General features: G+C 40.6%; 2 protein-coding genes and 1 pseudogene across 8 annotated transcripts; 1 reads left to right on the forward strand and 2 right to left on the reverse strand.

Moving 5' to 3' along the window:
• Positions 26,905-28,704, reverse strand: LOC100153492 (annotated as a pseudogene). Its single transcript, XR_001300755.2, has 2 exons — positions 28,696-28,704; positions 26,905-27,450 (listed from the first exon to the last, which is right to left on the reverse strand). The product of XR_001300755.2 is annotated as a 60S acidic ribosomal protein P1 pseudogene (transcript).
• On the reverse strand, positions 32,809-90,995 carry FBXO16 (F-box protein 16). Of its 4 annotated transcripts, XM_021072808.1 has the most exons (10): positions 90,590-90,995; positions 89,874-89,912; positions 85,833-85,968; positions 77,905-77,940; positions 70,581-70,787; positions 65,012-65,176; positions 59,416-59,648; positions 52,248-52,350; positions 38,655-38,680; positions 37,759-37,918 (listed from the first exon to the last, which is right to left on the reverse strand). In XM_021072808.1, the coding sequence occupies exons 2-10, from the start codon at positions 89,903-89,905 to the stop codon at positions 37,909-37,911; spliced, it is 948 nt and encodes a 315-aa protein (XP_020928467.1). In that variant the 5' UTR covers positions 89,906-89,912; positions 90,590-90,995; the 3' UTR covers positions 37,759-37,908. The 4 variants fall into 4 exon arrangements, with proteins under 4 accessions (XP_013838137.1, XP_005670510.1, XP_005670511.1 ...); XM_013982683.2 differs by lacking the exon at positions 38,655-38,680 and having other exon boundaries at positions 32,809-37,918; positions 65,012-65,071; positions 90,590-90,994; XM_005670453.3 differs by lacking the exon at positions 38,655-38,680 and having other exon boundaries at positions 32,809-37,918; positions 90,590-90,987.
• Positions 94,957-208,598, forward strand: FZD3 (frizzled class receptor 3). 3 transcript variants are annotated; one of them, XM_001928787.6, is made up of 7 exons: positions 94,957-95,098; positions 105,105-105,634; positions 137,571-137,767; positions 144,257-145,274; positions 181,492-181,640; positions 188,050-188,283; positions 196,817-208,598. In XM_001928787.6, exons 2-7 carry the CDS (start codon positions 105,446-105,448, stop codon positions 197,028-197,030), a joined length of 2,001 nt encoding a protein of 666 aa, XP_001928822.1. In that variant the 5' UTR covers positions 94,957-95,098; positions 105,105-105,445; the 3' UTR covers positions 197,031-208,598. The 3 variants fall into 3 exon arrangements, with proteins under 3 accessions (XP_001928822.1, XP_020927967.1, XP_013838138.1); XM_013982684.2 differs by lacking the exon at positions 94,957-95,098 and adding an exon at positions 132,078-132,150 and having other exon boundaries at positions 105,523-105,634; positions 196,817-198,348; XM_021072308.1 differs by lacking the exon at positions 105,105-105,634 and having other exon boundaries at positions 94,974-95,098; positions 196,817-198,348.

Genomic DNA, 241,603 nt, shown 5'->3' on the forward strand with positions numbered 1-241,603 from the left:
TGCAGATTCACCTCTCTGCCAAGTCCCTCACCTACCCTGAAGTTTATAATAAAGTCCTTTCCCCCAAGGGACAACCCAGCCTAGCTGGAAGCAGATGAATGCACATGCAACAATTAAGGAACAATACAAGATAGCATATAATTAAGCTTTAATTGCAGCACCCAGACTAAGGTGGCTCAGAGGAGAGGGAAGTGAGTTCCAGCAACAACACCCAGTGCTGCTGGGCCAAGGTGTTCTCTAAATGTTTGTTGAATGAAATAGTGAAAGCGTTTGACATGAGATAGGACTCCAGCTACTATATAAACTCCATTCCAGAATTTAAACTGCTAGACTTTGTAAATGGATATTGGGGCTTGGCTGTGTTTATTTTTCTTAAAACATCCAGTTCAAGCTTGTAACCCAACCTATATATTTCCTAAAACGATCACACTTTAATAAAACGGAAACAATCATTCATTTGACAAATATGTGACTGCCTGCTGTGTGCACCATAAACCGAGTCTCTAAATGTGAACAGAACCCATACCTTGTTCTGTTTGAAGCAGGTCATCAAAAGGCCTATATTACAGCCTATATTGAATGAATATCCCCTTTTACTGCAAGTTCCTACATGCTCAGTATGCATTCCAGAGTTCTGCACATTAACATAGACTCAGAGAGAACTCTCCCCCACAAACATCCACTCCCAAAGACAAACCCAGCACTAAGCACCTTCACACAGAATCTGGCCCCTAAACCCACACTGCATGGCATACGGGACACAAAGCAAGATGTGCTTAGAAAAACTACAATTGGTTGGTTTCTAATCTTGGCCCACCTAAATCCTGGGATGAGGGCTTGCCCTCCCTGGAGGCTATACCATCCTAAACTGCCCTTCACCCTGCTTCCTCCAACACACTGCCCGCCCCCATTAAAATGTAGGCATCTTGGAGTTCCCTTTGTGGCTCAGCGGATTAAGAACCCAACATAGTGCCCAGGAGGATGCAGGTTTGATTCCTGGCTCAGTAGGTTAAAGATCCCAGTGTTGCTGCAAGCTGCAGCGTAGGCTACAGAGGTGGCTCAGATCTGATGTTGCCGTTGCTATAGCATAAGCCCAAGCTGCAGCTCCTATTCGATCCCTAGCCCAGGAGCTTCCATATGCTGCAGGCGTGGCCATTAAAAATAATAATAATTTAAAAATTTTTTTAAAGTAAGCATCTAAGGAGTTTCTGTCGTGGCACAGTGGTTAACAAATCCGACTAGGAACCATGAGGTTGCGGGTTCTATCCCTGCCCTTGCTCAGTGGGTTAATGATCCGGTGTTGCCGTGAGCTGTGGTGTAGGTTGCAGACGGGGCTCAGATCTCGCGTTGCTGTGGCCCTGGCATAGGCTTGGCAGCTACAGCTCCGATTAGACCCCTAGCCTGGGAACCTCCATATGCTGTGGGAGTGGCGCAAAAAATGGCAAAAAGACCAAAAAAAAAAAAAAAAAGTAAGCATCTGATACCTCCTTTCCATCAAAATAACTAGCATCTCAGAGAGCATCTCCCATTAGCTGGGGTTAAGAAAAGCAGACCCAGGCTTTGTCTCCTACTATACGGACACACTTATAGGAGATTTTCAGGGCAGTGTGAATCTGAAATTGCCGCTATTTCCAATCCCCTAATTACAGGCTTGCCTTCTTCTTTCTTCCTTTTCATTTCTTTTTTTTTTTTTTTTTTTTTTTTTTTGGTGTTTTTGTCTTTTTAGGGCCGCATCTATGGCATATGGAGGTTCCCAGGCTAGGGGTCTAATCAGAGCTATAGCTGCTGGCCTACACCAGAGCCACAGCAACAGAAGATCCGTGCCGAGTCTGCAACCTACACCACAGCTCATGACAACACAGTGAGCAAGGCCAGGGATCGAACCCGAAACCTCATGGTTCCTAGTTGGATTGGTTTCCGCTGCGCCATGATGGGAACTCTCAGGCTTGCCTCCTTCTTATCTGTGCTTTACACCAGCTTCTTTCCTGTGCTTAAAACTCCTCAAAACCTTCCTGTAGCTTTTATAATAAAGTCCCAGCATCGCTCAGTAAGATGCTTCATGGTGGAGTTCCCGTCCTGGCACAGCGGAAACGAATTCAACTAGGAACCATGAGGTTGCGGGTTCGATCCCTGGCCTTATTCAATGGGTTAAGGATCTGGTGTTGCCGTGAGCTGTGGTGTAGGTTGAAGACTTGGCTCAGATCCTGTGTTGCTGTGGCTCTGGCATAGGCCAGCAGCTGCAGCTCTGATTAGACCCCTAGCCTGGGACCCTCCCAGGTGCAGCCCTAAAAATACCAAAAAAAAATAAAAAATAAAAAAATAAGATGCTTCATGGTGTCACTCTTAATTTCCTCTTCAGCCACTACTTACCTCCCTGTGCCTTTACCCCCTTCACTCTGCACTCCACACATTCTAAACTGGATTTTTGTCCTTTGCCTGAGCACTCATTCATTGCTTGATCCATCCTTCTGCCTAGAACACTCTCCACCACCACCCCCCTCTCCTCTTCACCTGGCCACCCCTACCGATCCTTTAGGAGTTGCCCTAGAGCACTTTCCCTGGCCTCCAAGACTGGATGAGGTGCCTCTCCTTCATGGCTAATGAAGCCTATTTTCACCACCGCCCTCCAACACATTGTACCGAAATGTCCATTCTCTTGTCCTAATTCCCTGTAAGACTGAACATTCTATGAGGACAAGGAATGTGTCTTGTCTTCACTGAATACCCAGCATTCCTCGGAGTGTCTGGCATGCACTAGGCACTCAATAAACACTGGGTAATAATGAATTGCCCGCTGAAACTTGGGGACTAACTTGAACTTTTCCATCCATGGTCCAGGCAATCTCTGGTTGGAAATTGGCCCTAGATGTTCAAAAGAGGTTAGGGCTGGTGAGGATGTTCTACCATTTCGTTAGAAGAGGATGAGGGCTATGGAATGAACTGAGTCCTCAGGTTCCAGCAAGGCCTCATGTTATACCTAATCTAGTTTCTTGAACTCCAGATTCTTGTCACCAATGACCTCCTTAACATTTCTGCTTGGATGGCTGATCGGATCTCAAATGTGCCAGGTCCAAAACCAGGCTTCTGATATCCCCCCAAAACCAGCTTCTCCCCATCTCAGGAAGTGGCATTTCCCATTTTTCTAACTGCTCAGGAAACAAACTAACAAGCAAACCCTTGGAGTCCTTTCTTTAATCCTTAACTCCTTTCTTTTTCTCATACTCTGCATTGAACCCACCAGAAAAATCTCATTGGTTCTAGCTATGAAACATACCCAGAATCCAGTTCCATGCCTGCATTTCCAGCCCTCCATCGCAAGCCTGGCCACCATCTCTCTGAGCTGGACTTCCACAACTGCCTCCTAACTGCTCTCCTTGCTTTTTCTGTTGCCTCCCTACACTCTGCTAGACACTGTTGCAAGCAGAGTGATCCTTTTATAACCCAAATCAGATCATGTTACTGTTCTGTTCAAAACTTCCAACTGGGAGTTCCCGTTGTGGCTCAGCAGAAAGGAATCTGACTAGCATCTATGAGGATTGATCTGTGGTCTCACTCAGTGGGTTAAAGATCTGGCATTGCCGTGAGCTGTGGTATAGGACAAGATGCAGCTTGGAGCCTGTGTTGCTGTGGCTGTGGTGTAGGCCAGCAGCTACAGCTCTGATTTGACCCCCCAGACTTAGAACGTTCCTATGTCCTGGGAGCAGCCATAAAAAGACATACAAACAAAAAAAAATTTTCAACTGTTTCCCACCTCCCTCACTGCAAGGCCCCCAGTCCACTCTCTTGCCCCATCACCCACCAGTCTTCTCTGGCTCCCCCAGGGCCAGCCGCGTGGGCCCTCTTGCTCTGCCTTAGACCCACTTCCAACTCAGCCTTTTCAAGGCTGTCCCTGTGGGCTGGAATGATCCTCCTCCACGTTATCATTGTGATGGCCAGCTCCACCACTTGAGTCAGGTTCCTGCTCCAAAGCAGTCTTATGAGAAAGACATTCCCTCACCAACCTATCTAAAATAGCAACGCCCAACCATCCCTTGACCCACTTTATTTTCCTTCTTAGCCTTATCGCCACCTGACAGCCTATCTCCATCCACTCAACCATAAGTTCAAGGACAGAAGAGACTGTAGTTCTGGTTTACTGTGTATCTTCAGCTTCTAGAACAGTGTCTAGCACATAGTTGGCATTCAAGAAATAGTCACAGGGGAGTTCCCATCATGGCTCAGCGGTAATGAACCTGACTAGTATCCACAAGGATGCAGGTTCAATCCCTGGCCTTGCTCAGTGGGTTAAGGATCCAGTGTTGCCGTGAGCTGTGGTGTAGGTCACAGACAAGGTTCGGATCCCTAGTTGCTGTGGCTGCGGTATAGGCCAGCAGCTGAAACTCCAATTCGACCCCTAGCCTGGGAACTTCCATATGCCACGAGTGCAGCCAAAAAAGAAAGAAAGAAAGAGAGAGAGAAAGAAAGAAAGGAAGGAAGGAAGGAAGGAATAGGCTCAGAGGGTTAAGGATCCAGCACTGTCACTGCTATGACACAGGTTCAATACTTGGCCTGGGAACTTCTGCATGCAAAGAAAAAGAAAGAAAAGAAAAGAAAGTCATGAATCAAGGGTCTGGTTAGACTACCAAAAAGTTACTCCGAAGTTTCCTATTCTCTGTTTTAATCCCCACCAGTCCCTCCAGAATTTAGCTTTCATACATTAGGGCGTCAATGTACCAGCTGCCCAATTGCCTGCTGCCCTGTTTCTTATCCACTTAGACCAGGGACTTCTGTTATATCTATAGCTTCTATATCACAATCTCAAACCAGGCTATGAGTTTCAAATGCAAAGCATAAGACTACAAATTGTGCATCTGTAGCAGACTTTATGCTTTTCTTTTGATTGAGGAAAAGTCGCAATGTATCCTAGTGACAAAATCAGACCCTGAACCTATTTTAAGCCTTTCATTCTAAAAGGCACAAGACTCAGGAACAGGAAAGAGAAAGTCAGGGGCAGCTAGGCCTCGGGCAACAGGCATCTCCTCTCTGATCTACTCTATCTGTAAGGAAAAGGTGGGCTTTGCATTTCATTGAAGAGAAAGGATTGACAGGTGTCAAGGAGCTTATTCAAAGCTTAAGGGTCTCCTGGAGTAGTTGCTTAGATGTGCACAGCTACACTTTTTAGCAAACAAGCCCCCAGCGTGTGTGAAGATACCCACAGACATAGCCCAGTTCATGAACACCCAGATCCCTGCTCCCTTCTTCCTGGCTCCCAAACTGGGAATAGGAGCAAGAGTACATACTCCAAAGGGGAAAAAATGAGCTGGCTTTGGGAACGCAGACCATAAAGCCCTATGACTCTGGATATGAAAGAATGTGTAAGCCCAGGCGGGCTCTCTGTGCACATCTGGTTTTTCCTTTTATGCTTCCGTGATTTCTATGACACAGGAAATCCATTCTGGAACAACCCTGTCTGCTTTCTAGTGAGTAGATAAAAAATGGGGATTAAAAGTATGTTTATCTCACTGTTCAGTGCAGGAAGATAAAATCCAGAACAGTACCAATTTGTGGATGGACCAACTCCAGCCTCACCCTCCATGGCGCCCCAGGGGAGGCGCTAGTAAGGCCAGAGGAATGAGAGGCCAAGGCAAAATTTCTGCCCAGGCTTAAGGCTATCTGGGCATGGCTGTCCCTCTGAAGCATACAGGAAAGTACCATGTGATGAAAACAGCAGCTCAGGAGTTCTCCTGTGGCACAGCAGGTTAAGGATCCAGCACTGTCATTGAAGCAGCTTGGGTCACTGCTGTGGCACAGGTTTGAACCCTGGCCTGGGAACTTTCACAAGCCTCAGGCATGGCAAAAAAAACAAACCCACCAGTTCAGTCAACTCAACAAATACTATAAAAGCAGCTCTCAGTCTCACTGGGAACCCTGTTTGGACTCCACATTATAATCTTTGTGAAAACAGTCTTCTCATAGAAAATCCTTAAAATGGTCTAAAGCTGCCATCATTCCCACCCAGTAAGGGAGACCACACAGAGCTGTTTAAGAAATAAGCAACATTCAGTAAGGTGGAAAAGGACAGGAAAACTCAAAACTGTGAAGGTGAAAAGAGGACTGGGTTCCATCCCAGCAGGGGGTGGGGGCTGAAGTCAGTTCACCCCCAGATAACAAACATTACTAGAAAAACAGATTGGGGGAGTTTCTGTGGTGGCACGCAGTGGAAGTGAATCCTACTGGAATCCATGCTGATACAGGTTTGATCCCTGGCCTTGATCAATGGGTTAAAGATCTGGTGTTGCTGTGAGCCATGGTGTAGGTAGCAGACGCAGCTCAGATCCCGAGTTGCTGTGGCTGCAGTGAAGGCCGGAAGCTGCAGCTCTGATTTGACCCCAACCTGAGAACTTCCATATGCCACAGGAGTAGTCCTAAAAAGAAAAAAAAAAAAAAAGAAAAGAAAGAAAGAAAAAGAAAAACAGATCGGGGGGCGAGCAAAAGAAAGGAAGGAGAGATCAATCAAAGGCAAAAACCACCAGTAAGAGCAAAGAAGGGCCAGAAAAGTGTGCATTGTGAATGCACAGCCATGCCATCCCTTATTTTAGTTCCTTGAGTTCCAACCAATACAGTTTCTGCCCTATGTTTTTTGTCATATGATCTTGCTCCTAAGCCTTCTATTTTTTAAAATTTATTTTTATTGAAATACAGTTGACTTACAATGTTGATGTTTCAGGTATACAGCAAAGTAATTCGGTTGTGTGTGTGTGTGTGTGTGTGTATGTGTGTATATATATAATATATATATGTATATATGTGTGTGTGTGTGTGTGTGTGTGTGTGTGTGTGTGTGTATCTCCATCCTGTTTTTTTTGGCTGCACCTGTGTAATATGGAAGTTCCCAGGCTAGGGATCAAACCTGCACCTCAGCAGGTACCTGAGCCACTGCAGAGACAATGCCAGATCCTTAACCCATTGTACCACAGCAGGAACTCCTATATTCTTTTTTAGATTCTTTTCCATTATAGGTTATTACAAGATATTGAGTAGAGTTCCCTGAGCTATACAGTAGGTCCTTGTTAGTTATCTATTTTATACATAGCTTTGTGTTTATTTTAATCCCAAACTCCTAATTTGTCCCCCCATAAGCTTTGGACCATCAACTTGTTTTCTCTGTGCATCTGTTTTTATTTGCCCTCCCATGACAGTCGTACTCTTGTCCATCCCTAGCTTCCCAGAGAAGGGGTTAGTGGCCTTTTCTCTGGAGAACTTACCAGAGTTTCATTTCACAATATTGTTAACCTTCATCACCTCAAATATATGCCATTTCATTCACTAGCCCCACATAAGCATCCCACCATTCTTCCTTTTTCTTCTATAAGACCAAACTCCTGCCCGAGGCAGATGTGCCTGCCACAACCTAGACCACCCAGATGGTCAAAAACGGACCGGACCCTAACTCCTCCGTGGGGGAATGATCAACTGGGAGTACCATCGTTCTGGACAAGTGGAAGGCAAAGAGCACAGGATGACTGAATCCACCATACACACCATGGAATGGCAGCACCATAAAACACTGGGAAATACTGAGATCTCCACAGGACATGCCAGTGATATGCTAACTAACCACTGCCCAGGATTGGGGTGATTAACTGAATGACTTCTTCTTCTTTTTTTTTCCTGGTCTTTTTGGGCATATGGAAGTTCCCAAATTCGGGGTCGAATTGGAGCTACAGCTGCCAGCTTATACCACAGCCACAGCAATGGGGGATCTTAGCTGTTTCTGGGACCTACACCACAGCTCATGGCAACACCTGATCCACCACCCACTGAGCAAGGCTAGGAATCGAACCTGCAACCTCATGGATACTAGTGGGGTTCTTTACCACTGAGCCACAACAGAAACTCCCCTGCTTGATTTCCTGACCTGCAAAATGAAAACCAAAAAATGTTTAAGCCCATAAACCCATAAGCCAATCAGACAAAACCCCAAACATAAAAGCTTGTTTCTAAAAGCATTTTATCTTATTTTATTCGCATTTTAGGGCCGCACCCGTGGCATATGGAAGTTCCCTGGCTAGGGGTCGAATCAGAGCTGTAGCTGCCAGCCTACGCCAGAGCCACAGCAACGCAGGTTCTGAGTCGAATCTACAACCTACACTACAGCTCACAGCAACGCCATATCCTTAGCCCACTGAGCGAGGCCAGGAATCAAACCTGAATCCTCATGGATATTAGTTGGATTTGTTTCCGCTGCACCACGACGGAAACTCCTTTAAAAGCATTTTAAAGACTGCCAGGAGTTCTCATTGTGGCACAGTGGAAACAAATCTGACTAGTAACCGTGAGGATCTGGGCTTGATCCCTGGCCTTGATCAGTGGGTCAGGGATCTGGTATTGCTATGATCCATGGTGATGGTGACAGATGGGGCTTGGATCTGGCATTGCTGTGGCTGTGGTATAGGCCGGCAGCTGTAGCTCCAATTAGGCCCCTACCCTGAGAACCTCCATATGCCAAGGGTGCGGCCCATAAAAAGAAAAAAAAAAAAAAAAGGCTGCCAATCATTTTATGACAATTTCTGGCTCCTCAGAATTAAATAGCCACCATTGTTCCCTATTTGTACCAGACATTTTACCATGACTGCAGTCAGCACAGTTTTTTACACCTATCACATGGCTAGCCTCCATCACAAGCTGGTAGGACATTCAGGTTCACAAGATGAGTTTGTAAGATTCTAGAGGCAAGAGGGGATTGATAACATGCTATTGACTTCACTCTTGTTTTCAGCAGATAGATAGCAAGGTCTGAAACTTAGATTCTCCTTCAAATTTAACTCTTCCAAGTTGAAATCACTTACTGACATAAAGTTTCTCCTCTTTCCATAGGCTGGCCTCATTTAATTTGGATGAAAAGAGTGAGCCTTTCTGATCTTTGGTTTTCCAAAAAAAGTAAATCAAATACTTGCCCATGAAACCCATAATCCTACCTTGATACTGATTCTCTTTTATTACTCAATGAATTTATTACATTTATAGTTGTACAATGGATACTGATTCTCTTAACCTGCCCTTCATCGAGCTTCCTTTCCCATGTTTCAGCTTGAACCAATTAATAGTTTTCGGAACCTCTTTCTTCACCATTTCACCAAAGCCCTTCTAATAATCTCATCTCAACGATCTCAATCTTGCAGTTCCTGTTGTGGCTCAGCAGGTTAAGAATCTGAGACTAGCATCCATGAGATGCCAGTTTGATCCCTGGTCTCTCTCAGTGGGTTAGGGATCTGGTGTTGCCATGAGCTGTGGTGTAGGTCACAGACATGGCTCGAATCCCATGTGGCTGTGACATATGGGATCTCCAATAAGATCCCCAGCCTGGGAACTTCCATATGGTGCAGGTGTGGCCCTAAAAAGAAAAAAAATTAAAATTAAAAAATAAAAATCTCCATCTTACCCCCTTCATGATCTGACTGTCTCAATAGTCCAAGGTTAAATGTTGTCTATCCAACTTCTGATTTGGGTTTCTTGGCTGGTGTCCTGTTTATCATACAGTAATATTGAGGAAGAATTCTATTTTCTTCTATCTGCTCGTATCCATGGTACTCATACTTGGTATGACTCACTGGAACTAGAATACTTAAGAAGTGATAGTTGTGGCCAGCACCCAACTTCCATTATTTTCTGAGGGATAAATAAATAATATCCTGCCAAACATTCATCAGGCCTCTCTTTGGAGACAAGTGACAGGAACTCAATTCATGCTAGCTTAAGCAAAAAAAAAAAAAAAAAAAAAAAAAAAAAAAATTTGTTGGCTCACTTAACTGGGAAATCCAGGAGTTTGTACTGGCCACAGACACAGCCAGATCTCAGGTTTAAACAAAATTGTCAGGGTTTGTGCTCTCTCAATCTCTCATTTCTGCTTGTCTCTTCTTATGAGTCCTGTGCTTTTCTCCTTCAAAAGAGAATTCCTTACCCCCCACCCCCCAAAAGAGTTTCCTTCCTACACTTAGGAAGCCTGTTGCTGGCAACTACCCGATTTAGCAACACCAGCAGAAAACAAAATTTTCTCTCAGTATTCGCATATTAGTTCCAGAATCTAATTGATTCTGCTTAGTTAAAATGTCCCGCTTTGGACTACTGTTGCCAGAGGGCTGGGTTACTATGATTTTGAGCCTAAATAAAATCACAGGGAATAGAAGACTGATGTCCCAAAGGAAGGAATGCTGGAGAAAAGAGATTACAAATGTCCACTACACAAACAGGAGGGAGGGAAGGAAGGACAGCCTCTGAGAGTCAAAGGGGCTCAAGTTCCTGTGCTTCTTTTACCAGCTGGGTGATTTCTGACACGCCACTTCTTTTTTGGTTGTTGTTATTATGCCACTTCTTTTTGAGCCTCAGTTTCTCAGGTAGAAAATGGTTGCACGGTAGTCACCAGTACAATATTAAATTATATGTGACAGTATACGGTACCAGGTGATTTTTCAGAAAATGGAAAACTGACTTAGTTGAGGAAGGCATTGTCAACAGTGCCTGCCGTTCTCAATTTTTTTACGAATTACATTTATGGAACACTTTACATTTTACCAAAAACTTTATCATCTACCATGCAAATTGGAAAATGAAGTTCAAGGCTGGAATGCCTAGAATATAAAGTTAACTTATTTGTGTAACTGGAGCCACACACAGACACGCAAAATATATGACGATACTGCAACTGAATCATTTCCTGGATTAAGAAGAGCGGCAGACATCCACCCCATAAGGCAGGGATCCCTACGAGCACTTCTGCACAGCCCTCTCCTCTGAGGAGCCCGCTCTAGGGTTAAGGAATTGCAGGACGGAAAGGATCGAAGCCGAGAAACCCTTCACCAACTAGTGAGTGTGTGTGTGTGTGTGTGTGTGTGTGTGTGTGTGTGTGCGCGCGCGCGCGCAGGGTGCAGGCAGGAGGAGAGGGGTGGCACTGAACAGGCTAGGAAATTTAAAAAATACACACATCCAAAAACAAAAAAAAACAAACAAAAGCTGTCCTGGGTGTCTTTACCGCGACCCTTCCAGGAACGCAGAGGCCTTGGCACCTTCGCTGCAGTCCCGCCTTCCGCCCCTCCTCCGCCCCACTCCCACTCCGGGAGCTACCGGATCCAGCTCCGCATTTTCCCGGCTGCCCTCCCGCCCTTCGGGTTAAAGCTCCCCCGCCTGGAGTAAACAAGCGGCCCGACTGGCAGCCAGTCGGACCGGCCCCCTCTCCTGGTTTCCTGCGCAGGCCTCAGCAACAGGCCCCGCCCTTCGCGACAGGCCCCGCCCCCTTTCCCCTCGCGGCGTCCGCCGGCTGCTGCCAGGTCCGGGCCTGCGGCCCAGTCCCCTACCCACCCCCGGAGCCTCCTCCCTCGGGACCCCACTCCCAGCCCCCCGCCCGCGCGCCCCCAGCCGGTGCCCGAAGAGGGTGCGTGGCGCACACGTGACTTGTGTTGTGGGCGGAGCCTTGCGGGCCCTGGCGGCGGCGGCCGCGGAGGCGGGGAGGGCGGGCCGGGCCTCGCCTCCCTCACTCCCCCGAGTCTGCCGGGCCTGCGGCCCGCCCCTCCGCCGGCGGGGCTGGGGCCCTCGATCTTGGCCGCTTGCCCGTCGACCGCTGCACTAGGCCTCCCAGTGACTCCGCCACTGCTGCTGCTGCTGCTCCTCCTGCTCCTCCTTCTCGCACAGCCCCGCCGCAGGACGCGTTCCCCACTCCTAGCCCACAAGTCCCCACTCAGTCAAGCCTCTGAAGTTTTCTGCCCTGTCCACGGAGTCCTGCCTACTCACAAACCCCCTACTGCGCGAACACACCGCCTTCCTGCCACCACCCACAGAGACGTGCTCCTGCACACACCGACGCTCTTCCCACACCTCTCCATGCATTACCTCTCCGTAACCAGAACTTTAGAGGGACCCGCCAACTCACCTGGCCCAGCTCCCTTCCCTTTCTCTTACTTGGAAGGTAGGGAAAAACCTGAGGTTCAAAAAGGTGAAAAGGTCTCCTAGATCCCCAACCAACATCAGACCTCCTGTTTGCCAGGGCTTTCTCTCTATCCTCATCCTTTCCTGCAATTCAGAGTCTGACTACCCTGAACCGGTAGTTCCGGCCTTGGTTGTCAGTTAATACCCTCCAGATCTCCCCCACCCCAGGGAAAATGTATCTGCCCTCTACCTTCTGTCCCTCTCAAGGTAGCTCCAGGAAAGAGATCAAAACTGGAAGACAAGAAAATCTTTACCGAGAGACAGTTTCATCTAAAGTTTGGGAGTGGACTTGGGGCCAGACGGCCTGAATTCCAGTCCTAGCTCTTCCCCCACTAGGTATCTTGGGCAAGCCATGTGACTTTGCCTGCAGTTGTCATATGATGATACTACCTACCTCATGGAGGTGTTGTGAGGATTAAATGAGTTAATATAGGTAAACTGTTGAAGACAGCTCTTGGTATATAAGAAAACAAAGAAATTATTCTGGGCTGGGTTTCTTTGTGTCCTATCCCTCATTCCTGAAGCCTCCCTGTATGTACTGGGCCATGGTAGATATTTAAAGGTTAGTGAAGAAACCAGGCAGATTAATCTATCAGACTTGCTCAGCTAGCTTTAGAGGACTGACCTTCAGCATCTAGCAGGTAGTGCCTGGAGGGCAGAGGCCCAGGAGCCATGTTGGCGGGCATATCCCCAGGGTGAGAGCAGCACAACTGACTTCTAAGCCCAGGGGAACAGGATGTGTGGTAGAGTGAGGAGGAAGCAGGGAGCTTCCGAGCTCTGCCCTTGTAGGGTGCACATGGTGGGGTGCTGGAACAGGGGGAAAGCCAGGATTCAGAGATGGGGTTCAAACAGCACAGTGGAGGGATACTCTACCAGCTCCTGACCTCTCATTCAAGAAATTCCACGAGTATGTGCAGCTAGTCCTGCCTGGTAGATTTCTTGAGTGCAAGTCCTGTGTTTTGTTCTTATTTCATTGTTTAGCACCTTGCTCTGTGTTTTGTGAATGAGCTATCAGCAAATGTTTGAATGTTTTTAAAATTAAATAATATTTCATAGCACTGAGCAGGACCTTAGGCAGAGGGTCCTAATTTTAAGGAAAGAGATCTCAGAATTTCCCTATCCAACCCCCCCACTTCTGAGTTAATTTGCTCCAGGGCTGTACTGCAAGTTAGAAACAGAAGCCAAGTCTGTGTTTTCAGTCTGATGTTTCCATGATATTGCACTGAACTTAAAATGCAAGTAGACGGGAAAACAAACTCCCTAAAAGCTATAGGACAAAATAAGGCAGTGTGCGGTTAATTCCTGAGTGCAGGGTTTGAATGGAGGAGTGGTAGGAGTTGAGAGGACCAGAATCCCCAAGGCCTTGGATCAGTCAGAAAACACTCCCTGCAGGAAAGCGTTTAAACTATTCCTAGAGGATGGGTAGGATTCAGGACTGTGGAAAGGAGAGACCATTCCTGGCTTTCTCTGAGGCCATAGTGGACATTCAAAGGTTAGTGAAAAAACCTCTCTGGTTAGAAGAGAGCTTTGGGTTGGGTCATAGTGGGGGGAAAAAATGTCAGAAGGTTAAGCTGAGATTTGGAGAAATTTCAAATTTCAGGATAAGGAGTTTTGATGGTGATCTGTGGCTAATTGGGAACCCCTGAAAATAGACACTGAGCCAGGCACTACACCAAGGCACCAGGCAAATATCTGCCAACTTGGTCTGATTTGCATCTTTTGTAGACAGTAGCTTGCCATATATGTGCAATTACTTAATTTACCCACACAAGAAGGGAACTCTACAGCCAGCTTGTCTATATTTATTTTGTCTCCAAATACACATATCTGTGTGGGAGCAGAGGAAAGAGAGGGAGCTGAAGAGAGTCTGTGTGCCTGCTGTAGACCAGGCACTTTCATCTGATATCTCCTGTAACCCTCACAATCTTGTGGGATGTGGGTTTTATTGCTCCGGTAACACCAGAGATGGTAAGTGACTTGCCCAGATCACAGAGCTAGGAGGGTGGTGGAGCCGGAATTCAAACTCAGCTTTGACGCCAAAGCCCTTTCTCATCCCCTATCACAACTTTCCAGTGAGAAGATACAGGACTTGTCTTCCCACTCTCAGGTTCCTTATTAGAGGAGCAAGTGTGGAGATGACCCAGCTAGGCTCACATTTCTAGGAGTGCTCTCATATCCTTGGTTTTCTATTCTTATCTTTCCATTCTTATCTCTTCTTATTTATTTATTGGCCACACCAAGGCAATATGGAAGTGACAATGCTAGATCCTTAACCTGCTGCACCCCAAGGGAACACCTTTCATAAGTATTTATGTCCTAACAAGTTAGTGGTTGTTTGTAAAAATAATGCACATACATTGAAAGAAATTGATAATTTTTAGTCTTAAATAACTACAGTTACTTTCTAATACAATTTGTGCACCTGTGGAGCACCACAAATTTCTCAAACCTTGGAATCAGATTATGCAGAACCTCCCTCATTTCCTTTTTCCCATTAATTTTCTTTTTAATCAAGCAGCCACAAAAAACCCCAACTCCATAAAGATAGGATGTCATCAAAAGGAATGTAATACAATCTTATGTTGAAATTGTGGATTTCCTTTAACAGTGTGCAACTGGTGTTACCTGTCACTGTGTTTCCTTCAACAGTTTAAAATATTCCGGTGTTCCGCAGGCTCGGCAAAAAAAAAAAAAAGAAAAAAAAATCCCAAGGTGCTCTTGTGAATTTTCTGCAGCACCCTGGGGTGACCTGGCACACCATTTGGGAACCATGGGATTAAGGACCCTGTTAGCGGCCATTTCAGGAAGCAGCCAGAGGGCAGCAGAGTTCTCTCCCATAGACTGGGGGAGGGGGAACCAACTGCACCTTTGTTCACTGCCTGCCACAGTTGTTATTACTTAGTTGTGCACAGGAAGTCTTCCTGAAGTTGCTCTTCCTGCTGTCTGTCCTCTCTAGGTTGTGGCTATTTACATGACATTAACAATGCAAGGAATAATGATGGTTCATTGGGAGGGCTGGGCTCCAATTCCAGATCTGCCACTTTCGAGATCCAATACCTTGACCATAACCTCTTCTTTCCAGAGTCTCTTCCAGATTTAAATATTTATGAATCTACCCTCACATTTTCTCCTGAGAAGGCAAAGTTTTTAATGCACTTGATTTTAAGTTGGCCTCATAAGAATTGAAAGAAAAGCAATATTTCTTCTAGGAGTTCCCGTCGCGGCACAGTGGTTAACAAATCTGACTAGGAACCATGAGGTTGTGGTTCAGTGGGTTAAGGATCCGGCGTTGCCATGAGCTGTGGTGTAGGTCGCAGCCGCAGCTCAGATCCTGCATTGCTGTGGCTTTGGCCTAGGCCGGCAGCTACAGCTCCGATTGGACCCCTAGCCGGCGAACCTCCATATGCCGAGGGTTCGGCCCTAAAAAAAAAAAAAAAAAAAAGTAAAAAGAAATATTTATTGTATTGTATACATCCTGCATGCTAGGAAGCTGGGGAATGTTCCATCTTTAAATCAAATAAAAATCCATTTTCACATCAGGCAAATTTATGAGGAGGGCAGAAAGAACAACAAAAAGCTCTGTGCAGGGGGCTTCTGGGGTGATGGCAATGTTTCTTGATCTGAATGCAAGCAACTGGGTGTGCTCAGTTTGGGAAAATTCATCAAGATGTACACTTTTTGAAGTTCCTGTTGTGGCTCAGAGGTAACGAACCCAACTAGTATCCATGAGAACGTGGGTTTGCTCCCTGACCTCCCTCAGGGGGTTAAAGATCTGGCATTGCCCTGAGCTGTGGTGTAGGTCATAGATGTGCCTTGAATCTGGAGTTGCTGTGGCTGTGGTATATAGGCCTGCAGCTGCAGCTCCACTTCAACCCCTAACCTGGGAACTTCCATATGCCATGACTGCAGACCTAAAAAGAGATAAAAAAAAAAAAAAAAAAAATACATGAATATAGCTAACTTCAGAGATAAGGGCAGGACAGGAAGCTACAGGTGAGACAGCAGGAATGAGCTGAGTTTATGGGGCTTTAAATGCAGGCCAGCTTAATAGAGAGAATATGGTAAAACCACATGATGACAAATTTGCAGCCCAGTAGAAGTAAACCTGAAAAGTGGTTGCTGCTTGCTTTATGTTTTGATCCTAGCAGTGCTGTGCTGTGATTGGGCTGACACAGCTCACAGGGTTTAGAATTTAAGTGTGGATTTTTTTTTTTCACATTGACTCTCTCTCCCCAGTGGTGCAAAGAGGGAAAAGAGAAAGCAGCATTTGTTATCAGTTACAGAGTATCAAGGAATCAGACAAACCACTTTGACCTCAGTTTCCTCATCTGTAAAATGATGAGCCACAATACAACCTTCTCAAAGGGTGACTTTGACCTAACACTCAGAGGATGCAAGCTCAATAGAGTGCTATTATTATTTACTCTTATTGCAATGCTGAAGCTCCAAGAAGTCACTTAGAGTCCCTTCAGCCACTTTGATTTGGGGGGTCTAGTACTGTGACTTGCCAAACAGTCCTGAGTGAAGAGGCACTCAGTTCAAGATTTTTTCCCCATCTTGGCATTCTGCATTTACCTTTCTTACAGCACTTGTCCATTTAAATTTTAATTTTCTGTGAGATGAGGCAAGAGTGAGGTCACTTGTATGCATAATGCTGCTTCTTTTCTATTTTATTCTCTAAGGTCAGAGCTATATGGGACTTTTAAAAATTGAAATATATTTGACATATAACATTGTGTAAGTTTAAAATGTAAAGAAGTTCCCTGGTGACTTAGCAGGTTAAGGATCTGGTGTTATCACTGCTGTGGCTCCAGTCACTGATGTGGCCTGGGTTTGATTCCTGGCCTAGGAACTTCTGCATGCCCAAGGTGTGGCCCAAAATAATAATAATCATAAAATGTACAGCATGTTGCTTTGATACATTTATATATTGCAATATGATTGCCACTGTAGAATTAGCTAGTGCTTCTATCTCATCGCAAAATTATCATGTCATTTTTGTGGTGGGAAGAATTAAGATCTAGTCTCTTAACAAGTTTGATGTTTCCAATATTGTCTATAATCATTATACTGAGCAGTAGATCTCTAGGACTTTTTCATCTACTAGTTGCACATCTTTACCCTTACACCACATCTCCCCTACTCCCCAGCCACTGGGAACCATCATTCTACCCTCCATTTTTACAAGTTCAGCTTTTTAAATTTTTATTTTATTTTTTGATTTTCAGGGCCATACCCCCTGCATACAGAAGTTCCCAGGCTAGGGGTTGAATCAGAGCTACAGCTTCGGGCCTACACCACAGCCACAGCAACACCAAGCAAATCTGTGACCTACATCACAGCTCATGGCAATGCCAGATCCTTAACCCACTGAGCGGGGCCAGGGATTGAACCCACGTCCTCATGGATACTAGTGGGGTTCCTCACCACTGAGCCACAGCTTTTTTTAGATTCCACATGTAAGTGCTATCATACAGTATTTGTCTTTCTCTGGCTGATTATCCCACCTCACATAATGCCCTCAAGGTTAATATAACATAGATATTTATCTATCTATCTCTCATACATCTTTGTTCGTCTCTCTACTGGTACTTAGGTGCTTTCCCCAGGGAAACAAGGAATTCTTAATAGTAATAATTATTTAACACCTGAGCTTTGGCTTCTTATTGGCCTGATCCCATGGGATCCACTGCATCTATTAGCAGGTGGAGACCCAGAGCAAACTCACTGAAGGAACCTCACCTGGAGGCAGGAGGGCAGGGTTCTGGAAGAGATATTTCTGGTTGATTCCTCTTCTATGTTTAAGATACACTTTAGTGGAATAGAAAATAATGGGGAGGAAGTCCCCTTAGTGGTGCAGTGTGTTAAGGATCCCACGACTTCACTGCTGTGACCTGAGTCACTGATATGGCTTGAGTTCAGTCCTTGACCCCAGAATTTCTGAATGTCGGGTACAGCTCCCCCAATAAAAAAGAAAGGAAAAAAAAAAGAAAGAAAGAAACTGAAAAACAAGATCTGGCTAAGGTCCCCAATTGTCTGAATGTCTGAGTCCAGAAGGCTCTGAATTTTTTTTTTACATGCTTAATGAAAGGAGGCAGGTAGAGTAGAGGTTCGGTGCCTGGAAGGAAGAATGGGTTACCTATCTAAGACCCGGGGTGGTCCTTCTCTGATCAATATTCACAGGTGTAGTAAGACTGGCCATTCAATGTATCTGGAAATAGAAATTTAGTATCATCCTTGTGGGGAACAATTTAATATTCAGAATCAAGAACTTTTAAAATATTTTTATCCTTTGGATCTTTAAACAATCAAAATGGTTACATTTTGCTCCAGCTATACAATGTTAGAACCATAAAAAAATGATGTGTTCAAAGAAATGAGGGACCTGTGTGTTAAGCTACTAAGCACAAAAAACCAGATGCTAAGTAACTTGCACTGAATTATCAATTATGTAAAGAAAAATATACATGGCCACAGGTGAGGAAACATCACAGTAAGTCACATGTTTGCTTGTGACTAGTGGTTATGGTGTGTCTGGGGTTTTCTTTCTCGCTCTTTTTTTTTTTTTTTTTTTTTGTCTAATCAGTTACACTTTGCTATACTTGCCACAGTTTATACAGTAAACACATATTACTCTGATTATATGGTGGCAGGCGGAGGTTGAAACTGACCTCAAATCTCCTCAGTTTCCTTCCCAACTCTTTGAATCTGGTTAATTTCCCCTTCTTAAAAGTGTTGAAGCCTCCGCAAGGCTTTTCAAGCCCCTAGACCAGCTGGGGAGGCTGGAAGGAAGATTCGAGAAAGGCCAAGGCGAAGCTGGCAGGGCGGTGTCAGGGAGGGCGGGCTTCCGCGCGTTCTTTCCCCACCGCGGGCGCCGCCGGGGCCGTCCTGCCTCGTGCGTCCCCACTCGTACGCGCTCGGAGGTGCTGCGCCCGGGACGCGCCGTGGACGCGCGTTGGGACGGCTGCCAAGGCCCTGGGCCTCCTGCCCGCCTGCGGGCGTCTCCGCTCCGCCTCTCCGCGGGCTCAGCGCCCAAGAGCCGGCTACGGCCGGCGGAAGCGCCCGGGGCCCGGAGGCAGCACAAGGCCCCTCCCCGCCAGCTCAGCCTCCGGGAGCGCGGGCCGGGAGGGCGGTGGCGCGGACGTGCCCGGGCCCACGGAGGCCTCGGTGCACCACCCCAGGAGCGCCGCCGGCGGGTGGGGAGAGCGGAGGGAACGCCAGTAGGGACTGGGAGGCCGGGCGGCCCCGCAGCCCCGACGCTCGGCCTTCCCCGCGGCCCGCGCCGCCCCTTTGTCCCCGAGTTGTGCTCGGCGCGCGGTGGGGAATCGCATCTCCGAGCTGTGTGCGCCCTTCTGCGCCGGGTGGACGGCCTCTCCCCGTGTGCGCCCGAGAGTCTGGTCCTGCGGGTTTTCTACCAGCCCGATCGTTAAGGCCCGCTCAGTCCTAGGCACCAGATAAGGTTTTAAGTCCGCATTTAGTGTGTCCTCAACCTGTTCCCAAACCTCCTTGGCCTCGGCGTCTGTCTTTCTACCTCGACTTTCCTACTGTCCGACGGCTTGTTCAAGGCTGTCTGCTGCCCCCAAGGCTTTGAACCTTTCACCTCTTCTGTACAACCACCCTCGTTCTGCAGCTTCGGTAACATCCTCCCAAGGCCCACTACCCTCTGCCAACACACAAGCACAAGGCTAAGGGAAGTTTTCACCTGTGCTTTGCCCCCGGGGACAAGATACTGCTCTTTCACTGTCACTGACAAATATTCCCAAAGAAAAGAATAGTTTACACTTGCTCTGCCACTCCAGCTACATAATTTGTAGGGTCAAGGGCAAAATGAAAAGGCAGGACCTCCTTCTCAGAAGTTAAGCATTTCAAGAGCATTAAATCAAGCCTGTGACTCTTCTACATGCAGGACCCTGTGTGCCTACACAGGTATGCACCCAGGAAGCCGGCCCTGCCAGTACTCTTTGTATCCACAAGCCTAAGCCCTAACCTCCCCATTCTCACCCCCGCCCAGCCGGGCCCATCAATATTTGTAGAATGTCTACAAGAACAAACGGATACTCTCTTCTTTGGCTGGTTATCAGAAGTAGGGAACTTTCCTTGGTCAGCCATCTCTACTTTCTTTGCAGTACTTGACATGGCCGACTCTTTTGCTTATAAAACCCCCTTTTCCTTTGGCTTCTGTAACGCTGTGCCACTGGATTTCCCTTGCCCTCTGATGCATTCCTTTAAAGAACCTGCAAAGCCAGGTCCTTTGCTGGCTTGGTTTCTCCTTCTATTGTGAATCTGTTCATGCATGGTCCAAAGGTTAGGCCCCCAGTCCCTCTTTTTCTTTCTAATTCCTGTGGAGACATTATCATCCCGTTTCAGTCACCTCTTTTGCATGTAACATTCCCAGCCTTTACCTCTGCCCAGATTTTCCTCCCAGGCCCTAGTCTTGCTTTTCTAACCCATAGGTGTCCTGGCAACTCAAATATTAACAAGACAAAAATTGACTCTATGGAGTTCCCATAGTGGTGCAGCAGAAACAAATCTGACTAGGAACCATGAGGTTGCAGGTTCGATCCCTGGCCTAGCTCAGTGGGTTAAGGATCCGGCGTTGTTGTGAGCTGTGGTGTAGGTTGCAGACATGGCTCAGATCCTTTGTTGCTGTGGCTGTGGTGTAGGCTGGCAGCTATAGCTCCAATTCGACCCCTAGCCTGGGAACTTCCATATTCCGCAGGTGCCCTAAAAACCAAAAAAAAAAAAAAAAGAATCTATGTCTCTTTGCCTCTTCCTTCCCTCCCTCCTTCCTACATTCTTTTGTGGCAGCTGAGGATAAAGTAAACCAAACCTGGGATCCCAGTACAGCTATTCAGGAGGTACTGCCATGAAAGCCAGGCTTGCCGGCACCCTTTCAAGGTGTCTCTTCACACATTTTACTAATTACATAGGGAGAGAAAAGTCACTTTACTATCCAGAAAACTGGCAGATACCATCTTAAATCATGAAAGTTAACACTACAAGTAATGAGCTAAATCATTTTGTGCACCATCTGATGATGCAGTGCACTTCTGGTCCCTTCTGTGACAGTCCAATCAGAGGTGCGCCACCTGACTCTAAACATGAGGAAATACTGCACAATCCCAAACTGAGGGACAGGCCTACAAAATGGCTTGTAATGTTCAAAAACATCAAGGCCATGAAAGTCAAGGGAAATCGTGGAACTTCCCTAGATGGAAGATTTGAAAGGCGTGATCGTTGGGGTCACTGCATGATCCTGTGTTGGCTCCTTTTGCTATAAAGAACATTATTATTTTTTTATGGCCTCACCCACACATATGGAAGTTCCGGAGTCAGGGGATGAATATGAGCCGCAGCTGTGACCTATGCTGCAGTTGTGGCAATGCTGGATCCTTTAACCCACTGCGCCAGGCTGGGGATTGAACCTGTGCCTCTGCAGGTACCCTGAGCCACTGTAGATTTGAAACTCCTTGTGCCACAGTGGGAACTCCTAAGGGACTTTACTGAGACAAGAGTTGAGGGAGTCCCTGGGCAAAGGGAGTATGGTAGGTATTTTGCACTATCCTTTCAGCACACCTTTTCTCAAAGTTTAAAATTATTTCAAAAGAAAAAAGAAAATGCACCATTACAAGCTTCCCTCCAAATTAGCCTTTCCTAACTTGGCTTCTGTTAGGCATCTGTTAATAGCAGCTACATTCTCCCAAGTGGGCAAGTTCAAAACCTTTGGGGTCACCTTTGATTCCTCTCTTCTCTGCCTTCCCTTTAGGCACCACAATAAAGCCCTGTTGATTATTTTTTACGTATCTCTCACAGAGCCACCTGTAAATTAAACTTCCACCTTGTTTTCTTTTTTTTAGTAACACTTCCTCCTTCACATAATTGTTTGAAGGGGTGCCTGTGAAAAGAATGTGAATGTGGATAACATAAAGCAGTGTAAATATAAGGTCCTATTACTCTATCTCAAGTCTGATTACCGCTGTTTACTGCTGCAATCTCCTAACTGGTCTTCCTGTCTTTGGTTGTTCCCTCCAACAACCCATCCTGTATACAGTTACCAAAGTAATCTGTGTAAAAGCACACACTTATCCCTTCAGGGCCTTGCTTCCCACGGCTCACAGTGGCACTTAATCCATATTCCCTGGGAAGTCTGATGTTCTATAAGCTAAACCAAAGTGGTCTGCCCTGTATCGAATAACCTTGACCTTGTCCCAATTCATAGAGAAAAGAACATTTCATGGGTAGAATTCCTCAACCTGTAAGGTTTTTCCCCCCGATTTGTTTTTCCATAGTAGTGAAGATCCAAACTTTTATCTGCTAGCATCAGCAGATGACAAACTGAATGAACAAGCAGCAGATAAATAATAACATAGATTTGGCAACAGCAGATCGTACTTATTTCAACAGCTTGTTTTTCTCATGGGCACATGTACTGGTAGTTGTGGTCGCTGTGCTGTCAGAGGTATAGTCATTTCCTTAAAAACTGTTTCTCTTTGAGATGATGGAATGAAATCAGATTTTTGTCACGAACAAATTAGAGAAAACACTGTACTCCCGAATCCTTGGCCTCTTCTTCAGGGTTTTTCAAACCTTATCACTACTACTCCCCTTCATGAATCCTTGACTTCAGAAAAAGTTGTCTAATCTCTGTTTACATTTGCTTTTTTTTTTTTTTTCTTTGTATAAACCATTTTATCTCTCTGGAACTCTGTCTTGGCCCACGCCTATCCAGACAAACCCCATCCAGCCTTAAAGGAACAAATCAACTCTCCACTTGGTGAAAACTTCTAAAATCGTGATAATCTCATCTTCTAATTCACTATTGTACTGTGAAAGGTGCCCAGCAAAGAACAGAATAGTATAAAATAGTGTCTTTCAAACATTAAAGGGCATGAGTTACCGTTGTGGCTCAGTGGGTTAAGAACCCAACTAGTATCTATGAGGATGCAGGTTTGATCCCTGCCCTTGCTCAGTAGGTTAAGGATCCGGCATTGCCGTGAGCTGCGGTGTAGGTTGCAGACACAGCTTGGATCCTCCATCGCTGTTGCTGTGGTGTAGGCCAGCAGCTGCAGCTCTAATTTGACCCCTAGCCTGGGAACTTCCATATGCCCTGAAAAGAAAAAAAAAAAAAAAAAAAAAATTAAAGGGCATAAGAAACACCTGGGAAACTTTTCTAAATGCAGAGGTTTTTGTTTGTTTTGCTTTGGGGTTTTTTTGGCCTTGCATGAGACATGTGGAAGTTCCTAGGCCTGGGATTGAACCTGTGCCACAGCAACGACCTGAGCCATAACAGTTAATGCCAGATCCTTAACCTGCTGCACCACAAGAGAATTCCTGTTTGTTTTGGTGAGAACATTTTTCTACTCTCTTACCAAATTCTTATTATAAAATATAGTGTTATCAACTATAGTCACCATGTTTTTACATTAGATCCCCAGACCTTTTTCATTTTACAGCTTTTAACTAACCTCTCCTATCCCCCCCACCCCCACCCCCTATCCTCTGGCAACCACTTTTCTACTCTCTGTTTCTTTCTTTTTTTTTTTTTTTTTCTTTTTTATGGCCACATCCACAGCACATGGAAGTTCCTGGGGCAGGGATCGAATCCCAGCTGCAGCTATGGCAACGCCAGATCCTTTTAATACACTGCATCAGGCCGGGATTGAACCTGCACCTCCCCAGCCACCAGAGCTGCTGCAATCTGATTTTTTTTTTATTATTTTATAATGTTTTTTTTTCCATGATAGCTGGTTTACAGTGTTCTGTCAATTTTCTACTGTACAGCAAGGAGACCCAGTCACATACACATATATACATTCTTTTTTCTCACATTATGCTCGATCATAAGTGACTAGATATAGTTCCCAGTGCTATACAGCAGGATCTCATTTCTTATCCATTCCAAAGGCAATAGTTTGCATCTATTAACCCCAAATTCCCAGTCCATCCCACACCTTCCCCTCCCCCTTGGCAACTACAAGTCTGTTCTCCATGTCCATGATTTTCTTTTCTGGAGAAAGTTTCATTTGTGCTGTATATTAGATTCCAGATATAGCAATCTGATTCTTAACCCACTGTACTATAGCAGGAGCTCCTACTCTTTCTTTTTTTTCAGATTTCACATACAAATGATACCATGCAGTATCTGCATTTCTTTGCTTTATTTCACTTAGCATAATGCCCTCAGGGTCTATCCATGTGGTCACAAATGTCAGAATTTTCTTTCTTTCTTTCCTTCTTCTTCTTCTTTTTTTTTTTTTTTTTTTTGTCTTTTCTAGGGCTGCATCTGTGGCATATGGAGGTTCCCAGGCTAGGGGTCTAATAGGAGCTGTAGCCACTGGCCTACACCACAGCCACAGCAACGGGGGATCTGAGCCAAGTCTGTGACCCACACCACAGCCAACGGCAACACCGAATCCTTAACCCACTTAGCAAGGCCAGGGATTGAACCCGCAACCTCGTGGCTCCTAGTTGGATTTATTAACCACTGCACCATGATGGGAACTCCAAAAATTTCTTCTTTCTTATGACTGAATAATATTCCATGTTTATATACACCACATTTTCTTTTTCTTTTTTAAAGGATAGATTTATTTTTTATTTTTTTGTCTTTTTTTTGCCATTTCTTGGGCCACTCCTGCGGCACATGGAGGTTCCCAGGATAGGGGTCTAATCGGAGCTGTAGAGGCTGGCCTACACCAGAGCCACAGCAAAGCAGGATCCGAGTCACGTCTGCCACCTACACCACAGCTCACGGCAACGCAGGATCCTTAACCCACTGAGCAAGGCCAGGGATCGAACCCGCAACCTCATGGTTCCTAGTCAGATTCATTAACCACTGTGCCACGACGGGAACTCCACACATTTTCTTTATTCTTCTGTTTCTGGACACTTCATTTCCATATCCTGGCTAATTTTGAATAATGCTGCAATGAACACAGGAGTGCAGATCTCTTTAATATTCTGTTTAATTTTTTTTTGGATATATACCCATAAATGGAATTCTGGATCATAAGGTATTTTTATTTTTTGAGGCACTTCTATATTGTTTTCCACAATGGCTGCACCAATTTACATTTCCACCAATAGTGTATAAGGATTCCCTTTTCACCAACACTTGTTATTGCATGTCTTTATGATAGCCATTCTAACAAGTATGAGATGATATCTGATTGTGGTTTTGATTTGCATTTCCTTGATGATTAGTGAGGTCAAATACCTTTTCATGTGTCTGTTAGCCATTTGTATGTCTTCTTTGGGAAAATATTTCTACAGTTCTTCTGCCAATTTTATTTTTTATTTTTAAAAATTTTAAGTGTTTTTTTTTAAACATTTAAACATTTATTTATTTATTTATTTGGTCTTTGTGGGTCACACCTGTAGCATGTGGAGATTACCAAGCTAAGGGTCAAATTGGAGCTGCAGCTGCTGGCCTACACCACAGCTCACGGCAACGCCAGATCCTTAACCCACTGAGCGAGGCCAGGGATCAAACCTGCATCCTCATGGATGCCAGTCAGATTTGTTTCGGCTGAGGCATGATGGGAACTCCTTCTGCCAATTTTAAAATCAGATTTTTTTTTCTTTTTCTTTTCTTTTTAGGGCTGTACCTGAGGCATATGGAAGTTCCTAGACTAGTAGCTAAATCTGCACAGCTGCCAACCTACACCATAGGCACAGCAATGCTGGATCCAAGCTGCAGCTTGTGACAACACCAGATCCTTAACCTAGTGAACAAGGGCAGGGACTGAACCTGCATCCTCATGGAGACTATGTTGGGTTCTTAATCTGCTGAGCCACAATGTGTCAAAACCAAAAAATCATTCCCAAGACCACTGTCTAGGAGCTAACTTCCTATGTTTTCTTCCCAGTTTTAAGGCTTTAGGTCTTACATTCAAGTCATTACTCAGCTTTGACGGAGTTCCTGTCATGGCTCAGCAGAAACAAATCTGACTAGTATCCATGAGGACGCAGGTTCGATACCTGGCCTTGCTCAGTGGGTTAAGGATCTAGCGTTGCTGTTGTGAGCTGTGGTGTAGGTTGAAGATTTGGCTCAGATCTGATGTTGCTGTGGCTGTGGTGTAGGCCAGCGGCTACAGCTGCGATTCAACCTCGGTATGCCAGGGATGTGGCCCTAAAAAGACAAAAAAAAGTCTTTACTCAACTATGAGATAATTTTTGGGTGTGGTGTAACAGTGGTCCAATTTCATTCATTTTTTTTTTAAGCTGCACTTGCAGCATATAGAAGTTCCCAGGCTAGGGGTTGAATCAGAACTGCAGCAGCAGGCCTACACCACAGCCACAGCAACACTGGATCCAAACCTCATTTGCGACCCACGCTGCAGCGTGTGACAACACTGAATCCTTAACCCACCGAGCAAGGGCAGGGATTGAACCTGCATCCTCATGGCCTCTATGTCAGATTCGTAACCTGCTGAGACATAACAGGAACTCTTCCAGATTCATTCTTCTGCATGTGCCTGTCAGTTTTGCCGACACCAGTTACTGAGGAGACTGTCCTCTTCCCATTTATATTCTTGGCTCCTCTGTCATGAATTAGTTGATCACATATGCATGGGTCTGTTTCTGGGCTCTGTATCCTATTCTATTGATCTACGCATCTTTTTTTTTTGGTGGCGGTGGGGGCAGTGGCCATATCTGTGGCATATGGAAGTTCCCAGGCTAAGGGTCCAATCAGAGCTGCAGCTGCCAGCCTATGCTCCTGCCACAGCAATGCCGGATCCAAGCTGCATCTGTGACCTACCCCACAGCTCACAGCAGTGAAGATCCTTAACCCACTGAGCAAGACCAGGTATTTACCAGAATCCTCATGGATACTAGTCAGGTTCTTAACCCACTGAGCCATTATGTGTCTATTTTTATGCCAATATCATATTGTTTTAATAACTATAGCTTCATAATATGGTTTGAAATCAAGAAGCATGATGCCTCCAGCTTTGTTTTTTTTTTTTTTTGTTTTTTTTTTTTTCAGCGAAGAGCTCAGCTTTTTATTGTTGAATGTGTTACAAAAGTTTCGTCAAAAAGACCAAAGCTCATATCATCATCAGACTCCTCAGATTCTTCTTTCTTTGCTTCTACTTTCTTCTTCTCAGCCAGGGCAGCAGTGGTAGCTGGGGCAGGACCTCCTGCTGGTGCAGCACTAGCTGCTGGGGCAGGTCCACCAGCCCCCACATTGCAGATGAGGCTCCCAATGTTGACATTGGCCAGAGCCTTTGCAAACAAGCCTGGCCAGAATGGCTCAACATCTACACCTGCTGCTTTGATGAGGGCATTGATCTTATCCTCCTGGACCGTCACCTCATTGTTGTGCAGGATGAGGGCAGAGTAGATGCAGGCGAACTCCGAGACGGAGGCCGTGGTGCAGATGAATGAGAGGTGGGGGCTGTTGGGTGCGGTGCTAGTCTCTGGATGAAGTGAGGGCCTCACTCCTAGCGGCCTTTGCTTCCTCGGAAGGACCAAGCACCTTATCGGCAGCTAAGGAAAGGCCAGCTTTGTTCCTTCTCAAGATTAGTGTGGGTATTCTGGGCCTTTTGTGGTACCATACAAATTTTAGGATTATTTGTTCTATTTCTTTCTTTCTTTCTTTTTTCATCTTTTGCCTTTTCTAGGGCCACTCCTATGGCATATGGAGGTTCCCAGGCTAGGGGTCTAATGTGAGCTGTAGCCACCAGCCTATGCCAGAGCCACAGCCACTCAGGATCCGAGCTGAGTCCAAGACCTACACCACAGCTCACAGCAACATTGGATCCTTAACTGCTCGAGGCCGGGGATAGAACCCGCAACCTCACAGTTCCCAATTGGATTCGTTAACCACTGAGCCATGATGGGAACTCTGTGTTCTATTTCTAAGAAAAAAATTCCATTGGAATTTTACTAGGGATTGCACTGAATCTGAGAATTGCTTTGGTTAGTATGGACATTTTAACAATATTAATTTTTCCCATTCATGAGCACAGAATATTTTTCCATTTGTTTGTGTCTTTGTCAATTTATTTCATCAGTGTTTTATAGTTTTTAGTATACAGATCATTCAGCTCCTTGGTTAAATTTATTCCTAGGTATTTTGTTCTTTTTAATACAATCATAAATGAGATGTTTTTCTTAATTTCTCTTTTTGATGGTTCACTGTTAGTGTATAGAAACACAACTAATTTTTATATATCAATTTTTTTTTTTTTTGTCTTTTTGCCTTTTCTGGGGCTGCTCCCACAGCATATGGAGGTTCCCAGGCTAAGGGTCTAATGGAAGCTGTAGCCGCTGGCCTACACCAGAGACACAGCAACCTGGGATCCAAGCCAAGTCTGCAAACTACACCACATCTCACGGCAACACCGGATCCTTAACCCACTGGGCAAGGCCAGGGATTGAACCCGCAACCTCATGGTTCCTAGTCGGATTTGTTAACCACTGAGCCATGACAGGAACTCCCTTTATATATCAACTTTATATCTTGCAGTTTTACTGAATTCACTGATTAGCAGTTTTTTTGTGGAATCTTTAGGGTTTTAATATATAAATATCATGTCATCTGCAAATAGAGACAGTTTTACTTCTTCCTTTCCGATTTGGATGCCTTTATTTCTTTTTCTTACCTAATTGCTTTGGCCAGGATTTCTAGTATTGTGTCAAAAAAAAAACCCAAAAAACTGGCAGGAGTGAGCATCTTTATCTTGTTTCTGATCTTAGAGGAAAAGCTTTTAGTTTTTCACTGTTCAGTACATCAGCCATGGTTCTGTCATATATGGCCTTTATTATGTTGAGGTATGCCCCTCCAGAACCAGTTTGTGAGAGTTTTTATTATGAATGGATGTTACATTTTGTTAAATGCTTTTTCTGCATCTATCGAAACGATCATATGAAATGACTTTTATCCTTCATTTTGTTTGTGGTGTATCACATTGACTGATCTGTGGATATTGAAAAAGTCCTATCACTATATTTATTTATTAAGTTTTTTAGGACCGCACCTGTGACATATGGAAGTTCCCAGGCTAGGGGTCAAATTGGAGCTGCAGCTGCTGGCCTGTGTCACAGCCACAGCCATGCCAAATCCAAGCCTTGTCTGTGACCTATACCACAGCTCATGTAAACGCTGGAACCTTAACCTACTGAGTGCAGCCAGGGATTGAACCCACATCCTCCTGGATACTAGTCAGGTTCTTAACCCACTGAGCCTCAACAGGAATTCCCAATTCTTCCATCATTAAATGTATGCTTTAGTAGAATTAAGTATATTCACATTATTATGCAGCAATCTCCAGGACTTTTTCATCTTCCCAAACTGAAATTCTGTACCTATTAAATACTTGGTTACCCTTGGCAACCCCCATTCTACCTTCTGTATCTATGAATCTGGCTACTCTAGGAACCTCTGATTCTGGCTAATTGGAACCACATAGTATTTGTCCTCTTCCCATCTGTTTTTTGTTTTTTGTTTTTTGTCTTTTCTAGGGCCACTCTCACGGCATATGGAGGCTAGGGGTCAAATCGGAGCTGTAACCACTGGCCTAAACCAGAACCACAGCAACGCGGGATCTGAGCCGCATCTGCAACCTACACCACAGCTCACTGCAGCTCAGGATCCTTAACCCACTGAGCAAGGCCAGGGATCGAACCTGCAACCTCATGGTTCCTAGTTGGATTCGTTAACCACTGCACCACGATGGGAACTCCGCCATTTATTTTTCATAGCATGTGTCAGAAGGGCCCTATTTTTTTTTTTTTTTTTTTTTTTTTTGTCTTTTCTAGGGCTGCTCCCGAGGCATATGGAGATTCCCAGGCTAGGGGTCTAATTGGAGCTGTAGCCACCGGCCTACGCCAGAGCCACAGCAACTCGGGATCTGAGCCGCATCTGCAATCTACACCACAGCTCACGGCAACGCCAGATCGTCAACCCACTGAGCAAGGCCAGGGATTGAACCCACAACCTCATGGTTCCTAGTCGGATTCGCTAACCACTGCACCACGACGGGAACTCCAGAAGGGCCCTTTTTAAGGCTTGGTAATATTTTATTGTATGGAGAGACTACATTTTATTTATCCATTCATCTGTCAGTGGACATTTGGGTTGCTTCCACATTTTGGCTATTGCAAATAATGCTGCTCTGAACATGGGAGTACAAATTTGAGTCCCACTTTCAATTCCTTTGGGTATATACCCAGAAGTGGAATTGCTGGGTCTTATGATAATTCTATGTTTAACTTTTTGAAGAGCCACCATGCCATTTTACATAGCAGCTGCCATTTTACATTCATGACAGCACAAAGGTTCCAATTTCTCCACATCCTTGCCAACATTTGAATTTCTGATAACAGACATCCTAATGGGTATAAAGTGGTTGGTTCACTTCTAAAATAGTTGTTTCTGGAGTTCCTGTTTGGCGCTGCAGAAACCAATCCGACTAGGAACCATGAGGTTGTGGGTTCGATCCCTGGCCTTGCTCAGTGGGTTAAGGATCCGGCATTGCTGTGAGCTGTGGTTTAGGTTGAAGATGAGGCTTGGATCCTGCGTTGCTGTGGCTGTGGCGTAGGCCGGCAGCTGTAGCTCGGATTGGACCTCCAGCCTTGGAACCTTCATATGCTGTGAGTGTGATCCTAAAAAAAAAAAAAAAAAAAAAAAGTTTTTCTGGCTTAGACTGTAAGTTTTTCAAAAACTGACTGTGAATATTTGTTTGATTCACATGGAATCAAAGACTTGAGAGGATATTGCCCTAAGAGTGCCTGTATAAATATTCAAAATTCCCCAAAGCCTCTCCCCAGTAGTAGTAAAAGGTACATTTTAACCAATGTCAGTCGTGTGGTGTCTGAGTTTTCAAGAGATACGCATTAATGGGCAGAAAAGATGCAGCTCCCTGAACTCAGCTAGGAGGGGAAGGAGCGCCCTCTTGTGTCCTTTCTCTGCCAGTGTCAGCGAATAAAGAAACCAGCTGAAAGGAACTTTTCAGATCTTCTGATGACACTCCAATGACAACAAACTTCATATGCCTACCATATAAAAGAAATTATGAAAACATGGAGTGAGTGAAATTATGATCATTGCAAGAATGCCCAATCAAAATACATGCAGAAATAAAAATAGAAGACTCCAAGCACAATGGAGATATTACTATGTGAATACAGAAAGGTTAAGACTTTGCAGGAGATAAGTCAAGATTCACATAAAATGTAAACCTTACTGGTTATGAAGGAGCTTGCATTGATACTTGGGTTTCTTCTAAGGCTCCAGTTCCAGGGTTCCCTGACCTGGGAGGGCAGCCTCTTGTAGGGGGCCACGTAGGCCTTGTTGTCAGGGTTCCAGAGCCCCTTTTAAGGTTGAGACAAGCACCCATCCCTGGACTCATCCTGTGCTCCTTTCTTCCCTGCAGTGTCCTGCTCATGGCTACCTATTTCTGGAGTTTCATCTCCTGACACCCTCTCTCTCCCTAAGCAGACTGTTGATAGGTACACTGTCTCCATCGCTTCCCTTAGCCTTGATGCTCACAAAGATAATTATATAGGAAATTCAGCTTTAGGGCTTTTGCACATATCATCACTTTTGACTGGGGACCAGTTACAGAAGACTACGAAGCTTTCTTGCAATCCTTGTTTCTGCAAGCAGCCTTCTGCTGGCCCCTTAGAGCCCAGAGGAAGGTAGAGGCTTTCTCTTGGTTCACATCCTTCTCTAATGCTGAATGAAGACAGAACAAAGGCCTGGCAGTCCATGTGACAACATATCCAATCGGGGAGAAACTAGTGCTGATTAGGGAAGCAGCATGGTGGAAAGAGCAGTTCTTCCAAGTCAGACACAACTGGGTTTATTTATTTAATTTTAATTTTTTTTTCTCATTTTAGGGCTGCACCAGCAGCGTATGGAGGTCCCTAGGCTAGGGGTGGAATTGGAGCTGCAACTGCTGGCCTAAGCCATAGCCACAGCAAAGCAGGATCCAAGCCTCATCTGTGACCTACGCTGCAGCTCAGAGCAACGCCGGATCCTTAACCCACTGAGCAAGGCCAGGGATTGAGCCTGCATCCTCACAGATACTAGTTGGGTTTGTTACCACTGAGCCACAAGGGGAACTCCACAGCTGGGTTTAAAGCTCAGCTCTGCTGCTCTGTGGCTGTGGCCCCTGGGGCATGTTACTTTATCTCCATTCTGCAGCCATGAAATGGGAATAACAGTCCCAACCTACCTACCTCATAAGATTCTCATGAAGATGAAACAAGATGGAGTATATAAACCAATAAGAAGCATCTAGCGTGATGCCCCTTCTGTCCCCCTCCCACCCCAAACCTCCTCCTTATCCTGATGTTCCTATAAGTCTCACGGCTGGGTGGGCCTGAGATTTCTGGGGTGGTTGCGCAATAACTGTTGTTGTTGTTGTGTTTTTGTTTGTTTGTTTGTTTATGGCCACACATGCAGCATACGGAAGTTTCTGGGCCAGAGATTGAATCTGAGCTGCAGCTGTGACCTATGCTGCAGCTGTGGCAATGCTGGATACCTTAATCCACTGTGCTGGCCTAGGGGTCAAACCTGTACCTCTGCAGTGACCAAGCCACTACAGTTGGACTCTTTTTGTCTTTTTTTTGTCTTTTTAAGACTGCACCCAAGGCATATTGAGGTTCTCAGGCTAGGGATCAAATCGGAGCTGCAGCCACTGGCCTACACCATGGCTCACAGCAACACCAGATCCTTAACCCACTGAGTGAGGCCAGGGATCGAACCTGCATCCTTATGGATGCTAGTCAGATTTGTTTCCTCTGAGCTATGACAGGAACTCCTACAGCTGGATTCTTAACCCACTGTGCCACAGCAGGAACCCTACGATAGCTGATTTTTTTTTTTTTTCAGGGCCACACCCTCGGCACATGGAAGTTTCCAGGCTAGGGGTCTAATTGGAGCTATAGCCGCCAGCCTATGCCAGAGCCACAGCAACGCCAAATCTGAGCCACGTCTGTGATCTACACCACAGCTTATGGCAACACCAGATCCTTAACCCACTGAGCGAGGCTAGGGATTGAACCCAAAACCTCATGGTTCCTAGTCAGATTCGTTTCCTCTGTGCCACGACGAGAACGTCCTCTTTTTTCTTTTTACAGCCACACCTGCAGCACATGGAAGTTCCAGGGCAGGGGTCAAGTTGGAGTTGCACCTGAGGCCCATGACACAGCCAGGGCACCACTGGATTCAAGCAACATCTGTGACCTATGCTGCAGCTTGCAAAAAATCCAGGTCCTTAACCCATTGAGTGAAGCCAGGGATCGAACCCACATTCTCACAGAGACACCACTGAGTCCTAAACCTGCTAAGCTATAACAGGAACACCCCACAATAATTGATTTTATTTCTTTAATTTTTTTTTTGGTTGAAGCATGCCCTAGGATCTCAGTTTCACGACCAGTGATCGAACCCAGACCCCAGCGGCCAAATCCTAAGCACTAGACCACCAGGGAACTCCCTAGTAACTGACATTTTAGGTCAACAAGAGTTATGTGGGAAGCAGAAGAAGGGTTTCTTTGTTAGTACTCTTGTGGAGGATGCCCTGGGAATGGTATTTCCAAACCACCTTAATTACTTCCCGAGACTTTTTTCCAGTGGCCCAAGCCAGAAGTCTGGGAGTCATCTTTGATTTCTCCTTTGCTCTCACCTCCCACATCTGTATTTTTGTGTGTTACTTTTCCTTAAGATATTCTGGATGCTCTGGTTCTCTTATCTCCTCCATTATTTTACTTTAAGTCTCCATCATCTGTTCCCTGGAAAACCACAGTGGCTTCCTGACTGGCCTTTGGTACTGTCCCACTTCATTATCCAGCAGATAGAGCTCTTTCTAAATGCAAGTGTCAGCAAGTCGCTCCCTACTTAAGATCTCTTACTGATTGCTCAACTGCCTCCAAGAGAAAGTTTTCACTCCTGAGTGTGGCTTGGTTCCTGTTTGGGCTCCTGCCTACTTTTCCAGCTCTTCTCCCACCATCCCTGCCGCAAGCTCCTCTGAGGGCCAGCTCTGCTGGGCTATTTATGGTTCCAGATAAAGACCAGTGACCAAGGCATTTCCTGGACATGGGACTTTTAGTACTAAAACCAGGACAGCCCTGGGCAAACCAGGATCCTGTGGTCACCCTAGTTTCACCTCAGGCCTCTGCGGATCTTCTTCCTCAATCCTGAGTGCTTCCCCTTGTCAGTCCCACACCCTGTTTACCACTCAATACCCTTCCTCCTCAGTTTCTGCTTGGATGGCACTTCCACAGCACATGTGGAAGGGTGTGTTTGTCCCTTCCAGGAGCTGTCACAGCAAGCTGTCCCTGAAGCCATCACTGTATTGTAATGGCCACTCTGGCTCCCTCCCAGTTTTTCCTTTTTTTTTTTTTTTTTTTTTTTTGCTTTTTAGGGCCTCATGTGAGACATATGCAAGTGCCCAGGCTAGGGGTCGAATAGGAGAGGCAGCCGCCAGCCTATGCCACAGGCATAGCCACAGCAACGCCAGATCTGTGCTGTTTCTGTGACCTACACCACAGCTCAGGCAATGCCAGATTCTTAACCCACTGAGCGAGGCCAGGAATCAAACCCATGTCCTCATGGATTCTAGTCGGGTTCTTAACCAGCTGAGCCACAACGGCAACTCCTCACTCCCACCTTTAAACTCATTAAAGGCAGGAACAGTTTCTTCTCCTACCTATATTCCCAGAGTCCAGAAGAGAGATTGGCATATAGTAGGTGTTCAGTGAAGTTTTCTTGAATTATATTTATATCAATATAAATTTATCAAGTGTCATCTAATTCACATCAATTTGGGGGATGTTAGGGACTGAACGTTTCTGTCCCCCCCCCAATTCATATGCTAAACTCTTTTTTAAAAAATGTATTTTGTTTTTTTACTTATATGTTAAAATGTAGTTTTTCTAAAATTTAAATCTTTGGCCATGCCTGTAGCCATGTGGAAGTTCCCCAGGCCAGGGATTAAACCCGAGCCACAGCATTGACCTGAGCCACAGTGGTTACAGTGTAAAGTCCTTAACCACTAGGCCACCAGGGAACTCTTCATGTGTTAAAGTCTTAGCCCCCAGAGTGTCTGTATTTGGAGATGGGGCCTTTAAGGAAGAAATTAAGGTTAAATGGCTTGATAAGGGTGGGGCCCTGATCTGATAGGATTAGTGTCCTTATAAGAAGGGATACCAGAGAGAAATCTTTCTCCCCTTCTTATTCTCCCTCTGCGTAGGCACCAAGGAGAGATCACATGAGCACCCAGTGAAAAGGCAACCAAAGGAGACCTCTCACAGGACACCAGCCCTGCTGACATCAGGATCTCAGACTTCCAGCCTACAGAGCTGTGAGAAAATAAATTTCTGCTGTTTAAGTCAGCCCATCTATGGTATTTTGTTATGGCAGCCTGAGCAGATTAATACAGGGGATATACCTAGTTCACAAGACTACACTATCACCAAAGACGGGCAAGGGTCACACAGGAACCATCCTAAGGCAGAGACTCTATTCCAGAATGGATGTAGAAATATTCCCCATCCCACATGTTCTTCAGAACCTTGTGACTCTCCTCAGCCTACAGCCCCTCTGCTTGAAGTTGGACAAGCTTTGTGATCACCAGGCAATGGGGGAGTGACATATGAGACTTCCAAGACTAGGACAAAAATGTGATTCTGTTTCCACCTGGCTCTCTCTGGGAACACTTGTCCTTAGAACTCAGCCCCCAGGCAGTGAGAATGTTCCAGCACATGTGAAGAGGAACAGACACCCCCAGCCTTTAGCCCTGGGGAGGCGCTCAGTGGATACCCAGGACCAACTCTCCAGCCATGCCCCAACTTGGAAGATCTTCCAGCCCTTTGTTGGGGGAAGATGCTGTGTGGATCAGAGATAAGCTCTCCCCCAGAGCCCTCCCTAACTGCAGATTTTTGAGGAGAATTACAGACTGCTGTAAGCTAATAAGTTGGGGGTTGGTTTGTTTTACAGGAATAGATAACTCAAGACAGCTTAGGACAAGATAAGCCACTCATACTGGATGGGCTCTTCTTTCTCTTGATTATGTCCTTGTTGCAGGTGACCCTGGTTTATTCCAGAAGGGGCTGGAGACTTAACTCCAGACTAGCCCATTGCAACATATACCTCTGGGAGTTCCCTGGTGGCTCAATGGGTTAAGGATCCAGTGTTGTTCCTGCTGTGGCTAAGGTTGGACCCCTGGCCCAAGAAGTTCTGCATGCCACAGGCGCAGCCAAAAAAAAAAGAACATAAGTGTTCGACATGACATAATGGAGAAACACATTTGTTTTTCTATCATTCTGCCCTACTTATGCAAATAAGTATCCTAGAATGGTAACTTCTGGGACCTGGAAATGGTTACATGAGTAGGTGGTTTAGTTTGAATGTATGATTAATACTTTTGCAGCTAAGAAGCATTTTCTGTTTTCCAATACCTCTTTAAAGCCCACTTATGTTGTTTTAATAGCCATCATAATCCTTCCTTTGGAATTGCCTGTTTCCTCCACTGTGCAGGTGATCCTTCACTGTCCCATTCAAATCCTATCCTCCCCGCCCACTCCTGGCTACACCTGTCAGCCTGCTCCTGGCCTTAAAGGCTGACATCTACCCTCTGCATCCCCCAGAGCTGCACCTCCCAGGCTTCTCTGACTTCCAGGTGGGTTGACCAAAGGGAAGGATTGTTGGAATGTGGAGCGAGGGGAGGGAGAGGGGTGGGTCTTCTCCCTCCCTCCCCACCAGGCTCTGGTCTCCACACCCCTGCAGCCCTGTCCCGTGGGCTACAGCTCTCACTGCATGACAGCATGACGCAGGGAGAAGGAGGTCAGCTACCAGCCAAGGAGAGAGGCCTCAGGAGAAACCAACCAGCCCATACCTTGATTTTGGGCATCCCAGCCTCCAGAACAGTGAGAAAATAAATGCCTGCTGTTCATAAGTCACCCATCAATGGTATTTTTGTTACAGCAGCCTGAACATACTAAGGCACTGGTACTGCGTTATGGCAGCACTGTTGAGTTTCAAAGGCCCCTTCAAGAGATTGAACTCAAAGCCTCTGGCCTAAACAATAATTACTATCACCCGACCAGTCTCACTGTAATGCTTCTTCCCCACTTTGAGCAACTTGGCCTATTCCTTCCTGCCCCCAACAAGGAAAGGTATGTGCACTCTTAACCCTGCCTCTGTGGGGCCTTATGCACACCCCAGCCAACCAGCAACTGTATCATAACAGCTCTCTTTCCCCAATCAATGAGCAGGTCAGCGGGTCTATTACAGGACATCTCTCCCTGGGTTACAAAAAGACACGACCACGCACTCATTGTTGGCTCTCCCTGATTGTCAGGAAGTTGTCCTCCTGTGCTTGCAGGGTCTCTCATCTCAATAAACTACTTTCTCTCTACCTTGCCATGTTCCATAAACTCTTTTCACCCTGATACAAGTCTGGAAATTCTTTTCCGACACACACGCAGGGACCACGACAAGCCCTAGCAAACTAAGACACCAGGGACAACAGCCCCACCATTAAACTACTCGAGTAGCCTTGGGGGGGTGCTGACTGTGTCCTCCGGGACCCTGCTTCACACACCCAGTGTCAGCAACAGTGCTTTCGTATGTCCCTTTATCAACCCCATGGTATCTGTCATCACATTTCTATCTCAGTTTGTAAATGCGTTGACATTTGTGCCATGAACACCTTTTACTGAAATTCTGTAGGATGCGCTTTCATAATAAGGTACCTAAATTGTTTCTGACAGAGGAGCCAAGGAACATCCAACTCTTCAGGTAGACCATCTTGTCCTTCACATTCTGAAATCAGCTTTGGCTGGAAGGCCTGGGGTAATGATTGAAGCCAGAGTGTCTCTGGATATGCTGCATGAGCATTTTTGTTGCTGCTTCGGTGGCTGGAAGCCCCCCTACCTGATGAGGAGGCCAGGCAAGATGAGCTGGAATGTGTATCGAGGAGCTGGGTCCTGCTCTTAGGGATATCTAGGGAGGAAAAGGCATCACTAGAGTGAGAGTCATTAAAACAGCAGAAGCAATGAAATTTATTTAAGTGACCTAAGACAATTTTATATCACAGTGATGAGATTTATTGAGACATCCCAATTTCACACCCTTCCCCTCATGCAATGTTCACCTTGAGCTACTCACAATAAGTTCCCTAGTCTCCAAAGTGCTTTCACAACCATATTTCATTTGAACCTCAAGAATTTGTGTGTGTGTGTTTGTGTGTGTGTCTTTTTAGGGCCGTACCTGCAGCATACGGCAGCATATGGAAGTTTCCAGGCTAGGGATCAGATCAGAGCCTTAGCCACCGGCCTACACCACAGCCACAGCAACACCAGATCTGAGCCACGTCTCTGACCTACTCCACAGCTTGCTGTAACACAGGATCCTTACCCTACTGAGCAGGGCCAGGGATCATACTCGCATCCTCATGGGTACTAGTTGGGTTTTTAACCGGCTGAGCCACAATGGGAACACCTCAAGAAAATTCCACGAGGTAGGCACATCTCTGTTTTACAAATAAATGGAACTGAAGAACAGGGAGTTTAAGTGCCAGTTTAAGAGCACAGAGCTAAAAGGTGTGAGAGCTGGGTCTGGAGACTTGTGATTTTTAGACCAGGTGAGTCCTGGGAGAGTTCCCACCTTTTTTACTCCCTTCTACTGGGGCATGCACACAAGGCAAAGGTCACAGGCCGACATTCCAAACAAAACTCACAGTGAGAAAGGGTTTCTCCTGGACATCTGGCCGTAGGCAGAAAAGGAAGAGGAAAGAACGGAGAGAGCAAAGGAAAGAAAGAATAGGAGCCGAGTTTACAGGGAGCAGGAGAGGTGTATGTTCACCTGTGTCTTGGCTCCGACTGTGTGCAGAGTGATAGACGCAAGGTAGCAGATGCACAGGTACTGAGCCGCCCCTACACGACCCCCCTCCTATGACTCCATAGTCAGCTAGCAAGTCCCAGCCATCAGATCACCCATTACAGTCCGCTATGCTCTGATGGATATGTGTGCAAGGCACGGGGTTTTTGTTAATCTGGGGAAAATCCTACTTTAGGCTTTCACTGAATCAGAAATTGCTTTAGCTGTGACTGCTGTCTCCAGCCACCCAGAGACATCTGTCATTCTTCCTCCACAGAGATGCCCCACACTAGCTGGTCTTACCCACACCCTCCATCTGCATCATGGGCCAGCTTTCCTCCCTCTCTAAATCCAGCTGCCCTTGGAGGCACACCATCTCCAAGAAACTCCAGGGTCTCTGCCCTTAGAAATTTCTGCCTCAGCTGGATTCCTGAAGATTCTAGTCTAGTCTAGTCTATTCGTTTTAGGGCCTTTCCTGCAGCATATGGAAGTTCCCAGGCTAGGGGCTGAATCAGAGCTAAAGCTGTTGGCTTATGCCACAGCCACAGCAATTCCATCCCAACCACGTCTGCCACCTACACCATAGCTCATGGCAAAGCCAGATCCTTAACCCACTGAACAAGGCCAGGGATTGAACCCTCATCCTCACGCATCCTAGTCAGGTTTTTAATCTGCTGAGCCACAAGAGGATCTCCTCCTGGAGCCATTATTGCAGAGACCCCTAACTTAGCACTGAACATGTGCTCCTGAGCCTTAGTCCTTGTTTCTGAATGAAATTACTTGTCTCCTGGTGAGGCTGTCAGCTCCCTGAGAACAAGGTTGGAAAACTATACCTCAATGAATCTATGGTCTGGCCGGGAGTCAATCCACACATGATTGCATGATTGCTGGGAAAAAGTAGGCAAAACTGGGGTTAATCACCCAGACATTAGAATCACAGAGAAAGGGGGAAGAAATGGGAGTAAACCACCTTCCCATGTTTGAAGTTTTCAGTGTTGTTTTAGGATCAGTTTACAGCATATTTCTAAGATTAGCATAAGGTGAGAGAACAAATAGAAGTATTCTTGGGTGCTATTTTAGGAACAATGAAAATAAAGTAATACTCCTTGAATGAAGAAAAGTCTAGCTTTTTATGATACAAGAATGGGCTGGTAACACCCCTGTAACAGTTTCAGATTTAATCCTATTACAGCACAGAGCATGTTAGTAACTCTGTCTGAGGAGCCCTTTCTCCCAAGGCCCCCAGGGAGGTTCACAGGCCCAGGCAGGCCCCTCTTAAGCTCTCCTTTTCCACCATGACAGGTCCCAGGGGCTCCCCTACCCACACCCCCGACCCCGTCCCCTCCTCTCGGTGACCGTCACCACCTACCCAGAATGTTGGTTTCTCATCCCTTCTAGAGGGGTTCTGGAAGGTCATCTCCTTATGTCCCCCATTCCTTGCTGAAAACAAGCTGTTCGGACCCTCTTCGTTTAAAGACTTTAATGGCCATCATTCCAAAAGAAAAGGTATAAGGGGAAAATATAGGGAAGCTGTATAAAAGGGTACACACCTGACAGTCCTGGATCTTGGTCCGGAGCACCTAATGATCTGGTTGAAATAACTGGAGTTTTTTTTTGCTTGTTTTTTTTTCTTTTTAGGGCGACACCAGCAGCATATGAAAGTTCCCAGGCCAGGGGCTGAATCGGAGCTGTAGCTACTTGCCTACACCACAACCACAGCAACACATGATCTGGGCCATGTCTGCAACCTATATCACAGCCCACAGCAATGCCGGATCCTTAACCCACTGAGCAAGGCCAGGTATCAAATCTGTGTCCTCAGGATGCTAGTCAGATTTGTTTCCACTGAGCCACAATGGGAACTCCAGGCATGGCTTTCTTGATATAAGAGAGTGCACTTTGGTCTAAGTCATTTTGTGATCTAAGCCCGGCCACAATGCTTGCCCTTGAACAGGTCTCAGTAATTAATGGTCTTAAGGAACAAAGAAATGCAGGAACAGGAGTTCCCATCGTGGCGCAGTGGTTAACGAATCCGACTAGGAACCATGAGGTTGCAGGTTCGGTCCCTGCCCTTGCTCAGTGGGTTGGGCATCCGGCATTGCCGTGAACTGTGGTGTAGGTTGCAGACTCGGCTCGGATCCCGAGTTGCTGTGGCTCTGGCGTAGGCCGGTGGCTACAGCTCTGATTCAACCCCTAGCCTGGGAACCTCCATATGCCGCGGGAGCGGCCCAAGAAATAGCAACAACAACAACAACAACAAAAAAATAAAATAAAATAAATGCAGGAACAAAGGAGACGCAGTCAGGAAACAACAGTTCGTGGAGTTCCCATCCTGGCTCAGTGGTAACGAACCTGACTAGTATCCATGAGGATGCAGGTTCAATCCCTGGCATTGCTCAGTGGGTTAAGGATCCAGCGTTACCAGAAGCTGTGGTGTAGGTCACAGATGCGGCTTGGATCTGGCGATGCTGTGACTGTGGTGTAGGCCAGCAGCTGTAGCTCCCATTTGACCCCTAGCCGGAGAACTTCCACATGCCGCAGATGTGGCCCTAAAAAAGACAAAAACAAAACAAAACACAATAGTTCAGAGATAAAACAGAATCCTAGTTCCTTCTTATAGATACACATAACAATCTGATATCTTTAAGTTGGCAGAAATTAAGGACCCCACCCAGGTGGAGGATGGAATGATGATGTCGCCCTTTTTGACCCTCATGACCTTTATCAACTAAAGCTTGGACTCTGTTGACCTTTGCCCCAATTCACTGCAGAATTCTCTTTGCATAAGCCCTTTGCGAATATGCACATGGCTTCAAACTTCCCCAATTTTGCTGTGCAGGGAAACACTGCTTGAGGAAAGATCCTCAGTGTTCTCCTTAGTTGTTGCAAGTAGTAATAAATCTTTTTCCTGCTCTTCGGCTTGGTTGTGGCTTCTGGCTTGACAACCACCCAGAGGCAAACCCAGTTTTTCAGGTGACACGCCCTGATTCCACAGGAGGGACAAAAGCTCCTGTGCTGGGGACCCTCCCAGATCTTGCCCTATGTGTCTTCATCTGGTGGTTCATCTGGGTCCTTTATCATATACTTTAATACAATGGTGTTTCTCTGGTTCTGTGAGATTCATTGAACCCAGAGAGGGGGTTGTTGGAACCTCTGATCTCTAGCTGGTTGGTCAGAAGCACAGGAGAGATCCCTTAACTTGTGGCATCTCTGAGTTAAATTGTAGAACACACAGTTGGTGTTGCAGAGAATTGCTTGGAGTAGGAAAAAACTTAGCACAGAGATTTAACAACAAGGACTATCTTAGCAGGATGGTTGAGCCCTTATTTCATGTGGTTTATTTTTAACACTGAGCACTCTGAGACCAGGTAAGGCATATTTTAGTACATTTCTACCTTACATGGGATTCTTCCCTTAAGAGCTCTTTGCTACAGCTCCTCTGACTTTGTTCTCTTTTCCCTCTCTTTTAAAATAATTGTTTATTTTTAAATAGGTTACTCTTTCACATAGTTCAGAATTGGGAAGATATAAAAAGAGACAGTGAAAAAAAATGATTCCTCCTTCTTTCTCATTTCAGAGCAATGGCTGAAACCACCTTTCAGTGGAACTTTGACACAGAAACAGAAAATTCGTCATTTTATTTTGTTTTATTTTTTAGGACCACATGTACAGCATATGGACATTCCCAACCTGGGGTTGAATCAGAGCTGCAGCTGCCAGCCTACACTACAGCCACAGCCACACAGGATCTAAGCCACATCAGCAACCTACACCACAGCTCATGGCAACGCTGGAATCTTAACCCATTGAGTGAGGCCAGGGATTGAACCTGCGAACCACTAGTCAGGTTCATTACCACTGAACCACAATGGAAACTCCCAGGTTGGATGTCATTTCTTTGGGCACACAGAAGGTAATGAGAAAGGTGAGAGGGTACTGAGGCAGGCTGGGTAGCCCCCAAAACAGGGGAACCCTCAGGAGGCTAAGGCCTAAGAAGGGTTGGTACAGGGAAAAATTGTGACAACCAGCCTGTATACTATGTGCCTATGCCTGTCACTCCCCATTTGAATTTCTTTTTGTTCTCCATTTATGTTATTTGCAGACATTTGTAAGTGATCAGTGATACAAACAACATCACTGGGTAAACCCATGGATCACTTAAGAGAATTAATCAGGTAAAGGAATATTATGGATTTGGAGAACAGATACATAGAACAACAGCAATGTGCAATGTGCCCTGCAGTGTACCAATCACTTCCAGAAACACCAACAACAACAATAATTGTGAAAATCTGACTGATTCTGGCAGTAGAACAGGTGGAAGAAAGACCTTGGTCTTTGCCTTCTTTGAAGACAGAATTCAGCAGAGACCAAGATTGTAAAACAGAAGCAAAGTATGTGTGAAAGAGAAAATGGGTGAACTTGGAGTGGGTTGCATACAATAGGGGCAGCTGGGGTTGCTTATATGGGGGCAGTTTTCCAGGTTGTCTCTGTCCAATTATCTTGCTTGTTAACCCGTTGCAGCTGCTCAGACTGGGACCCATCTATCTTCTACCTCATGCCTGTTGGGCATTATGCTAAGAGTTATAGATTTGTTACTACATTTAAGCCTCCTAAGCCTGTGATATGGGGTTGTAGGCAACCCCACCCACCTCCCCCTTTTTAAAAATTGGCCTCTAGTGTAGTTTATAGTAAGATACTGCATTACAAAAAATTATACATGTGCATCTATGTATGTGCTACATATATAATTTGTTTTTGCTTTTTGGGTGTTTTTTTGCTTTGTTTTGTTTTGTTTTGTTTTGCTTTTTAGGGCCTCGCCAGCAGCATATGGCAGTTCCCAGGCTAAGGGTCCAATTGGAGCTGCAGCTGCTGGCCTACCCCACACCCACAGCAACGTGGGATCTGAGCAGCATTTGTGACCTATGCTGCAGCTTGCGGCAATGCGAGATCCTTAACCCACTGAGCAAGGCCAGGGATTGAACCCCTCATCCTCATGGATACTTGTCAGATTCTTCAACAGCTGAGCCACAATGGGAACCACTATATACATGCTTTAAATTCCAGTAATAACAGTAATTAAAATACCTGTCATAACTAATCATATCATATAACTCATAAACACAGTTCATCTTTTCTGATAGATACTCAAGAGAAGCCCATGGTGTCAAATATTTTGTGTTTAACTTTTGCGGGTTTTTTTTTTTTTTTTGTCTTTTTGTCTTTTCTAGGGTCGCACCCTCGGCATATGGAGGTTCCCAGGCTAGGGGTCTAATCGGAGCTGTAGCCACTGGCCTATGCCACAGTCATAGAAACGCCAGATCCAAGCTGCATCTGGGAGCTACACCACAGATCACGGCAACACCAGATCCTTCACCCACTGATCGAGGTCAGGGATCGAACCCGTGACCTCATGGTTCCTAGCCGGATTCATTAACTACTAAGCCACCATGGGAACTCGCTGTTTGCTTGTTTTTCTAATGGCTGCACCCACAGCATATGGAAGTTCCCGTGCCAGGGGCTGAATCTGAGCTGTAGCTGCAACCTATGCCATAGCTGAGACAACCCTGGATCCTTCAACTCATTGCATTGGGCTGGGGATAGAACCCATGCCTCCACAGTGACCAGAGCCACCAAAGATTTTTTTGGTTTTTTTTTTGGCTGTCCCGAGACATAAGGGGTTCCCAGGCCAGGGATCAGATCTGAGCTGTAGTTGAGACCTAAGCCACAGTTACAGCAATACCAGATCCTTAGCCCACTGTTGTGGGCTGGGAATCAAACCTGCATCCCAGAGCTCCCAGCTGCTGCTGATCTCATTGTACCACGCGGGAACTCCCAAGGTCAGATTTTTAACCCACTGCACCACAGAGGGAACTTCTGTGTTTAACTTTTAACTAAAAACAACTAGCCATTTGGCCCCAGTCTAAATAATCAGTGAAAGAGAATCAGGGAGAATCATCCTGTTGGAGATGTCAGAGTAATTTGTTATGCGAAGCACGATAAAAGAGGCCACAAGACAGAACAAGTAATCTGCGCACCCTTAGAGCCAAAGGAGAAACACAAAGACTCTAAGAAGTGGTCCTTTCTGAGAGTTAATTTTGCCCCCAGGATTCGTAGCAATTAGGCCTTTTCTTCTCTAGGTATCAGAAATTAACAAGAGCCAATACTGTAGTTAGTAGGCAGCCAAAGGCATATAGCACAGAATTCATGGCACTGAGTTCAACACACACTATTCCATCTGGGAGTGTGGAATAAAAAGCCCAACACCAATGGGGAGTAACAAGCAGGCATAAGATATTACGGAGGCCATGCAGGAAGAGAAAATCTAGGGCTTACATTTCATACAGCTCTGGATGCAACCATTTTTACACAGTGGACACTGAGAGGCAAAGGAGAAAGGCAAAGAAAGTGGGGAAAGTAAGGCAAAAGTGAGAAAGAGAAGATTATTCCACAGGTTGGAGCCTCCTCCTGACCACCTGGCTGACCCCTGGTCAGTATCTCAGCAGCTGCTCACCCTTAGTGCTAGCTTATAGCTTCCTGCCATCTCTGCGGTGATGTGGCGTGATTTGGTGATTGCCATGCTGTTGTTACCACTGTTAGCTACTGGTTACTGAATGCTTACTTGAGCTGGGCACTGTTGGTACCAACTCTATTTTACAGATGAGGAAACAGAGGCTCCAAAATGTTAGTAATTTGGCTCAACTCCCTGAGCTGCTAAAACTGTGGGATCAGACATTGAACCTAGACTGTTCCACGCCTGTGCTCTTTGTCAGCAAAATGAAAGATGATATTTAATGGTAGAGAACCTAAACATGTATTAAATACTTAATATACATCTGGCATTTAGTCCTCACAGCAGTCCTACAAGGGAGGTATCATTATTCCCATTTTATAGATGAAGAAACTGAGGCTCAGAGAGGTTAAGTAACTTATTCAAAGTTGCACTGTTTAGTAAAAGAGCCCAGGTGTCTCAGATTGTAAAACCCATATTCTTTCTTATTGTTACTTCCAAATAAATTTCTCAGGAATTTCACTGATTGAACTAAATAATTAAAAGTCTCTCCTTTATATATTTTTAGTTCTGCACATCCAAACAGACATTATTAAACCAACGCGGGGTTGGGCAGTCATCAGAATTTGAAAAAAGTCTATTGAAGCTTCTGCAAAAACTTTGCTTTGCAAATTCTTCTGTTTTAATTAATCATGTGTTCTAAAGTTCAAAGAAAAAGTTGGGAGACAGGAACCAGTTTTTAATGGTTTATAATTAGGATTCATGATTATACTGGATTCTTTTTTGGCAGTCTATATAAAATCACTTTAGTCACAGCTGTGTCCCTCAGGTATTAGGAGACAACAGAGAGTAAATGTAGTCTGCAGATCTAGATTTAGCCTGGAATGGACTTGAAAGGTGTCTCTCTCTCTCTATTTTTTTTTTTTTTTTGGTCTTTTTAGGGCCGCACCTGCAGCATATGAGGGTTCCCAGGCTAGGATCTGTAGCTGCACGCCTACACCACAGCCACAACAATGTCAGATCCGAGCCGCATCTGCAACATACACCACAGCAATGCAGGATCCTCAACCCACTGAGTGAGGCCAGGGTCGAACCTGCAACCTCATGGTTCCTAGTCAGATTTGTTTCCGCTGCACCACGACAGGAACTCCAAAGATGTCATTTTATATTTATGTTTATTTAATAAATGGAGAAATGAAAACTCAAATAGGGTGACTTCTAGTTAATAGCAGAGCTGAGGCTAAAACAAGGGTCTCCTGATTCTTTTACTACCATTCTTTCCATGTCATGAACCAGCAATCACTTTAGAGAATATTCCTTTTTCCTACTCTTTTGACCCAGGCAGGGGGTGGGTGAGAAAGCTTAAAGAAGCATTAAAAACAAAATCAGGACATTAAGAATCAAGTTATCCTGGAAAGAGGTCCAGAAGGTAACAGCAGAGGCTGGAATTAGCAGAGCGTAGAAAAAGATAAGATCTTATCTAAAGCAATTAGAGTAAGCAGGCAGTTAGAGGCTTTTGTTACTTGTTATAGCTGAATACTGTGAACGGCAAGTTTTTCGAAATCTTCCATCAAATCAGAACCTAGAAAGTGAGGACTTCTAACCTCCAAGAAAAAGCTCAGTGTGAGAGGAAATGTGTTTGTTTTTATACTTAACATGATAGGAAAAAGGAAAAAAAGACGAGAGAAATAATAAGTCAGCTGAGGTCCCAATTTCAGGGCCTGGCAAGTCTGAAGCCCACCCCCCCTTGGTTTTTTAACTGGTCCCGAGGGGCTTCCTTCCTTCCTTCGCAACACCCTCAGCATATGGAAGTTCCTGGGTTAGGGGTCTACGCTACAGCCACAGCCAACAGCAACACCAGATCCAAATCACATTTGTGACCTACAACTCACCTTGCAATGCCAGATCCTTCACCCACTGTGAGAGAGGCCAGGGATCAAACCCGCATCTTCATGGATACCATGTCAGGTTCTTAACTTGCTGAGCCACAATAGGAACTCCCTGAGGGGCTTTCTTGGTTTCTAGACTTCTGAGATGCTGCTTCCATGGGTAAAGTGAGTCGAATTTTTGAGAGAGATGGAAGGCGGGGTTTATAGCCCAGTAAGGGTGAATCAATTAGATGCAAATGGATGGGTTACCCTAATCTATCGCTGATCTGGCTCATCTCCCCTGCCCTGTCTCAACTTCTCTCCATCCTGCTAGCATGTCTCTCCACCTCTTAGCAATTTCTTCCCCTCCTCTCCCTCCTCTCCCCTTGCAGGAGCAGAAACAACAAACTTCCTCTAATCTCCAGCCAGGCAGGTTTGCCCTCTGCAATCCAGGTGCCTGTAGCATGGAAGCCCTCTGGATGTCACTGCTCCCTATATGCTCCTCAGCGGCTTCCCCCCAGAGAAAGACAGATCCCTCCATCCCCTCCCCAAAGAGGAACTGTGGGGCCACCTGTTAAGACTTAAAAATTTGTTTTCAGGAGTTCCCGTCGTGGCGCAGTGGTTAACGAATCCGACTAGGAACCATGAGGTTGCGGCTTCGGTCCCTGGCCTTGCTCAGTGGGTTAACGATCCAGCGTTGCCGTGAGCTGTGGTGTAGGTTGCAGACGCGGCTCGGATCCCGCGTTGCTGTGGCTCTGGTGTAGGCCGGTGGCTACAGCTCCGATTCAACCCCTAGCCTGGGAACCTCCATATGCCGCGGGAGCAGCCCAAGAAATAGCAAAAAAAGACAAAAAAAAAAAATTATAAAAATTTGTTTTCACCTCTACACGTGATGGGAAATGCCTGAAGTATAAGATGGAACGTGACCATACTGAGATTGTTAGAGGACTGCTGACAGAAACTACCCACCTTGGCCAGGCAGGATAACTGCTTGCATGAGTTGTCTCAATGGGAGGCCCCAATAAGGTGCACGGTGCTGCCTCATAAACTAACTAGGAGAATTCAGGAGGGACCAATAGGAAGGAAGAGACGACCAACCTCCCAGGATCCTTGGCGCTGGAATCCATCTTGGCTGAGAGATGCGTGAGCCACCAGGAAGGACCCAGAGCCAGACCAAATATGGGCTGAGCAAGAAAACTGGCCAGAGACAATCCAGAAACTAACTCCATTCTCATAAAACGCAAGGCTGCGAACTTCATGGTAGAGCAGTTCTCCTGGGTTTCCTCACCTTGCTGCCCTCTGCCTGGGAGCCCCTTCCCAATAAAGTGTTTTGCTTTGTCAGCACATGTTTTTCCTCAGACAATTCATTTTTTTTCCAGAAATGCCCAGGCCAGGACTGAACTTAAGCAACAGCAGTAACCCAAACCACAATAGTGTCAATGCCTAGTCCTTAACTGGTAGGCCACCAGGGAACTCCAGACAATTCATTTCCCAGTGTTAGACAAGACTCCACTCTCGGGCCCTGGAAGGGGTCCCCGTTCCTGCAATAACATGATTCTATTTTTTGATTGCTCTATTCTGTATGGGATTTTATTATAATAACTCATGGTAATGGGCATTTCTTGATAGTCTTGTGATTTTTAATAAACCACCTTCAAAATTGCAAAGCATTTAGGCTTTATTCCGATCTTCCATTAATGATTCACACCAAAAAGTGGTTCAGCTGAAGCAGCTATGATGAGGCAGTGCTAGAATTAAAAGTGTAAGAGGAGGAGTTCCCTGGTGGCTTAGTGGGTTAAGGGCCTGGCATGGTCACTGCTGTGGCTCAAGTTCAATCCCTGTATGCTGTGGGTGCAGCCCCCCAAAACAGTATAAGAGAAAACTAGGGACCCTTGTGAGGGGCAGGCTTCATAAACTGTAACCTAATAATAACATAATACCTCACCAACTCACAGCAATATACTTGGGTTTGAAACTGTTTCCCTGAGAATGTTTCTGTTTGGGGAGAGAACTCTCATATTTGAAGGTTCTAAGCAATGACAGGCAAAAAATAAAAATATCTCAGTGGCCTGACAGCCACTCCTGGGGGAGATGGCCTAAAAAATATTCTTTGTACTTGAAAAAAATTTTAATTTGTCTTTTCAGGGCTGTCCCCATAGCATATAGAAGTTCCCAGGCTAGGGGTCAAATTGGAGCTGCATCTGCTGGCCTATACCACAGTTAATGCCATATCTTCCACCTACACCACAGCTTGCAGCAATGCCGGATCCTTAACCCACTGAGTGAGGCCAGGGATCGAACCCGTATCCTCATGGAGACTAATCAGGTTCTTAACCTGCTAAGCCACAATGGGAACTCTTTTTTTGTACTTTTATGTCCATGACTTTTCCTCTTCCAACCCTTCCACTTCACAAAGCTGTAACTTCTCCAGGTATCACATGCCCCTTTTCTGCTCAGTGATATTCAAGAATACTCAAGGTCTCAGGCTTGGGTGATCTGTCCTTCTCATTCTTGCTTGATAAGGTGTTTGCTAAGTTTTGCCTGCTCACCTGTTTCTCTAGTTCTGAAGCTTTCCAGATACACCTGTCTCAATGATGCAACAACTATCTATCAAATGAATACATGATTTTCTCTCCTGCAATCACACCTAGGCTGTATCTACCACACTCTCTCTACAGATGCAGTTGTCAGGGTTTCATTTATTTATTTATTGGGTTGCATCCGTGGCATATGGAAGTTCCCAGGGTAGGGGCTGAATCAGAGCTGCAGCTTCAGGCCTACACCAGAGCTACACCACCAGATCTGAGCCACATCTCCCACCTAAGCTGCAGCTTGTGGCAACACCAGATCCTTAACCCACTGAGCGAGGCCAGGGATCAAACCCGCATCTTCATGGATACTAGTTGGGTTCTTAACCCACTGAGCCACAACGGGAGCTTCTGTCAGGGCTTAACTTACTCCCTACTCTCCTGTGTCCCCTAATTGAATTTCCTCAATACTTATTTCCTGTTCTCTCAGGCCTCCCGGCCAGCATTTCTTCATTTTCACAATCACCTTGCCTCATGTAGGAGGTTGCTCTTTTCCTCCAAGGGATGTGGTGTATGGTGGGGCCAACTGCCGAGTAGAGAGGGGGCCCTCGCCCTCTGCAGCCTGTGGCCGGAACAACCAGGCTTATCATGGACACCATTACAGAGTCAAAGATCCCGGCTCTCTTTTGGAGGGTTTAATTATGGCTCATGTGCCTTGATTATAATTACCTTATTTACATAAATAATACAAGTAGATCGATACAATCCCATACTTTGCTTATTAATACCTTAATGGCTCTCCATCATTTAATTTGCCCTGGTTTCCCTTTCAGCTTTTATTAACACTTTTAAAGTTTTAAATTTATACTTACTATTTTAACTTAAGCAAGCTCTGCTCCTGTGTGACGGATGGTGAATGTCAAAAACCCAGAAGAAAGGCTTCTGTTTAGCTTTCGATTTTGTTTTGTTTTGTTTTAAGCAGGAGAAATGTTCACTTGTGTTGATAACTTGTAAGCATATGTCACCATCAACCTTTATCTTCCTTCAGATTCCCTGCTCTTCCCCAAATTTCTCATCTACTCCTGGCCTAGGATGGGCTGGGGAACCGGGCAGGAGCAAGCTTGAATGGTACGGGTGATAAGCCTCACAAAGTTAATTCTTTCTCAATTAATGATTTTCACTGACAATTTTACAGCTCTGTTTTAAGCTTCCCCTTTCCCTTGGGCATCTGTACATAGGTCTGTGAGAAGCCTCATCCAGTCTAACAAAACTAGCTCCTCAGCGTACAGACTACCCCATTTTTGAAAACTCATCTTTCTCTCTCTCGTTTGGAACATAACACTTGAAAATGCATTTAAACAGAAAGTAATTGGGCTTTAAAGGAGAGCTATAAAAGTGATTTATGCATGAATACACACTTATTCTTCTCTCAACTGACACCCATTTATTTTGCTTGAGTGTGTATCCTCAGCCTTTTTCTAAATCTTTACTACTAATATGAGCTTTTTATTCCATCCTTATTCCCTTCTACTTTGCCCCAAAGACTCTCATACGTGCTGCAAGGGATCCACTGGGGGTACAGAACCACAATTTGGGAAATTCTGCTATGAAATAATAATGCTCCCTAGTCACAGTCACTGACTTTATTAGGTAGTCAATTAGTTATTTTTTAATTAGGTCAAGAAAAGTTTTTATTTTTTCTGAAGTTATTTGAAAGGTACTTTTATAATCATGTTCCACTGGTAGCAGGAAAGCTATGAACAGCACACCTTTTTCTAAGGTGAATAGAACCTTCACTCTATAGATAAGTAATTTCTACAGCAAAATTTCTATAGGCTCCCCTCCCCCCACCCCAAAGAACTCACAGGAGAAGAAAGAACTAATGATAGCAATGCACCCTTAAGACCATATATATTGTATAGCTTTTCTTTTTTTGGCCATGCCTGGGCTGTGGAAGTTTCAGGGCCAGGGATTGAACCAGAGGCACAGCAGTAACTTGAGCCACAGCAGGGACAATGCCAGATCCTTATCCTGCTGAGCCATCAGGGAACACCTGTATAGTTTTCAAAGCAGATCTATACACACCAGTTCATCCATGCTTTTTCTTTTTTTTGTTTTAAACAGGTGAGAAAATAGAGGTTCAGAGAGATTAAGTAAAGGGCATCTTCAAGGTGACAGCTTGTCAGTCACTGTCAGAGACCAGGATTTAAACTACCACTTGAGAGTTCCCCTTGTGGTTCAGTGGGTTAAGAACCTGACTAGTATCCATGAGGATTCGGGTTTGATCCCTGGCCTCGCTCAGTGGGTTAAGGATCTGGTGTTGCTGTGAGCTGTGGCCTGGGTTGGCAACTGCAGCTCTGATTCCACCCCTAGCCTGGGAACTTCCATATGCCACACCTGTGGCCCTAAAAAGCAAAACAAAACAAAAAACAAAAAACCCCACCACTTGAGGATTTTCATTAAAATAAATTATTTTGAAAACAGGATTAGAGATGCAGCAATTTTCATTAACATTATGGTGGGAATCTTTTGGAAGGCTTACTTACCAATGACTGTGCTTTTCTCAGTTTAGCTCTGTCCTGCAATTTATTTTTCTTGTCATGTGACTGTCGGTTGAAGTCTGGGTTTTTTTCAGATCTTTTCCTTCTTCTGTAAATTGGAAAGCATTGGACACATTACAAATATCACTTTAAAGCTTTGGGGGTTGGCATCGCTATTTGTCCATTTGCTTTTGTTGTTCCTATGGCTTAAAGGATTGCCTTCATTCAATTGGAAATAAGCCAAATGTCTATCAGTGAGAACAAGTTGAATAAACTCTGACACATCCACATAATGGAGGACTATGATGTGTGAAAAGGAAGGCAGAATATTTCTTTATGTAACTGTGGAGTGATTTCCAGGATATATACTGGTACATGAAAAAAGAAAGGGGGATAAAGTGGTATGAATTGTGTGCTACCATTTCTTTCAGAAAGGGCTGTGTGTGTTCACTTTTTTTTTTTTTTTTTTTTTTTTTGTCTTTTGTCTTTTTAGAGCCATACCCGGAGCATATGGATATTCCCAGGCTAGGGGTCTAATCAGAGCTGTAACCACCGGCCTACGCCAGAGCCACAGCAACGCCAGATCCAAGCTGAGTCTTCAGCCTACACTACAGCTCATGGCAACGCCGGATCCTTAACCCACTGAGAGAGGGCAGAGATCAAACCCGTAATCTCACAGTTCCTAGTCGGATTAGTTTCCACTGCGCCAAGACGGGAACTCCTGTTTACATATTTTTTTAAATGGAAGAACTGTACCACATTTTGAAAAATAGTTACTTCTCAGTAGGATTCCTGTGTGATCCAGTCAGGAACAAGGAACAGTATGGAAGGGTAAAAACAGAAGCTAGACTTCCCTAAATACATCTTGGTTTGTATATTTATTTGACTCTGGAGCCATCTTAGTTTTTCTCAAAATTATAAAATAAAATGAAGGAAGAAAATTCCCAAAATCTTTTTTTTTTTTTTTTTTTTTTGTCTTTTTGTCTGTTGTTGTTGTTGTTGCTATTTCTTGGGCCGCTCCCAAGGCATATGGAGGTTCCCAGGCTAGGGGTTGAATCGGAGCTGTAGCCACCGGTCTACGCCAGAGCCACAGCAACGCGGGATCCGAGCCGCGTCTGCGACCTACACCACAGCTCACGGCAACGCCGGATCATTAACCCACTGAGCAAGGGCAGGGACCGAACCCGCGACCTCATGGTTCCTAGTCGGATTCGTTAACCACTGCGCCACGACGGGAACTCCCCCAAAATCTTAAAAAAAACACAAAACAATGATCTTGTCTGTCCAGCTGGAGGCATTATTCCACATAGAGGAATTACTTCATGGAACTTTAATGCAGTAATTTATCTGAATATTCATAGTAGAATATATCCTGAGGACTAAAACAGGTACAGAAATCCTAAACTGTTTTCAGTAATCCTATTGTTTGTATTAATTTTAATATTTATTTTCCAAAACTATTGTATATAATAGAATAAACCTCAGCCTCAAGGCCAGTTTTTTTTTTTTTTTTTTTTCTTTTTAGGGCCACACCTGCGGCATATAGAAGTTCCCAGGCTAGGGGTCAAATGTGAACTGCAGTTGCTGGCTGGCCTACGCCACAGCCATAGCAACTCAGGATCTGAGCTGGGTCTGCAGCATATACTGCAGCCCATGGCAATGCTGATCCATAACCCACTGAGTGGGGCCAGGGATCAAACCTGCATGTTCATGGATACTAGTCAGGTTCTTAACCTGCTGAGCCACAACAGAAACTCCCGTAAATAAAGTTTTATTGGAACACCATCTGCTTACTTTTTTCATACGGTCGGCAGCAATTTTCAGGCTGCAATGGCAGAGTAATGATATGTCCTGCAAAGCATAGTGTAGTTGCTGCCTAGCCCTTTCCAGAAAAAGTTTGCCTAAAATAATGAATGGAGACCACTAACATCACAAAAAATGGGACAAGCAGAAATGATGTACCTCATGATGGACGTACCTGATCATTATATATTCAGGTCTCCAGATCTGATGACCAGTGCGACCTCATACAAGAGACACAAGAATGTGCTCAGCTGCATGTTGGGAGTGCAATAACCAAAATCTACAAGATGAGAAGCTTGACAGAATAAATGCCCAGATTTCTATAATAAGCAAATTGAAAGGTTGGGGGGTGGTGGACAGAGAGAAAACGACAGAGAGGAAACCTATACATAAAAAAAAAAAAAAAAAAAGAGGAGTTCCTGTCATGGTGAAGCAGAAACGAATCCAAGTAGGAACCATGAGGTTTAAGCTTCCATCCCTGGCCTCCCTCAGTGGGTTAAGGATCTGGTGTTGTCGTGAGCTGTGGTGTAGGTTGCAGATGCAGCTCAGATCCCAAGTTGCTGTGACTGTGGTATAGGCTAGCAGCCATAGCTCCAATTAGACCCCTAGCCTGGGAACCTCCATATGCCGGAAGTGCAGCCCTAAAAAAGCCAAAAGAAAGAAAGAAAGAAGGAAGGAAGGAAGGAAGGAAGGAAGGAAGGAAGGAAGGAAGGAAGGAAAGACAGACCCCTTAAGTTATGCATGGATCAAGTGCAATATGTGGAGCTTATCTGCAACCTGATTAAACAAACCAGATGTTTAAAAACATCAAACACTTATAAGACATTCAAGGAAAACTGAAAACTGACTTGATATATATATATTTGTTTGTTTGTTTGTTTGTTTTGGCTGCACGTACGTGCAAGCACAAGTTCCTGGACTGGGGACTGAACCTGAGCCACAGCAACAACCTGAGCCACAGCAGTGACAACGCCAGATACTTAACCCACTGCACCACCAGGGAACTCCTAACTTGATATCTGATTGTTTTTTAGACAGAATCTATCTTTTTTTTTTTCAGCCACACCCACAGCATATGGAAGTTCCCTGCCCAGGGATCAAATGTGAGCCGCAGCTGAGATCTATGCCACGCTGCGGCAACACTGGATCTTTAACCAACTGCTTTGGGCTAGGGATCGAACCTGCATCTTGGTGCTGCAGAGACACTGCAGATCCCATTGACCACAGCAGGAATGCCAACAGTAGTTCTTTAATATCATTTTAATATCTGGTCCATATCAAATTTATGCAATTGTCCCACGAATACTCATTATAATACTCTTTCTTTCTTTTTTTTTAAACCAAATCCCACGTAGAGTCCAACTGCATTTGATTTGTGTCTTACATCTAGAACATTTCCCCCACCTCTTTTATCCCCCACCCCCATGACACTGACTCTTTGAAGAGTCTAAGCATCTGGTCTATTTTGGTGAACACAGCACATGCACTTGAAAAAAATGAGTTTGATGTGTTTGTGGAATTGTCTATTTATCTTTTTTTTTTTTGTCTTTTTTGTCTTTTTGCCTTTTCTAGGGCTGCTCCCGCAGCATATGGAGGTTCCCAGGCTAGGGGTCTAATCGGAGCTATAGCTGCCAAGCCTACGCCATAGCCACAGCAACGCGGGATCCAAGCCACCTCTTCAACCTACACCACAGTTCACGGCAACGCCAGATCCTATTTATCTTTTTAAATCTTCCAAATTTTGTCTTATGTACTTTCAGACTTAGGTACATATGCATTTGCAACAATTATATCTTTCTGTTGAGATGATCTCTGTATCATAAAATGCCCCTTTTTATGTCTGGTAATACTGTTTTAATGTCTATTTTATCTGATATTAATGGTCATTCTAGCCTTCTTATGCTTCCTCTTTGCATGGTACATATTTTTCTATCATTTCATTTTAAACTTAATTGTGTCTTAATGTTTAAGGTGTATCTCTTCTAAAAAAAAAAAGCATATAGTTGGTTCTTGCCTTTTTACCTATTCTGATAATCTCTGTCTTTTAATTAGTGTTCAGTACACTAATATTTAATGCAATTATTGCCTTACAAATAATGTTTGAATCTCACAGAAAATTCAGGAGATTATCAGTTTTTCTCATGCTAATGTACCTGGGTATCTAAACTTGCCTCTCTTTAACTTACCAACCTAATCAATACTGAGGGCCACAAACTTAAATACTGTCTCCAGGGATATGTTAATCAATATAGTCTATACATTCACAATGGTTCAAAATTCTAGAGTTCAGAAGGATATACAGTGAAATTTGCTTATCCATCCTTGCCTTTAACGTATAGTTCTCCTTGAAGGAAAACAGTAGTATCAGTTTCTTGTGTATATTCTAGAGATATTTTATGTATATAAAAATATGTATGTGTATATACATATCTTTCTCCTCCACCCATTTAAATGTAAATGGTAGTATTTCTTTCAAACTCTGTTTTGTGCCTTACCTTTTTCCCTCAGCGCATTCTAAATTATCAGGAAATGATTTGTACTTTTTCTGATATAACTAGAAGAATGTGAAGTTCATGAATCAAAACGCTACAATTATTTCACAACTGAACATTTAATGAGTATTGCAGTGACAATCAGTGGTGATATAAATTTAAATAGAGTTCCCTGGTGGCCTAGCAGTTAAGGACTTGGCACTGTCACTGCTGTGGCTTGGGTTCAGTCTCTGGTCTGGGAACTTTTGCAAACCGTGGAAGTGGCCAAAAACTTTTAAAGATGAGTAAGGGATAGTCTGTGCCTTCAAATAGCTCAATTCTTGTTTAATTAGGGATACCACTCTCATCTCATCTTCTAAAGGGACCCCAATGGCCCAGAAAAATCAAATGTAATCTGAGTGTCCCCAAGTCATCAAGCCTTCTGGGGTTACCCTTTCCCTTTCCTTTTTTTAGCCAAATAATATAATTTTAGAAACCATCCTACGAAAAAGTAATTACTTACTACATGTCAAGCACTATTATAAGCATGTTACATATATTAATCCTCACAGTGATCACCTGACTTAGGTTTAATATTATTTATTATTATTCTTGGTTTAATAAATTAATAATATTATTATTCTCAAATATTTCTTGTTTCCTTAATTTCTGTTTATCTTATGTGTGTGTGTTAACAAATGAACAGATACATACATATATACAGATACAGATGTATATTTTCTTACTTTTTTTTTCCTTTCTATACTATGGGAAGGATTCTGTAGACGCTCTTTGGCAATTTGCTTTTCTCACTTAATGATGTACCCTGGAAATCACTCCTTACCAGTTCAGAGAGATGTTCCTCATTCATTTTTACAGTTGCCTAGTACTCCATTGTGTGAATGGACCATGCATAGCTTATTCAACACTCTCCTATTTATAAGCATTTAAGCTATTTCCAGTATTTCAAAATCATAAACAATGCTGCAATAAATATGCTTGCACTGATGTACTTTTGGTGTTTTCAAGGTTGATTCCTAGAAATGGGATTCTAGGTCAAAACCTAAAAATATACAATCATTGCTGGATATTCTAAAATTTTTCTCTATAAATTTTGTGCCAATTTATATTCCCACCAGCAATGTACAAGGGTGCCTGTTTGCCCACAGCCTCACCAATAGAATATATTTCAAACTTTAAAGTTTTTTTTTTCAATCAGAGAGTTGGAAAATGGTATCTTTTGTAACTTCAGGCAAAAACTAACATTGGAAGGATAAACCAGAAACTAATGATATTTATAAGTGGGAATGAGGTGGAAAAGATGACAGTATAGGATGGTGTGGAGGAGATGAGAGGGGTGCATGATGTGCTTCTCTGAGTATACCTTTTGTACACTTTTTGTATACTTTTATATAGCATTAACTCTTTTTTTTTTTTTGTCTTTTATCTTTTTAGGGCAGCATCCGCGGTATATGGAGGGTCCCAGGCTGGGGGTCTAATCGGAGCTGTAGCCTCTGGCCTATGCCACAGCCACAGCAATGTGGGATCCAAGCCGCATCTTCAACCAACACCACAACCTACGGCAATGCCGGGTCCTTAACCCACTGAGCGAGGCCAGGGATCGAACCTGCAACCTCATGGTTTTTAGTTGGATTCGTTAACCACTGAGCCACGACGGACACTCCATTAGTATTAACTTTAGAATCACATTAACATACCCACACTGAAGGAAATGCCAAAAAAAAACCAACAAGAAATAACTTTTGAGTCTATAGTATGAGTATACAGCCTCTGGCTAAAGGCAAAAAAGAACCACAAATATTGAATTCTAGTTGGTAGATTTGTTTAAGTGATGATATGAGATAGCAATTCTGAAATTACTTTCAGAATTTAAGTAAATATATACTGTGTGTATATATAATATACTTTTATACAAAATTTTATGTGTACATATATGATCAAAATCATATATGTATGTGTGTATCTGTATCGTGGTCACAGAAGGGGGGTGCAAATAAGGAAAAGGAAATGACAAGAATGGAGTCTATGATGTTGGATTGGAATTTGAGATATTAAAATATTTAAAGAAGCTGTGATGTTAAAGCATTACAGTTACAAAATACAAACGTCCAGGAGTTCCCTGGTGGCCTAGTGGGTTAAGGATCAAGCATTGTCACTGTTGTGGCTCAGGTCACTCCTGATCCCTGGGTGGACCCCTGGGCTGGGAATGTCTGTATGCCATTTGTGGGGAAAAAAACAAACAAACAGAACAGAAGTTCCAGCTGTGGCAGACTGGGATCAGCAGTGTCAATGCAACACCAGGATGCAGGTTTGAGCCCTTGCCCAGAACAGTGCGTTAAAAGGATCAGGCGTTGCCATGCCTGAGGACATGGGTCACAACTGTGGCTCTGATCTGATCCCTGGCCCAGGAACTTCCATATACTGAGGGTACAGCCAAAAAAAAAAAAAAAAAAAAAAAAAGACAAAAAATAAACAAAACCAAAAACAAATACAAAGAACAGGGCACATTTACCAGTAATGGTGAATTTACTTTTCAATTACTTTTCGTTTCTATGTAGTAAAAAGCATTTGTGGGAGTTCCCTTCATGGCTCAGTGGAAACGAATCCGACTAGTATCCATGAGGGTGCATGTTCGATCCCCGGCTTTGCTCAGTGGGTTAAGGATCTGGTGTTGCTGTGAGCTGTGGTGTAGGCCAATAGCTACAGCTCCGATTCGACCCCTATCCTGGAAACTTCCATATGTTACAGGTGTGACCCTAAAAAAACAAAAAAAGCATTTGTATTTCACATTAAGTTCTGTTTTCATCTTTTTATGGACCGAAGTGCTAGTAAGTATTTTCTGAAAGGAAAGAAGTGGAGGAGAAAGGCGGGATTCTCACCCTCGCCAGCTGTGCTCAATGGGGTCACAGTTGTCCAGGTAATTGAAGCGAATGATGTCAGTCGGATGCTTGTCAGAGGATCGCCAGGGTGGGAGTTCTTTCTCCCCTGGGTGGTTCTTCTTTCTTAAAGAGGCAGAGGACCGGAAAGCTGAGGAAGGAGATGGCTTTTCCTCTGGAGAACTGCTTGTAACTGGTTGAACATTGGCGATCACAAACCCATCTTTTGGAGGTGTCTAGAAGAAGAAAATTAATTATTTTTGTTCTCAAAACACTATAAGAGTTCTCGTCATGGCTCAGTGGAAATGAATCTGACTAGCGTCCATGAGGATGCAGGTTTGATCCCTGGCCTCACTCAGTGGGTTGAGGGTCCTGTGTTGCCGTGGCTGTGGTATAGGTCAGCAGCTACAGCTCCGAACGGACCCCTAGCACAGGAACCTCCATATGCCACGTGGGTGCGGCCCTCAAAAGACGAAAACAAAGACAAAGACAAAAACAAAACCCACTATGATGATAACATTATCATCACCAGCACCATGATGGCCATGGTAATGGTGACAGTGGTTATGGCAGCCACGAACCCAAGAGTCCTTGCCAGGCACTGTGTCAGGAACTGTTCATGCATTATTTTATTGAACTTTCCCAATAATTCTAAATGGTAATACTAACTACTCCCATTTTACAGAAGAAGAAATTGATGATAGAATAAACTAATTAATTTGCTCACAACTACCACAAAAGTAGTAATACATGGGGTCAGAGTTTGAATCCGGGGTGGTCCTGCTTCAAGTCCATGCACTGAACCTCTCTATCCTGTACTGCAACCTCTCCTACCACATCATTGTGTAGTTTTTCCACAAGTCCAGTTACCTGATTCATAAAAATATACACCTTGTGATTCATCGGGTTGAGATCCTGACATAGTGTTCCTGAGGATGCTGGTTCAGTCCCTCAGTGGGTTAAGGATCCGGCATTGCTGCAAGCTGCAGTGCAGGACACAGATTTGGCTCAATCTGATGTTGCTGTGGCTGTGGTGTAGCATCTTTGTTTATATATTACTGAATTAAATTTGTTAATATTTTCAAAGGATTTCTATATCTGTGCTCAAGAGGGATATTGATTTGTGGTTTTGTTTTGTTTTCTTGTAAAGTCTTTATCTGGTTTTGGTATAAAGGTAATGAGGGGAGTTGCTGTAGTGGCGCAGTGAAAACAAATCCGACTAGGAAGCATGAGGTGGCAGGTTTGATCCCTGGCCTTGCTCAGTGGGTTGGGGATCCGGCGTTGCCGTGAGCTGTGGTATAGGTCGCAGACGAGGCTCGGATCTGGCATTGCTGTGGCTGTGGCATAGGCCGGCAGCAACAGCTCCAATTAGACCCCTAGCCTGGGAACCTCCATATGCTGTGGGTATGGCCCTAAAAAGACAAAAGACACACACACACAAACAAAATAAATAAGTAAAGGTAATGAGTTGAGCAATTTTCCCTCTTTCTCTACTTTCCCAAAGAGCTTATACAGACTTGGTATTTCTTCCTTAGATGTGTTACAGAACTCACAAAGGTGAGTCAGGCATTCTGTAGAAAGATCTGAAAATTATGAATTCAATTTTTAAATTGGTAAGGAATGACAATGCTGGATCCTTAATCTGCTGAGCCACCAGGGGACTCCAAAATTGATAAAGATTTATTCATGTATCCTCATTCTTACAGAGACTGTTTTGGTAATTTGTGTTTTTCAAGGATTTTCCATTTTATCTGGGTTGTCAAATTTAGTGACATGGAGTTGTTCAGACTATTCTCTCATTATCCTTCCAATGTCTACAGGATCTACAGTGATGCCTCCTCTTTCACTCCTGTTACTAGTAATTTGTTTTCCCTTTTTTCTTAGATCACTCCAGCTAGAAATCTACCAATTCTATTTACGTTTTCAAAGAAGTAGCTTTGGTTTTACTGAATTTTCTATTGTTTGTCTTTTCAATTTCATTGAGCTCAGTTCTTTATTACCATTATTATTTATTTATTTATTCTTTTAGGGCTATACCCACAGCACATGGAGGTTCCCAGGCTAGGGGTCAAAGCAGAGCTATAGCTGCTGGCCTACACCACAGCAATGCCAGATCCGAGCCTCATAAGGCAGATCCTTAACCCACTGAGCGAGGCCAGGGATCGAACCTGTGTCCTCATCGATACTAGTCAAATTTGTTTCCAGAGCCATGATGGGAACTCCAGTTCTTTATTATTTCTTCTTTGTGTCTACTTTGGGTTTAACTTATTATTATTTTTTAAAATTCTATTATTTCTTCTTTGTGTCTACTTTGGGTTTAACTTATTATTATTTTTTTAAATTCTATTATTTCTTCTTTGTGTCTACTTTGGGTTTAACTTATTATTATTTTTTAAAATTCTTTTTCGGCCACACCTGAGGCATACAGAAGTTCCCGAGCCAATGATCAAGTCTGAGCTGCATCTGTGGCAACGCCAGATCCTTAACTCACTGCACCATAGCAGGAACTTCTTCACTTATGCTTCTTTTTCCAGGTGAAGTCTGTTTGAAACTATGCTTTTTTGAGTAGATAGTATAGCCTCACAGAGAGTAAAGATCAGCCTAGTCCAGTCCTCCCATTTTAAGGGTGGGGGAAGCTAGTATTAACTCCTACCATCTACTCATAAAATACTTTTAAAAGCTCTGCTGACGCACATGCCAAGTGTGAGGTGCTCGGGGAAGTGAGATGGTGATGGGACTTAAAGGAAGGTAAATTACCTTCTACTCTAGTGGCTATGTTCACCATCACTGCAGCAAACTCAGGGAATTACACAAATTATTCAAGTATGTGTAGTGCTGACAGTTGACTTTGTTAACCTTAGACATTTACTAACCTTAGTCTTTCTGACTTAAGTCCAGTTTTTTAACCAATAAATGTAAGTTTATTAGTTGATTTTATTAACCTTTGTTTTTCTGATTTAGGTCTATTTCTTTCTTCTTTCTTTTCTTTTTTTTCTTTTTTGTCTTTTAGGGTCACACCCTCCACATATAGAGGTTACCATGCTAGGGGTCAAATCCGAGCTGCATCTGCGACCTACAACACAGGTCATAGCAACACAGGATCCTTAACCCACTGAGCGGGGCCAGGGATCAAACCCGAATTCTTATGGATATTAATCAGATTTGTTTCTTCTGAGCCACAATGGGAACTCCTGAGGTTTGTTTGTTTGTTTCTTTTTTTTTTCTTTTTTTTTTTTTGCCATACCCAAGGCATATAGAAGTTCCCAGGCCAGGGACTAAACCTGTGCCACAGCAGCAACTTAAGCTACTGCAGTGACAAATCAGATTCTTTTTTTCTTTCATCTTTTTAGGGCCGTACCTGCAGCATATGGAAGGTGCCAGGCTGGGGTAATAATTGGAGCTGTAGCTGCTGGCCAGTGCCACAGCCACAGCAACACCAGACCAGAGACACATCTGTGACCTACACTGCAGCTTGCAGAAACAACAGATCCTAACCCACTGAGCAAGGCCAGGAATTGAACCTGTATCCTCATGGATACCAGCTGGGTTCTTAACTCGCTGAGCCACAATAGGAATTCCAAAACATCAGATACTTAACCCACTGTGCTATAAGAGAACTCCAGATCTATTTCTTTAACAGTAAAACTGAAGTTTAATATAACAAAGTACTCCCCACAGAAATTTAATACTGAGCAAAAAGGTGGTAATTTCTTGCATCAGAACTATTTATTATTTTGGAGTTCCCTGGTGGCTCGGTTGGTTAAGGATCTGCTGTGGCTCTGGTTACTGCTGTGGTGTGGGTTCAATCCCTCGCCCCAGAACTTCTGCATGCTCTGGGTGCAGCCAAACAAAACAAAACAACAAAAAACCTATTTGTTATTTTGCATAAGTATTTTGTAGAAAAAGAGTTATTGCTAAAGACATGGCATTAAAATCAGTTTATTTCATTTTACAAGGAGGTTAATCACTTCTCTCTATGCTGCTCCAGTACAGCCCAAACTTCAGCTATTGCATACCATTCCCTGCATACAACTGAGAATCAAAGTCAAAGAAAGCCTATGATAAAAGAAAGCCATGGAGTTCCCGATGTGGCTCAGTGGTTAATGAACCTGACTAGTACCCATGAGGAAGCGGGTTTGATCCCTAGCCTTGCTCAGTAGGTTAAGGATCTGACGTTGCCATGAGCTGTGGTGTAGGTCACAGACACAGCTTGTATCCTGCATTGCTGTGGCTGTGGCGTAGGCCAGCAGCTGTAACTCTGATTCAACCCCTAGCCTGGGAACGTCAATATGCCACAGGTGTGGCCCTAAAAAGACAAAAAAAAGAGTCATAGCCCCTGTAATTTTTTTTTTTTTTTTTAAGGGCTGAACCTATGGCATATGGACATTCCCAGGCTAGGGGTCAAATCAGAACTACAGCTGCCAGCCTATGCCACAGCCACAGCAATGCTGGATCCCCGACACACTGAGTGAGGCCAGGGATCGAACCTGCATCCTCATGGATATTAGTTGGATTCGTTTCTACTGCACCACAGTGGGAACTCCCGATACTATAATTTTTACAATAACTTTTCTACCACTGCCGTTAAAAATGTTCTTTTCTAAAGAAATTCTCACAGAAAACACCAATTATTGAAATCAGAAAGACTAGTTTTATCATTGCAATTGTAACAATATTAATTATGCATAGCTTATTACTATATTAAACGTAGATAGATTCTTCTTTGAGCAAGCACATTAAAACTAACCTAAATGAGCATGTTAGGAGTTAACTACTCATATTTCAAAAGGATTCTCCAGTTTGGAAAGGATTCCCTGCAGCTTTTTTTACAGAAAACTCTTGTGGTTTTAAAAATCATTAAAAAATTTTAATTTACATGTAATTTTTTCAGGAACTCATCTATTGTACAAAATAATGCACAACTCTGTATGTGTATAGATCATGCCATAAAGAAAAGGCTCATAAAAATTTCCCATAAGTTATCTAATTAGCTGTGACTCCAAGAATGAACATAAACATGGGTGATAACACATAGAAAACCACTAGAAAAATTATGCTCACACTATTTACTTTGTATGACCACATGTAAAGACTTTACATTGCTAGTTTCTAGCTTCGAAAGAACTTTAATATGCCCATTATGCCCTTCTCTAATTACTGATTTATTGGAAAACTTTTCTTTATAAATGACATAAAAATAAACTTCAGCTTGCCCAGTAGAAACATAGAAAATTTGAATTAGTTAAGTAAAATTCGATGACCCATTTGTAATATACACTGTACATCCCCACAGAGTCCCAGGGTCAGAACTGTGTGGTGCAGGAGTCAGAGATTCAGGAATCCAGGAATCTGTATAGCCACACTTAGAGCAGCTCCGTAATTCTAACCTGGGGGAACGATGGTTAGGAGTGTCTCTCATATTACAGGGATATCTTGAAAAGGGCTGTCAAGTTCTCAGACAAGGAGAATTTTGAAGTCAGAGTATATTTCCTTTGAACCAACTGCCTTCCCCAACTTCAAGTTTGATCATTTAGTCTTAGTTCTAGAATTCCTAAATAGTTGCTATTTGTAGTTTTGCTGTTTCTTTTCCCAAATTTACCTTGGGCTTGGTAACGTGGAGTTCTTTCACCATTTGAATGTAGTGCTTCTTCCATATACCCTGCTCAAAGGGGGTTGGAGAGAAATTGATGTACCAGTTAAACCGTAAACATTTGAGCATCCAGAGCTGATCCAGTTCTGTTAAGTTCTTCCAATGCCAGCTCACCTGAAAAAAACAACAAAAAAGCAAAAACAAAACTATACACTTTACATGCCCACTTTCTCCCTGGAACTGAGATAACTTTTTTGTCCTTTTCCTCCAAATCACAGCTTAGTTACCTCCTACCTGAACTGCTTCCTAGCCAGACAGAAGGATTTTTAAAAATGTTAATTCAAACTTAGAATCAGAATCAACTAATATTCATCGAGCACCTATTAACCAACCATTCTCATACAACCTAAGGAGGAAAGTATAATTATTATTTTCAGTTTGCAAACAAGGAAACTGAGGATCCTGAAGGTCTCCAGATGCGAGATATACGACAGAAACTGCTCAGCACATTGCTTAGTGTTTTCATGATATGCTTCCATTTTCCCTCCTTTTTTTTTTTTTTTTTTTTTTTTTTTTTGCTATTCAGGGCCACACCTGCAGCATACGGAGGTTCCCAGGCTAGGGGTAGAATCCGAGCTGTAGCTGCTGGCCTGTGACATAGTCAGAGCAACACAGGATCCAAGCCACATCAGCAACCTACACCACAGCTCACAACAATGCCAGATCCTTAACCCACTGAGGCCAGGGATTGAACCTGCTTCCTCATGGATGCTAGTCAGATTTGTTAACCGCTAAGCCACAACGGGAACTCCAATTTTCTTTTTTTCTTTTTTGGCTGTGCCCATGGCATATGGAAGTTCCCAGGCCAGGGATCAAATCTGAGCCAGAGCTTCGACCTATGCCACAGCTGCAGCAACACCAGATCCTTAACCCACTGCACATGCTAGGGATTGAATCTGTGCCACCAGAGAGACAACACTGGATCCTGAACCTGCTGTGCCATAGCAGGAACTCCTTCCCTCCATTCTTAAGATTTAACTAAATGTAAATTTTGTAAAGGGAACACAATTACTAACTATATTGATGTGTCCTACATAGCCTTTAAGATTCAATACACTCCATTTCCATAGCATTACGGTCAATTCTACACATCCAGCAAATGTTGGGTGTGATCCTATTATGTGTAGAAGTATTTACAGTAATGTTTTTTTCTATGGGCCAAACCTGTAGCATATGGAAGTTCCCAGAGTGGAATCGGAGCTGCAGCTGCCAGCCTTTACCACAGCCACAGCAACACCAGATCCAAGCCGCATCTGTGAACTATGTCACAGCTTGAGGCAAGGCCAGATCCTTAATCCACTGAGTGAGGCCAAGGATTGAATCTGCATCCTCATGGATACTAGTCAGGTTCTTAACCCACTGAGCCACAATGGGAACTCCAGTATTTACAGTAATTTACCACCGGTTTTGAATACATCTTGCTAGAAACTAGAGTCAAGTTCATTTATAAAGTTGAGAGTAGGCATTCTATGTCTCTTATCAGGAGTTGCAAAGATGACACCTAACCTTCAAATTCAAATTTCATCCTTGGAAAACTGTCCTCTTTTTCAAGATTAATTAACTAATGAATAATATTGGCGTGCCTCCAAATAAGCAGAACACTCCATAACGGAACTTGCTCCCCAGACACCTATTGATTTATCCCTCTCTTCCTCCCTCCTTCCATTCCCCCTGCACTGAGTTCCTATTATGCTTAGTATTGTTTCACGTGCTGAAGATGAGACGCGTGGGAGAGAGGCATGCAGGACAGGGCACAATTAGAAGAAATAAGCAGTTCAGGAGCTGGAAGGAGGAAAAAGCTTAGAGGATCTGATAGAGCCCTGCAGGCAAAGAAATCACATCTGCTTTGTTCAACCCAGAAATTAAGCTACATCCACCTTAATCCCCTTATGGTTAGTTAACTCAGAATTCAACCAACAGGTAAGGTTTTCGGGGGAGGGGGTGGGGAGAAAAGTTTCTCAATTCTCATTCTTTTCCTTTTTCCTTAATTCTTGTTTAAACCTGAGTATTTAAGTTGGGATTCCCCCCAGAGTATATAAGGCTTAGTTTTGGTTTTGCCTTTTGGTGTTTTTGTTTGTTTTGCCTTTTGGTGTTTTTTGTTAGTTTCTGGGGGGCTTTTTTTGGCTGCAACTGAAGCTTGCAGAAGCTCCTGGGCCAGGGATGGATCCAGGCCACAGCAGTGACCCTAGCCACAGCAGTGACCCTAGCCACAGCAGTGAAAATGCCCAGATTCTTGGCCCAAAGAGCCATCAGGGAACTCCCTTTTTGTTTTTGAACTAAACAGGAGTGAGAAGAATTGAAGAGAGCTTTCAAAATTATGACATATGTTTTTTTCTTGCTGCCCTCGCAGCACATGGAAATTCCCAGTCCAGGGATGGAAACTGTGCCATAGCCGTGACCGGAACTGCTGCAATGACAATGCCAGATCTTTAATCCGTTTTTTTAATAGCTCAAAGAGCTCAAGTTGGTGCAATGACTTTCTTTTTTACTTTAGTTGAAGGACAACCACCTCACAGTCAGTTCTGGGAATAAAATATGATGCTGAAATCCTACAAGATTAACATATGGTGCACATAGATGAATGCTTAGCTCTTTCAAATATTTCCCTGGAATGATAACATTCTCATTGTGAAAAACTTGACAAATTCTGAGAAACTTGAAGAAAAACAACACCCAACACCCCATCAGTCAGAGATGACCATTACTAACAACCTGGTAGAATCCTTTTCCTTTCCATATGTTTTCTGGGCATCTTTGAAACAAAATTGGGAAATTCCATATACAATTTAAAATTGTCTTTCTTCATTTTACATACACTATTTATGGAAGTTTCTATGCCAGGGATCGAACCCAAGCCACAACTGTGACCCAAGCCCCTGCAGTTGGATTCTTTCTTTTTTTTGGGGGGGGTATTTTTAGGCCCCCACTCATGGCATATGGAGTGAATTGGAGCTGTACCCGCTGGCCTACACCACAGCCACAGCAACACCAGATTCGAGCTGTGTCTTCGACCTACACCACAGCTCACGGAAAGGCCAGATCCTTAACCCACTGAGCCAGGTCAGAGATCGAACCCGCATTCTCATGGATGCTAGTCAGATTCATTTCCACTGAGTCATGACAGGAGCTCCACAGTTGGCTACGTAACCCACTGGGCCACACTGGGAACTCCAAGGGAAGTCCATTTTTCCACTACACTTTTTTTTTTTTTTTTCTGCACGTGTAGATATATACCCATCAGACAAATACAAGAAGTTGAATGGCTGGGGCAAAGGGAATCTTTATTTAAAAAATGGATATTACCAAATTGTTCCCCATGGTAGTTGCAAAAAAATTATTTACCAACAATATACAAAAGTGCTTGTTTTCTCACAGCCCCACCAATATAAAATATTATCATTTAAAAAATAACTTCGGGGAATTCCCACTGTGGCACAACGGGATTGGTGGTGTCTCTCTAGCACCAGGATGCAGGTTTGATCCACAGCAGGACACAGCAGGTTAAAGGATCCGGGTTGCTGCAGCTGCAGCCTAGTTTGCAGCTTCAGCTTGAATTCAATCCCTGGCCCAGGAACTCCACATGCCAGGGAGCGGTCAAAAAAAAAAAACCACTGAAAACTCCATCTGGAAGTTTCCATGTGGTATAGCAGGTTAAGGATCTGGGGTTGCCAAAGCTGTGGCACAGGCCACAACTGCGATGCAAGTTCGATCCCTGGTCCAGGGATTTTTACATGCCATGGTTGCAGCCAAGAAAACAAACAAAAAGTCACTCTATCTGATTTATGAAAGCTGGCATGATAATGAGGCTAAGCATTTTACATATTTTAGAAACATCTGCTTTTTTCTTTGTGAAATACTTGTTCACTTCCTTTGCTCATTTTTCTGCTGGGTTTTGATCCCCTCTCACCCATAGTATAGAGGTATAGTAGTTCTTTTAAAAATAAGGACGTTAGCCCTTTGCTGGCAATATTTTTTTTTTCTCCCTGTTTACTGTTTGGGTTTATTTACGGTGTTCTTTTCCATAGAGAAAATTTTAATATTTATAGTCCCAATTTAAAATCTTTCTTTCTTCCTTTCTTTTTTTTTCTTTGCCACACCCATGGCATGTGAAAGTTCCCAGGCCAGGGATGGAACTCATACCACAGCAGTAACTCAAGCTGTTGCAGTGACAAACAGTGGATCCTTAACCCACAGTGCCACAAAAGAAGTTCAAAAATCGGAGTTCCCGTCATGGCGCAGTGGTTAACGAATCCGACTAGGAACCATGAGGTTGCGGGATCGGTCCCTGCCCTTGCTCTGTGGGTTAACGATCCGGCGTTGCCGTGAGCTGTGGTGTAGGTTGCAGATGCGGCTCGGATCCCGCGTTGCTGTGGCTCTGGCATAGGCCGGTGGCTACAGCTCCGATTCAACCCCTAGCCTGGGAACCTCCATATGCCGAGGGAGCGGCCCAAGAAATAGCAACAACAAAAAAGACAAAAAAAAAAAAAAAAGTTCAAAAATCTTGCTTTCTTTATTCTTGTCCATAAAATATATATAATTGATATATAAAATAGATAAAGCAAGATTTTAAGCTATATATTTTCTTTTGAGGCCCTGAGTATTAGAGAATACTCACAAAGGCCTCCCCCCATGTTTGCTTTGAGCACTTTAATGGTTTCCTTTAATTTCATATCAATATTTTATCCTTTATAATCATTTATTCAGGTAGCTGCCCAATTGTTCCAACATCACTTATTAAATAATTCATCTATCGTACACATTCGCTTTCTTTTTTCCCTTTTTTTGGCAGTGCCTACGGCATGCAGAAGTTCCCAGGCCAGGGACTGAAACCTCGCCACAGCAGCGAAAACACCAGATCCTTAATTGCTAGGCTACCAGGGAATTCCTATTTTCTTAATTTAAAAAGCTAAAGTTAGCATGTTACACGTTTGTGAATGCATAGTAACAGATAAGTTTTGGTCCTATTAGACTGTGAAGAGAATCAACAAAATGACTATCAGCTTTATATCTTAAATAACATACTTTACTATACCACAGAATCATGTGTAAGAAAATAATGGTCAGATATTTTCCAACCTCACCACCCTCCTCTCCTGACCCTATAAGCACCTTTGCTCACTCTGAATTCTTTTAGTCTCATATTCTTTTGTACTTACTCATCAGCACCTTATTTGAACTTTTCTATTTAGGAATGGCTTGCACTATACACTTTAGGATTTCATTGTACTTCTGTGCTGTATGATATGAATATTGTGCTAATGAACCACTACATATAAGTGTATTTGTCTCCCCAATAAGCTCATGTTATTTTGTGGACACCAGTGGTATCTTATACTTTCCTCCCCTTGCGAGTACTAAATGCAGAGTTAGACACAAAGGAGATAGGAGTTAATTCAAAAATCTACAGACTAAACGTATTGACCATCTCATCTACTTGTGCATTGCTTTTTTTTCCTCAAGTTTCAGAGTTTTCTAAGGTGTCTTTACAAAATGCCTTACACTGCTTCATTTTCTTTACCTGTGCACAACGACAAAGGCTTCGAGGGTCCAGGAAAGAGAAGATATATAAAGATAACACCCTTGGAAGCTTGGTAGTAAAATCCAGAGCTTCTGCTGGAATTTTTTCCTGAAGCTTTCGACAGCAGAACTTTTGCTGTGAAAGAGAACAGCGTTCTAACAGGCCTGTCAGGATTCTTCTCCTTTGAGAGTCTGTCCATTTGTCAAACTGGAAACAAACAAAAAGGAAATAAGGAAAAGAAAAAATCCAGGTTTAGTCTGATACTAGAGATTCGTTATGAAAAAGAGGTAAAATGGCATAGAAAGTGAGTTTAGTAATTTAGTCCTAATGCATAGCATGTATTTATTTCCCTAATTAGTAAATTCCATGTTTTGCCATCTACTTGTCCTCTCTCACCTTTATATGGGCAAGCACGTGCAAGACTGTGGTGTGTACACCAGCTCCATAAAAATAGTAAGTTAGGAGCTGGCCATATTCATAAACTGAGAATATACATACTTATAAAATACATATCTTCCTCAGCTTGTGATGGGGTTACATCCCAATAAACACATTGTAAGTTAAAACTATCCTGGGAGTTCCCATCATGGCTCAGCAGAAATGAATCTGACTAGTATCTCTGAGGATGGAGGTTTGATCCCTGGCCTCGTTAAGTGTGTTAAGGATCTGGTGTTGCCATGAGCTGTAGTGCAGGTCACAGACACAGCTCTAATCTGGTGTTGCTGTGGCTGTGGTGTAGGCTAGCGGCTGCAGCTCTAATTTGACCCCTAACCTGGGAACCTCCATATGCCACAGGTACAGCCCTTAAAAAAAAAATTCTTAAAAGCTGAAAATGCATGTAATACACCTGACTTATTTTTAAATATGTAGCATAGCTTAGCCTACCTGAAATGTGCTCAGAACACTCAAATTAGCCTAAAGTTGGGCAAATCATCTAACACAAAGCCTATTTTATTTATTTTTTTCATTTTTGGCCAACCTGCAGCATATGGAGTTCCTGGATCAGAGAACATATCTGAGCTGCAGCAACAGTGGACCCTTAACCCACTGTGCCAGGACGGGATCCAACCCATATCCCAGTGCTCTGAAGACACCCCTGATCCCATTGCACCACAGCAGGAACTCTCACAAAGCCTATTTTATAATAAAGTGTTGACTATCTCATGTAGTTTGTTGAATACTGCACTGAAAGTGAAAAACAGAATGGCTGTCTGGATACAGATGGCTGTAGTGTCTTTGCTGTGAACCTTTTTTTTTTTTTTTTGTCTTTTGTTGTTGTTGTTGTTGTTGTTGCTATTTCTTGGGCCGCTCCCGAGGCATATGGAGGTTCCCAGGCTAGGGGTTGAATCGGAGCTGTAGCCACCGGCCTACGCCAGAGCCACAGCAACGCGGGATCCGAGCCGCATCTGCAACCTACACCACAGCTCACGGCAACGCCGGATCCTTAACCCACTGAGAAAGGGCAGGGACCGAACCCGCAACCTCATGGTTCCTAGTCGGATTCGTTAACCACTGCGCCACGATGGGAACTCCCTGCTGTGAACCTTTGTGATTGCCTGGCTGACTGGGAGCTGTGGCTCACTGCTGCCCAGCATCCCAAGAGCGTATTCAACTGCATATGGCTAGCCTGAAAAAAGAACAAAATACAAAATTTGAAATATGGTTTCTACTGAATGTCTATCACTTTCACACCACTGTAAAGCTGAAAAGTTGCTAAGGAGAACCATCCTAAGCTGGGCGTTGCCTGTACAACTTTAAGAGAAAATGTCTAGGAGTTCCCGCTATGGAGCAGCAGGTTAAGGATCTAGTGTTGCCGAAGCTGTAGCATAGGTCACAGCTTCGATTTGGATTCAGTCTGTGGCCCAGGAACTTCCATATGCTGAGGGTGCAGGCTTAAAAAAAAAATAAATGATTTTTAAAAATAACAACAAAAAAAGAGAGAAGATGCCTGGGCAGCTGCTCTCCCCCCAGAATTTCTATATTATTATCAGTGACTAAAACTCCAGGACCAGAAATAAACCTTTGTCTTCACAGTTGGAGATAAGGTATAACGAGCAAATAGCCCTGAGAAGGAGAGTACATAGGGTTAAAGTCCTACCAATATGTAAATGATTGATACGGTGAGAGGAAAAGTTGAGAGGGGGACCTGGAAAAAAAGAGTGCCAGAGACAGGTAATGTGGGGAATGACAAACAAAAGCTTTGGTTACTTTACAATTTTCCCTGAGAGATAACTTCAAACCAGTCCCACGATCAGTGCCTGACCAGAGACAAGAAAATGAGGGCTGGCCAAAACCAAAAGGCTCTTATGGGACCACCTAGCAGCTGAAGGAGACATTACCAGAGTCTAAATCTCTCTTTTCTTCTTGAGTTCATTAAAGAAAAACAGGGGAGTTCCCGTCGTGGCGCAGTGGTTAACGAATCCGACTAGGAACCATGAGGTTGCGGGTTCAGTCCCTGCCCTTGCTCAGTGGGTTAACGATCCAGCGTTGCCGTGAGCTGTGGTGTAGGTTGCAGACTCAGCTCCGATCCTGCGTTGCTGTGTTGCTGTGGCTGTGGCATAGGCCGGCAGCTACAGCTCCGATTCAACCCCTAGCCTGGGAACCTCCATATGCCGCGGGAGCGGCCCAAGAAATAGCAACAACAACAACAATAAAAGACAAAAAAAAAAAAAAAAGAAAGAAAAAGAAAAACAGGGACGTTTGAGGCTACTTGTATTTTGTATACAATTGCATTTCACATGTATTTATTAGTTATTGTAATCAGAATTTCATAATGAACTTTTTTTTTTTTCTAGCTTCACCTGTAGCATATAGAAGTTCCCAGGTTAGGGGTCAAATCAAAGCCGTAGCTGCCAGCCTACACCACAGCCACAGCAATGCAGGATCGGAGCCGCATCTGCGACCTACGACCTACACCACAGCTCACGGCAATGCCAGATCCTTTAACCCAATGATTGAGGCCAGGGATTAAACCTGAGTCCTCATGGATACTAGTTGGGTTCTTCAACTGCTGAGCCATGACGGGAACTCCCTATTTATCTTCAGAAATAAATCAATACATCCACAACTCCACCCCTGGCAACCTCCTAATTTCTTCATTTATATATTAAGAACAATTATATCTCAGTTATAGGGTTGTTGTGAGGATTAAGTAAGTACAAAATCCTTAGTCAAGTGCATGACATCGTAGTCATGGCAGCCAATATTATAAAATATCAGAGTGATGTTGAAAAATAATAAGTACGTGGGGTGAATCAATGTAAAAAGAGTAAATGGGCAAACAATTAAATTTACAAGCATAAAATTAGCACATCTCTACATTGACAGGGATGGGAAACACATTCTGAATGACTGAGGTTAGCTCATTTGTTTTCATAGACGCCCACAAAAGGAAACCAAGCTCAGGTCGAAGAACAAATGATTTCAAAGGAATATAAAAGACATTAGGATATAAAATGCTGAAGAAATCTATAAAAGAAAAGATTAAAACTTTTTATCTAGAGATTAAAAAGATAATTACATTGGTTTCTCATTTATTTTCCTGATTACAACAGTCTAAGGTAATTTATATTTGGCTTTGATAAGTGTTTTTTGCCTCGAGGGGTTTTTTCCTTTCTAATTGTATTTTTTTTAGGCTAATAGAAAGTGAATTTGCATTTCCTGAATCCCTACCTATTGAAGGTGGGTCCATGACTCAGAAGAATGCTTAACAGTTGGGGAAAATCTCTTTAGAATTTAAAAGGTGCTAGGAAGAATCCAAAAAGTAAATAACTCACAGAAGAGTTACCTGTACAGGAATTTGGTAATCTCCCAATATCTCTTTCTTTAATTTTAATTTTTTATTATAGTTGATTTACAGTGTTTCAGGTGTATAGCAAAGTGATTCATTTATACATGCATATATATGTATTATTTTCCAGGTTATTTTCCATTATAGGTTATTATAAGACATTGAATATAGTTCCCTGTGCCATACAGTAGGTCGTTGTCATATATTTTATATATTACTGTATGTATCTACTAGTGTGTATCTGTCCCAATAGCCCTTACATCACCTCTCAAGTAAAACAGCCCTAACATTTTAGCCAGGGATCTGATGTGTAAGATTGGGGAGCAGCTAGGACCATTTTCCCATCCTGGCATCATGTACAGTATCTCATTTCACAGTTAGTTCCTTTTTTTTTTTTTCTTTTCATTTTTGGCCGCCCTGTGGCACATGGAGCTCCTGGACCTGAGGTCAGATCCAAGCTGCAGTCGTGACCTAAGCTACAGCTGAGGCAATGCTGGATCCTTAATCCACTGTGTCGGGCCAGGGATCAAACCTGAGTCCCAGTACTCCCAAGACACCTCGGATCCCTTTGCACCACGGGGGGAGCTCCACACGGTTAGTTCCTTTATAATATCATATATTATATGCCATTATGCTATATTATGCTGTACTATCTTATACATACCATAATTATAATTGTATTTTATAATTATTTTAATGCCTTTTATAGGGCTTTCTTGACAACAGAATTGTGAAAAGCCTATTTTCAGAGTAGTTATTACAGGGATTCTTGCTGCACTTTGAGAAAGTGAGGACAGTTGTCACTGCCACTTATCTCACACTGAATGGCAAGGAAAGCTCTGAGCGAGTAGGGGACAAGATGAAGAAAGAAGCTTGTTATTTTTTGCTTATTGGTTATATTATCTTAACCTGGCTGAGTTTCTGAATCTTATTGTCAAACACTTAATTTCACAATTAAAGCAAAAGCATGAATGCATTCTTGGTTTAAAAGTTTCAAATAGGTACTTTCAGAAGTATATATGAAAATCCCCTTCATTCTTCCCCATCACTCCTTTCCCCATTAATAACCACTGTTTACAGTTTGGAGTTAATACATTTCTATGCATTTACATATACATAGTGCCATCAACAGGGAAACAGTTAAATAAATTAGGGTATACCCATCCCACTGAATACTACACAACAGTCTTATTTATTTTATTTTATTTTATTTATTTATTTATTTATTGGTCTTTTTGCTGTATCTTGGGCCGCTTCCGCGGTATATGGAGGTTCCCAGGCTAGGGGTCGAATCGGAGCTGTAGCCGCAGGCCTACGCCAGAGCCACAGCAACGCGGGATCCGAGCCGCGTCTGCAACCTACACCACAGCTCACGGCAACGCCAGATCGTTAACCCACTGAGCAAGGGCAGGGACTGAACCCGCAACCTCATGGTTCCTAGTCGGATTCGTTAACCACTGCGCCACGGCGGGAACTCCTTATTTATTTTAATTTTATTTATTTATTTTTCTTTTTTTTTCAGCTGCACCCAAGGCATATGGAAGTTCTTGGGCCAGGGATGGAATCCAAGCCAGAGCTGCAACCTACACCACAGCTGCAACAAGGCCGGATCCTTAACCTACTGCACTGGGCTGGGGATCTAACCAGCTTCTCCACAGAGACAAGCCAGATCATTGACCCACTGTGCCAGAGCAGAAACTCCTACGCAACCGTTTTAAAAACAAAATATAGCCATAGATGTCCTGATATGCAGTGAACTCCAGAGCGTAATATTTTCTCCAGTCATTTATAGTAGGATGAATATGCCATGATCTATTTATTCAATATACTACTGATACCATTTAGGTTGTTCCCAACACACACACGTGCACACATGCACTGCATTATCCTTGTGCATGTTTTTTCATGTCCCTTGTGATCATTTCTCTAGGCCAGATAAACAGAAGGGGAATTACAGGCTCAAAGATATTTACATTTAAAATTAAATAGTTTTAATTTTAGAAAATATTTATTGAATGTGTGATAGCATCGAGGAATATACAACAAGGAGCATGATAGAACCCTGCTTGCCTGGCTACCCCTGCAGTTTAGCCGATTGAAGAAGATCATTAGTGATCTTTGCAAATATATGTTTCTATGGGTTATGGTAAAAGGAAAGAATAAACAAGACCTTTTAAAAAGTTCGAAGACCTTGAATTTTATCCAGAGTGATATGAAAAATATTTAACTGGCAATGTTACTAACCAACCAGAACAGAAGCTAATCAGCTTTACCAATGAGTACTGGCTGACCTTTAGCCCTGATTATATTAATTTAGCAATTTCCACTAATAGTAAGTGGAATGACAGCACAAATACAATGATTCTAAATAAGTCTTTTTTTCAAGTTGTTGGTAACAGATGTAAAGTTAGTTTAAAAGCATAAATAGAATATGAGAGGAGTTCCAGTTGTGGCTTAGGTTAGGAACCTGACTAGTATTTATGAGGATGCCGGTTCCATCCCTGGCCTTGATCAGTGGGTTAAGGATCCGGTATTGCCCTGAGCTGCGGTGTAGGTCACCAACACAGTTCAGATCCCACATTGTTGTGGCTGTGCCCTAGGCCGGCAGCTAAAGCTCCAAATCAACCCCTAGCCCGAGAACTTCCATATGCCTCAGAAGCAGCCCTAAAAACACACACAAAAAAGATATAATTCATATGCCATACAATTCAGCATTTTAGTATATTCACAAGGTTGTATAGACATTGCTACTAATTCCAGAACATTTTCATTACCCCCCAAAGAAATCCCATACCCATTATTAGTGCTACCTTTTTGTCTTTTCTGTCTTTTAGTATTTGTTTCACTGGTTCTCTTTATTAAATTACGTCTGTTAAAATAACTGGTATGAATCCTCTTTTTTTATGACTGAACCATAACTCATCTGAACAGAAAGTATCAGTCAAACTTCTCAGGCAATGAGCAATCACTCTTTACCTCATGTCCAAACTGAATGTTTTGCGCTCTATGACAATGTAACATAACGTAATATATAAGCAAGCACACCCGAGGCACAGGGAGGTTCCCAGGCTAGGCGTCTCATCAGAGCTATAGCTGCTGGCCTACATCACAGCCACAGCGACGCCAGATCTGAGCTGCGTCTGCGACCTACACCAGCAACCAGCAACGCTGGATCCTTAACCCACTGAGCAAGGCCAGGGATCCAACCCACAACCTCATGGTTCCTAGTCAAATTCGTTTCTGCTGCGAATTCCAGGAACTCCAGAAGTAAGTATGCTTTAGATAGTTACCCATTTTCCGGAGTCCCCGTCATGGTGCAGTGATTAATGAATCCGACTAGGAACCATGAGGTTGCAGGTTCGGTCCCTGCCCTTTCTCAGTGGGTTAACGATCCGGCGTTGCCGTGAGCTGTGGCGTAGGCCAGCGGCTACAGCTCCGATTAGACCCCTAGCCTGGGAACCTCCATGTGCCGTGGGAGTGGCCCAAAGAAATATCAAAAAGACAAAAAAAAAAAAAAAAAAAAAAGATAGTTACCCATTTTCCAAGCAGAGCTCTTCTTTCTTCAAATATCTACAATAAATAAAAAAGAATGGAATGACTTTGTATTTCATAATTCAAAATATCATTACGAAAAAGACATCATTAAAGTATCAATAAATAAATATTAACAATCTCTTCAGATCCGGTGTTGCCATAAGCAGGGGTGTAGGATCCCGAGTTGCTGTGGCTATGGTGTAGGCCGGCAGCTGTAACTCTGATTAGACCCCTAGCCTGGGAATCTCCATATGCCATGGGTGCGGCCCTAAAAAGACAATGAGCAATCTACCTTTTCTTTATGTCAACTGAGTATGTAAAAAGACAGATTTTGTACCTGAAAAGGTGCTTTACTTTTAATCTGGGCAAAGTTTCTTTTTTTTCTGTTTCTCTGTGAACAATATGTTAAATAATAATTTTTTTAAGGTAAAAAGTAAGAAAAAGAATGAAATTGTAAAGTGAAATCAATTTTGGAACTAGAAAGGAGATTAAAAAAAAATCAAAGGAAACACAGGAAAATGGATAACCTCCCCCCAAATATTTCAACATCAGTAGTATGAGGACATGTGAACTTTGTGAATGAACAGCTCTGTTTTTACATCTCAGCGTGGACACACATCGGTGGGTATACATGACTTCTACGCTTAAAGGATTAGACACTTGCATGTGTGTGCCTCTGGGCTTAGAGCTCAGTGTTTATCTGTATAGATTCGTTGTTACACACTATTTAGGACAGAAACTATGTTTTACTCATCTTTACTGCTCAGTGTGGAGCACTATACCTAGCATATCACAGGAACTCTTGTTTGCCGGATTGAATGAATGTGGTTGTGACAAGTGAATATCCTTTGCATATATTGGCAGAATGGAAATGTTATTTATATATTGGTGAGGAAGTGTTTTTCTGAGCATCATTCATTTGTGCATTTGAATGAGTGAGGAAGGCACAAGGAATGTGAAAATGTTTGGCGGAGGAGGGAGTTATGGGGAGAGGAAGCGAGAGAGTAATGAACAGATGTGAATGTCTCTCTCGCTCCCACACACATACCCTCTGCCAGCTTTCAAAATGGGATCGATGTTTTCCCCTTCCTCCCAGTGCTATCTACATTCTCTAGCATTGTAAGAACGTTCCTACTTAGAAAGCAGCTCAGGCCTATTTCTTCCCTTTTTTGGAGGAAGACGAGGAGCTGGTTTTCTGCTTCCCACAGATCATGCTTTCCTTCCTTTTTGAGACTCTCAAACTCTACTTTCAAAGGGCATACAAAAATGGAGATTGAAATTGGTTCAGTGAGGTTCGATTCCTGGCATCATTCAATGGGTTAAGGATCCGGCGTTGCCGTGAGCTATGGTGTAAGTTGCAGACGAGACTCGGATCTGGCGTTGCTGTGGCTGTGGTGTAGGTCAGCGGCCACAGCTCAGATTAGACCCCTAGCCTTGGAACCTCCATATGCTGTGGGTGCAGCCCTAAAAGCCAAAAAAAAAAAAAAAAAAAAAAAAAACGGTTCAACCATGCCCTCAAGGTCTGTAAAAATAAATGTCATCTTTGCTACTAACTAGAGAATTTCATACATCATAGGTAGACACACACACATACACACACACTTTAGAGAAGAAAAGGAATATCTCTCTCCCTTTCTCCCTAATGAACTGCCACCTGGGCTACTAGGGCCCTCAAATCACAGCAACAGATAACTCAGAATTTCTAGATGAGAACAGAAGCAAACCTATCGAATACCGAAGATTGAACAAATCTGGATTCAGAGAGTTCCCCTTGTGGTGCAGTGGGAATGAATCCACCTAGTATCCATGAGGATGTAGGTTCGATCCCTGGCCTCACTCAGTGGGTTAAGGGTATGGCGTTGCTGTGGCTGTGGTGTAGGCCGGCAGCTGTAGCTCCTATTTGACCCCTAGCATGGGAACTTCCGTATGCTGTGGGTGTGGCCCTAAAAAGAAAAAAAAGAAAAATATGGATTCAAACATTTCCTAAGTCTTTCTCTTGTGTCTAACCAAACCCCATCAATTATCTAATTCCCATCCTAGCTCACCAGCCCCTTTCCGTGGCCCACTGATCGCCCTCCTCCCAACTTCTACTCCACTTACAGCCCATGCTCTGCCTGGACTTTCTAGGCTTTGCTATTGCTCTCCAGGTGACTCTGTTCATTTCATCCTCCCATGGAGATTACAACCACCGTCTTATAAGCTCCACAGGCTCCACAGCAGGCCCTCAATCAGCACCTGCTGACTTAACAACAAAAGCTTCAGAAGTCATAGAATTCTAGAGCTGAAAGGAATTCTAAGAGCTTATTCTTCAATTCCCTAATTTCAAAGAGGATAAGTGGAAACCCAAAGGGTTACCTTTGGAGATGAGAAAAAAAAAAAAAATCATTGGTTCCAGACTGTCTGTTCAGCCCAACTCTGTACTTAGTTCCTCACTAGAACCCTGATCTTCCCTCTCCTGGCCTCCGGCCCTACATTCTCAGTGAACTGCTGCCCATGCTTTGGCCTGACAATGGGAAAAAAAAAGATTTCCCAAGACCACAACCTCCTTTCAAAAGAAGTTGGGATGACCATCGAGGTGTCCAATGACAGCAGGGGGCATTGGAAGGAAAGGAGCACTGACTCGAAGGGGAGAGGAGAGTCAGCCAGAAGGTAGTGGGAAGGGAACAGGGTGGGAGCTGGGGGTCTTTAGAGGGCCAACAACCAAGTCCAGGCAGGGTCCACGCAAATCCGTTTCTGTACCAAAATGTGTTTAGACTCGAGTAGAAACTGATGGAGAGGTGTTCCCATAGTGGCTCAGTGGGTTAAGAATCCAACATAGCATCCATGAGGATGTGGGTTTGATCCCTGGCCTTGCTCAGCAGGTTCAGGATCCAGCGTTGCCACAAGCTGCGGTGTAGGTTGCAGACTCGGCTCGGATCCCTTTCGGCCTCTAGGCTGGGAACTTCCATATGCCAAAGGAGTGGCCGTAAAAAGAGAAAAGAAAAACTGATAGACTGATAGAGAGATGACAAACAGTAGAAAAACTCAGATCTGTTTCTGACTCTACCCTTGACAAGAAATAATTTGGGACAAATTTAATTGTTGGGTCCTCAGTCAGACTCAGAAACACATATTCCCTGGTTTGAAGCAAGTCTTCGTTCCAAAAATTTGAAATCAGGTTTTGCCTCTTACAGAGCTGGGAAACAGTATCACTTCAATTGGAAATATTAAAATGGATCATCTTTCCTTGCAGAATGTTGCAGTCTGTTTACATCACAGTTTACTCAGAGCCTGCTGTTAAGTCAAAATCCCACGGTTGTTATTTTAGTCTGTTGACACTGCACTTGCATATTTCACCATGTGACATCATAACAGTGTAGGAGTAGGACATTTCGGGGCTCCTAAACTATGACTGATGGATGGTAATTAGGTGCTTTTTCACAGAACGCTCCTTTTAACATGTACTGTACTACATGTGTGAATGATACTCAAAAAGAAATGTTGATAACTTTTTTTTTTTTTTGCTTTTTAGGCCCACACGCATGGCATATGGAAGTTCTCAGGCCAGGGGTCAAATCAGAGCTACAGCTGCCAGCCTATACCACAGGCACAGCAATGCAGGATCCAAGCCTGTCTGCAACCTACACCACAGCTCACGGCAAAGCCAGATCCTTAACCCACTGAGCAAGGCCAGAGATTGAACCCACAACTTCATGGTTCCTAGTTGGATTCATTTACCCTGCGCCACGGCTGCGCCATGATGGGAACTCCTGATCACTTTTAATTAAAACACTAGATGACAAAGACATACTTTTAAAACACTCCTCTCAAAGTTCACAATGCCCAAATTCAATCTGTTATATTTGCCTAAACTGACAGTGCTATATTTTTAGGCATCTACATGTGAATTCAATCTCTCTGCTTAAAGCCTGCTGTGATGTTAAAATCCGGTGACTTTCTTTTTGTCTTTTTAGGGCCACACCCAAGGCATATGGAAGTTCCCAGGATAGGGTTGAATAGAAGCTACAGCCACTGGCCTACACAACAGCCATAGCTACTCAGGATCTGAGCTATGTCTGTGACCTACACCACAGCTAATGGCAACGCTGGATCCTTAACCCACTGAGCAAGGCCAGGGATCGAACCTGCAGCCTCATGGATGCTAGCTAGGTTCATTACCACCGAGCCACAATGGGAATTTCCTGTGACTTTTATTTTAGTCTGAAACAGTTCCATATTTAACTACAGGGTAGAAAAAAGGCGAAATTAAAACAAAAACCAGGAGTTCCCATTGTGGCTCCGTGGGTTAAAAATGCAACTAATGGAGTTACCATTGTGGCTCAGGGCTAATGAACCTGAGCAGTATCCGTGAGGACAGGGGTTTGATCTCTGGCCTCGCTCAGTGGGTTGAGGATCTGGCATTGTTGTGAGCTGTGGTGTAGGTTGCAGACACAGCTCAGATCTGGTGTTGCTATAACTATGGCATAGAGTGGTGGCTGTGGCTCAGATTCCATCCCTAGCCTGGGAACTTCCATATGCCGTGGGTACGGCCCTAAAAGACAAACAAACAAAAAAGAGGACCTCAAAATTACGCTGATCCTGGTGACAAACGCCCTATTTTAGAAGTGTAGAAAAACCCATGAACTTATTGTACAGACACTTTCTGGCCAGCTGTATCCTCAGGTACCAATTTTTAATCCCTTTCACACACACACACAGTCACAAGGTTAGATCTGGAAGGGACCTTCAAGGTCATTTGATACAATGCATTCGTTTTCCAAGGGAAGGTGGCAACGACCAGTGACATAAGTGACTTGCTGAAGTCACGCAGCAAATCCTTAGTACAGCTGATCTGGAACCTGTTTTCAGTTCTCTGAGTTATTATTGTTTATATATATATATATATATATATATATACTTTTTTGGCTGTGCCTGCCAGCATGTGGAAGTTCTTGGGCTGGTGATTGAACCCTCGCCACAGCTGTAACCACAGCCACAGCAGGGACAATCAATGCCAGATACTTAACCTACTGAGCCATGAGGAAACTCCTGTATTTGTTTTTTAAATTGTCTTAAAATTTGAAATATTATTACATTATATAAAGTAAAAAACAAAAGCTCTCTCTTCTAACAGACCCCTCTCCCAGCTCCCCATGCCATCCAGCTCTTTGGCAGAAACCACTATTAACAGTCTGGTATATGCATATACACATTCCATGGGTGCATCTATGTATATTAATACACATGCATATGGGCATACACACATGCCAAGATTTTTAAAGATAATTTTATTCCAAACTAGACTCTAAATAAACCAATTTTTTTTGGAATAAAATGGGAGTCCTGAACAAAATAAATATTACCTCTAGAAATGATCATGAAATTTGACAAACCCTATTCCAAAACCAAAATAAGGCAGTGTAACACTTGCTGTGATGAGCTTCCCAGACTCCCCTCCAGGATTGAAAGCTTTATTCCCCACAACGGTTGGGAGTGCTGCTGGCTGACATCGGTGAGCTGGAGTGATCTGCCTTGTCCAAGATCCCATCCACTGAATGGTCAGTATGGAAGAATAAAGGCCAAGCCTCCTGGAGGCAATGCAAGACCCTGAAGGATCTTTAGGGTGTCCTCTGGAGTCTGCAGAGGCCTTGCTGCAATTGCCTGACAGCCCAGCATCTTCCTCTGCTCCAAATCTATGTCCTGTCCTTGCCTCACCCTCCAGGGAACTCATCCTGAGAGCCCTCCCCAATCAAAGTCCTACAGGCCAATCACATGAGCCACTTCTCCCGTAACACAACCTGCAACAGGTAATTAGACAATTGAGATACTTTTTCTCCACAGCTGCTAAATCGATCAAGACTTCTAATTTTTCAAAGAAAGCTTCTGAAAATCCAGGCAGCCAATGAATATGTATTTCAATTCAAGTCACTTTTTCACACGTGTGTAAACTTTACAATCCTATGGGAAAACAGATTTCAAAACTAAACAGTGAAGTTTTTGGGGAGAAAGCAGAGAGCTGTAATATAAACTGTTGGAGAACTAAGAGCATTGCAAACAGGTGCTCACTAAATAATTGTTGAGCTGTATTAAAAAAAAAACTGTCAATAGACTTGCTTGTTGCTCACGGCTATATGAAGGCTGGATTTCTCTCTCTCTTTCTTTGTCTCTCCCCTTTTGTTTCTCCCAATGCCTTTTTTTTTTTTTTTTTCTTTTTTTCTTTTTTTTTCTTTTTAGGGCCGCACCTATGGCATAGGGAAGTTCCCAGGATAGAAGTCAAATTGGAGCTGCAGCTGCTGGCCTATGCCACAGCCACAGCAATGCAGGATCGGAGCCACATCTGTGACCTACACCACAGCTCACGCTAATGCCAGATCCCCGACCCACTGAGCAAGGCCAGGGATTGAACCCAAATCCTCATGGATATGAGTCGGATTCCCTTCTGCTGTGCCACAACAGGAACTCCTCATCTCTTCAATGTCTTGGAATGCCAGGAATGCAAGGTCCTGACTGCCCTTCTCTTGAGCCATTACTCCAGGTTGTGTTGGCAGCAAGGAACCTTGAGGGATGCAGTACTAACTCCCTTTGGGACCAAAAGCAGCCTTGCTTACCGCTTATTATGAAATCAGTGGGTTCTCGAAATTCCCAGCTGTGATGCAAACCCACCATGTGTACAGTATTTACCTGGGCCCTCTGTGTCACTCCCATGGGACCAGGTAGGCAAAGAGAACACAACAAACACGATGCTCATGCCCCCGGCTGCCCTGTGAGTAATAAAGTTCTTCATCTCTGACCAAAGAATCTTTTGCCTTCTACTATGAAACAGTAGTGTCTTCTATGTCACAAGTAACTGGCTAAGTTGTTAGCTTGTAAGTCGGGGAAAACCAAATCCGAGACCCAAGACGGAGAAGGAAGATTTCTGGCTTGAGTGACTTCGTGTAATGTGGTACCTTTAACTGTGGTGGTTGTGGGGGGTGGGGTAGAGATAGGTGTGTGTAAGATAATGAGGTCAATTTTATTGATGTTGATTGCAATTTACTGTCAACTAGGTGTGGTCCTTGTATACAGGTATTGATAACAGGAGTCCACAGACCTGTTGGAAATTCTGCCCCTAACTGAAGCAGGAGTAGAAATTCCCAGAGGTTGGTCAATCTCACACACCAGCATGAGAGCGAGTTTCCCACATTTGCAATGCTTTGTTTGGTGTCTTCTGCTGGTGCCTCCCCAGAATGCAGGTGGAAAATAAACTTCAGGAGTTCCCATGTGGCACACTGAAAACGAATCCAACTAGGAACCATGAGGTTGCAGGTTCAATCCCTGGCCTTGCTCAGTGGGTTAAGGATCTGGTGCTGCTGGTATAGGTTGCAGATGTGGCTCAGATCTGGCATTGCTGTGGCTGTGGCGTAGTACGGCTCCAACTAGACCCTAGCCTGGGAACCTCCACATGGCGCAGGTGTGGCCCTAAAAAAAGACAAAAGACAAAAAAAAAAAGAAAAGGAAAATAAACTTAGGAGAACCAGAGTGGTGTGAGTCATCAGTTGAGATTTGCTCATTTTGTTTGGTTAATGTTTAGCATTATCCAGTAACCTGAGCAAGAAAAGCTATTTTAGAGGGAACTCATAGATCACCCCCTCCTCTTTCACACCTGTTGATTCCAGCAAAGGACCCATGATAGAAGAAAACGGGCATTTAGGGGGAGAGAAGGAGAGTCACAGTGGAGGAAAGAGCAAATCTAAAACCCTTCTTCCTGGTCAGGAACTGTGTTTTTTGCCAATCTTGGCCATGTAGCAAGGGCTTAATTAAAATTTTTGGAAAAAAAAAAAAACCTTCATTTTCTTTTATCCATTACACAATCCTAAATAATTCCTGTTCATAGCTTAATAACCAACATTTTAATACTTTTTTCCCCTTAAGGCATGGATCCAACTGATAAAATAGTTCTTATCACCTACCTGGTCATTCAAGAGCTGATGGTTTAAGGGTGTCCAGGTACTCATCTTTGTCTGCATTTTGGGACCATCTATGTTTTTTGGAGGTGCAAATGCCATCATGAAATAACTGGATATTCTTCCATAAGAAAAACTACACCTACAGAAGAAATGAATCATATAATCTTCAAAATACTAAAAATAGCTAATACCATATAACCTTTTCTTACACTGGGAGAGGGAATGGGGGAGATAACATTTATTGGGAGCATTTTATACGTCAAACACTTTATATATATGCTCAATTAGAACTCATAACAACCTGGTGAGGTGGTGGGTTTTAGCTCATTTTACAGAGGCTCACTGAAGTTACATGCTCTCTCCAAAGTTTTAGAGACAGTAAGTGGTGTGACTGGGAATCAGACCCAAGTCTATTTAACTGTTTTATTTTTACTGCCAGAATCACTCCTAACTAAGAACCATAATGGCCATAAAAAAGAAGTATTTTAATTTATAAAATCACAGAGCAGGAGTTCCCGCTGTGCTTCAGCGGGTTAAGAACCTGACTAGTTTCCATGAGGATGCGGGTTTGATGCCTGGCCTCACTCAGTAGGCTAAAGGATCTGGTGTTGCCTCAAGCTGTGGTGTAGGTCACAGAGCTGGTTCAGATCTGGGGTTCTAGCCTGAGACTATAGTTAAGAAGCAAAACGTGCAATGGACAAGGCCAAGACTTTGGAGATGGACAGAGCTGGTGTATCCTGTGCTATTTTTAGATGCTCAGTACTTCATACGTCTGCCTTCACTTGATTAAAGCACTCTAATTTCCATGAGGAATCACTTTTCCCTCATTGTTTAGAGTCAGCTGGGTTGGTTAATTAAGGTGGCCTTCCCTTCTGCAGTCGTGAGACCACTGACTGATGCTGACTTATCCTTACTTCACAGCTGAAGTGATCATTCAAAGTACCATAGGTGCTCTGAGCAAACTGTTAGGCTGTTCTTGCTGCCTCAACCCTCAGAAGACCCTTGTCCTTTCTTCTCCATTTTGTGAGCCATCTGACAGCCTTGCAATAAATCCCCTCTTTTGCTGAAATAGCTAGAATCTATTTCTGCTGTTTGCAACCCCAGTTTTTCACCACATATTTTTGGCCCTGGCTCTAAAACTTACTAGCTAACTTTTTGCAAGGTATTTAATTGATCTGAGCTTCAGTTTCCTCATTTATAAAATAGGATGTACATACTACCTTCAGCTGCTGTTGTGCGAATTAGAGAAAAAGGCTCGTGCAGAGTGCCTGACAGATAGGTGGTCTCAATAAGAAGTAGTTACTTCTTCCAGCCATTCTTAGAACTTCCTGTCATTCACAAAGTACCTCAAAACCTGTCCTTCAGGGGCCACAACAAAATATTTGAAAAGGAAAAATATTTAAAGCAGACTGATGGTATTTTCAATATACATCCTCAGTGTTTCTGCTTATTTGTGCCTTTTTCCTCCCTGAAGGTGGATTTCATATCCAAGGGAGTAGTGCTGACTAGCCAGGAGGGGCCCAGGACTTGCCTAGGAGCTCAAAAATTATACTACAGCAGCATATATTGGAAAATTTTTATTAATCATTAGTTGTGGCTGATAGGGGATTCTCCTAAATGCTAGCTTTGAAATTTTGAGACTCTCACTTGTAATAGTCTCTCTCAGGTTTAAGTTACAGCTGAAGATAAAGCCAATGTTTTAAAACCTCAGGGTTTTAAAAAATAGACAACATCTTCCTGAACTTGCCTGCTGCCACCCCTCCCCTGGGATAAGGGGGAACAAGGAGGCTCAGATCATCCCTCACATCTTTAGCTTCTAGCTAAGTTACAAAAGATATAAGAAACGATTTCATAACACTATTTTTATTTTTTGGCTTTTTAGGGCCGCACTCTTGGCATATGGAGGTTCCCAGGCTAGGGGTCCAATTGGAGCTGTAGCCGATGGCCTACACCACAGCCACAGCAACACCAAATCCAAGCCACATCTGTGACCCACACCACAGCTCACGGCAACACTAGATCCTTAGCCCACTGATGGAGGCTAGGGATCAAACCTGCATCCTCATGGATGCTAGTCAGATTCATTTCCGCTGAGCCACAATAGGAACTCCCTCATCACAGTATTATTAATCGGCAGCTCTAAAAGTACATGTAAGCAGTCAAGTTATATATACAAAGCATGGTCACTGAGTCTGGATCTACTCAGTTAAAACCTATATATTTCTTTTTTTGTTATTATTATTTATTTATGTTTGATCTTCTCTATAAACCAATAGTTTTTCATCCTTTTTTTTTTTTTTGAGGGCCACAAAATTCTTTTTTTCTTTTTTCTTTTTTTTTTTGTCTTTTTGCCATTTCTTGGGCTGCTCCCCTGGCACATGGAGGTTCCCAGGCTAGGGGTCTAATCGGAGCTGTAGCCGCCGGCCTACCCCAGAGCCACAGCAACGTGGGATCCAAGCCTCATCTGCAACCTACACCACAGCTCACGGCAACCCTGGATCCTTAACCCACTGAGCAAGGCCAGGGATCGAACCTGCAACCTCATGGTTCCTAGTCGGATTCGTTAACCACTGTGTCATGTCAGGAACTCCGAGGGCCATAAAATTCTTTGAGAATATGATGAAAGCTATGAATGTGCTGCCTAGATAAATGCACATGAACATGATATTTTGCTTACCCTGAGTTAAGAACTCCTGCTGTAAACTGAGAAACACTCTCTCTTCAGTCTGCATAGGAAACAACCTAACTCTAGGCACAATTTCTTTTTTCCTTCTTAGGGCCACACCCACAGCATGTGGAAGTTCCCAGGCTAGGGGTCGAATCAGAGCTGCGGCTGCCAGCCTATATCACAGCCACAGTAAAACCAAATCCAAGTCTCATCTATGACTTATGCCACAACTCAAGGCAACATCAGATCCTTAGCCCAGTGAGCGAGGTCAGGGATCAATCCCGCATCCTTGTTGAGGCTATACTGGGTTCTTGACCCACTGATTCACAATGGGAACTCCCCTATGTATAAAGTTTGCTGTTGTTTTTTTGTGACCTCTTTTTCTCTTAATGGCTGTCCTTAAATATTCATCTCTAATTTTTCTTTGGATAAAAGGGAAGAAAAAGGGCCTATGGCCCTTGCCCCCAGTGTGTGGTATTAGTTCCATGTTCAAAGGAACCTGATAAATAGCCACACACCTTCAATCCCACGTTCTTTTTAATTAATTAATTAATTAATTAATTTGTCTTTTTGCCTTTTCTTGAGCCGCTCTAGTGGCATATTGAGGTCCCAGGCTAGGGGTCCAGTCAGAGCTGTAGCCACCGGCCTCTGCCAGTACCACAGCAACGCGGGATCCAAGCCTCATCTGCAACCTACACCACAGCTCACAGCAACGCCAGATCCTTAACCCACTGAGCAACCCCCAACCCCATGGTTCCTCGTTGGATTCGCCAACCACTGCCCCATGATGGGAACTCCCCTAATCTCACCTTCTAAGCCATTCTTCACACTGCCACCATTATTCAACTTTACTAAGGACCTATTAGGCCTATGTTAGAGGTACTGATATAGAATCTTAGCTATAATCAAGCTTACAGGCTATGGCTAGAAAAGTAGAAAAGGTTTTTTTTCTGACAAATAATTTAAGGTGTACAACATGATGTTTTAATACATGTATACATTGTGAAATGCTTACCACAATCAAATGCTTTAACATATCCATCGCCTTCCCATGGTTCCATTCGTGTGTGTGTGTGTGTGTGTGTGTGTGTGTGTGATGAAAACACTCAAGATCTACTCTTAGCAAATTTCAAGCATATAACATATTCACTATAGTCACCATGCTGTACATGAGGTCTTTAGAACTTCATCTTATAACTGAAAGTTCGTACCCTTTAACCAATATGTCTGCATTCCCCCACCTCCCAGCCTTTGGTAACCTTTGCATTCTACTTAGGGAGGTATTTTTTTAAAGACAAGTTAATCATATCATTTTTCACTTCCAGAGGCTCCTTCGCATGCAAGTAAGTGTTCACTATGAATTTACCTCCACCTACCTTTTCAGCCTCCTCTTCCTGTCTTCCTTCATGCACTATCTGCCCAGACACACTGAATTTCAGATCAGAGGACATGGTACAAAACTGATGATGCTTCTTTGCTTATGTGATTTTCTGACACTGCTCACCTGAATCCTCATCTCAGTAGTATATAAAAAGGTGCTCAATAAATATTTGTTAAATTAACTGGATGAATGAAAATGACAGTAGAGAAGGGGCAGTTTAAGTATTGAAACTAGTGGAAAGGAAGGGTAGAACTCAACATTAGGAATTGAGCACTGGGGTTAGACTCAAGATGATCAGATTTTTATTTGGAAGATTCAGAGAGGAACAGGATTGAATTTCTCTGATAACCCACAGCTCACCCACTGTACAGTCAGTATTATTAGAAAAGAAATCAGTTTTTATCAGGAAATTATCAGGAAATAGGGTGTGGTTAGGTTTAAACATGAATTCATCTTATATTCAACCACGTAAAACCAAAGAAAAACTACAATACAATGCAACGAGCTAGTGCTTGATTGGCATAGAAATAATTAATTGTTGGTTGTTAATTTCTAAATATGAAACACCTAGCACTTTAACTGAAGCTGAAACAGAGCAAAACGTAATTCCCAGGGGCACTGCCAAGGCTTGTGAGAGGCCCAGGAAGATCTGAGAGAGGAGCTCTCAAAACAGAGTCTCCATCTTTTTCATGCACTGCCCACTCCTCTCACCTCTTTTAGCTTGTCTTTCTCTTCAAGCCTCTAGCGCTGGTGTTGCCATAGCTGCTGTTTCTTTGACTCCGTCTAGCCCCCACCCCTTTCAGCAGTCCAATCACCATCTATAAATCTTTTCGCTGGCATCCGGGGTCTCTTAGGCAACAATGTGTAGTCTCTTGATTGGCCAGGAGATCCTGCAGGGCTGGCTCCAAAACTGGGCACAGGGATAAAAAAGAAAAAGTGTGAGCGCCAAGAGGACGGGAGGGGCTGCAATCTTCCAACCTAATGCTAGGACCAAGATGCAGCCAATCCTGAAAAAACAGCATTAAAAGACTTCATTCAAGACATGTGTTCCAAATCACGGCAACCTACTGAGCATGCCCAGTTATATCTGTCTGGTCACTCCAGGATTCTGAAATGCAAACTCCATATCTCCGGGTTTTATGAGTGGCCAACAGGTAAAAGAAGATTGGAGGGAAAAGAATTCGGGACAGGTTCAATGAAAGAATAACACCTGCACACAGGAAGTGGAAGGATGTGGGAAAATTGCCCAACGCACAAACTACCAAATGCTTCAACATGAATTTTGTTTCACGTGGATTTATATTTACATTGGATTAAGGAATTCAGGCCGACTGACAGATACACCAGGGATCCAGCAGATGGCATGCCTTAATAAGAATAACTCCAAATTTGGGAAATTTTACAATCTGGTCTAATTTAGTTAATTAAATGTATTGAGCATCCACCATATAATGAGAGGCAGAGTGAGAATGCAAGGATTAAAAATAGAAATCTGGAGTTCTCTTATGGGGTTAAAGAGCCAACACTGTCACTGAAGCAGTTTGAGTTGCTGTGGCTCGGGTTTGATCCCTGGCCCAGAACTTCCTCATGCCAGGCATGGCCAAAAAGAAGAAAAAAAAAAATCTATGAGGAAGACTGGAAAATGTAATGTAGAAATAACTACTTTAAGGAACCCAGTGATAGATAACTGCTGTACTAGAACTATAAACAAGTCCTAGAGAAACACCAAGCATTTAAAATTTCAGAAGGTGGAGTTCTTGCTGTGGCTCAGTGGTTAACGATCGACTAGGAACCATGAAGTTGCAGGTTGATCCCTGGCCTTGCCCAGTGGGTTAAGGATCTGGTGTTGCCGTGAGCTGTGGTGTAGGTCGCAGACGCGGCTTGGATCCTGGGTTGCTGTGGCTCTGGTGTGGCTCTGGTGTAGGCCGATTCGACCCCTAGCCTGGGAACCCCTGTATGCCATGGGTACAGCCCTAGAAAAGACAAAAAAAAAAAAAAAAAAGACAAATTTCAGAAGGGAGTTTCTCTGGTCAAAGTAAAGCAATTCTTATGGGCAGGCAACTAACCAGACTTAAAACAAAAAAAGACTTTTCTCACTAATGTTTCCTAAAATAGATAAAATTGTACTTTCCTACAATGTAAACAAATGTAAGCCCTTCCTTTGCATTGTTTCATAGTTTTGAGTAGGCTGCATTTGCATATCTCCAATTTAAAAGGAAAATGAAAAGTGAAGCTCATAGAGGTTGTGGCTTTCCTTGACTTGACAGGGATCGGTAAGTGGCCAAATTGAAATTAGAACCTAGGTTGTCTGAATTCCAGCCTAGTGGTTTTTCCACATGATCAGGTTGTATGTATAAAGGAATAAACAAAGACTTTTGTGGGGGCAGAGGCCTGGGGGAGGTGAGTGGATGCAATACTAAACTACCATTTATTACCAGCTAACGTTTCAAAACGGGTTCATCCAGAGAGAGACCAGTTTTAACAACATGCTGTGAAAGTGTTGTATCCCTGTGAAGTTCCAGCTCATTAAAAACTTTCTATTGGCGGTTACAACATTGGATGAAAGAGAGGTGGGATGAAAGGGAGCATAGCACTCGATCCCTATTAGATTTGAATATTTGGATCCCTGAAAATAAGTCCCTTTCTTTGATCCTCTCAACCAGCACACCTGGGGCCACCTCTGGTCCGACCCTTCATCAGTCTGACCCCTGATCCCCCAAGTCTGAAGGGCCCCATTCATGCTGTGTTCATGGCTAGCATCTTGGCTCCATGTCCTTCATAATTCATGTTTATTTATTTATTTAGTGGCACTCTCCACATGCCGAAGTTCCGCACCAGGGATTGAATCCACACCACAGCAGTGACAACGCCAGATACTTAACTCACCAGGAACTCCTCAACTTTATTTTTTTAAAAAAAAATTGTTTTATTATACTTGATTTACAATGTTGTATTAATTTCTGCTCTATAGCAAAGTGACCTAGTCATACATATATACATTATTTTTCTTATATTATCATCCATCATGTTCTACCACAAAAGATTGGATATAGTTCCCTGTGCTATACAGCAGGACCTCATTGCTTATCCATTCTAAACGTAACAGTTTGCTTCTACTAACTCCAAACTCCCAGTCTCAACATTACTTTCAAATGAAACACTTCAACCATAAAGAAAGGTTTAGAGACTTGCCTAAGAAACACCCTTGTCTCCCCAGGGAGATTTTTTTTTTTTTTTTGTCTTTTTAGGGCTGCACTCTCGGCATATGGAGGTTCCCAGGCTAGGGGTCTAATCAGAGCTGTAGCCACCAGCCTACACCACAGCCACAGCAATGCCAGATCCTTAACCCACTGAGCGAGGCCAGGGATTGAACCCGAAACCTCATGGTTCCTAGTCAGATTCGTTTCTGCTGTGCCATGACAGGAATTCCGAGATTTTTTAAAATGCTAATATTTTGCTTTCTGCATGATTAACAGTTGAAGTCCATTTGCCACAGAGCTTCCCAGATCTCATTCCCCACCCTGCCTGCCTGGAGGCCACCACTGTCATGAAGTAAGTGTGTAGCCTACTTGTCTACTTTTTATGCTGATTATATATGCATGTTTGGCTTCATAAATAATGTGGCTGTTTTAAAGAGGTATCATACTTTACATATCCTGTAGTTTTTTTCACTCCATGTTCTGTTTCTGAGATGTGATCATGTTGATACGTTCCGTGATAATTTCTACATCATTCCCACCTCCTGGTTTGAGCTAAAAAGTGTCCTATGCCTGACAGTTCTCATAGGACGATGTGTAAACTGCATAAAAATACACTAGAGGATCTGCAGGTCCAAGGGATCTGGAATTACATAAAGCAGGTCCCCACAGATTTTCACAAAGGGTCATAGCTGCATCACTCACCCTGGGTAGAGGCAGTGGTGATGGCTCCACAGGACAAAGACTTGCTAAGAATCCACCTTAGGATCAACATTACCTTTTGAAAAAAATCATTACTGCTCGAGCATTTATTTACTAACGAAGTTGAAAATGTCACTTCAGATCTCTTTCCTGATGCACTTTCCTACAGCTTCTGATGTGAAACTATAACCATGGTGCCTAAGCTAGGTATTCAATGTTTACTTACCATTTAGGGAGCACCTTTTAAAAAGTGGTGTTAAGATACATGAAACATAAAACTTACCATCTTAATCAAGCATATAGTTGAGTAATGTTAAAAGCATTCACATTGCTGTGCGAAATGATCTTTAAGTCCTGTGTGCTAACACGGAACAAAATGATGCCTTTGAAGTCTAGATTGAAAAGGGAAGGAAAGGAAAAGAAGGATAGGTAAAATTATTTAGGCAAAGAGGACAGTTTTGGCTTTGAATGACTCTGCCATTAAAACGCTGTGTGACTTTGGCTAAGTCATTTAACTTTCTGGGGCGTTCTTTTCCGCGTCTGAAATATGGGAGATTGAGTTTAGATGATTTCTACTAAATCTTTCAGGTCCAAAAGTGCTTAAGTAGAAAAAGCGAGGAGAAACGTTTCCTAAGGAGCAAAAGATGGGAAACAAGCACAAGCTCCACCTGCTCGCTAGGATGTTGGTAAAGAGGGCAAAAACTGTTACCGGGCACGTATCCTGCCTACTCTTTGGCTTCAGCCTGGAGATCTGCAACAGGCCAGTTGACTACCTCCACCTGCACGTAGTATCACCCTCAGCACCTGGCGATCCCGCCTCTTTCTCCAATGCCCGGGTCCCCAGAGCACACTAGTTCTCAAACAGGTTTTGGTGGTCTTGCAATAATAGCTTTCAATAATAACCCCTGGCTCAGGTGAGGAGAGTCGCCACGCTGTCTCAGCAGGAGATGGAGGAGGGAGAGCTTTGCAAATGTGGGCTGTGTTTAAGAAAAACGCTTCTGGAGCTCGGAACGGCTCCGCCGGGGGCGGGACAGCGCCAGGCAGCGCCGGCCAAGCAAGGTAGTGAGCAACGAAGCGCATCGAGCCGACTCCGCGGAGCTGGGCATCAAAATGGGAGCGCTCAGCCGAGCGTGCGCAGCGCGCCTGCGCCGTACGTGCGCGCGCGCTTGCTCCCTGGGTCGCGCGCGCCGGCGCTCGCGAAAGCTCGCGGTCGCTCCGAGGCGCGCGCTGGCGGTCCTCGCTCGCTCCGTTTACCTGAGGGACCCGCGGCCGCCTCCGGCCGGCGCTGCAGCCCCCCGGGAGCCCGGCTCCGAGGTGTGAGGTGAGCCCCTGGGGCGTGCGCCCCTCCGCCCGGCTAAGCGGGAAGAGGGCTCGGGGAGTGTGGGGACTGAGGAGGTGCCGCCGCGGCTGCCCGCTCCTCTGTCTAACCCTGTGCGGAGGAGCCACCAGCAGCCCCGGCACCTCCTCCTCAGGGATCGTTATTCTCGTCGCGGCCAAAACAAAAGCCTTGGCGCCGGGCTGTGGCGCGGTGTCTCAGGGCTTCTCAGGGTGGGCGGCGGGGCCGACGGGGCGCGGGGGGATCGAGTTTGGGGCTGGGGGCTGAGGCGGGCAGATGCACGGGGACACGGTTAACCCTCTCGGTCCCGAGCCCGTGCCGGGCAACCTGTGCGAGTGTGGCCCGCGCTCCCTCTGCGCCGCCCCCGGCCCAGCCCTTCGCGGGGGAGGGTGCCCGGCCAGTGCCTGCTCGGCGCCGCGGGGGCGTGTGGCGGTCCCAGGCCGCCCAGCTGTGGGTGGACGACGCGGCCGCCGGCGGGAGGACAATGCACCGAGGGCTGCGCCGGGGGCTGCCGGGGACCTGCGTCGGGGCTTCCACGGGCCGGGCGGCGTCTGAGCATCTGGCCAGCCTGCGGCTTCCAGCTCCTAAAAGTTGTCGCCTTCCTCCCGTCAGTTCGCAAAGTCCGCCGCTCCCTCTCGAGGCTTCCCCCGCTACCCCCTTTTACGCTCTGGTTGTTTGCCTGGGGGTTCCGCGGGGTTATTCATTCATGGCCTCTGAAAAAAAAAAAAAAAAAAAAAACTGCTGTTAAAATATTTCAAGGCATTTTAGCATCTTCCTAGAGGCTTTTTGAGAGTTAGGTGCCTCCTCTGTTAAAGAATGAGAGCGAGGGCTCCCCCCACCCCCGTCTCTTTCTTTGAGAACAAAAGCGCCTGCCACTAATTTAGGCATGGGAGTCAACTTGAAGTTGCAAACTATTCACCCTAGGAAGGAGGTCCGGTTTGGGGTCCAGAATTAAAATGAAATTTTAAATTTTGGTTCCCTTTGAATTTAGGCAGATGCAGCAGCAGAGCTGACCAGCAGAAAGAAATGTCCACTATGTAAAAATAGTCAGACAAGGTCTTATTTTATAAAAGTAGTTTTGATAGACCTGTAATGTTTGTTTACGGGATTTGGTAATTAGATTTCTTTGCAAAGCCAATACCGCAAGAGCCGAGGATACAAAGACCTGACATTAGTGAGGTTTCTTCAGCCTTCTTTTAGCCTTTAGTAATGTGCCCACAGTCAAAGGAATAGATAAATCTGTTATTAAGACGCAGATACTCTTCAAGATAATGCTTTCCATCTGTACTTTTAAGCAAATCAATACCATCTTTTTCCTCCAGAAAAAAAAAAAAAAAAAAAAAAAAGAAGCCAAAAAGCATTTCCTTGAACTACCAAACCACAACATGGAAGTAATAAGATAGGAAAGTGATGTAAAAGCTTAAGTGGGCAGCCTTGCAGGAATAGAGCTGAAGATAAAAGATAATTGAGATGCAGCCCTTCTCTTACCATGTTGTCTTTTATTTAGTGAAATCACATGTTCCTCCTCTACCCCCTCGATGCTTTGAAACTATCAGGAAATGAGCGAATAATTAGTAAAGCCCACCCTCCTACCTTCTCTGTCTTTTTTTTTTCTCCTCCACTAATATTCTCTACCTCCTCATCGCCTAAATTTATAGCAAGTGTCCCATCAATAGAAGAAAGGACTGTAGGCTCTTTCATTCCTTTTTTTCATCTTAGCTGCTATATTCCTCAGAGCTTTATTTTGCATTTTGAACATTTAGGTGGATCTTTCTTAGGAGTCCATGATTGAGATATTTGAAGTAGGGAGGGTTGAGAGGACTATGATAGTAAAGTGCACATTCTTTCTTTGTATAGTACATTCTGAAAGCTTCATCGCTGGGCAAAGAGAGGGGAGTTATTAACTCACAATAAGTCTTCTGTTTCCAACCTGAAAGGAAAAAATATTTCTACCCAAATTAAATTTCATACTAGTTAGTAAAAGTATAAGATTTTATACTCAAAACTTAATCTGAGCATATTAGTTTGTTGATGTTAGGCTTTTTTTTCCTTAGGAGACAGGTGGTAGGAAACAGTTCTTACCACCTTTTTACCTTCTTTCACAGGAGAGAGCAGTGTTGGCCTCATTTTTTTACCCCCCCCCCCAAACTCTGGAATTAGGGCTGCTTAAAACTACAGCTGCCCACAAAAAAAAGCAATAATGCACATAAAAAGCATGGCTTTGAAATATGTATGAGAGAAATTGTTCAGCATAGGTTTGGGAAAACATGTGTAACAGGCTCTTGAAAGAAATGTTTTTAATAATGTCATTTCCATAAAGCTAGGAATAAATGTTTGAAGAGTAACAACTTCTCATTGGCTAGGAAGTAGTTTTAATTGACTATTGCATCAGAAATGATGGCTTTGCTTTCCCATTTGTTATGCTGAGAACTGTCAGTAGTTTTGGTGGATCCAAGGAATGCACTGAAAATAAGGTTTGAGAGAATTATAACCAGGTTAATGGTCTTTAAAAAAAATCCTAGTCACCAAATTTTATCTCACTGAAACAATTTTATAGTCAAAGCATCAAACCATACACCTATGCTAAAGAGAAAAAAAAATCAGAGGATTGATATTAGAGAATCTTATGATGAACAAATTTTAATTGAAAAGAGAAGCCAGGCTGGAATTTCAGTCTGATTTTTTTTTTTTTTTTTTTTTTTGGGGTCTTTTTAGGGCCACACCCACAGCATATGGAGGTTCCCAGGCTAGGGGTTGAATCTGAGCTGTAGCTGCCAGCCTCTGCCACAGCCACAGCAACTCGGAATCCAAGCCACATCTGCGACCTATACCACAGCTCATGGCAACACCAGATCCTTAACCCACTGAGCAAGGCCAGGGATCGAACCCGAGTCCTCATGGATACTAGTCAGATTCGGTAACACTGAGCCATGATGGGAACTCCCCCTTTTTTAATTTTTTTTTTTAAAGTCTAGAATCTGTCCATCTTTTAACGTTCCAGTTTTATTTTAAAGATCAGTTAAAAGATCCGGTTTTTCTAGTGTTAAAAGTAATGTATAATTTATAAAATGGACTGAAATTTGATGCCTTTCGTTCATTTTAAATTTGAACTTAGATGTGTTTGTTTTTCCTTTTTTTTTTTTTTTTTTTTTTTTGCTTTGTAGGGCCACACCCAGAACATATGGAGGTTCCCATGCTAGGGGGTCTAATCGAAACTACAGCTGCCGGCCTGCATGACAGCCGCAGGCAGCCACGCCAGATCCGAGCCACGTCTGTGACCTACACCCCAGCTCACAGCAACACTGGATCCTTAACTCACTGAGTGAGGCCAAGGATCGAACCTGAAACTTCATGGTTCCTAGTTGGATTCATTTCTGCTGTGCCATGAGGAAACTCCCTGTTTTTGTTTTTTAAGCCCTGTCACTTAGCACACTGCAAGATTAGATTATATATTGCAATTAGTAGATGACAAGATAGACTTTAAAGGTCAGAGAGATGCAGTAGGAAAGAGATACTCTGAGATTAATAGGAATCTAGGCTCTATGAATTAAAAAGGAAGCTATATCAACTTTTAGCAGCCAGGAGGCAATATTTCAAGAATAAATTTAGTTTTTAATAAGATATGGAAAGCAAAAGGCCAAAAACCACATAGGTTTTGGAGAAAGGAACATACCGCTTAGAGCGGTGAGTATGCTTTGTGTTTTGCTCTCCAATAACACAATAATTTCCTTCAGAGAAGAAACTCTTGTAGAGGTTGCTGATCCTTTTTTTTTTTTTTTCTTTTTCTTTTTTTTAGGGCTACTCCTGTGGCATGTGGAAGTTCCCAGCCTAGGTGTTGAATCAGAGCTGCATATGCTGGCCTACATCACAGCAACTCTGGATCCTTGCAGTGTCTGAGACCTACACCACAGCTCACAGCAGTGCCGGATCCTTAACCCACTGAGCAAGGCCAGGGATCAAACCCTCATCCTAATGGATACTAATTGGGTCTGTTACCACTGAGCCATTGCTGATCTTTGTAATGTGTTCTTGGAAAACTCCTTTGAAAGAAGACAAAGATTATCTTTTCTGTTCCCACTGTAGCCAGCTGTATTTGAGGCAACTTTCAGATGAGATTTCTGAATTGGAAAGCAAAATGTTATTTACATTTATACAGTGTCAAGAAAATTAAATCTAAACAGAATGATGAAATGAATCACTTTCTGTATGGAAAGTGTGAATTAGAATATAATTGCTGGAGTTCCCGTCGTGGCACAGTGGTTAACGAATCCGACTAGGAACCATGAGGTTGCGGGTTCAGTCCCTGCCCTTGCTCAGTGGGTTAACGATCCGGCGTTGCCGTGAACTGTGGTGTAGGTTGCAGACGCGGCTCGGATCCCGAGTTGCTGTGGCTCTGGCGTAGGCTGGCGGCCACAGCTCTGATTAGACCCCTAGCTTGGGAACCTCCATATGCCGCAGGAGCGGCCCAAGAAATAGCAAAAAGACAAAAAAAAAAAGAATATATCTTATTGTAGGGCCCTCTTTTTGTCTTTTTTTTTTTTTTTTTTTGCTATTTCTTGGGCCGCTCCCGCGGCATATGGAGGTTCCCAGGCTAGGGGTCAAATCGGAGCTGTAGCTGCCAGCCTACGCCGGAGCCACAGCAACGCGGGATTCGAGCCGCGTCTGCAACCTACACCACAGCTCACGGCAACGCCGGATCGTTAACCCACTGAGCAAGGGCAGGGACCGAAGCCGCAACCTCATGGTTCCTAGTCGGATTCGTTAACCACTGCGCCACGACGGGAACTCCTGTAGGACCCTCTTGACAAGCCCTCAGGGCCTACTTTTGTCATTGTTTCTTCTGAGATTCAGCCTGCCTTCTTCTTCCTACTTGCCACTGCCTGCTTTAACCTGTGTTCTTTGGATCTGGCTTTTCAGCCAGCCTAGGAAGACAGGTTTCCAAGGTTGTGTCTCCTTTATTGCTGATCTTCAGAACAGATGCTCAGCTTATTTTATTTAAAGGGATTTTACTTTTTTGGGGGGGGGCTGTGCTTTTAGGGCAGCACCTGCAGCATATGGAAATTCCCAGACTGGGGGTTGAATCAGAGATACAGCTGCTAGCCTACACCACAGTTCATGGCAACACTGGATCCTTAACCCACTGAGCAAGACCAGAGGTCGAACCCACAGCCTCATGGATATTAGTTGGATCTGTTTCCCATTGTGCCACAATAGGAACTTCAAGGGCTTTTACTTTTTATCATCAAAAGGAAACTGTTAATTGGAGAATATCAGATTCCTGATGTTACAGATTGATAAAAATTAAAGTGTTGGTTTAAGTGTATCTAGTCCTTTTTGTTGTCTGATGGAAAGATAATCGGGTAGCTCAATCTGAAATCAGTTTTTTCCACATATCTTTTATTGCTCTGTATAGATGTGAATGTGCCTCTTTTCTCACAGCTAGGGCATGAACAACTGTTGCCATATCACTCACTTTTTACTGTACCTTGGCTCCTGAAGCAGTTGGCTCCAGTTGAGTTAAGCCAGCAGTTCCCTTTATTCAGCCGAGATTCTGCAGATTCCAATAGCAAAAAAGTTATCAGTAAGAATGCCAAAACGACTTTTAACCTTTATTTAATAAATTGCTGTATTTTGACAGTATCTCTTTGGGTTCAAAATCTTTTCTGTATTCTGCTGTCTGAAACTTCAACTTAGAGGTTTTCCATGGGTGATTCTGCCATAGGAAAAACATCTATTGCTACCCATATTCACGTGATCCTGATTAGAAGCATATATATTAAAAAGCGATTTAGAATATATATCAAGTGTTTTTTTTTTTTTTTTAGAAAATGTGTGTAACATTTGATTCAGCTGATAGGTGATCTGATTTTTTTTCTTTTTTTTCCTTTCGTCTTTTTTAGGGCCGAACCCTTGGCATGTGGAAGTTCCCAGGATAGGGGTCAAATTGGAGCTACAGCTGCCTGCCCATACCACAGCCATACCAACACAGGATCTGAGCCATGTCTGCGACCTACACCACAGCTCTCGGCAATGAGACAGCACTGATCAAGGCCAGGGATTGAACCCTTGTCCTTGTGGATACTAGTTGAATTCATTTCCACTGAGCCATGATGGGACCCACAGTGATTTTTTTCAATTTTGAAAATCAGTTTTTGAGTCATACTGAGTTGATCATCACTTTTGCTTTTCTTACTACTTAGAGTAAGGCAGTATTGTGTCCTTGGCTTATTGCTTAATTAGCAGCCAATAAATCAGTGATTCAACTAGTATTTATTCTTGTCAGCTACTCAGCACACATTTATAGATTTAGCTGAGTTAATTATTCCATACCCAAATAACAAGTAATAAATTTTTAAATAAAATCTCAACATTTATCATATTTTTAAACAATTGAAACAGTTTTATTCTGTTCTATGCATACATTTTTTCACAGAAGTGGGATATATATATATATATAATGTATACCCACAGACATGCACACAGGCATGCTGTTTTTGCTTTTTATGGCCGCACCTGCAGCATATGGAAGTTCCTATTGTAGGTGTTAAATTGGAGCTGTAGCTACCAGCATAGGCCACAGCAACACAGGATTTGAGCTGCATCTGTGACCTATACCTCAGTTTTCAGCAATGTTGTATCCTTAACCCACTGAGTGAGGCCAGGGATTGAACACTTATCCTCATGCATACTGTGTCGAGTTCTTAACTTGCTGAGCCGCAATGGGAACTCCTATATGGTGTTTTGTAAACCAGTTTTTAATTTTATTTCTCACTTATTTTATTACTGTCTTACATGTCCATATATACAGATCATGTTCATCATTTTTAGTGAGTATTTAATATCTCATTATGTAGTGGTTGTACCATAGTTTGACCAGTTCCTTATTGGTAGACTTTTAGTTTGCCTCCAGGTTTTTAATTTTATAAACAATATTACACTAACATTTTGGTTATGTACCACATGTACTTGTGACAGTAACTGAGATAATTTTTAGAATGCATGTCATTCTCCAGAGGTTCAGATTTCTTAGGCCTATGAGAATCTGTGAATCTGCTACCATTAAAATTAGGGAACCTCTGATTTGGGGGGAAATATAAAATTATCGAAGATTTTTACTTTTCCAATTTTTGTCTCACTACATTCCACTGTTTTTAAAAATTTATTTTAATACTCATAAAGTACAATCTTGATGTATTAAGAGTATTCTAGCCTAATGTAATAGATTATGCAAAAGTGTTTTGATACGTGGAAATTTGGATGTCCTAGTACATAAAGGAAAGCACTTTTGTAAGACAGTGGGAAGCTTTGCTTGTAAATGAGGCGAAAGGAGTGACTGAAAGAAAAAAAAGTAAAATAGAGTAGGTGGAGGTATAAGGGGGTTTCTGATCTAGTTTTAAAAGCCCAGTGAGATATTACTCAGTTTCTTCCAACCATAAATTTGAAAGCCATACTGTTTGAAAAATAGTCTAAATACAATTTTTGAAATTCTTATTATACACATATTCAGTTGGGAGCAATGTCCCCTTTAATTTGTTTTTAGTTGCAAGCAGATGAACAGGCTGCATAAGCAGCAGACTACAAAGATGGAACTTATATGGATGTTTTAGTACAGTGACCAAATAAAGCTTTCAGCGGTTGACACATTTAATGATATGCATAATTGTTACTGTGCTGCATGGTAATTAAGCCTAAATATAAATTACTGTGTTTAATATCAGTTTTTTATAGCCAGACATCACATTTCTGGGACCACCTTGAAGGAAGAAAAAATATGACAGGCCAAGAAGCTTTTGCAAATACTTGCTATTCAGAGATTTTGGTATCAGAGTAGACATTTGAGGCAGGGATTGCTCATAGCTTTAGGGTTCCTAATTCTAGAGGCCACAGACTTTCCTTTTTCCTTCCTCTACTCAAGACCATATTACTCAGGAGAAATTGGGAAGATTGATCTATTACTTTACTTTCTCTGTATAGTTTTTTCTGCCTGGTGACTAAAGCTTTGGATATAGAGGTCATTGATAGCCAGTGAACAAAAGACAGTTTCTTTCCCTGTTTAACCCAGAGCAGTTCTAGGTCTCAAGGTCTAAGCTGTTGTGGGCCCTAGTATATATTTAAGTTATCCTATTAACCTGGGTCTCTGAGAATTTCTGAACCTAAAATTCTTATATTTTCCTAATCGAGGCTGTGTACTGTAAACAGAAATATCTGATGAATATGAAACTGAAATAAAAGAAAACTTAATATCATTATGGAACCAAAAAAAAAAAAAGCGTAATAGTTTAAAATATGCTTTTTTCCTACCAGACCTGCCTTCCACTCCTCCCACACCCTTTCAGCCCCAAATGAGATAACATGTTTTTCACCCTGGAAAAGTAGGGTCAAGTTAAAGATTCTAAAGCTAACTATAACTGGGAATCATTCCTATTCCTGCTGTAACTTTCTAGGGATGATTTCTATTCTCTGAAGCCTGGCTATGTGTAATGAAAGATTTGTTGGTCAAATGTTTCTACATCTATGGTACTAAATTTTTGGTACTAAAAAGATAAAGTAATGCTGGGGAAGTTTCATAATACTGTTTTTAGAATATTGTTTGCCAGTTCTGTATAGGTTGATAGAAGTAGTCTTTGTATTAACTAATTCAGCAATAAAACCACCTAATGTTTGATGTTGCTTTACCTTTTATAGAGTACTTTTACATATTTAATTTACTCACATATTACCTTTGTTAGGGAGGTGCTATTTTCAAGGAAAATTCTTAGTTCAGAGAAGTGATTCAGACAGCTAGTAAGAGGCTTGAATCCATAGCTTTCTATTTATATTTCACCTCTTTCACAAATACCATCTGCCAAATCAGTTAATATAAAAATGCATTGTCAATGATTAAAGCACATATCATAAAATTTAAATTCAATAGCTTAGGTAATAAGACTGGGAGATATTTAAATAAAATTTAGGACAACAGCATACAGATTTTTCAAAATGGACCAGTTGTGTCTTGTGACAAATAAATTGCTGTCATAGATGAGAATTAATCTATATGATATGTAAGCAGCTGAGGGAGGAAAATGTGCTTTTAAGTGCTGTTTATGGATTATCTTACTATATCTATAGCATAAGTGATAAAGTAGAAAAACTATATGAAATGCCCATGTATTTTATCTGTTAGATGAGTATTGTATCTCTCAACAAAGATTGTTTTTTTTTTTTTTTTGTCTTTTGTCTTTTTGTTGTTGTTGTTGTTGCTATTTCTTGGGCCGCTCCCGCGGCATATGGAGGTTCCCAGGCTAGGGGTTGAATCAGAGCTGTAGCCACCGGCCTACGCCAGAGCCACAGCAACGCAGGATCCGAGCCGCGTCTGCAACCTACATCACAGCTCACGGCAACGCCGGATCGTTAACCCACTGAGCAAGGGGCAGGTACCGAACCCGCAACCTCATGGTTCCTAGTCGGATTCGTTAACCACTGTGCCACGACGGGAACTCCAACAAAGATTGTTTTTATATTTTCTTTTTTTTTTTTTAATGGTTGTCATGGTTTATTTTATTTATTTATTTATTTATTTATTTTTTGTCTCTTTGCTTTTTCTAGGGCCGCACCCACGGCATATGGAGGTTCTCAGGCTAGGGGCCTAACCAGAGCTGTAGCCGCCACCGGCCTACGCCATGGCCACATCAACTCGGGATCCGAGCCATGTCTGCAACCTACACCACAGCTCACAGCAACGCCAGATCCTTAACCCACTGAGCGAGGCCAGGGATTGAACCCGTAACCTCATGGTTCCTAGTCAGATTCGTTAACCACTGAGCCACGACGGGAACTCCCTGTGTTTTCTTTTTCTGATTGTTCGTCGTTAGTGTTTAGAAACAACTGATTTTTGTATATTGACTTTATATTTTGCAACTTTACTGAGCTAATAAAAGATTTTGATGTCAAGTCCATAATATTTTGAGAGAAAACGACTAATTTCTCCCATTTTTAAACAACTTTTCAGATATTTCAATCAAAGAATGAAATAGCTCTTCTTCTAAGATGGAATCTGTTGTTTGGGAATGTGGTTGATCAACTCGATATGTTGGCCAAATGTACCATATGTAATAAAATGAAAAGAAGAGGCAAGATGATGTCATTTTCCCATGTTGTGAAACCAAAAACAAATGCCTTTTGTGAGACCAAGCTAACAAACCTCTGACAGTGCAAGGAGTATTTGACTGTTTGAAGAACTTAACAGTAAGATAGAAGAAGTACTTTCAAGCTCAGACCTGCAGGTGTATAAAGATCTGAAATACATATTGAGTAGGCCTGATCATCCGAATCTCATTTGTTTGAGGAAGCATGGCTATGAGTTGGATCATCTTCTGTCTGTGGCCCTTGACTATGTTTGTGGGACATACAGGTGGGCACAGTTTGTTTTCTTGTGAACCTATTACCTTGAGGATGTGCCAAGATTTGCCTTATAATACTACCTTCATGCCTAATCTTCTGAATCATTATGACCAACAGACAGCAGCTTTAGCAATGGAGGTAAGACTTGATCTGTCATTTGATGTGTCTTAGAAAATGATTCTTGTATTGCCCAGTTAATCTAATGAATGTGTCTGATGAACAACAGGAAAATAATGTTATTTTAAACTATGTCTTGTATGCTGGAAAGGTATACATTTAAATTTAAACTCCAATAAATTGAATATTTCATGTTTGGGGACTGTTACTTTAGTTTTCAGATATGTATTTTATAAATAAATTTGAAACACTGGAACTTAGGAGATAGTAGCCATTCAGAAGTTTAAAATTGAGTTGTGGTATGATTACATCTTTTCTGTTACTTGACTGATAATAAAACTTTAAAAAAGCAGAATGTAATAATATTCATAAATCAGTTATTAAATATTGAAGGTAACATGATTTTGAAAATGAGTTCTTTTGTACAGCCTTTAAACTGGTGGTTTACAGTATTTGAGTTTTCTTAAATACTTTAAAATGATTTCCTGATCTTATTATGCTCACATCAATTTGAGAACAGTAACTCCCAAACAATGAAAAAGATTTTGCTGTGTGAATTAACTGTTCTTGACCTCTCAGAACTTTATAAAAAATTTGTTACTTTATTTGAATTTTTCTGATGATAATTCTTTAGGCACTTTTTAATTATTTTGCTTTAGAAACTATGACAAATTAATGGATATAGTTAATAGGTTTAAAGAAGTATATATGTGTTTCAGTAGTGGTTTTATTTTTATTTTTTGTCTTTTTGTCTTTTCTAGGGTCACTCCCATGGCATATGGAGGTTCCCAGGCTAGGGGTCTAATCCGAGCTGTAGCCGCCGGCCTACACCACAGCCATAGCAGCAAGGGATCCGAGCCTTGTCTGTGACCTACACCATAGCTCACGGCAGTGCCAGATCCTTGATCCACTGACAGAGGCCGGGGATCTAACCCGAAACCTCATGGTTCCTAGTTGGATTCGTTAACCACTGAGCCATGACGGGAACTCCCTCAGTAGTGGTTTTAGGATTGTGGATGAAGATAAGTTTACCAGATAAGAACTAGGAGACAGTAAACTGTGGCAGTGAGAGGCAAAGGCTTTGGAGTTACACAAACCTGGATTTGAATTCTGGCTCTACCACTTTCTAGCTGTTATTACTTTGGGTAAGTTATATTAAATTTCTTACCATAGTTTCTTTGCTTATAAAATAGAGTTAAGCTTTTATAAGGTACAAAATGAAGTGTGTATAAAGTATTTGATACAGTACTTTTGGAGTAAGTACTCTAAAAGTGATACCATTTTTGGAGTTGTTGTTGTGGCTCAGCAAATTAAGAACCCTGCTAGTATCCATGAGGATGTGGGTTTAATCCCTGGCCTTGCCCAGTGGGTTAAGGAGCTGGTATTGCTGTGAGCTGCAGTGTAGGCTGCAGGTGCAACTCAGGTCTGGTGTTGCTCTGGCTGTGGTATAGGCTGGCAGCTGCAGCTCCGATTTGACTCCTAGTCTGGGAACTTCAATATGCCACAGGTGCAGACCTAAAATGAAAAAAAATTAAAAATGAAAAATAAAATTTAAAAATGTTGCAATTCTCACTTAAAAAATAAAAAAAAGAAAAGTGGAGGGCATCTTGTACATTCCAAATATTTGAAAATATTATAAAGTTTGAATAAAACATTTCTGCTTTTCCTCTGATTATGCAAGGTCTACTGGTAAAGAGAGATTTGGTATAGACTGTCAAATTAGGATCCATGAAAATGTGTATTAGTCTAATACACTAATTTGGTTCCAGGCATGGTAGACCCTGTTGGGTAGTAAAGCTATCCGTTCTCTCACAAAAAAATGAAATAGGAATACTTTTGTTTCTGGTATCATAAGTTAGTATAACTCCTTTGAAAAGCAAATACAGTTATAAGAAATCAGTCATAAATATATATGTGCTGATTTGCGTTTAACTTTTGGCTCTGCCATGTAGTTGCTTTCAGACTTTGGACTTAAGTCACCTAACATCCCAGTGAAAATCATTTGTGAAGGCATTAATAACAAAAATACTTTGAAGGGCTATAAGGATTAAATAAGAGATTTATTATTAGAGAAATGCAAATCAAAACCACAATGAGGTATTCCCTCATACCTGTCAGAATAGCAAATATTAATAAGTCTACAAATAACAGATGCTGGAGAGGGTTTGGAGAAAAGGGACCCCTCTTACATTGTTGGTGAGAATGTAAATTGGTACAACCACTATGGAAAAACAATATGGAGGTCCCTCAGAAAACTAAATATAGAACTACCATATGATCCAGGAACCCCACTCCTGGGCATATATCTGAACAAAACTGCAATTCAAAAAGATACATGCAACCCATATGTTCATTGCAGCACTATTCACAGTAGCCAAGACATGGAAACAACCTAAATGTCCATTGACAGATGAATGGATTAAGAAGATGTGGTACTTTTACACAATGGAATACTACTTAGCCATAAAAAAGAACAGAATAATGCCATTTGCAGCAACATGGATGCAATTAGAGATTCTCATACTAAGTGAAAGTAAGTCAGAAAGAGAAAGACAAATACCATATGATATCACTTATATTCAGAATCTAAAATATGGTACAAATGAACCTTTCTACAGAACAGAAACAGATTCACAGACATGGAGAACAGTCTTGTGGCTGCTAAGAGGGAGGGAGTGGGATGGATGGGGAGTTTAGGGTTAGTAGATGCAAACTATTACATTTAGAATGGATATATCCAGTCTCTTGGGGTAGACCATGATGGAAGATAATAAAAGAAAGGGAATGTATATGTGTATATATGACTGGGTCACTTTGCTATACAGCAGAAATTGGCACAACATTGTAAGTCAACTATACTTTAAAAATTTTTTTTTTAGGAGTTCCTGTCGTGGCGCAGTGGTTAACGAATCCGACTAGGAACCATGAGGTTGCGGGTTGGTCCCTGCCCTTGCTCAGTGGGTTAACGATCCGGCGTTGCCGTGAACTGTGGTGTAGGTTGCAGACTCGGCTCGGATCCTGCGTTGCTGTGGCTCTGGCGTAGGCCGGTGGCTACAGCTCCGATTCGACCCCTAACCTGGGAACCTCCATATGCCGAGGGGAGTGGCCCAAGAAATAGCTAAAAAAAAAAAATTTTTTTTTTAGAAGATTTAAGTAGCTACCACAATGCATGACACACAATAGGTGATCCAAAACGTTATTCTATTCCGAATTTCATTTTTAAGTGATCCTGGAGAGAAAGTACTAGAAAGATGGTGTATTGTTTCAGATGGAGTTGGATCTCTAGTTCTGGGTTCATGGGGCAGTCATAATAATGGCATGGTAAGTTGTCTCTGCCCTCTTCTCAAACATGCCCATATAATCTAGGTATTTTATTGGCAGGGAGATTGCATCTCTTTGAATTTCACATGTTCTAGGAGAACATCTAAATGAGTATTAATTTCTAAGAGAAGACTCTAGTGATAGGAAGTAATTAGTGTAATAAGTAATAGCTGTTTATTGTGTGGTTGTCGTATCAGTCAGAACAGTGATGCCACTGACGAATCACCTGACAGTTTGAGAGTGTGTCTGCAATGGCAAAAGACATGGAAACTCAGCATACTTCTAAACGGAAGTAAGGATTCTTGGATCCTTACAAGGACTTATATCTGCTGATGACACCCTTCATCTCTGATCCAGGAACCTTGTGGGGTTTTTTGTTGTTTGTTTCTTTTAATATTTTGGGGGTACAGTTGATTTACATGACCTAGGAACTTTGGGATCAGCTTGCCAGCTTTTACCAGGAGCAAATAATTGGAACAAGTAATCACAGCACATTCTTGAGTATTCGTTGTGAGATGGAATGAATTGAAAGACAGTTTCCTCCATGTAGATCTTTCAGCAGACCCAGGCTTCAGTTCCCCAGGGTTCTTTGCTGTACTGATGTTTGGTGAGTCAAAATGAGTACTTGGAATGAAGTAGTACATGGTGTTGAGCTAGGGATGCCACAGATGAGAAAAAGTGCAGAATTTGGATTATTTCAGATTTGCTTATTATTTGCAACATGTTGGACGTTCTTTCATTGTATATAGAGAGTTCCTAGTCTGTATTTTCACTGAGATGTGTCAGTTTATTAAGTTGGAGAAAAAGATCTTGTTAGTATATTTATTTCTCTACCCTGCCTTAAAAAACCTGTGCATCCAGGAGTTCCCTGGTGGCTTAAGGATCCGGCATTGTTACTGTTGTGGCTCAGGTTTGATCACTGACCCCTGGAACTTCTGCATACCATAGGCATGGCCCCCAAACCCTACAACATGTACATATTCACCCAAACACATTATAAACTTCTTTAAGTTTTTTTGGGGGGCGGGGCCTGCAACCAAAGCATATGGAGATTCCCAGGCTAGGGATTGAATCGGAGCTGTAGCTGCCAGCCTACACTACAGCCACAGCAACGCCAGATCCAAGCCATGTCTGTGACCTACACCACAGCTCATGGCAACACTGGATCCTTAACCCACAGATTGAGGCCAGGGATCGAACCTGCATCCTAATGGATACTAGTCAGATTGTTTCCAGTGAGCCATGACGGGAACTCCAAACTTTTTTAAGTTCTTAACTTGGTGTCTCTCTTTTCCCCCTGAATATCATAGCTTTTGATAAGGAAAAACTTCATTCCTGAGTTTCCCAAACCATTTTGAGGTGTCCAAATTGCCAAGAAAATTTTTGGGAGCTGTTCAGCATGGACAGTAAATTATCAACAAATTGTCAGTGACGCTTATGAACCTACATGTTTACCAGGCATCTATAACATTAGTGGTAATAAGAGATCTGAGCCGCTTTTTCCTCCTGTATTGAATATTTAAACCCAGTTGAATAGGAGGAGAACAGTTTATTGGAAGAACCACTGAAATAGGGATAGAAGACTTGTATTATGCCACTAACTAGTTTTGTGACTTCTTTGTGTTGATTTCTTCTAAGAAGTAAGTATTTTCCCTGTCCATTTTGCAAAATTATTGTTAAAGTCAAATGATATATAAGTGATGTGTATTTTAAGAACTTTGAAAAGTTAAAAGTGCTGTGCAAATGGCAGAGCATTGTTCTTTGTTACCTGTCACTCTGTTTAGTTTCAGTTAGAGTATGGAGTAAACAATCTTTTATCTCTGGGAGGTTGACCTTTTCTCTCTCTCTTTTTTAAAACTGAAACTAAACCTCTATAGGATAATCAGAGGAAAAATTCCTGGGATGGTTCATGTTTGCTCTATTTCCTGTTTTCTTTTGTAACTCTCATCAAGGATTTTCTTTTTTTTTGGTTTTTTGTTTTTGCCTAAAAAGCCCACACCCACAGCATATGGAGTTTCCCAGGCCAGGGGTCCAATTGGAGCCGTAGCCATCAGCCTACACCACAGAAATGCAGGATCCAAGACACGTCTGTGACCTACACCACAGCTCTTGGCAACGCTGATCCCCAACCCACTGAGCAAGGCCAGTGATCCAACTCACGTCCTCATGGAGGCTAGTCTGGTTGGGTAACTGCTGAGCCATGACAGGAACTCCAAGGATTTTCTTATAGCATGGGAGACTGGCAGTGGGATAGATCCTAGTGGGAATATAGAGCCTAAAAAGCCTGAATATCCTTAGTATCCTTTATGGCTCATTAAGAATAAAGAATGTTTGAACCAGTCTTCTAATTATCCAAACTTAAATTTCAGCGTTTTTTCCCCTTTTTGTTATAGAAAATTTCAGTTACAAATATAGATGGAATAATAGATACCATATACCCATCATCTATCTTTAAAAATTACTAACTCATAGTCTTCATTTATTACTACACACCTAGTTGTGTTACTTTGAAGCAAATCCCAAACATCAAAATTTCATACATAACTGTTTCTGTATTTATCTCTGAAAACACCATTACCTGTGTCACTTACTGATAAATCATCAAATATACAATTAATGTTCAAATTACTCTGCAAATTTCACAAATTGTTTGTAGTTGACCTCCTTTGGTTTTTTTTAACGGATGCACCTGCGGCATATGGAAGTTCCTGGGCTGGGGTTTGATTTGGAGCTGCAGGTGCAGCCTATGCCACAGCCACAGCAACACCAGATGCAAGCTGCATCTGCAACCTACACTGCAGCTTGTGGCAGCGCTGGATCCTTAACAGTCAACACTGAGTGAGGCCAGGGATTGAGCTCACATCCTTGTGGAGACAATGTGGAGTCCTTCACTTGCTGAGCCACAATGAGAACTCCTATAGTTGGCTTTTCAAATCAGGGTTCATGCATTGCGTTCAATTGGTATGTCTCTTAATTTGTATTTTCTCCTTTCCTTTCCTCCTCTCCCTTTTTTTCTTGTAGTGTACTTGCTCTACAGAGTTTCTCTCAGTCTTTATTTTGCTGACTGCATCCCATCCCTGAGGTGTTTTTCTCTTTTTTTTGGCCATGCCTGCATCATGCAAAAAGCTCCAGAGTCCTGAGCCACAGCAGTAACAACACTAAGTCCTTAATTGCTATACCACTAGGGAACTCCCTTGTGTTAATTTACCATGTTCTTCTGTCTCTATTTTTGTATTTTTTGGTTTTGTTTTTTTTGTTTTTTTTGAAAGAATACTTCATAGGCACATAATATCTGCTCATCACTCTGTATTTAGCAGCCATCAATTATTTCCTAGGTCAATAATTTTATTATGGGCTTGTAAAATGGTGATACTCTAATTGTGTTATTTTCATTTCTCAGTTGGAATACTTTATAAACAGAAACTTCCTCTCTTTAACTATTGAACTATTGTTACTCTTGTGTTCCGTTTATATACGAAATACAGGTGAATATATTTGATTGTTCTCCTTTATTAGTTTTTAGGATAATAAGTTGATTCTCAAGGATCTGTCAAAAATGACTTAATGAGGTCTTTTTTTCTTTATAAGTATCATTATGAACTCATGGATTTTTACCTTATTTGATATATTTTAGTCCATTGCAGTTATTGTTTTATTGGGGCTCAAACTGTTTTGTCTTTGGTGGCGGGAGCCTCTTCAAGGTAGCTCCTAAGTATTTTTGACACTATCCTAGCGGTTTCTAATAGCTTTCTTGCTTTCTGGTATGAACCAACCTCGTTTCCTGATATTCTGCCTCAGGTCTGGAATTAACTTTTTTTTTTTTAAGAGAGCACTGGTTCCTTTTAATTGGAAAAGATTTTTATGAACCATTATCTGGGTGCTACACTTACTGATACAGGTTAGTCATTTTAGACCTTTTCATAGAGCTAGGATATACATTTTTTTTTTTTAAGAAAGTATATCATGAATTATACCGATACTTGCAATTAAATAATATTGCGAAGTTTTTAACATTTTTTAAGATTTAAAAAATTATTTTTTATTGAAGTTTAGTTCACTTACAGTGTTGTGTTAGTTTCAGATGTACAGCAAAATGATTCAGTTATACATATTTTTCTCAGATTCTTTTTCTTTATAGGTCATTACAGAGTATTGAGTATAGTTGTATAGTTCCTTGTGCTATACAGTAGGTCCTTGTTGGTTATCTTTTTTTTTTTTTTTTCATTTTATGGCTATACTTGCAGCATATGGATGTTCCTGGGCCAGGAATGGAATCCCAGCTGCATCTGCTACCTACGCCACAGCTGTGGCAATGCTGGATCCTTAACCCACTGTGCTGGGGCAGGGAACTAACCAGCAACATCACAGAGACAAGCCAGGTCATTAACCTACTATGCCACAGTGGAAACTCCCATTTTTAAAAAAATTTTATGACTCTACCTGTGGCATATGGAAGTTCCTGGTTCCCAGGCCAGGGATTGAATCCGAGCCATAGCTGCGACCTGTGGTGCAGCTGCAGAAATGCCAGATCCTTTAATCCACTGCACTGGGCCAGGGATTGAACCTGCGCCTCCTCCCAAGCTTCTGCAGTCAGATTCTTAACCTACTGTATCAAGGTGGAAACTCTGGTTATCTATTTTATATACAGTAGTGTATATGTGTTAATCTCAAACTCCTAATTTATCCCTCCTCCCTCCTTTCCCCTTTGGGTAGCCATAAGTTTGCTTTTCATTTCTGTGGGTTTATTTCTGATTTGTATGTAAGTTCATTTTCATCATTTTTAAAAAAGATTCCATATATAAGTAATATATTTGTCTTTCTCTGGCTTTACTTAGTATGATAATCTCTAGGTCCATCTATGTTGCTGCAAATGGCATTATTTCATTCTTTTTTATAGCTAATATTCCATTGTGTATATATACCACATCTTCTTTACCCATTCATTTGTTGATGGACATTTAGGTTGCTCTATGTCTTGGCTATTGTAAATAGTGCTGCAGTGAACTTTAGGGCACATATATGTTTTTGAATTATGGTTTCTCTGGATATATGCCCAGGAGTGGGATTATAGGATCATACGGTAGTTCTAGTTGTAGTTTTTGAAGGCACCTCCATACTGTTCTCCATAGTGGTTGTACCAATTTATATTCTTACTAACAGTGTAAGAGGCTTCCTTTTTCTCCGCAGCCTCTCTGGAATTTGTTGTTTGTACGCTTTTTGATGATGACTGTTCTGACCAGTGTGAGGTGATACTTAATAGTTTTTTGGTTGTTTGTTTTTTGCTTTTTAGGGCAGCATCCACAACATATAGAAGTTCCCAGGCTGGGGGTCGAATCAGAGCTACGGCTGTGAGCCACAGCCATAGCAGTGTGGGATCTGAGCCACATCTGCAACCTATGCCACAGCTCACAGCAGTGCCCGATCATTAACCCACTGAGTGAGGCCAGGGATCAAACCCACATCCTCCTGGAAACTAGTTGGGTTTGTTACTGCTTAACCACAATGGGAACTCCAGTACCTCATAGTTTCGATTTGCATTTCTCTAAACAATTAGTGATGCTGAGCATCTTTTCATGTGCTTTTGGCCATCTGTATGTCTTTGGAAAAATGTCTGTTGGGATCTTCTGCCCATTTTTGTTTGTTTGTTTTGGCTGCAGTGTGGGACATGGAAGTTCCTGGGCCAGTTGTGGCCTTTACCACAGTTGCAGCAATGCTGGATCTTGAACCGAATGCACCACATTGGAACTCCCCCCCCCCTTTTTTTTTTGGTCTTTTTTGTCTTTTCCACGGCTGCACCCATGGCATATGGAGGTTCCCAGGCTAGGGGTCTAATTGGAGCTGTTGCTGCTGGCCTGTGCCAGAGCCACAGCAACACCAGATCTGACCTGTGTCTGTGACCTACACCACAGTTCACGGGAATGCTGGATCCTTAACCCGCTGAGCAAGGCTAGGGATCAAACCACAACCTCGTGGTTCCTAGTTGGTTCATTAACCACTGAGCCACCAAGGGAACTCCCCCTTCCCATTTTTAATTTTTTTTTTTTTTTTTGTCTCTTAGGACCACACCTTGGCATGTGGAAGTTCTCAGGCTAGGAGTTGAATCAGAGCTACAGCTCTCAGCCTATATGCCATAGCCATAGCATCTGAGCCACTTCTGTGACCTACACCACAGCTCACAGCAGAGCTGGATCCTTAACTCACTGAGTGAGGCTAGGGATTGAATCTGCATCTTCATGGATACTAGTTAGGTTTGTTACCACTGAGCCATGATGGGAACTTCTTTTTTTTTTTTTTTTTTTTTGATATTGAGCTATATGAGCTTTTTTATATTTTGGAGATTGATCCCTTGTTGGTCACATCATTTGCAAATATTTTCTCCCAATCTGTAGGTTGTCTTTTCATTTTGTTTATGGTTTCCTTTGCTCTGCAAAAGCTTTTAAGTTTAATTAGGTCCCATTTGTTTATTTTTGGTTTTGTTTTCATTACTCTAGGAGATTCAACAAGATACTGCTGAGATTTATGTTAGAGAGTCAGTGTTTTCCTCTAGTAGTTTTTTGTTTGTTTGTTTGTTTGTTTGCTATTTCTTTGGGCTGCTCCCGCGGCATATGGAGGTTCCCCAGCTAGGGGTCGAATCGGAGCTGTAGCCATTGGCCTACGCCAGAGCCACAGCAATGCGGGATCCCAGCCGTGTCTGCGGCCTACACCACAGCTCACAGCAATGCCGGATCATTAACCCACTGAGCAAGGGCAGGGACCGAACCTGCAACCTCGTGGTTCCTAGTCGGATTCGTTAACCACTGCGCCACGACGGGAACTCCTCCTCTAGTAGTTTTATAGTATCCTGTCTTGAGTTTATTTTTGTGTGTGGTCTTAGAGAATGTTCTAATTTCATTCTTTTACATGTAGGTATCCAGTTTTCCCAGCACCACTTATTGAAGAGACTGTCTTTTCTCCTTTGTGTATTCTTGCTTCCTTTGTAGTAGTTAATTGACTACTACATGGGTTTATTTCTAGGCTTTCTATCCTGTTCCACTGATCTATATTTCTGGGTTTGTGCCCTACCATACTGTTTTGATTACTGTAGCTTTGCAGTATAGTTTGAAGTCAGAGAGCCTGATTCCTCCGCTCCATTTTTCTTTCTCAAGGTTACTTTGGCTATTCAGTGTCTTTTAAAGTGTTTCCATTCATATTCAAAAATTTTGTTCCAGTTCTGTGAAAAATGCCACTGGTAATTTGATAGGGATTGCATTGAATCTATAGATTGCCTTGGGTAGAATAATCATTTTGACAATATTGAGTCTTCCAATCCAAGAACATAGTGTATCATTCTATATGATTGTGTCTCCTTCAGTTTCTTTTATCGGTTTCATACTTTTCTGAGTACAGGTCTTTTGCCTCCTTAGGTAGGTTTATTCCTAGGTATTTTGTTTTTGTCGATGTTATGGTAAGTGGGATTGTTTCCTTAATTGCTCTTTCTGATTTCTACATATACACATTGTTAGTGTGTAGTAATGCAACAGATTTCTGTGTATTAATTTGGTATCCTGTGACATTAGTGAATTCATTGATGAACTCTGGTAGTTTTCTGGCAGCGTCTTTAGGATTTTCTATGTATAATATCATGTCATCTATAAAAGTTGACAGTTTTACCTCTTCTTTTCCAGTTTGGATTCCTTTTATTTTTCTTCTCTGATTGCTTAGGACTTCCAGAACTGTGTTGAATAAAAGTCGTGAGAGTGGACCTCTTTGTCTTGTTTCTGATCTTAAAAGAAATGCTTTCGGCTTTTGACCGTTGAGTATGATGTTAACTGTGGGTTTGTTACTATGGCCTTTATTATGTTGAGGTATGTTCCCTCTATGCCCACTTTGTGGAGTTTTTTTTTTTAATTATAAACGAACATTGAATTTTATCAAAAGCTGTTTGTGCATCTCTTGAGATAATCATATGGTTTTAATTCAATTTTTTTTTTTTTTTTTGGTCTTTTTTGCTATTACTTGGGCTGCTGCCGCAGCATATGGAGGTTCCCAGGCTAGGGGTCAAATCAGAGCTGTAGCCACCAGCCTATGCTAGAGCCACAGCAACGCGGCATCTGAGCCACGTCTGCAACCTACACCATAGCTCACAGCAACGCTGGATCGTTAATCCACTGAGCAAGGCCAGGGACCGAACCTGCAACCTCATGGTTCCTAGTTGGAGTCGTTAACCACTGTGCCATGACGGGAACTCCCTAATTCAATTTGTTAATGTAGGGTATCACACTGATTGATTTGTGGATATTGAAAAATCCTTGCATCCTTAAATAAATCCCACTTGATCATGGGTATCCTTTTAATGTATGGTTGGATTTGGTTTGCTAGTATTTTGTTGAGGATTTTTGTGTCTGTGTTCATCAGTTGTAGTTTTTTTTTGTGTTGGTATCTTTGTCTGGTTTTGATATCAGGGTAATGGTGGTAGTCTCATAGAATGAGTTTTGGAGTGTTTCTTCCTCTGCAATTTTTTGGAGGAGTTTTAGCAGGATAGCTGTTAACTTTTTTCTAAATGTTTGCTAGAATTCACCTGTAAAATCATCTGGTCCTGGACTTTTGTTTATTGAAAATTTTTAAATCATAGTTTCAGTTTCAGTACTTATGACTGGTCCATTCATCTTTTATCTGTTTATCAGATCAAGCCAAAAAGCTTTAAATTCAAGTTGAAAGAAATTTTAATGCTAAGGGCCACAATTACAGTGGAGATATAAGACTTGTGAATTTTCTTTGCTTTTCTTTTTACTGCCATACCTGCGGCATATGTAATTTCCCAGGTGAGGGGTCAAATTAGAGCTGCAGCTTTTGCCTATGCCACAGCTATGGCAATGCTTGATCCAAGCTGCATCTGCAATGTACCCTGCAGTTTGCATTAATGCTGGATCCTTAAACCACTGAGCAAGGCCAGGTATTCAACCCAGATCCTTATGGACACTGTGTTAGGTTCTTAGCTCGCTGAGCCACAACAGGAACTCCCTTGATTTCTAATCTTAAAAGCATTGTGGTTGGAAAAGATGTTTGATATGATTTCAATATTTCCTTCTTTTTTTTTTTTTTTTTTTTCCTTTTCTGGGGCCGCTTCCCCTGGCATATGGAGGTTCCCAGACTAGGGGTCCAATCGGAGCTGTAGCCACCAGCCTACGCCAGACCCACAGCAGCGTGGGATCCGAGCCACGTCTGTGACCTACACCACAGCTCATGGCAACACTGGATCCTTAACCCACTGAGCAAGGCCAGGGATTGAACCCGCAACCTCATGGTTCCTAGTCAGATTCATTAACCACTGTGCCACGCCATGATGGGAACTCCTCAATGTCTCCTTTTTTTAAAGGAATGTACATTGAGAGTTTATACTGATACTTGTGATTAAATAATATTGCAGTGTTTAATTTTTTAAATTTTATTTATTCAAAAAATTTTAATTATAGTTAATTTACAGTGTTGTGTTAAATTTTATTTTTGTTTCTTATACTGAAATCTTATACAAACATTATATAATTTCAGGATAATAGCAATGTTATTACTAACTACATAATTACTGAAAGCAGTGTAAGCCTCCTTCGTACTTCTTTTTTTGTCCTTTGGAATGTATTTTACCAAGGGTGTACAGTCAAATTACTGTGTTTTAGAGGTGTTTAAGTACCTCTCTATGTGGTTTAACTCAATACACAGATTCATTTTGTGTTTGAAGAACAGGTTAAACTTTTTTTGTTTAAATTTGTCATATAATTTTGTTTTAAAACTTTATTATAGGACAAGGGACATTCAAAAAAGTCTAGCTTCTGGCCCCCTTCCCCTTCCCTCTGTCTTATTCTTTCCTCCCATTTGGAGGTAGTCATTTTTTAGTTTTTATCCTTCCATTAAAAATTGTAAATATAGCAATTATTTAAAATATTTATACAATATCTGCCTCTGTCTGTATTCTTTCATCTTCCTTTAATATGGTGTCATACTGTTTGTTTTTTCTGCCTTGCTTTTTTCGGTATATCCTGGATATTTATCATATAGCTTGGATATTCCACAGTAGCATTTATAGATATTCATTCCTCAAAAAAATTTTAAAATTGTGGCAAAATATACATAATATAAAATTTACCATTTCAATCATTTTTAAGTGTGCAGTTCAGTGGCTTTACATACAATCATTTTGTTATGTCATTACATCCTTCTTCAGCAATTTTTCAGCTTCCAGAACTGAAGCTGTACCCATTAAACTATAATTCCCTGTTCTCCTTTCCCCTAGTCTCTGGCAACCTCCACTTCATGTTTTTTCTTTCTCTCTGAATTTTACTGCTCTGGTATCTCGGATAAGTAGAATCATACAATATTTGTCCACTTGCGATTGGCTTACTTCACTTAGCATAATATCTTCAAGATTCATCCATGTTGTAGCATGTGTCAGAATTTACTATCCTATTTAAGGCTGAATAATATATCATATCTTGTATTTATGTACCAAACATGTAGCTTAACCATTCAGTGATTAGACATTTTGATTGATTCCACCTTTTGGCTGTTATGAATATAGCTGCTGTGAATATGGGCATACAAAAATATCTGTTCCAGTCGCTTCTTTAAATTTTTATACCCAGAAGTGAAATTTCAGGGTAATTTGATAATTCTATGTTTAATTTTTTGAGACACGGTTTGTACTGTTTTGTATAGCATCTGCTCCCTTTTACATTTCTCCCAGAGGTGCACAAGGGTTCCAATTTCTCCCACATCCTCACCAATGCTTGTTATTTTCTGGGTTCTTATTTTTGTTTTTATTTTCTTTTGTAATAGTAGCTATTCTCATGGGTATGTCCTTGTCCTCATTTTTTTTTTTTTTTTTTTTGTCTTTTGTCTTTTGTTGTTGCTATTTCTTGGGCCGCTCCCGCGGCATATGGAGGTTCCCAGGCTAGGGGTCTAATCGGAGCTGTAGCCACCGGCCTACGCCAGAGCCACAGCAACGCGGGATCCGAGCCGCATCTGCAACCTACACCACAGCTCACGGCAACGCCGGATCGTTAACCCCCTGAGCAAGGGCAGGGACCGAACCCGCAACCTCAAGGTTCCTAGTCGGATTCGTTAACCACTGCGCCACGACGGGAACTCCCTTGTCCTCATTTTTAAACTTCAATTCCAGTTGAAGGACATTTGCTTTTTTGGACACCCCGCTCCCACAGCATATGGAGTTCACAGGCCAGGGATCAGATCCTAGCCTCAGTTGCAGACTGTCCTGCAGCTGTGTTGGTGCAGGATCCTTAACTCACTGTGCCTGAGCTTGGGATGGAATCTGTGTACCAGCTCTCCGGAGAGGTCTTGGATCTCGTTTTGCCACAGTGGGAACTCTTAGCATTTGCTTTTAAAAGCAGAGCTTGCTTTTGGAAGCAGAGCTTGTCCTTATTGATCTTTATAGGTTCACCACCTAACAGTGCCTAACACATAATAACTGCCAAATAAATATTTGAATGAGTTAATGGACTTTATAAATTGTGAATTCCATAAGATGTAGTAGAAGTCATGGTTGTGGTTATAGTGGGTAAGCACTTAATCTCCTTATAAATAGTGGTGGGTTTATTGGGAATGGTAATGGTAATCCTGATACCAAAGATACCACTTTCCTGTGAACACTAGTGTTTTTTACTCTGCCCCCCACTTTGGGATCAAAGTGACTTGAAGCTTTCAACATTATGTGTTTAAACTTATAAGTAGGATAATTAAGTAAAAGAATAAAGCAACCCAACTTTCCTATCTCTAGACCTTTCATATTTCTTCTGCCTTAATAGTCTCACCTCCATCTTTGCCTGTGAAAATTCTAATGGTTGTAACTCAGTACATTAGTAAGGGAAAAAATGGAGTCAATAACAAAATATTGTGCAGAGTCTTACTGTTTTTATTGAAGAAAAAAATTATATTCACGTTCATATAGAGTAAGTGATCTGGGAAGATTTTTGCCAGGGCCAACAGTGATTATTCCTGAATTAGCATAATATATTTGTGTTTTCTATGCTTTTTATTTAATGTTTGTATTTTCTGATTTTTCTGTGAGAAACACATTATGCTTTAGAATAGTAAAATTAGTATAGAAAGTTTGTTTTTAAAAATCCCCCCCAAAAATCCCAATTGTCGTTTTTGGTCAAGCTCCCAGTTGTAGTGTGTAAGAGTATTTATTAAACATGTTTTGGTTGATGACCGAAATTTAAGGAAAAAACTTGGTAAATACCATAAATAGGCATTAAGTGCTAAGAGGATTCAAAAGAGAGAAGGATCATATGTGGAAGGGATCAGTTGTAGATGATATTTGAATGTACCTTGAAAGACAGATAGCTTTTGTTTTTAAGAGAATACTGCAATATATCGCTATGTATCAGTAATTAACATTTTGGTGGATAGGTTTTGTAGGAAATTAAATTTCTTTGATAATATTTATTTTTGAAGTTCATGGCTGTGTCTTTAGAATACATGTGTTATCCGTCAGATTTACTTCCCTTATTATCTTTTATTTAGGTTAATATTAATAAGATGGTTTTCCCTAAGCAAACACCCATCTAGTGAAGTGGATTTAAAAGTCTATTGTGTGACAGGGAAACCAGCCAGGAATTACGAGACTTCTAAGTTGAAGAATGTACACATAAGTAGTGGAGAATTCATTGCATTTATTTATTTCTGACTTCAGGGAAAAAAATAGTTTTAAAATTTTAATTGGTTTTCTTGTGTGACAAATCATTTTAAAGGATTGCCTTAAAAATATTTATTTTAAATTATGAAGTGTGGTAGAATTTGGTTTGTAAAGTTTTATCTTTTGAGACAGACTGTAATTCACAACCATTCATATTTGAGATATTAAACATTTACTTCCTAAAGAAAAGTTAAATTTTATGGGCTGTTCTGGGAACTCCCCTTTGTCTTAAGAATATAAAACATGGCTCCTGTGATAATTTTGTCTTGCAATCCAACTCAGTGAAATACTTTTTGAAATTATTTAATATAAGATTGTAAAAGAAAAGCAAATCTATAGGATTAAAGGTATTTTAGAGACCTAGGATTTTATTTATATATATGTATTTACCTATATATTATTTTATATTATATATATATTGCTTATTTTATATAAATAAAAGTTTTAGACCTTTTTCATTAGGAGTTTTTTTGTTACAAAAAAGTTTTTTAAAGGTCTTATTTTTAATGACTTAAAATTATTCTAAAAATTGTTTTTGAATAATTTCTTACTCTAATTTGGATCTGAAATAGAATGAATACTATTTTAAAATTTTCAAGGCTATTCCACATTTGGTTTCACATTTAGTGAATTTAGTCATAATATTCCCAAACCCAATAGGATGCAGTTTCTATGGTTCTCAGACCCTTTTTTAGAGTGACAAAGATTGGAATTCTGATTCTCATGAGTCAAATTTTGGCCTTTGACTCTGTCCCCTTTTTACACCCCTTGCTAAGCTTGGGCTGTTGCTATGCTTGAAGGCTTGTCAGCTAGCAGGTTCCTATGGTAACAGGAATGGAAATTTCGAAGAAGAAAGAGAATGAGACACAAAGGCTTAGTTGATTTGAATTTGAACAAAGAATAGAAGATTCCATGTCATGCACCTTTGTTGAAGAAACCAAAAATTTAATTTTAGAAAGTTACTTTTCAGTTTGTAAACTTTCTGTACCTTGGTGTCTTTATTTATTGAACAAAAGTTTTACTGTTTAAGGAAGTACTCAGTAATAATCTTTAAAAAGTTTAATGGGCTAAAGTTTCTTTTTTCTGCTTTATGGAACTTTGATAGTATTCTTTATCTTATGTATTCTCAGCTTTGCACTATTCAGGCTACCTCATTTAATTTTGATTTTACTGAGGTTAAAAATTGTTAGGGTTAAAATCAAGGCAAATTGCTTATGAAAAGTATTAATTTTTTTGTTTTTACATAACAGCTTTATTGAAGTATAATTGGTGTACAGTAAATTGCACCCATTTAAAATGTTCAGTTTGATTAAGTTTAACAGATGTATATATTCTTGAAACCATCACTGATATAAAAGAGAAAACATTTCCATCACCTCAGAAGATTCCTTGTGCGCTTTGGTAGTCCAGCCCCCTGAGTTGACCCCTGCTCCAAGCCACTACTATTTTGCTTTGTGTCTATCACAAGGGATTAGTCTTTACTTTCTAGAGTTTTATAAATATGTAGTCATATAGTATCTACTTTTTTGTTTCTGATTTCTTTTACCCAGCATAATGATTTTGAAATTCTTGCATGTTTTGTTTAACAGTTGACTTTCTCACTTGGCAGTTGAAAATAGGAAATTCAGCGGGGTTCCTCATGCCCATCATATAGGCCTTCTGCAGGTTTATTAATTTGCAACTCTTTCCAAATCTCCTTTAAAGCTGTCATTTACTGGGTTCTGTATGCTATTTTATATATCTTATTTATGTGTTATTCAGACCATTTTATAGAGGAAACAACTGAAATTTAGGGAGGTTACATAGAACAAATTGGTTAAGCTCAAGGGCTCTGGATAAGAATGCCAAAGTTTAACTTTCAGACTGTGCGTTGTATCTGTGTGATCTTGGGCAAGCTACTTAACTTTCGTTTTCTTATGTGTTAGAAAATGAGATTACTAATAATAGTACCTGCCTTATGGAGCTGTTGAGAGGATTAAATAAGACATGTGAGGCACTTAGAACACTGCCTGGCCTGTAGTGTGGATAAATGCTAGCTGAAATACAGTACAAGGTACTTAATGCTAAGTATCAGAAGCATAAGCTTATAGCTTTAGACTCACTGCAAGCCACGCAAAATAGTCACTCAAGTCAATTTTGTGATTCACGATGGGGCTCACAGATGGAGGTTTTACTAACATAGTAACATAACAATATTGGATTAGTTGGTATTATAAATGTTGCTGATACCAAGCCAGATGTATATATGCATATATGTATGATGTATGTACACACATCAGCATGTGAATGTAGTACTTTTTTGTGTGTCCTTTTTTTTATGGCCACACCCACAGAATATGGAGGTTCCCAGGCTAGGGGTTGAATCTGAGCTGTAGCTGCTGGCCTACGCCACAGCCATAGCAACACCAGATTCGAGTTGTGTCTGTGACCTACACTCCAGCTCATGGCAATGCCGAATCCTTAACCCACTGAGCGAGGCCAGGGATCGAACCTGCGTCCTCATGGATACTAGTCAGATTCGTTTTCTGCTGAGCAACGATGGGAACTCCTGAATGTAATACATTTTTAAACTTTGAAATTTTTTTTTTTTTTTAGGGCCACACATGCAGCATGTGGAAGTTCCCAGGCTAGGGGTCGAATCAGAGCTGCAGCTGCCAGCCTATGCCACAGCAATAGCATCACTAGATCTGTGCCATATCTATGACCTATGTTGCAGTTTGCAGCAACGCTAGATCTTAACCCACCAAGTAGGGCAAGGGATTGAACCCATGTCCTCACAAGATACTAGTCAGGTTCATTCATTACCACTGAGCCACAGCGGGAACTCCTTGAATTTTAAAATAATTTAGACTCATGGGAAGCTACAAAAATAGTGCAGAGAGATTCTGTGTACTGTGCCTAGTTTCCCCCAGCTTTGCTCTCTCATATAACTGTTAAACAGTAACCTATAAGTTAACAATGGCACAATCTATAGCCCTTAGCATATTTCAGCAGTTTTTACATGTAGTCATTTTTGTATCTGAATATGCATATGTGCATGGGTATATATTGTCTTTGTAATTTTATCATATGTGTAAATTCATGTAGCCACCACTTAAGATACAGAACTGTTTTATTACCACCAAGGAACTCCCTTGTGCTTTTCTTCTTCCTTTCCCTTTTCCTGTTTCTAAGCAACCACTAATTTGTTCTCTTTCCCTATAATTGTGTCATTTCAAGAGTTTTATATAAATAGTATCATACAGTATGTAATCTTTTGAGATAGGCTTTTTTTTTCATTTAGAGTAATACCCTTGAGATCCATCCAAGTTGTTCCATGTATCAATAGTCATTATTTTTAATTGCTGAGTAGTAGTCCATTATAGAGATGTTCTGCAATTTGTTTAATCATCCATTGAAGGACAGTGAATTGTTTCCAGTTCTTTGCCATTACAGATAAAGCTGCTGTGAACATTGGTATACAGGTTTTTGTGCAGACATAAGTTTTTCTTTTGAGGGGATAAATGCTGAGGAGTGTGATTGCTGGATCAGATGATAAACATGTGTTTGGATTTTTAATATACTGCTCAGCTATTTTCCATAGAGGTTGTGCTACTTTCTATTCCCACGAGAAGTGTATGAGATCTACTTTCTCAACATTCTTACCACCATTTGCTATTTTCATTATTTTTTTTTTTTTTTTTTTTTTGTCTTTTGTCGTTGTTGTTGTTGTTGCTGTTGCTATTTCTTGGGCCGCTCCCGCGGCATATGGAGGTTCCCAGGCTAGGGGTTGAATCGGAGCTGTAGCCACCGGCCTACGCCAGAGCCACAGCAACGCGGGATCCGAGCCGCGGCTGCAACCTACACCACAGCTCACAGCAACGCCGGATCGTTAACCCACTGAGCAAGGGCAGGGACCGAACCCGCAACCTCATGGTTCCTAGTCGGATTCGCTAACCACTGCGCCACGACGGGAACTCCTATTTTCATTATTTTTAATGTAGCTTTTCTGATATAATGTAGTGATATCTCATGTTTTAATTTGTATTTCTCTCATGGCTAATGGTATTGAACCTCTTTTCATATGTTTATTTGCCACTCATATATACTCTGATTAAATGTTCATGTCTTTTGTTCATTTGTCAGTTGAATTGTTTTTTACTTTTGAATTTTGAGAATTCTTTATGTATTTTAGATACAAGTCTTTTGTTGGACATGTGGTTTGTAAATGGTTTATCTTAGACTATATCTTGCCTTTTTTATCCTTTTATCAAAGACTTTAGGAGTAGTTCCCATTGTGGTGCAGCTGAAACAAACCCAACTAGTATCCATGAGCATGGGGTTCAGTCCCTGGCCTCACTCAGTGAGTTCAAGGATCCCTGCATTGCCGTGAGCTGTTGTGTAGGTCACAGACTTGGCTCGGATCCTGCGTCACTGTGGCTGTGTAGGCCAGCAGCTGTAGCTCTGATTCAACCCCTAGCCTGGGAACTTCCATATGCTGTGGGTGCGGCCTTAAAAAAAAAAAAAAAAAAAAGGAAAGAAAAGGAAAAAAAAAGAACTTTAGGAGAACAGACATCTTAAATTTTAATGAAGTCCAGTTTAACAATTTTTTTCCTTTTATGGACCATGCTTTTGGTGTCACTTCTAAGAACTTTTCAGCATGGGTCTAGAGGATTCTCTCTCTTTTTAAGTTTTATGTCTTATATTTAAATCCATGATCAATTTTGAGTTAATTTTTATAAAGTAAGTTTTGGTTTTTGGCCTGTGAATATCCACTGGCTTCAGCACCATTTGTTAAAAGCCTTGTCTTTCTACCACTGGGTTGTTTCTGCTTGTTTGTCAAAAATCGGTTGACTGTCCTTGTGTGGATTTATATCTGCATTCTCTATTCTGTCTTGTTTAACTTGTGTTCACCACAAATAACACAGTATCTTGATTACTGTTAGCTATATAGTGAGTCTTAAAATTAGATAGCATGATTTTTCTCACTTTCTTTTTCAGAATTCTCTCAGCTATTCTATTTTTTCTCCACATAAATTTTATTTAATTTTTTTTTGCTTTTTAGGGCCATACCTGCGACATATGGAGGTTCCCAGGCTAGGGGTCGAATCGGAGCCACAGGTGCTGGCCTACACCACAACCACAGCAACGCTAGATCCAAGCCGCATCTGTGACCTGCACCACAGTCTCATCGCCAATGCTGGATCCTTAACCCACTGACCGAGGCAAGGGAAGGACCCGCAACCTCATGGTTCCTAGTCGGATTCGTTTCTGCTGTGCCACAATGGGGACTCCTTTTTCATATAAATTTTAGATTAAGCATGTCTTTATCTACTAAAAATCATACTTGATTTTGATAGAAAGTTCATTAAACCTAGAAATCATTTGGGGAGAATTGACATCTTTACGTGTTGAAACTCCAGTCCATGAACAGTGTTATTATGGATTGACTTAAGTCCCCCAGTGATATTTTGAAGCCGTAACACCCAGTACCTCAGAATGTGGCCTTATTTGGAAATAGAGTCATTCCAAATGTAATTAATTGGATAAGGTTATACTGGAGTAGGGAGGGTCCCCTATTTCATTATGACTGGTGTCATAAAAGAGAATTTTGGACACAGGCACAAGTAGAGGGAAGTTAAGTGAAGAGGCACAGGGAGAATGCTATGTGAAGATTGGATTTATGTTGCCAGAAGCCAAGGAACTACTAGAAGCTAGGGAGAGATAACTGGAACAGGCTCTTCCCTAGTACCTTTGGAGGGAGCATGGCTTTGCCAACACCTTGATCTCGGACTTCACTTCCAGAAATTCGAGACCATGTGTTTCTGTTGTTGAAGCCAATTAGTTTGTGGGACTTTGTTACAGCACCCCTAGCAAACTAATACAAATATATAGCTGTCCATTTATTTATATCTTCCTTGATTTCATCAGCATTTTATAGTTTTTAGCATAAAAGCCGTATATATGTTTTGTTGAATCTATACCCAGGTGTTCTTTAAAAAAATAAATGTGATTATAAATGTATTGTTTTAATTTAGTTTCTACATGTTCATTATATAAAAAATATAATTGTATGTAGAAGTACAGTTTTTTGGTGTGTTCCTCTTATATTCTGCAACCTTGTTGAACTTACTAGTTCTAGGGCTAGCTAGCTTTTTTATTGGTGTTTTCGGTGTGATTTTTAAAAATATTTTATTATTTTTATTTTTTCTTTTTAGGGCCACAGTCACTGCATATGGAGGTTCCCAGGATAGGGGTTGAATCAGAGCTGTAGCCGCCAGCCTATGCCACAGCCACAGTAATGCCAGATCCGAGCCGCATCTGCAACCTACACCACAGCTGCCAGCCTACACCACAGCTCATGGCAACGCCAGATCCTTAACCCACTGAGCAGAGCCGGGGATCAAACCTGTGTGCTCATGGATGCTAGTCAGATTTGTTTTCCGTTAAGCCACGACGGAAACTCCTTATTTTCTTTTTTTTTACTAATTTAAAAGTGTTTTTTGAGATTCCTTAGGATGTTCTGTATGCAGCAATGTCATCTGCATAGAGGGACAGTTTTCTTTTTCCAGTCTCTACACCTTTTATTTCTTTGTCTTGTTTTATTGTGCTTGTAGGACTTCCAATACTATGTTGAATAAGAGTGGTAAGAGCAAGTATTCTTCCTATTTCTAGTCTTAGAGGTAGGAATCCAGTGTTTTACCATTAAGTATGATGTTAATTGTAGGATTTTTATATATGTACTCTATCAAGTTGAGGAAGTTACCTTCTATATATAGTTTGCTGAAATATTTTAAAATCACGAATGCTTTTTCTGCATCATTTGGTATGATCATGTTATTTTTCTTTGTTAGCCTGTTGATTTGGTGGATTCCATTGACTGACTTTTGAATATTGAACCAGGTTTGGATTTGTGGAACAAAGTCTACTAAGTTGTGGTATATGATGCTTTTAATTTTTTTTTTTTTTTTTTTGGTTTTTAGGGCTGCACGTGTGGCATATGGAAGTTCCCAGGCTAGGGGTTGAATTGGAGCTACAGCTACTGACCACAGCCACGGCAACCCAGGATTCACACCTCATCTGCGACCTATGCCACAGCTCACAGCAATACCAGTTCGTTAACCCACTGAGCAAGGCCAAGGATCAAATCTGTATCCTTATGGGTACTAGTTGGATTTATAAACGGCTGAGCTACAATAGGAATTCTCATTTGCTACTATTTTGTTAAAAGTTTTTGCGTTTATGTTTATAAAGGATATTGATCTGTAGTTTTCTTCTTTTGTACTGTCTTTGGCTTTAATATTAAGTAATCCTAGCTTCATATAATTTTTTTTTGGAATAGTTCTCTGCTGTTTTATGGAAGAGATTGTGTAGAATTGGTATTCTTTTAAAGTTTTAGTTAGATTTTACCAGTGAAACCATCTGGCCTGGATATCTCTTTTTCAAGAGGTTATTAACTTCAAATTCTATTTCTTTAATAGTAATAGGACCATTCAGATTATCAGTTTCACCTTGGATGAGTTTTGGTAGTCTGGCTTCTGAGGAATTGGTCCACTTCATTTAAATTGTCTAGTTTATGTGCATAGAGTTGATTTCAGTATTACCTTAATATCTTTTTGGTGTCAGCAGAGTCTAGTGATATTTTGTCTTTCATTTCTGATATTGCTAAATTATGTTTCTGTATGTTGCTTAAAAAAAAATCATTCTTGGAGTTTCTGTTGTGGTGCAGCAGAAACAAATCTGACTAGTAACTATGAGGTTGTGAGTTCGATCCCTGACCTTGCTCAGTGGTTTAAGGATCTGGCGTTGCCCATGAGCTGTGGTATAGGTTGCAGACTCTGCTCAGATCCTGTATTGCCATGGCTGTAGTGTAGGCCGGCACTGTAGCTCCAATTCAACCCCTAGCCTGGCAACCTCCATATGCTGCAGGTGCAGCCCTAAAAAGCAAAAAAAAAAAAAAAAAATTCGTACGAACATCTTAGGGAGTTCCCTGGTGGCCCAGCAGGTTAAGTATCTGGGGTTGTTGCTCTTGTGGCATGGGTCACTGCTGTGGCTCAGGCTTAATCCTTGGCCCAAAATCTTCTGTATGTCACAGGTATGGCCAAAAAAAAAAAAAAAAAAAAAAAAATTCTTACTAGAAGCCTATTAATTTTATCGATATTGTCAAAGGACCATCAACTCTTGGTTTGAGTGATTTTTTTTCTATTGCTTTTCTGTTTTCAATTTCATTTATTTCTCCTCTTTATTATTTCCTGCTGTTTGCTTGTTTTTGGTTTATTTTGCTCTTTTTGGTTATTATAAATAATGCTTCTCTGCTTTGAACATAAAAGTACAATTTTTTTTTTGCTTTTTATTGCCACTCCTGCAGCTTATGGAAGTTTGTAGGCTATGGGCCAAATTGGAGCTGCAGCTGCCAGCCTACACCATAGCCACAGCAATGCTAGATCTGAGCCACATCTGCAACCTATGCTGTAGCTCACGGCAATGCTAGATCCTTAACCCACTGAACAACGCCAGGCAGCGAACCCATATCCTCATCCTTTTTAATGCTATTATAAATGAAGTATTTTTAAATTCCTTTTTTCTTTTTTATTTATTTATTTATTTTTTTTATTTTTTTTTTTTTTTTTTTTTTGGTCTCTTGTCTTTTTAGCGCTGCAGCCTTGGCATATGGAAGTTCCCAGGATAGGGCTCCAATCGAAGCTCTAGCTGCCAGCCATAGCCACACCAGATCTGAGCTGCATCTGTAACCTACACCATAGCTCATGGCTACGCTGGATTCTTAACCCTCTGAGCAAGGTCAGGGATCAAACCTGTGTCCTCATGGATCTTAGTTGGGTTAACCACTGAGCCATAACAGGAACTCCCCTTTTTCTATTTTTTTAAATGTGTTTTTTTTTTTCTTTTTTTTTTTGCTTTTTAGGGCAGAACTCACAGCATATGGAAGTTCGTGTCCTCATGGATCCTAGTCGGGTTCATTTCATTACCACTGAGCCACAATGGGAATTCCTTTAAGTTCATTTTTAATATATTTATTCCTGGAATATAGAAATACAATTGATTATTTTTCTGTATTGACTTTGTATCCAGTGTCTCTGAATTTATTTATCTGATGGTTTATATTTTATTTTGGATTTTCATTGTAACAATCATGTTTTATCAGTCTAATTCAATTAGGAGACAGAACCACTCAATGGTTTAAACAAGGGATATATAATATAATTAATAAACTATTAAAGGAGAATAATTATAAGATAAAGAGAGAGCTCTATAGGGTTTTCTAGGCCTGAAAGACAATCTTAGAAGAGGCCCCCACCCCAAAGTTTAGACCTTAATTGTACAGGATATAGTGGCAGGTCATTGGATAGCAGAGAACACTGCAAGGTTGCCTGGGCCAGAGCTGGTCCTCAGTTGCCAGGCACACAGGAAGCAACCCTTCAGGGCATAGGCAAGTGTCAGCCATTACTGGGCAAATAGAGGGAATTGGGGTACTGTTGCAGGCAGGAGGTCTTGAGCATGCAGTGTAGGGCTACAGGAAGGTGGTTACTAGGCTGAGCTGGGGGTTTGAGAATGCTGAAGGACCATTCCAGACACATGGGCATAGATTTCCTCGCATTTGCACTGTAAGTAAACATTCATTGGCCCCAACCAACAGAAGCCCTCTTCATCTCCAGTATTCCTCTAACACTCTATTGAGAAAGTTTAAAATCATGCTCACAGTAAAGAAATGGTGAAAGGAATCCCATCCATTATCACAGAGCACATATGAAAGGGGGAGTTTGGAACTGAGAGAGACAGATATAGTAATTGGAACACATGTCATCTCTGAATAATGACAGGGTTTTTTTTCCCTTTCCAATTCGTATATCTTATATTTCTCTCTCTAATCCTTTACTTTATTTCTTCTTTTCTTAATGCACCAGTGAGGATTTCCAGTACAGTGTTTAATAGAGTGGTGGTAAAAGATACTTTTGCCTCATCTTTGATCTCAGGATGCTTTCAGTAATTTACCACAAGGAGTTCCCTAGTGGCCTAGTGATCAAGGATTCAGCATTTTTGCTGCTATGGCTTGGGTTCAGTCTCTGGCCTGGGAACTTCTGCATGGCTTGGATGCAGTCAAAAAAATAGAGGTAAAATAAAGACTTTTTAAAAAATAATACTTTATCACAAAGTATGAGGTTTGCTCTGATTTGATTTTTAGGCTTTCTATAAGATTGGGGAAGTTCCCTTCTTAGTCTGAGAAGAGTTTTTATAATAAATGGGTACTGAATTTCATCAAATGCTTCTTGCGCCTCTATTAAATAGATTGTGTGATTCCCCCCACCTTTTCTGTGAATGCCATTAATTGCATTAATTGATTTTTCAAATGTTAACTAGTACTGTATCCTTGGAAAAAAACTTCGGTGTGGTATATTATTCTTTCTTATATTCTGGATTAATTTACTAATTTGGAATATGATTTTCTTTCCTCTATAGTCCCTGTCAAGGTTTTGTTATAAAAATTATGCTGATTTCATGAGTTGGAAAAGGTTCCTCTTTTCCTTTTTTGGTAAGAATTTGTGTATGATTGCTTTAACTTCTTCCTTAAATGTTCAGTAAAATTTTCTAGTGAAACCAACTTGACTTGGAGGGCTTTTTGGGGGGATAGTTTCTAATGATGGCTTAAATTTCTTCATAACTAGATTTCTTTTATGATTTTTGGAAAATCGTGGGTTCCCCCCCCCAAGGAATTAGTTCATTTCATCATAACATGTCAAATTTATTATTTACAGTACCCTATTTATTTTTCTAGTAATGTACTTTTCCTTTATTCCTGATACTGGTAATTTATGGGTTCTTTTCTCTTTTACTTATTATTGCATTTCCTCTACTTTCAGTTTGGCCATATTTTTTTTGGCCACACCTGTAGCATATGGAAGTTCTCAGGACCTGAGCCACTGCAGAGACAACACCGGGTCCTTAACCTGCTATGCCACAGTGGGAATTCTGGCTATTTTTCTAGCTTTTTAAGATGAAGCTTATCTTTGACTGTTTTTCAGGCTTTCTTATTTTGTGATACATGCATATCTGGTTATAAATTTCTCTGAGTATATCTTTTACTGACATTTTGTTGTCTTTACTATATAATTCTGTATATAGATTATATCTATACACATAAAAATGTAATATATACAGTTTAAGTTTCAGTTATGATTTCCTTTGTTGATTTTGGATTATTTCGATTTTTTTGTCTGATTCCAATTTCCAAGCAGCCAAACAGTTGGTATTTTCTAGGGTGGTTTTTTGTTTGTTTGTTTGTTTTTGTTTTGTGTTTTTTTTTTTTTTAATTGTCACACCCACAGCACATGAAAGTTCCTGGGCCAGGAATTGAATCCAAGCCACAGTTGAGACCTATACCACATCCGTGGCAGCGCCAGATTCTTTAACGCACTGTGCCAGCCAGGGTTTGAACCCATACTGCCACAGCTACCCCAGCACTGCAATTAGATTCTTAACCCACTGTACCACAGCCAGAACTCTATAAGGTTCTTTTTATAGTTGATATCTCCCTTGATTCCATTTTAGTCATAGAACATTCTCTGAATGATTTTAGTACTTTAAAGTTTGTTTTGGGAGTTCCCATTGTGGCTCAGCAGAAATATCCATGAGGACACAGGTTTGATCCCTGGCCTCACACAGTGTGTTAAGGATCTGGTGTTGCCATGAGCTGGGGTGTAGGTCACAGACGTGGCTTGGATCTAGTGTTGCTGTGGCATAGGAAACCTCCATATGCCAAGGGTGCGGCCCTAAAAAGACAAAAAACAAAAAAACAAAAAACAAGTTCGGCTTATTTTAGGCTAGTTTTGTTAAAAATTCCATGAGGTTCCACTCACCGTTGGATGCTGTGATTATCAGTATGTCATTTAGGTAAAATTTGTAGTTGACTTGTTTAGATTTTCTCATACAACTTCTTATTGAGAGAAGTATATCAAATTCATTCTACTTGTGGATCTGTGTAGTTCCCCTTTCAGTTCTATTTTTGATTAAAATAATTTGAAGTTGTGTTAATTGGTGTATGTATGTCAAGATTTGCCTTTTAGTCTTTGTTAATTGATTCTCTTATTTTGTCTTTAAGAAATGACCTTCTTTATTTCTGGGAACACTCCTTGGCATAAAGTCTACTCTTTTTTTAATTAGTTCTTTCCTTGTTTATTGTTTGCTTTCCTTTTACTTTTAACTCTCTCTTAATATTGAAGGCATGACTTTTTAAACAGAATAGCTTTTTTTCCATTTTAATTTGTACTTAGTCCAACAATCTTATTATTTGATTTCAGTTTTTCCTGTTTGCAGTCTTTTTTCTCTGTTATACAGAGTTCTTTTGTATTATTCCATTTCTCTCTTTATTACCTTTTTTGTTTTGTTTTGTTTTGTTCACACCCTTGGCATGTGGGAGTTACTGGGGCAAGGATTTAACCTGCGCTGCACTTGTGACCTGCACCACAACTACAGCAGGTAGCTGCACCACAAGGGAACTTCCTTTACTAGCTTTTTAGTTGTGTGTTCTTTTATTGCTTACCCTAGAAATTATATGTACCCTTGACTTATAATATTCTAATAAAAATAACTATCTATAATTACTCTCCTACCAGTGTTCCTATCTTCCTGTATTTATCATTTTATTATTACACATTTCAGTTTATATGTATTTTGACATTATTTTTTGTTTTTTCAAAGAGTATTCACTTATTTTTTTTACGTATTCACCACTTTTGTTGCTTTTAATTCCTTTTGAATTTTCATCTTAGATTATTTTTCTTTTTTTCCTTTATTGCAGGTTTGCTCATAACTAATTTTCTTAGTTTTTATCTGTCTCAAAATATGTTTATTTTGCGTTCACTCTTAAAGGGCATTTTTGCTGGCCATAGATTGTGGTGAGCAATTGTTTTTTCTCGGCTCTTTAAATAAGTCATTCTTTTATTTTCTAGTATTCCAAAGTCCTTGTTCTGTTGAAGGTAAGGTGTCTTTTTTCTCACTGGCTGCTTTTAAGATAGTTGTCTTTGATTTTCAGTATTTTAAATGAAATATGCCTAGGTGTGAGAAGATTTTTTGTTTTTTTGTGTGTGCATTTTGATTTTTTTGTTGTTGTTCTTACTTTTGTTTTGCATTTATTCTTCTGGGGATTTGCAGAACTTTTTGAATATGTAGATTGTTGTCTTTAATCAGTTTTGACAAATCATAGCCATCATCTTTCTATATATTGTCTCTGTTTCCTCTTTTTTTCAGATTCCAGTTAAATATATCTTAGACTTTTTAACATGTTTTACTTGCTGTTACACTCTTTTCTGTATTTTTTGTCTATGTGCTTTTGGTTGAATGTTTTCTATTGCCTTGTTTCCCATTTTTCCAATTCTACCTTCTGATATATCTAATGAGTTCTTAATTTCATTTATGTATTTCATTTATAGAATTTCCATTTGGTTCCTCTTATGATAGATTCCAATTTTCTGGAATTCTTCATCTTTGATTTTTTGAACATATTTCTTATATACAGTCTTATGTATTAAGTCCAACAGCTAGATTAACAAAACATTGTAATTTTTTTCTTTGTTTTTCAGTCATATGGTCCTGTCTCTTAGAATGCCTAGAATTTTTTATTGGGTAGTAGACATTACAACATGTTGGTGAGGGTCCACATGATGTTATATTACTCCAGAGAAAGTTCACCCTTTCTTAGGTTTAGTAGATAAATGGGGGCAGATTACCTTAAATTCAGTGAGGTACTGAGCTGAGTTGAGGCTGAGTTTCAGTTTTTTGTTTTTTGTTTTTTGTCTTTTTGCCATTTCTTGGGCCGTTCTCGCGGCATATGGAGGTTCCCAGGCTAGGGGTTGAATCGGAGCTGTAGCCACCAGCCTACGCCAGAGCCACAGCAACACGGGATCCGAGCCGCGTCTGCAACCTACACCACAGCTCACAGCAACGCCAGATCGTTAATCCACTAAGCAAGGGCAGGGATCAAACCCGCAACCTCATGGTTCCTAGTCGGATTCGTTAACCACTGAGCCATGACGGGAACTCCTGAGTTTCAGTTTTGATAGATCTCTGCCTTCCTCTTATTTGCATCTGCTACTGAAGTGTAGCAAGGGCTACAGCCCAGAGTATGGAATGTTCAGTTCCCCTGGCAGGACCTAAACCTCTAATTTGTGTTTTTTCAGTCTGATAAAACTACCAGAATTTTGCACCCTGCTTTTATTCCTGCTTAGTTTCTTAACCTCCTTTCCAGTGCAACTTCGGAAATTTCAGATGTCTTGAAAGGAAAATTGCCTCTGTGTCAGGCACAATCCTAGGTACTTTCCCCTTTTCACCTGTCTTGTTCGTTTCATTTTGAATTTTGTCTTGCAGGAGTGCCAAAGCTCTGCTGATTTCTTTATTCTCTAGCACCAGGCTAGGGAAAGCTTGATTCTCAGCCTCTTGCCTTACATACAGTTCAACAAATACCTCCTTGAAAAAAGTGGCTGCACTTATCAAGCCACCTCTCCATGCTTCCCCTGCTCTCTGGATTGTTGATCATCCTAGTTCTTTTCCGGCAATAGTTCTCTAATAGCTTTAAATAGATAGTTTAAAGACTTTTTTCCTTGTGTTTTGAAGTTATTCTTGATAGAAACATTGATTTAAAATAAACTACTTTTTCATACTTAGAAGTGATAATCACATATAGTTTATTGTTATATATCAATTATCACATCCCTTATACAGTTTTAACTTCTTTGACATCAGTTTCTATAAGTGACTCTTGGTTTTCTGACTGTGTTTTGTATAGAAGGCCTCTGAAAAATGTTACATATCAATGTAGAAATAAATTGTTTTTTGTTTTTTGGTTGTTTTGGCGTTTTAGGACAACACCCAAAGCATATGGAGGTTCCCAGGCTAGGACTCAAATTGGAGCTATAGCTGCTGGCCTTTGCCACAGCCCCCAGCAACGCAGGATCCAATCTTCATCTGCAACCTACACCACAGCTCATGGCAACGCCAGATCCTTAACCCACTGAGCAAGGCCAGGGATCAAACCTGCATCCTCATGGAGGCTAGTCACATTTTTTAACCACTGAGCCATGACGGGAACTCTTAAATTGATTGATTCTTAATAGAAAGACCTGGTGGTGAGAACATCCGCTATCAGTTCAAAGTCATTAATGCTTGAGACTGTTATATAACAAATGGAAAAAAATATTTGGGTAGTCAAAAGCCCACATGTACATTTCTTGGCATATTCGATCTATTCCTGTGGTTATAATGATAATGTCAGTATGGTTTTATGTTTGGGGCTACTGTTTTTTCCTTTAGTTTTCTTAATATCAGCTTAGTGTTAGTTCTGTTTATAGCATGTGATTTCAGAGTTGAAAGAACTCCATTTAAAATTTTTTTTAATGTAAAAAGAATAAAATATGAGACATTGGTGAAAGATCTCTTCTCTACCTCCCACCCTCAAAATACGTACTACTGTGTATAACTACTGCTCTTCCTCCCATCCTTTCTTTTCACTTCTTGTCTTCTCTCTCCTATTGATAACACATTAATTGAAGAAAATGTAGAAATCAAATACATAAAAAGAAGAATATTAAAATATCTTGTGATCCCATCACCAAGCAGTAATCATGCTTCTGAATGTTTGACATATCTTTTGTGGATTTTTCTATGTAAAAATAGATCATATTGTTATCAGTGGTTCTTAGCCCTGCATTTTCATTTACTGTCACCTGGAACAATTAAAATACACGTATGGATTCTGGGATACACCTCAGACATAACCAAATCAGAATCTCCAGGGGGTAGGGCTAAGAGGGTTTTGTTGGAAAAAAAGAAAAACTCCCCTTTAGATATTAATGGCTTTCAGAAATCTTTTTAAATAGAAAGTGAAATGAATATTGCCATATTATATAACTTTAACTTTTATGCAACTCTTTAATGATTTCAGTTTCAACTTTTTCCTAGCCATTCCACCCTATGGTGAATCTGGATTGTTCTCGGGATTTCCGGCCATTTCTTTGTGCACTCTATGCTCCTATTTGTATGGAATATGGACGTGTCACACTTCCCTGCCGTAGGCTATGTCAGCGGGCTTATAGTGAGTGTTCGAAGCTCATGGAGATGTTTGGTGTTCCTTGGCCTGAAGATATGGAATGTAGTAGGTGAGAAAATCATAGATTTTTATTGATCATTACTTGTGTTGCAGTATATTTAAAATTATTTGTCTTCTAGTTCATAAGTTTTTAGGTTTTTTGAAGTGTATATATTGTAATTTTGAACAACAGTTTCATGGCTCAGAACTGTTTATTTCCTTAGGAATTTGGAAGCACTAAATGAAGAAGGTGGAAAAAAGAAAAATGTTTCTATGAGGAAATTTTTAAATAAGAAAAATGTAATTAAGATATTAGGTTGATTTCTCATCCTTAATTTTTTTCTGGTTATAAAAGTAATTCCACTTATGAAATATTAGAAAATACAGAGAATATAATCATTTGTTACCTCATTATTAAATATCTTTAATGATGATTTAATGGGACTCGAATATCTTTATGATTTAAATATATTAATCACTATGGTAGTTCTGTCAGTTCTGTTTTTCTGTCATGTATTGACATACCCAGAGCCAGAAAATGTCAGATACTTTTCTTTCCTTTTTTTTTTTAAGGGCCACACCTTTGGCATATGAAAGTTCCCAGAACAGGGGTTGAATCGAAGTTGCAGCTGCTGGCCTATACCACAGTAACACCAGATTTGAGCTGCATCTGCAGCCTCCACCACAGCTCATGGCAACGCCTGATCATTAACCCACTGAGCAAGGCCAGGGGTCAAACCTGTGTCCTAATGGATACTGGTCAGGTTCGCTGAGCCACAGCAGGAACTCCTCAGATACTTTTCAAATCACTTCCAGTATGTAGATTTGTAAGCATTTCCTAAAGCTTTGAGGATATTTACTAGAGAATCTTACAGATTTGTATGAGAGAATGTTATTATTAACAGTAATGTATACAGTAGTAACACTGTATTTCTTGTATAATAATGTTGTACCTTTTTGTATTCTTAAGTATTTCCAGGATAAAGAATGTGATGCATACTTATGTAACTTTATTATCTAACTGTCGAGTTTTAATATTTTGTGATGTTTGCTTCAGATTTTTTTTAACAAATACAATACAGATAGAGCTGAAGCTTCTTTCCTTAGTATACATCTTGATTTCATTTCCTTCTTTCCTCCCCAGAAATGAGATAATCATCATGTTAAATTTGCTATTAATCATTCCTATCTTTGTTTTTTATACTCTTACTGCATATATTCTCAGCTATAAATAACATTAAATTTTCTTACAAGCATCTATATTTATGTTTGTTAAGTCTAAGTCATTCCTCTTCATTGCTGTATAATGGCCAGTTGTATTACTGCCCTTTCATTATTTAGCCATATCCTAATGATGATGATGGTCATTTAAGTTATTTCCAGGTTTTTACTAGGCAGTGCTACACAGAACATTCTTTTCACCTTCATGTTTAAAATTTATCATCTGACAGTAGCCCTTGGAGATAGGTAAAAAGCAGATGTTGTTACTCTTGACAGATGGAAAAACTTAAGGAATGAAACATATATTAGTTACTTGTAGTTAGTTCCCTGGCATTTTGCTTTTTCATATATATATATTTTTTGCCTTTTCTAGGGCTACTTCCCGCAGCACATGGAGGGGCTCCCAGGCTAGGGGTCCAACTGGAGCTACAGATGCCAGCCTACGCCAGAGCCACAGCAACACGGGATCCAAGCTGCCTCTGCGACCTACAGTACAGCTCATGGCAACACCAGATCCTTAACCCACTGAGCAAGGCCAGGGATCAAACCTACAACCCCATGGTTCCTAGTCAGATTCATTAACCACTGCGTGGCGACAGGAACTCCTATTTCCCACTATTTAACATGTTCTTTTATCTAGCTCCATCAAACCATTCATTCATCCACTCTGCCCCCCAAACCTGATAACATTTATAATCCCTTTTTTATTTTTATTTATTTATTTGTCTTTTTGTCTTTTCTAGGGCCACTCCCTCGGCATATGGAGGTTCCCAGGCTAGGGGTCTAATTGGAGCTGTCGCCACTGGCCTATTCCAGAGCCACAGCAACTTGGGATCCGAGCCACGTCTGTGACCTACACCACAGCTCATGGCAACACCGGATCCTTAACCCACTGAGCGAGGCCAGGGACCGAACCCGCAACCTCATGGTTCCTAATCGGATTCATTAACCACTGCGCCACAATGGGAACTCCTATAATCCCTTTTTTAGAAGTCTGTAAATGTCTTGGTATTTTAACAGCAGTTATGAATTGCCTGGGCTGGAACCCTATTTTATGTTTTTTGTATCTAACTCTTTTGTTTATTTTTTTATTGTAATAGATTTTATACATGTGTAGAAATCTGATTATGATCTGTGTTTTGATAGGATTAAAACTGTTTTATGTCTCACTATTATCTGGGATTGCCTAAGTCTGAAATCTTAAATTCTGGCAAACTGACGTTTCATAATAAACCTTTCATTCTTCCACATCTCCCATATCCTTGTTCCTACTACATTTATTTTTCAACCTCATAGACACCCCCCCCCCAGACATTTGGATTCCCTCCCCCCATGAGCCCCCTTCCTGATCTTATTTATTTTCTTACTTGAGTTAAGCTTTGTTGTCTATCACATAAAATAATACTTTCGCTAGCAATTTCAACTCATACCTTCCACTGTACTGGCACAGATGTCCAGGTGGATTAATTCAGCTACTTTGCTACAAATTAATTATGCTGCATATTTAATGATTTAAACAATAGCAATTCTATTTGCTCTTTGTCTTTGGTCAATTTCTGATTTGATCAACAGGAAAATTTCTATTCATTCTGCTTAGCATCTATATCAAACCCCATATTTCACCTTTATTCTGTATTTGACCCTTATCCCCTCAACCTCAGACTTTCCTCCCTTCCTGAAAATCTATTAGGCCATTTGTGTAAACTATTATGGTCTGCCACATCTCAGACTAGTCCTTCTCAGTTTCCTTTAATGCATCCCCTTCCTCTTTCTGATGTTTCCTAGAGTTCTGTTACTGTTCTCTTTGATTCTCCATGCTTTCCCTGGATAATCATCACACTGATTTTAACTCTTATTCATATGATGATGACTCCTAAATCTAAATCTTTAGCCTCAGCATCTTTCTGCTGAGTTCCAAATCTACATATCTAGCAGCCATTGGACATTCTAGTCTGCATTTGCCTCAAATACCTCAATATCAACTTGTCTAAAATTGATTTTATTCCCTGCTCATTTTTCTTTTTCTTTTTTTCTTTTTTATTTATTTATTTATTTTTTGTCTCTTTAGGGCCACACCAGTGACATTTGGAGGTTCCCAGGCTAGGGGTCTAATTGGAGCCGTAGCTGCCGGCCTGCACCACAGCCACAGCAACACCAGATCGGAGCCTCGTCTGTGACCTACCCCACAGCTTATGGCAATGCTGGATCCTTAACCCACTGAGCAAGGCCAGGGATCAACCCTGTGTCCTCATGGATGCTAGTCAGATTCGTTTCTGCTGAGCTATGTTGGGAACTCCCTCCTTGCTCATTTTTTTATTCCTTGGAAGGCATGTTCATCCTTCATTGACCTAAGCTCCCACATCCAATCAGTTATAAGTTCTGTTGCTGTTATCTAATTTCATGTCTATTTCATTCGCACTATTTTATCTGATTTTATTTATGGCTTAACTGATAGCTCTGCTCTCATTTTTGCCCAGCTCAAGATGTAGCCTCTGTTCTTATGGAGTTAAAATTCTAGTGGTAGTGATAGGAGATAAATAAATAATGTCAAATGGTAATGAATGCTAAAGAGAAAGGATAGAAGTGGGTGATAGTAATACAATATGGAAGAACAGAAGGACTCTTATTTTCTATGGAGTTACTGGGGAAAGACAAAGAGGCCATGGATCAGGGACCTGAATGAAATGAGAAAACAAGTTATACAGATAACTTGGGAAGAATAGTCCAGGTAGAAGAAGCAGAGCAACAAATGCAAGGCCCTGAAGTGGAAGCATGCTGGTATACTCACAGAACAATAAGGAGACCAGTGAGACTGGAGCTCAGTAGGGTAGAAGAGAAGGAAATAAGATCAGAAGATTACTGGGGTGGAGTCTTTATAGCTCTGTTAGGGAATTTTGATTTGACTGTGAGAAAGGAAGCCATTAGAGGATTTTGAGCACTAGAGACATGATCCTGAGCACAGGAGTGGAATTTCTTTAAAGGATCACTCTGGCTCTTGTATGGAAATGGAGAAGTCCAGGGATGAGGTATTAATGGCTCAAACTGGGTGGCCACAGTGGAGGAAATGAAAAGTGGTCAGATTCTGGATATATCACAAAATAGAATGGCAGGAATTGCTGGTATGTTGTGAGGTGAATATGAGAGAAAGGGGATTTCTAGGAGGATCCCAAGATTTTTTGGCCTGAGCACCTAGAAGAATGGAATTACCGCTTGAGGAGTTGGAGAAACTGAGGAATAGAAATCAACAGTTTGGTCTTAAAAGGGATAAAGAGTGAGGGGTGTGTTTATGTTGAATTGGCATTTAGATGAGTAAGTATATCTATGGAGTTCCCACTGTGGTGCAGTGAGATCAGCAGTGTCTTGGGAGCACTGGGACGCAGGTTCAATCCCTGGCCCAGCACAGCGGGTTAAGGATCTGGTGTTACCGCAGCTGCAACCTAGGTTGCAACTGTGGTTTGGATCTGATCTCTGGCCTGGGAACTCCATATGCCATGGGGCAGCCAAAAAAAAAGGAAAAAAAACCATAAAAATATATGGTGTTATTTTGTATGGTTTTAAGTTTTATATCAATGTTTATGCATGCATATATATACATGCATACATATATATTTCTGGAATGTGCTTACTTCTCAAACATTACCTTCTGTCACAAGTCATTCTTCATGCCCCCAGCAATACCTAACACACCCTGTTCAAACCTCAGTGTCTTGGCTTACATTTCTTGCTAGAATACTGATTGGCATACTGCCAGTACTGGCAAATACTGATCCCAAATCCTCTATTGAAGGATTTATTTTATGAAGTCTTTCCTAACCTCTTTCCCTGAAATGATTAATCCTTCTCTATATCATTTTTGTACTTTATGTAGGTTTTGATTGCTTCATATTACACTGTGTTTTGTATTTTGTGCTGTTTACAAGTTTGTGCCTCCCTATAGACATAAGAATAGAGATCCTTGGTTTTTGTTGTTGTTGTTCTTTTTCTGTTAAAGCCCTGACATACTGCAGAATTCCAGTAAATGCCAGCATGCAATAAGTTTCTGCCATTTGGCTTTATAATCCAAGTCCTATGAGTAAAATGTTTTTGCATTAGAAAAGATTAATCAGCTTCGGTGTAGGGTTAGGCATATATTTGGCAAACTTCATATTAGTGATAGTTTCTTGGAAACTACTTGATGAACATAACTACTAAATATCTAGTTTGTGGGAGTTTGAAGGCTAAGAAACTGATGCTGGCAAGAAAATTGAAGATGCAGGAAGTTCGTGAGACTAGTATTCTCACTTGTATTCCTGCAACACAATCCTGTTTTCTCCATCCTAAGGCTATGACACTTTCTCAAGTCTGGAAAATTGTTAAAATGCAGATTTCTTGAGCCCCAACATAAGCATGCTGAATTAGTATTTGAGGATGTAGGGACCAGGAGTTTGCATTTTAAATAACCTCATGCACTTCAAAGTTTGATAATAACTAGAATAGAGAATGAAGTGGATTGGAGAGAAATTAGTAACAGTGGGAAAGAACTACTTGACATTAGAGACCTTAGGACTTTTATTAACCAAAATGATAAATGGAGAGTGATTTTAGTATTGAAAGAGAAGATCTAAAACTAAGCCACTTGTAAGGATGTTTAGTGCTAATCTAACTGCCAACACTTTGGGTCATGCAGTTAGGTAAGATTTTTAACTCTTATTTTTTTTAAGTAAGTTCTTTTTGAGCCTGGGGTAAATTAAGGAACTATATTGTAGTAAAAGATTAGAAAAAAGTAACTTTTAGCTGCAATTGGAGCTTTTTATTTAGGTATATTTATTTTGTATATATTTATATTTTGAAATCTTACTCTGAACTGCCTAAATAAATTGTATATAAATGGCTATGCTTGACTATTTTAACAAAGAATAATCTTTTTCTTTTTTGGCCACACCCACAGCATATGGAAGTTCCAGGGTCAGGGATTGAATCCAAGCCATGTCTGCAACTTATGCTACACCTGAAACAATGCCAGATCCTTAACCCACTGCACCAGTCTACGGATTGAATCCATGCCACCACAGAGACAGTGCCAGACCCTTAACCCACTGTGCCACAGCAGGAACTCCCCAAAAGTAATCTTTTTGAAGGCAAAACAAAATTATGTAGAACTTTTTCAATTTTTGTCAACTCTGGAAAAGCTAGTTATTTACCTACGAACAGAACATAGCTGTTTTAATTATTTCTTCTACTTATCGTATTATGCTTCAAGGACGTAAGAATAAGATCATAGGTGCTAAATTTACAAAGCCAAATCATTAGGTTCTCAATCAGTAAAAATGTAAAAATGGTTCTCATCTTGTGTTTTTAGGTTCCCAGATTGTGATGAACCGTATCCTCGACTTGTGGATCTGAATTTAGCTGGAGATCCTACTGAAGGAGCCCCAGTGGCTGTGCAGAGGGACTATGGTTTTTGGTGTCCCCGAGAGTTAAAAATTGATCCTGATCTTGGCTATTCTTTTTTGCACGTCCGTGATTGTTCACCTCCTTGTCCAAATATGTACTTTAGGAGAGAAGAACTTTCATTTGCTCGATATTTCATAGGATTGATTTCAATCATTTGCCTCTCTGCCACATTGTTTACTTTTTTAACTTTTTTGATTGATGTCACAAGATTCCGTTATCCTGAAAGACCTATTATATTTTATGCAGTCTGCTACATGATGGTGTCGTTAATTTTCTTCATTGGGTTTTTGCTTGAGGACCGAGTAGCCTGCAATGCATCAAGCCCTGCACAGTATAAGGCTTCCACAGTGACACAAGGATCTCATAATAAAGCCTGTACCATGCTTTTTATGGTACTCTATTTTTTTACTATGGCTGGAAGCGTTTGGTGGGTAATTCTTACCATCACATGGTTCTTGGCGGCTGTGCCAAAGTGGGGTAGTGAAGCTATTGAGAAGAAAGCATTGCTGTTTCACGCCAGCGCATGGGGCATCCCCGGAACTCTAACTATCATCCTTTTAGCGATGAATAAAATTGAAGGTGACAATATCAGTGGCGTGTGTTTTGTTGGCCTCTACGATGTTGATGCATTGAGGTATTTCGTTCTTGCACCCCTCTGCCTATATGTGGTAGTTGGGGTTTCACTCCTCTTAGCTGGCATCATATCCCTTAACAGAGTTCGAATTGAGATTCCATTAGAAAAGGAGAACCAAGATAAATTGGTGAAGTTTATGATCCGGATTGGTGTTTTCAGCATTCTTTATCTCGTACCACTCTTGGTTGTTATTGGATGCTACTTTTATGAGCAAGCTTACCGTGGCATCTGGGAAACAACATGGATACAAGAACGTTGCCGAGAATATCACATTCCATGTCCATATCAGGTAAGGGAAACTTTGTTCTAAATTTCAGAATGTGTAACAGTGAAAATAGCTGATTTTAGCTGTGTGTATGTGTGTTTTTTTTTTTTTTTTCTAATTTAAACTCTTCATGAACTTGCAACCTTGTACATTAAAATTTTAAAGTGAAGATAATGAACAAATTTATTGTACTAAGAATGTCATACATATGTTTCTATAAACATCTTCCTTATAAAAGATGACTTTTACAAGTAGAAGCTATAAGCTTTTAAGCACTTTACTTCTGTCACCACAAATAGTTGCTTGTTGATTCTTAAGAAGTCTGTGGATTTGAGGGAAGATGTTGATTAAAAGGCAGAGTCTTTCTGTGGAAGTTTTACTGATATTCAGAATAGAAATTGTTTGAGTTCTTAAACATCTATCTTATTTGAGGGTTAGAAGTATTAAGTGATTTGCTCATGCTCAGCTAGGATTTAGACCTAGGAGGGAGTGAACAAAGAAAGTTTAGAAGAATTGATGCCAAGTATTTATTGCTCGTCTTAAAACCTTCTCTAGAACTTATGGCCGTAGCTATTCCCCCTCTTTTAAGATAGATTTTCTTGGAAGAATTGTCTCCCCTTGGTATTTCTTTTTCATCATGCTCCAACTTTCCTGTTCTTGAACTGTACCAGCCACCCTTTGATCTCCCACAACCCTTATGTTTCTCTAATACCTTTAAAATACCATTATTAAAGTACTTATTCATTATATATAACTTTTGTTTACTTGTCTTTCTTTTACTAGACAGCGAACTGTTTGAAAGCAACAACTTCTTTTTCATATTTGTTTGAAATCATATTCTGTAGGTTAGTAGATGCTGATATTGAGAATATGGGTATATAGATTGAGAAGAAAAGACATTTTTAAGAAATGGAACAGTGGTATTGGAGTAAAGGAGTTTGCGACTGGCACATAGTGAATGCTCATAAATACCTGATGACCAAGAATGCCAATTCCCCCTTTTTTATTTTGTAGTGTAAATAGTCGTATACAAAATTGTATTTTTATTGTATAAATATTAGCAACTGGCTTTTAAAAAATGAACCAACTCATAATTGAGAGACCAGAAAAATGAATAATAGAAATCGTATATTTCTTGACAAAATTACCTGTTAAAAACTCCTAATATGAGTCTTCAGACCTGAAGCTAAGTAATCAAATTTTGCCTCTAACAAGAGAGAAAGAGATGGTTGGATTACGTTGTATCCTTCCCCATATAAGGTATCTAAGATTCCAGATATGTATTATCCTAGGGCTACTGAAGAAATAATGTTTGATGGTGAAATCTGAAAAATGCTGAAACTGAAACATGTAAGTTAATAAGTTAGAGTAGTTGGGGTGCTGCTATTTAGAAGACATTTCCTAGATTCTTTTAGCATCTTTAGAATGAGTATGAGCTACACAAAAAAGGATCTGTGTGTATGCATCCATTATAGTCATAGATTAAAAGTATTTATTTCCAACATTTAGAGATAAGTTGGATTTCCAACATCTTAAAAAGAATGGAGAACGGTATAGTAACAGTAACATAGATATTAAGCTGTAAAGTCTGGGTCAGGAATCCTGCCTTCATATCTAGCTTTCATTATTTACTAGTTTTATAACCTTAGACTAACTCCACCTCTTTCTACTTTGGTACCTCATCTGTAAAATGAGTAATACATTTCCATAGTAATAAAAGAGTAATCTTATTAGGTAATATTAGATAGAAGTAGTAATAGAATCTGCCTCCTAGTGTTGTTTTTAGGATTCTACATGCAAATACTTAAGAGCGCCCACTACATACTTAGTAATCAGATGTTATCTCTGTTACTCATTTTCTTCATTTATTGTGCTGCTGTTATTTTATTTACATACGTACATATATAATTTTTTAAACCATCTAGTACCAAGCTTTAGCAAATGCCGTATTTGTTTTAAGTTTTTATATGTATACCACTAACTTGTTCATTTTACTACAATAGTATTTAAGTATGCTGCAATTTATTCACTCATTTTGTTGATGAACATATAGTTTTAAATTTATTTGCTATTATAAACCATTTTGCAATGACCATTCTTGTTTGTTATTTTTTTGTTTGTTTTGTTTTGGTTTTTTTTTTTGCTTTTTAAGGCTACATGTGTGCCATATAGAAGTTCCCAGGCTAGGGGTTGAATCAGAGCTGTAGTTGCTGGCCTGCGCCACAGCAACATATCATCTGCACCATATCTGCAACCTACACCACAGCTTACAGCACCAAATCCTTAATCCACTGAATGAGGCCAGGGATCAAACCCACATCCTCATGGATCCTAGTCAGGTTCGTGACCACTGAGCCACGACGGGAACTCCCACAATGACCATTCTTGTAATACCTATCTTCCTTGTAGAGGGATATATACTCAAAGGTGTAATTGTTGCATTGTAACATAGAGGCATCTTCAACTGAAGTGGTTATTTTAATTTATACTGTATAAAGTGTGAATCCCCCTTATCACCCTATCTTCATGTTCTCAGGTGTTTAGGTTTTTGCTGTCCTTTGAAACAATATCTTAAGTCTATCATAATTTTTTTTTAAGGGCCACATCGCGGCATATGACAGTTCCTAGGCTACAGGTTGAATCAGAGCTGCAACTCTCAGCCTATGCCACAGCCACAGCAACATCAGATCCGAGCTGCATCTGTGACCTATGCTGCAGTTTGCTCAGCTTAACCCACTGATCAAGGCCAGGGATAGAGCTCACATCCTCATGGATACTAGTCAGGTTCTTAACCCACTGAGCCACAACAGGAACTCCAAATCTATCATAATTTTTATTTCACTCATTCCTCATAAGGTTTTTATGCTTTTATGTTTATTGGCTATTTGGAGTTTCTCTTCTGTCCATTACTCTGTTATTTGTCTTTTGTTGTTGTTTTAAATCTTTATCAGTTGTTTGCACTGCATTTAATTTATCCTGCTCTGTAGCTTGTCTTTTCACTTTATGTTTATTTTAAGAAATCCTTCTCTGGGGAGTTCCCTGGTGGCTCAGCAGGTTTAGGATCTGGCTCTGTTATTGCTGTTGCAGTGGGTTTGATCCCTGGCCCAGGAGCTTCCACATGCTGCTGGCATGATCAAATTAAAAAAAAAAAAAAAAAAAAAAAAAACAACCAGAAAAGAAATCCTTCCTTGCTTCTAAGTAAAGAAATGGTCTGCCAGGAATTCCTTTTGTGGCTCAGTGGTAATGAACCTGATTAGTATCCATGAGGACACAGGTTCGATTCCTGGCCTCTAGCATTGGGTTAAGACTCTGCTGTTGCTGTGAGCTCTGGTGTAAGTAGCAGTCAAGGCTCATATCCTGCATTGCTGTGGCTGTGGTATAGGCTGGCAGCTGTAGCTCCAATTCAACCCCTGGCATATTTTTTCTAGCAGTTTTTAAAATTTGATTTTTTGATTAATATCATTAATCCCTTGAAATTTATTTTTAGTCTATGTTATGAGGAACATTATTTTTTTCAAATGAATTAGCAGTATGCTTTTTATATATATGTCAAATAGCCCATCTGAATTGTAACTTTTATAACATACAAGTTCTGTTTTTAGGCTTTCTCTCTCTGTTTTTTTTTTTTTTTTTTTTCCTTAGGCCATGCCTATGGCATGCAGAAGTTCTGGGGCCAAGATTCAAATGCTAGATCCTTAACCTACTGTGCCACCAGGAAACTCCTAGGCTTGTTCTCTTGTTCCATTGGTTGGTCTGTATAATCTTTTATCAGTTCCACGTTTGCTCTTATTCTTCTTCAGAATTGTGGAAGTTTCTGTGTGGCTCAGCGGGTTAATGATCTGATATTGCTGCAGTTGTGGTGCAGATCACAGTTGTGGGGCAAGTTCAGTCCCTAGCCTGGAAATTGCCGCATGCCATTGAGTGCAGCCAAATACTTTTAACTAGTCTTGGCACTTTTATATATGAATTTTATAATAATTTATCCGTGAATAACACTGTTGGCTTTTTATTGATATTGTTTTAGGTTTTAAATGAATCTGGGGGAAATTGCCATATTTGTAATACTGAGTTTTAGTATCTTTTTGTTTCTTTATGCATCTATTCACTCTTAGGTACCTTACAGTTTTGGTTGCAATTGTGAATGAGGTCTTTTCTTTATTCTTTATTTCATTTTACAGTTGGTTACTGCTGGTATTTAGGAATGCCACTCATTTTTGTATATTGACCTTATATTGAATATCTTTTATTCCAATTGTGTATAGATTCTGTTAGGTACTCTTTGTAGAAATCCTGTTGTCTGCAGGTAAGGATAAATGTGTACCTTGCTAGCTTTCCAGTGTTTATGTTTTATTTAAGATTTTTACACCTAGGGAGTTTCTGTTATGGCCCAGCAGGTTAAGAACCCAACATTGTGTCCTCGAGGATGTGAGTTTGACTCTTGGCCTCAATCAGTGGGTTAAGGATATGGTGTTGCTGCAAGCTGTGGTGTAGGTTGCAGCTGCAGCTCGGATCCAGTGTTGCTTGTGGTGTTGGCCTACAGCTACAACTCTAATTTGACCCCTAGCCTGGGAACTTCCATATGCCACAGGTGCAGCCATAAAAAGAAGAAAAAAATTTTTGCATCTCTATTCATGAGTGAGATAGGTTGTGATATTTTTCTTTTTTTGCCCTGTCCAGTTCACTGTCAAGGTTATAATAGCTTCATAAAGTGAAGTTTTTCCTTCTATTCTTTGAAACAGTTTTACAATAAGTAGGGGGCCATCTGCTCTTTGAAAGGGCTGATGTAAAAACCCTCTGTTATGATATCTTTGAAGTAAGGAGAGAGAAGTTTAATCTTTCCAAACTGAAATTCTGCGCCCACTAATCAGTGACTCCCCATTCTGCCCTGCCTTCCAGCCTTTGGCAACCATTATTTTATTTTGTGTCTCTCTGAATTTGACTACTCTGGGTAACTCACATAAGTGGAATTCAAATGCTAGAATTTTAATATCACTTTTCATTCAGAATTTTACTTTAGAGGAATCTTATACAGACTTGTGGGCATTAGAGATATTAAATTCCTATTTGAAGTAATATCCATACATAATTGAACAAGATTTGCTATAATTGAGCAAGCTTAAAAGAATACTTGGCAGGCTCTGATGATAATTCCTAATGAGAAGTTTTTAAAATGTATTAAGCAATGATGTTATCCTTGTAGTAGCCTCCTCAGGTGACTTACAGAACATAATATTTGAATATTCACTTGAAAATCAGTGAGGTTGCTTTAGTCAGTTCTCATATTACCAAAGCTTTCAAATATTTTAAAAATCAGTTTGTGAGGTAGTTGATCACATTGTTCCAAAATACCAGTTGGGTTTAATGTAAATTGCATGTATTTAAGACCATAATTTGAAGGAAAAAATGGGCTTGTGTAAAGTGTTTAAAAATATTTAAGAGAGTTCCCATTGTGGCTCAGCAGAAACAGATTCGACTAGGAACCATGAAGTTGTGGGTTCGATCCCTGGCCTTGCTCAGTGGGTTAAGGATCCAGCGTTGCCGTGAGCTGTGGTGTAGGTGGCAGACATGGTTCGGATTCCACGTTGCTGTGGCTGTGGTATAGGTAGGGGGCTACAGCTCTGATTCGACCTCTAGCCTGGAAACCTCCATATGCCAAAGATGCAGTCCTAAAAAGATAACAAAAAAAAAAAAAAAAAAAAAAAAAGAGTATCCTTGATGAAAATAGAAATTCACTGCTTGGATTTTAAAATACTTTATACCAACTGTTTTTCATAAGAATACTTTTTTTAAAGTGTGTATTTAAATAATACTTGAGAGAGTAATATTTAATGCCTGAATCAAGAAATAATAGTGAAATATAGCCTGTTTTCAGAGTAATGTATATTACAGTTTAAAATTAGTAAAGTTTATTCCTAGAATATTTCCATCTTATGTATTATTTAAATAACATATTTGTAATTTTCTAGTACTTAGGTTTGCTTCCCCCCTCCCCCAAAGTGATTCCTTCTGTTTAGGGTCTGCTAAGAGGCTCACAGCATTTTATGAGTCACAAGTTCTGAAGTTTGTTGATATTTCTAGAAAACCATTCTCATGTAACATATTGGTTAAAAACATAGGGAGTTCCCATTGTGGCACAGGGAAATGAATCCCACTAGTATCCATGATAACGCAGGTTTGATCCCTGGCCTCTATCAGTGGGTGAGGGATCCATTGTTGCTGTGAGCTGTGGTATAGGTCTCAGACACAGCTCGGATCCCATGTTGTTGAGACTGTGGCGTAGGCCAGCAGCTATAATTTCTATTCAGATCCTAGCCTGGAATCTTCCATGTGCTGCAGGTGCGGCCTTAAAAAAAAAAAAGGTTTTAAAGTCAGGCTGAGTTTATGTCCTATCTCCAACATCCTGAGCCTCAGTTTCCTCCCTTTTATAAAATGTAGGAGATAACATGTTAAATACTGTAATATCTACCTCATAGGTGGCTGTGAAGACTGAGAAACTTAAACCTCTGACTAGAGTGCCTTGCACAAAGAAAAATCTCAGTATGCTGTTGTTACAAATATATAATTCCTGAGGTTTAAAAAAGGATTGTTCTTACATTATGTACTAGAATCATCATTTTTTTCTTCTTAACATCAATTTTCAAAAGAACATGTTTCCTTTCCTAAAAGTGTCCCTTCATTTTTTTTAATCTCTTCCATTTAATCCAATGCTGTGTTTCCTGAGGAATTTTGATACTAGAATCTTTTTTCGATAATAGAAATATGTTACTATAATAGAAGCAGCTTACCTCAATTACCAAATTCACATTAGAGCCATTGTAGATTTTTTTTTTCCCGCTTTTGTTTTTAGAGCCACATTTGCATTACATGGAAGTTTCCAGGCCAGGGGTCGAATCGCAGCTACAGCTGCTGGCCTATGACATAGCCACAGCAATGTGGAATCTGAGCCTTATCTGTGACCTGCACTCTAGCTCATTGCATCACTGAATCCTTAACCCATTGAGTAAGGCCAGGGGTCAAACTTACATCCTCATGGATACTAAGTGGGGTTCATTACTGCTGAGCCACGAGGAGAACTCCCAATTCGTAGAATTCTTTTAAATTATTTTTGTAGAAAACAAGCAAGAGAACTTTTTTAATGTTCTTTCAGCCACACAAGGCAACCCATCTGTTGTTTATCTAGTCTTGATTCAGAAACAGAAAAATAATGTCAAATCTACCTTATGATTTTAACTTCATTTTCTGATTAGAGTGTTTGCCTTTACCAGATAATTCCAAAAGGAATCACCGTTGTTTATGAAAGGATCATAAGGGAATGAGTATATTTTGTACTTTGAACATTAGTGACAGTGAATAATTCTGTATGAGTATAGTATGTACTAATAATCTTTTTTCTGCTACTAATCTTTAAAGTTATAAATATCCTGCCTGTGACTTCTAGCACCAAATTATTTTTTCCTCAAAGTTATTTAGTATCTATAATAAAGGGAAAGAATGAGAATTCCTTGAGAAAATATTCTAAGTGTCTTACAAGATTTTAAAATATTACAGAAATGTAGAATAGTAAAGAAATTTATTTTAAAAAACTTCATATGTAACTTCATATATAAGTTGTAAAATGCTGTCAAATGACATTTTTGGATAAATATTTTAAAACATGCAGGTTGCTATTATTTTGGCTTCTCTTAAGCAGAATAAATCAGCTAAGTCTTGAATTTGATTTTAGTCTTGCCTATAGATAAATCTGGTGTACAAATGGGTTACACACCTTTAGGAAGAAGATCAGTGTACTTGCCATAGTCTATAGCAGAGCACAGCAAGGTCAAATAGTAAATATTTTAGGCTTTACCAACCATATATTTTTTTGTTTTTGTTTTTATTAAAGTATAGTTGATTTTCAATGTTGTGCCAAAGCCATATGGTTTTTTGTTGCAACTACTCAGCTCTACTGGTGTAATGCAAAAGCAGCCATAGACAAATGTAAACACATGGAAACATTCCAATAAAGATTTGTTTAGAGTAATATAATTGGGGCAGATTTGGTCTGTAGGTTTTAGCTTGCCAACCCCTGAACTATAGCAGGCATTATTCTCTGTCAGCCTTGATAATTCTTTTGTAATAGTGGTTGGTGATCTATATCTATGGCACTTTCATCTCCCATGGAAGTTGTTACTGTTTCATTCTCATTACTACTTTTGAGGATCACCATTTTTATCTATTGTATAATTGTATTGAAAATATTTAGTATAATCTAGTATTATTTCATGATAATAAATTCCAGTACATCACTATTTATAAAGACATGCTGATAAATGTTATTTCCAGTTGTCTTTGAAGTCATCACACCAATTTAAGGAAATAATTTAAGTAGTTTATGGGAATTGTAAAATAGAAGAACATAGGTAACAAGCATAGACGCTTCTAGCTGTATGTACCTAATATCAGGTCCTATATTCAGCAAAATTTTCCACATTATCTCCTTTAATCCTCATAGTAGCCCAATCATTATCTCTTTTAATCCTCAGAGTATCCCAGTAAGTTAGATTGTATTCAGTTTTACAAATGAAGATATGAGTCTCAAAATTATGCATGACTTATCCAAATTCTTACATGAGGTAAGTGATAGAACTGGGGTGTAAATTGTAATTTCGATTCCAAAGCCTACAGTCTCATCATTACTTTACACTTCTTTTTGTTGTTGTTGTTGTTGTTGTTGTTGCTATTTCTTGGGCCGCTCCCGCGGCATATGGAGGTTCCCAGGCTAGGGGTCGAATCGGAGCTGTAGCCACCGGCATACGCCAGAGCCACAGCAACGCAGGATCCGAGCCGCCTCTGCAACCTACACCACAGCTCACGGCAACGCCGGATCGTTAACCCACTGAGCAAGGACAGGGACCGAACCCGCAACCTCATGGTTCCTAGTCGGATTCGTTAACCACTGCGCCACGACGGGAACTCCCCACTTTACACTTCTTATGCAAAAAAAAATTGGTCTGAGTATTTGATAGATACGTTCTAGTCCTGGCTATATCTCTGACTAGTTTTGTCTTCAGACTAGTTACTCACTTTATAATCCCCTGGGAGTTCCCGCTGTGGTGCAGCAGGTTGAGTATCTGGTGTTGTCTCTGAGGCTGCATGGGTTGGATGCCCAGCTTGGTGCAGTGGGTTAAAGATCTAGCTTTGCTGCAGCTGTGGCATAGGTTACAGCTACAGCTTGGATTCAATTCCTGGCCTGGGAACTTCCATATGCTATGGGTGTGGCCGAAAAAGAAAAAAAATTATAATTTTTTCATCTCTAAAATTAGAGGACTGGATTGAATAAATTTTAAGGTTCTTATCAAGTCTACTATCAAATGAATCTAGGAACTTTTCTTCCATACCTGATTTTTCCTCCTCTTTAATAAGATGTATTCATTGGAGTTCATGCTGTGGCACAGTGGGTACAGGATCTGACTTCAGTGGTTCCAGTTGCTGTGGAGGCGTGTGTTAAATTCCTGGCCCGGCATAGTGGGTTAAAGGCTCAGGTGTTGCCACAGCTGCAGTGTAGGTCACAGCTATGACTTAGATTCAGCCCCTGGCCGGGGAACTTCCATATGGTGTGCATGCAGCCATTTAAAAAAATAAATGAAAGAGATGTTATCTGTTACTTATAATTCATTAATTCAACAACCATTTGTTTTATATCTCCCATTCTGGTTTATCGGTAGTTGCTAAGAAAACGAGTAAAATACAGTTCATACCCCGAAGGAGTTCATAGACTAGTAGGAGAAAATAAATTTGGAAATCAGATAATTCTGTGACTAAAGTACAATTATTTTAGAGTTCTTACTCTTATTTGTTCCTTTAAAAAATATGGAGCAACTTAGTAAAAACACCTTAAAGAATGTGATATGATTAAACTATGGCTAAAATACAAGTCCTTCAGTAAGGATACTAAGATTAATTGAGAAGAGTGCATTTCTTTTCTACCGCTTCTAATGAAAATGCTTCTTAGCCAGGTTAAAATGTGTCTCTTTATATAAGTTGAATAGGCAAAACTTCCCTTGAGGTCTTAAAGTTTAAAAGTGAACAGATAAACACTTTAAAAAATTCTTGATGTGTTGTCACCTTTACTATCAAATAAAATCCAGCATTTTAATCCCAAAGGGTAACTGTGGAAAAAATAAAAATAAGTAGTATTTAAAAATTATCATGAGGGGGGTTCCCTTCGTGGCTCAGCAGTTAATGAACCTGACTAGGATCCATGAGGATGCAGGCTCAATCCCTGGCCTCCCTCTGGGGGTTAAGGATCCGGTGTTGCCATGAGCTGTGGTGTAGGTCGCAGACATGGCTCAAATCTGGAGTGGCTGTGGCTGTGTTGTAGGCTGGCAGCTGTAGCTCCTATTTGACCTCTAGCCTGGGAACTTTCATATGCTATAGGTGTGGCCCTAAAAAGCAAAAAAAAAAAAAAAAAAAAAAAAAAAATTATCATGAGATGCAGCATTGTGCATGCAAAGATAAGTTCCCATATGAATACTTAGTATATTTTGCATATCTGATGGAAAGAGTGATTACTACAATTTCAAAGCATAAATCCTTGAGTAGCTGCTTAGAGTGCTATTTGAAGATGCGTGTGTCCATCCACCTGCCTAGAGAAGTTCCTCTGGCCCTTTTAACAAGAAGCCCCAGTGGTCCACTTTATAAATTTTTATTCAGGGAGTTCCCCTCGTGGCTCAGCGGTTAATGAACCAACTAGGATCCATGAGGATTTGGGTTCCATCCCTGGCCTCACTCAGTGGGTTAAGGAACCGGCATTGCCGTGAGCTGTGGTGTAGGTGACAGACTTGGCTTAGATATGGCATGGCTGTGACTGTGTAGGCCAGCAACTATAGCTTTGATTCAGCCTCTAGTCTGGGAACTTCCATATGCCATGGGTGTGGCCCTAAAAAGCAAAAATAAATAAATTTTTGTCTGAGTCCTGCTTCTAATGTTGTATCATCTGAGGCTTAATACTCTCACCAAAAATAGAGAAAGTTCTGAAAATCCCTAAAGCTGCGCCTTCTTAAGTCACCTTTCTCCATTGTCCCCTTCCTTCCAAGCCCCTCTCTAATTCTAGGAACTATTCCAATGGAAGGGACACAACAACTGGTGGGGAAAAAAAAGAGCATCATTAGAGTTTTCACCCAGTCCTTTACCATTCTTCGCCAAATGTCCCATCTGTTAACAGTGGCTTATCTGTTCCCTCTGAGGAATCTATTTTGTTCTTGACGCATATCAGAACACCTTTCTGTCAGAAGCAGAATCAAGAGGTCAGACCTGAACTCCCTCAGAGGTTAGACTGCCACAAACAGGTACCAAGTATGCTCAAAATAAATGACTTTTCAGAGTAGCTGGCTTGCTAGATTAGAGGTTACTTCCTAGATCCTCTATAAAATAAACTGATGACCAATGCATGTTGGCTGCTTGGGCTAGAAGGCTGTTTTCTGGAATATCTGCATACTTCTCTTCAACCAGTAGAGGTATACATTAATGGTGTTTATTAAACTGACTATGTTTATTCTAAAACCAGCTTATATCAATAGTGTGTTACTTCATTAGAGAATTGAGTTAAATATTAGGAAAAACAATGAAGTATGGGTTGGAAAAGAAAACACTGTTTTCACAAAAACTAAGTTGATTGCTTTGGAAAGACTTTTAAAAGACAAGTTTTTGGGGTTTTTTTGTTTTTTGTTTTTTGTTTTTTTAAGAAAAACTATTGTTGAAGTTAGAATGGGCAAGATGAACTGTCAGAAATTGGGTTGAGGTGATTGTAAAAATCCAGGGTTTTGCACTTAGATCCCTGTTTAAGTATTTGAGTTCTCTGTTCACTTGAAATAGAAATGGAAGTCAGGATGATGAATAAACTTGTAGCATGTAAGAAAAAAACTGGAATACTAATTAACACACCAGCAGTCAAAGAAAAGGCTTTGACCTTACATTGATTAGCAGTTTTAAGTTAAATGTATTGGGATTTGCACGGGAGGATTTTCTGCTTTATCTGAGCTTTTTATCTCCCCTCCCCCCAGTACTAACCACTTGCCTGATCATGTTAAATAGGAAATCTTCCATTTTATTTCCTTCACCAAATCATAACTATTTTGTCACTGACTTTGAAGAAAGAGCTAAGACGTGTGTCTCAAAGAAGAACATTAGGAAAATGATAAAATGCAAGTTTCTTCAGATAATATGACTTCTGACCATATATCTGAATAGGAGCATCAACAATTGAAGTCTGACCCAGTAAAATCTGGAAAGAACACACTGAGACATCGTAGATCTTACATGATTTAGGGGAGATCTCCAAATAGTCCCGCACTTCAAAAATTGTTATGCCTTGGAACCAGCACAATAAGGAACTCAGGATTGTCAAGCAGGGGCTGTTGGGTGGATGAGCTGGGAAGAGTCAGCTAAATGTGGTTGCTCTTGGTGAAAGTTGGGAGTTGGGCCAGCTGGGAAGTGAGAAAGGGAGCCAGGAACTCCTTTGGTACCCTAGATAATCAGGGTCAGAGGCTGAAGTGTTTGCAGGTTAGTTGTGGCAGTTTGGTTAGTTGTTAATTCCTTACAGTCAGCAGGAACAACTTCTTTCTGCAGGATTTCCACATGATTGATTGACCAAATAGCTCAAAATATAAAGCCACCAAACTGATGAAAAAACAAGTCATTATGGCTGAGAGTCAATGACTGTAACATCAAACTTAGAGCTGCAAAATATTGAAATTGTCAAATACTGAATAATAGAATAGGTATGTAATGTTTATAGAAATAACATAGTCACAAAAATTACCAATCTATAAGAAATTAGTTGGAATAAATAATTTTTAAAAAATTAAACATCTAGAAATAGAATTTTTGAAATAGAAGCTCAATGAACTTATGAACTGTTTAGACTGCTGTTTGAAGAGAAATTTAATTAGTTAGTAAAAGGTGAAAATAAGGTTATCCAGAATGCAGCAAAAGAGACAAAATATGAAAGCGATACTAGGATAAATGGAGGACAGAGAGAGAAGGCCTAATGGGAATATAATTAAGAGTCCTAGGAGTTCCAGGAGGAAGGAATTGAGAGAATGTAAGAGAAATAATATTTAAAGAGATAATGGCTGCAGATTTTCCCTAACTGCTAAAGATGTGAATTTGCAGATCAAGGAGGAACTATATACCATTAGCAGAAGAAATAAAAAGAAATCCACACTTTGGTGAAAGTGCAGAACACCAAAGACAATCTTGAAAACAGTCTCAAAGGACAGATCATCTAAAATAAGACCAATAGAATGACAGCAGAGTCCTTAACAATAATAAGGCCAGAAGACAGTATATTATCTTTTAAATGTTGAGAAAAAACCCTTTTCAACCAGAGTGTTGTCTGAGGTCATGCTGTATCTGGGGTGGCCTGCAACCAGTGGTAGTTAGGTGGGCTAAGAAAACCTGGCCGTTGTCCCAGTGTGGGACCCTCTGAAGGTCCTTGTTTGCTTCAGAACTCGCTCCCAGTTTGGTAGAGGCTTTTCTGAGAATGCATGGCAGGTAATCTTCCTCTGCCAATCCTGTTTCCACACTCTTTGCTTCACAGATACTGTTCCCTAATAAACATCTTGCACCCAAACTTCATCTCTGCATCTTTTGAAGAACTCAGATTTGTTCTCAAGAACAAAGATGAAATAAAGCCATTTCCATATAAACAAAAACTGTACCACCAAAAGACTTGTACTAAGAGAACTTCTAAAGTGTATAATTTTAGAAAGATAATAGGAGGTACATGGAGGAATGATGAGGAAATAAAGCTGTAAACATGTATATAAAGATTTTTTTTTTTTTTTTTTTTTGCCATTTCTTGGGCTGCTCCTTTGGCATTTGGAGGTTCCCAGGCTAGGGGTTAAATCAGAGCTGTAGCCACCTGCTTACTCCAGAGTCACAGCAACATGGGATCCGAGCCGGATCTGCAACCTACACCACAGCTCACGGCAACCAGGGCAAGGCCAGGGATCGAACCCGCAACCTCATGGGTTACTAGTCAGATTCGTTAACCACTGAGCCATGACGGGAACTCCAAAGATAAATATTTCTGTAAATTACCAGTGACAATGTATAATTTGGAGATTTAAGAAATACACCCCAAATCCTGTAGAAATAAAAAAAAATGGGGGGAAAATTGATATATAGACTAGAATTAGGTTAATGCTAGAATCAGCTGCATCAGATAGCAATTAATGGTGATGTACCTCTCAACCCACCCCCCCTTTTTGCTCTCCTCCTCACTGACCTCTTGCTTGTTCTTTAGGGTTTTTAAAAATTGTTTTTTAATTTTTGGAGTAGGTGAGGAATAATTGATTTGTAATGTTTATAATGTTAAAAATATTAAAAAATATATATTGTGTAAAACATTATTCCTACTCTTGTTCCTCATATTTTCAATTTTCACCCCCTCTCCATCTCTACTAGTAACCACCATATATAGTTTCTTATATTTCCAGAGTTTGTTTTTCTGTAAGATTGTTTTGAGAAGTAAATCACAATACACTTAATAAAATAGCCCAGTACACACTAGGTCATTAAATTTTTAATTCCCTTCTCTCCATAACCATTTTGTAAACTTAAGACCCAGAAAGGATGATTATCCATGTATTTTGCTGTTAAAAAAAATTTTTTTTTTGGTCCTTTTGTCTTTTTAGGGCCATACCTGTGACATATGGAGGTTCCCAGAGTAGGGGTCTACTCAGAGCTGTAGCCACCAGCCTACACCACAGCCACAGAAACGCCAGATCCAAGTCAAATCTGCGACCTACAGCATAGCTCATGGCAACGCCAGATCCTTAACCCACTGAGCAAGGCCAGGGATCAAACCCGCAACCTCATGGTTCCTAGTCAGATTCATTAACCACTGAGCCATGACAGGAATTCCTATTTTGCTGTTTAATGTCATAGTTTTTGCTTTATATCTGTAAACATAAATTAGAACCATAAAACCGTGTTTTGTGCATATCTTTTTTTTTTTTTTTTTTTTTTTTTTTTTAAAAACAACTACACCTGCAGCACATGGAAATTCCCAGGGCTAGAGGTTGGATTGGAGCTGCAGCTGCTGACCTACTCCACAGCCACAGCAAGCTGAATCTGGCCACATCTGTGAGCTACGCCCCAGCTTGCGGTAATGCAGTTCCTTAACCCATTGAGCAAGGCCAGGGATTGAACCCACATCCTATGAACACTATGTTGGGTTCTTAACCCACTGAGCCACAACAGGAACTCTGATGTCATATTTTTCATGAAAAGTTCAGAGATCTTCCTAGTCTTGGCCTAAAACTAATTGGAAAGGCGAGATACTTTTTAAAGTGAATATGACTAATAGAGCTTTGTGTGTTTTCTGGAAAGTGATTCTGGTGTTTCAAAATATGATATTCATAAAATTAGAAAGTTTATACCTTTTTTCCCCAAGATGAAAATTGTCTTATTATTTTAAGTATTATAAAAGTGAGAATAGTTTTTTCCTTTTTTTTTAAAGATTGAGATATAATTGAAATATTAGTTTCAGGTGTACAACATAAGGATTCAATGTTCGTATATATTGCAAAGTGATCACCACCATAAGTCTAGTTAATGTCCATCACCATACATAGTTATAAAACATTTTTTTCTTGTCATGAGAAGTTTTTTGTTTGTTTGTTTTTGGCTTCATCTGCGGCATATGGAAATTACCAGGCCAGAGATCTAATCCAAGCCACATCACCAGACCCTTTAACCCACTGCTCCTGGCTGGAGATCAAACCTGTGCCTCTGCAGTCACCCGAGCTGCTGCAGTTGGATTCTTAACCCACTGCTCCATATTGGGAACTACTGATGAGAACTTTTAAAATTTCTCTTAGGAATTTTCAAAAATGCAATACACTGTTATTAACTATAGACACCAGCCATGCTGTACATTACATTCTCATGACTTATTTATTTTTGGTTGTGCTTGGGGCATGTAGAAGTTCCCTGGCCAGAGATGGAACCTGGAACACAGCCGCATCCTGAGCCACTGCAGTGACAATGTCAGATCCTTAACCCATCATGGCACAAGAGAACTCCCATGACTGATTTATTTTATAACTAGAAATGTGTACCTTTTAACTCCCTTCACCCATTTTGCCCATCCTCTACCCTTTGCCTCTGGCAGCCACCTAACTATTCTTTTTATAAGATTGGTGGGTTTGGAGGGGGAGGCTGTGTTTTTTTCAACCCACATATGAATAAGATCATACGGTGTTTGTCTTTTTCTGACTTGTTTCACTTAGCATAATACCCTCAAGGTCCATCCGTGTTGTACAGATGGCAAAATTTCATTCTTTTTATGACTTAATAATATTTCATTGTATATGTATACCACATTTTCTTTATCCATTCGTCTGTTACTGGACATTTAGGTTGTTTCCATGTCTTGGCTGCTGTGACTAATGTTGCAGCGAACATGAGATGCATGTATCTTCTCAAGTTAATGTTTCTCTTTTCTTCAAAAAAAAAAAAAAATACCCAGAAGTGTTTGCTGCATCATATAGTAGTTCTACTTTTAATTTTTTGAGGAATTTCATATTTTTTTCCACAGTGGCTCCACCAAACTTCATTCCCACCAGCAGTGCACAGGTGTTCCCTTTTCTCCATGTCCTTGCCAGCATTTTTTACTGCTTGTCTTTTTAGTTGACTGTGCCCAAAGCATGAAAAAGTTCCAGGACCAGGGATCACCAGAGCCGTTTTAGTGACAACACTGAGTTATTAAGCAGTAGGCCACCAGGGAAGTCCATGATTGTTTCTGGATAAAAGGCATTCTGACAGATGTGAGGTGATACCTCATTGTGGTTTTGATCATTTCTCTGATGATTAGAGATGTTGAGCATCTTTTCAGGTGTAGTTATATGTATGTCTTCTTTGGAAAAATGTTTTGGATTGTCTCCCCCTTTTTTTTTTCCACTGTGCTGAAGGCAATGTGGAGGTTCCAGGTCTAGGGATAGAAGCCATGCCACAGCAATGACAACACTGGATCCTGAGCCCACTTAGCTACTAGGGAACTCCATTTCTGCCCATTTTTACTTACATTGGCTTATTCAGACTTTTTTTCTTTTGAATTGTAAGGGTTCTTTAAATATTTTGGATGTTAACCCATTATCAGATACATGATTTGCAAATATTTTCTACCATTCAGTATGTTGCTTTTTTAGTTTGTTGAGGGTTTTCTTTTCTACACAGAAGTCTTTTTAATCTGAGATAGTCCCACTTGTTTATCTTTGCTCTTGTTACCTTTGCTTTTGGTGTCAGATCTAAAAAAATTCATTACTAAGTCAAGGAGCTTGCCACCTGAGTTTTTTTCTGGGAGTTTCATGGCTTCAGGTCTTATGTTCAAGTCTTTTATCTACTTTGAGTTAATTTTTGTATATGGGTGTAAGATAGCCCAACTTCATTCCTTTGCATGTGGTTGTCCAGTTTTCGCAATACATTTATTGAGGATACTGTCATTTCCCCATTGTATATTCTTGGCTTCTTTATTATAAATTACTTGACCATATATCATGGGTTTATTTCTGGACACTGCTCTGTTCCATTGATCTGTGTGTCTGTTTTTGTGCCAGTGCCATATTGTGTGATACTATAGCTTTATCATATAGTTTGAAATCAGGGAGCATGAATGATGCCTCCAGCTTTTTTTGTTTGTTTTGGTCTTTTAGGGCCGCACCTGTGGCGTATGAAAGTTCCCAAGTTAGGGGTCGAATCAGAGCCTATGCCACAGCCACAGCAATGCAGGATCTGAGCCACATCTGCAGCCTTTACCACAGCTAACAGCAACAGTGGATCTTTTAATCCACTCAGCAAGGCCAGTGATCAAATCCACGTCCTCATGGATACTAGTCGGGTTCATTACCACTGAGCCACAATGGGAACTCCCAGCTTTGTTCTTCTTTCTCAAGATTGTTTTTGCTCTTTGAGGTCTTTTGTTGTTCCATACAAATTTTAGGAGTTGTTCTATTTCTCTGAAAAATGCCATTTGAATTTTAATAGGATTTCCTTGAATCTGTAGATTGCACTGGGTAGTTATAGACAGTTTAACAATATTAATTTTTCTAATCCATGAGAATGGGATATCTTTCCATTTGTGTTCAACTATTTATTAAAGTGTTATTTTCTTTTTGCAAATTATGATATTGCAGGATGATTGTGGAGTCTCAGAGAACTCATTTCTGAACATGGTCTATTCCCTAGTTTTTCATGGCTGAGGAAGTTGATCTCTTGTAATGCTTAGAAGTCTAAGCCATGTTTTCTGTTTCATTATCCTATATTTATAACAAACTAATTTTTTTATTATTCTTTAGTTCATGTTTAGAAGAGAGAATGGAACTTTTCAAGATGATTTACCTTTAATTTGATTTGTTTTGAGAAAAAATAAAATTTTTTAATGCTTTTTTTAGGGCCATACCCACGGCACATGAAGTTTCCCAGGTTACAGTCGAATTGGAGCTACTGCCACCAGCCTGTGCCACAGCAACACAGAATCTGTATCTGCTACCTACGCCAAAGCTCATGGCAATGACAGATCCTTAACCCACTGAGCAAGGCCAGGGATTGAACCTGCGACGTCATGGTTACTAGTCCAATTCATTTCCGCTGCGCCACAACGGGAACTCCAGTATTTTTTAATTATTATCTTTTAATCCAAAAAAAGAAAGGTTATGATTTTCACATGATTGATGAGCATAATTATACTGTGAAAGATTAGTAAAAGTTCTTTATGTGCATCAAGATTGAGCATAAGGGTGGGGGAAAAAACTGTAATTGCAATGTATACATGTAAGGATAACCTGACCCCCTTGCTGTACAGTGGGAAAATTAAAAAAAAAAAAGAAAAAGATTGAGCATAAATTGTAGTTTTTAATTTTTGCTTCCCAGTTATTTTTGTATCCATTATTGTAAAGCATATGTGTGCAGAATATTGTTCCATTGTCTAGTTATTTCTAGTTAATAAGTCTAAAGTGACATTAGAGTGATCATTTTTTCCCTCAGTATAATTAGGATGAAAGTTCAAGGTGTAATCCTTTCTTAATCAAATGTAACTTCCAAAGAAGTGAATTTTTCTATTTCATAATGTCCTAAGGCAAAAGAATAGAATTTAAATAATTATTATTTCTTTTCATTTTAAGTTCTTGAGTGGATTTTGGCTTTAAACCTTTTCTTACCTAATTTGTGAGCTTTCCATGAGGTTAATTAAGTAATAGGTACAGTATATCCAGATGTCATGATAAATCTTTGAGATAATAATACTCTGTGGTTACTTCTCTGAGTACGTATGTTCTGTACCAATCAATTCCCTCCTCATCAGACAAGCTCTCCTTTATTTCCTGTCAGTTGACTGAAGCCATTTTCTCATCTTTTTGCCTAGCTAATCTCTCACTTGGGAAGTTTTATCCCTTAAGTAGTGGGATAAAAGTTTGTTCTTTAATCTTTAAATTTTATTTTTTATATGTCTAAAAGTTGACATCACCCATAGTTTTACAGCAGTCATTGGTAAAGTTAATTAGGATCTAAATTGTTTATCTTTACTCATTGCCATTAGTCATTTTTGAATTTAGAAGAAAGCATCAAGAAGGAAGTCTATGGAAAAGAAAATGGGATAATAGTGTAATATTTAAAATGTGGCATTTGTATTTTATCATTTCTTCTAATGATTGAAGAAAAGCTTGGGAATTGAGATCCCAGCTTACTAATTTTTCACAGGGTTACAAATAAATTGGTGTGCCAAGCATGGGAGAAGATAACTTAGAGAGTAAAAGGAAAATAAATAGATATAGATCTAGTTAAAGGGGTGAATTACTAGCTAGTTCTCTATTTGCCCTACCTAGTGCTGCTTTAATTTCAAAACTATTGACTCTCTGAGAAGAGCAAAGTATATTTTAATTATAGGAGCCTTGACTTCCTTTTTGTCCTTTTTAAAAAAAGATATTATAAATATTTCTGACATATATATTTATATATGTACGTATGTCGTATACATGTACATGTATATTATAAAGAATAATACATTGAACAACAATAGATCTATCACTTATTTAAAATAAAATGCTAATAAAATACCAGATCTCCCTCCCTGATCGAATTTCCCTTCTAAACTATCATTATCATGAATTTGGTGTTATTGTTTATTCACTTGTATATATTTACCTAAGCAGTATAGAGTATTAGTTGAAGTATTTTAAAGCTTCATAGTATCAAAACCATATGTATTTTTTGCAGCTTGCTTTTGTCATTCATTTTTTCAATCAGATTTGTCTGTGTACAGTATATGTTTGCTTTCTTTGCTGTTCAACATTCTGTTGTATCAATATGTAACATTCGTTTATTTTACTCTTAATGGATATTTAGGCTGTATCTGGTTTTACTCTATTATAAATAATGCTACTATGAATATTCTTGCACATCCATGTGAGTTTCTCTAGAACATAGAGCTAAAAATGAAACTGTTGAAACTTGTGAATCTTCAGCATCGCTAGATGTTGCCCAGTTGTTTTCAAAAGTGGTTGTATCGGAGTTCCCGTCATGGCACAGTGGTTAATGAATCTGACTAGGAACCATGAGGTTTCAGGTTCGATCCTGGGCTTGCTCAGTGGGTTAAGGATCCGGCGTTGCCATGAGCTGTGGTGTAGGTTGCAGACGAGGCTCGGGTCCTGTGTTACTGTGGCTCTGGTGTAGGCCGGTGGCTACAGCTCCGATTCAACCCCTAGCCTGGGAACCTCCATATGCTGTGTGAGCAGCCCAAGAAATGGCAAAAAGACAAAAAAAAGAAAAGAAAAGAAAAAAAAAGTGGTTGTATCAATTTAGAAGCTCATATGAGAGTACAGAGAGTTCTTTTGTTCTACATCCTCACCATCACATGATATCATCAGACTTTAAAATTTTTGCCAATCTTATGGACAGTCCTCTTTGCCATTTTAATTGTATTTCCCTTATTACTAGTGAGATTGAATTTCTTTCCTTATGTAATTTACAATAAGTAAAATACTTAGTAACTATTTAGATTTCCTCTTCTGTGAATGGCTTATATATACACACATATATTCTGGAGTATAATTCTTAGTTTTGTGCATTACAGATATAATCTAACTTGGCTTTTCACTTTTTTTTTTTTTTTTTTTTTGTCTTTTTAGGGTTGTACCGAGGCATATGGAGGTTCTGAGGCTAGGAGTCAAATCGGAGCTGTAGCTGGTCTACACCACAGCCACAGAAATGCCAGATCTGAGCTGTGTCTGCGACGTGCACCACAACTCATGGCAATGCCAGATCCTTAACCCACTGAGTGAGGTGAGGGATCGAACCTGCGTCTTCATGGATGCTAGTCAGATTCTTTTCCACTGAGCCATGACAGTAACTCTGGCTTTCACTTAAAAAAAAAAAAAAAAAGATTTATGGCCACAGTGGCAGCATATGGAAGTTCCTTGGCTAGGGATTGAATCCAAGCTGCAGCTACAGCAACACTGGATCCTTTTTTGTTGTTGTTGTTATTTCTTGGGCCGCTCCCACGGCATATGGAGGTTCCCAGGCTAGGGGTCGAATTGGAGCTGTAGCCACCAGCCTACGCCAGAGCCACAGCAACGCGGGATCCAAGCCGCGTCTGCAACCTACACCACAGCTCACGGCAACACCGGATTGTTAATCCACTGAGCAAGGGCAAGGACCGAACCCGCAACCTCATGGTTCCTAGTCGGATTCGTTAACCACTGCGCCATGACGGGAACTCCAGCACTGGATCCTTTAACCCACTGTGCCAGGCCAGGAATCAAAGCTGCACCTTCACAGTGATCAGAGCCACTGCAGTCAGGTTCTTAACCCACTGTGCCACAGCAGGAACGCCTCTCTTTTTCTTTCTTTCTTTTTTTTTAATTGTGTCTTATTTGAGAAATCTACCCAAAGCTTGTAAGTAATATTCTCATGTGTTTTCAGTTTTAAACTTTTACTTTTCAAATTTGGATTTTTAGTCCAATAGAATTTATTTATTAGATCTGGAGTGAGGAAGAGATATCATTTTTTAAATATGTTGATATCTGTTTAGCACCATTCTAGTCTATCCTTTTTCCACTGATCTGTAATGCTGCCCCTGTCATGTAGTATCACGTTTCCATCTATGAAACTTATTTTCCTATTTCATTCCATGGTCTGTTTTCTATCCTTATCTTAGCTTCTATCATTGTCTTAATTACTGTAGCATTGTGGTAGATCTTATGTCTGATAGAGTAAGTAGTTAAGTTTTCAAAGCAGAATAAAAGTAAAGGCAGATAACGTTACATAGTGTAATAAATGCACAAAATTTGGAATTAGAAGGCCTCCATTCTAGCACTGTTGTTGCTTATCAACATGACAAACTCTGTATGAGCCCATGAGTTCATTTTTGTGTGGGCTTTAGATGACCAGTCTCCATATAAGTCAACATTTTGTAATGATTTTTTTTTAATAGAAGCAAATCTAATGCAATATGTGTTTCTATCAGTAAAGGATAGATTCCACTTGATAGGGAAAGTAGCCAAGGACTCTGCCACCCTGATTTAAAGCCAAAGTCTCATAAACAGGAACTGAATTTAGGCCACTACAATAACCATAAATATGCCCTTAGTGGTTTTCTTCTGCAAGGTTTTTTTCCCCTTTAACATGAATAATTTTTTCCATTTAATTAAAAAGAATTTAAGCTCCAGGGTCTTGGTGGATTATGGACCTAAGTTGGAAAAGCAAAATATAGAAAAATACTTTCATATTGTGATTGAATAAAGTCATATTTGCAAAAGTCTTTTTTTAATTTTTCTTTTTTTTAGGGCCACACCTGCAGCATATGGCAGTTCCCAGGCATAGGAGTCAAATCAGAGCTGTAGCTGCTGGCCTGCACCACAGCCACAGCAACTTGGGATCCTTAACCCACAGAACGAGGCCAGGGCTCAAACCTGCATCCTCATGGATACTAGTCAGATTTGTTAGTGCAAAGCTGCAATGGGAACTCCTGCAAAATTCTGTTGATTGAAATTAGAGTGGTGGTAGTGGAGATCAGTTGTTGAGAAGATAGTGAATGTAGGTGGTTCACAGTCAGCTGTTGTAGGAAAGGAACAGTAATCTAGATATAGTGCTTACAGTGAATGCTGATTGTCTTCCTTCTTTGCTTGGGATTCTCATTCAGCTCCTAGAAAATATGCCAAAGTAATGTATCAGATGAGTTTTTTCAGTTGTTAAGGTGATATATTTTAACATCAATAGAAATATAGTTTTTCAAAGGACTATTATAAAAGAATACTTTGAAGTTTCTTAATAGTCCATTTTAATTATACAAGGGACTAATACATTTAGTGAGTTTTTCTTCCTCAAAAATAGCCTCTAGGCCTTCAGTTCATTACAGAGAATATTTTAAAATAAAAACTGAACATTGAATTTTCCTTTAAATTTTTTTCTTCAGTGAGTTTTGCCTTTCTAGATGGTACATATCCTGTTTTACATACTATTTGTATTTTTGTATGCTCCCTGTGTGATATATAACCAGATAATAATGTGTTCTCTTTCCTCTTTTCCCTCATTTATAAGACAAAACTCTTTTCTTTATAGCAGTAACTTGGCCATTCTTCCCCAGTATCTTGGCCTTCTGGCTCCAATACCCTGCCAGTAGCACGTTTACAAAACATTGCTTGAGTTGCTTTCTCACTGTATCCTTACTATGGCAGGTATTGGGTGCTTTTCCCTAGAATTTTGGCTTTAATCAGAACCTTAAAATACAAAATATTCTGTGTTATAACCCTCTGTCCTTCAGTTTTCCTCTGTACTATGTTGCCTAACTGAAGGTTTTATTGTTAGCACTCCTCCCTTTAATTCAAGCATTTCTGTTGTGTGGCCAGTGTTTCTAATTTATGTAAGATGGTGCAATGCAGTTTAAAAACACTGGAAAAGTTACAAGGTGTGGTTTCTTCCTAGGTTCTCTTTTTCTCCCTTCTTCCTTTTCTGGGTACTTATCTATCTATTCCCATATTTTAGGTTATATAGTTCAACATCATTTCTGAGCTCCAGACATGTATCTATTTACATGACATTCCCATTTGGAAGTCTGTAAGGGATTTCCAACTTAACACGTCTAAAACAGAATTCTTAATTTTTCTCCTTAAACTTACTTCCTACATCCCATCCCTGGTAAATGGTATTATCCATTCAGTAAATGGCATTATCATTCACAAGTTGCTCAGACTGAAATTTGGAGCCATCTTTGCCCTCTTTCTCACATACCTCATCACACTCAATCCATCAATTTGTTATCACCTCCACTTCCACCTTAGTCCAAGCTATCTGATACTTCCACAACGACCTTCCAATTCATCTTCTTCTATTCTTAGTTCCTTTGTGATTTATTTCTAACACAGTAGCCAGGGAGCCAGGGAGTTCTTTTTAAAAACATAAATGAGATCTTGTTGCACCTTCAAACAAAACCCTCCAGTGGCTTTGTGTTACTCTTAGAGTAAAACTCTTATTTCTTTTCTTTTTTTCTTTTTCTTTTTTTGCTGTGCTCACGGCATGTAGAACTTTCTGGGCCAGGGATCAAATGTGCGCCACAGCAGCGTCCCAAGCTGCTGCAGTGACAACACATCAGATCTTTAGCCCACTACACCACAAGAAAGCTCCTTAAAACTCATAATTCTTTTTTTTTTTTTTTTTTTTGTCTTTTTGGAGCACATGGAGGTTCCCAGGCTAGGGGTCTAATCGGAGCTGTAACCCCCAGCCTACACCACAGCCACCACAACATAGAATCCCAAGCCGCATCTGCAACCTACACTACCGCTCACAGCAATGCCGGATCCTTAACCCATTGAGTGAGGCCAGGGATCCAACCCGAATCCTCATGGATGCTAGTTGGGTTCGCTAACCACTGAGCCACTACGGGAACTCCAAAACTCATAATTCTTAATGTCGCCTACAGGGCTATATATAATTTGGTCCTGCCTAATTCTTTCTTTACCATTCTCTTCCTTGCATCCTCAGCTCTAGCCATGCTGGTTTCCTCATTATTGTTCTTCAGAAACAACAGATTTGTTCTTCAGGACTGTTGTTATTGTTGTTCTTTCTTGAAATACTCTTACTGCACAGTATATACTTCAAAGCCCTGCTTAAATGTTAACTCCTTGAAAAGCCTTTTCTGACCTCTTTGATATATGCCCCATCCATCATACCATATGCCAAACACTATTCCCTACCCTGCTTTAGTTCTGAATTCATTACTGCCTGGAATTAAAAGGTTTTTTTTTTTTTTTTTTTGCTTTTGTCCTTTTATGGCCTCACCCGTGGCGTATGGAGGTTCCCAGGCCAGGGGTCCAGTCAGAGCTACAGCTGCCAGCCTAGGGCAGAGCCACAGCAACGCCAGATCCAAGCTGCATCTACGGCCTACACCACAGCTCATAGCAACGCCAGATCCTTAACCCACTTAGCGAGGCCAGGGATCAAACCCGCAACCTCATGGTTCCTAGTAGGATTTGTTTCCACTGCGCCACAACAGGAACTCCCAAAAGTTTTCTTTATTTGCTTGTTTATTGACATCCTGTCCCACCCCTCCCTACAATGTAAGCTCTATAGGGCAGGACATTTTGTGATTCATAAATTTGTATTTCTTATATCAGGATCTTGTAGGCTCTCAGTGGCTAAATTAATTAGATATATGATCTTCAGCATCAGTTTAAATCCCTAGATTTTGATTCCACATATATGAAACAAAGAGATTTGACTGAATCTATAACATCGTTTAAAAAAGATATTTTAGGAGTTCCCGTCATGGCGCAGTGGTTAACGACTACGACTAGGAACCATGAGGTTGCGGGGTCGGTCCCTGCGCTTGCTCAGTGGGTTAACGATCCGGCGTTGCCGTGAGCTGTGGTGTAGGTTGCAGACGCGGCTCGCGGCTACAGCTCCGATTCGACCCCTAGCCTGGGAACCTCCATATGCCGCGGGAGCGGCCCAAGAAATAGCAACAACAACAAAAAAAAAGACCAAAAAAAAAAAAAAAGATATTTTAAATTCTGGTGATCAGTCATCTGGAATTGAAGGCAACCTCAAAGTCTTCAAGTTCAAGCCCCTTATTTTGTTTTTTTGTTTTTTGTTTTTTTGTTGTTTTTTTTTTTTGTCTTTTTGCTATTTCTTGGGCCGCTCCTGCGGCATATGGAGGTTCCCAGGCTAGGGGTTGAATCAGAGCTGTAGCCGCCGGCCTACGCCAGAGCCACAGCAACGCGGGATCTGAGCCGCGTCTGCAACCTACACCACAGCTCACGGCAACGCCGGATCGTTAACCCACTGAACAAGGACAGGGACTGAACCCGCAACCTCATGGTTCCTAGTCGGATAAGGGGCTTTACTCAGATCACATTGCTTTAGCCAGTGCTCTTTTCACATCATACAATACCTCTAATTCACAGCTCAACTCCAATTAAATCTCCCTCTGTACATTCTAATTTGATTATAATTTTATCATCTTTAATTTTTAGATTCTTGACCTTCCTCTTCATTATATTGTTATTTTATTTATAATTGATTTATATATTAGTTTCATAAAAGGTATAATTTTGAATTGTCTTCTATAAAGGTTGTATGAATTTGTATTACCTTCATCAACATATGGGAGTACACTTGACCCCCAAACAACATAGGAGTTAGGGACACTGACCACCATCCACCCCACCTATATAGCTGAAAATCCCCATATAACTTTTTAGTACTGTAGTGTATATTTATTGGAAAATAATCTGTATGTAAGTGGGCCTGTGCAGTACAGAGCCATGTTTTTCACAAGTCAGCTGTATTTCACCACATGTTTGCTAATGTACTATGAGATTTCTGGACTTTACCTATATGATAGGCTAAAAAATAGAATCATCATGTAATTAAAAAAATTTTTTAGACTGTTACTGAGGCTGAGCTAGTATATTTGTATTTTGTTTTCTATAAATTATCCATATCTTTTCCCTATTTTTCTATAGGTGGCAGACTCTTATTTGTAGTCTGCCTTCCATATCCATGGGTTCTGCATCCATGGATTCAACCAACTGTGCATCAGAAATATTTGGGGTGTTCCTGTTGTTGCTCAGCAGGTTAGGAACCCAACAGAGTGTCCATGAGGATGTGAGTTCGATCCCTGGCCTCACTCAGTGGTTAAGAATCCAGCATTGCCACAAGCTGCAGCTTAGGTCACAGATGCAGCTTGGATCCAGTGTTGCTGTGGTGTTGGGCGACAGCTGCAGCTCTGATTGAACCCCTAGTCCCAGGAACTTCCATATGCCACATGTGTGACCATAAAAAGAAAAAAAAAAATTGGGAAAAATAATTCAGGGACGTTCCAAAAAGCAAAACTTGAATTTGACATGCACTAGCAACTATTTACATCATATTTACAATTATTTACATAGCATTTACATTGTATTAGGTATTACAAGTATTCTAGAAGTGATTTAAAGTACGCAGGAGAATGTATGTAGGTTATATGCAAATACTGTGCCATTTTTTACAAGGAATTTCAGCATCCACAGATTTTGGTATTCATGGGAGGTCCTGAAACCAGTCCCCCAAAGGTACTGAGGGAGAACTGTATTTGTAGGAGTTAACTTATTTATTAACAAAATTAGTCCCTTTTTTCTGCCATAATTTATCAATACGTCTTTTGCAAGAATTTTATGCCAGCTTTTTTATTGTCTTTTGACTGTTGTTATGGCCATGCAGAAATGTTGGGGCTTTATGTAGTCAGATTTATCTATGTTTACTTTTGTGGCTTCTAGATTTTGTGTCATAGCTAGAAAATCATACTTCATCTCAAGTGTATAAAGCTTTCATCTTGAACTTTATAGTTTCTTGGTGTTAATTTTTTTTAACATTTGAATTTTTGATCTATTATGAATTCATCTTGGTATGAGTTATGGCTTCAGTGCTGTTTTTTTCTAGATGCTTATCTAGAATCCATTTATTGAATGATTCATTTTTTTCTGAATGGTTTGAAATATCACACATAAATACTAGAACTGTTTGTGCCCCAGTATTACACAATTTTATTATAGTTTAATGATCTACCTCTCTTCTCTTTCAGCATTTTCCCGTTAAGTCTTGCTTTTCTTTATGAACTTGAGAATCATCCTGTTTAATTGAGATAACTATTTTTATTGGAGTTGTGTTAAAATTAATGACGAAATCGAGGAGAATTTGCATTTTTATGGTAGTGATTCTTTGTAGCCGAGAACATGTTTTAAAGGTTCTTCACATACATCACTCATTTTTCTTAATAAATTTATTCCTAGTTGTTTTATCTGTTTTGTTACTATGGTTGTATTCATTCGCTGTGGCTGCCATAACACAGCACCACAGACAGGGTGGCTTAAACAACAAAAATTTTTCTCACAGTTTTGGAGCCTAGAAATCTAAGATGAGGTGCCCTCAAGGTCCATTTCCTCTGACACCTTTCTTTCTTCTTGGCTTGTGGATGGCTGCTCTCTTAGTGTTTCTTCACGTGGTCATTTCTGGTGATCTTTTCTCTCACATGAACTTTTCTTATGTGGTACATCTCTGGTATCTGTGTGTTCACATTTCCTCTTGTAAGGACACCAGTCAGATTGGTTTAGGGCTACTCCCATATTACCTCATTTAACCTTAATTACTTTTTTAAAGACTATCTCCAAATAAATCACATTCTGAGATACTGAGAGTTAGGGATTCAACATATGAATGTTAGGAGGATCCATAGCAATGCCAAATGAAGATTTTTCTTTTACCTACTGACTGTTGTTTGTATATATGTATAAATGAAAGTGATTCTGTATTTTACTTTGTACCTAGTGACCTTGCTTATGATTTATGATAGTTTTTACTTTATTCTCTTAGTTTTTCTAGGTATAAAATTATGATTACTTTGGAGTTCCCGTCGTGACTCAGTGGTTAATGAATCCAACTAGGAACCATGAGGTTCAGGTTCGATCCCTGACCTCACTCAGTAGGTTCAGGATCTGGTGTTGCTGTAAACCGTGGTATAGGTCGCAGACTCGGCTTGGATCCCATGTTGCTGTGGCTGTGGTGTAGGCTGGAGGCTACAGCTCTGATTAGACCCCTAGCCTGGGAACTTCCATATGCCACGGGTACAGCCCTAAAAAGACAAAAAAAAAATTTTTTTTTTGATTACTTCTAGATAATTTTATCTTCTTCATAGATTTTATACCCTTAATTTATTTCTTTTGTGTAATTGCAGTCTGTTAGAACTGTTCAAACAAGGTTAAAGAGTGATGGTAGTAAATACCCTTCTTGTACCCCTGACTTTAATGCAAATATTTAGTGGCCTCTGGTGCTCCCATCAAGCATGAGAGAATTGTCTTGTCACTTTAAGGGTTAATTAGCATCTATTTGTATTATTAAAAACCAAGAAATGGATGTTTAATTTTATTAAGTGCTTTTTGGCATACATGAAAATCATATACCAATAATGTGTTGAATTTATAAGTCACTTTCCTATTATTGAACCATCATTGCATTTCTCTATTTGGTCATGACATATTCTTTGAATTTATTGTTGGATTCTGTTTCCATAAAAATTTATAAATGGAGTCAGTTAGGTATAGTGTTCTGCTTGCCTCTGGAATCATTTCTGTTTATATCTTTCTATCATTGTTTTCATTAAATTCAAGTTTATTTAAATGGAATTGAGCAAAGTAATCTCAAGATTATTTTAGTTTTGTTTTCTTTGTAACTGTTTATCATTTCTCTGTATCTATGTGTGTATGCATGTGTGTGTGCATATTTGCTATTTTTGTCCCTTTGTTCTTTTGATCAGGCTAGAGAATGGTTATTATTTTTTTAAAATGATGGACTTTCAGGTTTATTTACTCTGTTTTGTCTTAAAATTACTTAATTTCTTTTATCTTCATTAATTCCTTCAAATTCTTTAATTTTTTTCTTCATAGTTAATACACTTAATACTCATAGTTAAACATTAGTCTATTAATTTGACTTATGGTTTCTTGTTCTGCAGAAGCTTAAGTTTTTAATAATCAGCTGTCAGTCATTTCCTTTTTTATTGATATGTATGTCTTATTACCATTTTATTAATGACTTTGGATTTGTTTTTTTTGCTCTTTTTTCTTTCCTTCTCTTGTTCTTTTCTGCCTATAGAAGTTCCTTTAGTATTTGTTATAAGGCTGGTTTAGTGTTGCTGAATTCTCTCAGCTTTTGCTTATCTGTGAAGCTTTTGATTTTTCCTTCAAATCTGAAGGAGAGCCTTGCCAGGTAAAGTCATCTTGGTTGGAGGTTTTTTCCTTTCATCACGTTAAGTATATCATGCCACTCCCTTCTGGCCTGCAGAGTTTGTGCTGAAAAATCTGCCGATAACCTTTTTGGGGTTCCCTTGTATGTTATTTGCTTCTTTTCCCTAGCTGCTTTCAAGATTTTCTCTTTGTCTTTAATTTTGGTCAGTTTGATTAATATGTGTCTTGGTGTATTCCTCCTTGGGTTTATTTTATATGGTACTCTTGTGCTTCCTGGATTTGAGTGAGTGGTTCTTTCCCCATGTTAGGGAAGTTTTCGGCTATTATCTCTTGGAATTTTTTTCTGTACCCTTCTCTCTCTCTTCTCCTTCTGGCACCCCTATAATACGGATGTTGGTGCGTTTAACGTTGTCCCAGAGTTCTCTGAGACTCTCTTCATTTGTTTTCAAACTTTTTTCTCTTTTCTGTTCTGCATCCGTAATTTCCACTAATCTGTCCTCCACCTCGTTTATTTGTTCTTCTGCCTCCTGTATTCTGCTGTTAGCTGCTTCAAGTGAATTTTTTATTTCAGTTATTGTGTTTTGCATCTCTTCTTGTTTAAGTTTGATATCTTGTATCTCTTTGTTCAGTGTTTCCTGTAAGTTATCCATCTTTGCCTCCAGTTTATTTCCAATGTCTTGCATCATCTTCAGCATCAACAGTCTAAAGTCTTTTTCCTGGAGGCTGAGAATCTCATCACTTAGTTAGTTTTCTGGGGTTTTTTCCTTTCTCCCTCATCTGAGTTATAGTTCTCTGTCTTTTCATTTTTGTAGGTTTTTGGTGTGGTGACCTTTTTACAGATAATAGAGTTGTAGCCTCTCTTACTTCTGATGTCTGCCCCTCTGTGGCTGAAGTCGGTATGGGGGCTTGCTGTAGGCTTCCTGATGGGAGGGGCTGATGCCTGCCCACTGGTAGGTGGAGCCGATTCTAATCCCTCTAGTGGGTGGGGCTTAGTCTCTGGATGGGATTAGAGGCAGCTGTGTGCCTGAGGGGTCTTCAGGAAGCCTGTTTACTGAGTAGCGGGGCTGTGATCCCACCTGGATTGTTGTTTGCCTTGGGGCTTCTCAGCAGCTGACTGACGGTGGGGCCAGATTTTCCTAAAATGGCCACCTCCAGAGAAAGGGATGGCTGCTGATATTCCCAAGAGCTTTGCTTTCAATGTCCTTCCCTCACAAGGCACGTTCACCCCTGTTTTCCCAGGATGTCCTCCAAGAACTGTGGTCAGGTTTGACCCAGATTCCCATGGAGACTTTGCTTTGCCCTGGAACCCAGTGCATGTGAAAGTCTGTGTGTGCCTCTTAAGAATGGGGTCTCCGTTTGCCCCAGTCCTGTGGAGCTCCTGCGCACAAGCCCCACTGGCCTTCAATGCCAGATGCTCTTTCTCCCCATGGCATTTTCCTTTTTTGGCTTTGTTTCATATATCTCTTTTAAAAAAAGCCTTATGCACCCCGCCATTGTAAAAATGTTCTTCATTCTCTTTATACTTTTCTCGTTTATTTTTACCTGTCTAGATTTTGTTTTTCTTTAATATTGTGTTAGGTGGCATATAAATTGTTATTTTTCTAGGTGGACTGCCAAAACCATCCCAACATCATTTATTAAACAATCTATCTTCTCCTATATATTTGAAGTGCTTTTATCATATACTTTCATTGTTCTGTGGAAAAATCCTGCTGATGTTTTTGGATTACATCAACTTTATAGGATTAATTTGGGGGATACTTGAATTGATATCTTTAAGACACTGAATCTCTCTATGTAGAAATATGGAGTATTTCTCCACTTCATTTTTTTTTCAGTGTCCTTTGATAGAATTTATCATTTTCTTTTTACATATACACAATGGAATACTATTTAGCCATAAAAAAGAATGAAATAATGCTATCTGCAGCAACATGGATGCAACTAGAAATTTTCATACTAAGTGAAGTAAGTCAGAAAGAAAAACAAATAGCATATGATATCACCTATATCTCTAAAGTATGGAACAAATCAGAGTTCCCATCATGGCTCAGCTGTTAATGAACCCAATAGCATCCATGAAGATGTGGGTTTGATCCCTGGCCTTGCCCAGTGGGTTAGGGATCCGGCATTGCCAAGAGCTGTGGTGTAGGCCACAGATGCAGCTTGGATCTGGCATTGCTGTGGTTGAGGTATATTCTGGCAGCTATAGCTCTGATTGGACCCATAGCCTGGAACTCCATATGCCGCCAGTGCAGCCCTAAAGACAAAAAAATAAAGTATGGCACAAATCAATCTATCTACAGAACAGAAACTTAGACATAGATAACAGACTTGTGGTTGCCGAGGGGGAGAGAGAGGGAGTGGGATGGACTGGGAGTTTGGGGTTAGGAGATACAAACTATTGCATTTGGAGTAGATAAGCAATGAGGTCCTACTCTAGCACAGAGAACTATATCCAATCACTTGGTTTTTTTTTTTTTTTTTTTTTTTTTGTCTTTTGTTGTTGTTGTTGTTGTTGCTGTCGCTGTTTCTTGGGCCGCTCCCGCGGCATATGGAGGTTCCCAGGCTAGGGGTCGAATCAGAGCTGTAGCCACCGGCCTACGCCAGAGCCACAGCAACGCGGGATCCGAGCCGCGGCTGCAACCTACACCACAGCTCACGGCAACGCCGGATCGTTAACCCACTGAGCAAGGGCAGGGACCGAACCCGCAACCTCATGGTTCCTAGTCGGATTCGTTAACCACTGCGCCACGACGGGAACTCCTATCCAATCACTTGTGATGGAACATGATGGAAGATAATATGAGAAAAAGAATGTAAATATTTGTATAATTAGGTCACTTTGCTGTACAGCAGAAATTGACAGAACATTGTAAATCAATTATAATAAAATTTTTTTAAATAAAACAAAAAACATGGGCAACTAGACTCCAGGTCTGAAGTGGCTGGAAGGTGATGGGGGCATTCAGTTTCTATGGGCTATTGGGAAGTAAAACTGTCACATGGAAGTCAGGGCACCAGAACTAGCCCCACTGGTTAAAAGTTGGAATTGGAAATGGGGCTCCCCTACTCCTGCAAGGAAGTTTGTATAAAACTGCAAGCAACTATTCCCTGAAGCTGTAGTTAATATAAAAATACTTGGAATGAGATCCTGCTGTGTAGTACTGGGGAACTATGTCTAGTCACTTATGATGGAGCATGATAATGTGCGAAAATAGTATGTGTACATATATGTGTAACTGGGTCATCATGCTGTACAGTAAGAAAAAAAATTGTATCGGGGAAATAACTTTAAAAAAATTAAAAAATAAAAATACTTGGAGTTCCCATTGTGGCTCAGCAGGTTAAGAACCTGACTAGTATCCATGAGGATGCAGGTTCAATCTCTGGCTTCACTCAGCGGATTAAGGATCTGGCGTTGCCACAAGCTGTGGCATAGGTTGCAAATGTGGCTCGAATCTAATGTTGCTGTTGCTGTGGTGTAGGCTGGCAGCTGCAGTTCCAATTCTACCCCTAGGTTCGGGAACTTCCATATGCCACAGGAGGGGCCCTTAAGAAAAAAAACAAAAAACAAAAAACTCTACTTATCTAGAGATGTGGGAGAGTCAAACTAAAATGACTCGGTACCTGAATATACAGTAACTGATAATGTCTGGAGCATGCAGTCACCGATACTAGATCTGGTTTTTAACCAGGGCCCTATGGTCACTGGTGAAAACAAACTAAGAGGCATGAAACAGGGTGAGATAAATGGAGGAAAAGAGGGAAAGAGAAGAGAGGAGAACTTTCTGACTTAAGATCCGTAAACTAAAATTCCAAAGCACAATTTTTAAAATGTAAACCTAGAAAGGCATCCAACAAAATCAATAATCAGAAGATGAATTCACTCCCAGATGAAATAAAAGTAATAAGTAAATTTTTAAGACTTATTTTAAAAATATGTATGTTTTGTACTCTTATAAACAATAAAATAGATAAACTGATAAATTAGCATAAATGAAATAAAAATATACAGGTATAAAAACCTTCTTAGAAATGAAGTTATGGGAATTAAGTTAGACTGAATGAACTCTAAAGTAGATATGTTGGGGGAATTAGTGTAGTGGAAAATTTTTCTGAAGAGATCACCCGGAATGCAAAATATAGAGAGACTTAAGACACTTAAAAGCATGTAATTATGCTGTTAAGAGATGTTTAAAAAAGTAGGTTGAGGGACTTAAATGTGTATCTAATGGGAGTTCTAGTACAAGGGTCATAAAAATGACTAAGAGTCAATAACCAAAGAGCTAATATCTGTGAATTTTTTCAGAATTGAAACCTTGTGTCCTCAGATTAAATCTATAGTAAGCGGGATAAATGAAAATCAATCATAGTGAGAAACATGCAGTGCAACTGTAAAACAAAAGGATAGAGGGAAACTTAAAAGCTACCAGAGAGAAGAAATAAATCTCCAAAAGATTATCAATTAGACTTCTCAACAGCAATAATGGAAGCTAGAAGACAATGAACTAATGTCTTTAAAATACCGAGAGGGAGTTCCTGTAGGGGTTCAGTGAAAATGAATCTGAATAGTATCCATGAGGATGCAGGTTTGATCCGTGGCCTCGCTCAGCAGGCTAAGGATCCAGTGCTGCCATGAGCTGTGGTGTAGGTCGCAGACGCAGCAACTCCAATCCCACGTTGCTGTGGCTGTAGCATAGGCTGGTGGTTACAGCTCCTATTTGACCTGGGAATCTCCATATGCTACAGGTGCAGCCCTAAAAAGCAAAAAAAAAATTTTTTTTAATTTTTAAAAAATTAAAATAGCAGAAGATGACTTTATTCATCTAAACCACCATTCAGGATTGAGGATAAGATAAAAGACATTTCCAGGCAAAGACTAAAATAATTTATCTCTGGCATACCCTACCTATAAGAATTTCTTCCTTTTCTTTTTGGAGGTTGGGGGCTGGACCTGCAAGCATGCAGAAGTTCCCAGGCCAAGGATTGAGCCCATGCCACAGTAACCAGAGCCGCAGTAGTAAATCCCACAAATCATAATTTTTTTTAATTTTATTGGAGTATAGTTGACTTAACTAGTGTGTTAGTTTCAGGTGTACAGCAAAGCAAATCAGTTATGCCTGGGAACTTCCATATGCCACAGGTGCAGCCATAAAAAGAAATTTCATATACCATCGGTGCAGCCATTGAAGATGCAGCTCAGATCCTGTGTTGCTGGGAATCTCCCCATATGCCATGGGTGTGGCCCTAAAAAGACAAAAAAAAAAAAAAAAAAAAAAAAACCTAACTTTTGGCCTGTCTTGGCTTCCTACATGCCTTCCTCACTAAGGTTTAATCATTTCTAGCTTCTAATTTAAAGTGAAAGATGTGCAACTCTTCTTTTCACTTGAACACTTTAGGCCTACTGTAAGGTTACTTGGCCTGATTTCAACATTGTTATGTTTCAAATTTTTTTAGAAAATCATCTGACTAGAAACTAAAAAAAATACACTTAAAAATAACTCATAATTTAAAGAGGAAACTTGAAAACAGCCAGAAGAGTAAACATGCAAGTTAGGTAGAAGGAAGAGCACATAAGAACAGAAATTAATAAAGTAGGGGAAAGAGTTGAACATTTTGTGATTTTTGTATGGTGATGACCAATGATAGGATGAGCAGAATTGGCCAAGAAGGATACATGTATTATTTGAGCCCCTATTCCTATTCACGGTTTCTTTTCTATATTACTAATCTTTTTCTTTAGGAGATATACAATATAAACTAATTAAAAAAACTATAGGACTCACAATATAGAAAATAAATTTATTGCCAAATTTTCAGGAGTATATCTTTTCCATATAGCAAGAAAATTATAGAACTGTATTAAGTGAAATCGTCAGTCATAAAATTAATTTACTGTTTATTTTACTTAGAAGATTTTATAATGGCCTTTAATAGAAATTTCTATTTATATATTTAAGATATTTTTCTTTCCCTTCTTGTAGGTTACTCAGATGAGTCGTCCAGACCTGATTCTTTTTCTGATGAAATACCTGATGGCTCTCATAGTTGGTATTCCGTCCATTTTTTGGGTTGGAAGCAAAAAGACATGCTTTGAATGGGCCAGTTTCTTTCATGGTCGTAGGAAAAAAGAGTAAGTTGAAGTAAATTATGATGTTCAAAAACTTCCCATTTACATGATTTTTTGTGTTGCCTGTGTTAAAATAATTTGAGTTTGGAGGAAGAATTCCAACAGGATTGCAGCTGCCACCAGTTATGATTAAATCTTAAAGCTAAAAACTTATTCAGAAAAGATAACCAAGTAGAACCAGGCTTAAGGTCTGTTCCTTACTAATTCAGAATATTTGAAGGAAGGCCAATCTTTATGCTAAAAAAATCCAAATTACAAGTTCCCACTGTGGCACAGCAGGTTAAGGATCTACCATTGCCACACAGCTGTGGCATAGGTCACAGCTAAGGCTCAGATTCAGTCCCTGGCCCAGGAACTTCCATATGCTGTAGGTGCAGCCAACAAAGAAAAATCCAAATTATACTCTTCTTAAAGTTAAAAACAAATTAATACTTTTATATATATTCTTATTTGATCTTTATATTTTTGTGAGGTCTGGTTTTGTATTATCATCATCTCTTTGTTATAGATGATAAAACTGAGGCACAGAGATTAAGTGCCTTGGCTGAAATCACACAGGTATTAGTATGGACTTCCATTTCCAATTGCCCATCATTCTTCCAATTTACACCATAAATTATTTAAAGAGATAGCATGTTGTTCCATTCTCATGTAGTACTGTTAAAGCCAAAATAATGAAATGGTATTAGTAGATAAAATGAAATATATTAAAGAAATTATTTCAATTCATGTTCGGCCATACTGTATAGCATCATGGTAAAATATAAGATTTGCCAAAGCAGTCTTCTGAGGGCACAGTTAGGGAATGTTTAAATTTTTTTTTTTTTTTTTTGGCCATGCCTGTGGCATGCAAAAATCTCAGGCCAGGGATCAAACCCATGCCCCAGCAGTGACAATGCTGGATCCTTAACTGCTAGACCATCAGGGAACTCCCAGGAATCTTTAATTTTTTGACCCCATAGTTAATAAAACAAAACAAGACTCTGAAGTATTCACACAGGAACAAATGATTTCAAACTTTTTACTAAGTATATATTTTATATGTATATTGTATTTGATATCACAAATTTTAAGTCAGTATAGTATATATTCTTACAATTTTACTTAACCTAAGTTCCATGGAAGATGGATTTTGGGAGATAGTCTGTAAAACTCTTTCAAGCTTCTATTTACAATGTTAATATGTCTTGTATGGGATAATGTACTTTTTTTTCATACAACTTAAGGTACCACACTAACAGAATCTATATTTTCTAAAATACCACTAATTAGTAGTTTCTGTTATACAAATTAGATTGAGATTTTTTTTAAATCTGTATCAAAGACTACTACTGGTGATATCAGATAATGCATTTCCCTTGTAAATACTGTTTCATAGGGCAGAAAAAGAAAGAGGCGAAGATTAATTCAGCAATAACAAAAATGTATTTCCTAGGAATTCATCCTTTGAGAAAGTCTAGTGAATGCATACTATGTGCCATGAACTGTTTTGGAATACCAAGGATTCAGTAGCAAGTAAAATAGCCTAAGTCTTTGTGTTTGTGAAATACCTTTCCTTGGGGGATTTAATGTGTATTCTTTGAAAATTTTAAATATATTTTATTTTGTTTTTTTGTCTTTTTAGGGCTGCACCTGTGGCATATAGAAGTTCCCAGGTTAGAGGTTGAATTGGAGCTGCAGCTGCCAGCCTACACCACAGCCATAGCAATGCTGGATCCTTAATCCTCTGAGCAAGGCCAGGATCACACCTGTATCCTCATGGATACTGGTTGGGTTCGTTACCGCTAAGCCATGATGGAAACTCCTGAAAGTTTTAAATATGTGTATGTGTGTATATATATATATTTTTTTTTTTTCCTCTCTATCTCTCTCTCTCTCTCTTTAAGGCCACACCCATGGCATATGGAGGTTCCCAGGCTAGGGGTCCAATGGGAGCTATAGCCACCAGCCTACGCCAGAGCCACAGCAACTGGGAATCTGAGCCGAGTTTGCAACCTATACCACAGCTCACCTCGACACCAGATCCTTAACCCACTGAGCAAGACCAGGGATCGAACCCGCGTCCTCATGGATGTTAGTTGAGTTTGTTAACTGCTGAGCCATGACAGGAACTCCTTAAATATATTTGAATCACCGCTACAATATAGTTCTAAGGAGAGGGTTTGAATTAAATATTCCTGGTCACCTGTGGACCATACACAAACAGCTCTGTAATAGTGTTGTATTAGTAATTCTGGATAGCACTAAATCCAAGCTACCCTTAGGAGGAATCACCCTAGTTATTTAGGGGATCCTGGTTGGGCCAGAATACTTTTGAAACTGGTTAGAATTCCCAAGGACCCCTCTATTTGTTTTTCTGTAACCATGGATCCCCCCCCCCAACCTACCCACCCCCTCCAACAAAGTCATTGTGAGCCTCCAAGCAGGAACAGGGCTCTGGACTAGAGTGCAACTCCTTATTCTAGAATGCAAGAGTATGAGGACCCTACAGCTATTTCTAGCATTTGTCTGGTTTAGCCTTTGAGAAATGACTATAGAGTAACCTTAAGAATGGTTAGTTGAGCACTAACCTTAAGATGGTTAGTCGAAGCAGTGTTCTAAACATTTTATGTATTGTTAAACTTTTAATTCTGTAAACAGACTTGTGAGGGAAATCATCATTTTACAGATAAGAAACAGGCATAGAACCAAGGTTTAATAGCTAGTGAATGGTAGAATTGAGATTCAGGCCCAAGCAGTCTGACTCTTGGCCTCTAGTCTTTGCCCTTAGCCCCTCCGTTATGCTGGCCTAAAGGAGACTGGCTTCTAAAGTTGTGCTAATTCAGTTAGTGTTCTTCCGCTGAGTGAAGCCACATTTAAGACTTTGCTTATGCTTATAAATCTGACACTGTTGGAAATTTTTTTGAAATCTTATTTTGGAACTATTTGGGTCATATTATTTAATTTTCCTGGACCTGTTTTCTTATTTGTAAAATGAGAGGACAAACCTTCACCATTTGAAGGTGGATTAAATTAGAATGACTGGAAATCAAATTTTGTTTCTGGATTTTGTTTATTTTTTTCTGCCACTCCATAGCATGTGGAGTTCCCAGCCCAGGGATCAGATCACAACCTACGTTTAGAAAATAAATTTAGGAGTTCCCGTCGTGGCGCAGTGGTTAACGAATCCGACTAGGAACCATGAGGTTGTGGGTTTGGTCCCTGCCCTTGTTCAGTGGGTTGAGGAGCCGGCGTTGCCGTGAGCTGCGGTGTAGGTCACAGACGCGGCTCGGATCCCGCGTTGCTGTGGCTCTAGCGTAGGCCAGTGGCTGCAGCTCTGATTCAACCCCTAACCTGGGAACCTCCATATGCCACGGGAACGGCCCAAGAAATAGCAACAACAACAACAAAAGACAAAAAAAAAAAAAAAAAAAAAAATTTAGCAGTCCAGAGTGACTTGGGGAGTTCCCGTGGTGGCTCAGTGGTTAATGAATCTGACTAGGAACCATAAGGTTGCAGGTTCAATCCCTGGCCTTACTCAGTGGGTTAAGGATCCAGCATTGCCGTGAGCTATGGTGTAGGTTGCAGACGTGGCTGGGGTATCCCCTGTTGCTGTGACTCCGGCCTAGGCCAGCAGCTACAGCTCCGATTAGACCCCTAGCCTGGGAACGTCCTCGGGAGTGACCCTAGAAAAGGCACAAAGACAAAAAAAAAAAAAAAAAAGAGTGACTTGGGATGTACGTATGTATGTATAAATAGGGCCATTGATGACAGAACAAATGTTGTTTTAACTACTTTGATTTGTTCTTCTATCTAGTTTTTGACATTTTGGTTTTAGAATATACGTAAACATTGTTTCATCGTTACTTTATGATTGGCTTCTAAACCATTTAAACTTAAGTTTGGAGTTCCCATTGTGGCGCAGCAGAAACGAATCCAACTAGTAACCATGGTGTTGTGGGTTCAATCCCTGGCCTTTCTCAGTGGGTTAAGGATTCGGCATTGCCTGAGCTGTGGTGTAGGTCGAAGATGTGGCTCAGATCCTGCCTTGCTGTGGCTGTGGCGTAGGTCGTCAGTTATAGCTGCAATTCAATCCCTAGCCTGGGAACCTCCATATGCTGTGGGTGCAGCCCTAAAAAGCAATAAATAAATAAAGTTTGATCCTCAACTGTTGTTTTCCTTGTTGACTTTTGGAAATTTCTTTGATCACTTAGAACCTTAGTTTCTTTGTCTTTAAAATGGGGATCACAGTATTCTTAATGAATATCTAACCCATCTTAGAAATACCTTTTTAGGGAGTTCCCCATCATGGCACAGCAGAAACAAATCCAACTAGGAACTGTGAAGTTGCAGGTTTGATATCTGGCCTCGCTCAGTGGGTTAAGGATCCGGCGTTGCCGTGAGCTGTAGTGTAGGTTGCGGACGCTGCTCAGATCTGGTGTTGCTGTGGCTGTGGCATAGGCCGGCAGCTGTAGCTCCAATTGGACCCCTAGCCTGGGAACCTCCATGTACTGCAGGTGTGGCCCTGAAAAGACAAAAAAAATAAAATGTGTGTGTGTGTGTGTATGTATGTGTGTGTGTGTATGTATATATATATATCTTTTTAGGACATTAATCTCCATAATAAAAACATTAAGGATTAAAGAATACATGGGAGTTCCTATTGTGGCTCAGCAGTTAAGGAACCCGACTAGCATCCATGAGGATACAGGTTTGATCCCCGGCCTCGCTCAGTGGGTTAAGGATCCGATGTTGCCTTTAGCTGCAATATAGGTCACAGATACAGCTTGGATCCCACATTGCTGTGGCTGTGGAGCAGGCTGGCAGCAGCAGCTCCGATTCGACCCCTAGCCTGGGAACTTTCATATGCCATGGCTGCGGTCATAAAAAGACCAAAAAAAAAAGAAGATATGTAAAATACTTGGCACAATGCAAGTACTCATCAAGTACTACTTTTCTTTCAGCCCTTCTACTCCAGCACTAGAAACAACAGCAGCAATAATAACTATGATCTTTTTCTAATTTGAAAGCTTAGAATATATGCACTTTCTCAGTTTATGAGTCAATCTTTACATGTTGGGGTTTTTTTTTAATGAAATTATCTAATTTTAAGTTTATGTATGATTCTCATGATCATTTACATAAACTGAGACACTGATCTTTGCAACTATTTGGCTCTTAATTACTGCTTTGTTGAACATCATAAACCTCTATCAGCTTTTAACTCTTTTGTAGCAGTTAAAACTCTTCTGTTTTTGAGATAATTCATCCTCTTAATTTTTTTCTTAAGCCTTTAGTATGTCTGAGACTTAGTCATATATTTGCTTAAATTAATTTTTCATGTTTTATTCTGCTTATGATCATTCATGTTTATTCCCATAATAGACAGCTGCTTCTATCATAAAATCAACTTGTAATCTTTTTTTTTTTTTTTTTTTTTTGTCTTTTTGCCTCTTCTAGGGCCACTCCCACGGCATATGGAGGTTCCCAGGCTAGGGGTCGAATCGGAGCTCTAGCCGCCAGCCTAGGCCAGAGCCACAGCAACTTGGGATCTGAGCTGCATCTGCAACCTACACCACAGCTCATGGCAACGCCGGATCCTTAACCCACTGAGCAAGGCCAGTGTTCGAACCGGCAACCTCATGGTTCCTAGTCACATTCCTTAATCGCTGTGCCACAACTGGAACTCCTCAACTTGTAATCTTAAAACAGTTGCTCTTACAAGTTAAAAAAGGTGTCTATGGGAGTTCCTGTTGTGACTCAGCAGTAGAGAACCTGACTAGTATCCATGAGGATGTGGGTTCGAACCCTGGCCTTGCTCCTTGGGTTAAGGATCCAGCATTGTGAGCTGTGGTGTAGGTTGCAGATGTGGCTTGGATCTGGCGTTGCTGTGGCTCTGGTGGAGGCCAGCTGCTACAGCTCTGATTTGACCCATAGCCTGGGAACTTCCATATGCTATGGGTGTGGCTCTAAAAAGACCACCACCCCCCAAAAAACCCATAAACTATACAAGAAAATAGTTTTTCTGCTTTATAGTAATATCTTTGTAATATTTCAGTGTCCTAGAAAATCATAAATTTCTTTAGCTGAAGGGACTTTTAAAAATGATGAAATTGCATACTTTAATTTTGTAGATGAAGAAAATTAAGGAAAAGGAATACTGACTTGTCTAAGATCACATATTTATTGATGGAGTTGGAACTAAAATCCTGATTTCCTTATTCTAATACAAACCTCCTTCCATCATACCACTTTAGGGGACATTTTTTTTCTTATGTTCTTTCTTCTGTCAACAATGTTACCTTATATGTGTCCTAAAAACATTATTTGATGAGCAATTAATTTCAAGAATAACATCAGTTTGTCAAAAAAGTATTGGTTTTGCTCTGTAAGGATGTAGTCTGTATCTTAAACTTGGTATTTTGTTGTCTAGGATAGTGAATGAGAGCCGACAGGTACTACAAGAACCTGATTTTGCTCAGTCCCTCCTGAGGGATCCAAATACTCCTATTATAAGAAAATCAAGAGGAACTTCCACTCAAGGAACATCCACACATGCTTCTTCAACACAGCTGGCCATGGTGGATGATCAGAGAAGCAAAGCAGGGAGTGTCCACAGCAAAGTGAGCAGCTACCATGGCAGCCTCCACAGATCCCGTGATGGCAGGTAAATTTTATTGGTATTTTAGTTTATTTCATATGCTGAATTCGAGTCACACAGCATCAGAAGGAAGAGCAGCCAGTTCTGAAAAAGAAGTTGATCATTATTAACCTTTTTGAACTTTACTAGGTGCAGTTGTCACAGATTATCGTCAAATTTAATGTCATTCCGAGGAGTTCAGAGTTTAGACTTGCTACAGTAGGCAGTATTGAGTCATTGAAGGATATTATTGATTAGGGAGAAGGCAGGGTAAAAGTGGTTATTTTAGTTAAGATTAATTTAGCAAACAATTATAGAATACTAAGGCATTGTGCTAGGGTCTGGGAATACAAAGATGATCTAGGCATGATCTTTGTTCTTAATAAGCTTAAAAAAGATAGTATAGGGAGTTCCCATTGTGGCTTAGTAGGTTACGAACCCACCTAGAACCCTTGAGGATGCAGATTCGATCCCTGGCCTTCCTCAGTGGGTTGAGGAATCCAATGTTGCTGTTGCTGTGGTTGTGACAACTGTAGTTCCAGTTCAGCCCCTAGTCTGGGAACCTCTGTATATTGCAGATGTGGCCCTGAAAAGCAAAGGAAGGAAGGGAGAATAAATGAGATGATATATCTAGTTGCTTGGCACAGTGCCCATCTCAGTAAGTGCCTGATACCGACTTTTATTATTTCATAAGTTAATAATTAAGTAAAATGTACATATAATGGTATAGCCCAGAGGTAGACAAGTTTTTTTCTATGGAGAGCCACATAATAAATTACTTTAAGCTTTGTGGGTCATATGGTCCTTGTAGCAACTATTTGTTTCTGCTGTTATAGCATTAAATAGCCATAGACAATATGTAGTCAGAATGGAATGGCTGTGTTCCAGTAAAACTATTCACAAAAATAGGAAGGGGGCAGATTTGACCAGCAGGCCATAGTTGGCCAACCCTTCTGCTTAGTAGCATGGAGGAGTGCATGATTATTTCTGGTGGGGAGGGGTTGGGAGAGTTTCACAGAGAATATTTGAAGAAGGCTAGATGTGCTGTCTTGTTAAATTTGATTGTGGAGACACTAGAATTAGAAACTTCTTAGGAGTTTGGAATAATTCAGTTGAGAGTGATGAAGGCTTATGGGAGAAGTGGCAGTGGCAACAGAGGAAGAAATGATATGAAAGATATTTAAAATGAAGAAATGAGGAGTTCCCACTGTGGTGCAGTGGGTTAGGAATCCAGCTGTAGCAGCTCTGGTCACCTCAGAGGTATAGGTTTGTTTCCTGGCCTGGTGCAGTGGATTAAAGGATCTGGTGTTGCCACGGCTGCATGTTGGGTCTCAGCTGTGGCTCTGATTTAATTCCTGGCGCAGGAACTTCCATATGTCATGGGTGCAGCCATAAAATTAAATAAATAAATAATTAAAAAATAAATAGAGGATTTCCCACCTGTGGCTCAGTGGTAATGAACCCAACTAGTATCCATGAGGACAAGGGTTCTATCCCTGGCCCTGCTCAGTGGGTTAAGGATCTGGCGTTGCTGTGAGCTGTAGTGTAGGTTGCAGACACGGCTCAGATCCAGTATTGCTGTGGCCATGATAATGGCTGGTAGCTACAGCTCCAATTTGACCCCTAGCCTAGAAACTTCCATTTGCTGGGGATGTGGCCCTAAAAAGAAAAATAAATAAATGAATGAAATGAAATTATAGGAATTGGTGATGGATTAAAAGCAATTGGGGAGTAAGAGTGTGCCAAAGATTTTTCTAAAAAAAAGATTTCTAGTTTGGGAAACTGAAAGAATAAAAATTCCAGTGCCTAAAATGGAACATATTCTATGTTCACTTTAAAACATGTCTGTTTCTACAGCTGGACTGTATCCTTCCAGTCTCATTCCAGCCTTTCTCTCAACCTTCTGTGTCTTCCCTACACTTACTCTCTTTTTAGATCTTTTGGTTTGTTCTCTCAGGCTACTTTCTTTTGCCTTCTAATTTGGTCAGCTATTCTGTGTTTTAAAAAGGGGCAGCCTTTCTTAACTGTGATGTATTTTCTATCTTTTATCCATTTCTATTTCTTTTCCTTGCCAGATTTTTGAAATGAATATTTTGAACATTCTCTTTTTACCAATTCCATCCTTCATTTTTTATATTTGTAGTCTTTTTCACCTTCGTACACACCTAAACTATACCTTCTAACATCACCAATGATCTATTTTTAACCACATTCAAAGATCCTTTCTCTTTCCTGCCTTTTCCTCACATTTAGCAGTCCTATATGGAAAACATTCTTGGAGTTCCCATCGTGGCTCAGCAGAAATGAATCTGACTAGTATCCATGAAGACCCAGTTTCAATCCCTGGCCTCGCTCAGTGGGTTAAGGATCTGGCGTTGCCATGAGCTGTGGTGTAGGTCGCAGACACAGCTCAGATCTGGCATTGCTGAGGCTGTGGTGTAGGCCAGCAGCTACATCTCTGATTCGACCCCTATCCTGGTAACCTCCATATGCTGTGGGTGCAGCCCTAAAAAGACAAGAAAAAAAAAAAGGAAAAAAGAAAAACATTCTTCCAAGTGCTAGAGATACAGGATGGAAGAGAGAAGAGTAAACAGTCAGTTATAATATACTTTAATGGGTATGATAAAATCATATACAAGGTGCTTTAGGATCCCAGAGAATAAAACCATTTAAATCATCATCCAAAGTCTTAAGAAAGCTTCACTGACAAGTTAGCACTTCTACTTTGAATAGGATTCAGAGGAGGCAGTTGGAAATTAAAGACAAGAAAACAGCATATTTGCAGAGGGAAGGAGGACAAACAGTTAGGTACCAGGCAACTGTGGGAGATGAAATGTACTGAGGTTTGGATTTTGTTTCCCTTACAGCAATGAGAAACTATTAAAAGACTTTGAGCATTGGGGTGATAAAATCAGATTTTTATTTTAGAAAGATACTTTTGGCAGCAGTACAGGAGAAGAGATTGTAAGTAAGCCCAGTTAGGAGTTTTTACAGAAATTTAGAGGTATTAACTTAGGACACTCATAAAGAGGAAAGAAGTCAGAGCATCTTTGAGAATATGTTTGTAACAGCACCTTCCATGAACTGACTCTCAGCATTATTTGTTATTTGACTTATTATCCTCTTTCTTTTCAATAAGGAACAAACAATTACAGTATAACTCCTATGCATGTAGCATTCAGTATATAAAAAGATATATAGAAGAAAGCTAAAGTATAATTTCTCTGTTCTAGGAGAATAAAACCTTATGGGAAAGATAGGACATATACATAGGAACCAATTAAAAAATGGTGCAAGCAAGCATATAATTAAAACAGTGAGTATTAGAGATGAGCAATATTATAGAACTTCAGGAAAGGGAAAGGTCAGATTGGCCCGTGAAAATATCTGCGAGAAGATAAATAGGGTGAATGAATGGTAATAAAAGATAAGTTCATATTGAGTAGAGAATTTCTGAAGGCAATTAAATATCGGGGGATTTCAGCCTCTGTAATATGAATGGCACTGGAGTTTAGATAAGAAAATTTATAATTGTTAATATAAGGTAGTTGGTAATTAAAACTGTGAGATGGAATCCCTTAGCTCTTAATAAAAACAGACGAAGAACAAGACCTCAGTAAATACAGTAATGATAATAATACAGTAAGAATAGCCTCTCATGTGATTCAGAGAAAAGCTCTAATAGACTTATGAAGGAGTCTAAAAAGTATAGTGTCATAGATCTAGGGGATAGATTATGACCTCCTGTAAAGGCCTTTCCTGTCTCTCTTCTTAATTAAAATCATACTCATCCTTTAAAGTCTGCTTAATTCCCATACCCAGGACAGTTGATTAATTGCCTCCCCCCCACCCCACCCCCACTCCAGCCACACCCCTTTAGCCATGTAGAAGTTCCTGGGCCAGGGATTGAACCCATGTCACAGCAGTGACAACACCAGATTCTTAACCTGCTGAGTCACCACAGAACTCCGATTAATTGCTTTTTAATCATTCTTTTGGTGTGACCTATTTTCAATACAGTTGTCTTTCCTCAGCTAAGTCTGAAGTTTCTGGAGAATATGAACTTGATGACAGGTGTCTCTGTCTTCCCCACAGAATCTCGCCTGGTGCTAGGCATAGGTATATACTGGAGTCAAATATATCTGTCAGATAACTTTAGAAATAATGTGGGCATGCCGTCTCCTGGAGATTTCTTTCTGCATCATTCAGAGGCTTTTTGTTTGGCTTTTTTATTTTTATTTTGGCCACATGTGATGGACTCAAAAGTTCTGGGCCAGGGATCAAATCTGCACCACAGCAGTGACCCAAGCCACAGCAGTGACAGTGCTGGATCCTTAACCCACTGAGCCACCAGGGCAGTCCAGTCAGTTTTTAAGTTTACATGTTGATGCTCTATTTTGGTCATGGTTGTCTTTCTTTTTTTTTTTTTTTTTTTGTCTTTTTGCCTTTTCTAGGGCCGCTCCCGTGGCATATGGAGGTTCCCAGGCTAGAGGTCGAATCGGAGCTGTAGCTACCGGCCTACACCACAGCCACAGCAACTCAGGATCCGAGCTGCGTCTGCAACCTACACCACAGCTCACGGCAACACCGGATCCTTAACCCACTGATCAAGGCCAGGGATCGAACCCGAAACCTCATGGTTCCTAGTCGGATTCGTTAACCACTGAGCCACGACGGGAACTCCTGGTCATGGTTTTTTTTATCATTTCATGGTATCTTGGCTATGAGATCACATGTATGCACACACACCTGCTTCTCAGTACTCACTGTAATCCAGACTCCTTCATGGATAATTAGTGATCCCAGTGTTACATAAAATAAAATAGACTTAGGTAAATATACCTACAATATATGTCAACTTCAGAAAATAAGTAATTGGTAGTTAGATGAGGGGATGTAGAAGAGGAAGTGGATGAGAAGGTAGGTGGTAATTTGAGAACAAGCGGTTAGGTTGATACATAGGTGACATGACAAGGGAAAAAGCTAAGGAATGAATGAGATACTAGTGAAATCACAGTGAATTCAGTTATTTATATTAATGGTAGCAAATAATATAAAGAATCATAGAGTAAATCATCTTTAAGTTTCTTCATTTTGACTTTGGAATGCATCACATTATCTTTTTAACAAATTAACCATCCTGTTTTGTCTAAGCTTATATTAAAATTAATGCACATTTTATGTGGTATTTTAGAGTAGATGGTCACAGTGGTTTAAATTACTGTCAAAAGAGAAATAAACTTGGTTATTCCCATATTTACAAGTGAAATTAGACACTGTATTTTTCTATGTAATTGAAAAATATAATTGAAAAATATAATTGATTCCCAATTATCCATGAGCAGTTGTTCATGGTATAGAATCTTGTGGCTAGCCATATATTTCACTTAAATAATTAGACATAAGAACTCAATATAGTAATTTTTTCTATGTAAAATGTATTCTTTGAGTCTTATTTGTTAAACTCAAAGATTTAGGTTTCATTTTAGAAAATTCTCAATTCACATTTTTAAATAGTTTGATATTCCTAGAACACTGCATCAGATTTTGCTTCTTTTTTTCCATTTGCCATATTTGAAGTAAGTAACTTATGAAGTCAATGAAAGGTAAAAGATCTCCAAATTAGCTGGCAGATCATATTTAGAAAAATCTTACACTTGGTTTAGGGCAATAATCACTATGCAAAGTAATTATTAACTAGATTAACAAGCTCATTCTGAAATATTTTCATTTGCAAAAAATGTAATTATTTTACCAAAACATGCAAATAAAAATTCAAACTATTTATGTTCTGAACATGAGATGTCTTTTTTTTTTTTTTTGCCTCACCCACAGCATGTAGAAGTTCCCAGGCCAGGGACTGAACCTACACTACAGCTGCAATCCACGCCACAGCAGTGACAATGCTGGATCCTTAACCTGCTGTACACCAGGGAACTCCACAAATGTCTTTTGATGAATAAGAATTAAACGCTCTTTTATCCATTAACATAAGAAATTCTTGGAGTTCCCGTCGTGGCGCAGTGGTTAACGAATCCGACTAGGAACCATGAGGTTGCGGGTTCGGTCCCTGCCCTTGCTCAGTGGGTTAATGATCCGGCGTTGCTGTGAGCTGTGGTGTAGGTTGCAGAGGCGGCTCGGATCCTGCGTTGCTGTGGCTCTGGCGTAGGCCAGTGGCTACAGCTCCGATTCGACCCCTAGCCTGGGAACCTCCATATGCCGCGGGAGCGGCCCAAGAAATAGCAACAACAACAACAAAAGACAAAAAGACAAAAAAAAAAAAAAAAAAAAAAAAAAAAATTCTAGAAAATTTTTTTTTTTTTTTTTTTTTTTTTTGGTCTTTTCTAGGGCTGCACCCACAGCATATGGAGGTTCCCAGGCTAGGGGTCTAATTGGAGCTGTAGCCACTGGCCTACACCAGAGCCACAGCAACACAGCAACGCAGGATCCAAGCCACATCTGCAACCTACACCACAGCTCACAGCAACACCGGATCCTTAACCACGGAGTAAGGCCAGGGATCGAACCTGCAACCTCATGGTTCCTAGTCAGATTCTTTAACCACTGCACCACGACGGGAACTCCTAAAAACATTTTAATATAGCTTTTCATTCTTAAATTTCCTTCTTTGCTTTATTCAAACTGCAAAAAAAAAGATATGCTTTTTAAAATAATTTTAGCAGGATTTAAGTTTTAAACTCTGTGAGCTAATGAAAACATTTGACAGGCACTGCTGTAAAACTAGGTCACTTCAGGAGCATATGAATCAGTCTTTAAAATCTTTAAATTTCACAAATGATTCATATTGAGTCATGAGCTTTGTAATTATTATGAAGGAAATGATAAATGCTTTTTGACAGCCAGTAGCTATTCAGGTGGCTTGTGATTAGTTCTTTTGATGACTTTTAAAAAGGAATGGTCTGCTACCTCCTTATTTTTAGAATTATTACTTAAAATGTAATATATTAATTAAAATTATAAATTATATTCAGTTTTCTTTTATCTTTGTTACCCTAAATATACTTTCTACAAAAAGATGTATAGTATGTATGAGTGTGAGTTTTCTCACCTCTGATGGGGGCTCAGTGAGTAGGGATCACAACAAAAGAAAATTTAACAGCTCCCACTGCTGCTTTCCAAAATAAGTACCACAATGGAGGGGAAGAGAGCCTGCAGTAAGCAACTTCATCTAGTTGACACATTCAAAAGCTTAGTCTTATGCTAGGGATACAGAGAGAATTTGCTTTGTGGGGGAATATGGGTTACAAAGTGTTAGAAGCTTGTTGCTTGTATATTTAAGTTGATGTAGCTTCTATGAAATAACATTCTTACAGCCTCAAGCCCTAATGAAAAGTAATTAAGACCTTTTACAGGTAGTTAATTCAGTTGTTAACTAGGCTATTTGGAAAGAAGCTGTCTGCACTTAGCATCATCATTGCCTGCCAATTCACTCACTTTTTTTTTTAAAGCTTACACTAATTTCTCCTTTAATTTCATATGCTTCTTTTCCAATCCTAGTCTTTCAGTAAAATTGGAGTTTGCTGTAGTACTGATTATAACCAATCTTGTAGACTCCCTGGGACAATGCCATATTTCTTCCATTACCCTTCCCCTTAAGAACCCAGAACATATTTGAATGAGAAAAGTATCCTTACTTAGCATAGTTCCAGATAACTCAGATCTACTTAGCTTCAGGTTCTGTCCTTGAACAAGGCATACCTTAATTCTGAGCCTAATTAGTAGATTTTCTCCCCCTATTGATTAGCCATTTGAATAATTCTACAGTGTAAATCATCAAAAGTTACTTTTTCACTTATTAGTGTAACCAAAACTGGCCTCTGTACCCTGGCACCAATTAAGTCTCAGAGTTTTAGTGAAGCAGGAGGAACAGCTTTGTTGCTTTGCCAGATAAAGGAGGCCAGAGCAGACTAATGCCCTCAAAACTGTGTCCTCCCTTGAGAGAGGACAGCAAGGGGTTTTATAGGTTTAGCTCAGGGTGGGGGTGGAGGGGACAAAACAAAACAAAAAAGTGGCTGTTGATAAGGATTAGGGTTTCTGCATTCTTCTCCCTCCATAAATCATTTCAAAGTCATCAAGGCCAGAGTCAGTTGGTCCAGTGACGGGGTCTGCACCCTGACCTCTGCAGTGATTATCACTCACAAAAGGAAGATGGTGTTAAGGAAAACACTAGGCATGCAATATAACTCTCATTAGAAAATAATCATTAGTAAAATAAAGAAATTAAACAAGGAAGAAATCATTTATGAAAAGCTGGTTAAGGTAAGTTAGTGGGCCAAGGCAGGCATAACATCATGGAGACTGTTTTAACTGGTTTTTAACTGTATCAGTACTTGCTAATCATTATCTCTCTGAGACTGAGGGGAGGCCTGGGAGGCTAAAGGAAAAAGCTTTTACTTCAAAACCCGAGGACACAGCAGCTTGTACCCAGTTTCATTCGTTTCCTAATCCTTTCACTTAATGACGTATGTCCATGAAAATTTTTAGTGTTATTTTCTAGTATGTTCCGTTACCTCCTTCAAAATAAACTCTCTTGTATTAGGTATACTCCCTGCAGTTACAGAGGGATGGAGGAGAGACCACCTCATGGCAGCATGTCACGACTGACAGATCACTCCAGGCACAGTAGTTCTCATCGGCTCAATGAGCAGTCACGACACAGCAGCATCAGAGATCTCAGTAATAATCCTATGACTCACATCACACACGGCACCAGCATGAATCGGGTTATCGAAGAAGATGGAACCAGTGCTTAAACTGTCCTAAGGTGGAAAACCTGTGCCATCTAAAAAGCAGCTTTTTATCCTTTGCCTTTGCATGACTGATTGCTGTAACTCTCTGTTATGATGCTTTCAGTCAGGTGCAGTTTGTGTCCATTGGAAAAGTAAATTTTGCTTTTTGTATTGCATCAAACTTGGAACATCAAGGTATCCAAAATGCTGAGAATTATATCATCACGTAAATCTTATTTCTAGGTTATGAAGAAATAGTTGTCTGGTAAGCAATTTTATAAACCCACTTATTTTATATTTAGAAAAATCCTAAATGTGTGGTGACTGCTTTGTAGTGAACTTCCGTATAATATCAGATGGTTGTGAGATAGCATTCTGATAGTTCTGTTAATAAAACAAAATTTCAGAATTAAAGACATTTTCTATGCAAGGTTTATTTCTCAGATGAATAGTAGGACTTTGTAGTTTTCTTTCCACTAAGTGAAAAAGAACTGTTTATAAACTATAGGAGAATCTGATAAATCAGCAAGGGTATTTTAGCTAATAGAGTATAAAATCATAGAAGGATCTGATTAGTCTAGATGGCTCTTTTGAAATTCTATCAAAATAATCTTTCTGCAGAGAAATACAGGAATAGGATTAGCAATGGAGTAAAAGCAGAGATGGGCATTTTTTCCCCAGTAATTGTGCTGTTTTTATTACTTTTGTAAATATTACTTTTACTGGCCATGTTTTTATAACTTATCCATATGCATGATGGAAAATGTTTAATTTGTAGCCACATTTTCCATGTAGTATTGATTCAGGAGAACTTCATGTTCAAATCCGTTTTGTGGACGCATGTAAGATAAGCATAACACATTCTAAGGTTTTTTGTGGTAACCATAATTACAAAATAGCAAAATGTCTCCTCTGTATTCATTGTTGTATTTTTCTACAGTGAGATTTGATCTTGCCAAAGCCACCGGACCTTGGTATCCAGGCCTCTCCTATCAGTGAGTTGATTGTCCGCACTAGCATTGCCCAATAGCCAATAGGCTGCAGCTTTTGCCCCGCACCCCTCTTTTCAGATTCTGGATCATTCTTGTTTACAGCTGAAATATATATAATCTAAGTCCAAAGTGGTGATTAATTTGGGGTATTTGACAAATCATTGTAGCAAAATCAAGCATGATTAGTCTTGCTGTGAAGTATCTTTTAATCTTAAAAATATCAACTCAAAAATGTTTGACATTTTGTCTTGTGATGTTGAAGTAATTTGCAGTAAAAACTGTGAACTTTATTAGGCATGAAATTAATCAGAAGGGAACAAAAAATTCTGGAAAATGCTGGATGTGTTATATAGAAAAGCATATTAAAATAAGCAGTCCTCAACCCTGACCTTAGATAAGAATCACTTGGGGAATATCTGATGCCTGACACTTTCCTCTCATTCAGATGAGAATTGGTAGTTTTGTTTTTAAATCTTTCCGGGTGATTCTGATCTGCAGCCAGGTTATAGGTTGTTTTAAACTAACTTGCCCCGATGATGATTTGATGATATTATTTTATATCACATGAAAGTCTAGCTGGACTTAATGTTATGCTTTTATATCATTACCTGATATATAGTTGGAATTCGGGATCCCATTCCAAAAGATTCTTACTCAGTAAGTCAAAAGTGATGGTAGGACTTTAAAATCTGTAGTTATACCACAGGTGATTCTTAATCAAGTATCAAGAATCACACTTTAAAAAATATTCTAAACTCGAGAGAGGCCTGGCTTTGCCATATGCTAGTTTTTTACCTTTAACAAGTCAACTTCTCTGAGCCTCAGTTCCTTTGTTTGTAAATGAAGATAGAAAATAAATACCTACCTCACAGCGTTGTTAAATAGTGATATGAAAAATCGTATGAAAGCTCTTTGAAAACTGTAAAGTGATACGAAATACAAGGGATTAAGATTACTGAGGATTTAAGAGATTTGTTTGAGGGCTACCATTGTAAATTCCCCAACATGTGTTTAATTTGTGTGTACTCTTTTCTCTCCTTCTTTAAAACAAAAATTGCCAAGAAATTAGGTGTTGAAAAAGAAGCTTTCATCAGGCACAGAAGTCAGTTTTCTGATAATAATAATTTGTTTGTATATCATGTTTTTTTCTTTCAAAGTACATCTTTCTTAATATTTATTATTCTTCATGAGATTTATTTGAGCATTTGGCTCAAATGTTTTACTTTTTCCTCCATCTTCATTCTTAACCATTGGAACTGGAGTTAGTACCCAAGACAGCCATGTCTGAATTCCCTCATATCTGACAGTTAGTAAACCTTTTCTATGAAGGCCAAACTCATTTATAAATCAGTAAGTAATTCATGAGGCCTTTGTCTGAAAATTTCTCCTTAGAACAGCATGGAGAGACCAAAACAAACATTCAGACACAGAAATAAGAAGTTAATGTAGAAGGTACCAATTTGAGCTCAAAGATGTTGTCATTCAGCACCATCTGCATCATATTATCAATTGCCAAAATGTTAATTGGTTTTCTTGTACAAGTGGGCCAAGTATAAACAGTTAAGTGAACATTGTTACGAAAATTTTAACTCCGCAATTCCTGATTTTTATATATACCTTTGTATCTTCTCTATTAAACTAACTGTTGGTTATTTGTAAATGCTATATTGGCCTTTCAGTTACTTTCAGTATCTTAATTTTGCTCCACAAAATTTACAAAACATTGTTTTAAGTAACAATATTTAGTTTGGACCGTGTGATTTACCAAACTAGTGCTCCAAATTTAATTTTTTTTTCTTTAGAGAGACAGTTGAAGAACTATAGCAGAACAACAATTTCAAATCTCAACTAGTTTTAATCAATTTGAGCAAGTCTAGACAGCTTTCTTACCATATGTTTAATTTGTGTTGTGATTGGCATATGATAATGTTTAGTATTTTGTTTGTTCAGTTGACAACTGAGAAAATAATAGTTCTCTCTAAAACCCTGGTTAACATATAACCAAAAGGTGTTTGAGAAGTACTCTGATTTCAGCAATATTGTATTGAATTTTTTCATTGATTAAAGCAAAAGATTCAAAACAGTATTAAGCTTGAAGCAATTTCAAAGAACAATTGATTAATAACTCGGCTAGCAGATGGGATAGTACATAGTAGGTTTTCAGTAAATATCTAAATTAATGAGTAATTCATGTAACTCACTTTTACTCTAGTAATGAGTCTTCAAAGAAACTTGAAGAGTCTAAATTTAAACTAAATGAAATGAAGTCTCTATCAGAATAACATGTGGCAAGTGATAATACATGAATTGCACCAAATAAAGCTTATTTCTCTTAGAGTAACAGTCCATATTACTATTTTAATTAAAGAAATATATATACAAACTTGTACCAACACGTTATTGATTTTGAAAGGTAAACAGCAGTTCTTGGAAGTAAGTAAGCAGGTTCTTGTTGGTTTTATGTGAAGTTAGATCTTTGTGACGTGTTGGATGAATGAATATTCAAGCAAACATTTATTAATTTTCTAAAGCTGTTTCTTAGAGCAGACTTATAAAAAAATCCTAAGAATCTCTTCAAATTAGAAAATTTTACTGTATCTTAACCTACCTCGTTAGCTTCTTTGTGATGGTAGCTGGAAATAACTGAAATTGTAACTATCTTGGTTTAGGCTGTATCCCCATTAAATGAAAGGAACTACTTAAATTTTTTTTAAAATATATAGTAGTGGATCATTGGCTGGAGCTTAGAAAACATTAATATACCAAAATTTCACTATGATGATATTTATATTGCTTTTGACATGCCAAAGGTATATTTACATATTATCATATTTGGTTGACTAACAGTCTAGAGTAATGAAATTCCACTAGGCTTGGAATTCAAAAGACCCATAATTTGATGTGAACTTAACAGCTCATTTAATTTCTCTTAGTCTCAATTTCTTTGATGTAAAATGAGGATAAGGTAATTTTGGGTTTGGAAACCTACCTCACTGGATATTGTGAGTCTCAAATGAGATAACAAGAATTATAGTGCTCTTTAACCTATAAATTGCCCTACTGTTAGTATTTGTTTCTGTTAGAACTTTGGGGTTACAGAAAAGGAGTTCCCGTCGTGGCGCAGTGGTTAACGAATCCGATTAGGAACCATGAGGTTGCAGGTTCGGTCCCTGCTCTTGCTCAGTGGGTTAAAGATCCGGCGTTGCCGTGAGCTGTGGTGTAGGTTGCAGACTCAGCTCCGATCCGATCCTGCGTTGCTGTGTTGCAGTGGCTGTGGCGTAGGCCGGCGGCTACAGCTCCGATTCGACCCCTAGCCTGGGAACCTCCATATGCCACGGGATTGGCCCAAAGAAATAGCAAAAAGACAAAAAAAAAAAAAAAAGAACTTTGGGGTTACAGAAAACAAAAATAATGGTCTTTGGTGGTATTTAACAATAACAGCAGAATAGGCAATTAAACCAGTATTCATTTGGCACAATCTTTAAATCAATAATCCAATTATCCCTTTAAAAATGAGGTTCTTCTTCAAGATTTGCTATGCTCTTTGATTGTATTGGCTCTTTAGTATACATTATACTAGAGTATGCTCTCAAATTTTATATGGTTGAATTGGTAGGTCACTTTCGAAAGAAATTTGGGGCCCTCCATTGTATTTTTCCTTTGATATGGAATGATATAAATATATTAGCTTGGCTTCACTGAAATGTGTAAGAAATATATGCAGAGGAGTGTAGGCTCTATTTTTTTTCCTTTGAGGACTTTCATGTACCTAATTCTTAACAATTAAGAACGAGTTTTTTAAAAGTCATTGTTATAACTTGTGTTGGTTTTTTATCATGGCAAAACTTTGAATTTTAAATCATAAAATTATCTTGTTTATATATTTGTATATATAGTTTTTAAACCTGAATAAAATAAGGATTTCTCCATTCTTTTCCACACATCAACACAGAAAGGAGCATTTTTATAGAACCTAGATTTACAGAGGACAGAGGAACTCATGATTCTTTCAAACTTCTTTTCTGCCCTTTTACAACTGAAGAAAAAGTGTTTACTTAATTCATATATGTTTCTTAGTAGCTATATAATACATTCTTGTATCACTTCTATTTTGTATGATAAAATTATTTTGACATCTCTTCATATTTTAATTCTCTTCCCTTTTTTGTTCTAATTATATGAGGTTTTTTTTTCTTTTCTTTTTTTCTAATTATATGAGTTTTGAGAAGGAATAGGAAGACTAAGCAATCTTTACATTCCATCTGACTGTAATTAGTCTCCTGGATTTTTTCTAATTTAAATTCTATCCTTCTTTAATAGCCAAATTGATACAGGATTACAGTTTTTCTCTCAGGATCCAAAGCCTTCTGGGAAAGAAAATGTTAAGGTCTACACAGAACCAGCCATCTTTGTAGACATTCCTATTTGTTTTATAAAGATTTAATTTAATAAGTCGATAAGGGAGTTCCCGTAGGGCTCAGCAGAAACGAATCCAGCTAGTATCCATGAGGGTGCAGGTCGCAGACGAGACTTGGATCCCCCTGTTGCTGTGGCTGTCACGTAGGCCAGCAGCTGCAGCTCCAATTCGACCCCTGTCCTGGGAACCTCCATATGCCTAGGGTGAGGCCCTAAAGAGCAAACAAAAAAAAAAGTTAATCAGCGTATTTCTTACTCTGTGATCTGTAGGAAGTAAAAATGTTATTGCCATAAAGGTAAAAGAAAGTAAAATTCCACTTATGTTTTAGTCAAATCCTATACCAGTACATTACTTTCTATGAGAGAGGAATTCAATCTATTTAAATGCATTGAAAGATAGTTTCCTTCAGAGTGGTTTTTTTTTTTAAATCACTTTTCTCAGGAAGTATATTATGTCCTTCCTTAAACATTTTCATTGATATGAAAGCATTGTTCATAATTTTTTTCTCATGTTATTGGCCACTGTCACCATTTTTCCCAGTTTTTTATCTTGCAGTAATTCAGATTTTGAAGATCCAGTGTTCCATTATTTTGGTAATTACTATTCACTAGTAACATTAGTGTTTATAAGGCAGTGATATCTTTCAAGCTTGTTATTTTATCCTATTTCCTGAAGTAGGGTAAACTACATTGTTATTATTATCATTTTATTTTTTTTGTCTTTTGTCTTTTTGGGGCCATACCCTTGGCAAATGGAGGTTCCCAGTCTAGGGGTCGAATTGGAGCTATAGTTGCCAGCCTGTGCCACAGCCACAGCAACACCAGATCCAACCCACATCTGCCACCTACACCACAGCTCACGGCAACACTGGATCCTTAACCTACTGAGCGAGGCCAGGGATCCAGGGATCGAACTGGTGTCCTCGTGGATCCTAATCAGGTTCATTAACCACTGAGCCACAACAGGAACTCCTATTATTATTATTATAGCTCTGGGGGTTTTGTTATATAAGTTGGCTTGTCGTTGACAAGCTTTTTGACATAAAAGAAAAAACTTCAGAGCTTCATAATTTCTTTTTTTCCAAAGTGGCAGTTTTTTTAATGCTTAGTGAAACTGCATTATGTTAATTTTTTTTTTTTTCTTTTTTTAGGGCCACACCCTCAGCATATGGAAGTTCCCAGGCTAAGGGTCAAATTGGAGCTATAGCCGAAGGCCTCTGCCACAGCCACAGCAATACCAGATCCAAGCTGTGTCTGTGACCTACACCACAGCTCATGGCAACAGCAACGCCGGATCCTTAACCCATTGAGCAAGACCAGGAATCAAACTCGAATCCTCATGGATACTAGTCAGATTCATTTCTGCTGCACCACGTCCTGCATTATGTTCATTTTTAAATACCACAGAACTTTGTGTCAGAAGACCTGATTTCTAGTCTTGCCTCAGTTTTCAATGAGCTGTGTAACTTGGAATTTTACCTCATGGACTTCAGTCTTCTCATCTGTAAATAGAAGAAATAAGGGGATTAGATTAGGTCATGTCTCAAATTCTACCTGTCTCTGATTTGGTTATCCCTTGACTATTTTATAATTATTATTCCAGGCTTTTATTCTTGTTATTCTTCCCATGAACTATATTTACTAGGTTAGCCTGTACTGTTAATGCAACTTAGACTAAAATTGGTAGGATTCAGATATATTGCTAGTTTTGTTTTCCATTCATGATTTTAAGTAATTTTAAAGGAGGAAAATTATGTTACAGATAATAAAAGCTTACAGGTAATTGACATGACCTTTCTCCCTCACAAAAGAAAAATGTCCTAAAGAACCAATGTAAGCACCTTAAAATTGATAGAAAAAATGACATGTACCATTTGTGATCTTTGTTCTCTTAAATATGAATGTAGCTTTTTAGGCTGAACTTAAAATGTTTTCAAAGTAAAATTAGTAAAAAAAAAAAAAAAAAAGGGGGGGGCAGTGATAGCAGTAGCCCATATAACTAATTAAAAAACTATTTAAACTTAATACATTGACATTAAAATAATTATAAACATAAAAAGAATTTAAGAAGGGTTGATTGAAATTTTTCTGTTCAACATTAAGCTGTATTCTTAGGTTAATCAAATAAATACAGTTGCCATATAGCCAAGGGCAAGTGAATGTCCTGCTTTAAAATATTGTTAGAGGTAAATGTGGTTCATTATTTTTAATTTTTTTCTGGCTCTGCAGAAGATGTTTCTCTAAAGCTTCCTTCTATAATAAAATGTAGAGATTCCATTAGTTACATCTCTCAGCAGAGTTATTTTGTAGATTTTATTACGTTCTCTGAAAACCAAGCCAAGGAGGTTCCTGTACTTTTGGAAATCATTGTCTTTGTTCTAGTTTGTCTGCACTAGCTCCTGTCAATCTCTTAAACACTTTTGTTCTGTACAGATTTACAGTCTAGGTATTGGGTTTGGTGTCTGTTTAGTAGAGAACAATAATGGAAAGTTGATATTGGAAGGTGTACTGGTTTCTGTGTAATTTCTTTGGTTATACTTGATTCCTTGTCTTTGGTCAGTTCACTGGATCAGGAAACTCCTGGACTTCCAGAAATTAAGTTAGATGCCCAGCTTCTCTCATTCAGACATGCCTATATTACAGTGTTATCTTGACTTAAAAAACAACAACTGGGAGTTCCCATTGTGGCTCAACAGGTTATGAACCCAACATAGTTTGATCCCTGGCCTCGCTCAGTGGGTTAAGGATCCAGCATTGCTACCAGCCTCTGCGTAAGTCGCAGATGTGGCTCGGATCTGACATTGCCATGGCTGTAGTATAGGCCTCAGCTACAGCTCCAACTTGACCCCTAGCCCAGGAACTTCCATATGATGCAGGTGAGGACCTAAAAAGAAAAGAAAAAAACAGCAGCAACAACAAATTTACTTTCAGTTCTTTGGCTCTGAATTTTTTGTTTGTTTGTTTTTACAGTTCTTAAATTTGAGTCTGAGGTCCAAACATTTCATTGAGTATTTTATGGGTTTGGGTGATAATGGAATATTCTGTAAGATAAAACAGATAATCCTAGTGTGATTTAATTTATATTTATCCATCTGCCATTTTTCTGTTTCTCTAACACTTATCTTCTCCCCAGTTTTGAAAAGGAAGTCTTTCCTCTCTCCCTTACTTAGCCCTGCCTCAGATAATTTTTCTTTGAACTACTCTTGTCAGCAGAAAAATTTAATATGAAATAATTCTATATTTCTAAGACAAGATCAACACAATAGTTCTTTACGTTGAACTGAGTGAGGTGAATATGTACTTGAAAATATTGTATTTTTTTAATGTGTGAACTTATTTTTTTAAATCATGAGAAGGACTCTCTGATTTGAAAATAAAAGTCTGGAAGTTCCCTTGTCATCAGGTGCTATTTCTGCCTTATCTGTGAATTATGATCAGAAACCTGAATTCTTTATCATTTATCTTTTTAAAAAATTTAGCTTCTCTAGGATTATCTGATTTCACAGGTTTTTAACACCAACTTCAAACACCTTTTCTGCTTTTACTTTCAATTGCAGAATTTAAATTTGAGAGTTTTTTTCCAATGGAGTATTGCATATGTGAGAAGGAGTGACTGCAGTATAGACATTTACTTTAGCATGACAAATATAGGAAAACCACAGTCCCTTTCTCCCAGTCCCAAAAAGAAAAGTTCATTTGACACTCAAAAACTATTAAATTGTCTTATTTTTTAGTTGAAAGAGCTATGGAAGCTGTTTCTTCTAATTTAAACTTTTTAAATTAAGAAAATACCAACTTTGCTGTATTTTAATATGATAGTGAATTGGCGGAATTATTTATATAACTGTGTATGTCTACAATTTATTATAGCTAATAGTTATTTCACTCTGTAATATGCAATACCTGAAGCTCACATTTCTTTGATACAAGCTTTTTTTTTTTTTGAGCCCTTTTGTTTTTTGGTCTTATTTTCTTAATGCTGTACAGTGTAGTATATGTTAGGTTATCATGATCATCCCAGCAGAAAACCCTTCCATAGATGAACTGTTCTTTCTGAGAATCAAGCCAAGGAGATTCATATTATATGGTCTTAGTTGGGTAATAATATTCTAGGCTATGTGAAGTTGCTGGTTTTGTTGATCTAATGTTAACAATTTCATTATATATATTCAAGAAACAACCAAACAAAAGATCTTTTAGAACAGATGTGTTGACTTCCCATTTCAGCTCTTTTAATCAACTTGCCAGAGGCTTTATGAAGGAGACTCAAACTGCAGATAACCACAGGACTATCAAGAAAATTCTGTTTTGTTTTGCTGTTAAATTGCCCGGTTTTCAAAGATGTTTAACCAAAATAACTTCAGTAATTGAAGCAAATATCTTTGGGGAATACATAAGTTACATAAGCCTTTCATTATGTCTGTGTATATAGTTTTTAAGCCTTCATTACCTGAGATATTGTCATACATCAAAGGATTAGTCTGTAGATATCATTTAGAGGCAAAATAACTACCCACCCCTGTATCTAATATGGACTCAAATTTTGCCAGCTATAGAATTTTATCTTCTTGGTAGGCGTTCTAAAATAATGAATACTCGTTTCTTATGTAGTAAACAAATTTGCCTTAAAATACCATTTAAAGGAGTTCCCATTGTGGCTCCACAGGTTAAGAATCTGACTAGCATCCATGAGGACGGCAGTCCAATCCCTGACCTCTATCTGTAGGTTAAGGATCTGGCGTTGCTGTAAGCTGCAGAGTAGTTCTCAGATGCAACTTGGGGATCCAATGTTGCTGTGGTATAGGCCCCAGCTGCAGCTCTGATTCAGCCCCTAGCCTTGGAGCTTCCACATGCCACAGGTGCTGCCGTAAAATAATAATAATAGAATACCATTTAAAGATTTTTTTCTGTGTCAGGTTATAAGAATTAAAGTATGTGAGTATAAAAAGCATATAAAAATATGCAGTGCCTACACAGGAAATCCCCAATTTTAAATAGCTATGTTCTAAGATTGCAAATTGGATTGTTCCAAAATCAGACTACATCTCCTCATATAAATAATATTTTTGTGAATAATAGAGGTAACAGTTTAGCTAGTGCTCTCCTGGTTTGGAATAAATTGTTAGTGACTATAGATAGCCCTTTTACCTCTCTTAAAAACAAACACATTGCTGTTAGCACAGGTTACTATCAATTAGTAGAACATTAAGTTTAAAAGTGGAAATAATTTAATTAGTCTTAGCAAAACTATTTTGAGACAAGAGCTATCACTTAAGTTACCTAACTTGGGAATCTGCTTCTCTTGCTAAAACCATATGATGTCTGAAGGTGCTGTATATTTTCAGTGACCTTGAGGAAAGGAGCTGGTCATTTCTTTTTATGGGTCATATGCCGTCAGGGCTTTGCTGATGCCATGCTTTTCAGTTCAAGAGCTGTGTCCGGAACATCCTAGATATCCATCACCCATACTGTTCTTCTAAGACCATCTGTGTTGCAGGCTCAGTCTCTCTCCCTTAGGCAGGCCTCTCCTCCAGCTTTGCTCCTTGGTACTAAATTTACAGGTGAGCACTATTCATTCTTGTTAAAAAAAAAAAAAAAATTCCTCGTTTTACTGTTATCAACAATGACCATAACTTTCTCCTTTTTTTCAAGAGATATAAAGGTAGAGATGGTATTCCTTTTTCATTAAAAAAAAAAAACTATAATTTTTAAACAACTGGCACTTAGCAATTTAGTTTTCAGACCCTTTTCTGAATTAAATTGATGAGGTGATTCTAAAATTGATTCTAAAGTTTTAATCTTGCTTTATCATATAAACATCTAGTTAGAAACTGTTTATGCTAATAAAGACTTGTATTTTGTGGCATTCGTTCTTCATGTTCCTTTTTTATGTATTTAAAATTGTTCATTCATTTCCAAATGAGTGGAAAAGTGACTGTTGTTGAGATATGTATAGGGCAAGTGCACTTGATTAGAGCATGAACTGTATTTTCACATTAGCTGGATGTGCTTTGCACTCTGCTCTTGTAGATTTATTTTGTTTACAGTAGACTGATGTCAGTTTTTGTAAATGTTTTTACTTAGCACTTTAACTGTGAGTGTACAAACTGATTTTAAATGTAGTGGTTGTATATTTTGGTTATAAATTGGAAATTTGTAATAAAATTAAATAATTTGTTCTCTATTTTGTCATTAGTACCTGATTTAGTTTATACTTTTCTACATCATATTCTAGACTCTTTATTTTAATATATTTCACTGCTGTGTTTAAGTTAGGTTTCATATTCTTCTAATTATTAATTTTTTCATTTCTGACAATGTACGATTCATACTAATCTAGAATATAGCACTATATAAACACCATTTTGTATCATATCTCTTTCACACTTATTTTTTCAATATAGGTAAATTCCGTATCTGTTCATTATTATATCCTCTATACATAAGTACTTGTAGGGACATAGAGGGGCTCAATAAATATCTGTTGGAAAAAAATGAATACATTAAAGTATATCAATTTCTCAATAGGAAATCCTACCCACTTAAGCAAATCAGTTGATTTTTTTTTTTTTCCATGCACAAGAAGGCAGATCAGGATGTAAACTACTATTAGAACTTTTTGCCTGGATCATTCAGTCTGTAGTCAGAGGGGACCTTAGAAATCATAAGGTCCAACTTCCAATCCAGTGCAAAAATCCTTCAAAATCATCTTTTATAAGCATCTGCCTGAATGATTTCAGTAACAGGAAGCTTACTACTCTGCACAGCCTTCCATTCCATTTTGAGGCAGCTCTAATTATCACAAAAGGCTTTCCATATATTGAATGGAAAATACATGTCTTTGTTACCTTCACACATATAGATAAACAATAATTCGTTCACAGGACTACTTTCTAGTCATTTGAAAAAAGGTATGCTCTTTCCTTCAAATCTTTTCTATAAGCAAACATGTCCTACTCTCCAGTTCTCCAATTCCTGATCTGTTCTATGACTTCTATCAGATCTGAGTCATTCCCCCTTCAAAAGATTCCAGTGGTGAATATCCCTCTTAAAACGTTTCACAGAACTGAGCACACATCTTCAGGTCCTATAAAATGAGGGGGGAATCCAGTGTATGCTGTACTGTGCACACCATACTTCTGTTGAGTTTGTCACAGAATGGGGCACTTTTTTTTTTTTTTACAACTATCTCCCTCTAGTCATTGAAAGGAGATGAAGTTATATGTATACATGTTCATCAGTTGTTCAAACTAATATTTACCAGTTACTGCCCTGAAGCACCAATTGATTACTCTGTACCAGGCAATGAACTAAATAAAGTTCATAATATCCTGACAATTCTAATGTGAACCAAATATTTAAGATGAAAAAAATCCTAAATGATTGTCTCATGGTTGCTAAAATTAGGTGTTGACATTCAAAGAGAAGGGTTTTTGTTTGGTTTTTTGTTTTTTGTTTTTGTTTTTGTTTTTGTTTTTTGGTCTTTTTAGGGCCAGACCTGCGATATATAGCGGTTCCCAGACTAGGGTCAAATCGGAGCTGCAGCTACCAGCCTATGCCACAGTCACAGCAACTTGGGATCTGAGCTGGGTCTGCAACCTACACCACCGCTTCCAGCAATGCCGGATCCTTAACCCACTGAGCGAGGCCAGGGATCAGACCTGCATCCTCGTGGTCAGACTGGTTTCCCCTGAGCTGCAATGGGAACTCCCGGATTTTTTTTTTTTTCTTTTTAGTGTTTCAGGTTTATCATTAGGTAACTTTGTAGACAAATGTTGGTCCTTAGTGGATGGAGCACTGATCACAGTGTGTATGCTGGAGCACATAGATATAACATACATACACAGCTTCTTCATTTGTAAAATGAAAGTTTTTAGCTATAGGATCCTTTCATCAAAGAAAATGTGTATGTAGTCTGAGTACATAAAACAGATAAAAGCAGACTGTTTTGAGTAAAGAGAAAGTACCCGAAATTCCATTTAACTTGGCCTCACCCAAAGAACCTACTAAAAACCGCTAATCGTTCTATAACTTGATTATGTTGGTCCCACAAATCTATACATGGTAAAATTGCACAGAATTGTATATACAAATGAGTGCATGTAAAACTGGTGACATTTGAGTAAAATATGTGGATCCTCTATGCCAATTTCTTGGTTTTGATATTGTACTACAGTTACAAAAATATCATTGGAAGGAACCGGGTATGGGATTAAACATTAAAACTGTAAATCTATTATCTCAAAAATTTTAAAGAGAATTTAAAATTAGATAGTTTCTAGATCCCTTCTAAAATTCTATTTTAATGCCCCCATTTGTTTTCTAGCTGTCTTTTTCCTTCTGTGATTTTTAAAGAATCTATTAACATTCTTTTTGAAGAGACTCTTGGTCCCAGAATCCTTCCATTCTTATTTGGTTGTCTTAATTTAATATTCTCACATGGAAACAAGACCCTGCTAATGTGCTTCATACGTTTTGCCTGTTCCCAAAGCCCTCATCCTTCTAAATGTCCCAGGAGAAACAATCAGAAATTAATTTGCTCAGCATCCCATGCTCTTGAGTTACGGCCACAAAAGATGTCCATTCCCTAATTCTCAGAACCTGTGGGTATGTTATCCTACAAGGCAAATGGACTTTGCTGATGGACTGTAGACCTTGAGAAGGGGAGGTTATCCTGGGTTGTTTATGAGGGCCCAGTCTAATCACATGAGTCCTTAAAAGCAGAGAATTTTTTCCAGCTGAGGTTAGAGAGAGGATGTGACACTGAATGAAGAATAAAGATGCAACGTGAGAAGGATGTAACCTGCTGTTACAGGCTTTAAAGATGGAGGAAGGAGGCCAGAAGCTAAGGAAGGTGGGTGGCCTCTCAAAACTGGGAATAGCTGACAATCAACAAGAAAACATAAATCTCCAGCCTACAACTGCAGAGGACTGAAGCTGGCCAACAACCGGAATAAGCAAGGAAGTTAACACTCCCCTCAAGTCTCCAGAAAGGAATTGCTGACATCTTCCTTTCAGCCCCAGGAGACCCACATCAGCCTTCTGGCCTACAAAAGATAATAAATTTGTGTTGCTTATGCCCCTAAATTTAGGGTAATTTGTTAGCAATAGAAAATGAATATACTTAGCCTCACACTTCCCCATCTGTGAAGTATAGGCAGTGAACAGGTGAGTAATGGAAAATAGCCCAAGGAGTCCAATAAGAATCAGAAACATTTAAGAGAGCTGGCATTTGCCACAAAACAGATGGTTGAGGTGAGGGGACAGATTAGAGGTACTGATGTTAACAAGAGCCATTGGTCCCTGGTACCCTTCTTCCAATTTTATTATTCATTTTATTCACCATTATTTTCCAGTTTTCTTTTTATTCCCATTTCTCCTTTCATCCTCTCTTCCATTCTACTTTCCTCTTTTAGACACTGCTCTTCATTTCTCTCTGCTAATCACGTGTATGTTTTTATCAACCCCACACTCCCACCAGCATACCCATCCATTAGTCAGAAGAAGATAAGAAGTGGAATATGAAAGAAGCCTTGGGAGAATGTTGAGATTTTCAATTGTGCCAAGAATTCCAAAGGTAAGGAACCTAGCTTTACCACCTGGTCTCTTAGTACTCCAGAGCAACACACACATTCACAATCGAGGGTTGATTTATTTATTTTTTAAAATCAAAATGAAACTAAGCATGTATTCAAAAATGTTTTGAAAATAACAGCTTTTTGCTATGGTACTGCTTAGTCACTATCTTTATTCTGCTACTGAAAAATTATGTTGAGCCCTTTTCACTGTCTCTTAGGTCAAAACCAGGATTAGGCCTTAAAGGGCTAATGGAAAGTCTCCATCAACTTCAAATAATATTAACTTATTACTGTAAAATAAATACTGTGTAGTAAATACAATAGAAGGATTCACACACTTCATATGAAGCCAAACAACAAAGTGTGTACATTTTTATTTTAAGCATGTTTTGGCACCAGGTTTACCAGAAAAGTGTTGGCTGAATATGAGAAATAAACCCATGCACTAGAATCTGTATGTAAGCTTCTGGTTTCCTGAATGTCCTGGGCCTGCAAAGGCAGAAGAAGGGACGTTGTTCTTTGGCAACAAATTGGGCTTTGGTTAAGCCAGTTTAAGGAATTGTTGCTAATGATTCCCAGGGTAATAACCTGTGCCTCAGCCATCAGTTGAGTAGATTCCAAATGAACCCATAAAGACAAGGAGAGAAGTCCCTTGCATTCCCAGAGTGGTGATATGCATTTCTGAAAATTCCAAAGATTATATGGGCCATGGGGCTGCCAGCAGCTGACTTATTTCTAGGGACATTGCTACAACACTAGAATTGATAAGAATTGATTAGATCCAGAGGAGAGCAAACTAAATCCTTTAGCCTGAAACTCCTTTTTTTGTTCTCTTTTGTCCTATGCGTTATTAGAAGTTCTTTTGCATAGAAATGGCATATTTAACTACAAGCTTGTTTTTTTTAATTATTTTTTTAGTGGTTATTACCCCAATACAATTTTTTTTTCTACTCTACAGCATGGTGACCCAGTTACACATACATGTACACATTCTATTTTCACACATTATCATGCTCCATCGTAAGTGACTAGACATAGTTCCCAGTGCTACACAGCAGGATCTCATTGCTAATCCATTCCAAAGGCAATAGTTTGTATCTATTAACCCCAAGCTCCCCAACCACCCCACTCCCTCCCACAAGCTTGTTTTAGTTGTCACAGTCTTAGGCATTTTTCCAGAGCTGAGGGTTATATTTATATTGGTTTTTTTGTCTGTTGATAAAAGCAATTTCAGAAAATTATTTTCCAAGTCTCTGTAACAATTCTTTAGCATGAATTCATTCATTCATATATTCAGTAAAGATTAATTTGTTTATGTACTCCTTGCCAGGTAGTGACTCAGACCCTAAGAATTCAAAGAAAATGTCATGATTTATACTCTTGTACCGTCTAGTGAGGAGATGAGCTTTTAAACACATGAGTACTGTAATACTGGTGGGTTCAAAGTGTTATTCGAGCACAAATATGGAAGAGGTTACTTCTGCCATGAAAATTGGGCATTCACTTGCAGGATACAAAGTTAATACATAGAACTCTATTTCATTTCTATATACTAACTTGAAAGATCAGAGAGCGAAATTTGGGAAACAATCCATTTGCCATTGCATCAAAAAGAATAAAATACCTAGGAATAAACCTACTTAAAGAGACAAAAACCTGTACTCTGAAACTATAAGACACTGATGAAAACAATCAAAGATGACACAAACAGAACTAAAGATATACCATGCTCTTGGACTGGAAGAATCAATACTATCAAAATGACTATACTATCCAAGGCAACCTACAGATTCAACACAATCCCTATCAAATTACAAATGGCATTTTTCACAGAAATAGAACAAAAAAAATTTAATTTGTATGGAAATTAAAAAATCCAGAATAGCCAAAGCAGTCCTGAGAAAGAAAAATGGAGCTGGAGGAATCAGACTCTCTGATTTCAGACTATACTACAAAGCTAAAGTAACCAGTACAGTATGGTACCAGCACAAAAACAAACATAGATCAGTGGAAATAGAAAGCCCAGAAATAAGCCCATGAACCTATGGTCAACTAATCTATGACAAGGAAAGCAAGAATATATGATGGAGAAAAAGTCTCTTCAATAGGTGGTGCTGGGAAAACTGGACAGCTACTGTAAAAAGAATGAAATTAGAACACTAACACCATACATAAAAATAAACTCAAAATGGTTTGAAGAGCTAAATATAAGACTAGGTACTACAAAACTCTTAGAGGAAAACACAGGCAGAACACTATGACATAAACCACAGCAAAATATTTTTAGATACTCTTCCTAGAGCAATGAAAATAGAAAAAAAATAAACAAATATGGAGTTCCTGCTGTGGTGCAGTGGATTAGGAATCCAACCACAGTGGCTTGGGTCACTGCAGAGGCCTGGGTTCAATCCCCAGCCCATCACAGTAGGTTAAATGTAGCTGGCATTGCTGCATCTGCAGCCTAGGTCACAACTGTGGCTCAGATTCAATCCCTGGCCCAAGAACTTTCATATATCACGAGTACAGCCATAAAAAAAATCAATAAATAAACAAATGAGACCTAGTGAAACAAATTTTTTGCACAGCAAAATTAACCACAAACAAAATGGAAAGACAACCCACAGACTGGGAAGGAAAATATTTGTAAATAAAGTAACTGACAAGGGATTACAATACAAACAATTCATGCAGTTTAATATCAAAAAGAAAAATCTGATCAAAAAATGGGGCAGGGGAGTTCCCGTCGTGGCTCAGTGGTTAACAAATCCGACTAGGAACCATGAGGTTGCGGGTTCGGTCCCTGCCCTTGCTCAGTGGGTTAACGATCCGGCGTTGCTGTGAGCTGTGGTGTAGGTTGCAGATGCGGCTCGGATCCCGCGTTGCTGTGGCTCTGGCGTAGGCCGGTGGCTACAGCTCCGATTCAACCCCTAGCCTGGGAGCCTCCATATGCCGCGGGAGCGGCCCAAAGAAATAGCAAAAAAAAAAAAAAAAAAAAAAAAAAAAAATGGGGCAAAAATATAAAGACACTTCTCCAAAGAAGACATACAGATGGCCAAAAAACACATGAAAATATGCTCAACAGCACTAATTATTAGAGAAATGCAAATCAAAATGACAAATAGATACTACCTTACACTATCCAGAATGGCCATCATCAAAAAGTCTATAAACAATAAATGCTGGAGAGGGTGTGAAGAAAAGGGAACCCTCTTACACTGTTGGTGCGAATGTAAATTGGTACAACCACTATGGAGAACAGTATGGAGGTTTCTCAAAAATTAAAAAGAGAACTACCTTATGATCCAGCAATCCCACTCCTGGGCATATATCCAAAGAAAATCATAATTTGAAAAAAAATACATGTACCCCAATATTCATTGCAGCACTATTTACAAAGGAAGCAACCTAAATGTCTATCATCAGAGGAGAGAAAAAATAAAATACGGTACAATGGAATATTAGCTTTAAAAAAAGAATGAAATAATGTCCTTTGCAGCAATATGGATGAACCTAGAGATTATCATGCTAAGTGAAGTTAATCAGACAGTGATAGACAAACATCATATATCACTTATATGTTGAATCTAAAAAAGAAAGGATACGAATGGATTTATTTGTAGAACAGACAGACTCACAGACTTTGAAAACAAACTTATGGTTACCAAAGGGGACAGGTGGGTAGGGGAGGAATGGACTCGGGGTTTGGGAGTGACATATGCACACTGAGGTATATGCAATGACTGGCCAAATGGTGACTTGCTGAATAGCACAGGGACCTCGACCCAATATTCTGTAATAACCTATAGTGGAAAAGAATCTAAAAAAGGAGAATGTGTGTATAACTGAATCAACTTGTTGTACAGCAGAAATTACTACAATATTGTAAATAAACTATACTTCAGTAAAGCTTTAAAAAATGGGAATTCCTGTCGTGGCTCAGTGGTTAACGAATCCGACTAAGAACCATGAGGTTGCAGGTTCGATCCCTGGCCTTGCTCAGTGGGTTAAGGATCCGGCATTGCAGTGAGCTGTGGTGTGTAGGTCGCAGAAGTAGCTCGGATCATGCATTGCTGTGGCTGTGGTGTAGGCCAGTGGCTACAGCTCTGATTAGACTCCTAGCCTGGGAACCTCCATATGCCATGGGTGTGACACAAGAAAATACAAAAAAACAAAAAAATTTTAAAAAAAGAAATTAAAGCTTTAAAAAATGAAAAAAAAAAAAAAACCCTGGTTATTCAGAGAACTTTATAGACTATGAAAGACTCAATTGATAAGTATTTATTAATCACCTATTAATTGCTGAGGTTATGGTAGGGAACAAAACAGGCAATTTTCTTGTTGCAGTTCTATAATCAGAATTTTGAGTCTATGGGGGGAGGCAAACAATAAGTAAAGACATTAACATATTAATTTCAGATAGTAGTTAAGTGTTATGAGATAAGACTAAAACTATCCTGTAGGGAGAGATGTAAAGGTTTTGGTAAAGGATATGATTTTGTTCATATTCAAAGTGCAAAATGGTGCTATTGAAGTATTTAAATTAAGGGATTAACATGACCTAGTTTTCATTTTTTTTTTTTTTTGTCTTTTTACTATTTCTTTGGGTCGCTCCCGTGGCATATGGAGGTTCCCAGGCTAGGGGTCAAATCGGAGCTGTAGCCGCTGGCCTAAGCCAGAGCCACAGCAACGCGGGATCCGAGCCGCGTCTACAACCTACACCACAGCTCACGGCAACGCCGGATCGTTAACCCACTGAGCAAGGGCAGGGACCGAACCCGCAACCTCATGGTTCCTAGTCGGATTCGCTAACCACTGCGCCACGACGGGAACTCCAGTTTTCATTTTTAAAAAATTATTCTGGTAGCGCTATGAAAATGGATTATAGAAGTTCTTGCTGTGGCACAGCAAGTTAAGGATCTAGTATTGTCTCTGTAGGGCCATGGGTTCGATCCCTTGCCGAGTGCACTGAATTAAGGATCTGGTGTTGCCACAGCTGTGGCATAGGTTGCAGCTGCAGCTCGGATTCCATTTCTAGCCCAGGAACTTCCACGTGCCTCGGGTGCAGCCGGAAAAAAAAAAAAAAATGAACACAGGGAATCAAAAGCAATTGCATTAATACAGGTTAGAGATAGTAACGACTAGGACTCAGATGGTAGTTGTAGAGATAAACAAAAAAGGGAAGATTCAGGATTTTTGTTTGGGGGTTTGTTTTTTTTGTTTTTTTTTGTTTTGTTTTTGCTTTTTAGGGTCACACCTGTGGGATATGCATGTTCCCAGGCTAGGAGTTGAATTGGAGCTATAGCTGCTGACCTATACCACAGCCACAGCAATGGCAGATACTTAACCCACTGAGGAGTAAGGTCAGGGATTGCACCTGCATCCTCCTGTATACTAGTCGGGTTTGTTACCACGGAGCCACAGTGGGAACTCCCAGGATGTCTTTTGAAGGTGGTGTCAGTAAGACTGATACACTGGATATGATAGATGAGGGAAAGGGAGCGACTGAAAGATGACTCCTAGTTCTTGGCTGGAGGAATGGGGTAAATTAAGGGCCACTGTTTGAAGTGGAGAAAACTGGAGGAAGAAAGATGCTGGATGGGAAAATTAAGTGTTGTGGACAGGTTGGGTTTAAAGTGACTATTATCCAAGTGAAGAAGCCAAGTAAGCTAGAGCTCAGGTTGAGATTTAGGTCTAAGATAGAAATTTGAGAATCATCAAGATAGTAGGTAGGATTTAAAGCCGTAAGATTATCTTAGATCATCTTGGAGGAGACTGAACAGAGAGAAGAAGTTGTGTAGAAGACAAAAAGTCAGGAAAGAAGACTGAAAAGGAGAGGCCAGTGAGATAAGAATATCCAGCGAGGAGTTCCCGTCGTGGCTCAGCAGAAGCAAATCTGACTAGCATCCATGAGGACACAGGTTCGATCCCTTACCTCTCATAGTGGGTTAAGGATCCAGCGTAGCCGTGAGCGGTGGTGTAGGTCACAGATGCGGCTTGGACCTGGCACTGCTGTGGCTGTGGCATAGGCTGGTGGCTACAGCTCTGATTCTACCCCTAGCCTGGGACCCTCCATATACCACAGGTGTGGCCCTAAAAAAAAAAAAAGACAGACACAAGAATATCCAACAAATGTGTTAGAGAAGCCAGTAGAGAAGTGTTTTATAAAGGAGGGAGTTGTTAAACCGGTTAAATTATGCTTAAAGATCCAATAAGTGGAAGACAGAGGAAACCCTTTGCTTTGACAAGGTGGAGGTTATTGAAAAGAACAACTTAAATGGAGTAAGAAGAGAACCAGCCTGGAGTGGATTGGAGGTTCTATGCAGAACTTGCACTTCCAGCAGTTGGAAGATTAGATACTTTCAATGACCCTTCCAGTGGAAGCAGTCAAAATCCTGGATTATATATAAAAATCATCTTTGTAATGGTATTGCCGAATTGGCAAGATCTTACAAACAAAGGTCAAAAACAAAGTGAAAGCAAGAAACATTGCCAATAAAGCAGCATCAACACCAGCGTCTCCTCTAGGAATTTTTTTGCAGAACTCTGGACACAGCGCTCTATCTGGGAGGCAGGAGATTAAGCCTAATGTCAACATCGGTTGGAGGATGTAATCAATCTCTGCACAAAGCTGAGACTTCAATAGGTTATACCTGCCATGTAAAGGAGGAGGAAGAAAAGAAAGTCACATAGAACACGTCATCAAACAAATCTGAATCTAAATTTAGCACTGGTTGGCAAGAGTATGTGGAGTTCTCCCTAAGGATGTGTGATGGCCCTCATGCACATTTTTGATCCAAATATACATCTGTGTGTGATCTGACCATTAAGCCGAGAATATAACTCAAAGGATCCTGGATTGCTTGTGACTTCAAGCAATTGTCAGAAATAAATGCACATCTTCTTTGGAGGAAAATAATTCAAATTCAGGTGCCAAGGAATTTCCACAGAGAATTTTTCAAGAGAAAGGAGCAGTTCATAAACACAGCAGCAAAACACAAAGACATCACAAGTGAGAGCCAATTCTCCAAAGACTTAAGACACTAGAGTCAATACAAAAGATAAAATAACAATTTAACATGTTTAAGGAATTAAAGAAGGAATTAGGTGTATAACACGATACCAGGAAATATGACTAGGCAGCTTTGAAAAAAGAGACCTAGTTGACTTTCTCCACATGAATGATTTAATAACTGAAATTAGAAACAACAGATTAAACAACTGAACTATGTGTAGTGATTTTCAAATGTCCAGAATTATTTGATATTCTTCCCTTAAGTATAGGTCAAGCTTTGTGATTTGCTTCTAACAAACAGAATAAGGCAGAAGTGAGAGTGTGTGATTGGGGGTGGGGAGTGGGTTATAAAAGACACTGTGCCTTTCTGGTGCTTCTTTTTCTCTCAGATCCCAGACCGAGGAAGCCAGCTGCTTCCTCCTGAGTGAGGCATCTTGGAAACAGATCTGCAGCCCTGGTCATGCCCTCATTTGACTACACCTCTGTGGGCAGCTGGAGGCCACTTTATGAGAAATACTGAGCCCAAACCACCCAACTAAATCACTCCTAGATTCCTGACCCTCAGAACCTGTGTAAGTAGTAAATGTTTATTGCTTTAAGCTGCTAAGTTTTGGGGTCATCTGTTATGCAGCAATGAATGACTAATACAAGGTTAATTTGAAGGTATGCAGTACAAAGAGAGAAAGAGATAGAAAACAAGAAATGAGTAAATCAGCATTCCAGGAGGAATAGCGGGAACAAAGAAATCTTTGAAGTGTTCATTACTAGGAAATTTCTAGAATTGTTGAGAAACAATAATCATTAGGGCCACAAAACCAAATGAATGATTTAGCAACTGAAGAATTTTTTTTTTTAAACAGTACTTACACATCTTATAGGAAAACTGATGAACACCAGAGGGGAAAATATCTTAAATGGCCAGAGAGGAGACAGATCAATTTGAAAGGAATGGCGACTACACCGAAAGCCGATTTCTTTATAGCAATAATGGAAGTCGGAAGACAAGAATATATCTTAATTTACTGAGAGCAAATAACTGTAAGTCAAGAATTATTTATTTATGTGTGTATGTATGTATGTATGTATGTATTTTGGCTTTTTAGGCCCTTCACCCTCAGCATATGGAAGTTCCCAGGCTAGGGGTCGAATCAGAGCTGAAGCCTCCAGCCTACACCACAGCCATGGCAGTGCAAGATTTGAGCTGTGTCTTCAACTTACACTACAGCTCACGGCAACACTGGATCCTTAACCCACTAAGTAAGGCCAGGGATTGAACCTGGATACTAGTTGGTTTCATTACCCGCTGAGCCATGATGGGAATTTCCAAGAATTATAAACCAGGAGTTCCCTTGTGTTGCATCAGGTTAAGGATCTGGCGTTTTCACTACAGTTACTCATATTGCTGCTGTGGCACAGGTTAGATCCCTGCCCGGGAATTTCCACATGCTGCAAGTGCAGCCAAAAAAAAAAAAAAAAAAAAAAGAATTATAAACCACCAAAAATATCTCTCAAGAATGAGGTTAAAGTAGGAACTTCTGGGTTGCAGAACACACAGAGATTTGGGGAGAGTGGCATGTTTAGAAGGGCATGAAAGCTCCACACTGTCTCCCCACGCTTCTCCCTGGGAACCTCTTCCATCTGGCTGATCCTTTTGTAATAAACCAGTAATCTAGAGGCTGCATATGAAGATGGTGGCATCAAATAATGGAAGGAGACCTTGCTGGGAGGAGACCTGCACAGAGAGTTGTCTAACCTGCATCAGACTGCAACATGAACAATAAAGAAAACTGTATCGGAGTTCCCGTCGTGGCGCAGTGGTTAACGAATCCGACTAGGAACCATGAGGTTGCGGGTTCGATCCCTGCCCTTGCTCAGTGGGTTAACGATCCGGCTTTGCCGTGAGCTGTGGTGTAGGTTGCAGACTCGGCTCGGATCCCGCGTTACTGTGGCTGTGGCGTAGGCCGGTGGCTACAGCTCCGATTCAACCCCTAGCCTGGGAGCCTCCATATGCCGCAGGAGCGGCCCAAGAAATAGCAACAACAACAACAACAAAAGACAAAAAAAAGACAAAAAAAAAAAAAAAAAAAAGAAAACTGTATCGTGTGAAGCCACTGGGGGGAAAAGAATGAGGTGAAATAAATGTGTGGTAACCAAGGTAGCTGTGGCCACTCACCCCAGATCTCTCCACATACACCTCTTCTTGTGATTCAAGACATAGGATGATACAAATCACACACCTTCAATATAGCAAGAAGGCAGACACACTGAAAACTTCAAATTGTCTAAAGTAGGGAAATGCACCCTAGTTTACAGCAGAGATTTATGTTGTGCTCCCACTGCAAAACTTCGAGGGAGCCAGAGGCCAGAAAAACTGTTTAGAAGAGAGAAAAGGGCCTGGCCTTGCTCAGTGGGTTAACGATCCGGCTTTGCCGTGAGCTGTGGTGTAGGTCCCAGACGCGGCTCGGATCCCGCGTTGCTGTGGCTCTGGCGGAGGCCTGTGGGTACAGCTCTGATTCGACCCCTAGCCTGGGAACCTCCATATGCCACGGGAGCAGCCCAAGAAATAGCAAAAAGACAAAAAAAAAAAAAAAAAAAAAAAAAAAGAAGAAGAGAGAAAAGGGGATCGAGCTACAATCAAATGCCACTCCGAAGTGGAAACATACTGGAAAAGGATCCTGTCAGATGAGAGGTTAAAGGGGCTTGAAATGCCTGCCAGATTTGAGGAGGCAGCCTTTTTCTGGGGCTGAAGAGAATAGAAAAGTGAGGACAGAGGGACAAGTGCCTTGGAAACTGGGTAGTAGAGGAGAATAGTCAAGGCGAGAATTCTGGCAATCTGAAATGAAAGAAAGCCAAAAAACCAAAAAAATCAGAGGAAACACAACACCTCCCTTTATCACTTTCCCAACTCCACCCACAAAAGAAATGCAATCAGGAGTTCCTGTTGTGTCTCAGCAGGTTACGAATCTGTCTAGTGTCCATGAGGAAACGGGTTCAAGCCATGGCCTCACTCAGTGGGTTAAGGATCCAGCGTTGCCATGAGCTGAGGTGCAGGCCACACTCAAATTTAGATCCTGCATTGCTGTGGCTGCGGTATAGGTCTCAGCTACCGCTCCAATTCAACCCCTAGCCTGGGAACTTCCATACACTGCAGGTCCAGCCCCAAAAAAGAGGGGACAAAAAGAGATCATATAGTATTTGTCTTTCTGTAACTTGTTTAAATTAGCATAATACCTCTAGGTCCATGCACGTTGTTGCAAACAGCAAGGTTTTCTTATGGCTGAGTAATACGCCTTTGCATATGTATTCCACATCTTCTTTATCCATTCCTCTATCAGTGGACTTTTAGGTTGCTTCTATATCTTGGTTATTATAAATAATGATACAATCAACATGGAGGTGCATATATCTTTTCGAGTTAGTGTTTTTGTTTCCTTTGGATAAATACCTAGAAGTGGAATTGCTGGATCATATGAAGGTTTTTTTTTTTTTTCTTTTTTCTAAGGGCTGCATTCATGGCATATGAAAGTTCCCAGGCTAGGGGTCTAATCTGAGCTACATCTGCCGGTCTACACCACAGCCATAGCAACACCAGATCTGAGCTGTGTCTTCGACCTACACCTTAGCTCACAGCAATGCCAAATCCTTAACCTGCTGAGTGAAGCCAGGGATCAAACCCACATCCCCACGGATACTAGTTGGATTTGTTTCAGCTGAGCCACGATGGGAACTCCCTGAAGTTCTATTTTTAATTTTTGAGGTACCTCCACACAGTTTTCCATAGTGGCTGCACCATTTTATATTCCTACTAACAGTACACTAGAGTTCCCTTTTCTCTACATCCTCACCAACACTTGCTATTTGTTGTCTTTTGGTAATAGCCATTCTAATAGGTATGTTTTGATTTGCATTTCCCTGATGATTGCTGATGGAGAGCATCTTTTAATGTATCTGTTGGCTATATGTATGTGTTTTTTGCAAAAAAAAAAAAATCTGTTCAGATCATCTGCTTATCTTTTAATCAAATTATTGGGGTTTTTTTTTTGCTATTAAGTTTTATGAGTTCTTTATATATTCTGCCTTTTAGCAGATATATGATTTGCAAATATTTTTTCCCATTCAGTAGATTGCCTTTTTTATTTTGTCAATGATTTCCTTTGCTGGGCAGAAACTTTTTAGTTTGATATAGTCCCATTTGTTTTTTTTTGCTTTTGTTGCTTTTTTTCAGATTAAAAAAAAAAAATCATCTCCAAGACCCGTATCAAGAAACTTACCACCTGTGTTTTCTTCTATAAGTTTTATTGGTTTCAGGTCTTATATTCCAATCTACAATGCATTTTGAATTAATTTGTGTGTATAGTATAAGATAGTGGTCCTGTTTCATTCTTTTGCATGTAGCTGTGCAGTTTCCCCAACATCATTTATGAAAGAAACTGTCCTTTCTCCATTGTATATTCTTGGCTCCTTTGTTGTAAATTAATTGGCCACATATGTGTAGGTTTATTTCTGGGCTTTTATTCTATTTCGTTGATCAATGTGACTAGTTTATGCCATGCCATTTTAATCACTATAGCTTTGTAATATAGTTTGAAATCTATTCTTATTTATAAAAACCAAAAAATGGAAATAACCCAAATGTCCATCAAGTGGTGAGTTAGTAGACAAAATGTTGCACATCCATGCAATGAGGTTCTATTCAGCAATAAAGGGTAACTACTGATATATATTACAATGTAGATGAACCTTAAAGAGAGTATGTTAAATGAAAGAAGCCAAATGCAAAGGACTACGTTTTGTGTGTTTCCATGGCCAGAAATAACAAATCTATAGTGACAGAAAGTAGATTAGTGGTAGCCCAGTATTGAAGATGAAAATGGGGAGTTGCTACAAATGGGCATGAGAGAATTTTTGGCAATGATGGGACAGCTCTTAAATTGTACTGTGGTGATATCTGCACAACTCTATAACTTTAAACCTTTGAATTGCGTACTGAACAGGTGACTTTTTGAGATAAATTTTACCTCAAGAAAGCCAAGGGAAAAAAAAAAAGATTGATTTTAATTGTGGAATCAATGCCTATAAGTCATCACTAAGAATTTGAGTTACTATTCATTAGAAACAAATGGACGGGAGTTCCCATCTTGGCACAGCAGAAACAAATCCGACTAGGAACCATGAGGTCGTGGGTTCAATCCCTGGCCTCCAGCATTGCTGTGAGCTGTGGTGTAGGTTGCAGACGCGGCTTGGGTCCTATGTTGCTATGGCTCTGGCGTAGGATGGCGGCTACAGCTCTGATTAGAGCCCTAGCCTGGGAACCTCCATATGCCGTGGGAGTGGCCCCAGAAAAAGGCAAAAAGACAAAAAAAAAAAAAAAAAAAAAAAAAAGACACACACACACACACAAACAAGTGGATGGAAAACCTGGGAATGTAATACAGCATGGTGACTGTAATTAATAATACTGTATTGTATATTTGAAAGTTACTAAGAGAGTCTATCTATCTATCTGTCTATCTATCTATCTATCTATCTATCTATCTATCTATCTATCTATCTATATAACATTTCCTCCAATTCTAATCTAACACCAAACGCCATACAGTTCATTCAAGGTTTCACACTTCCCATAGTGCTGTTCCTTTTTTCCTGACAGTGATAAACATAGCTCCTATTATCCTCAATCTATTTATTCATTTACCCACTCCTTCGTATGTAATTAATCTCTCTGGGTCACCTCCTTGCTTCTGACTATTGCTTTGGCCACAGCAGTGGAGGCCTTGCCAGCTTTAGCTCCTTCCTTGGCTTCAGCTGACTAATTTTTTTTTTTTTTTTTTTTTTTTTTGCTGGGGTTCATAGCATGCAGGAGTTCAGGGGCCAGAGATTGAACCCATGCCACAGCAGCGACCCAAGTCACAACAGTGACAACACCAGATCTTTAACCCACTGAGCCATCAGCTGACTTACATTTTAACTGGATTACTCTAGATGCTGTTATGAGAATAGACTATGGAAGAGACAGGGCATAAGCAAGGAAACCAATTACTACATTGCAAAAATCCAGGCAAGAGGTGATGATGTTGGGGATGGTGAGAAGTGGCCTAACTCTGGGTACTTTTTTTCCCTTTTTTTTTTTTTTTTGTTTTTTCTTTTTAGGGCCACACCCGAGGCATATGGATGTTCCCAGGCTAGGGGTCCAATCAGAGCTGTAGCTGTCCACTTATGCCACAGCCACAGCAATGCTGGATCTGAGCCACGTCTGTGACCTACACCACAGCTCACGGCACTGCCAGGTCCTTAATCCACTGATGAGGCCAGGGATTGAATCTATATCCTCATGGATCCTAGTCAAGTTCATTAACCACTGAGCCGCAAAGAGAACTCCAAACTCTGGGTACATTTTGAAGGCAGCAACTGAAAGAATTTGCTGACGAATTGGATGTAGAGTGTGAAAGATAAGGACTCCAGGATGATCAAAGCTTTGGACCTGAAAAACTGGAAGAATGGAATTACCCTTAGCTGAGATGGGTAAAAGCTCATTTTAGGGAGGCTCTCAGGAGGTCAGTTTGGGGATGTGCTGTGTATCAGATGCCTATCAGATATTTAAATGCAGATCTTAAGTAGGCAGTTGGTTATGAGTCTGAAGTTCAGGGGAGAGGTCTGAGTCAGAGATATCAACTGGGACGTAGTAGCTTACAGATGATGTTTAAATCCATGAGGCTGGATGAGACCACCTGAAGAATGAGTATAGATAAGGAAGAGGTCTAAGGACCCAGACGTTCCACATTTAGAAGTTGGGAAGATGAGGGGAAACCAGCAAAAGGGATGGAACATGGCCATAAAGGTAAGCAATGTGAAGACAGTTTTTCAAGGGGGATCACATGTCTACTCTCCCTGTTGTCAACTTCTGCTAAGCCCAAGAGGAGCACTGAGAATGGCCATTGATTCAGCACCTGAAGTCAGTTTCAAACAATGCTTTGGGGGGAGGGGGGAGGCAGAAAATCTGCTTAGGGTGGGACTAAAATAAGCTGGAAACAGGAAGTCCGGGGTATGTGCAGGAGAGTAGGTGTATCTGAGTATTGGAGATGGTTACTAGTGATGAGATGACTGAGCTATTAACAGGCAGAGTCTAACAATTAGATAAACAAGAGATGCAGTTAAAATGTCTTTTTCTACTTAGAAGTTGGCTTGTTTTCTTTTGTTTAGTAGCTTATCAAATGGATTTATTTATAGATTAACATCTTTATTTCTGAATGAGTGAATGAGTGAGATAAAGAGAGGAAATGTTGTAAGGCAGAAGGAAATTAATGGTGTAGCCTGGGGATGTAAGCTTTGAATGAGGGTAGCCAAAGATGGTAGGCACCAAAACCAGTTTCATCTATTTCACACTTTTTTTTTTTTGGTCATTTTTAGGGCTGTACCCGAGGCATAGGGGTCAGATCAGGGATGCAGCTGCTGGCCTACACCACAGCCACAGCAATGCAGGATCCAAGACACATCCACAACCTATGCCACAGCTTGTGGCAATGCTGGATCCTTACCCCATTGAGCGAGGCCAAGGATCAAACCCACATCCTCATGGATACTAGTCATGTTCTTAATCCACTGAGCCACAATGGGAACTCCTACTTCACACTTTTAGACCAGACCCACTTTCACAAATTTAAAACAGACTCTTAGCAAGGATCTCTGCCTCCTCGCGAATTATCCTTTTTTTCAGTGATATTAATAATATTCAGTGATATCAATTCAGTGATATTAATCACTTAGTTCTCAGTCTCTAAAGACTGTCTTCTTCCTCTTCCATCTCCGGCTTCCCTCACTTTCCATAGCAACCTCTAAAGTACGAGAAATTATTGGTACAGAAACAATATAAATGTATCCATAGAAGGGGAGGTTGATTCTCTTAAAGACTCTCAGGATTGGAAACGTCCTTAGAAATCATCTAACCCGGAGTTCCCGTCGTGACTCAGTGGTTAACGAATCTGACTAGGAACCATGAGGTTGCGGGTTCAATCCTTGGCCTCGCTCAATGGGTTAAGGATCCAGCGTTGCTGTGAGCTGTGGTGTAGGTTGCAGACGTGGCTTGGATTCCGCGTTGCTGTGGCTCTGGCACAGGCCGTGGCTACAGCTCCAATTATACCCCTAGCCTGGGAACCTCCATATGCCGTGAGAGCGGCTCAAGAAATGGCAAAAAGACAAAAAAAAAAAAAAGAGAAAAAAAAAGAAAAAAGAAATCATCTAACCCAAGGACAGGCAACTTTTTTTCTGCAATAGCACAGACAGTAAATATTTTAGTCTCTCTAACTGTGAAGACCTCTGTTCACCTATTCACCTCTACCCTTGTAACATGAAAGCAGCCAGAAACAACATGTAAACAAATGTTTTGCAATAAAACTTTATTTACATGAACAAGCAGTGGGCCAGATTTTGTCCAAGGGCCAGAGTTTGCTGACCTCTGATCTAATCCAACAGATAATAAAACTAAGATTGGATTAGTTTGGAGGAAAGCCAGAACTAGGAACCCACTTCCCTAAGTCTCAGAGAAGAGTTGTCATTCTACCTAAACAGAGATGCTCAAATTTTCTTTTGCATAAAAATTACTGGGAGTAGGGGACGGGGAGGGAGAAATTAAGAAAAAACAGATTCTCAGGCCTACTCCCCAATGATTTCGATTCAGTAGGTCTGAGGTAGGGCCCAGCCATCTGAATTTAGATGCACACATGATGCTTTGAGGACCATGCTTTGAAAAACACTCCCCCACATCATGGATTCCTCTGTATCACAGAAGGATAAATAAGCAGGGGATGATGAATTGTTTTGAATACTTGATATTTTTCCCATCCCCTTTGTCCCGGAATCCCTGGCTCTGCCGCAGCTTGCCCTGTGCTCTGGGGTGGGCACGTGGGAAGTATGCAGACACCTCTCTGCCAGCCAGCCTAGTGGGCACAATGCCACACTGGGGAGCAACAGGGCAGCTCTGAGTCATCTTTCCTAATGAGCATCACTTGTTGACTGACCGGAGGGGAAGAGCTCATTATTCATGTTTGGCCCAGAGCCTTCTCTGGTTGGATTGCAAGTGAATGGAGGCCTTCCTGGTTTTCCACCGCGTTCACCTTCAGGGAAAAAAGTGGAAAGATCATCAAAGCAACAATTTAGTTCACCCTTCTCATTGAAAAGGGTCAGATTAGCTGGAAGGAAGCTTGTGAGGCTGCTTGGCACAGAATTTTCACACTTGATCTATTCCTTTCTTTCTCCATCCATTACTCCTGCCCTGCCCACCTTGATCCTTGAATAGGGACATTGTTTGCTCCAAGTCATCCAAAACAGAGCCTCTGTTCTTTTGAACAACTCCTGTCCCCCGGCCTCCAGATGCTTTGGAAACATAATCCCTAAGAAAACAACATGAGGTTAAGAATATCATGTCTGTTTCCCTACTCCTGTAAAAGGGCTAGCCAATCCAGAAACTTTCTTTCTTACGTTATCCCTGCTTCAAGCCCCCACAGCACAGACAGTAAATATTTTGGTCTCTCTAATTGTGAAGGCCTCTGTCCACCTATTCATCTCTACCCTTGGCGTCCTTTATCTCTTGGTAAGAACACTAGAATAAAAACCCCAAAGCCAAGCACATCTATTTGGCGTTAAAAATGAAGTTGGAAGATAAGGTGGGGTTTGTGGAGCTCACCTCCCAAGTGCTTTTCTGGACCAGCCCCAACTGATACTCCCAGGAGAAGGAAGAAGCCCAGGGCAAAGGTCAGCTTTGGACACTTCAGGTTGATGGTTTTCACATAGCTAGACACCTTCTTAATCATGGGATCCCTCTATAAGAGGTGCAAACGGGGTTCCCTTCATTCCTGCCCCCGGTGCTATAGCCACAGGTGCTGGAAGGGAGGGAGGCCTTAGCTCATCTTCCTGCAGCCTTTGTTCCTGCTGCCCCGTCCCTGGCAGCCGGCACTCCCACTGACCCCTGGACAGCTTCTGAGTTGACCTTGTATTGATTCAAAAATGTCCATTTTCACCTATGTGGTCCCTTTGTTGTATCCTGACGGGTGAATGATTTGCTGAGAATCACTGCCCAGGAGGGTGGCTCCCTTTTGATGCTGGTCTCTAGCAAAGCGTTTTCCCTATTTGACCTTTAGCATTTGGCAACATACTGCCTTGACATTCAGAGCAATGGCCCAGCCTGAGGGAGCTGCGGGGCTGGGAGGGCTCCTGTTTCTTTGTCTGAGGACCAGCTTTATGGGTAGATAGGTTTTCCCAGCATTCATACATTTTCTCCTCCATTCTCTGCCCCAAACACTGTCCCTTTTCTTCCACCCTAAGTCACATCCACTCTCCTTAGGTTTCTCTGAACCTTCCTGTCTTCCCTGCCTCACTCCCAGCCTCTCCATCCCGCACACGCTCTTCACCCCCTCATGCTGCATCCAATCTTGGTCCCGACCCCCTGCTCCTCCCCCCAGGCTGTAGCTCACATTCCTTCCTTCTCGCTCCCCCCTCCCCCAGCCCACCTTCCCTCTGCCTGGCTGGCTCTAGGTCTCTCTTTTCAGGTTCCAGCTGAGGTATGAGATGGCTTCTGAGAGCTTGGGATTTGGGGTCTTTGGTCCAAAAATCCTGGCATAACCCTGACCTTAAGATCCAAGTCAGATTTGTTTGAATGGCTATTGCAACCCCTCTGTGCGGGGGAGTCCATGTCCCCATTTCTCTGGTTTTCTGACTCAGAGCCCTGTTTCCACCATGAGTTCAGCTTATGTGTCTCATTCTCATCCTGTAAGCACTTCTGTGTTCTGCACTGTATCCACCCAGAAATGATATTCAGCCTTATCTCCAATTCCACCTAAAACTGACTTAAGGAGGCATTTGTGTGAGGAAGAGACTTAACTGAATGTTCAGGAGTAGGGGGTGGTCACGACACTCCAAGGCCAGCAGCTTCAAATGGCCTCAGGAATTTCTGATTTTGTAAATCAGAGGAATGGATAAAGAAGATGTGGTAGATTTATACAATGGAATACTACTCAGTCATAAAAAAGAACGAGATAATGTAATTTGCAGCAACATGGATGGACCTAGAGATTCTCATACTAAGTGAAGTAAGTCAGAAAGACAAATACGGTATGATATTGTTCATATGTGTAATCTTAAAAAAGTGATACAAATAAACTTATTTACAAAACAGAAATAGACTCACAGACATAGAAAACAAATATAGTTACCAAAGGGGAAGGAGGGGGAGGGATATATTAGGAATTTTGGAATTAATATATACACACTACTGGGAGTTCCCTTTGTGGCTCACTGGTTAATGAATCCGACTAGGAACCATGAGGTTGTGGGTTCGATCCCTGGCCTTGTTCAGTGGGTTGGGGATCCGGAGTTGCCATGAGCTGTGGTATAGGTCACAGAAGCAGCTTGGATCTGGCGTTGCTATGGCTCTGGCATAGGCCAGCAGCAACAGCTCCGATTAGACCCCTAGCCTGGAAACCTCCATATGCTGCAGGTTCAGCCCTGAAAAAGACAAAAAAAAAAAAAAAAAAAAAAAAAAAAAAGAGAGAGAGAGAAAATATATATACACTACTATATGCAAAATAGATAACCAACAAGGACCTACTCATAGCACAGGGAACTATACTCAGTATTTTGTAATAACCTATAATGGAAGGGAATGTAAAGAAAAAGAAATATATGTTTTATATAATATATATATAATATACAATATATATATAACTGAATCACCTGAAACTAACACAACATTGTAAGTCAACTGCATTTAAATAAAATTTTTTTTTCTCTTTTTGTCTCTTTAGGGCTGCACCCTTGGCATATGGAGGTTCCCAGGCCAGGGGTCCAATCAGAGCAGTAGTTGCCAGGCTATGCCACAGGCCCAGGAATGCCAGATCCAAGCCGTGTCTGCAGCCTACACCACAGCTCATGGCAACACTGGATCCTTAACCTGAATCATTTGAGTGGGGCCAGGGATCAAACCTGTGTCCTCATGGATGCTAGTCAGATTTGTTTCCACTGAGCCACAATGGGGACACCCAATAATTCTTTTTAAGTGCTTAGCATAATAGTCTAGCGTATAGTGAGCATGATTGTGAAAATGTGGCACGCTTAGGTTGCACTTGTGCTTTGTTCCTAGGTAACTTGCGAAACTGACATCCATCTGGGGATGGGAATGTTTCTGAAGATGAACAGCCATGATGGCATTTTAGGCCACATCAAGATGCTACTTCATCAAAGCAGCTTCACCAAACTGTCACAAACCTAAGCAAAGAGGTAGTTATTGAGAGCCCAGGAGCTGAGAACCAAGTCAGTCCTGCCCACACGAACTGGTTTATTTTGATTTCCTTCCAGTGGTCTGAGGAAATAAACTTACCAACTCATCTTTTTTTTTTTTTTTTTCCTTTTTGTCCACCCCCACTGGCATGCAGAAGTTCCAGGGCCAGGCCTCAAACCTGTGCTCCAGCAGCCACCCTGGCCACAGCAGTGATGCCAGGTCCCTAACCCACTGCACCACCAGGGAACTCCCCAACTCATCTTTTTTTTTTTTTTTTTTTTTGTCTTTTTGCCATTTCTTGGGCTGCTCTCCCAGCATGTGGAGGTTCCCAGGCTAGGGGTCGAATCAGAGCTGTAGCTGCCGGCCTACACCGCAGCCACAGCAACGCGGGATCCGAGCCGCATCTGCAACCTACACCACAGCTCACTGCAATGCTGGATCCTTAACCCACTGAGCAAGGCCAGGGATCAAACCCGAAACCTCATGGTTCTTAGTTGGATTCGTTAACCACCGCGCCATGACAGGAACTCCCCAACTCATCTTTTTTAATGGTGGTGGCATGAGCGTGGAGTGGGATGGAAATGGAAAAGAACCAACCTTCCCTGAGCTGATCTACCGCCTGCCAGGCACTGCATCTCATTTAACCCTCCAAACAGACGTGGGTGGTAGGTATTATCATTCCTAATTGTTAAGATTTGGGAACTGAGAATCAGGTTAAATGGTATGATTTTTTCCATGTTCCTATGGTGAATTTTCTAAACGGTCCCACACTAACTCCCTGCAGAGCTGAGTCAAAGGTGGGGCGGATAGTAGTTGCACAAACATCAACCTCTGAAGAGTGCCCATACCTTGCTGGAAACGTAGTGAAGTGGAGAATGTTTTATTTCCAGCACTTTCTCTTGGGGAGAGTCGTGTAAAAAGCTGTAGACAATAGTAGATGGGCTGCTGGCAGTGGGGTAGAGTTATAAACTTTGGCTCCTCGTCGGCCTTCTGGAGTGTAGGGGAGGGTCTTGTTAATTCAGTGTTCGGGTGTCCAGAAGTGGATTGCACGGTTAGCGGAGTGCTTCGGGACAGCAGAGGAAAGGCGAGTCGATGCCACCAGAGGGCGTCCTTCCCTTCCTCTCCCTGCACCCCGACTCCACCTTGACCAGGCAGCTCTCGCCCCGCTTTCCAATACTGAATAGGCTGTTAAAGACCTCGGGTTGGAAGGCTAGTGGGTAGTCCAGCCCTGATTCCATTTTGTCTCTCCTGCCCGGTCTCCGTCCACATGCCTTTCAGGTCTCCAGCCTTTTCCTTTCTCCCTGCCCCCTCCCTCCATGCACACCCCCACCCATCCACTCTTCTCTCTGAGCATCATAAGCTCTCAATGAAGGAAATCTCTCGTCCCTGTTTTTCCACCACTAGGCACTTTGTCAGTAATTGTGCACATAAATTGAGGTCATTTAGAAATTTTATGTGACTTTCACCTTAAGTACATCTTTTCAGTCCTTAATAATAATGTTGCTGGAAATTGTTTTCCTCGGGGAGGGGGAAGGGAGAAAGGAAAGCAAGCCCACCACGGTATGACTCCAACAGGTTTGTTTTATAACTTTTAGATTAACAGCTAATTGAAAAATCAAATCTCCATGTGCTCATGTCCACGTGCGTCTAAATGAACGGAAAAGCTGTTTTGCAAAACAAAACCTAGCCGTTTCCAAATTCCTTTTTAAAATGAAATCATTCGGAATGCTGTAGAAAATCGTTAGCTGTTTCTCCCACTTGCTAGAGGAAAGACATGAGTGGGCAGATGGGGGAGAGAGGGAATTACACAGAGGGGGGGGGACAGGAAAAGAAGTAGGAAGATGAAGAAACAGTGGGAGGCGGGCACGGAGAATGATGCTAGGAGAAAAGGATGAAATAGGTGAGGAAGAGGGAAAGGAAGAGGAGAGGATTGATGGGTCCTCACCACGTGACCAAAGTGAATCACATCGGTAGAAGTTAAAGCCTGGGTGTTAGCGCTTTGAGTTTTCCTTGACCATGAGGTAGAGCGGGAGGGTGAAATCGGGGAAAGGAGTTACAGAGAAACTGCTAGTTCCACCATCTTTCTCAGGCATCTGTGTCTCTTCTCCATCCGCAGCCGAGGAAGCTGCTGAAGAAGGTCCGGATCCCCTCCCCTCACAAGGTGAGCGTGTTCCCATCTGCCTGGCTGTCTGCTTGCTTTGCACGTCTCCCCCACGTCATATGCTAACAGCACCCCCGTATGCCGTATGCCTGGCACAGACACACAAGGAGCAAGCTAAATTAGGATGCGGGGGAGAGGGACAGAGCACCGCTTGTTTTCTGTTCTGGAATGTGTGGTAATTCACCGGTTACCGAATTACTTTTTAACTTTAATATATTTTCGTACTTTTAGATTGAGGTTTAGGTATAACTTATGAAGAGTAAATTGCATCAGTCAGAACTTTTTACATGTATTTTAGGGCCGTGTAACCACAAACCAAGTTGAGATGTAGGATGTTTCCGCCCCCTCCCAATCAGTATCTCCCCAAAGGTAAGAACTTCCAGATTCTATCACTGTATATTAGCCTTGCTTGTTTGATGTGTACACACAGAGAGATAGATGATAGACAGATAAATAGATAGGTAGATATTTGTGTGTTTGGCTTCTTTCTCTCAGATTCAATCCCTGGCCCAGGAACTTACATATGTTACAGGTGTGGCCATTAAAAAAAAAAAAAAAAAAAAAAACTAGAAATAACCAAATGCTCATCAACAGCAAAATGGATAGATTGTGATATATTCACACAGTGGAATGGTCATGTATATCAAATTTAACATCACCAACAGGCACAGACCATGTCTTAGTTACTTTAAGATGTACCATTAGGAGTTCCCGTTGTGGTGCAGCAGGTTAAAAACCCACTAGTATCCTTGAAGGTGTGGGTTCGATCCCTGGCATCACTCATTGGGTTAAGGATCGGGGCCGTGGTGTAGGTTGCAGACATAGCTCAGATGTGGCATTGTTGTGGCCATGGCGTAGGCTGGCTGCTGCAGCTCCAGTTCAACCCCTAGCCTGGGAGCTTCCATATACCATAGGTGTGGCCCTAAAAAAGAAAAGAAAAGAAAAGAAAATGTATGTTTATGAAAACAGTTTACTTTTTATATGCTGATTTTTATATTTTTTTCATTATAGCTGGTTTACAGTGTTCTGTCAATTTTCTACTGTACAGCATGGTGACCCAGTTACACAAACATGTATGTATAGATTCTTTTTTCTCACATTATCATGCTCCATCATAAGTGACTAGATATAGTTTCCAGTGCTACACAGCAGGATCTCATTGCTTCTCCGTTCCAAACGCAGCAGTCTGCCTCTATTAACCCCAGGTTCCCAATCCATCCCGCTCCCTCCCCTTCCCCTTGGCAACCACAAGTCTGTTCTCCAAGTCCATGATTTTTTCTGTGGAAAGTTTCATTTATTTTAGAGATTACATCCTAGAACAACTTTAGAAGCACGTATTCAAGTAAAATCGGACATTTTCTTCATTGACCTAAAATCTTCACTTAGTAACTCTATTAACTCACACCTGTCAGGATGACATTGGGCTACCTGTTAGGGGAAGTCTCGTCCTCTTGTCTTGGTCACTATGAGCGAATCACGGCAAAGCTTGTGTTTGTGCTGGAGGAGAGAAGGTGGCTGTGAATATAAGTAAATGCTATCAGAAGTTTAAGATCTTCACTCCCTCACTTTTCTCAGCCAGAAATTGTTTAGCCACCTGGAGAGAAGTAACACTGCCTTACTCTTGTATTCCTTTCCCTCATTTATTGGGCACCACCTCTGTGTAAATAACTATGATTGTTGCTAAGAGGAGATCTTAAAAATGAATGACCTGGAATTCCTGCTGTGGTGCAATGGGATCCGTAGTGTCTCTACAGCGCCAGGTCACAGGTGTTAGATCCCCAACTCGGCACAGTGGCTTAAAAGATCCAGCGCTGCTGCAGCTGCAGCGTAGCTTGCAACTGCGGCTTAAATCTGATCCTTGCCCAGGGACCTCCACATGCCGTGGCGGTAGGGCAGCCAAAAAAAACGAAAGAAAGAATGAAAGGAAGGAAGGAAAACTTCATACTTCCTTCAAGGAACTTATAATCTTATAGGGTATCTCTGGGTGTATAAAAGTAATTATAATGTAAAAGAAGTGTTCCCTGGTGGTGCCGCGCATTAAGAATCTGGCATTGTCACTGCAGTAGCTCGGGTCACATCTGTGGCACAGGTTTGATCCCTGGCCCAGTAATTTCTGTGAGCCATGGGCACAGCCCAAAAGGTAAATAAATAATTTTTTTACAAAGGTAAAATAAAGAAGATCATGGATGTATATGACAAAGGGTGATGGACTATGGGACAACACTGGCTGACCTCACCTGGAGGAGATCAGGGCGTTTCTGAGAAGCTGGAACATTGGAGCTGTGTGTTAAAGATAAGGAAGTAGGATGTGAGGCAGTGGAGCCCAGGGATGGGATAGGAAAGAGCCTGGGGAGAGGCAGAAGGTGTGAAAGGACACGGCCTGTGATGAAAATAAGGCAGTTCCACGTGTGCTTTAGGGAATTGGTCCTGCTGACCTACGGCTAAGCCCTGGCTCGATCCAAATCATCTCCAATGAAAGAGGCTGTAGCACGTATACTGCTGACCCTTTGTAACACACTCCATCCATCTGAAGACAGACATTTGAGCCAGTCTCATTACAGAAGCACGTAGAGATCTCCAAGTCTCCTGGTAGATAGGCCTTTGGATGTCCAGCCAAGTGGGATCCTGCAGAAAGGAATACAGGGTTTTGTGTTAAACATGCCTACTCTCTTCTCATTCCCACACTGCTGCCTAGTTCACCTGGTGAGCTTCTAAACATCCGCGGATTTTTTACGAGTCGATCTTGGGATTCAGTTAAATGAACACTCTCCCAAGACGAGGCACTTTAATTCACTTCTGGTGGTTTGGAGTTCATTCCTTTTTCTACTCAAACCACCATGTTTGTTGCGTGCCTGCCATATGCCAGAATAGGAAGTAGGGTGGATTGGAAGATCCCTGTTGTCTCATGGAGCTTCTCTTCTCATAGAATAAGACAGATGATAACTAAAGAAATAAACAAGAAAGTGATCAATGAGTGATAAGAGCTACCCAGAGAATTAAAATAAGGCAACACAATAGTGAACAAGTGGCTTCTGACATGGATCATCAGAGATGACAACATCTGGGTTCTAGAGCAGCCACCATGCAAGGTATGAGGGAAACACATTCCAGGCAGAGGCACAGCTGGTGCAAAGCCCCTAGCACAGGACACATGAGGAACAGAAACAAGGCCTGCTTGTCCTGGGCCAACAGAGAGTGGGTATGAGATGAGTTAGAAAGACAGCGAGGGCCAGGGGTGGAGTATGTACACAGGTCATGGAGGATTTTGTGACTCAGAGATAGGAATTCGGAATTTTTTCTAAGTGCAGTGGGAACTCTTTGGAAAGCTTTAAGCTAAGGGATAATTGGTGTATACATATATATATTATTTTTTTTGAGAAAAGACAGTTTTATTGCTTTGCCAGGTAAAGTTGGCCAAAGCCCCCCAAATTGGTATATATTTTAATTTATTTAGCCATGCCTATGGCTCATGGAACTTCCCAGGCCAGGGATTGAACCCATGCCACAACAGTGACCCAAGCCACAGCGGTGACGATGCTGAATTCTAATCCACTAGGCCACCAGGGAACTCCTGGTGTATATTTTTACAAAGGTCACTCTAGTGGGTTTGTGAAGAAGGGACAGGCCTGGAATCAGGGAGACCAGCTGGGTGGATGCTTCAGTGAGAAAAGAAAAAGTGATGGTGGCCCAGACTTCATGGTGCTGGAGTCGTAGCTATAGAGATGGAGAAAAGAGAATGATTCGGGTGCACTGTGGCCACAGATTCTAAGGCAATGAGGAAGATGAAAGAAATAGACCAGGAAAATCCCTAGATTTTTGGCTTAAGCAACTGAGTATCTCATGTTGCCTTTTTTTCTGAGACAGGGATGCTTCAAAAAGGAGCAGGTTTGGCTATGGGAAGATAGTGTCAGGAGTTCTCTTTGGAGCAAGTTCATTTGAGATGCCTGCGAACCTGTTCAAGTGTTTGTCTAAAGTTCTGGGCAGAGGTCAGGGCTTAAATAATGATTCAGGGAGCCACGGGGCCATAGAAGGACTCCTCTAATGCTCTTGGTTAGATTGCTATTGCCTTTGCCTTCCTCCGCCAACATTCTCTTCTCTTTCCAAATCCCTAGAACCTCACTCTCCCAATATCTACCTTTTCTTGGCCTACTGGCTCTTTCTCTTTGCAGGTATGAGGACCCGGGTTGACCAAAGTCCATATTGACCCTGGTCGTCTTTCCATTTAGAACAGGACCACCTTCCCATCCAATCCCATCACCCTCTACCATCTCCAGTCATACGCACACACACACTTCTGGTTCTTGCATCAAATATAGACTTAAATACCGATTAAGAAAAGTTCATTGAATTTAGCAGTTGGGAAGTCTTCCAAAATGCCAGATCATATCAATTTTTAATGACCTCTGCCCCATTTCTCAGATGGAAAAACTGAACTGTAGGAAGATCTAGGTTGTTGTGTACAGCTTATCAGTGACAGAGGAAGAAATCAAGTGCAATTCAGCCTTCATGTGCGGGACAGCAGAGCCATGGGAACACGCCCAGTGTTCCCTTTTGTCTCCAACCTGACCTGATTCTTGTGATCTTGGAGAGATAGCAGTGAGTGATGGTTTAAAGTGAGATCTTAGTTCTCAGCTCAGGAATTGAACCTGGGCATGCTGGGTGAAAACCAGGAGTCCTAGCCACTAGACTACCTCGAGGCTGAAAGCAAAATCAGCCTGATTCTGCCCTCTGTTGAAAGCAAGAATGTTTCAAGGAGGCAAAGATTGTAAAAACAGTTTATTGTTAGAAGAACAGTTCAACATGTGGGAGAGCACCCAGAGAAGTAGTTTATTTAAGTCAGAAGCAAAGCAGTAATACACACCCAAAAGAGGAGTGTGGGTGCGGGCGTCCTCCTGAAGGAGGAGTGCTCTGGAGAGGTGATTTAAATCACTTAGACAGGATGGTTCTTCGGGGTCTTTCTTTTCCTTTGGCCAATTATCTTGTTTTATTTCTCACACCTGATTGGGCTCTGGGCCCTCCCCAATCTGCATGCACATTTTTGACAAAGATGGATTCCAGAGCACAGGGTTCTGGGATGGTTATCAGGGCTTATTATGGCCTGGCGCCCCCTCCCTTTTTGACCCCTAGGAGTCTTTCTGGGCATGTGGAGTTGGGGACATCTCCTTGACCCCAGGAATGGTTGATGTGGTCATCTTATCTTTTTTTTTACGCCAGCAGAGCTCAGCTCCTGCCATTAACTTGCTCCTCGAGGTGTCAAAGAGAAGCAAGGCCCAATTTTCTCAGCCTAACAAGCCCCTACTGTTCTCAGCCCGAGGGCCCATCTACCTCCTCCCTCACTTGCAAATATACTACCTGTTGCTGTCATTTGGACCAGAGGAAAGCAGAATGAACTGATCCAGAGCCCAGGCATTGAGTTCCAGCTCTAACACTGGAAACCAAAAGAAAGGAAAATAATTAGCACTTTTATGTGGCAAAAAGGATGTCAGTTACTTTGCAGGTTTCTGTCTTAATGGCCACACCCATCCTATAAAATGATTATTATTATCCCTACTTTACAGATGAAGAAACAGGGGCCAAGCTGGCTGCAATGGCTTCTTTGTATTGGGGCATCAAGCCCAGATCTGTTGGAGGCTATTGTCCTATATTGCCTCTCCTTGTTATGTGTCCAAGGGCCAGCCTTTTAAGCCCTCTGGGCTGGGGTTTCTTCATCTATTAAATGGGATGTGAAATTTTTTATTTTTATGGTCTCATCTAGCTCAAATTGGATTCTAAATTGATTTCAATGTTTAACGTTTCAGTTTTCTAAGCAAGAGTTTTGAATCATACTGTAAGGGAAATGCTTTAGCCAGCGTTTCATTCCCAAGAGAGGATAATTGATATCGCCTTTGGAGTGGATGTGTTACCCTGACACCCAGGGGTGAAAGGCCATTTAGACATAGAAAGGATACTGACATGGCATCTTTGTTCGCCTTGCTTACAGCTCTTGGTTTCTCCCTTTCTTTCTTTATCTCTGGAAAATACTTCTCATTTTCTAAATCCTTGTACTTTGAAGACCAAGTGTGCCAGAGAAATGTCAAAGGAGACACAGGGTTAAATACAGAATCGATTCTGTTCTCTTCCAGCTGCAAAAGCCTGACACTGTCACCCCAGACCTCGTCATCACGCCTTCCTTGTGAGAACAGAGGCTTGGCATTCCAGAGTGTCACTTCCTTTGCCAACAGCAAAGGGCAAAGGGCTCTTAATTGATGTTTGCCTGTCTGGATCTGGAAGAACATTCTGATGGCAGAAGAGAAAGGCGGCACTCATCCACCAGCATGATGTTTTGGTCAAAACCTAACTTTGTTGCAAAAGTTATCCTGGTGTTTTAATCTCACATTATTCCCTTTTGCTGGTTGTCCATTTATAACATGTTTTAAAACTCCAGGAGTTCCGTTGTGGCTCAACAGTAATGAACCTGACTAGTATCCATGAGGAGGCAGGTTCGATCCCTGGCCTCACTCAGTGGGTTAAAATCCGGCGTTGCCATGAGCTGTGGTGTAGGTCACAGACGCAGCTCAGATCTGGCATTGCTGTGGCTGTGGCTGTGGCTGGCAGCTACAACTCCAATTTAACCCCTAGCCTGGGAACCTCCATATGCCGTGGGTATGGCACTAAAAAGACAAAAACAAAACCAAAACCCAAAAAAACCTCCAGCAGGGCACGTCTTCTCTTTCTAGTATTCTTGACAATTTATTCAGGTAAAGTTTGTTATTATTAATTTTATATAAAAGATATTATCATGAATGGGTGTTGGATTTTGTTAAGTACTTTTGCTACATCTATTGATATGATCATATGTTTTTTCTTCTCTAGGCTGATACACTGGATAAGATTAATTAGTTTTTGAATGTTGAGTAGATTTGCACACCCAAGATAAATTCCACCTGGTCAGTGTTACAAAATTGTTTTTAATATAATACAATTTGCTAATAATTTGTTAAGGATTTTTGCATCTATGTTCGTGAGTGCTATAGTTTGTAGTCGTCTTTTCTTGTAGTGTCTTTGTCTGGTTTTGGTATTAGGATAATGCTATTCTCATAGAATGAGTTAGGAAATATTCCCTGTGTCTATTTTCTGGAAGAGATGTTAGAGAATCAATATAATTTCTTCCTTAAATGTTTGTTAAAATTCATCAGTAAAATCTTCTGGGCCTGGTGCTTTCAATTTTAGAAGGTTATTCATTATTGATTCACTAATTTTCTTTAAAAAAGAAAAGCCTATTCAGATTATATATTTCTCTTTGTGTAAGTTTTGGTAGAAAAGAGTTTGGGGAGATCCCGTCATGGCTCAGTGATTAATGAACCTGACTAGTGTTTGTGAGGACATAGGTTCAATCTCTGGCCTCACTCAGTGGATTAAGGATCCGGCATTGCCGTGAGCTGTGGTGTAGGCCGGCAGCTACAGCTCTGATTCTACCCCTAGCCTGGGAACCTCCATATACTGTGGGTGTGGCCCTAAAAGACAAAAGACAAAAAAAAAAAAAAAAAAAAAGGAAAAAAGAAAAGAAAAGAAAAGAGTTTGGAAGAAAAAACCACGTCTTCAAGAAATTGTCCCATTTCATCTAAATTATCAAATTTGTAGGCATAGATTTGTTCATAATATTGTTTTATTATCCTTTTCATGCTACCCTGGGATCAGTAGTGATGGCCTCTCTTTCATTTCTGATATTAGTAATTTGTATTTTCTCTTTTTTTCCTCTTGATTAGCCTGGCCAGAGGTTTATCTATTTATTGATCTTTTCAAAGAATCAGCTTTTAGTTTTTCTGATTTTCTCTATTGATTTCCAGTATTCAATTTCATTGTTTTCTACTCTAATTTTTGTTATTTCTTTTCTTTTTATCTTCTTTTTGAGTTTCCTGTAAGCTTAAGTTTCCTGTAAGCTTAAGTAAGCTTAGATTACTGGTTTTTCATCTTTTTTCTTTTCTAATAGATGTATTCCATGCTATAAATTTCCCTTTATGTACTGCTTTCACTGTATCCTACAAATGTTTGATAATTTATATTTTCATTTTCATGTAGTTTAAATTTTTTTCTATGGCTGCACCCTTGGCATATGGAAATTCCTCGGCCAGGGATTGAGTCCAAGCTGCAGCTGCAACCTACACCACAGCTGCAACAACACCAGATCCTT

The sequence above is a fragment of the Sus scrofa genome, chromosome 14 (genome assembly GCF_000003025.6).
Source record: "Sus scrofa isolate TJ Tabasco breed Duroc chromosome 14, Sscrofa11.1, whole genome shotgun sequence".
NCBI lineage: Eukaryota > Metazoa > Chordata > Mammalia > Artiodactyla > Suidae > Sus > Sus scrofa.

Bases quoted from the DNA above. Each gene is read 5' to 3' on its own strand.
- FBXO16 (XM_005670453.3), bottom strand. From the start codon at position 89,905: ATGAAGGAAGACAGGAAGAGGAGGCTGAAAAG. The intron at 52,351-59,415 runs GTGAGAATCCCG...TCCAATTTACAG, and splicing joins ATTGAGCACAGCTGGCGAGG to AAGAAGGAAAAGATCTGAAA. The intron at 37,919-52,247 runs GTAAGTAAGCCT...TTTCCTCCCTAG, and splicing joins TGAGAAAAGCACAGTCATTG to ATATCCCTAAGAGCAGGACC.
- FZD3 (XM_001928787.6), top strand. From the start codon at position 105,446: ATGGCTATGAGTTGGATCATCTTCTGTCTGTGGCCCTTGACTATGTTT. The intron at 181,641-188,049 runs GTAAGTTGAAGT...TTTGTTGTCTAG, and splicing joins CATGGTCGTAGGAAAAAAGA to GATAGTGAATGAGAGCCGAC. The intron at 188,284-196,816 runs GTAAATTTTATT...CTCTTGTATTAG, and splicing joins CACAGATCCCGTGATGGCAG to GTATACTCCCTGCAGTTACA.